At 54.4% G+C, this 269,854-nt stretch overlaps 26 protein-coding genes and 1 long non-coding RNA gene across 64 annotated transcripts; 13 read left to right on the top strand and 14 right to left on the bottom strand.

Annotated features, from left to right (window-relative positions):
• Positions 1-9,942: 9,942 nt before the first annotated feature.
• On the top strand, positions 9,943-17,177 carry KMT5C (lysine methyltransferase 5C). 2 transcript variants are annotated; one of them, XM_088799984.1, is made up of 9 exons: positions 9,943-10,043; positions 11,602-11,855; positions 11,994-12,159; positions 12,503-12,612; positions 13,278-13,441; positions 13,600-13,619; positions 15,471-15,607; positions 15,696-15,877; positions 16,017-17,177. In XM_088799984.1, exons 2-9 carry the CDS (start codon positions 11,611-11,613, stop codon positions 16,520-16,522), a joined length of 1,530 nt encoding a protein of 509 aa, XP_088656110.1. In that variant the 5' UTR covers positions 9,943-10,043; positions 11,602-11,610; the 3' UTR covers positions 16,523-17,177. The 2 variants fall into 2 exon arrangements, with proteins under 2 accessions (XP_088656110.1, XP_019566520.1); XM_019710961.3 differs by having other exon boundaries at positions 9,958-10,107.
• Positions 17,178-21,367: 4,190 nt separating this feature from the next.
• Positions 21,368-22,656, bottom strand: COX6B2 (cytochrome c oxidase subunit 6B2). Its single transcript, XM_088799992.1, has 3 exons — positions 22,259-22,656; positions 21,653-21,753; positions 21,368-21,553 (listed from the first exon to the last, which is right to left on the bottom strand). The coding sequence occupies exons 1-3, from the start codon at positions 22,362-22,364 to the stop codon at positions 21,500-21,502; spliced, it is 261 nt and encodes an 86-aa protein (XP_088656118.1). The 5' UTR covers positions 22,365-22,656; the 3' UTR covers positions 21,368-21,499.
• Positions 22,657-22,829: 173 nt separating this feature from the next.
• Positions 22,830-28,089, bottom strand: GARIN5B (golgi associated RAB2 interactor family member 5B). Its single transcript, XM_088800401.1, has 9 exons — positions 28,062-28,089; positions 27,485-27,639; positions 27,161-27,315; positions 26,820-27,078; positions 26,553-26,577; positions 26,297-26,361; positions 26,113-26,216; positions 25,814-25,910; positions 22,830-25,621 (listed from the first exon to the last, which is right to left on the bottom strand). Exons 1-9 carry the CDS (start codon positions 28,087-28,089, stop codon positions 23,783-23,785), a joined length of 2,727 nt encoding a protein of 908 aa, XP_088656527.1. The 3' UTR covers positions 22,830-23,782.
• Positions 28,090-29,946: 1,857 nt separating this feature from the next.
• On the bottom strand, positions 29,947-31,588 carry IL11 (interleukin 11). Its single transcript, XM_019710922.3, has 4 exons — positions 31,459-31,588; positions 31,200-31,286; positions 30,913-31,074; positions 29,947-30,117 (listed from the first exon to the last, which is right to left on the bottom strand). Exons 2-4 carry the CDS (start codon positions 31,227-31,229, stop codon positions 29,947-29,949), a joined length of 363 nt encoding a protein of 120 aa, XP_019566481.3. The 5' UTR covers positions 31,230-31,286; positions 31,459-31,588.
• Positions 31,589-36,477: 4,889 nt separating this feature from the next.
• On the top strand, positions 36,478-38,353 carry TMEM190 (transmembrane protein 190). The gene is made up of 5 exons (XM_019710925.3): positions 36,478-37,258; positions 37,339-37,374; positions 37,740-37,865; positions 37,944-38,028; positions 38,116-38,353. Exons 1-5 carry the CDS (start codon positions 37,201-37,203, stop codon positions 38,351-38,353), a joined length of 543 nt encoding a protein of 180 aa, XP_019566484.1. The 5' UTR covers positions 36,478-37,200.
• Positions 38,354-39,387: 1,034 nt separating this feature from the next.
• TMEM238 (transmembrane protein 238) lies at positions 39,388-43,684 on the bottom strand. The gene is made up of 3 exons (XM_019710935.3): positions 43,267-43,684; positions 41,772-43,023; positions 39,388-39,512 (listed from the first exon to the last, which is right to left on the bottom strand). The coding sequence occupies exon 2, from the start codon at positions 42,313-42,315 to the stop codon at positions 41,779-41,781; it is 537 nt and encodes a 178-aa protein (XP_019566494.2). The 5' UTR covers positions 42,316-43,023; positions 43,267-43,684; the 3' UTR covers positions 39,388-39,512; positions 41,772-41,778.
• Positions 43,685-43,843: 159 nt separating this feature from the next.
• RPL28 (ribosomal protein L28) lies at positions 43,844-46,369 on the top strand. 2 transcript variants are annotated; one of them, XM_019710933.3, is made up of 4 exons: positions 43,844-43,997; positions 44,333-44,421; positions 44,513-44,636; positions 46,109-46,369. In XM_019710933.3, the coding sequence occupies exons 1-4, from the start codon at positions 43,922-43,924 to the stop codon at positions 46,315-46,317; spliced, it is 498 nt and encodes a 165-aa protein (XP_019566492.1). In that variant the 5' UTR covers positions 43,844-43,921; the 3' UTR covers positions 46,318-46,369. The 2 variants fall into 2 exon arrangements, with proteins under 2 accessions (XP_019566492.1, XP_019566493.1); XM_019710934.2 differs by having other exon boundaries at positions 43,997-44,128.
• A 5,771-nt stretch (positions 46,370-52,140) lies between these two features.
• Positions 52,141-56,755, bottom strand: UBE2S (ubiquitin conjugating enzyme E2 S). Its single transcript, XM_019710921.2, has 4 exons — positions 56,561-56,755; positions 55,787-55,934; positions 54,132-54,322; positions 52,141-52,605 (listed from the first exon to the last, which is right to left on the bottom strand). Exons 1-4 carry the CDS (start codon positions 56,561-56,563, stop codon positions 52,273-52,275), a joined length of 675 nt encoding a protein of 224 aa, XP_019566480.2. The 5' UTR covers positions 56,564-56,755; the 3' UTR covers positions 52,141-52,272.
• Positions 56,756-67,613: 10,858 nt separating this feature from the next.
• SHISA7 (shisa family member 7) lies at positions 67,614-83,299 on the bottom strand. 3 transcript variants are annotated; one of them, XM_074316051.2, is made up of 6 exons: positions 83,161-83,299; positions 78,011-78,741; positions 76,459-76,613; positions 74,950-75,015; positions 74,302-74,451; positions 67,614-72,217 (listed from the first exon to the last, which is right to left on the bottom strand). In XM_074316051.2, the coding sequence occupies exons 2-6, from the start codon at positions 78,688-78,690 to the stop codon at positions 71,574-71,576; spliced, it is 1,695 nt and encodes a 564-aa protein (XP_074172152.1). In that variant the 5' UTR covers positions 78,691-78,741; positions 83,161-83,299; the 3' UTR covers positions 67,614-71,573. The 3 variants fall into 3 exon arrangements, with proteins under 3 accessions (XP_074172152.1, XP_074172153.1, XP_019566478.2); XM_074316052.2 differs by lacking the exon at positions 83,161-83,299 and adding an exon at positions 82,328-83,117; XM_019710919.3 differs by lacking the exon at positions 74,950-75,015.
• Positions 83,300-83,488: 189 nt separating this feature from the next.
• Positions 83,489-90,411, bottom strand: ISOC2 (isochorismatase domain containing 2). 5 transcript variants are annotated; one of them, XM_019710927.3, is made up of 7 exons: positions 90,302-90,408; positions 88,312-88,494; positions 86,384-86,521; positions 86,057-86,266; positions 85,696-85,766; positions 85,438-85,555; positions 83,489-83,895 (listed from the first exon to the last, which is right to left on the bottom strand). In XM_019710927.3, exons 2-7 carry the CDS (start codon positions 88,327-88,329, stop codon positions 83,815-83,817), a joined length of 636 nt encoding a protein of 211 aa, XP_019566486.1. In that variant the 5' UTR covers positions 88,330-88,494; positions 90,302-90,408; the 3' UTR covers positions 83,489-83,814. The 5 variants fall into 5 exon arrangements, with proteins under 5 accessions (XP_019566486.1, XP_019566487.1, XP_019566485.1 ...); XM_019710928.2 differs by having other exon boundaries at positions 88,312-88,481; positions 90,302-90,400; XM_019710926.2 differs by having other exon boundaries at positions 90,237-90,328.
• A 929-nt stretch (positions 90,412-91,340) lies between these two features.
• C8H19orf85 (chromosome 8 C19orf85 homolog) lies at positions 91,341-106,180 on the bottom strand. Of its 5 annotated transcripts, XM_019710946.3 has the most exons (7): positions 106,042-106,180; positions 104,302-104,414; positions 101,760-101,912; positions 98,420-99,466; positions 97,629-97,866; positions 97,389-97,505; positions 91,341-92,143 (listed from the first exon to the last, which is right to left on the bottom strand). In XM_019710946.3, exons 5-7 carry the CDS (start codon positions 97,799-97,801, stop codon positions 91,702-91,704), a joined length of 732 nt encoding a protein of 243 aa, XP_019566505.1. In that variant the 5' UTR covers positions 97,802-97,866; positions 98,420-99,466; positions 101,760-101,912; positions 104,302-104,414; positions 106,042-106,180; the 3' UTR covers positions 91,341-91,701. The 5 variants fall into 5 exon arrangements, with proteins under 5 accessions (XP_019566505.1, XP_019566506.1, XP_074172157.1 ...); XM_019710947.3 differs by having other exon boundaries at positions 97,629-99,466; positions 105,953-106,081; XM_074316056.2 differs by lacking the exon at positions 106,042-106,180 and adding an exon at positions 105,735-105,927 and having other exon boundaries at positions 97,629-100,900.
• Positions 106,181-106,210: 30 nt separating this feature from the next.
• Positions 106,211-115,713, top strand: NAT14 (N-acetyltransferase 14 (putative)). Of its 5 annotated transcripts, none has more exons than XM_019710951.2 (3): positions 106,211-106,341; positions 113,925-114,031; positions 114,627-115,713. In XM_019710951.2, the coding sequence occupies exons 2-3, from the start codon at positions 113,960-113,962 to the stop codon at positions 115,173-115,175; spliced, it is 621 nt and encodes a 206-aa protein (XP_019566510.1). In that variant the 5' UTR covers positions 106,211-106,341; positions 113,925-113,959; the 3' UTR covers positions 115,176-115,713. The 5 variants fall into 5 exon arrangements, with proteins under 5 accessions (XP_019566510.1, XP_019566511.1, XP_019566508.1 ...); XM_019710952.3 differs by lacking the exon at positions 106,211-106,341 and adding an exon at positions 112,896-113,240; XM_019710949.2 differs by lacking the exon at positions 106,211-106,341 and adding an exon at positions 113,236-113,530.
• On the top strand, positions 106,212-112,756 carry ZNF628 (zinc finger protein 628). Its single transcript, XM_074316054.1, has 2 exons — positions 106,212-106,341; positions 109,531-112,756. The coding sequence occupies exon 2, from the start codon at positions 109,536-109,538 to the stop codon at positions 112,638-112,640; it is 3,105 nt and encodes a 1,034-aa protein (XP_074172155.1). The 5' UTR covers positions 106,212-106,341; positions 109,531-109,535; the 3' UTR covers positions 112,641-112,756.
• A 91-nt stretch (positions 115,714-115,804) lies between the features above and the next one.
• Positions 115,805-137,041, top strand: SSC5D (scavenger receptor cysteine rich family member with 5 domains). Of its 5 annotated transcripts, none has more exons than XM_088799979.1 (15): positions 115,805-115,938; positions 116,570-116,662; positions 117,160-117,186; positions 117,501-117,809; positions 117,976-118,095; positions 118,282-118,395; positions 118,693-119,001; positions 119,951-120,268; positions 120,487-120,663; positions 122,588-122,905; positions 124,373-124,930; positions 125,004-125,318; positions 125,479-125,646; positions 132,535-132,684; positions 135,549-137,041. In XM_088799979.1, coding segments are annotated over exons 1-15 (4,344 nt in total). In that variant the 5' UTR covers positions 115,805-115,937; the 3' UTR covers positions 136,916-137,041. The 5 variants fall into 5 exon arrangements, with proteins under 5 accessions (XP_088656105.1, XP_074172154.2, XP_088656107.1 ...); XM_088799981.1 differs by having other exon boundaries at positions 115,806-115,938; positions 116,117-116,662; XM_088799980.1 differs by having other exon boundaries at positions 115,823-115,944; positions 116,117-116,662.
• A 5,834-nt stretch (positions 137,042-142,875) lies between these two features.
• SBK2 (SH3 domain binding kinase family member 2) lies at positions 142,876-147,612 on the bottom strand. The gene is made up of 4 exons (XM_019710898.3): positions 147,459-147,612; positions 146,370-146,644; positions 144,471-144,673; positions 142,876-144,129 (listed from the first exon to the last, which is right to left on the bottom strand). Exons 2-4 carry the CDS (start codon positions 146,632-146,634, stop codon positions 143,539-143,541), a joined length of 1,059 nt encoding a protein of 352 aa, XP_019566457.2. The 5' UTR covers positions 146,635-146,644; positions 147,459-147,612; the 3' UTR covers positions 142,876-143,538.
• A 510-nt stretch (positions 147,613-148,122) lies between these two features.
• On the bottom strand, positions 148,123-153,533 carry SBK3 (SH3 domain binding kinase family member 3). Its single transcript, XM_019710983.3, has 4 exons — positions 152,921-153,533; positions 152,202-152,352; positions 151,498-151,700; positions 148,123-150,156 (listed from the first exon to the last, which is right to left on the bottom strand). The coding sequence occupies exons 1-4, from the start codon at positions 152,963-152,965 to the stop codon at positions 149,467-149,469; spliced, it is 1,089 nt and encodes a 362-aa protein (XP_019566542.2). The 5' UTR covers positions 152,966-153,533; the 3' UTR covers positions 148,123-149,466.
• A 14,158-nt stretch (positions 153,534-167,691) lies between these two features.
• Positions 167,692-170,801, bottom strand: ZNF579 (zinc finger protein 579). Its single transcript, XM_074316058.1, has 2 exons — positions 170,664-170,801; positions 167,692-169,782 (listed from the first exon to the last, which is right to left on the bottom strand). The coding sequence occupies exon 2, from the start codon at positions 169,778-169,780 to the stop codon at positions 168,095-168,097; it is 1,686 nt and encodes a 561-aa protein (XP_074172159.1). The 5' UTR covers positions 169,781-169,782; positions 170,664-170,801; the 3' UTR covers positions 167,692-168,094.
• A 6,759-nt stretch (positions 170,802-177,560) lies between these two features.
• On the bottom strand, positions 177,561-184,173 carry FIZ1 (FLT3 interacting zinc finger 1). Of its 2 annotated transcripts, XM_074316061.2 has the most exons (4): positions 183,860-184,173; positions 182,950-183,013; positions 182,142-182,485; positions 177,561-179,770 (listed from the first exon to the last, which is right to left on the bottom strand). In XM_074316061.2, exons 3-4 carry the CDS (start codon positions 182,445-182,447, stop codon positions 178,571-178,573), a joined length of 1,506 nt encoding a protein of 501 aa, XP_074172162.1. In that variant the 5' UTR covers positions 182,448-182,485; positions 182,950-183,013; positions 183,860-184,173; the 3' UTR covers positions 177,561-178,570. The 2 variants fall into 2 exon arrangements, with proteins under 2 accessions (XP_074172162.1, XP_074172161.1); XM_074316060.2 differs by lacking the exon at positions 182,950-183,013.
• Positions 184,174-184,619: 446 nt separating this feature from the next.
• Positions 184,620-187,271, top strand: ZNF524 (zinc finger protein 524). Its single transcript, XM_074316062.2, has 2 exons — positions 184,620-184,752; positions 186,218-187,271. Exon 2 carries the CDS (start codon positions 186,257-186,259, stop codon positions 187,040-187,042), a length of 786 nt encoding a protein of 261 aa, XP_074172163.1. The 5' UTR covers positions 184,620-184,752; positions 186,218-186,256; the 3' UTR covers positions 187,043-187,271.
• A 1,824-nt stretch (positions 187,272-189,095) lies between these two features.
• On the top strand, positions 189,096-201,171 carry ZNF865 (zinc finger protein 865). The gene is made up of 2 exons (XM_019710900.3): positions 189,096-189,375; positions 195,486-201,171. The coding sequence occupies exon 2, from the start codon at positions 195,512-195,514 to the stop codon at positions 198,644-198,646; it is 3,135 nt and encodes a 1,044-aa protein (XP_019566459.3). The 5' UTR covers positions 189,096-189,375; positions 195,486-195,511; the 3' UTR covers positions 198,647-201,171.
• Positions 201,172-201,233: 62 nt separating this feature from the next.
• On the bottom strand, positions 201,234-204,504 carry ZNF784 (zinc finger protein 784). Its single transcript, XM_019710904.2, has 2 exons — positions 204,348-204,504; positions 201,234-203,120 (listed from the first exon to the last, which is right to left on the bottom strand). Exons 1-2 carry the CDS (start codon positions 204,423-204,425, stop codon positions 202,230-202,232), a joined length of 969 nt encoding a protein of 322 aa, XP_019566463.1. The 5' UTR covers positions 204,426-204,504; the 3' UTR covers positions 201,234-202,229.
• Positions 204,505-210,492: 5,988 nt separating this feature from the next.
• Positions 210,493-219,026, top strand: ZNF580 (zinc finger protein 580). Of its 3 annotated transcripts, XM_074315428.2 has the most exons (3): positions 210,493-211,176; positions 215,564-216,903; positions 218,093-219,026. In XM_074315428.2, exon 3 carries the CDS (start codon positions 218,105-218,107, stop codon positions 218,618-218,620), a length of 516 nt encoding a protein of 171 aa, XP_074171529.1. In that variant the 5' UTR covers positions 210,493-211,176; positions 215,564-216,903; positions 218,093-218,104; the 3' UTR covers positions 218,621-219,026. The 3 variants fall into 3 exon arrangements, with proteins under 3 accessions (XP_074171529.1, XP_019566476.1, XP_019566475.1); XM_019710917.3 differs by having other exon boundaries at positions 210,493-216,903; XM_019710916.3 differs by lacking the exons at positions 210,493-211,176; positions 215,564-216,903 and adding an exon at positions 217,103-217,501.
• A 187-nt stretch (positions 219,027-219,213) lies between these two features.
• ZNF581 (zinc finger protein 581) lies at positions 219,214-221,429 on the top strand. 4 transcript variants are annotated; one of them, XM_019710914.3, is made up of 2 exons: positions 219,214-219,352; positions 220,086-221,429. In XM_019710914.3, exon 2 carries the CDS (start codon positions 220,104-220,106, stop codon positions 220,695-220,697), a length of 594 nt encoding a protein of 197 aa, XP_019566473.3. In that variant the 5' UTR covers positions 219,214-219,352; positions 220,086-220,103; the 3' UTR covers positions 220,698-221,429. The 4 variants fall into 4 exon arrangements, with proteins under 4 accessions (XP_019566473.3, XP_074171527.2, XP_019566474.3 ...); XM_074315426.2 differs by lacking the exon at positions 219,214-219,352 and adding an exon at positions 219,412-219,453; XM_019710915.3 differs by lacking the exon at positions 219,214-219,352 and adding an exon at positions 219,481-219,617.
• On the bottom strand, positions 219,657-223,282 carry LOC141567592 (uncharacterized). Its single transcript, XR_012490382.2, has 3 exons — positions 223,146-223,282; positions 220,263-220,459; positions 219,657-219,794 (listed from the first exon to the last, which is right to left on the bottom strand). It is a non-coding gene; the product is annotated as an uncharacterized LOC141567592 (long non-coding RNA).
• Positions 222,411-226,780, top strand: CCDC106 (coiled-coil domain containing 106). Of its 4 annotated transcripts, none has more exons than XM_019710911.3 (6): positions 222,411-222,707; positions 223,453-223,528; positions 223,675-223,782; positions 223,881-224,045; positions 225,106-225,318; positions 225,940-226,780. In XM_019710911.3, exons 2-6 carry the CDS (start codon positions 223,498-223,500, stop codon positions 226,254-226,256), a joined length of 834 nt encoding a protein of 277 aa, XP_019566470.1. In that variant the 5' UTR covers positions 222,411-222,707; positions 223,453-223,497; the 3' UTR covers positions 226,257-226,780. The 4 variants fall into 4 exon arrangements, with proteins under 4 accessions (XP_019566470.1, XP_019566469.1, XP_074171525.1 ...); XM_019710910.3 differs by having other exon boundaries at positions 222,415-222,815; XM_074315424.1 differs by lacking the exon at positions 222,411-222,707 and having other exon boundaries at positions 222,829-223,528.
• Positions 226,781-227,076: 296 nt separating this feature from the next.
• On the top strand, positions 227,077-243,385 carry U2AF2 (U2 small nuclear RNA auxiliary factor 2). 7 transcript variants are annotated; one of them, XM_074315408.2, is made up of 13 exons: positions 227,077-228,420; positions 231,897-232,016; positions 232,256-232,391; positions 233,146-233,190; positions 233,458-233,561; positions 233,846-233,997; positions 235,200-235,316; positions 235,450-235,588; positions 240,052-240,155; positions 240,234-240,374; positions 240,629-240,715; positions 240,895-241,143; positions 242,659-243,385. In XM_074315408.2, exons 5-13 carry the CDS (start codon positions 233,540-233,542, stop codon positions 242,791-242,793), a joined length of 1,146 nt encoding a protein of 381 aa, XP_074171509.1. In that variant the 5' UTR covers positions 227,077-228,420; positions 231,897-232,016; positions 232,256-232,391; positions 233,146-233,190; positions 233,458-233,539; the 3' UTR covers positions 242,794-243,385. The 7 variants fall into 7 exon arrangements, with proteins under 7 accessions (XP_074171509.1, XP_074171503.1, XP_074171502.1 ...); XM_074315401.2 differs by lacking the exon at positions 231,897-232,016 and having other exon boundaries at positions 227,079-228,420; XM_074315404.2 differs by lacking the exon at positions 231,897-232,016 and having other exon boundaries at positions 227,081-228,420; positions 240,076-240,155.
• A 438-nt stretch (positions 243,386-243,823) lies between these two features.
• EPN1 (epsin 1) lies at positions 243,824-257,886 on the top strand. 3 transcript variants are annotated; one of them, XM_074315390.2, is made up of 11 exons: positions 243,824-244,090; positions 246,920-247,246; positions 250,539-250,788; positions 252,839-252,963; positions 253,329-253,403; positions 253,895-253,978; positions 254,785-255,088; positions 255,547-255,657; positions 255,776-255,862; positions 256,952-257,209; positions 257,312-257,886. In XM_074315390.2, the coding sequence occupies exons 2-11, from the start codon at positions 247,019-247,021 to the stop codon at positions 257,518-257,520; spliced, it is 1,731 nt and encodes a 576-aa protein (XP_074171491.1). In that variant the 5' UTR covers positions 243,824-244,090; positions 246,920-247,018; the 3' UTR covers positions 257,521-257,886. The 3 variants fall into 3 exon arrangements, with proteins under 3 accessions (XP_074171491.1, XP_019566460.1, XP_074171492.1); XM_074315391.2 differs by lacking the exon at positions 243,824-244,090 and adding an exon at positions 244,145-244,351; XM_019710901.3 differs by lacking the exon at positions 253,329-253,403 and having other exon boundaries at positions 243,825-244,090.
• Positions 257,887-269,854: the final 11,968 nt, after the last annotated feature.

Raw genomic sequence — 269,854 nt, 5'->3', positions numbered from 1 at the left:
ATCAGAGATCATATACATATAAACAGAATTATTAACAGTTGTAGAGAGGTCGCAAGATCTTACAGTTGCCCCTATAATTTCAAAAGGCTGGAACAAAGGGTCGGGTGTCTGGCTTGTGAGATTAGTTGCTTGTTTCTAAAAATGCCTTTTTTCCCCCCTCTCTTCAGTTACCTCAGCCTCAGGCAGTAGTTGGTGTGTTTACATTCCTGGTTATAAGTTAATTAGGAGATGGGTGGATTCCCCTTTTCTCTGAACTATCAATTTAGTTTCTTTCTTTTCAGCATCTACCATAAAGGCTTATACACAAGAAATTTCATCCTATTTCCCAGACATCTAACAGAACAATTCCAGTCACAAAATATAGTATAATAATTCAGTGACGAGTGCTCTCGAGAATCTAATATAAACATTAGCCACGCAGTACTGTAATAGAACATTAATTTCCTTTTGGTCAATGGCTCATAGCCGTAGATTTTCCAATGGCCTAATATTTTGCCCAACAGGCTCCTGGCTGGGATCGAAACCTTAGATCCCATTATTGAGCTGGAACAAATGTGGCCACATTTAACACAGACAGTAAACACACAGATAGATCCAAGTATTCCCTGGATTGGACAGACAAAAACCAGAAAAGCCAGATTTGCATCCGAACACCAGATACAGAAACCAGACCTATCTAGGTGCCAGATTTGGATGTGATGTCATCTTACTCCATATACATGGTCTGTCGACCATCAGACAGTCAGCCAGCGGGCTAAAACCAGAAACCAGATGTGGCCTTAAGACCACCAGATGCCCAAAGGTCGAAACCAGAAATGGTGGCTTTTACAGTGCAGCAGATGGGCCCTACCTCACCAGAAACAGTATTGCCAACCACAAGTGCTTCCAGAACCAGAACAATCCTGCAACCAGAGCCCCTTACTGGTGGGGGTATTATGCCTTGCTGCACATTGCAGCCTCACCTATTGGCGCCAATGGATCAGTAAGGCCCCCAGGTGGCCCTCAAAGAAGAGCTCCAGATTGTGAGTGCAAAATCCTCTACTTGTGCACACCAGGGCCACTCCACTTTCCAAACCAGTAATTAGAGGCAGGAAAACAGAGCAAATGTTTATTCTATCCCAACTGAGAAGGGCATCCATGGAGGGTGGGCACTGGTGCAACCCCCACTTCCGCCAGCAAAATCAGCAGCAGCTGCTTCCAAAGGTCAGTCCTGCGCCAAGGAATCCGCCCAGTCCCAGGCAGCCCCTAAGACCCTCTGCAAGCTGAAAGACTTACCAGAGGAACCCTGAGTCCGTCCCAGTGGAGTCGCCAGAAACTGAAACCAGAGGTCAACTGCATCCAGAGCTCGTGCTGCCTGCACTGCTCAACTAATAGACCTACAAAGGAGTCGAGTCATAGAATAAGCGTTTATTATCAGAGCTCCAGTGGTCTGAGAAGGCAGCAGTTTAACACCTCCAAAAACTGCCTTAACATTCTGAGACTGGACTGGGGTATTTAAGGGAAAATCTGGGCTTTCCTCTAAAGGCTATGTGAGTGAAGGCTCCAGGGGTCTGCATGGAGCCTTCCCTCTGGTAACATGGCTCTCTGGTGGCATCCACAACTCAGGAACAATGATGGGAGTAGCCTGGAGAGAATGCTAGACAGTGTGATCAATACGCCTAAGGGTATTGATCATAAGTTTCAGGGTAATTTTCTAAAACAGGGGGGTGTGACAGGGGACATTCCGAGCTCAAGTGGAAAGGGAATAATTTGTTGTTAAGTTATAGGCCAAGGAAAGGTGAGGCTGGGATGTTGGGAGGAGTCCCAACTGGGCCCAGCTTCAAAAGGAGAGGAGAAAGGAAGGCGTGGGTAGGAAGAGACTGTTGCTCAACTCTGAGAAAACCCACCCAGCCCAACAGGCAGATAAAGGACAAAGATTTCCCATATCAGCAAGTCCACAGAAACAGAAAGTAAGTTGGTGGCTGCCAGGAGCTGGGGGAAGTGGGGTGTGATTGCCTAATCACTTCCTTTTGGGGAGATGAAAACATTTTGGAAGTAGATTGAGATGATGGTTGCACCACAATGTGACTGTACCAAAGGCCATTAAATTATACACCTTCAAATGACTGAAGTGGTGAATTTTGTGTTTTGTGAATTTGACCTCAATTTTTTTTTTAAAGATTGCCTTTAGAGGAGTCCCACATTGGGTGGAAACAGCCAAGCTTTAACCCCAACCACCACCACCATGCTTAGTCATTGGTTGGGGGCTGCCCGAAAAGAATGGGACCTCGATCCAAAAATAATAGTGGTTCCAGTACTGCAGCTGGAGGCTGTGGGCCAAGTTCAGTTTTCCCAGTTGATCAGTTCTTTCTTGAAAGGAGAACCCTCATGGTTACCATACTTGCCCAATGTCATCAGTTACTGAGTGGAGGACCTGAGGCCTGTCTGATTGTAAAATTTGGTTCTTTTCAATATGTCATGGTTCCTACTGAAGTACCCATTTACATATCCACCCATCCACCCATCCACCCACTGACCTATATATCCAACTATCAGCTGTTCAGATCTCTTCCAGCTCTCCAAAACTTGATGCATCCATGCAACTATTCACTCACCCATCCATGTTCTTTCATTCTTTAATCTGTTCTATCAGTTCCCTCTTCCCATTTATCCTACAATCCATCCATCCATCAATTCAACCATCCACTTGCCCATTGATTCAATCCAGTTAATCAGCCATCTGTATTAGCTTCTTGTGGCTGCTGTAACAAATTTCCACAAACCTAGTGGCTGAATAGCAATGGAAGTTTGTTCCCTTACAGTTTTGGCGGTCAGGATTTCAACATCAGTTTTGATGAGCTAAAATCAAGATGTTCGCAGGGCTGTGCTCCCTCTGGAGGCTCTGAGGGAGGATCCTTCCTGCCTCTTTCCAGCTTCTGGTGGCTGCCGGCATGACTTGACTTGTGGCTGCATCACCCCAATCTCTCCCCATTCTCTTCCATGTGGATCTCTGTGCCTAATCACCTTGTGCCTCTCTCTCCTAAGGTACATGTGATGGCATTTGTGTCTCACTGGGATAATTCAGGATAAGGTCCTCCTCTCAATGTCCTTCCATTAATCACATCTTTTGCCATATAAAGTAATATTCACAGGTTCCAGGTATTGGGAAATGAATACATTTTCGGGTGTCATTTTGTTCTATCTACCACATCATCCAACTGCACACACACACACACACACACACACACACACACACTTCTTTAGTTGTTATTCATTTAATCATTCAACAATCTTTATCAAATGCCAATAATGTGTCAGGCACTGCCCTTGACATTGGAGACTCAGCTATGAACAAAACAAGCATCCCTGCTCTCTTAGAGCATATGTTCTAGCTGGGGAGGAGGACAGTGAATAGATAAAGAGATATATAATGTCATGCTGGGGTATGTTCTATGCAACGCCAGCCTCATAGGCATGTGACCTGTGTAGTTGCCCAGGGTCCCACACTGGTTTCATATTTAGCTGTCTCCATCTTGAAATCCTTAAGACTTCTTTTTTTTTTTAATTTTTATTGGGGAACAGTGTGTTTTTCCAGGACCCATCAGCTCCAACTCAAGTCATTGTTTTCAATCTAGTTGTGGAGGGTGCAGCTCAGCTCTAAGTCAAGTCATTATTTTCAGTCTAGTTGTGGAGGGGGCAGCTCTCTGGCCCATGTGGGAATTGAACCAGTGACCTTGGTGTTAGGAGCACTGCACTCTAACCAACTGAGCCAACCGGCTGCCCCCTTAAGACTTTTTGAACAAGGGGCTCTGCATTTTTATTTTTCTCCAGGACCGACACATTATTACATAACCAGTCCCTGGGCCATGATGCAATAACAGAGTAAGGGGATGGCTGGGACAGGTGGGCTCTTCCACCAGGGCCATCAAGGAAGGTTCTCCCTGAAGAGGTGATATTACAGCAAGACCTGAAGCATGTGAGACAATGAGTCCTGCAGAGATCTGTGGGTAGAGCTTTCCTGGCAGAAATAACAGCAGGAAAAGACCTGGAGATGAGGGGAGTTCGGTCTCCAGCAACAAGGCCAATGGTACTCTATCAGAGTGAGTGTGGGGAGAATAGTTAATGATAAAATCGGAGAAATAATGGGGGGGGCATTGTAAGAACATCAGATTTTAATCAAGGTATGTATCAATTAACTACAGAAGCCTAAAACAACAATAAACATTTATCATCTCGCTTGGTTCCTGTGGGTCAGGAATTTGTGAGTGGCTTAAGCTAGGTGATTCTGGCCTGGGGTAGCTCTCATCAAGATGCCAATTGGGACATAGTCATCCTAAGGCTTGGCAGAGGCAGAAGGTTAGTGCCCAGGCTGACTCACTCACATGACTGTCAAACTGTTGGCAGGAAGTTTCTGTTCCTCTCTGGCTGTTGGCACAACAGCCTCAGTTCCTTGACTCGTGGATTTCTCCATGGGGTGGCTTCATTGACCTCTTGATGTGGCTTCCAGTTACCCCAGAGGAGTGATTCCAGAGAGAGCAAGGCAGAAGCCACAATGTCTTTGATGAACTAGCCTTGGCCATGCCCTCACTTTTGCAATATCTTTTTGGTTACATACTCGTAGCTCAGCCCTATTCAGTGTGGAAGAGGCTACACGAGGGAGGGTATGAATCCCAGGACAGGAGGTGGTGGCTAGGTGTCATCTTGGAGGCTGGCTAATAAGGGGTGAATCTGTTGCAGAATTTTAAGCATGATGATGATGATGATGATGATGATGATGATGATGATGATGACGATGACAATGATAGAAAGATAGATGTGGGCTGGCCCGGTGGCTCAGGTGGTTGCAGTGCCCAGCTTCTAACTCTGAGGTCGCTGGTTCGATTCCCACATCGGCCAGTGAGCTGAGCCCTCTACAGCTAAGATTGTGAACAACAGCTCTCCCCAGAGCTGGGCTGCCGTGAACAGCCTGAGGTTGGCATGGGCTGCCTGGGGCTACTGTGTGCCGTTGTGAGCGGCCGGTGACCAGAGTGAGTGGCAGGCAGCCATCGTGGGCTGCTGTGTGCTGCCATGGGCTACCATGTGCTGCCATGAGTGGCCGGCAGCCAGCATGAGCGGTCGGCAGCCGAGAGCTGCCGTGAGCGGCGGACCGACGACTGGTGACCGACTGCCTCAGCCAGGGAAGCACAAGGCTCATAACACCAGCATGGGCCAGGGAGCTGTGTCCTACACAACTAGACTGAGAAACAACGGCTTGTGCCAGAGTAGGGAAGGGGGTAGGCAAAGGAAAGGGGGGGAAAGAAAAGAAAGCTAGATGTGTGTGTGCATATGTGAAGGTGTATATAAAAATGTAGATATATGTATATCAATTAACATATAGTAGGTAATACTTATATTTTATTCTATTTTAGAATACATATTGTTATTACACAATAATATATGAAAACAGACTTCTCCCCAACCATTTTTTTCCAGCTCTATTGAGGTATAACTGACATACAAAAATTGTATATATTTAAGTTGTACAATGTGATGTTTTGATGTATGGATACATTGTAAAATGATCACCACAATCAAGCTAATTAACACATCATCTCACGTGTTACCCTTTTCGTGTGTGTGGTGAGAACACTGGAGATCTACTCTATTAGTAAATTTCAAATACGCATATTATTAACTATGGTCACCATGCTGTAGGAGTTACATTACACCCCCAGAACTTATTCATCTTATAGCTGACGTGCCCTTTCACCAAGGTCTCCTCATTTACCACACCGCACAGCTCTTGGTGACCACTATTCCACTCTTTGTGTCTATGAGTTCAACGCTTTTTTAGATTCCACATATAAATGGTATCATACAATAGTTGTCTTTTTTTTATTTTTTTATTGGGGAATATTGGGGAATAGTGTGCTTTTCCAAGGCCCATCAGCTCCAAGTCGTTGTCCTTTAATCTAGTTGTGGAGGGCGCAGCTCAGCTCCAAGTCCAGTCACTGTTTTTAATCTTTAGTTGCAGGGGGCGCAGCCCACCATCCCATGCGGGAATTGAACTGCAACCTGTTGTTGAGAGCTCAGGCTCTAACCAACTGAGCCATCCGGCCTCCCAATATTTGTCTTTCTTGATCTGGCTTGTTTCACTTAGCATAATGTCCTCCAGGTTCATCCATGTTGTTGCAAATGGCAGTATTTCCTTCTTCCTCATAGCTAAGTAACATTCCATTGTATATAATCACATCTTCTTTATCCATTCCTTCACTGATGGACATTTAGGTTGTTTCCATGTCTTAGCTATTGTGAATAATGCTGCAATAAATATGAGAGTGCAGCTATCTCTCTGCAATAGTAATTTAATTTCTTTTGTGTGTGTACATATATATATGTGTATATATATATATATATATATATATATATATATATATATATATCCAGAAGTGGGATTGCTGGATCATGCAATAATTCTATTTTTAATTTTTTGAGGAACTTCCATACTATTTTCCATTGTGGCTGTAGCAATTTACATTCCCAACAGCGCACAAACTTCCCTTTTCTTCACATACCTCCCCCTAATCATTTAACTTATATACCAGGGGTGCCAAAAAAATATGCAAGTGGATACTTTGGTCAACGTTGCTCAATTAGTAGTTAGTTCACCAGTAATCAGAAGGGTCTGGATGCTGATGGTAACCACTTTGACACCTCTTGTAATTGCAGAAGTCAAATGTGACTTGTATCCATCCTTTGTTATCGGTATATATTGAATATTACAATTTTAATACAGTTTTTCTTTGTTAAAATGTGTATACATTTTTTGGCACCGTCTGTACATACATAGATATCCCTTTCCCCACAAAATATGACCACACTGAATTTACTGTTTTATAACAAACCTTTCTTCTTAATAATAAGCCATGCACCATCTTAAGAGTTACTGAGCCCATGATGTCCCTGCAGATTGTGAATGTGCGCTCTGAGGAAGCCACCTGCAAAAGCACCTTCTAAGGCATCCTTCTCAAACATTCCAGGACATTCCAGTCACCAATCTAGGTGATTCTGATTTGGGAGATCTGGGCTGCAGCCTGAAATTCTGAATTCCTACCCAGCGCCCATGTGATCTGCTGGAAGTTGCTGGTCCATGGGCCCACATTTGAGGTAGCATCATCCTAAAATGATTCATTACTAAATCCTGGACCGTGCCCTCTGTAGGCTGAATCTTGGAATCTATATTTACACTACATTTCTGAGGTGATTCTTCTCTCTCTCTCTCTCTCTCTCTCTCTCTCTCTCTCTCTCTCTCTCTCTGTTGATTGTAAAATACACATAATGTTACATTTGCCATTTTAACCATTGTAAAGTGTACAATCAATGGCCTTGTGTACAAGCACTCTCTAGTTCCAGAACTTCTTTGTCCAAAAAGGAAACCCCATCCCCATTATCAGTCACTCCCCATTCTCACCTCCCCCCAGCCCCTGGCAATCAGGAATCTGCTTCCTGTCCCATGGATTTGCCTGTTCTGCACATTTCCTAGAAATGGAATCATTCCAATTGTGACTTTTGGTGTCTGGCTCCTTTCACCTAGTGTGATGTCTTCCAGGTTCATTCGTGTTGTGGCATGTGTCAGCACTTCACTCCTCCTGTGAGGTGCCTCTGAAGGTTGAGAACCAGCTGGATCCTGTGTGGGCGATGTAGCCCAGAGGTTGAGAGTCTGATGGCCAGTCTCAGCTTCTCTCATTGCTCATCTGTAAAAAGGGGGTAACAGCCCCTCCCTCACAAGGCTATTTGCAAAGTGACAGGCATGTTCGAAGAGCTGTTATTGTTATTGCACCTGGTAGATATGCTGTAATTGATCCAACCAATTGTTGGACATTCAGGTTTTTCCTAGTTTTCTGTTTTTTAAACAATGCTGAGACACACATCTTTATATATAAATATTTTAACACTTGTCCAGTTATTTCCTTAGAGTAAAAGCCTGGAAATGGAATTGGTAGGTCAAACATTTATTTGAATGACGAAATATTTCTCACACGTACAAAAAGAAAAGTTAGTGAATATAGTGAACTCATGGTTTCCACCTCCAGGCATAACAAACAAACGAAAAGACAAATAACAGTGTCTTGAGTTGCTTTCCTGAATGCATGCGTTCCACCTGACCCCCAGGAGTCACCACTAGACTCTCCTCCCCCACCATTATCACACCCTTGCACATTTGTGCACATTTACATGTACCTACACACAACCCTTGTTTTCTGTGTTTTAAAACCTTCTGCATCGACTATGCAGACTTCTGCAACTAGCAGCATATGCTGTGGGTTGTCTAGCTTGTTGTATGGAGTACCCGTCAACTTCTTTCTCTGCTCTATGGTGTCCCTTGTATGAATATGCCATGATCCATTGATCCATTCTTCATGTGGACATGTAAGCCGTTTCCAGTTTTTCCGCAGTTACACCCACTGCTGTAGCGAGCATTATTGTGCTGATCTTTTTGTTTACATTTGTGAGAGTTTCTCTGGGTGTACACAAGTGAGTCAAAGGTGTAATCTTTTAAGATTCATACATACTGATAGGACTTTTCTGGACAGCTAAGCTTTGTATAGAGTCCTTTTTGCTTGCCGGCTCCCTTTCTCTGGCTGAGGCTGCTTCTGTCCTCTGGAGCTGTGGCCATCCTTATTTGGGGGTGTCTCAGAACTAGAGGTAGTCTCAGTTGGGGAAAGAACAGTATGAACAGAGGATGAGAGACTGGAAGCACTGACGGAGCACAACTGGGAGGGTGTTAAGAAGGATTCCTCAGAGAGGGAGCAGTGTGGTCCTTGTTTTATAGATGCGAGACTGAGGCTCAGAAGAGGACAGACAAGTCACTTTCCCATCATCACAGAGCAACATCACAGAGAAACTACCTACTATGTGCAGGATATGAAAATATATAACAGTAAACCAAACAAAGACCCAAGTACGAATTTTTTTTTAATTTTATTGGGGAATATTGGGGAACAGTGTGTTTCTCCAGCGCCCATCAGCTCCAAGACATTGTCCTTCAATCTGGTTGTAGAGAGCGTAGCTCAGCTCCAAGTCCAGTCACTGTTTTCAATCTTTAGTTGCAGGGGACTCAGCCCACCATCCCTTGCAGGAATAGAACTAGGAATAGAACCGCCAACCTTGTTGAGAGCTGGCGCTCAAACCAACTGAGCCATCCTGCCGCCCCCAAGTACGGAGCTTATTATTCTGGGCATAATTATGACGAATTGCTAATTATCTCTGCCTCTGGGATTGGATGGGGGGGTATGATGCCAATTGAGAGGTGGGTGTCCCATGGGAGGGTCCTATGAGTCAGAGCTTTCTCCAAAGACCCCACTTCTCTTTTGGATCCCTTCACCCACAGAGTGTTATTGTGGATACTCCCAAAATTAAATGGGGTATTTGGGGGAGAGAAGGATGAGAGTCCTTTGTACCCGGGAAATGTTGTCAATAAAGTTTTGTCGCCTTGGCAACCGCAGGCCTCTCCCAGCGGAATGGAGGTGCGCGCATTCACCCCTCCCGCTCTCTCCAGCTTTCTCCCTCCAGTGGCTGAAGGTTTCACCGGAGAAAAAGAATAGGGAGGTCGCGACACTGTAGTGACGGGAGGAGACCTTAACCAATGGAAGGATGAGCCGTTCTGAGGCCAGCCAATCACTTACGGATTCTGGAGCTGGCAGAGCCCGCCCTCTTTTCACTTGGACCTGAATAACCTTACCCAAACCCGAGTTACGGCGCTTTGGCCAATGAGGGCGCCCACTTCGGGTTGTAGGTGGGGATACATCTCCATGGCAGCGACGGAAGGACAGCAGCAGGAGCTAATGGCAGCAGTTGGCCGCGCAGGAGGGCACCGCGGGCGTGGCGGGGTTTTGTTGGGGCACTGACGGGGGGCGGGAGGGGAGGGGCAGAGTAGGACTCGACCAATAGGAGGAGAGCAACTCCACAGCAACTGAGAAGTGGCGGCAGCGTTGGCCAATGGGATGCCGCAATGGCCGTGGTGGGGCGGGCCCGGTTGGGCAGACAAGAGGCGCGGCGACCGTGTCTGACGAGAGCTGGAAGAGGTAGTGGGAGGTAGTGGCGACTCCGTCGCGGGCGCCTGAGGAGAAGGAGGAGGAGGAGAAGCGGGTGAGGGGCGGCGCGGGGCCCGACCTCTGAACCCCCTCTCGGCCCTGGTCCCGCGCCGCTTTGGCTCCCGGTCTCCCCCAGCCCTGACTGCCCCCCGCCCCTCCCGCCCCTCCTCGTGTGCAGGCACCCACGTCTCCCTGCCCCTCGGCGAGCCTCCTGCGGCTCTCGGCCCGGAGCCGTCCCTGTGCTTCTTTACCAGGCCCTCCGGCACCCCCGGGCCTTCCCCAGGACCACTCTCATGCTCCAGGCCTTAGCCTGGACCCTCAGCGCGCCCTCGGACTCACTCCCCTCGCTGGACTCCAGGCCCTTCCTCTGCACTCTCACTGCCTACCCTGGCCTTTGTCTGCTTCCCCCAATTTCCTCCTGGACCCTCGCTGCCTATCCAGGGCCCTCCGTGGACCCCAGGTTCTCTCGGCTTTCCTACGCTCCTCCCTGTAGACCCAGGACTTCCCCTCCCTCTCCTGCTTTTCCAAGCCCGGTTCTGGGCCCCTAGGCTCGGCTCTACCTTCTCAGGACCCTCCCTGGATCCCCAGACTCTTCTGCTTTCTTTCCCTGCAACCCGTCTCCTGTTCGGCTTTTCTGGGCTCCTCTCTGGATCCCCAAGCATTCCCACAGCCCTCTGTCCACCCACCCCCCTTCTCCCTGCCCCAGCTACCCTCCGTGCGGCCTCTATTTTGTCTTTACTCACTTGCCCCTCTGCAGCTTCTGCCCTGTCCCAGCGCCGTCCCGCAGCGCCCCCTCTTTATCCCCAGTCCTCCTGTCTTTCCATACCCTCTTTTCAAGCCGCTCTAGCTCACGAACTCTTAGCTCCCCCTTCCTTGCCGTCCCCCATTAACTCTCCATGAAGCCCCGTGGTGTATGTGCCCAGCAGGCTCTCTGTGGTCAGGGTTAGGGGCTTTGTTTTGCGAATCCCCTTCTTTCTCCCCTTTTTGTGGATCCGTTCTGCTTCTCCCACCGCTCCTTTTCTCCCCACTCCCCGCCCCGCTTTGTCCTCTGAGTCCCCCCTCCCCCAGAATCCTTGGAGAGGGAGCAGGTGCTAAGATCCCTGCTTCACACTCCCTCCTTTCACTCCCCTCCAGGCTGCCTGGGGCTTCACCCAGGGCCTCCTGACGACTCCCAGGGTTGCTGGGGAGGGGAGGTGAAGGCTGCGGGTGGGCGGAGGAACAATCTGACCTGGGGGAGTGGGGGTGGATGCCCTGACTCTTTTTAGTGAGAGCCATAGGTAGAGTTGGGCCCCTTGACTCCCAACTCCCGCAGGGCTAAGCCCTTAGGGTCACCCAGACGGCCACTTAATCAGCCTCTTCTAGGCTGTCGCGCATGTGTGTGTGTGTGTGTGTGTGTGGTGGGGGCTTTGTGTCCACACTCTGGAACATGAGGAGAAGGAGATATTAATGAGGGGGACTTGCACACGTTTGGGGGCTTCCCCACTGTCAGAGACACTTGTTGCATTTCACCTGCACTGAGCCCTGTGAAGTCAGTGTTGCTTTTCTCCAGGATTTATAGATGAGACGGAAGGTATTGACAAAGTCCTGCACAGCTTATAAGTGGCGTGGAGCAAGCACATGCCCAGGGCACTGCCCCAGCCGCTGCTTTGTGCTCCCCATTCTCGGTTGGAGGCAGCATGGTCCATGGGGCACCATGGGGCCCGACAGAGTGACAGCCAGGGAATTGTGTGAGAACGACGACCTCGCCACCAGCCTCGTCCTGGACCCCTACCTGGGCTTCCGCACCCATAAGATGAATGTCAGGTGAGGCGGCCTGGGGAGGACTGGGGCTCGGGACCCCTTCACTTTCCCCGAAGCCCCGGTGCGGGTCGGGGTGGGGCCCGGGAAGGCCAGGAGGGAATAGGCCAAGGCCCTGGGACCCAGGCGTGCCCTCTCCCCCAGCCCTGTGCCCCCCCTGCGGCGACAGCACCACCTGCGCTCTGCACTGGAGGCTTTCCTGAGGCAGCGGGACCTGGAGGCTGCATACCGGGCCCTGACGCTGGGAGGCTGGATGGCCCACTACTTCCAGAGCCGGGGCCCACGGCAGGAGGCTGCCCTCAAGACCCACGTGAGGGCACCCTTCTCTCCCCCAACCCAGCCCACGTGTTCTTGGGAGCCCCAGGAGCTGTGCCCCTCAGCACAGTCCCCAGGACTCCCTGACTTGGTAGCTACTGGGACCACCTGAGGCGGGGGCTCAGAGAATCCTAGGAGAGGAGAGTTGGGGGGCCCTCTGAGATGGAGTCCGACCTCTTCATTTGACAGATGAGGAAACTGAGGCCCTGAGAGGGGAAGTGAGTTCCCGAGACCACACAGCAAGTCAGTGGCAGAGCAGGACTAGAGCCCAGCAGAGAGAGGGCTGATGACGACCCTGCCCTACCACCTCACCCCGCCCACCCCCTCACCTCCCCCAGATCTATCGCTACCTCCGTGCCTTCCTGCCTGAAAGCGGCTTTACCATCCTGCCCTGTACCCGTTATTCCATGGAGACGAATGGAGCCAAGATTGTGTCTACCCGAGCTTGGTAAGAGGGCAGAACTCCTGCCGGGAGGCACCCCTCCCTGGGTCTGCTGGGAGAGGAAACCTCTCCCTTCTGAAGGATGGGGGGGAATATCTGTGTTCCCACTGAGGAGGCCATGGCCTAGTGCCGAAGACCCTCCTTGCTCTTACTCTGCTGAGTGATGAGACACCCTCCCATGCGGCCCCAGGATTCCTGGGGCTGCCCCCAAAGGCCTGACCCTCAGCCCAGGATTGTGCCGTCCTTTCTTTCCCCTGACCTAAGCCCTGCCCGCACTCAGTGTAGCAGGAAGGCAGGCTGAGTGGACACACAGATACTGACCGTAGTTGCTCCGAGCTTCAGGAGTTGGCCAGGGAATTTTGAGTGTTTAGGGGAGCCAGGCCTAAACTGGACCCTGAAGGATGAGCTGGAGTGTCTGGTGAAGGGGGGCTGTCGGGGAATTGAGTCCAGGCGGAAGGACGGGGCTGTGGGATGGCTGTCGGCAGGCAGAAGGTGCTGTTCTTGCTGTGGGCTAAAGCAGGGAAGCCCAGCTGGGCAAATGGAGAGGCACTGGGGGTAGGTTTGAGAGATTTGGGAGGCAGACCACGATGGAGGCCGGCAGTGGCGGTGGCTGGGGAGGTCAGCGGTGGTTGTGGAGGTGCTGCTCACAGGCTCCAGCCTGGCCCTGACAGGAAGAAGAACGAGAAGCTGGAGCTGCTGGTGGGCTGCATCGCAGAGCTGCGAGAGGCGGACGAGGAGCTGCTGAGGGCCGGCGAGAATGATTTCAGCATTATGTACTCCACCCGCAAGCGCAGCGCTCAACTGTGGCTGGGCCCAGCGGCCTTCATCAACCACGGTATGGGTGCCCTTGGGGCCGGGAGGGGTAGTGGGGAGAGGGGTGTGAGTCGGCAGGGGCAGGGCCTGGTAGGGGGAGGAGGGGTGGCATACCTGCCCTCTTGCTGGGTTCACCCAAGTGTCTTCTCTTCCCTGCCCCCGCCCCCCGACTGGCTCCAGACTGCAAACCCAACTGCAAGGTGAGACCCGGAGACCCCCAGAGGAGTGGGCACATGGAAATGAGGGTGGGGGAGGGCTTCATGTTCAGTAAATAGCTGGAAACTGTCCGCTGTCTCCCTACCGGACAGAGCAGTTTCCTACCCTTTCAGGTGTTTGTGCTTGGGGGCTGTCAGACAGGGGAGGGAGGAAGGAGCTTTGGCTAGAGTCACACTGGAACCCCGGTTGCCACTTGCTGGCAGTGTGCTTTCTGAACTGAGCTGGAGGCTGAGCCAGTTAGAGAGGGGCGTGTGGTGATGGGGAGACAGAAAGTGACCCTGGAAACCTGGGTCTTTCAGGGAGATGCCCACAGGCCGAAGCTGTGAAGCTGTGATAGCAGGAGCAGGGGAGTGAGTGGCAGGAACCTGCAGATTCATGCCCCCTTGGGTGAGGCCAGAGAGAGCCCTGGAGGAGGACGACAGAGACCTCTGGGAGGCAGGGCTCCTGGCAGAGGGGACAGAGGGGGCCAGGCTGGGAGCCAGGTGGCAGTAATGGCTGCTGGTTCTGTGGTGGAGCCTGGGAGGGTGGGGAATGGAGGGGAGACAACCGGGAAGGCCAGAGTGTGGGCTTTGTCCTGTATCTGCGGGAGCCCCAAGGCATGGCGGGTCCTGGGCTCTGGAGTTAGAGCAGGGTTTGAGTTCTGACTCCGCCAGTGCCCGATCCTGGTTTTTCAGAGCGGAGACGGTGAGAATTTGCCTCCTGGACTGGTTGTGAACTCAGGTGCATGGGGCACACTCATGTCTGTCGGTGTTCCTGTGATCTCCATGCCCCTTAACCTGGCTTTCGGGAGGGTGAGGTGCGGCCTTGGTCTGCCTCTGTGAGCAGACACTGGGTAAGACAGAAAACAAGGCCAAGCTCCATGAGAGGCTCTGTGCCAAGGCAGATGACAGCCACCTGGGACACAGGAACCAAGCTTTGAAGGTAGAGTAAGATTTTCCTAGGTGTTGAAGGAAAACAGTCATGTTAGGGTACCCCAGACAGGATACATCACACTGGAGGGTCAGAAGACATCATAGGTGTGGTGACTCCGGTCTCCTGTGCCTTACACAAGCCCAGGTCTGCCCATGTGACTGTCCACTGGTGTATGAGGGAGCTTGGTTTTTAGATGCCCTGCCTGGTGCACTGGAGGCTTGGTAGGAAGGGAGAGACTGGAGGTAGGACAGCCGCAAAGAGACTGGGGTATAATCTGGTGTGTCACTGAGCAAGGGGATGAGTGGCTGGCTCCAGGTAGGGCCTCGGGGACCAAGAACACAAGGACGCAAGATACTGTGCACCTGGGAGGCACTGGCGTTGGCCTGGGGTCAGGAAGGTGGCTAAAGCCACTCCCAGGCTTGTGTCAGTCTAGAGTGGACAGTGGATGGATGGATGGACAGATGGACCCACAGACAGGAATCATACCGTTTCCAGACAGGAAACTGCAGGACTGCAGAGGCAGAAACAAGCAGGTTATTAGGGGCTGTGGGGCATCAATTCCAGACTGAGGCTATGCAGTGGGTACAGGCTTCCTTGAAGGGGGGCAGCTGCCAAGATGTAGACTGGCAGGGAGTGAAGGAGCCGGTTAGGGGTCTGCAAGGGGGTGGGACTTGGCCACAGAAGCCAGAGCAAGGGTGTAGTCACTGTGCAGTGTGCTAGGGTGGTGTTGGAGCACCGTCCTGCAGAGGGGGTGGAAGCCACGTTGGTGGGTGGTCAGGGGGTGACAGGAGAGCAGGCCCTGGGCAAGGTAGGCCACCTCACAGTGGCACTTCTGCAGGGGCTCAGTCATTGCTTCTCCTAGGGGAGGACCCTTAGGCCAGAGGTTGCCAGCTGGCCTAGACACTGAGCAGCCCAGCCCCCAGTTTGTGCCCGCAGATGGGAACTCAGCCTGTGTGAAGGTGCTCCGGGACATCGAGCCTGGGGATGAGGTGACCTGCTTCTATGGCGAAGGCTTCTTTGGTGAAAAGAATGAGCACTGTGAATGCTACACCTGCGAGAGGTGAGCATGGAGGGGGAAGGCGGGGAGCAGGGGCAGGAGGGGAATCCCCTGGACCCAAAAGTGCAACCTCAGGGCCCATTCCACCCAGGAAAGGGGAAGGAGCTTTTCGCCTGCGGCCCAGGGAGCACATGCCACCACGGCCCCTGGACAAGTACCAGCTCCGGGAGACCAAGCGGAGGATGCTGCAGGGCTTAGGTGGCAGCCGACAAACCCTGCTGGGACCGTGGGCCTGTGCCCACCCATCATCTCTGCGCAGGGAACTGTTCTGTGGTGAGCACAAGTCCGGGACCCCATCCTGTCTCCATCCTGACTCTTTCTCTGTCCTCCTTTCTTGGGGGGTGGCCCCAGCAGGAGCTATTCCTCTTTCCAGAGGCCCTGCTCACCCTTTCTCCCTCCATGGCCTCCACAGCTGCCTGCCAGCCCCTGCACCCCCTGGCTTGTGGCAGCCGTCCCAACACCTCGCCACTCTGGCTCCCGTGGCTGCTGCAGCCCCAGCTCCGAGTACGCGCCCGGAGGCGCCGTCGACCCCAGCCCCGGCGGGCTCCCATGCACCCTGTTCTCCGTGTTGCCCGCGTCTCCCTGCACAGGTGGGGAGGCTGTGGCCCACACTGCCGCCTGCAGGCAGAGGCCCTGGTGGCCCTGGGCCCAGCCCCTCGTGCCTGCTGGGCCCCCCAGCAGGACTGGCACTGGGCCCGGCGCTATGGGCTGCCTTACGTGGTACGTGTGGACCTGAGCCGTGTGGCCCCAACCCCACCTGCCATTGCCACTGCCACCCCAGTCCCCACCGGGACCCCAGGCCCCATCCCCATCTCCAAACAGGCCCTCGCCTTTGCACCCTTCTCCCCACCCAAGCGCCTGCGGCTGGTGGTCAGCCATGGCTCCATCGACCTAGATGTCAACAGTGATGGGCCATGATGGGCTGGACAGGACAGCCCTACCAGTACCCCCAGCCTGAGTTCTCGGGGACTTATGGACCCTCCAGAAGGAGCTCTTGGACCTCTGGGAGGGAGGTGACCCTTGACCCCAGCACATCTCTGTCCTGGGGTCAGGTTGCTTTGGACACCCCCAGGGATTGGACCCCTGACTCTTGTGACTGCTGACCCCTGAGCCACCCCCGCCCTGTCAGGGAGCCCTGGCCATTGCTGCCCTCCCCTCTCCCCCCAGCTCAGGACTGAAGGAGCTGTTCCTTCCCTCCCTACCTTCTGCCCAGGGAGCAAAGCCATAAGGGGTGGGGGCCACCCCTGGCATCTCCCCAAAAGCCCAGGCCTCAGGAGGAAAGGGAACTGACTTGGGGTGGCACTTTCTGGAGACTGCCCCATGGAGGGGAGTAAGTTTGCTCTCAGCTCTGGGACTGTTTGAGGTGGAGGGCAAGGTGCGGGGTGCCCACGTGTCCTCAGCATCCCCCTGGGTCTCAGGGAGTCCGGGTGCAACCTCATCTTTCTTGTGGTGCTGTCCCTGGTGCTACTGGGGTGTGGGGGCTCCCTCCCATCCCCCACACCAGAACGGGGTATGTTGGGGGATTGGAAGCACTTGAACTTTTTATTTTATTAAAACCTTGTTATAAGCAGCAGCCTCAGGAGATTTTCATTTTGATTGATGTTTTGAGGGGATGTCTGTCAGGAGGTTGACCCTCAGCCATGCTGGGGGTGGCCAGACCTGGAGAAGGAAGCCCAGGCTTTGGGCCTGAGAGCTTTAAGAGGGGGAGGGGTGATGACCCTTCAATCATGCTGAGAAGAATGCTTTCTGACCACCCTCCAGTGGGAGGGGATTTTCCCCATTTTCCAGAGGAGATAACAGGTCCTGCAAACAGAGAGCCACTTGCCTGAGGTCATGTGGGCTTGGTCACCCTTTCCAGAGTCAGGCGCCCCTCCCACACCTCACCTGTGTCATCTTGGTAGGCCTGGCTCAGACCAGAGGAATTGTCTCAATTGTCTTTAGATCCAGTTCAATATCTTGATTTTGCTCTTGTCTTTTTTTTTTGAGAGCGCAGCTCACAGTGGCCCATGTAGGGATCGAACCAGCAACCTTGGTGTTATTAGCACCATGTTCTAACCAACTGAGCTAACCGTTCACCCCCATGCTCTTGTCTCTTAATTCTCACCTCAACCCGCATTTTACAGAAGGAAATACTACAGCTAGCATTTAGTAAAGGCTGTAGCAGCCTCTCCGTGGAGCATTTTGCGGACTTTTTTTTTCTTTTTCATTTGAGGCCTCTGGGAGGGCAGGCCGCAGACCCCCGTCCATCTCCTCCATGTTGGCCAGCCTTGGAAAAGTTTATCCTGAAGGTTGAGGAGGCCAGGCCATGTACGTGAGGGACCTGGGGGCCCTGAGGGGGGACAGTGAACAGGCAGGGAGACCCAGGTGGCTCAGAGTAGGTAGCCTTTTTACTTAGAATTCGCTTCATTTACATACAGCCTGTTTCATTGGGAACGAGAAAAATATACCTTCCATGCAAATCCTATTGAACCCTATTCATTTTCTCCCTCATGTTAAAAATAAGAGAGGGGGCCTCCAGGTCAGCAAGTGGGGTCACCCAAACCCAGGGCAAGGGGTGTGTCTGAGGTTCAGAAGGTCAAGGCCAATGAGAACCGCATGGTACATGTCGGGGCCAGAGCAAGGAATTTAGGGAAGGTGCCTGGGAGACGAAGGAGAAAGGAAATGATTACAGTGACTGGGAGCCCTGTGCTGTCCAGGTAGGATGCCCTAAGCCTGGACCCCATTTCTCCCCTTGGGGGTGCTCTCTGACCCTTTTACACTGAGCTCCTGGACCCTGTTGAGGGGGTTGGTCATCCTGGGGCTGCCACTCCCACTGTCCTGCAATATCAGGCACCAGAATTGGGCCATGCTGATGCTGAGTGCCTCAAATTGTTTATGTAGACAGAGACCCCACACACCCTGTGGGGCTGGACACGTTCTAACTGGTAACTCACAGCACCAGCCTCCCCCAGCCCTGTGAAGCTTAGGGATTGTTATCACCTTATTTTAGATGGACAGATCATGGGGTGGGAGCGTCAGGACTCTTGTCTGGGGCCGCGTGGCTGGTAAGCTGCAGGGCTGCGATTCGAACCCACTCCCAGAGCTCATCCAGGTTTTGGGATCCTCAGGATGGGAAAGAGGCCAGAACTGTGCCCACTGGAGACCGAGGGAAAGCAGTGACTGCCATGGGGTGATTGGGTTGGAGGAAAGGAAAGGGAGAGGGTGCCTTGAAGGATCTTGGAGCAAAGGGCTAAGGGCAGCCAAGGAGTTTTTTGATTCTGACCAGGATGCACCTGGAAACATCTGTCAGCAGTCTGGGAGGAAGGAGCTGTTTCTGAGGGTGGGATGGCAGAGAGCAGGGAGGAGGATAAGGGATGGAGTGAGGTGGGGTGAGTGGGGTTGGGGGAGGGGGAAGGAGTGGAGAAGGCCCTGCTCACCCTTTCTCCCTCCATGGCCTCCACAGCTGCCTGCCAGCCCCTGCGCCCCCTGGCTTGTGGCAGCCGTCCCAACACCTCGCCACTCTGGAGGAGGGGATGAGAAAGGGGAGAGGGGAGGAGGTGGCTGGGAGGGCAAGGATGCAGGTTGCGGGGTGGTGGGAAGCCAGCTGAGTGGGCTGAGTTTCATCTGACCTGGAGACTGCTGGGGAACAGTGAGGCTGGCATTGGGGTTTCAAGACATGACAGGCAAAGCTGGCCTAGGAGCCAGAGTTTAGGGCCAGTAGTTCGCACTGGGAGGCTGGGAGGCTAAATCAGTTGGGCCCAGGCTCAGGCATCCATAGGGCAGTGGTGGTTGCAGGGAGACTAGGAGTGTAAGAATGTCCCAAAAGTCATAGAGGGATGATGGTGGGGAGGATCGAGGGCCCAAGAGGGAAGGAAGGAGGAAGACTGGGAGGGACTGCAGGCCAATGGGGCGAAAATGCACTCCAGGCGCTGGTGTTCTGGTGAGGTCAAGAGTCTGGTGGTGGCTGCACAGGTGTCAGGAGCTGTGCTTGGACACTACCTGGGTGACCTCACCGAGTGTTCAGACAGTTGTCAGCCCCATTCTGTGACTCAGAGCTGCCCTGCCCGTGTGGCACCGCTGCTTCCTTCCTGCAGCAGCACCGCCTCTGTGCAGGCCAGACTATGGGGAGGGCCTCCTCCTGTCTGGCCAGTGTACACCGTGCCCCTTCGCTGGTCCCCCTGCCTCAGGTTGTACTCCGATACAGGGAGCCTTCGGGCCAAGGCCTGGGCTGGAGCCATCAGGAAGGTGGCACGGCTGGGGTCTGCCTTGGGTGGGCTGACGAGGGCACCAAGAGGAGTGGGGGAGCGGGATGGAGCCAGCCCTCCAGAGCTCAATCAGCCCCTCCCATTGTCCCTCCTTATCCCGGGATTCCGCATCATCTCATTTACAGCTAGGGAAACTGAGTTGCACACAGGTCAAGAGGCTTGTTGAACGTCACGCAGCAAATTGTTATGATTAGTAACAGCCACCTTTGACCCCCAGAGTGGAACGGGACTCGTGAGACAGCTTCAGGCAGAGTCTGGGGGTCCAGGCTGCCCCAGGAGGCTGAAAGCTTCAGGCAGAAACAGTGAAATTCAACCCTCCCTTGCCCAGGTGTCACAGCTGGCCATCTGGGGCAGAACCAGGTTAGGATCCCAGGCTCTGCCCTCTGTCAAGGGTTACTCCTCAGCCTGGGGGGTGGGATGGAGGTAGCTGGAGAGGTGACATTTCTAGGGGCGAATCAGAACAAATCTCAACATTGTCACCTTGGAGCCTTGTCGAGGGTAGGCCCAGTGCCTGATGGGGCAGGAGCAAAGAATAATCCAGACAGAACTCTGAGCACCCTCAAGCTCTATCAGGAAGGGGTCTGCGGGGGTGGGGGATGGGAATGAAGTAGCATGTGTCTGGAGAGGGGGCTGTCCTGTTTCATTAGAAAACAGAGAAGGCCGCTCCTGGCTGTGGATGGGGTGCTGAAAGGACAGAGGCAAGTAGTGCAGAGGACCCTGTTGGGAGGGCTCCCCTTGATGGGGCAGGATGCACTGCGAGGGAACTGGTCATATGGGGGCAGGGGAGTGACAGACATCTGGGAAAGGGTCTGAAGCAAGGGAGGGAAGGATGGGGGTCAGCGCTGGGCGGTCCCAAAATGACCCTCCTCAGGACTTGGGGTACAGCAGGGGCAGGAAACCCAGGAGGAGTGGGGGAGGTCCAGGTAAGACTGGAAGAGGATCCTGAGGGAGGAGATGGAGGATTTAGTGACAGGTAGGTAGGTGTGGGGATTGAGAGGCAGGAGCACCTTGGAGCAATATTGATGAGCAAATGCTGTCATCTGGAGAGCCAAAGAGGACCTTGGACCGGCAGCTGCTACCTGCTGAAGGGTGGGAAGGGGGCGGGAGGGGTTGGTTTGCTCTTACCCTAGAGATCTGTCAGTCCTCCATCCCAGCCTCGATGGCGCACCGTCCTCTCCCGTCCCTCATCGTCAGAACAGTAGCGTTGGGTCCAGGGCACAGACATCGGGAGGACCTCCCTATGCCCCCACGCTACATTGGTCAGACATTAAGAAACAGCAGTGGGGCAGCCAGATGTCTCAGCAGGAGCTCTGAACAACAGTGTTGTGGGTTGGATTCCCACATCGGCCAGTGAGCTGCGCCCTCCACAACTAGATTGAAGACAATGACTTGGAGCTGATGGGCTCTGGAGAAACACTGTTCCTCAATATTCCCCAATAAAATATTTTTTAAAAAAGAGAAGAAAATGGGAAGTGTATTAGCCAAACAACATAAATTATTACAAAAAAAAAAAAAGAAAGAACGGCAACAACATAAATTTATTTGTGGCTTAGAGACTGGGTGTGAGGGGGGCCGGGTCTCTGGGAGAGGAGTGGATGGGGGCCACCGGGGCCACTGGGGCCGATCTTACGGAGGAGCAGAGCTCAGGTAGTCAGATTTTGCCCGCGAAGTTCCCGTTCTTGATCTGCTCGGTCCAGCGCTGCACCTGAGGAGGGGTGGGAGGCAGGCAGGAGCGCCGGCTCACCTCAGCTGGGCCCCCACCCCACGCCCAGTTCGGAGGGCTGTCGCCCCCTCGCCCGCTCACCCAGCTTATGGGGCACAGCGAGTGGAACACGCGGAAGTAGTACTCGCAGGGCTGCGAGCTCTTCCTGCGGCGGTTCATTTTCTTCATGCAGCGGCGGTAGTCTGCGGGAGGAGGCGGGGCGGTGGGCGACCGCCGCAGCGCGGCCCCGCCCCCCACCCAGCTTCCCACTCCAGGCGGTGTCCCACCCCCATGTCGGTCCCCAACCCTCCTAGTCTATCCTTATCCCCTCACTCCAGGCCGGGCCCTCGCGCTCTCCCTCACCCCCTCCCTCCAAGACTTATCATGCCCCTCCAGAACAGGCCCCGCCCACTAACGACCAGACCTCACTCCTCCAATGATTAGATCCCACTCCATTCCTGGCCAGGCCCCCTCTCTCTCTACCTCACCCCTACCGCCTCAGTCCCGCCCACTCCGACTAGGCCCCGCCTATACATCGCTCGCCCCGCCCCCCAGACAAGGCCCCGCCTCCTTTCCATCCTGTTCCACTGGGTCTTCCACCCCAGCCGTCTCTACTCCAAGTCTTCAGGAGTTGAGGCGCGGCCCTAGGACTAGGCGCTGCCTCCCCCATCTCATCTCGCTCCCCGTAACCTGCCGACGAGGGCTCACCCAGTAAGTTCTTGTAGCAGTTGCGGGTCTGATTCTGGTTGGGGAAGCGTGGGTCGAAGGGCGGCGTTCGCCACCGCCCACTGGGGGGCTTCTCATAGTCTAACATCTACCGAGACCGCACCTCCTGTGGAGAGGACTGGCTCCGTGGGGCCCAGGGGACTCCCCTCGCTCCGATCCTCGCCCCGAAACCCAGCACCTGATCCCTCCCGTGCTGTCCTCACCAAACCTAATGTCAGCGCGTCACCGGGTCGCCTGTGCTTGTGGCTCCGTCGGGGGTGCCCCTCGCTTCTGAGCCTCTAGGGTCCCAGGCCAGGTAAAACACGACCCCCCGGTTGGATTGGCTGGGACTCCGCCTTCTCCGTCCCGCCTCCACCCCGAGCCCCTCTCCCGGGGTCCCAGCGCACACACAGGCACCGAGGCTTGCTAGATTTTTGCCGAGTCCCAGACTCAGCCTTTTAATTTCTGCGAAGCAGGGCCACCCCGTGGGCTCTCCCCGGGCCCGCCCCCCGCCCCCCAATATATAAATGCATAGGTAACTCTGGTCTCTGCGGGAGAGAGAGCTCCCCCCACCCGGCCTGTTCAGCACCCTACTTCTCACAGTAGAGGAGCACAGCACCTGGCGCCTGCAGGGAAGAGCAAAGAGCACGAGTGGGATCTGGGCTCCTGAACCCTGTGTCAGGTCTAAGGCGGGTCTGAGGGTCTCAGGGGTTACCTGGTCACGCTGGGCTCCTCTGGAAACTTTGGCGACTGAGGTTGAGTCCCTCGCATCTTGCTACTGAAGGTGCTGAGAACCATGTATGCTGGAAAAAGAGCAGTGCACGCTCAGTAAACATGTGTTGAACTAAGTCCTGCTGAAGGGTCCCACAAACCTGAGCTGAAATCCTGGTTCCCGCCCGCCTCCTCCAGTCCCACCCCACTTCCCTCCAAGATGTCTCAACCTCTTGCCTCCCTAGTATCAAGCCTGATTCTGGATCCTTCACCCCAGCATCCAAGTGCATGAATATCTCTTCCTCTTAGAAGCCCCTCTTGTGCCCATGTCCTACACCAGCTGCCTACCCATGTCCCTCTTCCCCTTCCGGCAAACCACATGGACTGAAATGGTCTCTGATTCCCCTCTTTAGGTTATACATGTAGTTGGAAAATACACATCACAAAATTTACCATTGTAACCATTTTAAAATATACAATTCAGCAGCACTAATTACATTCACAATGCTGTGCAACCACCACCTCTATCGCGTTCCAGAACATTTTCATCACCCTAAAAGGACACCCCATACTCTTTCAGCAGTCACTGCCCATTCCCCCATCCCTCCCAGCCCTTTGCAACCACTAACTTCCTTTCTGTGTCTGTGGATTTGCCTGTTTTGGACATTTCATACAAATGGAATCATACACTATGCAACCATTTGTGTCTGGCTCCTTTCACTCAGCATCATGTTTTCAAGGGTTGCGGCACAGTGATTCTGTTTTCTTGCTCACTTAAGCCTGCCCCATCCAGGTCTTCATCTCCACCACATCACCTCATTGCTGATAACTCCAAAGGTCCTGTCTCCCTAAGTACCTGCGCGAAGGCATGAAGGCACCCAGTTCCTTCTTTGTCTTCTCTACCTTGTTGGCCATGTCGCTCATACTCTCAATTTCCAAGAGCTTGGGCTTGAGAATCTCCAAGGATGACCCCGTGATGGCCAGGGGACACTGGCCCAGCATCCCCACGGTCTCTTGAGATTCTCTCTTGGGCTTTTGGGATACCCTGTCCTCCATCTTTGAGATGGGAGTCAGCAAGATGGGCGACTGGATTACATTCTCCCACCTTGTTGCAGGTAAAGGGATAGGGGCCTGAGAGGCTCTGTCCATCTTTGGGCTGCTGGGGACACACTGGTAGTGGGGGGGCACTTTGGAAGGTCCCCTCTGGTCTGAGGGCAGCTCCTCCACCTCTACCTCTGCCCATGGATGTGAGGTCTCTTCCACCCACAGACTCGTGCTCCCCTTTGCCCAGGGGCCCAACCAGGGCTGCTCCCTGACCACCACCGGTGACCCCTCCAACACCTGGCTGGGTCTGAGGGGTTCCGTGCCCATCCTTGATGTGGCAGACCCCAGAGGGGTCAAGAACCAGGAGGGCACACTGACGAGTTCTGGTCTCAAGGGCGGCTGCTTGGAGTTGGCCATGATCATCAACTTGGCGAAGGTGAGCCCCTCCACGGAGAAGGGCCTGCTGTGCTCCTGCGAAGCTCCCACCATGGCCAGCTCCTGGGTCTCGACCCATTTCTTCTGCTGCCCCACCTCTTTGGACTTGAAGCCAGGCCTGTCCCCAGAGTTCTCCTCCTTCATCCTTTGTACGTTGTTCTCCAACTTACTCTTGCCCTTTAAGCCATCCAGGGTGATCTCCCGGGCTTTGCTGATTGCAACCTCCTTCACCTCCTTGGTGGTGGTGAAAGGAAACTCCAGGGACATTTTCTGGGCCCTCATCTCCCTGACCTTTTTCTCCTGGGTGCCCATTAGGCCCACCGACTCTGGCTTCCCTTCAAGTTGACTTTTCTCAAGCACATCCCCACCATGACTTCCCATGGACAACACGCCAAAATTGGCAGGGTCCAATGTCATCTGGTATTGGGTGGATGAGGTTGGAGCCTTCTGGTATGGGGTAGGTAGGAACAGAAATTTCTGGTTTGGGGTAGGGGTGGACATGGCCTTTGGGGGAAGAGCAAGTGCAGGTGGGGCCTTCTGAGAAGGGGCAGGTATTGTTGGGGACTTCTGGGGAATAGCCAGTACACGTGGGGTCTTCTGGGATGGCCCAGGTATAGCAGCGGCCTTCTGAGATGGGGCAGGTATAGCTGAGGCCTTGTGGGAAATAGCTGATACAGGTAGGTCCTTCCGAGATGGGCCAGGTATGGCAGGGGCTTTCTGAGGAACAGAAGCTACAATTGAGGTATTCTGGGGAGCAGTGGGTCCAGCTGGGTCCTTCAGGGATGGAGCACTTACAGCAGAGACCTTCTGGGCCTGGTCAAGGATGAATGGAGCCTTCCAAGAGGTGGCAGGAATGGAGGGGGTCTTCTGGGAGGGTGGAGGCTGCAGCCTCTGCACAGAGCCCAGGGGTCTGTCCTTTTTGTTGTGCCTGGGGATGGAAGAGTAGGAGGCAGGCAGCTTGAAGTTGGAAGAGCAGGTGGCCTGGTTGAGGGAGCTGGAGGACAAGGTGCTAGATTTGGGATCTATCCGGTCTTCCATGTCCTGTTGTGACAGGTACGTATCGAAGTGATTGAAGGAGCCCAGCAAGGAAATACGGCTGTCCTCTGAGATACATTGTGAAGGGGTCTCAATTAAGCCACCTAGGACCACTGCTCTGTCAGATTCACACGGGTAATCCTACAGGTGGAGGGAGGTGAGAGAAAGATGATCACGGTCAGGGAAGCTTCTCAGATGTAGATGAGGCCCCCATGCCTCCTCCCTCAGACCCAGGAGTCCAGGCCCCAGCCCCTCCTCCCTCAGACCTGGGAGTCCAGGCCCCCAGCCCCTCCTCCCTCAAATCTGGGTTCCTAGCCCCTAGTATATAGCTGCCTTGGAAGAGGATGGTATTTGGTTGATGGTGTTGGAAATGATGCTAAAGATGGTCCGGATGGTGATGCTGGGCTTCTCTGGGAGGGAAAAAAGCAGTCTGAACCCTCAGGGGAAGGGCTAGAGTTTTGAAGTCTGTTCATGGAGGCAGAGGGAGGGGTGTACTCACCAGGAACTTGGATTTTGGTCTGACAGCTGTGAAGGCAGCGGTCGGGGTGGGACCTGTAGGCACAGTATGGTAAGACTTTGGCAATGTCCCCATCCTTCTCCTGCCCCCACCAACAACAAAACTCCAAACCTACTTTTTTTCTGTGGGTTTCTTTCCAGTGTCAGCATGCTCCAGCTGTGACCAGATGAGAGGCAGGGAGTCGCCCACGGCCTGGGACTTAAATCTGTGCTTGAGGGTCTGGCAGGGGGACAAGGGAGAGCTATCAGAAGGCACAGCCCCTCAGCCCTTCACCCACCAGCCTCCCGGGATCTACTCACCTTTGCCTTCCTCTGTTTCTGAGATGGAAGCATCTTGTAAGGAAAGGTGGGATCAACAGTCATGTCTGGGAAGAGAGGGAAAGACCTGAGCCAGGGTCCCTAATGCTGGGGAGGACTGAGGAAGAGGCTGAGAGGAGACTCCTGGGGGGCTGAGACACATGACCGAGGAGGGAGAGTGTCTACGCCCACTGGACAAGTCTTGTCCTAGTGGAGAAGCTGAGATGCAGCAAGCCCAGTGGACGCCAAAGCTGCTCACCTGAACGTCTGCTATGGGACTGGTCCTGCGGACAGGGAGGGTTCAGTCAGGAGAGACAACCCCTTCCTGGCTTCCACATCTCCATTACTACCCAGCCTAAGACTCCAAGCCCCCAGCCTCTCCTCCTTCAGACCTGGGCGTCCAGGCCCCCAACTTCTCCTTCCCTGCCTCATTCCTGGGGACCCTGGTCTTCAGGCTTTTTGTCCTGGCTCCCATTTGAACCTAGAATCATAAACGCCCCCTGGGGTCTGTGAGGTCATGGCCCACCTGGAGGTGCCAGGTGGAGGCAGGAGGTGCCACTAGGGCCAGGTCTGTGGGGGGGGGGTGCAGGGTCCTGGGGGCCCAGGTGGTGGCGGGCTCCTGGAGCAGGTTGATGAGCCGGATCCAGCGGTCAAACAAGAAGGCAACCTCGGCAGCAGGGGCCTCCAGCTCCAGGTAGTAGCAGCGGCCTGTGACCAGGCGCAGCTTCAGGCGCCAGGCAGACAGGCTATGCACATACAGGTGGACCAGGTCCAGCGGGATCATCCTGGGGGGCAGGCAGGAGACGGAGGAGGTAGAGCAGGAGACGGGGCTGGGGGGACCAGGACGGGGTCGGGGAGTGGAGGTACCTGGTGAGGACAAGGTTGGAACCGTCCCTGCCCTCAGGGGGCTGAGCGATCAGCAGGAGGTCTGGCAGCACCAGGCCTGGCAGGGAGGCGGCCACACCCATAGTCAGACGGTTGGTTTTGTGGTGCACGTACACGGGGGCCCCTTGATTGGTCACCTGGGGGGCCAGGGAGAGGGGCTGGGACCACTCCTTTCTGTAATGCTCCCGCAGAACCCCCAGTCTGAGCCCCTCACCCCCTGAGCCCCCAGGTGCCCCAAATCCCCCAACCCAGGGGGTGTCGCTCGCTCTGTCCCTCTCCACCCCCAGGACGCAGGGAGCTGGGGACCTGGACAAAGTTACTCTCGAACATGGGCAGCGGGCGGAGGGGCAGGTACTCGCCCTTCTGCAGCGTCTTCTGCAGCTTGCCCAGAGTGGGGACCCACTTTGGGGGACCTGGCAGTGGATCCAGGCGCCTGATGTTCCAAAGCCGGTTCATGGCAGCTGCAGAAAGGGGGGGTCACCTGGAGCACGGAGTCAGGGACCCAGCATCCCCCAACCTACCGGCCCTGGCCCAGAGCTCAGTGATACCAGAGGGTGGAGTTCCCCCAGGGCTTGGCCTGGCCCTGCCTGGCCTGCGGGAGGAGCCTCTGGTGGGGGGGCTTTGTGACCTCATCAGACACAGGCAGTATGCTTCCTGGGAACTCTCCTGGAAGCCATGGGCTTCCTTCTCCCATGGGGATGTGGCCTGGACTCTTGAGGGTTGTGGGTGGGAGGTAAACCAGAAGCCCCCATGCCCAGACTGAAACTGGTGACAACAGAAGGTCCCTGAGGGTCTGTCTGGGATGTTGCAAATGGATGGTTAACCAATGGGTTTCTGACTCTTATAAGGAGAGGTGGGAATACAGCTCCCACTTGCCACTGACCCTTCTCTAGACCTCGAGTACGACCCATACCCCCATGGAGCCTCAGTTTCCCCAGGTCAAATGTGTTTGTGTCTGTGACCACAGTTGCTGTATATTGAGTTATAAAGAAAGGCACACAACCTTTGTGATGAGCCAGACAGACCTTTGCAGAATCACAACTTTTTCTCCTTAGCTCTGTGACCTATGAAGAACAGATACCCCACCAGCCTCAGTTTCCTTTACCAGTAAAATGGGGTATATTGAAGGATCCATGGAATCATGTAAGTAAAACCCCACACTTAGGGCACAGCCCAGAGCAGGCACTCAATATATGTGTGGTCCTTCTTGTCCCCTTCTGAAGGTTTCTTCCTTCCTTCCTTTCTTCCTTCAAATTTTTATTGGGGCATATTGGGGACCAGTGTGCTTCTCCAGGGCCCATCAGCTCCAAGTCGTTGTCCTTCAATCTAGTTGTGGAGGGCGCAGCGCAGCTCCAAGTCCAGCTGCCGTTTTCAATCTTTAGTTTCAGGGGGCGCAGCCCACCATCCCATGAATGGGAATTGAACTGGCAACCTTGTTATTAAGAGCTCACACTCTAACCAACTGAGCCATCTGGCCACCCCTTCAGGGGCTCAGTGGCAGCTTGTTGTCTTCAATCGAGTTGTGGAGGGCACAGCTCACTGGCCCATGTGGGAACCGAACTGGCAACCCTGCTGTTCAGAGCTCATGCTCTAACCAACTGAGCCATCCGGCCACCCCTGAAGATTTATTTCTTGAAAGGGGACTAGATTCTGTAATTCTAAAAATAGTGTTTATTATTATTTTTAAATGTGTCTTGCAAAATACATGGTCATTGTAGAAATTCTGGAAGATACAAGCACAAATTATAAAAGTCATCCAGAATCCCAAGCCCTGCCTTCTATCTGGAGGTGGCCATAGTCAACATTTTGGGGTATTTTCTTCTAGGACTTTTTAAAAAATCCGTATATAGAGAGAAAGAGAAACACAAAGTGGGGATCACATCATGGTTTGCAGCCTGCTCTTTCTGTGTCTGAAGAGGCCTCTGTAGCATCCCTCTTGATGGCTGGTCACCAGTGTTCCATCACATGGGTGGACTATAATTTATTTGACCTCCCCCATTGTTGGACATCTACGTTGTTTTCGATTTGCTGTTGCGAACACTGCCATCATGAACAAACTTCAGCTTGCAGTTTTGTCTTGAACGAGTACAGTCGGTCACAGGGTGACCTTCTGGAACCTTCCATTAAATATTTATTGAGTGCCTACGAAGGGCTGGGTACCAGGTGAAGCTCAGAGCCTGCCCTTCAGGGCTCACAGTCCCTGCGGCACCTGCCGATCTCCTCCTCTCCATGGCCATGTCCAATCAGGGTCCCTCCTATTCCCTGTCCCAGCAGCCCCAGCATCCAGCCTCCAGCCCTTAGCCCTCAGAGAAATCTCCTTTAAGTGGATGTGTATAACAAATTTAATACCCCCTTCTCCATCTCACAAAGGTTTCTTACATGTTTGTACAAAAACCCAGGCCTCCTTTCCCTCTCCCTCCCCACCCCAACACAAAAAGTAATTGTTTAATAAATAATACATACTCAGGCCCAGAGGAGTGGGGGCCAGGGAGACACTGTGGCCAGACTTCTTAGAGATCCAAGGATCCGGGACCCCATTTCTCTCCCCCTGGGGGGCCCTGAGTCCACCTACCTCCCACCCACCCCCTGAAATAAATAAGTATAAATAAGGCACAGATGCCCCAGCCCAAGTCTCCTGGAGGGACCATCTCTAACTAGGGGAAAATAATGGGGGGGAGGGCGTCCTCTGGCTGCCATGCCCCCAGTCCCGAAATAAATAAATAAATAAGGTCTGGCAGTGAAGGACGCTGGTGGCTCCGGGTTGCGGGTCACAGCCGAGTCTTCAGCAGCAACAAGCCCCGAACAGCCCAGTCCAGCGTCAGGTGCAACCCCCCAAGGATGGCATGGGCCGCCCGGATGCCTCCCCAGGCTGAGGCTGGTGGGGCCAGGGGGGGCGCCGGCGGTTCTGGGGGTGCCTGGGGCAGTGCCAGGCGGGACATCTGTTGGGAGAAGACAGAGGGCTAGCAACAGGCCAAGGGTGCAGCGGGAGCCCAGGAAGGAGTGCTTGGAGCCTCTACTGAATCAGGTTGGGTGGTCCAGGCTGCATATTTCCAGAGTGTCTCTGGCCTGTGGGGTGGGGTGTCTGGGGAGGGAGTTCTTCAGGATGTTGTGTTCAGAAAATGGAGGCTGGGGCCAAAAGGTGGGGGTCTCAAGGCTGGGGTTCTAGGGCCAAGTCCAGGGGCTTAAGGGCGAGGTCTGTAGAGTCAGGGCTGGGGTCCTGGTCCTGGGTAAGGGTTAGGGTCTCCAGTGTGGGGTCTCAGAACTGGGAGCTGGAATTTGAGGTCCAGGGTCTTTGGGAACAGGTCCAGGGGTTTCAGAGTCTTGGGGTCTCAAGGGCTCAGAGCCTGGGGTCTTCTAGTTTCAGACCTCAGGGTCTAGGCTATTGAGACCTGGGACTTGTGGAGCCAGGGACTCTAGGCTGACTTTGTTTGGGTCAGGATCTGGCATTTTAGGGTCTGGGCATCTCAGGGTCTGGAGGTTCAGAGTTTCCAGGGCTTGGGGTGTGGAATGTGGTGTCTTGGGGCCAGGATCTCCACATTGTGTGTGATGGTTTGGACTATTGAGTGTTAGGGCTTCAGAACAGGTGTCTCGGAGTCACAAGACCATGTGGTCTCCGAGTTTTGGGGTGAGAGTTAAGAGTTTCCAGGCAGGATTTTCACATCTGGGGCCTCAGGGTCGCAGGGCAACACGATCTTAGGGACACAGGGTGAGGGTCTTGAGCAGGGGCATCATACCAGGAGCTGCAGCCGGCGTAGCAGTCGGTCCAGCCGGGCCTGCAGGCCTCCCAGCTCAGGCTCCAGGGTCTTCAGGGAGGGGCCTCCCACCCGGCGCAGCCACTGCACGTGCCTCAGGTAGGAAAACAGGTCTGCCCGCAGCCGTGTCAGCACGCCTGGGAGCTGGGGACAGGGCATGAGGGGCTTCAGGAGCACCTGGAACATACCCACTCTGGCCCCAAATCCCCCCAGGCCCCCACCACTGCCCAGCTTCCACCTTCACCCCCATCCGTCTCCCCTGCTCTTACCTGCAGGGCTCCCAGTGCCCCTGCACTCATGGCCAAGGTGGGCAGGGAATCCAGGTTGTGGTCCCCGTCGGCTGGGAATTTGTCTCTCTGCGGGAAAGAGGCTTATGAGGGAGATGCTGCTCAGTTCTGGGTGGTCCACACGCCCCCCGACCACAAGCCTCAAATTCCTGCCTCCCCCTCTCTGCCACGGAGGTAGCCCAGATACCCACTCCGTCACTCCCGGTCCTGGCTCCCGCCCATCCCCTCCAGTTTCTCCTACCAGTTGTGCGGCCAGCTGCCGAGTGTCAGCCAGGAGGGAGCGCGACAGGAGGACGGCGCTGTCCAGCTCAGCCCGAGGGTCTGCGGAGGCCCTTGGGGGGCCAGGAGGTGGCCCTGGGGCAGCAGCTATATCTGGCCACAGGCTCAGCGCGACCAGGACCAGGCAGCAAACACCTTGGGGCAGAGAAGGCGGAGGGCTCAGGCGGGACTGGTAGGTCTGAGGGATGAGGCACTGGAGGCCTGGACTCGTGAGTCCGAGGGTAGACGGAGCCTGGACCCGTGGGTACCAGCGAGGAGGACTGGGGGTCTTGCGTCCCAGGGCAGAGCGCCCAGGGCAGGTCGCCGGCCGGGGCGGGCTCCCCTCTCCAGCTCTGGCTGCCCCGCCCGTCGGAGCAGACGCGGCCCCGGGCGGGTAGACGGGCCGGGCGTCTCCCGTCCGCCCCCGGACGCCGGAATCTGGGCCCCGGGGCGGGGCATGAGGGGGAGGCACAGGCCAGAACCTGCCCCCCTCCCCGGGCCCCGGGAGCCCGGGCCGGGCTGAGAGCAAGGGAGGAAGCCCCGGCCGGAGACCCCGAGGCCCTGGCCCCTCCCCAGGAGACCCCTCCCAGGTTGAGCCGAGGAGGCCCGCCAAAGTGCGGGATGCCCCGGCACACCTGGGCGGGAGAGTCGGACCCGGCGGCGCTGCGCAGGGGCCAACACCGAGGCCGCCCCGGCAGCCCATCCCCCCGGGTCCCGCCCCCCGCTGCCCGCAGCCAATCAAGGCCCCCGGGCCGCCCCGCTCCCGCAGCACACCCCCATCCCGCCCCCCGGGCCGCTCCCGCCGCTGTCCGTCGGTCGGTCCGCATCCATTTGACTCCCCCGTTTCTGTCTGCATCCATGTCTAGCTGTCTCTCTCTGTCTCTCTTCTCCCCCTGGCTCTCACCTTCTTGGGCTCTGTGCCTCAGTTTCCCTCGCACAGCCTCTCTGTCGAGGTCCCAGGGTATGTGCTTCTCTCGGTCCCCACTGACTCCCTGGGGGGGGGTGTCCCAGGGCCTTTGGGGTCACCTCCCAGCATTTGTCTCTCTGTCTCTGTCTGGGGGTCTCCATTTATTGGTGTCTCCGCGTTTCCGACTGTCTCTTCATCGCTCCCTCTGCCCGTCTGGTCTCCAGGCCTCCTGCTTTCCCGGACTCTCCTCTCTGTGTCTGCCTCCCCATCGCTCACTCTCGCTCCTGCCTCTGTCCAATTCCGGTGTCTGCTCCCGACCCTCCCCGCCTACGGTCCCTCCCTCCCTCCCTCCCTGTCTCCCCCACCCCATTAACTTGAACCAACTTACAGTTCATGTCCCCACAGGGTAGGGGTTCCCCAGGGCAGGGGGCAGGGAGCCTTTAACCCTTCCCTGTCCGCTGCTGGGGAGCCCCAGGGGTCAGCTGGGCCTCGGCCTGGGGAGGGGAGGCATGTGCGGTGAGCAGCCAGGGCCGCGGCAGTGAGGGAGTGTGTCGCCTGGGGGGTTATATAGGGGGCCGGGGCGGGCGGGGGGCAGGCGGCAGGGGAGGGCGGCCTGACACATCCTGACTCACCCTCCCTGCCTGCCTTTTCCATTCAGACGGAGCCGGCTGCCTCGCAGGGCTCACACCGCCTCGCTCGGAGGAGGGCACGGAACGAAAAGTTGGAAAAGTTGAAAAGGGAAAGGGGGGGGTGGTCGGAGAGGGGCTGGTGAGGTCATTGGCGTCCCCTCCCTCCACCTCCTCCTCGGCCGCCGGCGCGGCAGACACACACGGCTCAAGAGCTGGCCCCCCCCCCCCCCCGGCTGCGGGGGGGGGGGGGGTCGGCTGGACCAGGATGGGCAGAGAGATGGGGGGGTTGATGGGGCATTGGGGCGGGCCTGGGGAAAAGGAGGTTTGAGGGGAAGCGACTCCAAGGGGCAGAGAGAAAGGTGGAGAAACTGAGATCCAGGCAAGGAGACAAGAGACACTCAGACAGATGGGGTCACTGGCCCAGAGATGGAGAGTATGAGAAGGAGGAAGGGAGGGAGAGAGAGAGATCCACAGAGAGATGGAGACACCAGGAAATCTGCTGCAGGAGCAGAGAGGACCAGGGTGTCAGATGAGGTTCTGGACTCAGCAATCAGAGAGATGAAGGCAGTGGAGAGATTTGGAGGGACCCCAGGAGGAAGAGGGACAAAACCGGGAGTCTCATAGAGAGGGGAGGCAGGCGGCAGAAGAGACACAGAGAAAACAGAGACACTAAGGAAGGATGGCAAAGATGGAGAGGCCCAAGACACAGAGATGGGGAGACAGATACTCGCAGAGATGGAAATGTCAGGAGTCAGAAATGGGGACAGGAGGGAGAACCTTTCTCCAGGAGACAGGTGGACACATGAAGGTGAGAGAGAACCAGAGACAGAGACAGGGGACTGAACAAGAAGACGTCGAGACACCCAGTAGAAGTGGGACCTTGGGCATGTGGCTTTACCTAGGCACCTCAGTTTCCTGTTAGTGAAATGGGAATAACTTTTGAGTACCCACTCCACCCCCAAATGCCTCAGTGTGGACAAAGTGAGTTCACTCATGTAAAGCACACAGTCAGCTCTCAATAGATGCTATCGGTGGGTGTTCTCATTGATTTTTATTAACACACCCAAGGAAAGACACAGAGAGAAAAGGACGTGGGAGAGACTGAGATAGAGGTGAGGGTGATGGAAACACAGAGCGAATGGCTCAATGGGGAGCTGGAGATGGACAGAGCAGGGAGGACACTATGCAGAGATGGATGCATGAAGAGGCCTTGGAGCAGGAGAGGGAGACACAGTCACACAGGCTGTGAGCACCACGTATATTGGGCAGAGGTGGCTCCAGGGTTCATACCAGAGCCAGTGAGGGACTGAGATAGGAACCCAGGTTGCCAGAAGCACACCCCCTCCCCAGGATAAAGGTGGCAGAGAAAGATGGGATGGGAGTGAGAAAACAAAAGGTGATGAGCTCTTCCAAAGGTCTCCCTGCAGACCCCCCTCCTGGCCCCAGACTGTGCTGAGTTGGCAGGGGGGCTCTCGGGATGAATGGCAGCTGGAGTCATCATCCCCACCACTGGGGGGGGGTGACTACTGAGGTCCCCAGGGAGGTGAGGTCACAGCCCCCCCCCACAGTAGGACATGACCTCATCGCCTCAGGTAAGCAAGCTCTCTCTTGGTCTGTCATGGCCACCCCTTCCAGGCCCCCCAGGGGCCGTTCCCAGCTCCTGCTCCCACTGAGACCCACTCTGACCACTGGGTCTCCGCCCCTTGGGGGGCCTGTTTCCGGCTGAGTCAGTGTGAGGGGCCCAAGGCTGCGTCAGTGAGGGGAGAACTGACGTAGCCCCCCCCCCAGGCCTGTGGGGCCAGCCAAGGTGACTCAGGCCACTGGCCTGGAGGATGGACTGGCCTGAGGTGATGGGGACTGGGCCTCCGGCCAGCCTGAGAACAACAATAGGGATCTGGTCATGGCAGTCCCTTCCACCTACAGGGAACCCTGGGGTGCCAGGCCTAGGTCTCCCAGTCCCTTAAACCCAAGAGTCCAGTCCCAGCCCCTCCTCCCTCAGACCAGGAGTCCAGGCCCCCAGCCCTTCCTCCTTCAGACCCAGGAGTACAAGCCCCTCAACTTCCTCCTCTCTCAAACTCAGGAGTCAAGCCCCCAGACCCCCTTCTCCCTCAGACCCAGGGCCTTCTCCCTCAGACCTAGGATTCCAGAGCCCCAGCCCCCTCCTCCCTCAGACCCAGGTGTCAGGAGTCCAGGCCCTAAACCCTAGTTTCCAGAAAAGTAGAGACAAATGTGTGGCCATCTGGGGCATGCTCTGTTGGGGGACAGGAGTCTGGGGCTGGTCCTGCGCTAAGGCTAGTCCCCCCATATGCCTCAGCCCTCATTCTGGAGCTATGGGGTTATCTTCCACCAGGTGGCCACAGGAAGCTGAGGGAGAAGAGTGGGTGCAGGATGGGGCAAGGGAATTGCTCAGGACTCCTGGGTCTTCCCCAGGGTGGGGACACTCGGGCTACTTCTGTGGAAAGGAGGGCAAGAAGGAGAAAGAGAGGTAAAGAGGATGAGTGGCAGGATTGGGAGTCTCAAACAAGGACAGAAGATGACACCAACAAGCAGAAACAGAGACTGAGCAGAGACCCTATGTGAGGAAGACAGAGATGCAAAAGCAAGGAAATCTAGAGATACTGAGACAATCTCAGAGGCTGAGAGACAAAGATGGGGTGGGGGGGCAGACTCCGTGCCCGAGGCTGAGCAGACACAGACAAGGCGGGAGATGTCACAGGGACATGAGGAGGGAGCCTGGGGCTCTTGCTCATGTGCTGGCCCCTGGGCAAGGTGGGGCTGGCTGGTGTGAGGTCAGCAGGTCCAAGGCTGTGTGTGTATGTGTGTGTGTGTGTCCGTCTGTCTGTCCCTGGGGGGTCCTGTCTGGCCTCTGGGGGGTGACGGGGCAGGCGGGCCGCAGAGGCAGCCCAAACCTGTCATTAGCGGTGAGGGCCATGACGGCAGGGGCCCCCCCAGTCCCAAGCCGCGGTCCAGGGCCTGGCAGCCCCGCCCCCCACCCCCTTCTTGATCCCTGAGGAATCTGGGGAATTGGAAGTAGGTCCAGATGATGTTGACACAGGAAATGGTCAGCAGCTGCCTGGACTCAGCCCTATAACCCCCACTGACCCCCACCCCCGGCCCCCTGCCGAGCCCCCTCTGACCTGTGTCATCTCTGACGGAGGCAGTCCAGGGCCCACTCAGCTCCCACCAGGATGTTTACAGATGGCAGGATGGAGTCAGCCTCACAAAGCTTCCTGAGAAATGGGGTCTGGACTGCTGGACATTGGCCCTCGGACCCGGTCCCTGGCCCCCTCCTCCCTCAGACTCAGGAGTCTGGATACAAAGATTTGCCTCCCCAGGAGAACTGAGCCCCCTCCTCACTGTGCTGAAAAGTTGAGTGGAGGGTCACATGGGGTGAACTGGGAAGTACCTCACAACCCAGCTCAAGTCAGCCTCCAGCCCCACTACTGGAAAAGACCAAGCAGGGAGTTTGATGATCTCCAGTTGAACCCCTTTACCCATTTTTGGGTGGGGAAACTGAGGTCTAGGCAGGTGAAGGGTCTCCATTCCCATGAGTTCGCTGTACCCCTGAAGGCTCAGGCGTGGCCATTCCCCATTGGGAGGCCTGGAATGCTGTTGAGACCAGGGGACTCCTGAGCAAGTGCCCGAGCTCCACCCATTTTCTCCTTGCCCTCCTAAATCCCCTGGTTGCAGAGAAGTGTCCCTAACAGTGGGGCTCAGTGAGGACTTCTGAGCCCAAGGGCCCTCTGCCTTTGGTCGCTAGGGGAAAGACCCCTGGCAATGAGGTCTCAGGAGACTTTGGGCCACCTGGAGCTGCTCCCAGGCCTCAGGTTACTAACAAAGGGATTCCTTGGCAAGGACTCTGGGTGCCTATGCCTCATGTCCCTGGTTGGTAAGGAACAGAGACCTTAGACCCCCTCCATTTTCCACCCAGGTGGCTAAGGAGGCTCTTCTAATACCAGGCCCCCACCCCACCCCCTAGGCCTCTTCCACCTGATTGCTAAGAAAGCAATTCCCTAGCAACCAGGCCAGTGTGACCCCCCCCCACCTTCCTTCTCCCACATTGCTAAAGGGCTCCCTAGCAACAGAACTTAGAACACTGGGGGCTGGGTGGGCGGGGCCAAGCTGGTTGCTAGGGGGATGGCCTTCAAGGTCTCTCCCCACAGAGGACCCAGGTGTCTGGGGAGGCAACATGGTGGGCTCTGGGATCCCAGCTTTGAGCCTCTTCCTGCTGATACAGGGCTCAGTAGGTGAGGGACACGGAAGAGAGGGTCAGACAGCTGAACAGGGGGCCTCCTCAGCCACTAATGCCTTCTCTTTTCTTTCACAGATGGGAATGGAATCCAGGGGTTCTTCTATCCGTGGAGTGAGTAGTGGCTAGATCCTAAGTCCTCAGGGACAGGACCTAGGGACCCGGACTCCTGGGTCTGAGGAAGGGGGGCAGGGAGGAGGGGCTGGGACCTGGACTCCTGGGTGTGAGGGAGGAGAGACTGGGGGCCTGGACTCCTGGGTGTGAGGGAGGAAGGACTAGACCTGGACTTCTGGATCTGAGTGAGGAGGGGGCTGGGGGCCTGGGCTTCTGGGTCTGATAGAGGGGCTGGGTCTTGGACTGAGTCCCATACAGAGCAAGCACTACAGTCAGCCTTCAGAGCTCGGCTTTGGGACCCTGGCTCTCTTGAGTCCCTGGGGCCAGACTCTGTGATGAAGCTGCTGCTCACGGTCGGTCCTCAGGCTGTGAGGGAGATGTATGGGACCGGGAGAGCTGTGGGGGTCAAGCAGCGCTGGAAAACCCCAATCTCTGTCTGCGTCTCCGATGCTGTTACCGAGATGGGGTCTGCTATCACCAGCGGCCGGATGGTGAGTAGAAACTGGGGTCCCTGGGGTGGGGGCTTGTAGCTGGGACCCCTGGGTCTCAAATCTCCAAACTTTGTTCAGAAAACATGCGGAGGAAGCACATGTGGGCGCTGGGCTGGACATGTGGAGGCCTCCTTGTCCTGATCTCCAGCATCTGCTTGGTCTGGTGAGTGGGGTTGGGGTTTGGGAGGGTGCCCTGCCCCCAGAGGAGCAGGTGGATAGGCCGAGGCTGAGCATGTGCCCTCCCCACCAGGTGGGCCAAGCGCCGGGATATGCTGCACCTGCCTGAGTTCCTGCAGGGCAAATGCAACCTGTCCAGGACTGTGTCTCTGTTATCCAAGGACCGGGGGACTCTGAGCGAAAAGAAGGCATCCATGGGCAGCATGCAAGCCTCCATGCCTTTGGAGGGGACCTTGGATATCTCAGGAGCCACTGAAGGGGAAGGGACAGAAGGGGGTGAAGAAACGGAAGGGGGGGAGGATGATGCTTAGGGGCACCCCTGGGGGGACCCCTCAATACAGATATAGCACACAGACATTTGATCTCTTTTCTGAGAGCCATGGGAGCAGGAGGCAGATAAGACCCAGAGGCAGGGAGAGAGAGAAAAAGAGAGAGAGAGAGAGAGAGTTTGGGGAGGGGTCCTGGGGTGAGTGATGGGGAGCTGGACTGTGATCATGGGGCTTATGAGCTGAGCGGGTAGAATGAGAGGGGTCTGGGGGTAAGCGGGAGGGATCTGAGCTGAGGGGGACCTGGGCAGATGAGGGCCGCAGGCTGATTGAGGGAGACTGGGCTGTGATCATGGGGTATTGGGACTGAGGGGGTATGAAATGAGGGATTTGGGGGTTAAGTGGGGGTGGCCTGGGCTGATGGGACTGAGGGCAGCTAGGCTGAGGGATGCCTGAACTAGGCTGGGTGGGACAAGCTGCAGCCAGGGGGAGGTGCCCCTCAGCACTCTTCCTGCAGGGAGCACCACTGCCTGACAGCCTCTGCTGCCCCAGAAGGGGACTGCGCTCCCCGCCTCCCCACCTGCATCTGACAGGCTTCCCACCAATGTCTGAGCATGGCCGGGGATCTGCAGGACTTGTGCCTCCCCCAGCAAGTGATGTAACTCTCAGACCCCTAGTGAGCTAGTGGAAATTTTCTTGGAAGTACGTTCCAGTTCAACACTTGTCCTGCCCACCCCTCCTTCCTTGCCCCTCTCGTTTCTCAGTGCCAAACCCGCACCAACCTCCACTGTATAAGTCTTTCCTCCAGTAAATATTTTGCAAGTCTAATTTGTCCCTCCTCTTCTTGGAGGGCCCCAAACTAACAGAGGGGCCTGGGCAGAGGGAGGTCTGAACAGAGAGTGTGGGTCTCGGCTCAACACCCTTTGGGAGAGGCCAGCATAAAGCTGGGCTCCTATGTCCCCAGGGGCTTTGGGTCCCCCAAGGACATGGGTGACCCCTCTGTGGATGTGGCCTGGGAAGAAGCAAGCAAGCTCACACTTGCCCCAGTGCCATCCCTTTCCCAGACAGACAAGCAGAGCTGGGAGGCAGAGCCATTTATCCAGGTGACATAGAGGGAGCACAGGTAGGCATCCTGGCGGCCAGATGATATCGAGGGCAGCTACACATCTCAGTTGGGTCCTGATAGGTGGAGTCCTGGGTTCATCTGCAGGAGGGAGGGTGAGGTTAGTAGCTGCTCAGGAACTCGTAACCCTCTGTTCCCTGTGCCCACCACCCAGTGACCTGCTTCAGCCCCTCACATATTGACTCACACACTTGCTCACTGGCTCTTCTATGCTCTGATTTGCTGCAGTGTGCGTGTGACTTTAACTCATTGGAATCCAGTGGTACAAGTGGGAAATGAGAGACTGGGAGAGATATATGCAGAGACAAAAAGACATGGGAGATAGGAAGAGAGACTAAGAGGGAGACACAGGAACTGAGAGAGAGAGAGAGACAGGCAGAGACTAACAAAGAAGAGAGGAGAGAAAGGACAAAGAATGGGAGTGGCTCTGCATGGCCACTCAACTAATTTTGGTCCCAGAGAGAGAGGTGTGCAATCAGAGCGAAGGCCTCTGGGTCCCTCTGTTAAAATTCAAGTGCTTGAAGGACCTCACCCTTACCATTGAGGAGTCCTTTGTCTGGACAGGACCCTTTTCCTTCTAAAAGGGGCATACACTCAAGTCAGCTGGGCCATTTTCTGGCAGGTGGTTCCAGGTGGTTCCAGCAGGGAAGGTCCACCCAGCTGTGTGAGACTTCTGGGCAAGGTAAGGATTTTCAGGGGTAATTTTTTTTTTTAACTTTTTAAAAAATTTTATGTAAGTTGTTTTTCCAGGACCCATCAGCTCCAAGTCAAGTAGTTTCAATCTAGTTGTGGAGGACACAGCTCACAGTGGCCCACGTGGGGATCGAAGTGGCAACCTTGTTGTTAAGAGCACTATGCTTTAACCAAGCATAGTGAGTTAACCGGCCGCCCCCTTCAGGGGCAATTTTAACCACAGGTGGTTATTTCTGCATTATATGCCAAATTTTGTGTTACTTCATGCTTCACCCATGCATGTAGTTGTTTATCCTTTCTTACGAAACTGATTCAGTCACTCATCCATCCATTGTTCCACCCATCTATTTGCCCATTAACCAATCCATCCATCCATCCATCTATCCATCTGTACAAACCAGTTAGCCAGTCACCCATTTACCCATCTATCAATCGACAATCCAATCATATCCATCCATCCACCTACCCATCCATCAATCCAACTACATCCACCCATCAACCAGGCTATCCATCCATTAATCCATCTACCCACCCATCACTCATCTATCCATCCATCCACCCATCCATCAATCCAACTACATCTACCCAACAACCAGGCCATCCATCCATCTAGCCAATCACTTATCCATCTGTCTATCACCCATCCACCCACAAATCATCAACCTCTGATTTCCTGAGTTGAATTTTTGCTGGGCAGTGCTGAGACTAAAGATACTAGAGACCCAGGCCTTATCTTCAAGGGGCTCCTTTCAAGTGGGAGAGACAGTACCAGCACACAAAGACACAACACATGGCGATACAAGCCATAGTGGGTAATTCAGACAATATGAAGACCCAGAGAAAGGCAGTGGAAGCCAACTGTGGTGAGAGCCTGTCTAGGGACTGAGGGATGTCATCATGACTGCAGAGAAGGCAGGAGATGTGGGTCTGAAACATGGGGGGCCCACATGCCAGTGAGAGGCTTGGGTTTAACCAGAGGGCAATGGGGAGCCACAGCAGGTCTTTGAGCAGAGGGAGAGTGTGTTTAGGAAAGGAAATAGAAGGTAAAGGAGAAAGGGGAAGGAATGAGCCTTTCCTGCATCTTGGTATGTTGTCATCACTCTCCTGCTTCAGATAGTGATTTCCACTCTTTCCCCCCTCTTTAGATTTTTTGTAAGGAGGATCCCAGCTGTGTGCCCTTGGGCAAGAGGTGGCACCTTTCTGGGCCGCAGTGTCTTACACTGGGATGGGGAGGGTAAAAGTAGCGACTTCAGAGACTCAGTTACACTGGATTAAATGGGACCTGGTGAGCCTAGGGACTGGAGTGCAGGGAGGAACCTCCAAGCTAACAGTGACTTTCCCATCCCTACGCGGTGGGGGGCGGGGTTTCATTTGTCTCTCCCAAGTCTGCATCTCTCTCCATCCTCTGGGTCTCTGCTTCTCTCCTTTGAGAAGAAATTTTGACCTGGTCCTCTCTCCCTCCCTCCCTCCCTTTCTCCCCATTGTCTCTCAGTCTCTATCTCTCCATCTTTCCCAGTCTAATTCCATCTCTCCCACAGTCCCTCAATCTCTCCTTCCTCATCTCCCCCGCAGTCCTTCTCTCTCCCTTCGGTCGCTCCATCTCTTCCGCAGTCCTTCCCTCTCCCCGCCCCACCCCCGGACCCTCACCTCGGGCTCACTCGGTGCCCGTGCCTGCCGCCCCGGGCGCGGCCTCGAGCGTGGCAAGCTGCAAGCGCACGCGACGGGAGCCAGAGGCGGGCGGCAGGGGCGCGCGGGCGGCGCGGCGCGCTCCCCTAGAGCCGGGCGCCGCGCGCGGGCCGGCGGCGGTGGAGGCTGGCGCCGACCAGCGGCGAGAGAGCTTGCGTGCTAGACGCGCGAGCGCCGAGGGCCGCAGGCCGTAGTCGCGCTCGAGCTCCTGGCGCGAAATCTCGATGTTGCCAGTGTACCAGAGGATCCAACCCAGCAGGCTCAGGAAGACGAGAAGCGCGCCGGAGTAGATGAGCAGGTCGCCGAAGTCGCGGCCGCGCACCTGCAGCTGCGCGAACACGCCGGTCAGCAGTGCCGCCATGCCCGCAACGTCCAATGCCACGGCCAGTAGCAGCGCCATCCGGCAGCGGCCCAGGCCCGACGCCGGCGCGGGCGCGCCTGTCGGCGGGGACTGTGCCCCCGGCGGGGGCCCCTGCGAGGCGCACGCCGCTGGCGCCGCCGCCATGGCCCTGCTTCGCCGCGTTGGCTCGGGCAGAGAGCGTTCCGGGTGCCGCCCGGGCAGGGGCGGGGTTAGGGGACGGCGCCAGGTGTGCCCGGCGCCCGCCAGGTCACCTGAGCCGGGCGGGTGCTGACGGGCCCGGTTCCGGGCGCCTTGGCCGGGGTTTCTGTGCAGGGCTTGGCCCTCAGGGATAGGGTGGCCCAGCGCCCCTGCACCCCAAGGAGCGGAAGCAACGCCTGGTCAACATTCAAGTGCTCTTTAATGGAGGCAGGGCAGGGCCCTGTGGAAGTCAGGGCCTTGTTTGTTTAGCCCGCCTCCAGGGGCCCCCCTGTGAACCCACAGTGGGGATAGTGGGGGTCAAAAACAAGGGTCAGACAAGGCCCTGGACCCCAAGTGGCTGTGGGACGCAGGTAAGTAGCCCTAGAGCAGTCAGGTTAGGTACTCTAAGGGAAGAAACACGGGGCTCTGTGCAGTTGAGGTTTCTCTCATTACCCGTCCCTTGTGGCTTCCTGGGTGCCTCGAGCGAATGAACCGAGGGCACAAATGTGGACTGTTCACAGGACTCTCTGACATCACCATCAGATTCAGGGTGTTCTGATGGAGGTAACGTAAGACATTGTCATTCCTTTGTTCGGTAGGGGTTTCGCTAGGCGCTGTGCTGATGAGACGAGGACACAGATTTATCAGGCAAGGCTCCTGCCCCTTAAAGATAACCTTGGAAACAAAAAGGTCGAAATTAACAGTAAATAAACTTTCAGGAAGTTTTACGGGTGTGACATTAGCGGACTCAAGGGGAGAATGGGGACGGAAGCTGAGAGGCATTGGTAAGGGGCTGGACGAACAGGTATGGGACTCTTAAAAGAACCAAGAGCTTCCCAGGCAAATCTCTTCCAAACAACTCGCACTTAGAGGAAATCCACACTCCTGGGTGGCAGTCTACGAGAAGTTTCCGTTTACCTAAGCCCTGAACAGCTCCGGGACTGGATCGGGGCCGGCTGGAGACCAGAACTGCGAAGGTCTGCCGGGATAAGCCGAAGAGTTCTGAATGTAGCCGGATGGAGACCGATTGTGTCCGAACAGACCCGAACCGGACATGGGCCCTAAGGGAAGGCGGCCACATCCTCCGAAGAGCGTTTCCGGAGAGGTCCGAAGGTGCACGAGCGGGCCTACGTGTGTTTGTCGGGAATAGCCGAGGGCTTACGAAGACGACCGAAAGCACCCGAGGATTCCGAAGCTAGGCTTAAGTATTTCACGCACTCACATGTTCATTCATAAACATAAATCCTAAAATGTTTATTGGGCTCCCATGCTGTGCCAAGCACTGGGTGAGCAATACAGGGGAGAGGACGCTGACGAAGAGGATTTGGGGCCTCGAACTGGACCCGGTCGGAAACTAAGTCGTGGAGTTTCGTAAACACGAAGGTCCCTGGAACGTTGGCGATGCGCGTCGGAAAACACGCCCTCGGGTCTCTAGCCGAAGAGCTCCGTAGGTTCCCGAGCGGTATGCGACGGGCTTGCGGAAATAGCCGAACGTCATCGAGCCGCTTCGGAGGCGAACGAAAGGAGGCGGAGGTCAGGCGACTGCGCGCTCGTGCCCAGAGAGGAAACGGAAATGCGTGTCGGTATTAAAGGCATTCTCCCGCCCCCTTTATTCCTCTTTCCGTCTCCGGCTGTGGCAACGAGAGGAGGTGAGCCGAGGCCTTCCGTACCCCGCATGGCCGCATCTCACGCGAGCTGCCCGGTGTTTGCCTCTGTCGGTTTCTTCCATTGCGTCCCTTGCGTCCTTAGCTGCCGCCTAGCTCCGCTACCCGAAGTTGCTGTGGGTTTTCATGTTGTTTCTTGCAGTTAGCCTCGGCGCCTGACTTCAGCCTTAGGTCGCCCAGCCCCGCCTGGCAAATTCCTAAGTGCTGCCTGCCCTCAGGTTGCCCCATTCGCCAGGTTCCCTCTTGGCATTGTCTTAGCATGGGGCCTGGCGTCGGCCTGCTGCTCCCTTTGTCATCTTCCCGTACCCCTTTCTCCGCAGCTGTCGCCATGTCTGCGCATCTGCAATGGATGGTGGTGCGCAACTGCTCCAGCTTTCTGATCAAAAGGAACAAGCAGACATACAGCACCGTAAGTGGGGGTCGGGATGCCTGGGTCTGAGGGAGGCACTTCGCTATCGCAGGATCTCCTCCCTCTTCATTGCCCCCCCCCCTCTTCCCAGGAGCCCAATAATCTGAAGGCCCGCAATTCCTTCCGTTACAACGGGCTGATTCACCGCAAGACGGTGGGCGTGGAGCCAGCAGCCGATGGCAAAGGTGTGGTGGTCGTCATGAAGCGGAGATCTGGTGAGCATTTCCCTTGGCTTGGCCCAGACGGCAGGCCCCCATCGCGTCAGGGAGCTGTAATTCTGCCACAGAATCGGAGGATTCCTGGAGTGAGGATGTTCTGGGAAGCTCACTTCCCTTACCACCACCCCATGGTCTGTGGGAGCTGATCAGGTCTCTTAACCTGTTTAGTTTCGTGTGAAGTAGAGAAATTAATAGGACCTGAACTGTATGTAGTGAGCCAGGGTGCGTGATCAAACGACTTCAGGTTAAGACCTTTAAACAGTTCAGGTGGAGGTGGATGCTTCCATTTCACTGCAATAGGAAAATTTGGACAAATAGATGAAACTTCCCCTGGCTTCCACTTGTAGGAAGTGACAGGCTGGGTCACAACCTGCAAGTGGACCCTCATTCTGCTTGTGTGGACTCAAGGAGTCCTGAGCAACCCACCTCCATAAACTTAGGCATGGAGGGGCTTTTTTAGTGTCTTTAAAGGAGGTCCTGGAGGCAGGGCCTCTGGAGGGTTATTAACAGTTGATTCATTTCTGGTCTTTGCTGGGATTTGTAAGAGAAAGGAATGAGGTTTTCCCAGGTTTCTGATTAGAACCAGCTTCTGTTTGGGGTCGGTGCCCAACATCCTGGTCAGTGTCAACAGTGCCCCAGACCTGCAAACCGTGGAGGGGTGTTACCCACCTTCTCGGGTTTCCGCACTCCTGAGAACATCCTTGTGGTGTGTCAGGTCCTAAAAAGTTCCCTTTTCTAGGGATTGTTGGGTGGCCTTTCCTGTCAGGAACCAACTCAGTCACGCCCCTGGAATGGCAAGGGGTCCTTGGCCTCTTGGGGGAAACCAGGAGCACAGGACTCCAATTGGGCCCCCATCAGCTCTGGCACAAGAAAGGGGGTGTTTCTTTTTAGTCCTGGGCATTGGAGTCCAGACTGCACTATGCACAGGTGAGGTCTCTTTCTCACCCTCAGCACACCGTGACTCCTTGTCCTCCAGCTTCAGGGCCAGGCCTCAGCTTGGCATTGACATTTCAGACTCTTGTTACAGAAGGGGTGCCCAGAGGCCCAGGAGGGAGGGGCAGGGTGCTGAATGCTCACTCTCCGGCCAACACAGTGCCGAGTGCCAGCCTCACCATCACTGCCCCTGGAGTCAGGCGGCCTGCATTCCAGTTCTCTTGTGTGTGACCTGGACAGAAGACCTCATCTCATTGTGTCTGCCCCATCTCTATAAAGTGCGGTGGTGGTGGATGCTGTGTCTCCGACATAGTGATGAGATGCCTGTATAGTGTCCAGGGCAGGACCTGGCCTGTGGTGGTCACTATGAGTGTCCCATAAATTGCAAATCAGTGTGTGTAAGTGGGGCTGGCTGCCCAGGCTCACAGCTGAGGTGCTCCTGCTCTTGGCATGCGATAGCACCCTTGCCACTTTGAAGGTATATTAAAGGCCAGGCCATCCGACTGACCCCTGGGGCTCCCGCTCTCCCCCACCAGGCCAGCGAAAGCCAGCCACCTCCTATGTGCGGACCACCATCAACAAGAACGCCCGGGCCACCCTCAGCAGCATCCGGCACATGATCCGCAAGAACAAGTACCGTCCAGACCTGCGCATGGCCGCCATCCGCAGAGCCAGTGCCATCCTGCGCAGCCAGAAGCCGGTGACACTGAAGAGGAAGCGGGCTCGCCCCACCAAGAGCTCCTGAGCACCTCCCTCCCAAAGCAATAAAGCATAAAGTGTCGGCCATCTTTCTCCAACCACCTCGCCTGGGCCTCCCTTCTGTGTGGCTCCAATGCTCTAGCTCTGAGTGTGTGTCCCAGAACACCTGGGCTGGGGGAGAGGGCTCCACCTAACCACTGGTACCACAGGTGGCAGCGCGTGGGTACGAGCAGGACCTGGCGCAGGAAGGGAGCCCAGCCACAGCTGTTGCAGGTGACCTCCCCCTTGAGGGCTGGGGGCTGGTGTAAATCCTCACATTTCAGCACCTTAGATGACTTCAGTGGGACATTTACAAAGTGCAGGTTAAACAAAAAACCCTGTAGAATCAGAAACTCAGTCTGCTAGCATACAACAAAGCTTTAAGAAAGACCCTAAGTGCCTACTTTTGATCATGATCTAGGGTGGGAATGTAGACCCAGGGCTGCACACCTCTTATAGGTGTGTGGTGTGGCCTGAGAAGGTGGATGTGTTTACCATCCAGGTCTTTGTGGACCCCACCTTTAGTCCCTTTGTTTCTCCTGGGGCAGCCTGAACACTTGTGACAGGAACTTGGGGAGCCGGCTCAGAAGCAGTCCTTGCCTAGCCTGAAGAGTGCAGGTGGGCCCTCTGCTGTTGGTCTGGAGCAGCTTACAGCCCTTCAAGGAGCCCCACAGGAGTGAAGTGAGTGTCCTAGGACTTGAGGGGTGGGCAGAGCCCTTAGAATTAGGCCATAGCTGCCAAAAGTGCCCATTTCTAAATAGGCAATGGAACTCGTGAGGCCTTGCAACTGGGGTGCTATCCCCATCTTGGAGAGGTACTAAAGCCCCTACAAGTCACCCAGCAGGGAGGTGGCAGCCCCAGGCTTCCCGTAAGCCAGCAGCCATGTCATCAGCCTGTTCTTGGTTAAGGACCTGGCCAGCCCACTTTCTACAAAACTGCTAGACTGGGTGTGAGCACTCCATCCTTCCAGCCATCCCTCACCTGCTCCTTGGTCTACTGCAGTCCCTCGGACGACCAGTGGGGTGTGGCCACGCTTCTCCACTCGCATCAGTTCTTTCCGGCCTTACTGCCTCTGACATTCCCATCTGGAGCTGCCTCTTGTTTAGGGTGTTACAGTTCTGTCTCAGGTGTTCCCTGATCTGTCAAAAGAAGGTTCTCCTTTTTTCCCTGACCCCTTGCCTGAATGCCTGGAGGTGTTTATCACAGGACCTGTGATAACACCAACTCTGCCACTAGCTGTGTGGCCTTGGGCAAGTAACGACCTCTGTACCTGTGTTGTCAGAATTCAGGGGGTTAAATTAAGAGGCTGAGGATGGCCTGAATATAGCAAGTGCTGAGTAATTCAGTGGAGAACAAACGCTGGAAGGACTATTCCATCTGTGTGAGGGTGTGTGTGTGTGTATATACTGGGGGTGCCAAAAAAATGTATACACATATCTTTTGGTATATATTACTACAATTTTAATAACAGTTTTCTTAAAATGTGGACTTCTTTTTTTGGCATCCTCTACATATACCCATGTATATACACTTGTGGGGTGGCCATTTCTCATCCAAGTGCCCCTGACACCCCATGAAGCAGGTGTCATCCCCACTTTACAGATACAGAAATAGGCTCAGATGGAGGGAACCCACATTATGGCTCCTGACATGTTTCCTGTTTACCTACTATGTGGCAGCCACTATGCCAGGGGCCAAGGATCTAGCATCGAGGCGATCCCTTGATTCCTGCCATCGTGGGGACCTTGTTTAGAGAAGAGGACCTTGTTCCTTGTCCCCACTCTATAGCTCTGTGGCCAAGGACTAAGGGCCTCCTAGTTCCCCCACTGGGGTCAGGCAGGAGCCCTGCCTCCAGGGGCTGACTCCACACAAACGTAGAACTCCTGGCATCCACGCCCCCGTCCTCCAGCCTTCCCTAGTTAACAGATGTGACCCTGACCACTTCTTGCCAAAGCCTTTATCTCACCTGGACTCTTGCAGTAGCTGCCATCCTTGCCCCACTTGGGACTGTTCTCCACAGAGGTCCCGTTGGAACTAAATCCATGTGATTTAATGCCTTCTCAGAACACTCCCACCATTCCCATCCCCTCTGAGTGAAAGGCAGACCCCTGGTAGTGTGGATGAGGCCCAGCTCCACCTCACTTCCCTCCACCCAGACACCCAGGGCATTTGTACTTGGAAAAGTTATCCATTCTAGCGTGGTTGGTCCATCTGTCCAGGATGGGTGAGATGAATGATGGCACATCTCTAATGGAATACTTAGGCAGCTAAGAGCAGAGAAGGGCTGTAAATGCTGATAGGGACACATTTCCAAGACTTGCTGTTAAGTCAAAAAAGCAAGGTGCAACATACTATTACAGGATACTGCCAGTTGTGTAAAAACAAAAGGGAATGGGCTTGGAATATATATACGTATTTACTGGGGAAGGGGAACAGGACTTTATTGGGGAACAGTGTGTACTTCCAGGACTTTTTCCAAGTCAAGTTGTTGTCCTTTCAGTCTTAGTTGTGGAGGGCACAGCTCAGCTCCAGGTTCAGTTGCCGTTGTTAGTTGCAGGGGGCGCAGCCCACCATCCCTTGCAGGAGTCAAAGAATTGAACCGGCAACCTTGTGGTTGAGAGCCCACTGGCCCATGTGGGAATCAAACCGGCAGCCTTCAGCATTAGGAGCGTGGACCTCCAACCACCTGAGCCACTGGGCCGGCCTGGAAGAATACATACTTAAATTTACTTGCATTTGGGTAGAATTCCTCCAGAAAAATACAAGAACCTGGTAACATTCTTGTCCCTGATTGACGGAATTTGGTGTTGGGGAGACAGGACTGAGAGGGAGCTGTTTCTTCGTAGAAACTTTTGTTATCTTAAAAATCTTTGCTTTTTGAATGGATAACATTCACAAAGTATTCCCGGCTCTCCTTCCTTGAGACAGTATTTCCAGGTTCTACTGTGACCTTCCAGAGGCATTAAATACACTTGCAATGAAATAACACATGCGTCCTATTTTAAAAATTGGACAGAAATGATAGCATATATACACCATTTGCATGTTATTTTTCACTTTAACATATTTTGGATATTGGTCCATATCTGTACATAATGAGCTTCTTCATGTGTTCAAAATTCTGAAATGTAGCAGACATACAGAAAGTAAATAAAACATTTATAGACTTATAAAAATAACTATAGAACAATCACCCATGTAATCAACACCCAGCTAAAGCAGGAAAAGACAACGGCCCCCAGAAGCCCTCCTGGCTGCTTGCCAGCTGGAAGTGACCAGAATCCCAAGCTTTATGGACACAACCTTTTCGCTTTTCAGTTCTACCATCTATGGATGTCCGTTTAGCAACAGCACTCATCTCTACTTGGTTCAGATTGGGTATGAAGGCATTTGAGCTGTCACTCTCTTTTGTGACTTGTTTGGCTGGTCATGACGTTTGTGATTCTCCCATGCTGCTGGTAGTCATGATAGCTCATTATTTCTGTGTTGTACTGTTTCTTGAATATACAAGTATGTTTATACTGTTTTGCAGTCATGACAAGTGTTGTTTAAAGCCTGTGGTTTCTGTGCAAGAATGCCGAGCAATAAGGTATGTGTGCTTTCAACTGTACCATCATTTCACGCTCCCATCAGGAGCCTATGAGAGTGTCTGTAACTCCACAACCTTGCCAACACTTAATGTTAGACTTTATAACTGTTGCTAGTTTCATGGAAGTGTAGTGGTTTCAACTTTGGCTTACACTGCATTTTCCAAGTTACTGATGAGGATGTTTGGTAGTTATTTGGATTTCCTTTTGTGAAGTGTTTGATCAAGTGCTTTTGCCCACTTGTCTTTTGTGCTGTCTTCTTGACTTGTAGGAGCTCTTTATATATTGCTTGGATTATTTTGGGTTATATGACTTGCAAATATGTCTGTCTCACTGATTTGTCTTTCACACTAAGATAAACAGTTCTTGATTTTAAAAAATTAAGTCAACTTGAAATATACAGGTAACACCCATACAACACGGCACTTCTATAACATGATTTCGCTCTAACATGGTTCGAGAATTGGGGAAAGCCCTCATACAACACGGCATCCTAGAACACGGTTTCACTCTAACACGATATGAGAATTAGAGAAATCCCTAAACAACACCGAGTGTAAAAAAAGGTTTTAAGAGCAAAAGGTATCATTTGAAATTTTTCATTCGAGTGTGGATGTTGTATCAGATTTGATTACAGAATTTTAAAATTTATTAGAATTTTAAATCCATTTTGTTCATGGAGTATTAAGTACATAAGAAAACGCCCTTGGTTAGTCGTGCTTAGTAGTGATGAAGAAAACATTAATACATGTTAATGTTATACTTTTGGTGAAAATTGCTTTAATAAAGATATGTCTTATAAAAATAAATTTTTTTTAATTTTTGGAAACTAACTCCTTTTTGTGCTAGTTGTTTCATGTAACAGATTTGCATAACACAGCATTTTTAGGAACCTAACAACCATGTTATACGGGGGTTATCTGTATACCTAGTCTAAATTTTGATAAACTTATGTGCCCGTCTGACAAGATCTGGAATGTGTCCATCACCCCAAAACTTCCCCATGCCCCTGTCCATTTGATCCTCCCTGACCCAGACTGCCAATGACCTGCTTTCAGCCATTTAGTGATTAATTTTGCCTGTTCTCAAATTTCGTATAAAGGGAATCAAATATTTTGCACACTTCTGTATATGCCTTCACTCAGCATGTAATGTTTGAGATTTATCCATGTTTTGTGCATCAGTATTTTGCTGAGTAGTATTTTATTGTATGAATTTGCAATTTCTTTACTCATCTGTTGAACATTTGGGTTATTTCGTTTTTGCCTATTATAAACATAAACTAAAAATTCATGTACAAGTCTTTTTCACATTTTTCTTTTTCATTTTATGATCATTTTTGACACTGTATCCTGAGGGCCTTAGCAACAAAATTGTCGCGAAGGGACGAGAACCTGAGGTGAAGCCAGTTGGTCTTCGGTGGCCACCCATTTCTCCAAGACACACTGCTTCACGTCCCACCACTTTTGTAGCCCTTACGCATGAGCCTCCGTGGCAGCACAAGAGGTAGTGACTGCCATCATGTCCTGCAGGTGAACTCAAGATAAGATGGGCACTCCAGGGCTGCCAGTGTGTAAAGCTAACCTGCTTCAGTTCCCACCCCTCCCCTGGAGTGGGGGCTGAACCTATAACAACACTGGTTACTGCAATCCCATCATCACTTGGTTAATTGAGTACCTGGGCAGCCTCATCAGCTGAGCCCTTCAAAGGACTGGGCCCTGAAGTCAGACATCCGAGGCCCAGGCAGCAATAACCCGAGCAGCTTCTGAGGACAGTCCCTACACCCCCAAGAACTGTAATCCACTACGACCTTTAAGAGGACCCAAGAAAGGAATATGGCAGGCAAAGACCTCAACTTCAATGTGAACTGACAAAGTAACCAATCATCACACCGGGATTTCTGAGCACAGAAATTGGAAGACGGGTGTCTTATTGGGCCTGGGATTCATGACATTATGCAGGAACACACGCGAATCTTAGGCCCGAGCTGGATCTGGTGACAGCATTTCGCCCTAGTCCAAGACAGATGCACAAGGTTTGTCAGAGGGAGAGCAAAGCACCTCATACCTGTCTTGGCCAGCAGGCCCCAGACTCCCTCCCCTCCACCCCAATTTAGGCGGGAAACCTGACTCCATAGGTGGCCTCAGAGCTCAACCAGAGGGCCCACTGTTGAGGCCTATGCATGGACTGGAGCCCACAAGGCACAGGCTGGTCCTGGGGCATCATCTGACAGACACAGTAGCTGCTTTTCCAACTTTATTTAGAAAAACAAATCCAGGTCCCAGTGGCCCCGTGCCCTCCCCCACCCCAGCCATAACTTAAATAACTTAGAGACAGAGTTGAGGGTCGGGCAGGGGTAGGGAGGGAAGAACCCATTACAGCCGCCGCAGCGCCCGCTTCTTGTCCGTCTTCTTCTTGGCCGCCAGCTTCTTGTCACGCTCGCCCGCGTGCTTCTTGGCCATGGGCCCCTCGGCTCCCCCTGGACCCCCAGGGGCCAAGGGGTCAGCGGAGGAGGCCGCAGTGGCGGCACTGGCCAGGGCCCGGCCAGCCTCAGCCCTCCCACTGCTGGGCCCGCCAGCACCCCCATGGATCTCTGTGAGCAGTCGGGCGCGGGCCGCGTACTCCTCGTAGTTCTCCAAGAGCAGGCGGCCCGCCTCCTCATTGAGCGCAGACTCGGGGTTGGGGTGGATCAGCAGGCACTTGATGGTCTGTGGGGAGAGGGCATGGGGTCAGGGTGCCGGGCCAGCCACAGGCCATACCACCCTCCACCCTGGCTGTTCCCTCTGCTCCCAACACTTCCTCCACATCAGACAGTCACCTCCTCCTGGTCTTTGCTCAGTGTCACCCACACAGGCTCACTGCGGCCTTGACTGGGGAGGAGAAAGGGACTTCCCCAAGGTCACTCAGAAGGTGAGGAAGACAACTTAGGAACTCACACCTGGGCCTGCTGGACTGCAAAGCTCTTTCCACACCGCTACAGTAAGATGAACAGCCCCTGGGTGGTCACTGGCTTTAACAGAAATCCCAAGTGCAGACTCTGGCTGGGCTAGACCATATGCAAGAAAGGGACCAGGAACGCAAAGGGGCCTTGCCTCTACATTCATTCTAAAAGGAAACCCAGAATGCCCCAGAATGTGCCTGGCCTTGAGCAGGTGACATAACCTTTCTGGACTGTAAAGGAGGGGCAGTGACAGGTGCTACCCGGGGCCGTTGTGACACATGCAAAGCACCCGGCCCAGCCGACATCAAGGACCCAGGATCACACCCTAATTCTGCACCGCACAACAGAGACCCTTCCTGTAGCTTCCTCATGGCCAACCCTGACACAGGGCTGGCACCATGGCCCCCAGGGATCATTGGGGACACTCAGAATTACACTATGCTCGTCGCCAGTGTCCCCTGGCAGCCACCACTGACACTCCAGGGAGAGGGAAACGTTGGGGGTGGGGGTGGGGGTGGGGGGAGTGTCTGTTTATCTTGGAGTTCAAGCCTCCCAGATGCCCTGCAGGAAATCCCAGTTCTCTGCCCTCCCTACCATCTTCCCCAGGGACTCATGAGAAATCCAGTTTTCAAAAAAAACCTTAAGCTTCAAGCAGGAGGGGAGGCAGCCTGTGACCTCAATGCTTTAGGTAGTCTGTGGGGACCTTGGAGCACCACTGTAGTCCAGGGTGTCTCCATCGGGGCCCGACTGACATTGGCTGCTGATCACTAGGGGCCATCCCTGCACTGCAGGGTGTGGAACAGCACCCCTGGTCGCCTGCCCCACTGGATGCGACAATTAAAAATGTCTCTGGACAATGCAAAATGTCAGAGGAAGGGAAGGCAAGGAACCTTACACCTGTCCCCTGGCTGGCAGCTATTGAGAGCAGGCCCCGGGCCTCCTTCCCTCAGACCATTTTAGATGAGAAATCTGACTCCAGAGGTGGGGCAGAATCACCCCGGTTGAGAAACAATGGTTTATGAAACCATTCTGGAATTACGGGGAGATGACTGCACAAACTTTGTGACTACTGAAAAACCCATGAGCTGTATACTTTAGGTGCTCCAAGTACTGAACAACCTGTACAATCACACTTGTCCAGCACTGTCAACCCTTCCAGAATTTTCCAGAAAAGCTGTAAACCTGAATTTGGAAGCCCCCAACCACTTCAGAGTTGATTTTAAAAAATAAATAATGCACTGATGATGCTGAGATGTCACCGGGGTGTCCAGGCCCAGGGCCCCCAGACCTCACCAGCAGCACATGCCGGATGCCCAGCTCAGCCGTCCAGTCCCTCTTGAGCACGTTGACACAGATCTCGCCATTGGCGCCCACGTTCGGGTGGAAGATCTTGGTCAGGAAGTAGCCCTTGGGTGGGGAGGCGGGAAAGTCCTTCCCCAGCAGGAGTTTCATGCGGAACAGGCCTCCAGCATACGGGGTCCCCTCTGCAGTATGGGGACGGGGACTGGGTCAGGAGGCTCAGGAATCCCAGGCACCCCGCAAACCCCTAAGCTCTGCTGCCTCCTCCACAAGACTGGGGGATTCTGGAGAGCAGGACCAGACTAGGTTCCCAGGGGCTACAGGCATCCCCCTGAGAGGAAGCCCCGATTGTGGCCCCACTTGTGTCGCCACCAAATCTGCCTCTTCTCTTCCAGTAAAGGCCCCAGTCATGCACCCTTCCCAAGAGACAGACACTGGCATCCATTTGTCTTCCTGGAAAAACATCTACTTGGAAGCCTTGCGGGGAAATGATGGGACAGTTGTGAACTCCACGGTTCTCCCTGCCTCAGTCAACAGTTCTCCTGTCCACCCACTTGACCAGATAAAACAGATGTGGGAGCCGGTCTGGACCCATCACTGTTTTTCTCACGCCCTAGTCCCCACATATGACCCATCAGCGGCCAGGCAGGTGACCTCAGGGTCCGATCCTGACTGTCCCCACCTTAGTCCAGCCGAACCACTTCACCCCTCACCTAATGCCACCAGTATTGATGGCTTCCTGCCTGGGCTCCAACTTCGACCCCCCGGAACCCCCAGTCTACCCACTGAAATCAAAGTCAATTCTGTAGAGACCTGTAACACCTGCTTTAAACCTACCAACAACTTCCTTTCCAAACTCCTTACAGAGGTCTATAGGCCCTCAAAGATTTACTCCCTAAAAGCTTCCCCTGTCCTTTTTCTTTTTGTTCTTACAAAGCACCCACTGTGCTCCATGAGGGGTAGGGGCAGGGGGAGGATCCCAAAAGGCCCTGAGACAGCACAGGAGGTTTCCTTGACCCCTTCCCCACTGTCCCCTCTCCTGACTGGGTCCTTCACTACACTCTTGGAACATTTTGACGTACTCTGTGCCTTCAACTAACAGCACAAACAAAGTGCGCCTGAAATGATGCGCTAAGTCCGTGCTGGATGAAACAACCAGATGCAGTCACTCGGTTATTACCGTTACATCCCCCAGCACTCTGGCTGGCGAGTTGTCTGTTATGTCCTAAGAGACCCTGACAGCAGGATGGAGTCTGAGGTCGCCAGCCAGGCCCGTCCTCCAGCCTGCTGATGCTGTTCCCACGGCCTGGCACCATCTCCTACTCCCACTGAATTCCTATCTATCTTCCAGGTCTGCCAGCCTTGCCCCAGCCCCAGATAAGGCCCCCGTTAAATGCTCCCGCAGAGACCAGGGTTTTCTCACAATACTCACAGGAAAAGCGTACACAATCATTTGTCACCTTTGCTGTCTGTCCTGCCCTGCAGGCTGAGCACCTCTAGAGTTAAGTAAGAGCCGTGCGGGTCCAGTCTACCATTATGTCCCCAGCAACTGGCAGATTTCAGCTTACAATGGGAGCTTCCTATTCTTATCCTAAAGATGACAAGCAATCTAGGAAGTGCGCCTCTCCCTCTTCCATTCCCACACTCACCAGGGCCCTCAATGGTGACCTGCAAGTCAGTGAGGTCCTCCTCGTTGGGAAAGACCTTGATGCCATCGGGAGGGTCCGTGGTCAGCGTCCTCACTTCCTTGTATACCAGGCGGATGATGTGGGGGGGTAAATTCTCCACGTTGGAGTTCTGGGCACGGAGACAAGAGGGTGAGTGGCCGCAGCGCCCAGCAGGATCTAGGATGCAGTGGCCCCCCCTACTCTTGACCGTGCAGTCCCAGGCGGTCCATCGCACCTGGGCTCGCAGACCCCCACCCAGGATGCTTCAGGCGGCCGTCCCAGGCTGATCTCCCAGTAGAAATGGGGGCGGATCTCCGAGGGGGCTTGCGGATGACTCCACTCTCCCAGAAGCCCCCAGTGCCCGCTCGTAGCCCCCCAAGGACCCCTCATGATTCCGGGTAGGCCACGGCCTACCCTGTTCCTTTCCCCACTAAACCTTGGTGAAACAATCCTAGAAACCCCAGCTCGGGTCTGGAGATGGCGGCCGAGCGGCTCCCGGAACACCCGCGGGCGAGCCACAAAGCCCGGACCTCCCCCCTCCGCCCCAGGGCTCAACCAGGCCTTCACCTCCAATGAACCTCCCAGCCGCCCGAACTTCTGCCCAGCCTACAGGAAGGCCCGTGGACCCATCCCCGGCCGGGGATGCCCAGGCGGGCCCTCTAATACTGTACGCTGCCGCGAGAGGCTCCTGAGACCCCGCCTTCTTCTCCAGGGGGGCCCCCCACTACCCCTCCCGGGTCTGGCCGCAGCGCTCACCATGACTGCGGCCGGCCGGGGGCGGGTCCCCCCGGCCCCCTTCCTGCGCTCTCCGGGCCGCCGGCCGGGGCGGGGGGCCCAACTGCTGCCGCTGCGGCCCTGACGAGGCCCCGGCGGCCCCGCTCCGTTCCCCGCAGCCTCAGACGCCCACCTCCGACAGCACCCGCAACTCCACCCACCCCGGATGCCCGGCCGCACTCAGCCGGCCGCGCGCCCACCGCCACCCTTTTATATCCGGCTACAGGCCGCGCCCCCTCGCACCCTCTGAGCGCCGCGCCTCGACCCGTGACGTCAGCGCGCACGGTCCACAGCATTCGACGCGCTCGCACCCTTTCCGCAAGCTTCGAGCAGAAGCGGGAAAAGTTGTGGAGCGGGCGCGGGCCGACCAATGGGGGCGCGCAGGGGTCGAAATGGGGACCCCGGAGTATGGAGGGGCTGAGACGGGGGAGTCGAGAGGGAAAGAACGCGAGAGGCAATAGGACTGCTGATTGGCCCGTTTGAATGAGACGCCGCCATGGTCCGGCGTACGCACGCGCGCCCAGACGCTCAGGAAATCGCGCACGCGACTAACGGTTGGCCGCGGAGCCCGGGAGGGGCGAGGGGAGGCGGGACTTGGGGGGTTAAACGGATGATGGAAGGCGCTACAGCCAATAGGAAAGCGCAATCGTGGGACGGTGTCCCGAGACTCGCACGGGCCAATCCGTGCCGGAGAAGGCGAAGCCAGGGGGTGGGAGGTTGGAGAGTGACCAATAGGGGCCCTGCTTAGCGCGGGCCAAGCCGCTCACAGCCAACGAAATTCGTTAATTTTGTATATGCATAAAGTGTGCAGGGCGGGGGGCAGGGCGGCCGCGACCCCTCCTTAGCCTGTGGTGGGGGTGGGCGCCGGGAATCGCTCTACTTTTTTCCTTGAGGCGCCATTTTATGTGGGGATTGACCTGTGATATGTGTTGTGTGTTGTGGAGGTTCCAAGACCAGTCAGTGCGACCTTGAAAGCTTGGACGCCTGGCTCTCCGAAGTATGACCCCTGACCCTGGCCAGGTCTCAGTCACAACGCCTGGCCTCAGTTTCCTCCCGTGGGAAATGGGCGCTGGGTTCCCTCGTGATGCCCGAGAAAGAAGAAAGCATCCCCAGGCCTTCAGGGCACCACCCCCCTGGGACCGACCCACAGCCTCCAGGCCTTCGCTACTCACCTTCTCTGTCTGGGAAATGGACACCCAGTTACCGGGAAAGGGGAGCTTCTCCAGGTCTCAGAAAATGGGCTTGCAGTGCCCTGAAAACAGGTCTGTGTTGATGCCAAGAGAGGAGAGACTCAGAGGCTGAAATGGCCTAATTGGCTCATCTGTGCATTGGGATTGTGGTGCCCCTCTCAGGGCCTCTGAGCTCAGTAAAGTAGGGTCCAGCTTGGCCACAGTGTCCTCAAAAGACTCCTGGCTACCACCTTCCCCTCACGGGGCTCCACTTCTGGAAAAGGAGGCAGAAGGGTGTAAAAGACACCCATGGAGTAACACTCATGGTGACAACTAAGGTTGGTGGAGGCCTACCCATGCGGGCCTCTCCCACACCTGACCTTCAATCTTAGCCTGCTGTGTGCAGGCGATGCCTGCCCATTTAAGAACAGACAGGGATACTGAAAGAAGAGCTGGCTCAAGTGACATGCCCTGGCTTCCCCCAACCAGGACAAGGCAGAGGTGATGGTCTGTTTCAGAAACCCACTCAACAGACATGATGATGATGGTAATGGATATTGTTTATGACACACTTGCCATGTGTCAGGGCCTGATCTCATGTAACCCTTGCAATAGCCCTGTTAGGATAGTTTATGATTCCCTTCCAGACACCGCCATTCATTCCATGAACTTTTTGAGCTCCTATGATGTGGCAGGAAGGAAGCTGTGGGGATATGACACAGAGTCCAAAGGACAAAACCCCTGTGCTCATGGGGCTTATGTCCTTATAGGGGAGCCAGACAGTAAGCAAGAACGTGTACACCATCATGTGGCCAAGTGATAAATCAGGGTCAGGGGATAGGGAAGATGGGCTGCTATTTGACTTCCACTGGGCAGGAAGGACTCTCTGAGGAAGGGTCACCTGGACTACAGAAAGGTCTATGGGAAAAACATTTCGAGAAAAGGGAACAGCAGCTACAAAGGCCCAGGGAGGGGATTGTGCTTGGTGTGTTTGGGGCACCATCACGAAACCGGTGAGGCTGGGTCAGAGGGAGCTGGGCAGGTGGAGGGCACTGAGGTCAGAGACGTCAGGGGGAGCAGTGGCTTTGTCACATACCTGCGCAGTGTGTGTTCTTTTCCTCGAGCACTGGGGAGCCACGGAGGCTTTGACAGCATGATTCCACGTGACTTAGAGGCAGGAACAAGGGCCAATGGGGAGGTGATTGCAGCCGTCCAAGTGGTTATGCCGGCCGCTCTGACAGGTTGGTGGCAGGGGGATGGGAGAGGCAATGGGGTTTAGTGAAGTCCACAGGAATTGGTGTTAGATTGAACCTGGTATGAGAGGGAGGAAAGGGATGGCCTACACCCTGAACAGTTGAAACCTTTTCAGTAAAGGTTTTTGACGTTGTGGGCCATCAGTCTGCCGAACCTACTCAGCTCTGCTGCCATAGACGATATGTAGATGGAGGGGGTAGGTTTGTTCCAATCAGACTTTGTTTACAGAAACAGGCAGTGGCTGAAGTTGGCCCTCAGGGAGGCTGTCCTTTACCGACCTCTGAAATCCAAACGTGCCCCACCCCTGCTAAAAACCCTCCAAGAGCCCCCCCTCCATACTTAATTTTGAATCAATCCCAAACTCGCATGAGGTCCATCAGCACACTCTCCCTGAGGCCCCCTTGGCCTTCTTTCTGTGTGTCCCTGGTCTAAGCCAAGCTCTGTCTCACCTGAAGACATTCACATGTGATTCCCCTGTACCTGGAGAGCTTTCCACCTCCTCTTCTGTCCTCCTGTGTCCTTGGCTCACCTTAAAATGTCACCTCTCAGATCAGCTTCCTTTGCCTCCACTTTCACACTGTTCACATCACCCTCTATGATCTTTGTGGTCCATTAGAATTTGTAATTACTTGTTTACATATTTGTCTCTGTCTCCCTATCTAAATCAGACCCAGGAGAGCAGGGACTGTGTCCTCAGCCCCTTCTGGAATGCCTGACAGATTGAAGGTGTTCAACAAATATTTATTGAGTACCTACTATGTGCCAGGCACCTTTCTGGGTGCTTGGGATATAGCAGTGAACAGACGAAGAAGATATTTGCTCTTGTGGGGCTTACCATGGTGGGGAAGACAGACACAAAAACGAAATAAAATAAGTGAAATGCGTTGTATGTCACAAGGGAGCGAGTGTTGTGGAAAAAGAGAAAAGTAGAGCAGGGAACAGGCTCAGAGTACCAGGTTGTGCAGATGCCCTGGTGAATTTTAAGCCAGGTGGCCAGAGTAGGCCTCACCAAACAGGTGTCACTTGAACCCAGCTTTGAAGAAGGGAGGAAGTTAGCTATGTACTTCTCAAAGGAAGAGCATTCCAGGCAGTGGGAACAGCTGGAGCCTAGGTCCACATTACAGAAGCTGCAAGGAGGCAGGTATGGTTGGAACAGTGCGCAAGGGGGAGGGTGTGGGGCCATGAGGTCAGAGAGATGTATGAGGTCAAGGTTGGGGAGGGGTCATCATGCAAGTCCTTCAAAACCATGGTGAGGACTCTGGCCTTTCCTCAGAGGGAGTAGGGAGCCACTGCAGTATTTTGAGCAGAGGAGTGCTGTGGTCTGACTCAGGTTTTCCCAGGTCACTGACTGCTGGGTGAAGAGAATGAACGGGGGTAAGGGCAGAGGCAGGGAGGCCGAGGAGGAGGCTGTTGCAGTGACCCTGAGAAGTGGCAGTAGTGGTCAAAAAAGAGACACAAATGGCCAATAAGCACATGACAAGATGTTCAGCATCACCAGCCACCAGGGAAATGCAAGTCAAACCACAGTGACACCCCACTTCATACAACCAGATGGCTATGATCAAAAAGTCAGATAATAATAGTGTTGGGGAGGATGTGGGGAATTGGAACACTCACACATAGCTGGTGGGAATGAAAATGGTGCAGCTGCTTCGGAAAAGAGTCTGGCAGTTCCTCAAATGGTTAAACGTAGAGTTACCATATGGCCCAGCAATTCCACTGGTAGGTATGTACCCCAGAGAAAGGAAAACATGGCTATACAAAAACTCACACACAAATGTTCATAGTGGCATTATTCACAGCACCCAAAAGGTGGAGACAACCCATGTTCATCAACTGATGAGTGGATAAACCAGCTGTGGCACATCCGCACAATGGAATATTATACGGCCGTAGAAAAGAAGGAGGCACTAACATTCACTACAACATGAGTGAACTTTGAAAATGATTCTCAGTGAGAGGAGCCAGTTACAAGGGACTACATATCGTGTGACTCCATTTACATGAAATGTCCAGAACAGGCAAATCCATACAGACAGAAAGATTAGTGGTTGCCTAGGGCTGGGGGATTGGGGAATAGGGAGCTGAAAGTTAATGGGTATAGATCTTCTTTTGGGGATGATGAAAATGTCCTAAAATTGATTGTGGTGATGGTTACACAATTCTAAATATACTAAAAACCACTGACTTATACACTTTAAATCTGTGAGTTGTATGTGTGGTATAAATAAACCTGTTTTGTTTTTTAAGAATTGAAAAGAATGATAGGAGGAACTGGAAAGCAGCCAGAAGGGCGGGTAAAGAGAGAGATGTGAGGGAAGAATGTTCCAGGCTCAGAGAGGTGTGCATGGAGGCGCCAGGCTTTGTGGGCCTAAGGGCCACGGGCAAGGGCTCGGTAGAGCCCTAGGGAACCAGTGAGGAATTCTGACTAGGAGGTGTGAGTGGATTTCGTACTCACACTGAGACTCTAGCTTGGGGCCACTGGGTAGAGACTGGGCTGGAGGCTCAGGTGGAAGCAGGAAATCCAGCTGTGAGTTGGTTATGACTTGGGCTAGGGTGGTAACCATGGTGTTCGGAGAGAAGCAGGTGGATTTGAGAGCCCACTTGGGAAGTGGCTTAGTGATGGGCTTTCTGAGTCACTAAAGGAGGCTGGACTCAGCAGAGGATGGGCTGGAGGTGGAGTGGGGAAAGGGGTGCCCTTTTGCTGAATATTGGTGCCTCAAAACTTACTTTTGTACAATGAAACCCAAATTGTCCCTTCAGCTAGAATTCTGGCTTCAGAAATTAATTTTCATTTCTTCTATTCATCCATACTAAATTACAGAGAAATACATGCTTGAAGGGAAAGTCACACGGTTTCTGAAGTGCCAGAAGTAGAAGTGGGAGGTGTGGCTTAGCCCTCCTTCGCCTGCCACATGGACATCCCTGTAGGCACGCACCAGTGACATCCGGGGTGTCCTCCCCACACTTCCTGGACATTTACAGAGGTGCATTTGTCCACATCCCCACACATCCTGCTTGGACAGTGTGTGTAGATCAGCAGGCCACGCAGCATTCCTGGATGAGAACACACCAGAGTTTCTAGCAGTCTCGGACTGACTGACGACTGGCTACGTGGAAGTGCAGTGAGCATCTGCAAACGTTTGTCTCTGGACACAGCTGTGTGCTTTCCTGGAGGAGAATTCCTAGAAGTGGAATTGCAGGGTCAAAGGGCACATGTATTTGCTATTCCGCCAAGTGGCTTTTGGCAAGGTTGTACATATTTGCATCTTCACCTTCAGGGTCTGAACGTTCATTCCACAAGTATTTATTTAGCACCAGTTGTTTGCCAGGCGCTGTTCTAGGTGCTTGGGAAACATCAATGACTAGGACAGGACGCAAATCCCCACCTTCCTGGGGTTTCCATTCTGGTGGAGAGACATAATGAACAAGAAGCCATAAAACCAAATGGCCAACCATCCGGGGTTGCCCAAGACGCAGGACTTTCAGTGTAACATGGGGAACGTCCAGGTGAGTAAGCAGGAGAAGTTGGAGGTATCAAAAGATGTTACTATAAAATTGGAGCATGGTGAGGTGGTTCCGGAATGCTGGGGGCAGGGACAGTAGATAGGTAGGGGGGACCTTCATTGAGAAGGAGACATGTGAATTAAGATTTAAAGGAGACAAGGGAGCAAGTTTTGTGGAAATCCAGAGAAGACCACTGTAGACAGAGGAAGCAGCGATAGCAACGTCCTGATGCAGAAATGAACCCGAATCTTAACAGTCTTCAACATACTCGTACATGCCAGCCATGGGCAAGCAAGGCGGCCTTGCCATTCACTGTGGTTCCTCTCTTCCCAGAACGTCTGGGCATCTTTTTGTGGGTAAATATCTTCATCTTCGTTTCTGAGTCCACCATCTGTGGTTGCTAACAGATCCTCTGCCCCCTAGTGGCCTTACTATTTCTCAGCATGTTGTCTACACGCACTGTGCAGGTAATTATAAGGAGAACCACTTTCCTTTGTGTCCATGAGCAGAGGTTAGAGGTCTCCTGGGTGGGATGGATCAGGGCGCTCCTTCTAATGACAGACACACCAGTCATGAACCTCATCTCCTGACTCTCCTCCCAGCCTTGCAAACCCTCGAACACAGGGCAGAGACTTCGCATTGGATAAAAATAGACTTAGTACACTAGGGGCTTCCTTTTTCTCCCCCCTCTTTTTCTGTCTCCCCCCTCCCCACTCCGATTCAAGCCATTGTTTCTCAGTCTAGTTGTGTAGGACACAGCTGCCTGGCCCATGCTGGTATTGTGAGCCTTGTGCTCCCCACGGCTGAGGCAGTTGATTGCTGGTCGTCGGCTGGCCGCTCACAGCAGCTCATGGAAGCTCTCACCGTCTGCTGGCCGCTCACGCTGGCTGCTGGCCACTCACGCTGGCCACCGGCCACTCATGGCAGCACACAGTAGCCCATGGCAGTACACAGCAGCCCACCGCAGCACACACCGACCTCCAGCTGCTCATGGCAGAGCCGTTGTTCACAATCTTAGCTGTAGAAGGCACAGCTCACTGGCCCATGTGGGAATCCAACGGGCAACCTCAGCATTAGGAGCACGGTGCTCCAACCGCCTGAGCCACTGGCCAGGTCCAGGGCTTCCTTTAATGGCTGTAAAACCGACACCTCTGATACACATTAAGGTTAAGCAGAATAATGCATGTTGCTGGTGAGGGTGGGAACAAACAGACATTCTCACATATGTGAACTTGGCAGAGCTCACAGGATAGCAGCTTGGTGTTGGGGAGCCAAGTCTTCAAAAAACACCTGCCCTCCCACATCCTGGGAGCTCATCCTAGAGGAAAGTAAGTGAACGCAGCACATGGTATGCACAAGGATATCCCTCAAAGAGTTGTTTATAGTAGTGAAGAATGGTGGGGGGACCCAAACATCTAGTGGCAGGGACTGGAATAAAAATTACGCTGTGCCTACAGAGTGTAGAATACTGGATAATAGCCATGGAAAATCCTGGTGACGTTGTGGTTGTTGGGATTATGGGCATCTCAAAGCATCTAATGAAGGTACTGGATCCTCTTCCCCGCCCACCAAAGCAGGTGCGAATACGAGCTAAGTAATGCCAGAGGAGTGGTGAAGTCAGAAACATCATTGGCAAACACCATAATATAATTGATTCAGGCAAGAGGATCAGCCATGGCGGCTCAAAGCAGCAGGAACAAGATTTCTACGGTGTCAACGTATCTCCAGACAAGTAGCTTCCTAATTACAGAGGATGCCCTGGCCAAGGGGCCAAAGCCAATGTCTCCAGTCACGGCGCTAGTCAAGAGCATGGGCCCCCGACCTGATGTGCTACCAAGTCAGCATCCCTTCTGTGGGGCTCCTGCCAAACACACAGAGGCCTGGGTCTAATCATGAGGAATCATGGACCCAAGTGCAGGGGCGTTCTACACAGCAGCCTGCCTGGACTCTTCTGGAGCATCAATGTCATGCAAAAGACGGAGGGACTGTTCATGTTGCAGGAGCCGTGACATGATATAACCAGATGTGGTACCAAGTCCCAGAGTAGCAGGGACTGAAAAGCAAATTGCCCTAAATGACAGTCGTGGGACAGCTGGTGAAACTTGAACATGGCCTTGGTCAATGTTAAGTTCTTGACTTTGATAATTATACTGTGGCTGTGTAAGAGAATGTCCTTATTCTTCAGAAGTGTCCCTTAGGGGTACAGGATTATGATGTACGAAACTTACTCTCAAATGCCTCTGAAAAAAAAAGAATATTTACATGGAAAGAAAACCATATAGCAGTGTGATGAAACATTAACTGGTGAATTCTTTGACTTCTTTTTGTATCTGTTCTGCAAGTTTGGAATTATTTCAAAATATAAGGTTAAAGAGAAGTGTGGGGGTGGGGGGAGCATGTGCACACAACATCTGATGTGGATTTCAGAAGTTCGCCATCCCACCCATCAAACGCAGCTTAAGAACAGATGCTCAGAGGCTGTGTTTATCGACGTGGCGGAGGCGCACATGGAGCAAGTGTTAGGTTACAAAGGCACAAGTGCTCCCATCCAATCTTATCCTCAACTTGTCCAAGTGAAGTACAGTATATGTGGATCAGGTTGAACACAAATGAAGTGATTGACTGGCTATGTTAAGTGGTAGAGGCCACGCTGAATGAAAAATATACAATTTAAGCCCTGGCATTACAACTCAGAGTGGACTGCCAATCACCCTGTATGCGAGAAGGATGAGACACAGATCATCCCACGCTCACTCCTGAGCATATGCCCAGTGAGGGGAATGGCTGCCAAAGCCTGCATCTTTTACATTTCCATTCAAACTTTATTATTTTTTTTAAAGGTAAAACACTTACACAAAAATTCAGAAGTGCAAAAGACTATACAGTGAAAGGCCCCCGGCCCTGCAGTTCCCTCTCCACAGGCAATAGCATCAGCCAGAACAGGCTACACTGTCCTGCAGTCACAAGTAGCCCCGATTCACCAGTTGTTAAAGCAGTAAGTGTTTGTCTTACTCCCCCTTTTTGTCCACTGAGGGGAGGCCAATGCCCCCAGTTGGCATCATCCTTACCCTGTATCTATCTGGGATCCAGGCTAGAAACGTCAGCCCTTACCTGAAATAGTGCCAGTCACCATGGCAGGGGGAAGACGGAGAGAACGAGGATCACACACTAACTCTCAGAAGCTTCCATCTGGAAAGGCACTTCTGCTTCTACTTCAAGCACATCCCACAGGCACATCTAACCTCAGAAGAGCAGGGAAGTGCAGTCCTACTGTGTGTCCAGGAGGAGCATCTCTGAGTGCTCAGAGAACCATTCTCAGATGCACTACATCACCACCCTTCTCCTCACCCACCCCCAGTTATCTGTGGACAAAGACTCCAATGCAAAGAAGCGATTTCTAAGAATATGCAAACAGCTCTCATAGGCACCCAGTGTGGGGGGTATTTTGCAGATGATTACACCAGCGCTTGAATGTCTCACACGCCCCCTGTCGCCCCATTAATCTACAGCCAAGTAAATGAACCTGAGCTGGTGAAATCTAGCCAAGGTGAACACTTGACTGCATTGAGGAGAAGAAGTTTTCTCAAACACAGAGCACATACCTTCCTCCAGTGAGCACTTCCCCGCAGGAGCGTGTGCGGGTCACATTTCACCTGCCCGCTCAGCCAGCCTATGGTGCCCAGTTGTTGGGTCAAACACCAGTTCAGGTGTTGCTCTGAAGGTATTTTGTATGTATGATTAACATCTATAATCAGTTGATTTCAAGTAAAGAAGATGATTCTAAATCATGTGGTGGTTCTCATCCAATCAGTTGAAGGCCATAAGAGCAAAAACTGAGGTGTCCCAAAAAAGAAGAAATTCTGCCTCAAGACTACAGCACAGAAGCCTGCCTGCCTGCTGGGTTTCCTAGTCCTCACAATTGTGTGAGCCAAGTTCTTAAAATTAATCTACACACACACACACACACACACACACACACACACACACACACCTATTGATTCTAGTTCTCTGGAGAACACTGATACAAAATGAAATCTAATATTTGGGAGGCAAACACTTAAATGCACTAGAGAGGAAGGGGTTTTCTTAATGATAAAATCAATATTGAAATGCACTGCACACACAATCCACACCGAAAGGGTTGTGCAAAGGAAGGCTTTGATGCATGGAGAAAGTCAGCAACTTGTAAAAACACACTGAGATGCCCCTAGGGGAGTGCTGTCCTCAATTTCACAAAGCCAGGCCTTACAGGCAGCTCCTGAGAAGGGGGTTGGGCAACTCTAGTCATCACTGTGCAAATACTTTAATGCAATGGGTGGGAGAAGAGAGGTGAGGAAATGCTTCCTAGTTATCATAAAAACTGATACTTAGGCTGTACCCTGTCTCATCCCCTGTTAAGGGTTGAATTGTGTCCCCCAAAAGATGTTGAAGTCCTAATTTTGTGGACCTATGAATGTGACCTTATTTGGAAATAGCATTTTTGCAGACGGAGTTAAGACAAAGTCATTGGGGGTGGGCCCTAATTCCACATGATTGGTTTCCCTATAAAACGGGGAAAGTTAGGCACAGAGACAGATGTGTATAGAGAGAAGACGATGTGTACAGGAATGCCAACCACTGCCAACATGCCACCAGAACCTAGGAGAGGCAGGCAACAGATTCTCAGCCTCAGAAGGAACCAGCCCTGTGATACCTCGATCTTGCACTTCCAGCCTCCAGAACTGGGGACAATACATTTCTGTGCTTAAGCCAGCCAGTGTGTGGTACTTTGTTACAGCAGCCCCAGGAAACTAATACAGCCCCCCACGCCAATGATATTCAGAGAGAATTCAAATAAAAGGAGCTGCAAACAGAATCTACCAACAAATGCTTAAATGCTCAGCGGTAAGAGGTTTTCTTAGGAAGAAACTGAGGACTTAAAGGCAACTTCCATGCCCCCATGTCTGACTCCTGCCTTGGTGAGGACACAGGGAGGCAGGCCCTGACCGCATGTAAAGACACTTAGATGCCTGCCCTCCACCTCAGGCACACGGGAACTCCCCTGTGACCCATAAATGTGGAGGTGGAAATCCACCCCTTCCTGACAGTGAACTTGAGACTGGGGCTCAGGAAAATGTCTCTTTATTCCAAAAATACCAACTTGCAGCTCAGCTGGCTGTCCTCACCAAGGGATGGGGGAGGGGCAGGGGTAAAGAGACCTGCGTGGGGGCGAGGGGGTTAAGGAGGGAGACAGACCTGGGGAGGGTCTTCTGGTCCAGAACCATTTATCTTATCTCTGCACCACCCCCACTGCCTATGACCAGAAGGGAAGGTGTGTGTATGTGTGTGTTCATTGGGTGGGGGTGAACAGGGAAGACTCAGATGGCGAGGTCCCAGCTGTGGAAGCATCCAGGGGATCTGGCAGGATACACCTACTTCCTCACCTCCTCAGGACCTTTCCCCACTATGGCTTATTTAAGATAAGAGGTCAAGGCCCCTGGGTCAGGCAGCCCGTGCCTAGTGAGTAGGGGGAGGGGGGATGAGATACCTGGAACCCAGGCCAGGAGAGAGCAAGTTGAGGGGGCCATACAAAAGCTGAAAGGCCCTAGCCCCCCAATTCCAGGGGCTGGAGAAAGCTGTCCTCTGTGGGGGTGGTGAACAGAGGGGTTGGGTCTGGGAGCGGCAGGTGCTCAAGCTGGCTCTTTTTTGGGGAAGTCACAGCTGCCCAAAGGGCACTGGGCATGAGAGGCCCTAGAAGGGGTTGGGGAGCCCACAGGAGCAGCTATAAGCATGGTATTGAAAACTGGCATTGGGGCCCAGGTAAACCCACCCTTGTGTTCCCTCAGTGTTTGTGGGAACAGAGGGCTGAGTAGGCATGAATTGAGGTTCCAGTACTGGGGCAAGGGAAGACAGAAGAGGGAGGGGGACGGCCCAAAGGAGAGAGAAGAGGCCCCCCCACCTTGCCCTGGGGGCTGTGGGAGGGGGCGTGTAGCCCTTTAAGAATGGGAGAATGGCCGCCTCCCTATAACATGGCTATGTACAAAGAAAATTGGGGGCAAATTGTGCATTGTGCATTGGGGAATCCTCAAAACCCCTGGGGGCTCCCCAGTGTGTGAGAGGGAGATGAAGGAGAAAAGGCTGTTTGTCCAATTCTTGGGATGATGCAGAGCCCCTCCCCCCACCACAGATGGTGTTGGCAATGGTGTGGCTCTCCAGGTGTGCCTGCCCTAGGACCAGACCAGCAGAGGACATAATTGGAGGCCCCAGGGAAGTCATCAGCTGTGGTCCAGCCCACAGGAGTCTCTGAGGAGCGTTTGGCCCAAGCCAATGGAATGCTGCTCCCAGAGGAGGTCCAGGTAACAGGGATTGGGTAAGGGGCTGTGGCGTCACCAGAGGACTGGAAAGCCCCACCCTCTGGTGATGATAAGAGGTCTCTGTGTTGACCCTGTCACCAATCAGATGGTTGGATGAAGGGCAGTGAGTTACCAGGAGGGGCCTGGTTGCCCTCAGTAGATGAGTGATGGGGGCTGGCCAAGGCCATGTCTTGGTGGGTTTGTTGCAGGCATCAGCCTAAGTCAGGAGTGAGTCAGTGACATCATCAAGAAGGGCCAGAGTAGAGATGGTGTCATTAGAGAGGGCCCCACTGTACTCCATTTTTGAGGCAATGGGAAATGGTGCGCATTGTGCTGGATTCCCTTAATGGAACAACTTGTAGGTGCCATGTGACCCCAGAAGACAATTGAAATACAGCTGTTGTAGTACTTGACTCCCAAGATGCTGGATCCTGGAAGATGATACATGGTTGAAGTGGATCCTGGTAAATGACAACAACATTGGGTGTCCTGGATCCTATGAGGTGATGACATTATTGGGTGTCCTGGATCCTAGAAGATGATATCATGATTATGGTGGATCCCCTAGATGACAACACCATGGTTAAAATGGATCCTGGCAGGTGATGACATAATTGGGTGTCCTGGATCCTGGAAGATGATGACACTTTTGGGTGTCATGGATCTTGAGAGGTGATGACACTATGGTTGAAATAGATCCTGAGAAGTGATGACACATTTGGGTATCATGGGTCCTGGGAGGTGATGTTGTGGTTATGATGGGTCCTGGTAGATGATGACACCATGGCTGAAATGGATCCTGGGAGGTGATGACATGGTTGGGTATCATGGGTCCTGGGACACCCCTGATTCTCATGGATGCTGAGGGGTGGTGACACCACGTCTGAAGTAGATCCTGAGGCATGAAGACATTATGGTTGAAGTGGATCCTGCAAATTGATGACACCACAATTATCATCAGTCCTAGTGGATCCTGGTAGAGGATGTTACCACCAGCCACAGAGGATTCTGGAATCATTGGTCATGGTGAATTCTGGGAGATGATGACCGATGGTTGTGGAGAATCATGGAAGATAGTGACACCATTGGCTATGGGGAACCTTGGGAGAAGGTGACCTTATAGTCACGGTAAATTCTGAAAGATGATACCATAGTTGTGGTGGATCCTGGGAGATGAAGACTCCATAGGTCACAGGGAATCCTGGGAAATGATGTTATCATCAGGCATGGTTAGCATTTGACCCCAAATGCAATGCCATCATGAGTGGTGGCAGTCTCATGGTGCTGATGGTGTCATCAGCAAGATCAGTAGCAGGCATACCCCTCCCCCACCCCAACAGGAGGCCAGGACGTTGTTGACACAGGTGATGATGTCTCTAGTTACAGCAGAGAGAAGTGGTGCTGGCCTTTGGGCCACCTACGAGTCACAGGATTCCAAGAGCCTAGTGGGCCAGGGTGGCTCTTTGAGAGCCGAAGCCAGTCTGGGAGTGCTGTCCTCCAGGAATCACATAGGAGGTGACATCATTGGACAGGGGTGGGACCCAAGGCCTAACCTCCCATTAGAGGGAGTCTGGCAGAGATCCTGCAGGGCATGTCCCTGGGCTCAAGGGAAAGAGCGACCAAGCTAAGTCATGGAGGGCCAAGGCAGAAACTGGTGACACCATCATAAGTGATGGCCTTCCAGGGCGGGCAGTGTTTCTGGTGATGACATCACAGCACTGGGGCAGAACTTCAGACGGAGGTGTGGATTTCTCATTGCTAACAATCTACAGACAGACCGTCACCTCTGGGGAGACCTTTCCAGACAGGGCAGCCACCCCAGTGATGACATCCCTCAGGTGACATCTTAGGACAGGGCACTTTCTCATGGACTCTGGGCATGCCATGCCTTCTCATGATGTAGCAGTAGCAGTGAGGTGTCTCAGGGAGTCATCTCAGATCAGGCAGAGTCTGGTTGGTGACATCACAGAAGGACTCTCACCTCTGGTGATGACCCCCTGGAAGAGGCACAGTCTCTCTGATGATGTCATAGAGCACGGCACCTTCTCTAGCGAAGGCATCACAGGAAGGAGACGGAGTCCCTGTGATGACGTTGTGGAAAGGAGGCCTTATGTCTAGTGAGGACACACTAGGTGAGGCGTGTTCCTCTGTGACATGTCCCAGTAAGATGGCTTTGTCTATTGCAACGATATTGTAGACAGAGGCATCTTCTCTGGAGGAAATATTTTCCTGGTGGTGATGATGTCAAAAGAGGCTTTTTGGTGACATTATAAGGGTGAGACTTATCTCTGTAGTGACATCACAGGAAGGAGTCTTTGTCTCCAGGGATGATGTCATAGGACAAGGCATTGTCTCTGTGACATCACAAGAAGGAAGTCTTTGTGATGACATCATGGAACGTAGACAGGGCCTCTAGTGATGACCTCAGGGGTGGGCCTCCTCCTCTGTGATGACCTCATGGGAAGGAAGTTTTGTCCCTGTGATGATATTTTCATTAGTAATAACCTCACAGGCAGGCCTCTTCCTCTGTGATGACGTCATGGGAAGGAGGCTGGGCCACAAACAGTGACATTGGAGGAGGGATCTTATCTGCATGACATTCTAGGAGGCTTTGTCTCCAGTGACGATTTCATCCAAAGCAGTGTCCTAAAAGGCAGCTCACCCTCTAGGGCCTCAGGCCAGTCTGGGTCCTGGGACCCACGAGGCCGCAGCCCCCAAGCCCCCAACCTGGCCTCAGACAGTCACCTCGTTCTTGCTGGCGGTGCGCAAGTGTTGGGGCAGGTGATGGCCGGGAATGAACTGCAGCTGCTCCAGCGTGCCCTGGCGCTGGAAGGGCGGCCTGCGGGCCAGCGTGCCTCCGCTCCCGCCGGTGTCCGTCATCCAGGCGGGTTGTGGCGAGCCATGCAGGCCGTGGTGGTGGTGCGCGTGCAGGCCGGGCGGCGGTGGCAGCCCGTGCAGTGGCGTGGGGGGGCCCCCGGGCCCTATCAGCAGATTGGAGTGGGACGCTGCCAGGCCCGCGCGGGAGGAGGGCTCAGGGGGCAGCGCAGGGCTGCGAGGGGGCGACAGAAGGTGCTCGCGGCTCTGGCGCAGGGCCTCGGGCGAGGATAGGAGCAGGTGCTCCTGCGACACAAGGCGCGCGCGCGGTAGCGTGAACTCATAGCGCGCCCGGCCACCGTCACCCAGCAGGTGCTCCTGGGACATGACCCGCCGAGGGTTGGGCGCGGGCGCCAGGCCCAGCTCCTCCGGGCTGCCCCAGACATCCATGCGGTAGCCACCCCCTGTGCCAGGTCGCCGCAGCGTGTGCAGGGGCAGCGTCCCGCGGGGCATCTCCCCCAGATGGCGGCGCTTCAGGTAGGCCTCATCCAGGTCCTTCTCCGCTGGGGAGGAGGGAAAAAGCCACAAAGGTGGGTTCCCAACCAGCCCAGACCCTTCCGCTCCCCTGCTTCCTTAAATCCTACCCAGCGCTGGACCCGCACCCCAACGGGGACCCCTGGCATCACCCAGAACACTGGTCATAAGCCTGGGCAGGGGCACCATTTTAATGTCAGAACAATCAGGCTAGCAATGTGGCCAAAATACAGACTCCCGGGCCCCTCCTACTTCGCTGAGCCAGAAGATGCGGGGACTTTTGTTTTTCCCTCGGAGTATCCTTTTTCTGGGGAGTAGAACCCAACCAACTCTTCCTTTTGAGGAATCACCTTTCCTTTCCTTTTGCCTGTAGCAGTGGTTTTCAAACTTGGAGATGCGACCCATGTGTGGGTTGTGAAGTCAATTTTGTGGGTAGTGACTAGCATTTTGAAAAATGAAATATCATAGAAAATTATTTTTATCAGAAGGCATCCCCATAACAAGGCAATAAAGGTGAGTACTGGTTCACAAAATTTTTATTTCAGCTGGCGTGAGCGGCCGGCAGCTGGGGAGAGCTGCAGTGAGCGGCTGTGAGCGGCCGACCGACTACTGGCCACTGACGGCCTGGGGGGTGGGGGGGAGCGCAAGGCTCATAACACCAGCATGGGCCAGGGAGCTGTGTCCTACAACTAGACTGAGAAACTGGCTTAAAAACCGGCCCGGGGTGGGGGGGGGGAGGGGCAAAAAAATGTATTTCAGTTATGTGTGTGTTAAATACTAGTGTATTAAGTGACATACTACTAGGATTTGTTTAAAAATAATCCACCAAAAGGTGGGATGGCGGGAGAATAGGTTAACAAAAGGTTGCTCATTGTTAAAGTTGGATGATGGGAACATGGGGGTTCATTTTAGAATTTTCTCTCCTCTTGGTATGTTTGAAAATGGTTTTTGTTTTGAGAATTTTTATGAAAATTTATTTGAGCCAAACAGAGGATACGCCTGGAAGCAAGATCTCAACAGACTGAAATAAATGCTACTGAAAATGTTCTTAACACGTTGCGTACGGATCACGAGAATCTTCGTTTTTTTCTGAGCCATGCGTTAAGGACGGATAACGAGAATTCTCATTTTTACTGTTGACTCTTTTTACTTTGCACATTTTATTGAATTATTTGTGTTTCATTAATAACAAAGGAAGCTGCTTTCTGCAGTATCACACCAGGAGGGATTACTAACATCATAGGTGAGTAAATCCTAAAAAATTCCATAGAAAAATAATAAATGACATAGAAGCATTTACGCTTTAAAGAGAAGAGTGCATTTTAAAGTAGTTTCTTTTAAAAACCTGCCAGAACAGAGGGGTATGAGGGATTTAAACCCCGCCGTATGCAACGTGTTAATAACAACTTAATAAAAGCTTTCTTGTATCTAAAAAGTACACAAATACACATGTGTCTCATGGGTCATAATGTAAAAAGCATTTCTTACTGTGGTTCTCAGTTTAAAATGTTTGAAGGACACTTCACTGCCAGGGATGGGCTACTGAGCCAAAAATGTCCAATCAGAGTTACAGTGATTGGTTCAGGGATGAGCATGTGACACAATTTGGGCCGATGAGACCCAGGCCTGGAATTGTTGGCAGCCTGAAAATTCTCAGGTCACTCTTTGCTGTCACGAGGGAAGAATCTGTCTGAAAATGAAGCCATCCAACTCTTGAGCAGAGCTAACAGATATAGAATCCTGGAGACAGATTTGAGCTCCTGGATCCAGCCACACCTGAAGTTCATAACCCCATAGCCTTTCCATTATCAAGCTCACTTAGTTACTTTTCTGTATGTGTGCTTAAGTTGTGTATTTCTATTAATTGCAAATTAAAGTCCTGATAAATACAGATCTTAGGGGGTGGGGACACCATGAATTTGCATTTTAAAAAGGGCTCCAAATAATTCTGATACAAAATTGCCTCAGGTAATTCCCAAACAAACTTGGAGAAAAACCTGAGGGAGGCTCTAAACCTTTACAGGTCTGTTAGGCCACTGTCCATGGTCCTAAACCCAGGCCCTGGGCTTGACCCATCCCACTGCCATGGCCACTCCCCTTCCCAGGGACTCACCAAGCCTCTTGAGGGAGGAGTAGCGGTTGAGTTCAGATTTCACAGCGGCCTCGTAGGACGGGGGCAGATGTGAGAGGTTGTGGAAGGAACGAGAGCAGGACAGTGTGGAGTAGTGCAAAGAGGGGCTGGGTGGCGGGGCGGCCCTCCAGTCTGGGACAGAGGGGCATGGCTGGGGTCAGTCCAGCCCCTCCATCAGACCCAGGAGTCCAGGCCCCCAGCCCCTCCTCCCTCAGATCTGGGAGTCCAGGCTCCCAGCCCCGTAGGGAGTTAGAAATCTGGCATTCCAGCCCCTCAAAGCTCCAGCAGTCTAGCCTCCCTCGGCTCACTCTCCCATGTCAGGAGTCAGGCTCTTTGCTGGGGAAGGAGGACATGTCACAGGAGGAGGGGCAAGTGGCACTTGCTCAGCTGCTGGTGTGTGTCCTTCCCCAGGCGGGGGGTGCATTCCATGCATTTTCCCACCAACTCAGGTGGAAGGGAAGTGACCCCTTCTGGTGTACAAATGGGGAAACCGTGGTTCGCTTGGCTACCTCACCAGATGGTGAGAACACGCTCTATCCGTGTCACATGTCTACCCCGTGCACCCAGCTTGGGCTCAGTCAGGGGTGGGAGGGAGAGGAGCCCTGGGTCCCGCGGGGCCCTGGTTCCTACCCAGCGAGGTGCTGTGGTGCTTGGGGCTGTTGAGGTTCAGGTGCAGGTAGTTATGCTGCAGGTTATCTGTGGGGACCGAGAATGGAGGTAGCATCACTGCTATCGCCTGCTCCCATCTGGCGCCACAGTCCTGGAAGGATCCCTACTCACATCCAACTGGTCCCCAGCCCTGGTCCCTCCTACCTCCTGAATCTCTGCCCTAATCAGCCTCTCCCTCCTGGATCATCAAAGCAGTTTTCTGGCCATCTGGCCAGCCAAATCCAAGGTCAGCCTCTCTGTGGTACTCCTACACCCACACCTTCCCTTGCCCCTCTGCTGCTCTGCTCTTCCCATGTCTTGTCATCACCCACACGGGACAGTCTAAGCCAGCAATGGCGTTTGAGGCCCATGGCACTTGGCCCTAGCTGATGTCTGCAGTCTCATCTCCCATCCCTCCCCTCAAGCTACACTTCTCTCTGATATCTGAATGAGCCCAACTTGGTCCCGCCACAGGGCCTTTGCACACGCCGTGCTCTCTGCCTTGAATCTGTACCTCCCCTCCTTTGCCCTAAGAACTCCTTTTCATCTGTCAAGATCCAGTTCACATGTCTCTTCCTTCTGACTACTGTTCAAACCAGTTCAATCCTGTCCTTTATAACCTGGATCAGCATCCCTTCCTCCTCTCGAGCCTCCTTCTTCTCATCTCTCATCTCTCCCCCTTCACATCGGATAGTTTTCCCCTACTTCTGACTGCTCTAAACTCCTCCGTGGCTCTCCATCACCCTCAGGACAAAGGCAGGGCTCCTCAGCTCAGCTTAGCACTCAAGGCCCTTCATCAGGTGTCTGCCTGCCCTCTCCCTGGCCTAACAAGCTTTGCTCCAACCACCCAGAGCTCCAGCAGCCCAAGCAACTCCCCTCACCCTCCAGGAAACTGCGTTTCCTGAGGGAAGCCTTCCTCCTCCTCCTCCTCCTCAAGAGGAGACCCTTTTATCCTATTCCAGCTCTGGGACCTTTCCATTGGTGCACTCACCATGAAACATAAGAACAACAGGTCACATTTACAAGGTACATTTTCTGGGCCAGGCAGGGCTCTGAGCATTTGACTCATTAGTTCACTGTATCTTCACAACAGCCCTATGAGGGGAGCACTATGTGCTTCTCATTTTATGGGTAAGGACATGGACTTGCCCAGGTCACACAGGGGCAGAGCCGAGATGCCAACCCAGGCAGTCTGGCTCCCAACAAGTTCTAACTCAATAGTTAGGTGTGTCCTTCGCTGTCGGGTGATCTGACTTGGAGTTTCTCAAATGCAGGGGATGAGAATGTCTAAATCTAAATTACCATGGTGTCCATGGCGCCCACCCCGTGGGTCCACAGGAGGCAGGAAGAGGGTCTCACTGTGAGGGCAGGAATGCTGCGGCTGGGGGCGGGGTCTGGGTCGTGGGAGGTGAGGCCATCTGGAGAGGGCGGGGCTACAGGAATGAGAAGCGAGGTCAGAGGCGGCCACCGAAGCTCCCAGGTCACACTCACCGAGATTGGAGGGCTTCATGGTGTTGTAGAGGTTCTTGGGCGTCCTTGGGGGCATGCTGTCGGGACCCCCGACCCCTGTGGTCAAGGAGCTGCTTCGTGCCCGGTCCGGGCGGGTCCCAGGTCCGGCTTGATGTCTCAGAATGTCCACCAGAGCCCTAGAGGTGGCAGAGGAATGGTCAGTGACCAGTAGGCTTGGGTTGGGGAGGAGGGCCCAGGCTTCTTTCCCCTCGGTATTCTTACCTTTGGGGTAATTTGTCAGCTCAGCGAGGCTGGCCTCCTTTGGCCACGTCCCTCGCTAATGGCAATCTGAGCATTGCCAGCCCCAAAGTCCCTTGGACCAAACTTCCTGCTTGAAGCCCACCTTCCCGCATTCATTTGAACCCTGGCCCTTCTGTGGTCCCTCTCACATGGTCCTCCCTGTGGCCCTGCCCCACCCTGACCTGGGACCACCATCCTGTTGCAGCTTTCCCCATGGCGATAAAGGGTGCCCCATTTACCCAGTTATTCAGATCCCACACCTTAGAATTACCCTTGACATCTCTTTTTCTTTCATGCCCCTCAGCAATCTTGTGGATTCGATCTCCAAAATATATCCCAAATCGGACCCCTTCTCACTACCTCCGCTGCTACCAGCATCATCTCTCACCTGGATCATTGCTACAGTCTCCGAATTGGTCTCTTGCTTCTCTGCCCTTGTCCCTTGCAGTATAATCTCACTACACAGCCTGAGTTCAGGACCCTCTGGTGGCTCCCTCTTCACCCTAGAATAAACCTGGCCTCTGCCTGCTTCTGGCCACCTCCTTGTCACCCACAGCTCTGCAGCTCTGCTGGCCCCTTCGCTGTCCTGCAAACACTCCAATTCAGGGCCTTCACGTGCAGTCCCTTCTGTCTGGAATGCTGTTCCCACAGAGATGTGTCTGGCTTGCTCCTTTCCTTCAAGTCTGCTCAGAAAGGCCTCTGATGACCACTTCATATAAAACAACACCCCCCTCAACTCGATATGCTGCTTTATTTTCTTCACAGCAGTTATCAGTGTCAAATAGTATATTGCATATGTATTTGCCTACTTACTGTCTCGACCACTAACATTTATGATAATGGTAGCCAACATTTATTGAGGGCTTACCATGCGCCAGGACTCGACATGAATCAACCCAGTTAATCTTCATTACAGTCCAAATGTGTGGGGAGCATTTATTAGCGCCATTGTACAGGTGAGGAAACGGAGGCACAAAGAGGTTAAGCAACTTCCGGGGGGTCACACAGCCCACAGGCAGCAGACCTGAGATTGGAAGCCAGGTTTACGCACCAGGACAATGACCTTGTTTTGTTCACTGCTGATGCCCAGGTTCTGGACCACCGAAAGTGCTCAAGAAGTACGGTATTTGTTGAATGAATGAGGCCGGAGCCTCTCGCGACACTCAACAGCCAGGCATTGGCAGGCTCTGTCCACGCCCCTATTCCTATAGCCCCGCCCTTCCTATAGCCCCACCCTCCATTGCCCAGGCCCCGCCCCCCAGGTCTCTACCCTCCTGCCCAAGCGCGCACACACCTGGGTACGTTGATCTCCCGGTGAGCCCTGGGCGCACGGGACGCCTTGCTGAAGGCCACTTTGGCGCCGACGCCGACGGCCAGGGCGAAGCTGATGACTCCGCACACTACATAGGCGGTGCTGCCCCCAGGGCCCTCGCCCCCACGCACTCCAGCGCCCCCTGCCCGGCCCCCTTCCAGCCACCCGGCCTGGCCGGGCCCGGGTCCCCCGCCCGCACCCCCTGCACCCCCGGCGCCCCCGGCCAGCGGTGGCGGCGTGGTGGCCCAGCGCGGCGTGTCGTAGTTGGAGCAGGAGGCCTGCGCCAGGCGCATGTGGCGGTGCTCGCAGCAGAAGCGATAGTGACAAGTGCCGCAGCAGAAGCGGTAGGAGCCGGTGCTGCAGTTGAAGGTGGCGTCGTACTGGCCCATGACGTCGTAGTAGCCGTGGCAGAGCTCCGCGGGAGGAGGCGCCCGCGCCGCTGCGCCGGGCCCGCTCGCCTGACTGGTCCTCGTGCCGTTGGCGCCGGTGCCCGCCGCGCCCGCTCCACCCGTCAGCGCCCCAGTCAGGCGCCGCAGGTGCGCCAGCAGGGCGGGCAGCGGGCCCGGGGGCTCGGCGCTCGTGGCGTTGGACGGGCGCGCCCCGGCCTGGCCGGCGGTGGAGGCCAGCAGCAGGACGGTCCCGAGGAGCAGGAGGGCCGGCATGAGGCACGCAGGAGGTCGGACGGGGCCGCCAGGCTGAGCTGAGAATCAAAGCTGGAGGGGAGGGCGGGAGAGAGATGGCCAGAGGTGGGGAAATGTGCAGATGGTGCCGGAGAGGATGAGGAGGGCGGGCGGAGGGAAGGTAGACGAATGGAGACAGAAAGGATGGATGGAGGGGAGAGGCATGGGCCCAACGTTGGCCGTCCCACCGGGCAGTGGAAGGTGTGTGTGTGTGTGTGTGTGGCAATGGAAATATGCCCAGACCAGGCCAGAGGAGAATAGAGTGATAATGGGAGGACAGAAAGGATCAACAGGAGTGATGGGTGGGGAGAAAGTTTGGGAAGGAGAAGTCAGACAAGTGGACAAAACCAGAGGACATTTATGATAGAAGGAGAAGGAACCATGGAGGTGGATAATGGAGAGTGAAAGGTGAGATGTGTGAAAGAGAGGACGGGGAGATTGAGAAGGGCAGAGGGGGCAGGGCCATGTGGAGAGGAGGTTGGAAGGGTCAGTGGGGACAGGGGGGGAGAATGAAGGCAGACGGGGAGAAAGAGGTGTGGGTGGGGAGAGGGGAGAGAGAGAGAGAGAGAGAGAGAGAGAGAGAGAGAGAGAGAGAGAGATTGGAGTTGAGAATTTGAGATGATAGACCAGGCAGGCGGAATCAGGGAGTGCACGGTTCTCAACCTCAGCAGCACCGACTTTTGGGGACTGATGTTTAGCAGCATCCACTACTAAGCTGCTGGGGTGATAGGAGCATTCACCCCCCCATGTCGTGACAGCATAGGATGCCTCCAGACATTGCCAAATGTCCCCTGGAGGGCACACTTGTCCCTTTGAGAGCTGCTGGCTGAGACCCATATGGTCCTCAGTCCTCCCAAATGCTTATTTCTCTCTCTTATCTAGGTCTAATGATCAAGGAATTTCAAGCCTCAGTCTCTCTCTCTGTCTTTCTCTCACTCACACACTTCAAAGGAGGACACCAAGGTTCCAAGAGATCCCCTCATTTGCCTGAGCCTCACAGTGCTCAAGCAGTGGAGCTGGGCTTTGAACTTGGGCCTCAGGTCTCACAGAACATGGATGACATTATCCCACACAGAGAAATGGTTGACATGCAAGCAGTGTCAACCCTTCCAACAGTGACACATATGTGCAGCGATGTATGTATGTGCGTGTGTGAGTCCTTCATTCATTGAGGGCTGCTGCGTATGGTTGGGCAGATTGTGCACTGCACAAAGGGGTCTGGCTGGAATCCAGCCCGGCTCTCCTCCCTAAGGGGCTGTATCTGTCTGTGGGAAGGGGCATCCTTTTTAGACTCATACAAGGGTGCCATCTGCCTGCCAAACCATAGACATTGGGGAGCTGCACTGGGCCAGGGGGCACCTTAGCCTCAGCTGCACAAAAGCTGTTGTATGGGCTGGCATTGTGCCTGCTCAATGTTCACTGTGTCCCAAGCCTCCACTGGGCTCCATGGACACAAGTTCTCTCTCTACTTACAGAGTTCCTTTGTCTCCTCCAACTGCACACATGTGCACACACCCAGGGAAACACAACTCCAGGCCATTGACAACTCTGGGGGACAGGGAGCAGTGGCACAAGTTTCCTTAAACCCAGTGCTGCACCCAGCCACAGCGTACGCACGCATATGACTCCTCTGGTGATGAAGGGACCCACAGCTTCCTGCCCCTGCTTCACACCTCCCAATGTAGGGCAGCACCTACAAGTGGGGCGTGGACACACATCTAGGGACACAGCGGCCCACGGCCAGGGCAAAGCTGATGACCCCACACACTACACAGGCAGTGTCCCTGGGTCTTCACTCCCATGCACCCTGGTGCCCCCTGCCTGGCTCCCTTCCAGCCACCCGGCCTGGCCAGGCTGGACCTGGACACCCCCACCCGCACCCCCAGCACCCCAGCTGATCTAGACACAAGGATACAGGGGAACAAGTTCTTCCCTTAGCCCACACTATGTATAGATACACAATAGAACTTATATACACACAATGACACAGAACACAGGACACCCAGTGTCCCAGATACAACATTCAAGGACACCCAGTATCATCTTGGTGGTATACCTGGGGCCTTCTCCCAACACACATGCACAGCTCCACATGGACACACAGCCGTGCATGTCTGTTTCAGCCCACAGCACACAAGATCCAGACACAATCTCAGATATTGTGACACACTGGGACCACACACAGCTTAAGAATGAGGCCAGGGCCCTGCCTAAGCCAGCTACATACGGATGGCCACACATAACAGCCCCCGGTCATGCAATCTTGTGGGTGTATACACACGTGTGCAAACACACCCTCACCCAGCAGTGGAGATTCTGGAAACAGGCATGCAACACACACACATACACACACACAAACACACACATGCAGCCCTACCACTGCTACCACCCCCACTTATACACACTGAGGCACTTTCATCCTCCACAGCTGGAGAGGAAGCACCTCCCACCCAACACCAATCTCACTGTCCATGCCTTGTATGCCCAGCAGCTCAGGGCCACAGATCTGGCTGTCACCCTACCGCCCCCAGCACAGGGTCTGAGAGGCACAGATGTGGGGACAGAGATCAGCTGAGCCCGCTGGAAGAGGGGTCCCAGAGCAGGCCCTATTCAGTCCCTGGGCTCCTGGAGAACCCCCCCTCTCCCACCTGCCACCCTGTACAGCACTTTGTCCCAACCTCTGCTCCCACCTCTCTCCTGACCCTACCAGCTGGAGGTGGGGACTAGGGCTGAGTAGGAGGAGTGGGGCCACGTGAGTTGATTCCTGAGAAGACTGGAGGCAGTAGAGATTATGCGACATGGAGCAGGACTTGGGGTGGGGGACAGGGAGAGGGAGCATAGGAGGGGAGCAAAGTTCCAGAGAGGGGGACAGAGAACCACAAAGGGGGACAGAGAACCCAGAAAAAGAATCAGAAGCTATGACCCAGGGAAGCTAGGGGCTGGAAGCAGGAGGCAGTGGAGGGGGGCTGAGGGTTGTGGTGGGTGGCGAGGGAGAGGCAGGGGCCAGACGCATGGGGTTGGAGTGCAAAAGGAGGGTCTCCCAGGAATATCGGGGGTTGAGGGTCGGATTGGCGCAGGGATGTAGAACACAGGCAAGAGGAGGCGGAGATCTGGGTTCAAGAGGAGGCGGACCAGCAGGTGGGGGAAAGCGGAGGAAGACATGGAGGGGTCCGGATGGGGTGCAGCAGAGTAGGGGTTCCGACATTGCCCTCCATCTCCGCCCGTGGGCTCTTCCTCCCACGTTCTCCCCGGCCTCCTGCCCAGACCTGATCCTTGCGCCCCCCGCCCCGGGTCCCGAGGCCTTCTGGTTGCTTGTGTCTCTCGGTCCATCTCTTCTCCTGGGACCGCTTCCCCTTGCCCCTCCCTCGGCAGGCGTTGGGTCTCTAATGGGATCTGTCCTGGGTCTTGGTCTCTCTTAGCCGGTCTCTACTAGTCTCATCGCTTCTCTGAGTCTATGTCCCATGTCTCCGTCTCTCGCTGTCCCCTTCTCTGAGTCTCAATTTTCTGTGTGCCAACATTTCCTTCCTTCCCGCTGCGCCCGCCCCCCCCCCCCGCCGCGTCTCTGTCTCTCTGAATCTTGACTCTGTGTCTCCCCGTCTCCACAGTCCCATCTCTCTACCTCTCTGACTCCATGTCTCTGTCTGTGTCTCTTTCCCGGGTTTGCAGTCTACAGATCTCTCTGTCCGTCTATCTCTGGGTCTCCCACCCTCACTCTGGACTTTCAATCTCCCTTCCGGTCCCCCACTCTCTCTCAGCTCCGGGTTAGAGGGGCGGGGTGGGGGGGCGCTGCGGCTGGAGCTGTGTGTTCCCAGCGCAAAATAGACTCCAGTTGCCATGGCGACGTAAGCGCGGCCTCCAAGACGCGATGCTTCAGGCTAAGGGATGAGGAGGGGGGACACCTGGATCCGGAAGGCGGGGGCCCGGGGCGCCAACGCCCGGTCCCAGGGGCCCCTGGAGAAGGGGGGAGGCTGAGACTCCTAGGTCCCTGGGGAGAGAGGGTGCTGGGGGCTCTGAAGCCGGGTCTGGGGACCCAGCCTTCTGGGAGGGGTCTGGGATCCAGGGTTGAGGGGCCTCTGATTCCCCAGTGGGGGCGGGCTGACTGAGAGCGCTGACACTTGGGTTCCTGGGAGACTCAGAGCTTGCCTTCTTAGGTTCCCAAGGTGGGGGTGGGGTGGGGAACAAGGACTGCGAATCTCAAGGGACTGAGGGGCCTTGACTGGGGCCGGGGTCTGTAGAGTCTCCACTCCCAGATTTCCAAGGGGGCTGCAGAATCCTGGGAGCCCCCATGTGGATTTCCTGACTCCTGCGTCTTAGGGGCGCAGGGACCACTCAGATGAAGCTGTCTTTCTTCCTATCCGTTCATCCATTCATCCACATGCCAGTCTCTTCCTCCCGTCCCCATGTACCCCGTGCCTCAGTTTCCCCCTCCGCTCGGGATGCGGTCGCGCTCACCTCACTTTCCGGATGCGGGACCCTTGGGGAATCTGGGGTGGCGGCAGAGCGGGGGGACGGCCGGGGGAGACAGAGCTAGCGCGTGTCTGCAGCCGGCCGGGCTCGGCGTGCGCGCGCTGGTGGGGGGCGGCCGGCAGCGTGCTGGTCGACCTGGCCGGCAGTTCTTTTCCACGCAGATGTGACAGGGCCAACCCTTGCATTTGCCTCGCGCCAGCTTGGCGCTGAGAAGAGGCACCTCCCCCTCTCTACCTGCTGAGGACCCCGCTTCCCGCCCGCAGCCCCCAGTCGCCCCCGGGATACACCCCCCAAACCCAAGAATGGTTCGGTCCACAGCCACATCAATGTTTATTCTGCGAGTCGTGGTCCCACAGACTGACACTCCCTCCCCCTCCCTTTCCTACTTCTTGATGTGGCCCGGGACCGAGCCCCGCCCCCAGCATAGCTTAACCAATGGTCACCCAGCTTCCAGGAGTTTCATTTGCATTTCCGGGAGCTGTTGCCCAATGGCAAAGCAGCACCTGCCTCCCCTCCCGAGAGGCTGTACTCCCGATGGACTGCACCACTCTTGGGATTGTAGGATGGGGGAGAAAGGGCTTCTACCGAAGTCCAGGTGACAGGAGGGAGGTATTCCCTCCAGGCAGGGTGGGTGGGAGTTCAGGAGAATAGCGGGTTCTGGCCTTGGAAGAGGCTAAGCAGCCCACTGTCCGGGGCGGGCTCCTTGATGATCTTCTGGATCTGCAGGGGCAAGACTGAGGTCAGGAAGCGTCCAGGGTCTCCATTTCCATGGCAGATCCCAGGGACACTTCTCCCATTTTTTATCTCTCATGCCCTCTTGGCAGCAAATGGCCAAAACAACCATGTCCTGTTTTCAGAACTTTTCCTGGGACTGCCCTTTCACCATACCCACTTGGATTAGCTCCTGATCACCTGCCATCTTGGTCTGCTTTGTTGGCTTGGGCCACTAAGGGTGATGGGCATTGTCTTGGGGCTTCTTGTCTACACCTACTCCTTCTTAAGTCATCTCACCTCTCCCTTCCCCCAGCTCTGATATCCAGCCCATGCCTTGCCCCTCAACTCCAGACTCATTTATCCAACTGTCTCTTAGAGGTTGGTCGCCACTTGACTTTTCAAATTTGCTGTTCCTGTTCAAATCAGTAGACAACATGAGCACAGCTTCTCAAGCCGACAACCTGGAGCCCTTCTTTGTGCTGCCCTCTCCTGAAGCCCCACATTGTACCCATCAGCAAGCCCTGTCATTACTTCCAGAAAATAGTAAAAATAAGCCAAGCCTGCATACCAACACTGTCACCATTCTGGTCTCCCTTATTCCTGACACCTACCCACATCCACTGGCCACTCAGAACCAAAGCTGTGCAAGGCCCCAAGGCTGCCCCTTGCTAAAATCTCAAATCTTTGGGAAGACACAGCTTGGCTCCTCCACACTTACCCAGCACTCATGCCTTGTTACAGCTCCTGAAAAAAGGCAAGTTCAGTCCCACCTCCAGGCCTTTGCCCCAGGTAGTCCCCGGGCCAGGAAAACTTTCCGCATGACTGGCTGCTCCTCCCTTTCAGGTCTCTGCTTTAAGGCCACCCCAAGACAGGCCTCACTGCTGCTTATCTTATTTCTCATACACTCAGCATATTCCTTTCTCAGCTCTAGGCCACAATGTTTAATGGATTACAGATTGGCTTTTGCTGTTGCTGCCGCACTTGTCACAGTGGCTGGCACATAGCAAGTGCTCAGTAAAGGCTCAACAGGACTGAACTAAGAGGAGGGGAAAGGGCAGAGCTTGGAGGTCCAGGAATGTTATCCTGCAGGCCTAGGGTGTGAAGCAGTGGGGGTCTACCTGCTCAGACCTAGGAAGGCCACTGGGCAGTGGGTGTGAAGGCTGAGAGCCAGAGATGAGACAAGAGGAGGGGAGGGTTGGAGGGTTCCAGGGGCCTCCATCTACAGGGCCTCTGCTGGATTGTACTTGCCAGTGTCTGCCTGGCTCCCTCTAGTCCTCACTTCACTCCAAAACCACCTTCTCCCACCACCCTGTGCAAGTCCCTCCCTGCTTTCTCTCTCTAGTCCTCACTGTCCACCATCAGCTTTTCCTCTCATTGATTTATGGTGTTGACAGGGTGTCTCCCCCCAGAGAACTCAGCCCCCACTGGAGGCGGCAGCCTGCCGTGTTCCCAGATGTATGTATGCCCGGATGTATTGAGCAAAGACGTGGTGGGTGTTGAGAAGAGATTTGCTGGATGCATGGGAGGTGGGGGGTCGGGGGCCAGTACCTCCTTGAACTGGGGGTGGGCAGCATCTCCCACAAGCTGCAGAATGAGCCCTTCGCTGGTGGAGAGGAAGGCACCGCTCTGCCGCATGCGGGCCAGCGCCACCAGCCGGTCCACCTGGCTGCAGGGGGTGGGAGGCTGTCAGCGCACAGCCTGGACATCCAGACTGCTGGCAAAATCAGCAAGGATCCCACCCCCTGGTTCTTTATGGGCTTCCCATTCACACCCGACATGCACCCACCCATTGAGAGACCCTCTCACCTGCGGGAGGTACAGGCATCCACCACTACATGGACCTGCAGCCCCCGGTCCAGTAGGTCCAAAGTTGTGTTCTGGGGGCAGAGAGAGGTCAGGGCCGACCCCAGACAATAACAGGGGTCCTGGGTGAGGGACTGGGGAGCAGGGATGGCGATGAGGGAGGCTTGGACAAGGACAGGATGGGCACCCCAGGTAGAGTGGGGTCATGAGTGAGGATCAAGTCCCAGGTGAGGAGGGGGACATAGGTCAGGAAGGGGGTTCTACTGGGAGGATAGAGGGTTTTGGGTCAGGAAAGGATATCCTTTTTAGAATGGGGAATCCCAGGTGAGAGTGGGGGTTCCCCAGGGGTCAGTCGGGGTCTCACCAGGATGCAGGCCTGTGTCTCGATGCCACAGAGGAGCACAGAGCGCAGCTGGGGCTGTGCATCCAGCTCCTGCCGCACCACCGGCACCATGCTGAAGCAGGTCTTGGGCAGTGGCCGCAGGCCCTCGGCCCCTAGCTCAGGTACTGTGGGGCCCAGGCCTTGTGGGTACTGCTCCGTCAACACAACTGGCACCTCCAGCAGCCGGGCCACCTGTGCTGGGGCAGGGAAACAAAAGCTCAAGCCAGAAGGAAGGCTGGGGGCTGAGACTCCTGGACTCCTGAGGGAGGAGGGGACTGGACTCCTGGTCTGAGGGAAGAGGGACTGTACCTTGAGCATTCGGGCAGCCACAGAGACAATCTGGGGGAAGTATGCGATATGACGGAACTTCTCCTGCATGTCACACAGGAACAGGATGGACGATCCAGGGAGCACTCGGCCCAGGCCGGGCCTCATAGCCGCCATGTCCTGAGGGTGAGCAGAGGGGCCCAGTGGGGTCAGGCAGGATGTGTGTGGCTTCTCTGCACATTCAGGGTTCTGGCACTTAGACCCTTGAGGGCTCATAGAAGTCCCTTCTTCCCACCTGCAGGCTTTGCATCTGCTGTTCCTGGGCCTGGAACAGTTTTCTTAATGTGTCCTATTTAGCCAGGAGGTCACTTTCCCAGGAAGCCTCCTCTGACCCTCCTCCCATCCCAAGGTGTCAACCTCCTTCCCCCTGGAGATCTGGGAAGCCTTCTCCTTCCTGGAGATGGCACAGTGTATGAGAACTTCTTTCATCGCCATTTCCAACTGTCCCACTGCATCTCTGGTTTCAACTGTGACCCTCGCCCTGCCCCCAGGGGGGAACTGAGGCCCAAGCAGTGCCATGGCATGCCCAGTAACACGGAACGGGATGCGATTCCTGAGGAAAAAAGCCACATTCTCCCGAGCTGTGTCTCCTCCCTCTTCACGGCCCGGGATGGAGCAGCAGTGCTCTGGGGGCCTTCAAGATGGCTCTCCTACTTGGCTTCTGAAACTCAGTTCATCCATGTGTAAAATACCAGCTGAACCCCCTTTCAGGTCTGAGAAAGGCTGGTGTACTGTACAGTGGAATATTACTCAACCACAAAAAGGAATGAGGCGCTGACACACACTGTATCATGGATGAACCCTAACACACTGCTCAGTGAGAGGCCAGTAACTAAAGGCCACATGTTGTAGGAGTCCATGTGTATGAAATGTCCTCAGTGGTCAAATCCTTAGAGACAGGAAGCAGACTGGTGGTGGTCGGGGGCCGGGGGCAGGGGGCAGGGCCGAGGCGGTGGGATTGAGGAATACCGCCTAATGGGTATGGAGTTTACGCTTGGGGAGATGAAACCGTTCTGGAACTAGATAGGATGATAGTTGTACAACATCATGAAGGTACTTAAATGCCACTTAATTATACACTTTAAAATGGTCAATTTTATGTTATGTGTATTTTACCACAATTTTAAAAAGAGAAAGGGTGGGGCTGGTGGAGGCACTGAGATCCAGTGGGGCCTAAGGTCCAGCCTGCCTGTCCCCCTGTGAGAGTGTCGGGAGGGCTCCTGGAGCCGCAGCACATCCCAGCCGTGTCCCCAGGAGGCTTGTGTCTCTGGGTCCCAGAGCTGCTGCACAAATGGGGGTTCCAGCTGAGATTTTGTTTGTAGCTTTCTCAGCCTCTGCGGGCTCACCATTTATCCTTTAATTTACTTGGAAATCGAGAACCACCAGACCCAGTGGAGGGCAGGACAGCTACCATGGCTGACGGGGAAGCTGTCAAGCGGGGTGTTCATACATGCAGGTGCTTATAATTGTTCTTTCAACCGAACACATCTACCAATGAAAATGTTCTGTGTGACATAGCTGCAATTTAAAAACCAGTGGATGGTTGAAATGGTGGATTTTATGCTATGTGAATTTTATCTCAATAAAAAATAACGGAATGGAAACGCCCTCCAAAACAAAACACTACACCGAATGAATTAATCGCATAATTTACAACTGTGATCTGAGCTGGGGTTTCTAGGGAGCCTGTCTTGGGCTCGGTAAAGTTCTCCCAGATGAACTGAAGAGAGCAGTTTTTGCAATTCTTTTTAACCTTTTAAACCACAATTACTTTTGCACCAATCTAATATTTGAAAACACAAAGCTGACCCTGTTACTCCCCTGTCTCAGCGCTCCCCCCCCCATGCTTCTCCCTGTCCTCAGGACTAAGACATGACCCCTCCTGCAAGGTACTGGGGACCATGTCCCACCTCAAGGCCTTGGTCCATGTAGTCCCTCCACCTGGAGGGCTCTCTCTGCCACTCATGGTACTGACTCTTCTGGAGGTGGGAGGGCCAGGGCCAGATGAGGCCGAAATGTCCAAAAGCCTATGGCAGGTGTCTGTAGCAACCAGGAGCTCCTCCTCAAGCTGGTAGGAGACCTATGGAGAGCCCCTAAAATTTTGGTGACATTTGTCAAAATTATAGGTACACAAAACTTCTGACCCAGGAAACTTGCTGCTATTTATCCTTGTGACATGCTTGTGAAAGGACACAAAGTTATTCACTATGGGACTCCCTCAGAGCAAAGGAGTAAAACTCCATCTACACGTCCAAGGTTAGGGTACTTCTTAAGTAAATTATGACATATACACACTATGGAATTCTTCGCAGTCAGGAAAAATTACAAGGAAGCTCTTTAAGAAACAATATGGAACGGTGTCCAAAAGATGTTAAAGTGAAAAAAACAAGAACAGTGTGCATAGCCATGCTCCCATTTGTGCCCCCTCAAAAGGGAGGAAATGAAAGTGTGTGATGGCTGCTATCTGTATCAGCTCTTTGGTAGGCAGTAAGGAGCAGGGACTTCAGGTGGGGGAAGAGGTCACTGAGGGACAGAGTGTGAAGGAAATCTGATTTTCACCGTGTACCATTCTGTTCGTTTTGCATTTTGGACAGTGTGTAACAGGTTGTGTAGTCTGGAATACATGCAGCACAGTAACAGATTTACATAAGGTAAGAATCCAGCCAAACCCATCTGCGATATTAAAGGTATTATAGTGGTTATCCTTGGGGGGCAGTGACAGAGGGTACAGTGGGCTTCTGGGGTATGGGGGATGTTCGATTTCTGGATTTAGATGCTGTCTACACCAGAGTGCTCGCATTGTGAAGTAATTTGAGATATGTATCTGTGATTTCTACATTTTCCTGCATATGTGGTATACTTCCATTAAAAGATTTCAAACTATAAAATAAAATTGGGGAGGGGCAGCCATTTGGCTCAGTTGGTTAGAGCGCAGTGCTCATAACACCAAGGTCACCAGTTCAATTCCCACATGGGCCAGTGAGCTGCGCCCTCCACAACTAGATTGAAAACAACGACTTGACTTGGAGCTGATGGGTCCCGGAAAAACACACTGTTCCCCAATAAAAACTTTTTTAAAAGTTATAAATAAATAAATAAAACAGGGAGGCCTTGCTGGTCGCTGTGGGGCTGGACTGGAGGCAGAGACCAGGGAGAAAGATGGAACTGGGGTTCAGGGGGGCAAGGGTGCGGCCTAGAGTCCAATTCAGGCAGAAGGCAGGACAGAGATTCAGGGGGTGAGTGGGACTGGCTATGGGGGAAGGGGAAGAAGGAAGACCCCCAGATTTCTGGTCTGTGGATGGCAGATCCCAGGAACTAATTGGGGACCTGGACAGGGCAATTGGTTTTTGGCAGAAGATGAAAAACTGGAGATGGGCAGAGTGTGGGTGTGAATGTGATAAGGTCTGGAGACAGATTTGGGGTGTTGTGGGGAGTGATGAGAGGGTCAAAAACAGAGCTCTGGGTGGGGGGAGCCCAAGGCTGGAGGAAGAGGGTCGTGGCCTCACGTGGCCTCGGGTAACCCAGCCCTGCAGCCCAGACTTCCTGGCTGTGTGATCCTGGGCAAGTTTCACGCTCTGTCCTAGCCTCAGTTTCCTCCTCTGAGAAATGGGGGTCAAACCCACCCGCCCCACAAGGACGATGCGAAACTTGGCCCGGGCGCCACCGCGGAAGGCTCGAATCCCTGGCCAGCCAGTTCTGTAAGGCCCGAGCAGGAGTCCTCGCCATGGCTGTGTGACCTCCGCACCGGACGTCCTGGCAGAGCCTCAGTTTCGTCACCTGCAAGGTGGGAAGTTCGTGCCCTCCCGGCGCCGGGGGCGACGGGGAGTGACCTTACCCAGAAAGCAGTGGATTCGAGCCTGGCCCGCCGACCCTCCGTATGTGAGTCCAGGAGTCACTCACCTCTCAGACCCCAGACCAACACCGCCCAGGACAGCCCGCGGGGTTCCCAGGCGAGGTCAGTTTGGCAGGGTGGAGACACGTGGCCCTCCCCGTGCCCTGTCCGCGTCCCGCCCACCCTAGCTGAGCTGCCCAATCGACACTGGCCCAGCTCTGCCCCGCCCTCTCTCCCGGCCAATTCGCAAACGCCACTGCTCCGCCTAACAGCGTAATTGGTCTTCCGGGGTGGGGTGGGGGAGTGGGAAGCTAGCAGGTGCGACCAATGGGGAGCCGTAGAGGGCGTGAGTGGCGGGCCCGGGGCGGGGCAGCGCGGTGGGTGCTGAGGACGCAGACTTTAGCTGTAGAAGCTGGTGGCGACCCGCCTTACTGTATGCATCAAATCACGGAGGTAGAGGGAGGGAGGGGCTGTGCCCAGGGTAGGGGCAAGACCGGGGTTTCGAACCCTGGGCTTTGTGTCTAGAGACAGAAACTTACAGAGACCCAACCACTTTCCAGGAAATGGTTGAAGACAGGATTAAGTCAAGAGCTTAAGTCGTCCCCTCTACCCACTCACCCCCAGTCTGTGCTCTGTGCAGCCTGTTTCCGCATCTCTACAGCACCTGCCTCCTAGGGTGGTGTTTCTAGTATTTAGACTTTGTGCTTGGAAATGGGGTTGAGAGAAACAGACAGATAGAACTTCCCATCAGCCTTGGAATAAAACCCAAATTCCCAATTCATGCTCTGCCTTTGTCAACCTTTGCGACCTCACCTCTCGCCACTCACCCTTGCTCTCTCCACTCTAGCTACGCTGGCCTCCCCTGCTGTTTTCCAGTGTCCCACCTCAGGACCTTTGCATGGCCAGCTCCTTCTTGTCATTCGAGGTCTTCCCTGACCGGTGGCAAATAGCCACTTAGTCAGATTGTTGTTTTATTTTCTTCACAGCACTAATTCCAATGTGAAATTGGAAATTGAATTGATCTTGCATTTTAAAAACGTATGGATGTGCTCATTTTTGTCAGTCTCCTGACCTGTGCCCCGCCCCCAAATATGAACTCCACAAAGGTAGAGCTCTTGTCTGTTTTATTCAGTGCTGAATCCTCAGCACATAGTAGGTGCTAAGTACATCTTTGGGAATAAATGAGACCAGACCAGACATTAGGCAGAGGTGAACCAAGGTGAGAGGGGGCTAGAATGAGGACTCTGAAGTGATGGGGCTGGGTAGGGAGAAGCTGGGGGAAGGAAAGAGTGGGGGGGTCCCCTGGAAGAGGCAGAGGTGAGGCTGTGGTCTAAGCTGGGAATCTGGGTCATTTTTCTAGGGGTTACCAGGTGGGGACGGGGGCATCCTGGGGGGGCAGAGGGCTGGAGAGCTGTCATAGGGGGGCCTCTGGTTTTTCCCGGGGCCTGGGCTGGGTTGTGATTGGGTATCATGGGGGGCAGGTCCCCCAACCCTCAGGGATCCTGTGAGAATGGCAGTCACAAGTCACCTCCCACCTGTCCACCCAGTTCCCCTCAGGAGGCAAGAGTTTGTCTCCTCCCCGCAAGGCATATGGGGTCAAGGGCAGGGGATCATAGAAATGTGGGGCCTGGCTAAAGGACAGCTGGGACAGGTCATATGGCACTGAGAGACACTCTGGGGTGAGTGCAATGTCATCAAAGAGGTCGAGGGTGGACGCATCCAGGGCAGCGGGGTTCAGGCTGGGGCTGGCATGGGGTGCCTCTGTGGGGGCCACAGCACGGGCCACCCCCAGGAAGGGTGATGGAGGCGGCAGGGGCGGCCTTTGGGGCGGTGGTCTTTGGGGAGGCGCCTCCTGGGACAGGATGGACAGGGCCAGGTGCTGGGTGGCAGCCTCAATCTTGGCAAACTGCCTGCAAAGAGAAGGGCATTATTAGTTGAGTGACCCGAAGGAGTCTCCTCTATCTTTCATCCCAGAAGTGGTTTGTCCCTTCTTTCCCTCCAAATTTTTCTTTTCTGTGCTAGTCTCCCCGCTAGTCTCCCCGCCCCTGGGTCCATTTTCTGGAGTTTGACAATTCAATATTTCTGACTCCATTTGTAGGAAAGCTCTGAACAGCTGTGGGGGTTGTGCAGCGCACAAGGCAGCATGTCTTGTCCAGCACTATGTATGTTTTTTTGGGGGGGATATTGGGGACAGTGTGTTTCTCCAGGGCCTATCGTTGTCCTTCAGTCTGGTTGTGGAGGGCGCAGCTCAGCTCCAAGTCCAGTCACCGTTTTCAATCTTAGTTGAAGGGGGCACAGCCTACCATTCCACGCGGGAATTGAACAATCAACCTTGTTGAGAGCTCGCGTTCTAACCAACTGAGCCATCCAGACTCCCCTATGTACGTTTTTGACGTGTAGATTTATTAAGACCACGGTCCAACATATAAAAGTAGAAAATGCCTTAAGGATAGGCTGCCTTTAAAAAATAACTTCACACAAAGGTGTGCTATGAGTTAGCTGTGTCTGTAACAGTGACGCCCTATGGATTCTGCTTCCTCTTAGCTCTTGGATCTGCTCATCTCTCAGCATCTCCACCCACCCCTGGCTGCAGTCTCCAGCTCCTTCCAACTGGACGACTGTACTGGTCTCCCCTCAATAGCAATAGGACGGATGGGTCTCACAAATTGTGATGGGCTGAACTGTTTCCCCCTGAGATTCATATATTGCCTGCTGTCCTAACCCCCAGGAACTCAGAATGTGATGCATTTAGAGATAGGGATTTTAAGGGGGTAATTAAATTAAAATGATGTCCTTAGGGTGGATCCTAACCCCATAGGACTGGTGTTACAACACAGAGGGAGGACCATGTGTGGACAAAGGAAGGAGCTGGCTGTCTACACCTGCCCACACCTTGATCTTGAACTTCCAGCCTCCAGAATTGTGAGAAAGAAAATTTCTGTTCTTCAAGTTGCATGATCTATGGTATTTCATTATGGCAGTTCTAGGAAAATAATGCCTAAGCATAATGTGAGCAAAGGTGGCAAGACTCACGGGTAGTAGCTGTGTGACTCCATTTGAAAGAAAGTTGAAAAACTGGATAACCTGGTAAACAGTAAGAGCTATCAGGATGGCAGCTGATGGGAACAAGCCACTGCGAGGGTCTCTGGGGGCAGGAAGTGCTTTATTCCTGGATCTGAGTGTGGGTCACATTCGTGGGTTCCCTTAGGTATAATCCTTCCATCTCTACACTGACATTTGTGCACTATTTGTATGTGTGTGAACCTTCCATGAAAAGGCTTATTAAAAAAACATGTATATAATTCTGTTTATAGAAATGTTCAGAATAGGCAAATCCCTGGAGATAGAGAGCAGATTACTGTCTGCCAGGTGCTGGGGGGAGGGGAATGGGAAGGGACAGATAATGGGTACTGGGTCTCCTCTGGCGGTAATGAGAATGTTCTGGAACTAGATGGAGGTGATGGTTGCAAGACATTGTGAATGTATAAAATGCCACTGAACTGTATACTTTAAATGGTTAACATGGAGAATTTTATGTTCTGTGTATTTTACCACAATAAATATATATCTGGCTCTAAAGTGAATTAGTGAGAGCCATGACTCTGACACTTTGATGCCAAAAAGGATAGTTAAGCTCTGAGTGCCCTAGGGAAAACTTTGAGAAGTGGGAGGTCAGGTTAAGTGAGAGGGAGATAAAGGGAGGGAGAGAATGAGAAAGAAAGAGCCAGAGTTAGAGCTGGAGCTGGAGCTGGAGCTCGAGGTAGAGATGGAGATGAAGACCGAGACAGAGCTGGAGCTGGAGCTAGATGGATAGGTAGATGGACATTGAAAAAAGACAGAAAGAGATAGAAATAGAGGTAGAGATAGATACATAGGGAGAGACAGTGAAGATTCACAACCAATACATGTTCTATATGGCCCCCAACTGAAGCAAATTAAGCATAAATGACATTATGGTGGAAGAGCCATGACATTTTCAATTTGCTTTAAACTTTTAAAAACACTGATGAAGGAAGAATGCTAAGACGGTATGGACAGCAGAACGTAAGTGAAGGGACATGAGTGATCCTCAGGACATGGTTCTCAACAGGACACCTGGAGGGCTGGTGAAAACACAGGGTCTCAGGACCCCTGAGTTCCTGGTTCTGCAGGTCTGGGCTGGGGTCTGAGAATTTGCATTTTTAACGTTTCCAGGTGATGCGGAGGTGTGATGTTGCTGGTCTGGGGACCACCTTTGAAAACCAGTGCATCAGACAACTGTCTTGACTTTTCTGTAGGTTTGAAATGTTTCACAATAAAGTGAAAAATCCATAGACATGGGTGGGAGGGGGCTCCTGTGGGAGCCAAGCCCGAGGAGGCCTGGAGATGCTGAGGAGAACTTGCTTATGACCTGGGTTTCTCCGGCTGAGCCTGGACACTTAGGGGAATGTCTTCTGGGCTGCCCAGCTGCCCCCAAGGCCATTGGTGGGGGGCTGGGTCTCTGGGGAGCATGTGACAGAGCCAGGCACATGGATGGAATTGTCTGGGATACTGCAGCAGAGAAGCTGGCCCTGGGAACAGGGAGCATGAGTAGGGGAGGACGGGGAACCTGGGGTGGTGAGGAGCTAGCATTAGCATAGGGTCCAGACTGGTTGAGTATAGGGAACACAAATGGGGGCTGAAGATGGGGAGGGGCCCTGGGGCAGCTAATGAGGAGGGCTGAAGAGGAGTTAGAAGGCCCTATTTGGGGAGCTGCATATTTTCCTCTTCAGCTCCCCAAATAGAGAGTGGTAGTGAGCATTTTGCATGTGGCCAGTGCTGGGCATCCTGGTGGAAGGAGGTTGTGGTGTGGGGGCAGGGGTTAGGCTGGACCAGGCTCCCGTTTACTCAGATTTGGTTCTAAGATGTCCTGGGGCAAGGTCGTGGGCTGGCTGGGAGGATTACCTACTTACAGAAAAGCAGCTCCTTGGGAGAGTTACTTTACCTCTCTGTGCCTCAGTTTCCTCACCGAAAAATGAGGATTAGCACCTACCTCCTAGGGTTGCTGTGGGGGACTAATGAGTTCACATGCATTGTGTGTGACAATTATGAGTTAATACTAAAGTGCTTAGAAAACTGCCTGGAACATATTGTTAAATAAGTATTAGCTACTATCATTGCCATCATTATCACCACCATCACCACCACCATCATCACCATCATATCAGCACCACCATTGTGATCACCATCACTATCATTTTCACCATCATCAACATCTTTATATCATCACCATCACCACCATCATCACCATCATCACATCACCATTAAGTGCCTGAGATGCTGTTTCAAGGCAGGATTGCAAAGTGGAACAGAGCATGGGCTCAGACTGCCTGGGGTTGTGTCCAGTCACTAGCTGTGCAGCCTTGGGCAAGTCATTGAATCTCTCTGAGCCTCCTTGTCTGTTATATAAGCATAAAGACAGATCCTGCAAAGCAGGTTTGCTGGGAGTTTTAAGTGGCACATGTCATAGCCTTAGTATGGTGTACCTGGCACACAGAAAGTGCTGCTCAAACAATAGTTACTGTCACAGGGCGAGGAGAGAGCACAGGTGAGGCTGGTGGTGTGTGAGAAGGAAGAAAGGCTTGAGCAGAGACCTGAAGGAGAAGAGGTCCCCATCCGCACCTCAGAGACAGGGAAGGGCATTGCCCAGAAAAGGAAACAGCATGTGCAAAGGCCAACAGGCTGAATGACTAAGTGGTAGATGGGGCGCAGGGGCTGATGGGCCCAAGCCTTTATCCTGAGGGCCATGGGGAACTATGGGAGGTCCTTGAGGAGGAGAGGGGCTGAATGTGGTATGTGTGTTAGAAAGGCCTGCCTGGGCACAGCCAGTACCTTGCTGCTTTCAAAAAGCCCTAGAGTCAGACCCCATCTCTGCATCCCAGCCCCTACCCTGGTCTGAGCTGTCATCATCCCTGGCCTGGTCTCTCACTTTCACCCTCGCCACATTACACAGTCTTTTTTCCACTCAGCACCCAGAGAGATCCTTTCAGATGCCCCCCATCCCCCTGCTCAGAGCCCAGTTCCCTCCAGAGGCCTATGAGGTCTCCATCCAGGTCCCTCATTCTTTTGAAGCCTAATTTCCTCCCCCTATCACTGTGCTCCAGCCACACTGGCCTTGAACCCATCAGGGATATTCCTGCCTCAGGGTCTTTTCACTTGCTGTGCCCTGCCTGGTATACCCTTCCGTCAGCCATCTACTGGGCTCCTTCTCTCCCTCTCTGCTCAGATGTCACCTTCTCAGTGCCACATTCCCCAATGACACCTTACCTAAAATGCCAGCCCTCCTCCAGCAGGCCATCCGCAGCATTTACCACCTTCTAACATACCATATAATTTCTTTAAATTGAGGTAAAATTCATGTAACTTAAAATAAACCATTTTAGGGGCCAGCCCGGTGGCTCAGGCGGTTAGAGCTCCATGCTCCTAACTCCGAAGGCTGCCGGTTCAAGTCCCACATGGGCCAGTGGGCTCTCAACCACAAGGTTGCCAGTTCAACTCCTCGAGTCCCACAAGGGATGGTGGCCTCTGCCCCCTGCAACTAAGATTGAACACGGCACCTTGAGCTGAGCTGCCTCCCGGATTGGCTCAGTTGGTTGGAGCGCGTCCTCTCAACCACAAGGTTGTCGGCTCGACTCCCGCAAGGGATGGTGGGCTGTGCCCCCTGGAACTAGAAAATGGCAACTGGACCTGGAGCTGAGCTGCACCCTCCACAACTAAGAATGAAAGGACAACAACTTGACTTGGAAAAAAGTCCTGGAAGTACACACTGTTCCCCAATAAAGTCCTGTTCCCCTTCCCCAATAAAATCAAAATAAATAAATAAATAAATAAAAATAAACCATTTTAAAGTGTGCAGTTCAGTGACATTTAGTACACTCGAGATGTTGTACACCCACCACCTCTATCTAGTTCCAGAACTTTTCATTGCCTAAGAAGGAAACCCCGTACCGATTAACAATCATGCCTATCCCCCTTTCCCAGCCCCTGGCAACCATTGATCTGCTTCCTGTGTCTGGATTTGCCTGTTCTGGTTTCATATACAGGGAACCCATTCTATGTGGCCTCTTGTGTTTGGTGTCTTGCCCTCAGCATCTTGTTTTCGTGGTTCATCCATGTTGTAGTATTAGTACCACTTACTTCTTTATTTCGGCTGCTCCTAACTGGTTGGCTTCCCCACCACTGGACACATGAAAATAGGGAATGTGGTCAGCTTTGTTCACTGATGGTTGTCCGGGGCCTGGGATGCAGTAGGCGCTAAATAAATGCATGCCGGGTGTTGATGGCATCCAGCCCTGGGGGCCACTTCTCCCTGTTCTCCCTCAAACCCAGGGCTCTGACCCCTTCTCATCCATCCCCCCTCAACCCAACCCCCCTCACCTGCATATCTGGTTGTGCAAGAACCTCCTGTGGTTTGGCTTCCTTTTGGGGGGCCTGGTCCGCCGTGGGTGCAGGGCACGCAGCACGTGGGCAGCCGCCCCACTTACGAAAGCACACAGTTCCCGGGGGCTGGGCTCGGATACTCCAGGGGCTGCAGGAGCCCCGGGGTGCATGTCTGGGGTTACCTAGGGGTAACTTTCCACAATATTCCTGCTGATCAGAAAGCACTCCTCCAAATCTGTGAGGAGAGAGGGGCAGCCAGGCCTGGGGGCTCAGGGCTGGGAAAAGGGACGAGGAAGGATGGTCTTTGCCAGGGGCGAATGGACTCTGGAGGTGAGGGCACAGGCTGGGCTGCGGGAGGTAGGGCCCAGGGAAGTAGGACCAGGCATCCCTCCCGGGTGCTAGACCCCAAGGTTTGAGGAACAGTAGGTGGGGGCTGATATAGGAAGGCAAGGGGGCGGGCAGGAGAGAGGACTTTCTGTGCGGCCCCCCAGGGACCCAATTAGCACATAGTTGGACCTGGGATATGGGGCAGGATGGTGTAGGTTGGGGGAGGCAGAGAAAAGCACCTGGAGATGGCCAATTAAGGTGACAAAGGCCTCAGCAGGGAGGCAATGCCAGGAGCTGAGTCAAAGAGTCAACCGCAGCAGTTAGCATTGAGGACCCTTAATTGGAGGGGGTGGGGGAAGGGGAGGATGACATTGGGAGGCTTAGGTGCAGGATGGGAGGGAGGGGGAGACACACAGGAGCCTTGAGCTGTGGCTCATACACCCGCCCACCTCCAGATATACCTGCCGGTGCCTTCCTGCCTCCCTCTGCTCCAGGCCCAGCATCCTGGGGAAACGGAGGCTCAGAGAGGAGCTTGCCATACTCAAGGTCTCCAGCAAGCAGGAGGAATTAGCTTCTGGTGGGGGTGACCCCCAAACCCTGCATTTCATGCCCAGTGAGCAGGGGAGGGGGCGGGGCACCTGTGGGCTGGGCCTGGTTTCTCAGGTGGATGTAATTGGGGGCTGTTTTGGGTACAGCCTGACTGGTGAAAGAGAAGAGAAAACATGGGCTTGGTTTCACGGAGGCGTGGGGTAGGGGGGTACCTGGTGTTTGGGGAGGTAGAGAACTGCCAGGGCTGGCAGGTGGAGGGGCTTACTCCCAGGGCTGGGAGTGGAGTGGGGCCCTCTTGTCTCTGGGCAGGTTGGCCAAATGGGCTGGCTGGTCTGGTGGGAGCGAGCACGTCAATGTTGTTCTGAGGGACTGCATTGGGGATCTGCGTCTGGAGGTGTGTATGTGTCCTATGGCTCTTGTGACACATGACCAGAAACCTAATGGCTTAAAACCTACTCATTTATTCTCTCGCCATTCTGGAGGCCAGGAGTCCAAAGTGGGTCGTACGGCTAAAATCAAGGTGTTTCTTCAGAGACACAAGGGGAGAATCTGTGCCCTTGCTTCTCCCACCTTTTAGAGGTCCCCCAAATTCCGTAGTTTGTGGCCCCATCCTCCGCGTCCGCTTCCATCATCCTGTCTCATTCTCTGACTCTGTGCCTTCTGTCTCCCTCTTATGAGGATTATATTTAGAGCCCCCTAGATAACCAGCATCATCTCCTCTGCCTGAGATCCTTAGGGCAATCACATCTGCAAAGCCCTCTTTCCATGTAAGGTGACATAGTCACAGGTTCTGGGGTTTCGGACCTGGGCATCCTTGGGAGGCTGTTATTCAGCTGCCTCAAGAGGGGAGAGGAGGCCTCAGTGATGGCGCCTCCCAGGCTCTCCTTAAGTCGACGTTCACAGGGCCAGTGGTTGCAATTGCTGAGGCTGTGTCTGGGGCTGTGCTGGTGCCCCAGCATCTGCACAGGGAGAGAGACACAGAGCAGTGAGGACATTTCCTAGGGCTCCCCAGGGCCCAGGTAACTCGCTAAGGCCCTCCTCCTCCAGCACTGACAAGGATTACTGTCCCTGTTTCCTGAGGGAGAAACTGAGGTCAGGGTGCATAGCCACTTAAAGTCACAATGGCAGAGCTAGGATGTAACTCACGTGGGGAAAAATAGGAGGGACACTAAGAACTTTCCAAAGCTCTCATACTCATTAAGTATTAAAGGGCAATATTTCTATCATTCTCACTATAAAGATTTTTCCCCCAAATGATACCCTGATAAAATCAGCAGCAGTACATTATAAGACTGTGGTGGAAAACCACCTCCCTGGAAGCAGAGAATAGAATAAGGGTTCATCTTGAAACGAGAGCTGCCAGATGTCAATACGCTGTAACCACACCAAAACGTGGAATGGTCCGAAAAAAACAAAAACAAATCCTGGTGCCAACACTTAAGAGACCCCATGTCCTTCCCGATTTAAGCCTCAATGACATCAGTGGTAAAGCTGGATAAGAAGGTAGCATGGGGGTTAAACCGAGGCTCCGTGACTTGTCCACGCTCACACAGCAATTTAAGTGGCAAAGCAGGGGTTCAAGCCTGGTCAGCGGAGGCCCCGAGACCACGCCCTTGGGCAGGGGCAGCACAATGGTGGCAGCCCAGAACCAGCAGCAGGCGGCTGGCGATGTCCCCAGAGGTCCTGTGAGCATGTGTGGGCCGCAGAGCACAGTGAGATCAGCAGCTGTAGATCCAGTGGCGCCCAGTTTCGCCCTCCATTGCCCAGTACCAGCAGTGTGCCACTGCCACGGGCTGGGGGAAGTGGATCCCCGGTTCTCTGGAAGATTGGAGGTCAGGCCTCCTGGGCAGGCAAGGGGTCACCGCCGCATGGCTCCAGGGCGGATTCATATCAACCAGGAGCCAAGCACAACATTTGCTGGTCAGCTCTGTGCCACTGCCAAGCAGGCCCTGGAACATATCCAGGGCCACTGGCCCTGCAGGCTCTGACCTGGGATGGTCCTCCAGGGGGCGCCAACACCCCGGGCTGGCGCTGGGAGGCCCTGTGCAGGGCATGTGGCCCACACAGTGGGCCCTTTTCTTTCTGTCTCGGTCATTGGTAAGAATCACCCACAGCTCCGGCAGCCCTCATCCGGTGTTTGTTGAGGACATGCCCTGCCAGATAGTGGAAGGTATTCACAGCTGCTTTCCTCTATCCCAACCGTTGCAATGGGAGGGGGCATTTAGTCATTCAACAAACATTTATGGAGCACCTCCTGTGCAGAGACCAGGGTGCAGCAGTGAGCTGAGGAAGTGATAACTGTCCTGTAACTTGACTGGGAGAGGTGGCAGCCAGGAGCCTTCCAGGCAGAGGACACAGCAGGTGCAAAGACCCTGAGGCAGGAGTAAGCTCGACTGGAGAGAAAGAACGATGGGAGGAGTGAAGTCAGAGAGGTGAACAGGGGCCAGACCTGCAGGGCTTTGTAGCTCAGGTAGGAATTGGGTTATGAGGGCAAGAGTGAAGAGGAGCCATGGCGGGCTTGAGGCAGAGGTAGTGCCCAGACCTCAGGGTCCTGCCCCCAGCCTCCTTTGCAGGCCTCACTGCACCTGGAATGTGGACACCTCACCACTAAATCCTCCTCTAATCTGAGGATGGGAGAAACTGAGATATCAGGACCAGCCAGGAACCCAGATAAGATTTGTCCCTCCCTGCTTCCACCCTGCTCATCTGCTCCCTCTCTCACCCAGTCCCAGCCTCTCTTATCCAGTCCCAGAAGGACTTTGTTTTCCTTAAAATATATTGTAAAAATTTACAGATGGTAGGGTCCTGGTGGCCCCAACTCAGAGGGGCCAACCCTGTCATATTTGTTTCACATCTTTTCTTCTGAGACAGAATGTGACACTATTCGGAGACGAGTTCTTTAAAGAGGTGACTGAGGTAAAATGAGGTCATTAAGGTGGGCCCTAATCTAGTATGACTGGTGTCCTTATAAGAAGAGATTAGGACACAGACACGCACAGAGAGAGGACCATGTAAGGAGAAGACAGCTGTCTATAAGCCAAGGAGAGAGGTCTCACAAGGAACCTGCCCTGCTGACACCTTGATCTTGGACTTCTGGGTTCCCGAAATGTGAGAAAATGAATTTCTGTTGGTTAAGCCCTCCAGTCTGTGACACTTTGTTATGGCAGCCATAGCAAACTAACATAAGAAGTATAGTAGTTATCTATGCTACATAACAAATTACCACAACACAGCAGACACTAATTTTCTCACCGTTCCTGTAGGTCAGGAGTACAGGCACCATGGCTTAGCTGGGTCCTCTGCTCAGGGCCTCACAGGCTGCAACAAAGTGTTGGTTGGGCTGTCGTCTCATCTGAGGTCAGGGACTCCTTCCAAGATCATGTGGCAGAATTCATGTCCCTGCATCTGTAGAAACCAAGACCAGTAGGAGAATGTGTCTTCAAGGCCAGTAGGAGAATCACTGATGCTTCACATCTCTGCCTTCTAGACCCAATGTAAAGAGCTCACCTGATTAGATCAGACCCACCCAGGAAACTCTTCCTGTATTAGGGTTCTCCAGAGACACAGAACCAATAGGATCTATATTTATCCATATCTATATTTATCTATGTATACAGAGAGAGACACAGAGACGTTATATATTATATACAGAGGGTGCCAAAAAATGTATACACAATTTAAGAAAATAAAAGCTGTATTAAAATTGTAATACTCAATATATACCAATAACAAAAGATGACTACAAGTCACATTTGACTTCTGCAATTATAACAGGTGTTCAGAGTGGTTGTTTACCATCAGTGTAATTTTAATACAGTTTTTTCCTTTCTTAAAATGTGTATGTATTTTTTTTTTGGCTCCCTCTGTATATAAAGAGATGGCATAAGGGCTTAGCTCATGGGATTATGGAGGCTGAGAAATTCCATGGTCTGCTATCTATAAGCTGAAGACCCAGGAGAGCCAGTGGTGAAGTTCACAGGCCTGAGAACCATTGAGCTGATGGTGTAGACTCTAAGCTGGGCCTGAAGGCCTGAGAACCAGGAGCACCGAGGGCACAGGAAGATCAATGTCCCCACTCAAGTAGTCAGACAGAGAACAAATTCAACCTTTTTGTTCTATTTGGGCCTTGAACAGATTGGATGCTGCCCACCTACAATGGGAAGGGCCATCTGCTTTACTCAGTCTACCAATTCAAATGCTAAACTCTTCCAGAAACACTCTCACAGACCCCCAAAATCCTGTTTAACCAGAAATCTAGCCATCCTGTGGCTCATTTAGTTGACACATAAAATTAACAATAACGTTTCCTTTTGATTAACTCAAGGTCAACTGAGTAGGGGTCTTGATTGCACCTGCCAAGATCCCTTCACCTGTGTCATATAACATAACCTGTCACAGGAGTGACATCCATCACATCCACTGGTCCCCTGCTCACTTGAAGAAAAGGCACAGGCCGTTTGGGAGCATCATAGAAGGTGGCAGCCACTCTTGGAGAGGGGATTTGGTCTGTATCTGCCTGTATCCACATTTTTGTACTTAAAACAGATGGGTCTGTTTTCCCTGTGAACTGTCCTCTTTTGGGGAGTCTGCCCAAGCTCCCCCCAGACAGGGTGAAGTGTCTCCTCTGGTTCCATGCCACGACAGCTCCACGGGCTCCTGACCATGCATGTGAGACCCACTAGAGAAGCTTTGGATGGAGGTTGTCTCTAGAATTGGATACCCTCCCAGTAAAATCACTTCCAGTTTACAGGAGCCACTTTCTGGTTACAGGAGGTTCCATCACTTCCTGGCTCTGTATCTGGTGGAAAGATTTCAGAGGGCCTTTCTTTATCCTGAGTGAACTGGGGATAATACACTTTTCATGTGGAGAGGCGAGGCAGAGCAGGCTGGGGCACCCTATGGGAGCCCCAAGAGATGTCAGAAAGGAGCACCCTTAGCCTGTGGAGAGCACAGGCCAGTTCCCTTGGCACTCTCCCCCTGGGGAACGGCTGGCAGGGTGACCTGGGACTCCTCCTCCTGCCTGCCCCACCACCCTTAAAGTGCCTCTCTGTTCTCTCCACTTCTGTGGAAAAGGATATTTTATTTTTAGTCTCTGGCTCTGGGAGTCTTGTATTTGTCTTAGATACTTCCTCTGGGCACACCTCTTGCCCTAGCCCCTGATATCTCTTTTCTAGTGACTGACTGCAGGCTGTGCCTTCACCAACGTGACAGGGTGGCTAAAACCAGAATCAAATTGTCCACTCTGTGGGACACTGCAAACGGAAGGGCGGGGATTGGAGGGCTTGAGTACCTAAAGGCCAGAAGCATGGGTTGGGGCATGGTGAGTGGGACCTGAGCCCCCTCCCCAACCTGTGACCAAAGGGAGCAGGGCCCAGAATCTGGTCCTGGACAGGCCACCTTGGAGTTGGACTATACCAGAAACTAGGGACACATCCTCCTCTGCAGTGCAGCAGGGTGGCAAAGAGACTTGGCCTAACAAGGGCAGGTGCTAGGACTCTGCCTCTCCCACCTCCCCCATAATGCCTGGGACAGGCAGATAAATGGGGGCTGGCTGGGGCTCCTTTCATTACTGCAGCGACCCCAGTGGCCTGAGGTAGGAGGTGGGCATGGGCTGTATACCTCTGGAACACTTCTGCCCATACCCAGCTGGCATCACATTCCATATCCACACCCTCACCCAGCATGGAATCCTCCCTCCATCAGGAGGCAACATTAGGGGGCCGGGCTTGGTGTGTTTGGCAGCCCTGGATACAGGTGGAGTTGCACCCCAGGAGGCAGACCCTCCTAGCTTTACCTCTGGTTTCTGCTACTCTCTTCCTGTCCTCCTCTCTTCACTCAGTAGCTCATGATTCTGCTCAGATGTCACAGGGTCTACGGTAGCCTCCTTTCTGGTGGGGGAGGGGGAAGCTGAAGGGAAAAGAATGTTTGGGTTGAGCAGGCAGACAAATATTTTATAGGCACAAATTCACAGGGACTTCATAAAGACCATGCACAGACAGGCCCAAGTCAGCTCAGGTCCTGCTTGAGTTCCCACCTACCTGCGGGCCTTGGGAGACGGTACAAATAAATTCATTCAACAGTGTTAAGACAGAGGGATTGTAATGATGGCACTAAATCTTCTATTTTGAGGTTTGAATCTCTGGTATAATTTAACAAGTATAATTTAGCTTGGGACTTTTTGAAAGCTTTTTTCCTTCTTTCCTTTGCTTCCTATCCACCAACTGTTGATGGTTCTGCTTCCTATACATTTACTATGCAGACCAGTTTTAATGTTTCTATTCACTTCAGCCCAGTGCTGGCACTGTGACTTGGGAAAGGCTTTGCATCTGTATGGGATCCACTCCTGACTTCAACTTAAATTTACGTAACATATACAAAGGTGGAGATAACTGGCTTAAGTGCACCTTCCCCCACCCCAACCGACAGAGCCGAACTCTCTAGAAAATTCCACTACAGGCTTAAGAAATTTATATTCTGACTAGAAAGTATAAAACTAAAGATGAAACAAAGACTCAGGGCAGTAGTTTTCAGCAGACTCTGCGCAGCCAACTCTCCTCTTACTTTAATAAATCTTCTATATTCTATCTGACTCGTGAATTCTTTCATAGCCTGCAAGCGAACAGCCATGACAAACAGGGTATCGCCTACTTCTGAACAGGCCCCTATTGATTGTTGGGGACACTTGGGTGGCAAAGACAGACCCTTCCCTGCTGCCATGGAACACAGATGAGTGCCGCTGAGCAGATAATGGGACCACACCTAACATGGGGGTTTTCCAGTAGCAGTTGAGAAGGGATGGGGTAGGGGTAGGTAAGAAACAGCATGAGGAGCGGCCCTCACACTGAGAGGGATGGCGTGTAACAGTGGTTCTCAACTAGGGGACATGTGGCCACCTCTGGAGACAGCTGTCATAAAGTGTGCGGGAAGGGGACGGGGCAGAGAAGGGTACTATCAGCTTCTTATGGGTGGAGGCCAGGGATGCTGCTGACCACCCTACAATGCACAGGACGCCCTTACGACAAAGACCCAAATGTTAGGCCCAAATGTCAATAGTGCAATGGTAGAGAAACCCTGTGTTGGATGACCCGCAGAAAAGTCAGTGTGGCTGAAAGGCCGAGGCCAGTGGGGGCTAAGCTTGGAAAGGAGGGAGAGGGCTGGGTCCCCGTGACCTGAGCAGCCCTCTGCACTGCAGGGCCCAGGTTCAGGCACAACCACACCCGTACACACAGCAGGCGCCTGGGAACCGCGGACACGCGAGGCTTCTGCGGGCGGGAATCACTGCGCTTCAGTTTCCCTTCTCGGACAGGGAGCCCCGAGGGCCTGGGCGCGGGGGCCAGGAGAGGAGTGAACACACCCCTGGTGGGCGAGGCCTGCTCGGAAACGCGCTGCCTGGGAGAGTCTCTGTCAATACTAAAAAACGGGAACGTGCGACCCTGCATCCCCACCTGGCTTGGCCCAGCCATGGGTTGACCCCCGCGACCACCCCCAGGACCCAGCGTTTGGGGTCCGGGGAGAACTACAGTTCCCAGGATACCTCATTCTGCAGCTCCTGGGGGAGAGCCGCTAAGGCCGGAGGCCAATAGGAGGGGCGGGGGCGGGGCTTCAGCGCACGTGGCGTCGTGACGCGCAATCGGCGACGTCGGGGTTTGTGTGCGCGAGAGGCCGCAGATAAAGGTTGGGTGCCTCGCGCCGGGGGCCGTTGGGAGGGAGCGCGCCCCCGCCCCCCTCCCCGGCCCCCACTCCTGCACGGCCGTGGCCGGGGCCCCGCCTTCCCGTCGAGCCCCGCGGGAAGGTCCTGGGTCTCCTCCGCTCGTTCCCCGAGTCGGGGCCGCAGGTGAGAGACCGGACGGGTGGGGGTGGGGGGAGGGACCGGAGGGCGGAGACGTTGGGGAAGCGGCAAGCGTAAAACCGGAAGGGATGCCTTAAAGGGAAGGGCGCGACTTCACCTCCGACTTTTGTGGGCCGGGCCGGTTCCGCCCTCTTAAAGGTCACGGGGCTGGTTTTAGAGGGGCGGGGCAGGTTCGGCAGTATATTGGAGCACAGTGCTTTTCATCCCCCGCTAGGAGTGGGTTATCTCTTTAAAGGACGGTGACAGTGTCCCAGACATTGAAGGAAAAAACTTATGAATCCCGGTGGCTTCAAAGTGGTACCTAGTTTAGTTCAACAAAGGTGGAGCACCCTCTTAAAGGGGAAGTCGGGCCTGATGCAAGGGTGTGGTCCGGTCTTTCTGATGGGTTGCTCTTTACTGGATAAGATGGGTCCCGGCTCTTCAGAGCAGGATGTCTCTTGTTTAAGTCATACTCAGCCTTATGAAAGGCACATGCAGCTTCTTGGAATAATTGTCTCTTAAAAGGACTTGCTTACATTTTCAAGGGGACACGCATGTCTTATTTAAAGGGAATGTTTATGACCTGTCGAAAGGATGCCCAGCCTTCGTTCATTCCAGATATTCTTACTGAGCACTCACTCTGTGCGCGATGTTATCTTAGGCACTAGGGTGCAACAATCAATAAGATGTCACTAGGATCTAGTGGGTAGAGGCCAGGGATGCTGCTAAACATCCTATAGAGCATGGTACAGCCCCCTGGACACTGGTCCAGCCCCAAATGGTAACAGTGCTGAGGGTGGGAAACCCTGATTACAAAGTAGGCTAGAACGTGATAAATGCTATGCAGAGAAAAGTAAAGCAGAGAAAGAGAATGGCTAGTGTTGGAAGTGGTTGCAGGTTTAAGTAGGCTGGTTAGGGAATGCCTTCGGCAGGTGACACTGCAGTAAAGACTTGGAGGTGAAGGAGGGGGTGTTACACAGCAGCCTGTGCAAGTGCCCCAGTTGGGAACGGACATGTCCAGCCAGGCTGGGTGCCTAGAGTGGTGTGAGGGTCGGAGAAGCAGGAGGACAGGGAGGGGAGGGGGCCATGGACTATAGGAAGCCTGTAGGCTCTTGTAAGGGGTCTTCTGCTAAAAAATGGGAGCTGTGAAGACTTTGGGCAGGTTTGCTTCAGCCTATGTGCTGGGAACATACTGGGGGTAGGAAGGGTAAAGCTGGAAACACAGAGTTCTGTTAGGAGGCTGTGGCAGCTGCCAGAAGGGAGGTGCCCTGGACAAAGGTGGCAATAGGGGACTTGGTGAGAAGTGTATGTTCCTGCTGGGCCAGGGGAAGCTGCTGATGGATTGGTCACAGAGTGAGAGCAGTGAGGAAGCCCTGAGGCTTTTGGCCTGAGGAAGAATAGAGCTGTTTTCAGGGATGGAGAAGATTATGGGGGAAGGTGAGTTGGGGGTTGGGGGGAGAGCAGGAGCAAAAAATCCTGGAGTTAGATTTTGGGCATGTTAAGTTTGAGGTGTCTCAGTCTCCACATGGCACAGCAGGGGTTTGGATTTCAAAGGAGAGGTGTCAAGGTGAATTTTGGAGTCATCCTGTGTCTAGATTGTGAAGGCTTGAGAGATGTCAGGGTTCCCAGGGAGAGGGTGTTGAGAAGGAGGAAGACCCTGGAAGCTCCTACAGGTGCCAGTCAGGGTGATGAGAAGGAACAGCACCTGAAACAGATGGGGTGGCAGAGGAGTGTAGTATTCCAGAAGCCAAGAGGAGTAGTGAAGGAAGGAGGGATCCATTGTGGGCTGGGCAGAGACCATGGGATTCAGCACTACGGAGGCCATGAGTCGAGTTGGTGGAGGAGGACCTGATGGGCAGATGGGGGATGGGAACCGGTAGTAACAGCACTTTTGAGTTGTTTTGGTGCAAAGGGGTGGAGAGAAAGGAGGGCTTTGCTGGAGAGGGAGCTGGAGTGAAGGTTTTTTTAAAAGATGGGAGACATAGCTCGTGGGTACGCTGATGGGAGTGGTGCAGATGAGGAAGGTTGCTGTAGGTGGGGAGTCAGGGTCCATGGGCCCGGTGACAGGCCTGGGGGTTGGGGGGATAGTGCAGGTTCCTCAGCCTCAGTACCACTGGCATTTGGACCACGTCCTTCTGCTGTGGGTGCTGTCCCATGCACTGTAGGAGGTTGAGCAACATCCCTTGCCTTACCCTACTATATGCCAGGGGCACCTACCCCTCTAGTAGACAGCCGGACAACCAGAACAGTCTCCAGGCATTGCCCTTTATCCCTTGGGGTGGGGGTGCCATGGAGAGGAACTCAATTGCCCTGTTGAGAACTAGTGGTGTAGTGATTGGAACGTGAGAATGTTCTCTTCTGATTGCTTTTAGTTTCTCAGTGATGAAATCAATGACAGGGTCACCTGCTAAGAGCAGGAGGGGAAGGCCGAGAGGTTTGAGGGGCAAAGAAACATGCAGGTATCACCTGGGGGATGGATGAACCATGCGGGCCAGTGGGGAGGAGCTCTGCTATTGGTGGGCATGAATGCAAAGGGAGACTGAAGCCCGGCAGTTTCAGTGCGCCCAGAGCCCTTACGCTGGGTAAGGGAAAGTGAGAATGCGGGTAGGGGCAGAGGTTGCAAAGCCCACAGGCTCATTGGATTGGGAATCTGGTGGAGTTTAGGGAATTTTGGTCAGGGTACCAAGAAGGAGCTGGTGAGCAGGACGGGAAGTGGTGAAGAGTGGGAAATTCACAGAGGCTTCAATTACAATGAAGGGGTTGAGGGTCCCACTGTGGGCGTAGGTATTGAGGCAGGGCAGAGTGAGTCTTTACAGGGAGAGGTATCAAGGGTGGGAAGCCAGGGTACTGGAGAGACCCCAGCCTTCTTCAAGGACACTGCCCATCTTTAGAGCATAGCCCTATATGCCACACCAAGTCTTCTCAGGCCTGTCCAACCTTCTCAAGGAGATGGCTGCTCTCCTAAGGCTGGTGACCCACTCGTCACAATTTGCGGGAAGCTTAGCCACTGAAGTCTTGCATCCGGGGCCAACCTGGACCATTGGGGGCTCTAATCCTGAGGGAGGCTCCTGCAGCAAGGGAGGGCTGGGGAGGCGCCCCTGCCTGTGAAAGGGCAGCTGCCAGTTAGGGGTTGAGATGACTTCTTGTGTGGGTGGAGGGGGGAGATGCCCTCCCCTGACCTGGAATCCCCCCCAGGTGTGATGGTCGGCTCCCACGTGGACATGGCGCCGGCCTCCACCACGGAGGGCTCCGGGGAGAAGCCAGGCCCCGCAGCCCCTGCCCCCGCAGCTCAGTACGAGTGTGGGGAGTGCGGCAAGTCCTTCCGCTGGTCGTCGCGGCTCCTGCACCACCAGCGCACGCACACGGGCGAGCGGCCCTACAAGTGCCCTGACTGCCCCAAGGCTTTCAAGGGGTCCTCAGCCCTGCTCTACCACCAGCGGGGCCACACAGGCGAGCGGCCCTACCAGTGTCCTGACTGCCCCAAGGCCTTCAAGCGCTCGTCGCTTCTGCAGATCCATCGCAGTGTGCACACGGGCCTGCGGGCCTTCACCTGCGGCCAGTGCGGCCTGGCCTTCAAGTGGTCATCGCACTACCAGTACCACCTGCGTCAGCACACAGGCGAGCGGCCCTACCCCTGTCCCGACTGCCCCAAGGCGTTCAAGAACTCGTCCAGCCTGCGGCGCCACCGCCACGTGCACACGGGCGAGCGGCCCTACACCTGTGGTGTCTGTGGCAAGAGCTTCACCCAGAGCACCAACCTGCGGCAGCACCAGCGCGTGCACACCGGCGAGCGGCCCTTCCGCTGCCCGCTCTGCCCCAAGACCTTCACGCACTCCTCCAACCTGCTGCTGCACCAGCGCACGCACGGCGCCGCCCCTGCGTCTGCCCCCCCACCCCCGCCGCGCGATCCTGCCAAGGTCCTGGTCACTGATGCCTACCTGCAGCCTCACCTGCGCTCCCCCAGCCCGCCCGCGCCTCCGCCGCCAGCGCCCCCGCCCGTGGTACCCGAGCTTTTTCTGGCTGCCGCTGAGACCACGGTGGAGCTGGTGTACCGCTGTGACGGCTGCGAGCTGGGCTTCGGCAGCGAGGAGTTGCTGCTGGAGCACCAGCCCTGCCCGGGGCCCGAGCCCGTGTCTGCGCCTCAGGAAACGCCTGTGGAGACGCCCAGGGTCTCCCCACCAGCTCCAGCCGCAGCCCCACAGCTACAGAACCCTCCTGCCACCGCCGCCTCCGGCTTCGCCTGCCTCCCCTGCGGGAAGTCCTTCCGGACAGTGGCTGGCCTGTCCCGCCACCAGCACAGCCACGGGGCGGCCAGCGGGCAAGCATTCCGCTGCGGCAGCTGTGACGGCGCTTTCCCGCAGCTGGCCAGCCTCCTGGCACACCAGCAGTGCCACGTGGAGGAGGCCGCGGCTGGGCGCCCACCGCCCCAGGCGGAGGCCGCTGAGGTCACCTGTCCACAGGAGCCTTTGACCCCTGCTGCACCTGCCCCGCAGCCGCAGGCGCCCGCCTCCGCCTCCTTGCCGGCCTCCACTGAGCGGCCCTACAAGTGCGCCGAGTGCGGCAAGGCTTTCAAGGGCTCGTCAGGGCTGCGCTACCATCTGAGGGACCACACAGGCGAGCGGCCCTATCAATGTGGCGAGTGTGGCAAGGCCTTTAAGCGCTCGTCGCTGCTGGCCATCCACCAGCGCGTGCACACGGGCCTGCGGGCCTTCACCTGCGGCCAGTGCGGCCTGACCTTCAAGTGGTCATCGCACTACCAGTACCACCTGCGGCTGCACACGGGCGAGCGGCCCTATGCCTGTGGGGAGTGCGGCAAGGCCTTCCGCAATACGTCATGCCTGCGACGCCACCGCCACGTGCACACGGGAGAGCGGCCGCATGCTTGCGGCGTTTGCGGCAAGAGCTTCGCGCAGACCTCCAACCTGCGGCAGCACCAGCGCGTGCACACTGGCGAGCGGCCCTTCCGCTGCCCGCTCTGCCCCAAGACCTTCACGCACTCCTCCAACCTGCTGCTGCATCAACGCACGCACTCAGCCGAGCGACCCTTCTCCTGCCCTGTCTGTGGCCGCAGCTTCGTTATGGCCGCCTACCTGCAGCGTCACCTGAGGACGCATACCCCCGCCGCCCCCACCGCCGGTCCCCCAGCCCCTGCCACACTGGCTGCAGCCCCAGTTCCACCAGCCACCCAAGATGTCCACGTGCTCCCCCACCTTCAGGCCACACTTTCCCTCGAGGTTGCAGGGGGCCCGCCCCAGGCCCCACCTCCGGGCCCTGCAGCCCCCAACTCCCAGACGTTCCTCCTGGTGCAGACCTCCCAGGGCCTCCAGCTTATCCCCAGTAGCGTGCAGCCCCCACCACCCCCACCACCCCCTGCCCCTCCCAAGCTCATCCTTCTGCCCTCCCCCAGTACTGGTGGTGGGGGTGGCCGGGCAAGGCAGGGCCCAAAGGCAGTGGGGAAAGCTGGACAGGGGACTGGAGTAGTCTGGCTGCCAGGCCCTGGGGGACTGGGGGTGCAGGGAGGGGGCAACACTGGGGTCAGTGGAGGAGGGCAGAGCCTCATCCTTCTGCAGAATGTAGGGGGTGGGGAGGCGGGGCCACAGGAAGTGAGCGGGGTCCAGCTCCAGCCCCTCCGGCCAGCCCCGGAAGTGACCACGGTCCAGCTCCAGCCGGCACAGGAAATGACCACAGTCCAGCTCCAGCCGGCACAGGAGGTGACCACAGTACAGCTCCAGCCTGTGGCGGGCCAGCTGTCCAATCCCAGTGGGGGAGCTGTGACCACTGAGGCCCCCAATCTGCTGGTGGTGCAGAGTGGGGCAGCAGAGGAATTGCTGGCGGGCTCTAGCCCTGGGGAGCCGGGTGATGGCGAGGGCAGCACGGGTGTGGTCCAGGATGTGCTCTTTGAGACGCTGCAGACGGATGAGGGGTTGCAGAGTGTCCTGGTACTGAGTGGGGCCGATGGGGAGCAGACCCAGCTGTGTGTACAGGAGGTAGAGACCGTCCCATCAGGGCTGGCGGAGTCGCCTGCCCCTGGGCCGCCAGGACAGAAACTGCTCATCATCCGCAGCGCGCCAGCCACCGAGCTGCTGGAGAATAGTGTTGGGGGTGGTGCCACCACGCTGCAACTGCTGGCCCCACCACCACTTGGCCCAGCATCTGCCCCTGCCGGCATCCCCGCGGGTCCCGCTTCCCAGATGGTCCAAGTGGTCCCCGCAGGAGCTGTGCCTGGGGGCATGGCCCCTCAGGGCCTACCCTCCATCCAGATTCTCCAGACGCTGCCCGCAGTCCAGCTAGTGCACACATTTTGAGTAGAACCACTGGTACCTCTTCCTGCCCCACAGAGACCCAGACTCACTGTCTGACTGGGCTAGACTGGGGGCAGGAGAGCTGCAGGCTGGGCTTGCTAATAAAGACCAGAATCTCCTCTCCTGTGTTTTGTTTTCTTGGGGGGGGGGGCAATGTCATGGCCATAGCAACTGCTTGGAAGCTTGGAGTCTTATCTCTTGCATCCTGGCTCGCAGTTGAGTTGCTTGGTGGCCAGCCACTTCTACGTGTGGCTCTGTTTACTATTAAAGAGGGCACCAGAGTGGGGAGATGTGGAATTTAGAATCCTGGTCTGCCACTTGTTCACTGTAACTCCACCTATCCCCTCATTTGAAAAGTCTGTGGTGAGGGGAGGGGCATGCTTGTCCCGAAGGTCACTGAGCCCGGGTGGGTTGGGGCGGAGGTCCCTGCGGTGGGCCAGTTTGGGAGCTGGTGGCCTCAGGATGCTGAAGCGGCCCCTCCCACGAAGCCCCGGGCACCAATGAGAATTGATTCGCTCCCATCACCGCCCCCACCCGGCACTCAGGTTGCTTAGCAACCAGGGAACCTCGAAAAGCGAGCGTGCGCACCCCCTCAACTGGCCGGTAAGTACAGCTCCCAGCTCCCACCCCGCCAGCGTCTGCTACTCCCGCCGCTGTCGTCTTACGGGTCCCCTTTCTCCATCGCTCTTTCTCTCCCTACCCCACACCCAGCAGAGTCCCTGCGCCCTGCCCTAGCCCCTCCTCAACCCCCCGCCAAGCTTGGCAACAGTTAAGACCGAATGCAGGCACCGCACCGCCTCCAGCGTGCGCGGTCTGACGTCACTTCCGCCGGAGACCCCTTCCTAGCCCTGTCCTCCCCATACCTTGTCAAAGAATCGGAGCCACCTGCAGAGGTGCTTGTAGGTTCTTGCTCCAGCAGCGACTGTGGAGCGGGACGCTTGGGTTTGGGGAGCTCGGTCCATTACCTGGCCGTGGGGTTGGGGTTCGATGACCTCCCCCTGTAGAAGCCCCGGAGCCTGGGAGGGGGCCCTGTATAGCCAGGTGTTGGTGTCTGCAAGGTATTTAGGGTAAGATCGCTGAACACCACGGGTTGGGGGAGTGAGACCTCAGGAGACATTAGGAAGGTGGCTGGGTGAAGGGGGCAGCCTGTCCTGCGTGGGATCTCGCTTGGGACACCCCAAGCATCCTCACTGTCCTCATCTGGGACATGCTGTTTCTGGTCCCCACCCCTGGGGTGCTTGGAGACCAGAGGTGCCCTCCTGACGTTGATCTGCTTGTTTTCACCAGGTGCATGCCTGCTCCCTGGGGGCACGGGGACTGCCATGGCCCCCAGCCACCTTTCAGTGCGGGAGATGAGAGAAGATGAGAAGCCCCTGGTGCTGGAGATGCTGAAGGTGAGCACAGCAGGGGCACCTGGGGGCAGGGGCAGCACAGCCAGCCAGCTTTTCCTTCGAAGCCACTTCTGGCTTGGCTGCTTCTTCCTCTAATGCCTTCTGCCTACCCCTGGGGCCAGGAGGGTTTTGACGCGGGAGGACTGTGGGGTCTGTCTCCTACCCCACACTCCTCAGAGCAGAGCCTGGGTCTCAGCCCTGTACTCATGCTGTACTCCAGCAGCAGAGCATGCCCATTTTCTGGCCGGGGGGCAGTCGCCCATTTTGTTCTGATCTCAGTCTTCCCTGGTGCCTCCCACACATTCCTCTCCTGAATTGGGTGTCCTCACAGTTCCTAATTCATTCACTCATTCACTCACTCATTCATTCACTCATTCAAAGCCCAGTGTGCCAGATGTAGTGTTTTCTGGTGCACAGAGCAGATGTGGTCCAGGCCCTGCCTGTCCTTCTACCACAGGCCCAGTCCCTTTTCTTTTGGGAGCCTCCACCGAGTCCCACATGGGTAGGGTCTGCTCCCTCTCCTTGTTCCTGGTGTTCACGGGGGCCCTCGCTGACGGGAGGCCGAGTCCCCTGCTCTGACTGCGCCTCCTACCCACAGGCTGCTGTGAAGGACACGGAGAACCGAGTGGCCCTCCACGCGCTGACACGGCCGCCTGCGCTGCTGCTCCTGGCGGCTGCTAGCAGCGGCCTGCGCTTCGTGCTGGCCTCCTTTGCCCTGGCCCTCCTCCTGCCTGTGTTCCTGGCTGTGGTGGCCATGAAGCTCGGCCTGCGTGCCCGGTGGGGCTCGCTGCCTCCACCAGGTGGCCTAGGGGGGCCCTGGGTGGCAGTGCGTGGCTCAGGTGATGTGTGCGGGGTCCTGGCCCTGGCCCCAGGCTCTAATTCTGGGGATGGGGCCCGGGTCACTCGCCTCTCTGTCTCCCGCTGGCACCGCCGCCGAGGCGTGGGCAGGAGGCTGCTGGCCTTTGCCGAGTCCCGGGCACGTGCCTGGGCAGGGGGTATGGGGGAGCCCCGGGCCCGCCTCGTGGTCCCAGTGGCTGTGGCGGCTTGGGGCGTGGCAGGGATGCTGGAAGGCTGCGGCTACCAGGCTGAAGGGAGCTGGGGCTGCTTGGGCTACACGCTGGTAAGGGACTTCAGCAAGAACTTGTGACTCCAACGTATGCACCTACTGTGTGCGGGCACTTTCACATTCTCCCTGTGCAAATCCCCAGCCTGTCCAGGGCCCAGAAACTGAGGCCTGCAGAGGGAAAGACAGCCTGAGGTCTGTCTCTCGTGTCTGAACTCAGAGTGGTCAACCTATCTGGCCTCCTGCCTCAGATTCTGTCTGCACTGAGACATCTCCCCAGTCTGTCTCTGCAAAGCCTGCACCATTTGTGCTACCAGCCTGGGTGACAGAGAGGAGGAAAGGAGTCTGAGCAAGTGTGCCTCCCCAAGGGTTAGGACTTGGGGCAGAGGCACCCCAAACTGGGATGAGGCCCCTACCATGAATGGGGTGGGGTTTGATGCCTGTGCTTGGAAGGGATGAGCAGAGCCTCTGCAAGGAGGGTTGTCTCCTAGAGAGGCCCTGCAAGGAGGGGGTAGGCATAGGAAGGCCGGCAGCCCCTCCCTTGGGGAAAGGGACTGCTAAGAAGGGTGGCCAGACCTGTCTGGTTTTTTTATACCGGATTGTTAATAAAGCCTGAAACTGCTCTGCGCCTGGCTCGCTCTCTCTCTGATGCCTTTTCCAGTCTGTCTTGGAACCCCTCCTTCAGTCTGGCTCCTCCTTTCCTGAGTTGACATTAATTGTTGGTGGTGATGCTGGCTCAGGAGAAAGGGAGGCATGAGCTCACGGCAGCCTCGCTCCTAGCCAGCCCTCTGACTCACGCTCCCCATTACCGAAGTTTTCCGCCTCCCAGCTGCCTGGTGCAGAGAGAGTGAGTGTGAGTGTGCACTGTCACCTCTGGCACCCAGGCCTTGACCTAAGGTCTGCCCCATTCCCCACTCCAGTTGCCTCGGGGTTGGGGGACGTATAAGTTCAACCATTTCTCCCTCAGATGGGGGGCTTTGCATCCAACTCCATCCTGGGGAACAGAGTCTCCTTTCCCAATCTAGGAAGTCCTTCCTGGTGTCTGGCTGGAAGCCTCTTGCTGCTGAACTTTGATCCCCAGCTGTGCCAGGTCCCGAAGGCCCACAGCTCCTATGAATCTACCCTCTAGCCCCTACACCCTGGTCCAATCCACATTTTCCTGCTTGGATAAGAGAGGAAGCAGATGCGTGGGTGCCTCACCCCTGCCGTCCCTTCTCTGAAGCCTGCCGTCCTCTAAGCATCTCTACGCCCCGCATGCCTGGCTGGCCTGTGTGGGTGTTTGCAGTTGGACATCCTCCCTCCAGCCCGCCCCCCCCCTCCCCCCCAGGCCTCAGCCGCTGGCCAGCCCCCTCCCCGCCCCCCTCCTGTCCCCTGCTGCCTCCTCGGCAGCCTTTCTTGCTCCTGGCAAAGCGTCCAGCTCCTGCCTGCTCCTCCCGGGTCCAGGGCGCTTCAGCAGGCGCTTCCCCCCCTCCCTCCAGTGGCTGCTGCCTCCTGCCCTCTTCTGATCCTCCCCTCTCACCCCATCTTTGCCCTGGACTTTGCAAACATGAGGGTCTTGGCCTGCCTCCTCGGTGAGTGACCTCTTCTCCTGGGGGACTCGGGGGCCTGGGCCCCACCCTCTGACCCCTGAGCTCCTGCAATTGAGGGGCCCATTCTTCCAGGGCCCATTCCTGGTGCTTGGGGACACAGGACATCTGCCCTCCCTACCTGACCCCCCAGGGACCCAGCCTTCTACATGCCAGTCCCACCCTCTTAGGAGGCCCAGCGACCTACCCGTCCCCACCACCAGCCTTGACCCTTTGGGGGGGGGGGGTCACATACAATTTGACCTTTAGCCAGGCCTCTCCCTGGGGGAGCACAAGGGCCTGGTCCCCAGCCCTGACCTGTTGCATCTGGGGTCCTGCCCCTCCACCCCCGAGTCCTGCTTTCTTCCCAGTAGGGGTTTCTGGTTCAGAGGTGCAAGGATGTGTATGTGTATGTGTGTATGTGTGCTGGGGTATTCAAGATTGGGGAAGGGACCCCTGGACCTGCCCCTCACTGTGTCCCACCCCTCCAACCTCCCTTCCAGTGGCTCTGATGGGGATCCAGGCTGTTGGTAAGTGTCCCCAAACACTCCTCTGTCTGGCCTCACCCAGCTCCAAGCCCATCCCATTCCCAGCCTCGCCCTCCCCTGGGATCCTGGCCACCTACCATCTGGCGATGACCTCAGGCACCATTCCCCCAGAACTACCCCGGCAGTCAGCCACCCACTTCCTGCAGGGACCAGGGTGTCTCACCACTACTTTCCTGGACCTCCAGGATTTGGGGTCCCCACCAGCAGCAGGATACTGGCCTCCCAGTCGCACTCTGGAGGACTGCCCTTTGCCCCAGGGCTTCCAGGATGTCACAGTCTTTCCTCCATTCCCCCAGAGCGGCTGCGGCTGGCCGATGGCCCCCACGGGTGTGCGGGCCGGCTGGAAGTGTGGCACAGTGGGCACTGGGGGACCGTGTGCGATGACGGATGGGACCTGCGAGATGCCGCAGTAGCCTGCCGGGAGCTGGGCTGTGGGGCGGCACTGGCCGCCCCCGGAGGTGCCTTCTTTGGGGAGGGTGCAGGTCCCATGTGGCTGAGTGAGCTGGCCTGCCGGGGCGGCGAGGAGCAGCTGGGACTGTGCCCCCACCGAGGGTGGAAGGCCCACGTCTGTTCCCATGAGGAGGATGCAGGCGTTGTCTGTGCAGGTAAGGACCCCAAGTCCTCAGCCCAGTCACTCTGAGGGTCCAGAAGTCCCAACATTCCCTACAGAGCCAGGGGTCTTCCTCCAGGACCCCAACTTATCACTTCCCAGGGATCCTGGCCCAGCCTCTCCCAGGGCCCACCCCTCTGGAGCTCCCCTGCTCTCCGCAGGTCAGCGCGTGGCTAACTCGAGGGACATGGACGGTTCACCTTTGTTCCTGGATGGGGACTCCTGGCAGGGGCTGCCTGGGGAGCTGAGCCCCAGCTCTGAGGAGCCCCCTGTGACACACAGTGAGCCCACCCACCCATGTCCCCTCCTGCTTCAACTGTGGGGGAGAGGGGCCTTCCACACTCATGTTGCCCAGGGGGCAGACGGATGCCCATCTCCTCCCCAACCCCGAGGGTCCTGGCCCAGCCCCCCAGGCAGGAGGAGGGATGAGTGGCTTCCTCCCACCCTCCTTACTGTCTCTTCTTCAGCCTCCCGCCCAGCTGGGACCCCCCAGAGCAGCTCCCGGAAGAAAAGCCCCCGGCCTCCCAAGCAGGCCAAGTCCACCAGAGCCCCTGCACTGACGGCTGGAGCCCCACACCATGGTAAGTCCCTTGCAGGCCTCCCCTCTGCAAATCTGGACCAGCTTGGGCCCCCTGCGTGTCTTCCTGAGTCAGGCCTGGCCCCCCACCCCACCCCACCCAGTCAGGGAACCCAGGTGTCTGTTCCTGGCACCCAGGCACCCTGCCCTACTTGCATTCTCACTTTCCCTTTAATGGCCAGGCTGGCAGATCTCAGGCCACTGCCCTCTCCAGGCCTCAGTTTCCCTAGATGGAAAACGAGGGGTGTTTAAATCCACTTATCCCAGCTGCTTCACACACGGTTCCTGTCCATCCCCACAGAGCGGCTGCGCCTGGCCTCGGGTCCCCACGGTTGTGCAGGTCGGCTGGAGGTGTGGCACGGTGGGCGCTGGGGGACTGTGTGTGACGACGGATGGGACCTGCGTGATGCAGCTGTGGCCTGCCGGGAGCTGGGCTGTGGGGGGGCGCTGGCCGCCCCAGGAGGGGCGCGATTTGGCCCAGGCTCAGGGCCTGTGTGGATGGATGATGTGGGGTGCGGAGGTGGAGAGCAGGCCCTGAGGGACTGTCCCCGGAGCCCCTGGGGTCGGAGCAACTGTGACCACAGCGAGGACGCAGGGCTGGTCTGCACAGGTGCGTTTCTTCCCTGAGCCTGGGTCTGCCCACAGCGCAGTGGCATCTGCAGTGTCTCCCTGGATGTCTGACGCATAGTGTGCAGTGGAGCACAGAGCTGGGGGCCAGGGACAGTGAGGGGTCCCTCCATGTGCCACGGGGTGGGAAGCACATGGGGCCAGAGTGGGGCCCAGTTCCTGGGAGGTAAGTTGAGGCTTCAGAGAGGGTTACGTTTTCGGACCCCACTGAGGTGTCTGGGGGAGCTCAGTGCCTTAAGACCTTTAATACTTCAGTGTGACCCTGTAGGGGAGGGCCTGTCACTTCCGAGGAGAAGTAAGTGCAGGCATCTCTGGCCTCTCTCTGGCCTGCAATTCCACCTCCCTGCATACTGATTGGTAGAGATGGATTCCACATTCCCCCAGCAGCAGCTCAGCTTTTATCCCAGAAAGACCCAACAGAAATGAACCCTAAAACTGACAAGAGGTTACTGTCTAGACTAGTGGTTTTCCACGTGGGGTGATGAACAATGATCCCATTTCCCAGGGGACATCTGCAAATCCTGGAGACATTCTTGGATGTCACAACTGTGGGTGCTCCTTGCATCTGGGGGGTGGAGCCCAGGGATGCTGCTGAGTGGATGTCCTGGACCAGGCCCAGGGCGGCCTCACAGACAAGCATGTTCCGTCCCAGATGTCAGCAGTGCAGCTGGGAGTGGGCACCCAGGCCAGGAAGGGGGATGGCGGGGCCCAGGGGCAGAGCTCCTGGGCAGCAGGGGCACAGAGAGAGTCCAGAGCTGGACTCTTGGTGAGTGAGGCCCTTCTCGGAACCTTTTCTTCATTTGCAAACTGAAGATGGAACATCCACTCTGCAGCATCACCTTGGGCTGGAAGCACGACCCTGGCTAGGGGCTCTTATCTGCTCACCCTTCAGGGCTCCCTTTCTCTGTAATCTTCCCTCTCCCCACATCCAGGCCCGGCCCCCCGGCTGCGTCTGGCTGATGGCCCCCATGGGTGCGCTGGTCGCCTGGAGGTGTGGCACGGTGGGCGCTGGGGGTCGGTGTGTGATGACAGCTGGGACCTGCGGGACGCCGCGGTGGCCTGCGGGGAGCTGGGCTGCGGGGCCGCACTGGCCGCCCCTGGAGGGGCCTTCTTTGGGGAGGGGGCCGGACCCATCCTCCTGGACGATCTTCGGTGTCGAGGAAATGAGACGGCGCTGAGATTCTGCCCCTCGAGGCCTTGGGGCCAGCACGACTGTCACCACCGGGAGGATGCCGGGGCAGTGTGTGATGGTGGGGCTCAAGGAAAGGCTGGGGAGGTGGGTGTGGTGGAGCCTGGTGTAGAGGGGCCAGAAGTGGGGGGCTTGTGCATTTTCCTAATGTACCCCACGCCCCTCAGTCCCTCCATCCAGACTGCCCACTGCCCTGTCTTACCTGTGAAACCTCATCCTATATCTGTGGTCCTGGGTCGGGATAGGTGGTGATTACCTGTTCCCCTGCCCCTGTCTCAGGTATGCCTCTCGCGTATGTCCCTTCCACGGCCCCCACAGCCGGCAGGAACAGCTCAATGACCAGGGAGGCAGCGTCCAGGCCCCCACCCCCGACGGCAGGCCAGGCCCATCAGACAGCAAGCAAGTTGCCTCTGCCTGCCTCCCCGGCTGCCCCTTGGGAGCCTGGGCCGGAAGCTGGTAAGTCTGTTCTGCACCCCAAGAAAACGGGTCTTAGCTTGGGAGCGATCCCCCCGTCAGCCCCCAGTACCCTTCCTTCTGTCTCAGAGACCATCTCACGGGGCAAAGAGAAGGGTGGGGCATAGGCACCCATGGCCACGCTCATGTTAGTGTTCCGTGTAGCCTTCTGGAAACGCAAAGTGCTTTTTGAAGGCTGCCTCCTCCCTCACCGTACCGAAAGGACTAGGTCAGTGATGGCTGTTGTTTTGAAATATAGGCTTTATTATTATTTAGGGATGGTGAGACCAACAGATCAGGAGGCAATGTCGTTGGGAAGGTAGTGGTTTCTCAGTTCCCAAGAAAAGAGGCCATGCATGTTACGCCTGCTCACGTGGGGATCAGAGTCAGCCAGGAGGCAGAGGGAGGAGGGGGACTGTTGGCAGGAGCCCTGCCTGGTTTCTGTGGGAGGAATAGGCCCTTGTCTGTTTTTGTGGTATCTGCCCTGGCAGGATGAGGGCAGGTGGACAGTGGCCCGGAAACTGTGGGCTCTGGACCAGCTGGTTTGCATACGAACGAATAGCACGCTCTAGTCGTTTCCTATCTGTAGGAGTCAGCTATCCCAGGGAGGAGAAGTCCATCCGGTGTCAGCAAGGCCCAGAGATGTCAAAGCCTCAAAAATACAGAAAATATAGGCATGATTAACACAGCTGTCTCCTCAAGGTTGGAAAGGGCTGGAAAAAGAGGGTACTTGTTTACTATCATCGGAGGCCTCTTTCTCTTTTTTCTGAAGAATAGTAATACTAATAATAGTAACTACCACTGACTCAGCACTCGCTGGCTCACGTGTGGCTAGTGCTGTTTCAAGCACTCAGAGTTCTTAGCAGGTGCCTGTCCACCGCTTACCCCGGGGGTGCTTCTGGTCTTCGTGTCACAGATGAGGCCACAGCTAAAACGTGGGACATCCAGGACTCCAGTGAAGGCAGTGCGCTCCAGAGCCCCAGCCTTTATTATTTTTTTATTGTAAAATATACACAACACAAAATTGACCATTTTAACTATTTTTAAGGATACAGTTCAGCAGTGTTAAATACATTCAGAATGTTATGCAGCCATCACCACCTCCATCTCCAGAAAGCCCGGGCCCGTTAAACACTAACTCCCCATCCCCTTCCTCCAGCCCCTGGCACCCACTATCCTATGGTCTATCTATGAATTTGATGACTCTAGGGACCCCATATGAGTGGAATCATACAGAATTCTCCTTTTGTGTGTGGCTTATTTCACTGAGCATAATGTCCTCAAAGTTTATCTGTGCCGTACCATGTGTCAGAGTTTCCTTCCTTTTTTACGGCTGAATAATATTCCATTGCATGGATGTTTTGTGTATCCGTCGATGGAATTTTAGGCTTCCTATCTTTAGCGTTGTCAATAATGGTGCTGTGAACCTTTGCATACCAGTGTCTGTTCGAATACCTGTTTTCACTCTATTTTGGGTAAGTCCCTAGGAGTGAAATTTCTAGATCACATGGTAATTTTATGTTTAGCTTTTCTTTTCTTTCTTTTTTTTTTTTTAATTTTTATTGGGGAATATTGGGGAACAGTGTGTTTTTCCGGGACCCATCAGCTCCATGTCAAGTTGTTGTTTTCAATCTAGTTGTAGAGGGTGCAGCTCACTGGCCCATGTAGGAATTGAACCGGCAACCTTGGTGTTATGAGCACTGCGTTCTAACCACTGCGCAACCGGCCGCCCATGTTTAGCTTTTTGAGGAACCATCAGATTGTGTCTGGCTCTTTATGCCTGTGCTTAATGCAGACGATGGCACAGCACAAGTTTTAGTAAATACTTGCTGTTGGGAAAGAAGGACGGATGGCAGGGGAGGTGGAGGAGGACTCAGAGAGTGAGCTGTGTCCCTGATTCTAAATCTTTGGGTCTCTTCCACACCAGGGTCCCCCCAACTGCGGCTGGTGGCTGGGCCCAGTAGGTGCTCAGGCCGGCTGGAGGTGTGGCATGCTGGGCTCTGGGGAACAGTGTGTGATGACAGCTGGGACCTGCGGGACTCTGCTGTGGTCTGCCGGGAGTTGGGCTGCGGGGGAGCTCGGCAGCCAGACCCCTCTGTGGACCGTTTTGGCTGGGGTGCTGGTCCCATCTGGCTGGATGATGTGGGGTGTGCGGGGACAGAAGCTTCACTCTCTGATTGCCCTGCCGCTCCCTGGGGGAAGCACAACTGCGCTCACAATGAGGACGTTGGTGTCACCTGCACTGGTAAGGAGCCCTAGCCATCCATTTGTTCTGGGAGGTCTTCTTGGAGGAGGGAAAGCAAACTAACATGGGCACTAAAGTTGATCCAGCGCCCGCCTCTTAAGCCCTTACCCTGGACTGGATGTTTTTGTACTTGAGACTGCATTCACACCCCACAATAAGTCCAGGTTAGTGGATGTTACTGATGAAGATGCTGGGGTACAGAGCAGTTAAGTAACTTGCCTGAGGTCACACAGCAATTAAGTAGCAGAGCGGGGATTCTTCCTTCTCCTCCCCTAAGAATCAGGGAAGTCTCCCTCACAGAGGGGAGCTTTGTCCTCTCCAAGATTAGATGAAGCGGCCATAGGGGCACCAGGACATGGAGAGAAGCCAGAGTGAGGGCCCGCTGCGATAAACTCAGGCATCACGTTTATCATATTGATTTGCCAACATATATTGAGTGCCAGACACTGAGCTCTTGCTGGGTCCTCAGAATGCAGTGAATGCGGCCTGGCCTTTGAGAAGCTCACTGCTCATGGTGGGAAAGAGACGTACCAACAAATCACTGCAAACCTGTGACTCATTAGAAATTGGGGGGTTCTCCAAGACCGTCCACAGTTTCCATAATTTTCTGGAAGGACTCACAAAAATCAGAAATGCAGTCATACTGAGGGTTTGGTTTATTGTGAATGGACACAGATTAACATCAGCTGAGAGTAGAGGCACGTGGGGCAGGGTCCAGGAGAGACCCACGTGGACCCTCCAGCCATCCTCTCCCAGGGGGTGGTGACAACACACATGCTGAATTGCCAACCAGGGAAGCCCTCCCAGCCTTGGTGTCAGAGTTTGTAGAGGAGCTCAGTCATGACAAACAGACACTCTTTACAGGCAGGACATTCCCAGGGCTTCAGATCACCTCCAGGAGCCAGGGGCAAAGGCCAAAGCTTTCTTTGGGTGAAGGTAATCCTTTACTGCACACAGGTGCTAATCAGAAAGATGTGGTGAGTAGTCGTGGCCACAAGCATGGAGTTGTCTATTTTGCCTGGAGCTGAGGCCCTTTCCCTCTCTTAGTGTGGCCACAGGAGCCACACAAGTGTCTTGAGCTAGGGAGTGACCTGTTAGACCTAGTCAGTGAGAGGTGTATGGGGAGGAAGGGAGACAGTCAGAAGGTACAGGAAGAGAGGCCACTTTCGGGGAGATGGAGAGTACAGGTTGGGTGTGAGAGGTGAAGGGAGTCAGTCACATCACGATTGTGAGTGCCAATAAGCAGGGGACAGTGTTGGGTTTGACTGGCCACAGAGTGCCCAGGGTTAGGCACAGTGCCTGGCTCAGAGGAGATGGTTCATAATATTTGTGACATGAATGAATGAGTGAATGAATGGGAGCTTGGTGATTGACTGCAAAGGGGAAGATGAGAGAGGAGGGGCCTGGACTAATGACCTTGGTATCATGGGGTCTGCCACCTTCCCTGTCCTCCCCTCCACCTTCCAGGGACCCCTGGCCTGGACTCCATCTCAGACCCTTTCAGCTGGAGCTGGATCCCTGGCCTGGGCAGAGACCCGGATGTCTGGCTCCCTAGGGAGCTGGCTACCAAGCCCTCTGCAAGGCTGACCCCCAGTGTTCCCGAGAAAACCACCAAGGCCCCTGGGAAAATGCCCAAGAGCACTAAGAAGTGGGTGACCAAGCATGCAAAAAGGCCGACCACTCAGCCCCCTGTGACGCCAACTGCTAAACGCTCCAGGGTCCCGGGCACCCATGGTCCTCCAGAACTGACTTTGCAAACCTCCACAGCCCTGAACACTGAGGTCCCCCACAGGCTGACCTCACACACCACCGCAGTGCTGAATCCCCGGGGCCCCCGGGTTTGGACCTCTAAGACTTTGGCAATGCCAACCACTCAAAGCCCCCGACAGATGACCTCTGAGGTCACCATCAAGCGAATCCCTGTGGCCTCTGTGGAGCTCTCAGCCGAGATCCCAGCAGAAGGTTCTCCAGAGTCATCCAAAGACCCACTCCCCTCCCCCACGGGAGGCACCTCTGGGGGGTCAGGTGAGTAGAAGGCACGTAAAGGGGTGAGGCTGACCTCAGCTGTCCCCTTTTGACCCGGGACCTTCCACTATAGGCCCGTTTCGAGTTCGTCTGGCCGATGGACCCAACCGGTGTGCTGGCCGGTTGGAGGTGTGGCATGCTGGACGCTGGGGGACAGTGTGCGATGACAACTGGGATCTGCGGGATGGCACTGTAGCCTGCTGGGAGCTGGGCTGTGGACGGGTCCGGCCACGTGTGGGCAAAACCCACTATGGCCCAGGCACTGGGCCCATCTGGCTGGATGACATGGGTTGCAAGGGAACCGAGGCCTCGCTGAGCGACTGCCCTGCTGGGGCATGGGGACAGCACAACTGCGGCCACGAGGAAGATGTGGGATTGACCTGCACTGGTACCGGGGATGCTGGGGGTGGGGGTGGTCAGGGGCTGGAGTCGGGTCCACGGGGGTCGGGGTCCCAGTTGCACCAGGAGATTCTGGAAGGGGAGTTTGAAGCAGCAGCAAGGACCTCTGAGATGGGACGAGGCTCAACTCTCCTCCACATTCTCCCAAGGCCACGCAGATGAAGACGACTATCCCTCCTGGACTTGGGACCCTACCTCTGGTGAGGACCTGGCCCAGGGGACCACCGCTGCAGGGGCATCTGGACAAACTGTCTCCTGGGGCAGCACCCGGAGTCCTGGGGCCCCCTTCCCAGCAACGAGCCACTCTCCGAGCCCAGGTGAGGGCATGGCTGGGTGGGGAGGGGCCTCTATGCATCCCCTGCAGGGCTTCCAGAAAGACCCTCCTAAATGAGCAGGTCTGGGTCTCAGAGACCCTGGACACATTTTCTCAGCTCCAGGGACCCTAAAAATATTCCCTCCTTCAGCTCAACTATAACACTCGCCTCCAGAGCCTAGAAGAGGTGATCCTGTGTGTCTCTGAGAATCAGATCAGGCTCAGCCCAGCTTGTGCCCACGTCCTTCTGCTAACCTACTGGGGGCCTTTGGGAATCAGTCGTGATACCCAAGCCCACACCCCTCAATTCAGAGCCAGACCCCATAGCTAAGGTCCACCCTGTCACCACGTTTCCACCCTCACCCCAGCTCCCTCAAACCCCTTCTCATACCCCATGTCCTGGTCTGGGTGGGTCTATGGCTCAGAGGTGGGGTGGGGACACCTTGGATGGAGGGTCCTGTGTCCTGCCTGTGCCCAACAGGGCCAGTGTCCAGCCCCATAGGTCTGTCCCCCTCTGCCCTGTGGCCTGTGTCTCGCTGTCTCCTGTCTCTGCTCCATCCTCCTTCTGTCCCTGTGCATGAGTGCGCACATGCATGTGACGATCTCTATTCCAGCCCAGCATTGCCAGGTCTGCTCCTCTTTTCACATTGTCACCCTTTCACTCTTTTCACATTGTTACCCTTTCGCTCTTTTTCTTTCATTACGTATTTCTCACCCGCCTCATCACTCTTTTTCATGGTCAGTTTCTCTTTTTCCCTCTGTGTCTTTTTCTTTTCTCTTTCATTTTCAGTTGCTCACCTTCCGCATCTGTCACTGTTTTCCAACGTCAGTTTCTCTTGCTATTTCTCTCTCTATCTTCTCATGTCTTTTTCATGATCAAGTTCACACTCCCATCATGTCTACTCTTACTGTTTCCCAGTCAACATCTTGTTATCTCACCACCACCCTGTGCCTTTCTCTTTTTTCCTTCATTATCCACTGCTCACTGTCCTCATTGCTATCGCTGGTCTTCTCAGGGTCAGTTTCCGTTTGTCTCCATCTTCCCTGTTTTTTTCCTCCTCAAGTTCCCACCCCACCCTCTCCCTCACCACTTTCCATGCTGGGTTTTGGGTCTCCCTCCTCCTCTCCCTGCCTCACCCCCATCTGTTCCCTCCCCACCCTCCCTCTCTCCTGCCTTCTCTGAACCCCTGTCCCATTTTGTCCCCTTGTCACCCCCTTATTCTCTCACTACCTCTGTTCCTTTCACAGTGGCTTCTTCCCAGCTTCCCTCAGACTTCCCAGGAGTCCTTATTTCCGCCCCTTCTCGCCCGTCGTACCAGCTGTGCCCCTCGTAGCTTCTCCCTCTATTTCTCCCTGAAAGCCCCAGCTCTGCCCCTGTCGCCCTGCGCCCCATGCCTGTCCTCTCCTCAGGGACTTCATCCCCTCATGTCTCCTCAAAAAGAACCCGCTCCTAGTGCCCTTTCCTGCCTTTTTCACGATCTCAGCACGCGTGCGCACACTGGGCCCTGGGCAAGAGAGGTGGGGCAGAGGATGAAGGGGCAGGAGGAGCGTCAATCGTCCTTGAGCCTGGTGACGTCACCGTGCGCTGCGCCTCCTGATTGGCGGGTTGGCCCAGATCCACGGCAATAAAAGCCGGTAAAGCTTGCTGCTGGCCCACAGGGTGGCTGCGGGTCTTGACAGGTGAGGCAGGTAGGTGTAGGAGAAAGGAGCAGACCCTAGAGGTGCCGCGATTTGGGGGCCCCAAATTGTGAGTTAAAACTCATCCTGCCCGGTTTCCAGAGGTGAGTTCCTGCTCCAGCGTAGCCAGGATTCCAGAGCCTTTGTTCTCTGCAGTCGTGCGCTGCCTCCCTATCCTATAGTGCCCCCTAGTGGCGGAGACGGTCAGGTGCTGCGCGCTGACAGCTGTGAAAAAGGCCAGGTCCCGCTCTACGGGAATCCCTTCCTAATGGGGAGAAGGCGGTACACGAGCACAAATACGTGCAGAAGTACACACTGTGCAGGGGAGATACCAGGACAGTCACATATACAGCTCTAGTAATGGGAAGACTTGGAGGGAGGGGCAGGGGTGGTGTGGGGTGGTGAGGTGGAGAAGCGACAATCATGATGAATTCCTATCCTCACTAGCAAGTTGACCGTGAAAAATTGGCTCCCCCCTATTTGAGCCTCAGTTTCTTCCTCTGGAAAAACAACAACACAGCTCCAGGGTTCCTGGCAAGAGTCAAGCAGAGCTCTTCCTCTGTGCTAGACGCATGATTCCAACAACTGGATGATATAGGTCCTGTTGTTACACCCATGTTTCAGGTGGAGAAAAAATGAGGCTCAGAGAAGTTAAATTAGAACTCAGGAGCCACGCTTGAGATCCATTTTAAACGATTTTGCACACATTTTGCTCATGGATTTTGAAGGATTACTGACTGAAGTAATTACAGTCGTGAGTTCTGGAGTCCAACTCCCTGGGGTCCAGTGGTGGCTCCACCAGGATTAGAACTAGCTGGTGACCTCAGGTCCCCAAGCCAATGAACAAAATGTGTGTGAAATTGTTTAAAACCGCAAAAACATTGGTGGTTAGTATTATTTACAGCTGCACAACAGCTGCAAGGATCCAGGGCGGGAGTGACTTTGTCATTGAGCAATTGGAACAAGCCTCACAGAGGAGATGGTATGATTTCCACCACCCGGCACCAGGAGAAAGGGACTCTCAGAGGGGCAAAGGCTGGAGCTGAGGACATTGCACTGCCAGTCTAGAACACGGTCCTCTGTGCTGGACTGTTAGCTCATCATATGTTTAGCTGTATCACTTTCTGTTGCTTCCATAACATATCACCCCACATTTAGCAGCTTAAAACAATACACACTTATTATTTTGCAGTTCTGTAGGTCGAAGTTCTGACAGGTCTCACGGGGCTCAAATTAAGGTGACATCAGGTCTGTGTTCCTTCAAGGGGCTCTAGGGGGTGAATCCTTCCCCTTGCCTTCTTCAGCTTGTAGAAGCCTCTGCATTCCTTGTCTCATGGCCCCTTCCTCCACTTTCAAAGCCAGCAGCCTTGCATCTCTCTGACCCTTCTTCCGTCTTCACATCTTTCTCTGTCACCACATTTGGGCAGAGTTCTCTAATTTTAAAGATTTGTGTGATTAGATTGGACCCACTTGATTTCATCCAGGATAATCTCTTCATCTCAAGGTCTGCACCCTTAACCACACCTGCAAAGTCCCTTTGTCACTTAAGGTAACGTATTCACAGGTTCTGGGGATTAGAGCACGGACATTTTGGGGAAGCAAATGTTTGGGGAAGCAGGTTCTGTGTTGTACAGAGCAGAGACTCTTTATGTGTTGTATGATAGAATGAACAATGAGAGACTGCAGTGTAAATCTGGAGAGAGTGTACAGGAGATGAAGCTGGAGGCTTATGAAGTTTGTATTTTCACTTTCCAGTTCCTTGAAGCGACATTTCTTGAGGCTTCCTGCATGATGGATTTTAGAGACGCAGACATTGATTCACATGTCAAGGGTCTGCTGTGAGGCAGGAATGAGTACTCACCCCTGGGAACACAGCCATGGTGAGCAGAGCAAAGTAGGGGAGAGGGAGGCTGAGTGGCAATTTAAAATAGGGTAGTGAAGAGTGACTTACTAAGAAAGTGATGACCTCAAGGAGGAGAGGGAGAAAACCATACAACTATCTGGTTGGAGAGTGTTCCGTACAGAAGGAACAGCACATGCAAAGTGCTCAGGTGAGAGTGTGCTTAGCTGGTTCAAGAAACAACAGTAAGGTCAGTGGGGCTGAAGTGGAGTGGTTGATGGGGTGATGGCAGGCCATGAGATCTGTGATCCATTGTGAAGATGTCTGCTGGGGTTGGGAGCCTGGAGGGACCTAAAGGAGCATTCCAGGCAGAGGGAGCAGCATGTGCAAAGGTCCTGAGGTGTGGGACCTTGGGAGACTGGCCAGGACACCAGTGTGGCTGGAGAGGAATGAGCCAAGCAGGGGAGAGTGAGAGGAGGTGGTGCCAGAGTCTGGGTTTCATTCTATGTGCCATGATAAGCCTTGGAGGAGGACACTCTAAGAAGGACATGATCACTTGTGCATTTTCAAAGCAGTAACTCAGGATGACATATGGGGAGTGCATGCATGGAGGCCGGGAGGTCCTTGGAGAGGTGACAGTGGCCTCGACCAGGGTGGCAGTGGAGACTGAGAGAGAAGCGCATGTGTTTAAGCTATATTCTGAGGGTTGACCTGATGGGGTTGGGGGGGGGTGGGTGAGGACAGAAGATTGGTATGGGGACCTGCCTTTTACTGGATCACGGAACACTGCAGGAGGCCTCACAGGCCCCAGAGTGGGAACATTAACTGCTTCATTGGTGATGCATATGACACACCCAGATGGAGACATTCTATATACAATCCTGGAGCTGAGGGGCGCCTGGGCTGCCCATGGAAATTGACAGGATGGATTCTGAAGCTGTGGGAATGGACGAGGCCAGGCAGATAGATATAGGCCTGTCTAATGTCATTTCACACCCAGCTGGGAAGGTGGGGTGACTCATGGATTTGGGATATCACTGTCTCTTATGGCTGCAGGAGATCATGGAGAGGGGAGGGGGTCTAAGGTTAAATGCAGGACTACATTTAGAGGTCGGATGGTAATAACAGTGATAACAGCAGATGTTCACTGAATCCCATCCATGTGCCAGGCCCTGTCTAAGTGCATCGCATGGTTTAACTCACTTCCTCCCCACAGAGTCTTATGAGACAAGTACTGTCCTTCCCCCCATTCTACAGAGAAGTCGGAACAGCAAAGGGCACCCTTAACCACTCCAGCCATGGAGACTGGAAAGAAGTGTGTGATGGGATTAGCTCTGAAGAATCCAGGGGCTGTAGAACAGAGCGTGACCTCATCGGGGGTGAATGGAAGCTCACCAGGGAAGGAGTGGGGCGTGACTCGGAGGTCTGCCCTATTTAGAACCAGGCAGACTTGCCCTGGTCTGAAGCCTAATGTTGCTCCTTAGCTGTGTGACCTTGGGAAAGCTCCTTGCCCTTTCTGGGCTTCACTTTGGTCACCTGTAGTGAAACTGTGGGTTGTCCATCTACCCTCTCTCCGTGAGATTGCCAAATTACAATGTCTGACAGCAGCAAGGATGTGGGATGAAGGTGGGTGAGAGAATCCGCACCCACTTATGAAGGCAGTTTGACAATATCTGGGGAGGTGCATCTGCCTTTCACAGTAATGCCAGTTAGTTGTTGATAAATTCTCCCTCATCAGCCCGAGGACACGGCTCAGCATCGGCAAGGAGCTCACTGTGGCCATATCTGGAACAGCACAACGTCGGCCATAGCCTAACCGCCCGTCAACAGGGCCACAGACAAATCAGCGCTTGTATATTCCGACGATAGAATAGTATACGGAGATTAAAAAGAAGCTAGAGTTCTACGTATTTAATTCAAAGAACAGTTTATCACGTGCCAGGGCCTGCAACCCCATGGAGTAGATGTGGTCCCCATTTTACAGGTGAGGAAACAGTCATGGAGAAGTTAAGTGACACGCCCACCCAGCTAGGAAGGCATGAAGCCAAAAGGCCAGCTGCGAGGGACCTGTGCAGTGTATGTGCATCAGCACACAGTCCTGCTCTGGCCTAGGAAGCTAGAGCTTAGAGAAGGCAGCAAGGCTTTCAGGGAGTCCTACATACGTGGGTAAGGTGCAGGCACCTTGAGAATAAGCTCAAGTTCGGGCAGCGGTTCCCCCGACGAAGGGAAGCTATGTGATTTGGCCTCACAAGGGCTGTAACTATGTGTATTTTAATGAAGAAATCACACACAGTGGACCATGAGCAGGTGGCCATGCCTTAGAGCATGTCCGCGTCCGCACAGACACAGGAGTACGCCCTCAATTGCTGGAGTCACATTTTAACAGGAAGACAGCTTCAATGTGTGTTCTTAAAGGAACCCTCCTAAAACTCAGCATCTTGGAAAGAAGTCTTTAGTGATTTACCCCAAATGGGTTTTTCCCCCTAAACTCTTTTCCATTTTTCATTTTTAAATTAATAGTACCGCTAATAGTTTTTAAAATTCCAAGTGAGTATGGCCATTGGGTAGGATTTCATAGTTATCCTCTTACAGTATTTAACAGGCATGGGAAAGAGTTTCATTAGAAACGGATAATAACACTGAAGGCCTGACTGTACTGGGTGTTGGGGTGACAACTGACCCTTGTCATTAGCATATAATGAGAGCAAGGAATTTCTGTAGTTGGGCTGGGTAGCTCAAAATGACTGTGACAAACACACCTGGTGTCTTGGACACCGTTCTGCCTGGTTTTGTGTGCAGGGTGGGAAAATGTTTTAACGGGCCCATATGGGTAGAAAATAGAGGGGAATTCCAGGTGGGGTAACAGCACGGGCAAAGGCTCAGAGGCGTGGAAAGCTGGATGCGAGTACCTCAGAACATTGTGTAGAAGGAGGCGTGGTGAGAACTGGTGCTGGAGAGGTGGGGCAGTTTGCTGAGGAAGGTGAGTGCGTGGACTGTATAGTTACACAGTCTTGTGAAGGTTCTAAAAACCACAGAATTGTGTACTTTAAGTAGGTGAATTGTAAGGTATGTGAGTTATATCTCAACAAAGCTATTGTTACAAGTTTTTTGATCAACCAAACGAGAAGACTGATCTATCTTTCTATTCTGACTATATAAAAGAGCATATATATATATATATATATATATATATATATATATATATATATATATATGTATATATATAATACATTTATATGTTATATAAAATAGTTATGTAGAGATTATTCAAGTGTATTCATCCAAAAAACAGGAAAAATACTATTATAGAAGTGTTCCAGGTAGTTTAGTTTGGACAAGGGGAAGTGACACTCAGTTCTTCCCACATCTCTCAAGGTGATGAAGATGGTTATGAGGATACACCTTCAGGAGAGGCCCTGGCCGAGGGGACCCCCACTGCAGACATACCTGGACCCAGTCTTACCACTAGCACCACCAGGAATGCAGGTCATCCGTCTCCAGCTCCAAAGGTCCGTGGAGACACAGGTGAGGCATGTGGCTGAGGCGAGGGGACTAGGTTGTGTGTGGTGGCGTAGACAGAGGGACTGCAAATTCTCTAACGGTGACGCGACTCTTAACCCAGAAAGACCCAAGGGAAATATGTTCTAAAATAAGGGGTTATTATCTATACCAGTGGGTCCTCTATACCAACTGGGGCTATTGGCAGTCTCTGAAGATGGTTTGGGTTGTCCTACTGGGAGGAGGGAGGCTACTGGCACCTACCTAGTGGGTGGAGGCCAAGAATGTTGTTACACAGCCTACAATGCACAGGACAGCCCCCCAACAAAGAATCATCCAGCCTCAAATGCTAGCAGTGCCGAGGTTAAGAAACCCTAACCTATACTATGCAAGTCACTCTGACAAATGACAGGAAACCCTAAGGAAATGGGCAAAAGTAATGAACAGGTTATTCACAGAAGCAGAAGCCCACGTGGCCAATGAGTATATGTAATAATGCTCGCACTTATGAGGAATCAGAAAATTCAAATTAAAACAATTACAAGCATGGAAAAAATTCTGAAAGGTAGATAACACTGAATGTGGGTGAGGATGTGGGGAGACAGGCATCCCCACTGGATATAGCTATTCAATAAAAAATCTAGTTAGTATTTAGTGAAATTAAATATGACTATAAATTGTGACTCAGCAATCCTGTTATTCCAGAGGAATTCTTGCACAGGCTTATGAAGGAACATACATGAGCATGTTGTTTGAAATGCTGTGATATCAGGGAGTTGGAAGCAAGCTAAGTGTCCAACAGAAGGGGAATGAATAAGAGAAATGTGATGGGGCACATGGTGGAATTCTATGCTATACCTAAAGCAATGATTAGCTGTATACACAGCAATACGAATAGGTGTTAACAACATAACATTGGGAGGGAAAGTCAGAAACAGAGTGAGATTTCCCGCGGAATGTTATTTGTAAAACAATAAGCACACACTTAAATAGTAACATAAATATACATGTACATTCTATATTATATAAGGACATACATGTTTAGGGACTTGTCAAGTATATTCATGGAGGTACAGATGGGAGAAGGTGAGGGGGATGGAGAGTGGGGATAAGAGGAGAAAAGTTAAAATGAAACAACAGGAGACTGTTGGGGACAATGCACAGAGGAGTATGATTAGCTTAGCTCTCTGCATGTTGGGTCTGAAAAATTAAAGATCAACCCCACTCTAGGTATCTGAGCCCTGACAATATCTAAGTAAGCTGAGATTCTTAAAATAATAATCCCAAACAGTTACTATTTATTGAGCAATATGCCACTTGTCAGGCACTATTCTAGGCACTTTCTATGTATTACTCCTTTAATCCTCATAAAACCCACATGAGCTCTGTCATGTAGGTGCTATAATTATGCCCATTTCATAGATGAGAGAAATTGAGGCACAGACATCAACGACTATGACAATATTAATAATCACAAGAGTGCTTATTATGTGGCAGGTGTTGTGCTAAGTGCTCTGCACACACACGATCTCCTCGAATCCTCATGAAAATTCTACAAGGAAGGTTTGTGGGTCCTCCATGGTTTATACATGGGGAAGAAACTGAGATTCAAGGCGGTTAAGTAACTTGCCCATGGTCACCCAGCTAGGGAGCGAGGAGCTGGGGTTTGAACCCAGGCAGCCTGGCTGGAGGCCAAGCCCATTACTCAACCCTGAAGACGTGGTAGGGGGACAGGATGCGCCTCAAAGACCCCACAGGAACAAGGGCAACCAGCACAGGTGGCAATTTAAATTTCAATGGATCAAAAGTGAGAAAAAAGAAACCTTCAGTTCCTTAGTGGAACCAGCCACACTTCAAGTGCCCAGTAGCCACATGTGACCAGGGGCTCCCATTTGGGACAGCACAGAACATTCCCATCACTGAGAGAGTGATGCTCTGGGTGCAAGGGACCTGGACTCAAATCTCATCCAGGCAACTTTCGAAATGTGTGTGTGTGTGACCTCCTGCAAGTTACGTACCCCCTTGACCTGAGTTCCCTCGTCTATAAAAAGGGGTTAAAATTTGCACTGACCTGGAAGCAGGGCCAGGAAGAGGATGAGGCTTCTTATTGTACCCAGGCTCAAAATTTCAGGGGGTCCCCAAACCCTCAGTAGTCAAGATAAATAAAATCTTAATACAATAGTTTTTAAAAATAAAAATAAATGCAAACATAATCCACGGCGAACTAAAATAAATATCAAAATTTTAACTAAAGACAGGATCTGACCTGCCTCATCGGATTCCCCCTAATCTCGGCTCTGTCAGGTCCTGTCTTGGGTTGAAATTTTGACTGTTTGCTCATTGTGGATCTTTGCATTCATTTTGATTATTTAAAAATATGGTATAAGAATATTGATCTTGATTACTGAGATCACCTTTCAGAACCCTCCTGTGCCCCCCTCATGCTTCTGCACCTTCTGGCATCTCCAGCACCCCCACACCTCTCCCCCTTTTTTCCCCTTTCATCCCCCCATCCTTCCACGTGCTCCCGCATCAACTGTACCCCTCCACATCCCCACTCTCCTCTGTCCCATCCCCGCACACTTCCATACATCCACGCCCTCTCCAGTCCCCCCACCACCCTGCATCACCCCCACATTTCCACCCCCTCCGCATCCTGTACCCCTCCACACATCCTATTACCCCCAGCCTGCGCATCCCCGCATCCTCCCACAACCGAAGGCAAAGGCGCCAGGTGGCGCCCGGAGACATTGGAGGAGGTGGGAGGTGGGGTGAAATCTGCCAGCGACCCATGACGTACACAAGGCTCTGCGCCTTCCCATTGGTCGGCCCATCCCTGGGGTGGTCAGAGCAGGGTGACCTCAGCCGTCCGTCCATCTTTCCTCCTCCAGGTTCTGGGAGAAAACCAGGGCCCGATCACCGGCTGCTGCGGCCCACAGCGGCCAGGACAGTGCCCTCTTCTCCTTCCCCAGGCCCACCACTGACCTCCGACTCGGCGCCACTGCTCATCCCTGATACACCTTCAACGCAGGTGACCTCTCACCCTCCTGACACTTTGCCATCCAGCCCAAACCCAGCCTCCTGGAAGAACGCTGACCTTACTTTAACAACTCCTGGCCTTACTTCATCCACCTCTGATGCCACCGTGGTTCCAGCGCTGACCCCTGAGCTTTCACCCACCCCACCACCCACCTTGCCCAAAGAACTGACCTCTGACCCTTCTGCACCGGCAGTGGTGACCCTCCTTTCTCCTACCTCAGAGCTGACCCCAGATTCTGACACAACCCCAGGTTGGGACACAACTCCATACTCCATTACAGTCTCAGGACCTTCCAGATCCCCAGACCCCTCCACAAGCCCTCACCCCACTACCACCCCTCCCTCTACCATGACCTCTCACCCCACCACGACCCTTCATCCCACCAACACTGCTCAACCCACCACAACCCCTCATCCCATCACAACCCTTCACCCCACCACGACCCTTCAACCCCCCACCACTACTCACCCCACCATGACTCCAGACTCGACCTCAACCCCTATGATTACTGCCAAGTCCCTTCTCATTTCCTTGGGAACAGAACTTCCCTTTCCCACTTCAGCCCCAACAGTGAAGCCCAGCCTGCCCTCCCGGTTTACATTCATGGAGGCCCCTCACCCCTTCACATCCAAGATGTCAAGCCTAGAGCTCTCTCCAACCTCAGAGTCCAGCCCCTCCAGGCCCTCTCCAACCCCAAACATGGACACATCATCCACTGAGGACTTCAAACCACCCAGAAATCAGAGCCCCAAAGTAACCCCTCTACCTATCGAGACCCCATACTCAGCGTCTGACCCCATTTTTACTCCTGACCTCCACCTGTCCCCAATGGCCCACCCCTTGGATCAACCTCCTCCTGACGACCTCACCCTAGGGCCAAACTCTGGTCAGGGCCTAGGCTCCCTAGGCCCATGTGTGGCCTCAATGCCACCTGTAAGGGTCATGGCTTGCGAGCCGCCTGCCCTGGTAGAGCTGGTGGCCGCGGTGAGGGATATGGGTAGCCAGCTGCAGAGGCTGACACAGGCCCTGGAGCGGGACCAGCAGGAGCGCCAAGCCGTGGAACTGAGGCTGACCCAGCTGGTGGAAGCTGCCCAGGGTCTGGGGCAACTGGGTGAGGTTATGAAGAGACTGGCAGAGGTGGCCTGGCATCCCAGCACACCTGCACCAACCACCACCACTCCGGAGGAGGAAGAGAGGCCTCTGAGGGGAGATGTGTGACCTGGAACTTGAGGGGCTTAAGACACTGCTAACCCAAAAAAAGGAAAACCAAAGTATTGAATTAAATACAAGATGTCGATGACATTTCTGGGGGACTAGAGGAACCCTGGAAAGATGAAATTACAAGATTGATCTGTTTGTGAATAGCACAGGCACTGTGCAAAGCAGTGAGGGTGATGGTGACAATGGTGATGAACATGATGATGGTGATTGTGATAGTGAAGATGATGATAGTGAGAATGATGGTGGTGCTGATGGTGGTGATGGTGGTGATGACGGTGATGGAGATGATGGTGATGGTGATGACAGTCATGATGGTGATGATAATGGCAATGATGAAATGATGGTGCTGATGGTGGTGGTGATGGTGATGAAGGTGATCACAGTGGTGATGGTCATAATGATAACGATGATGATGATGATGAAGATGATCATGGTGGCAGTGATGGAGGTGATGGTAATGAAGATGATCATGGTGGTGATGGCCATGGTGGTGGTGATGATATTGATGAAGGGGATCATGGTGGCGATGATTACGATGGCGGTGATGATAGCGATGACGAAGCCCCATGATGGCAGGAACCTTTGTCTTGCTCACAGATGCACGTCCAGCTCGTAGAGCCTGACACAGAATGCACACCCCATAAGTAACTGTTGAATGCATGAGTGATAATAACAATAATGACTAATATTCGTCGGGTACTTCTATGGATCAGGCTCTGTTTGCAGGGCTTTGCATGAGTGATGTCATTTTATCTTCATGAACACCCACTGAAGATGGTACAGTTCCCACAGCTCAGTAGAGAACGGTGAGCTTGGGAGCTTGAGTTTAAACCCTTGTGAGCATGAACCTGAGCCAGTTGCTTAACTTCTTGGTCTGGGTTCCCTGAATATAAAGGGGTGATCAATCATGGGTTTGCGGTGATGATGAACTGATGAGTTAACACATGTGAGAGAGTTTTTAGCACAGGGCTGGCTCTCAGTGAGCGCTCATTATGTGATCGTATTATTGTATTTATCCCTATTTCACAGCTCAGGGCACATGCCCTAGGTCATGCAGGGAACACTGGTGCCAGTCTGACCGAGGGCCCTTGCTCATAAGATACGTACGTGCCTAAGTCCAACAATCCCGGTTTCAAGGCCGTGTCCTGGCTGTGGGACTCTGGCACTTCCTTTCCTTTCCCTGAACCTCAGATTTCCCCCTGTACAATGGGAATAGTACTAGTCCTGGCCTCTTGGGTTGTTGTGTAGATTGGATGAGTTAATGCAGATAAGGACGGGGCTCAGCACGTACCATGTGCTTAGTTAACCAGCGTGATCACTACCACTCCCGGCTGTGTCCTCTGTGCCTGACACAGTGTAGACTGTTAATACCGCCCACCCTCACCACAGCCCTTTGAGGGGGGGACTGGGCTCAGAGAGGGCTAGCTCCTTGCCTCAAGCTTCCCAGCTATTCTGGGAACTCAAACCCAGAATAACTCAATGCATATTCCCCTGCTTTGACTTTGGCCTGGGGTTCCAGGTTAGAACTTCTGTGATGGCCTCTATCTGGGCAGCCCCTTCCCCTCTTTGGGCCTCATCTTGTAAACTGGGGGCTGTCTTGGAAGACCCCCAAGTCCAATCCTGGCTCCTGCAGCCTCAGGCAGGAAACCATTCTTCCTTCTCCTCTCTCCAGTCAGCCTGGCTCACAGGTCCTGGAAGGTCAGGGAGCTGGCGCCCCCTCAGTCCTACAAAGGCCAGCAGGGTCCAGTTACTTGCTGGGGTGTGGGGGAGGATAAGGTCTGGGGGTCCTGATAGATGGACTGTCTGCCTCTGCCAAGAGGCAAAAGAGCGTGCAGAGAATCCCTGTTCCACAGACCTCATTAAGCCCAAGACTTAAATAACTGCTGACGGGTGATGTGACCTGGGAGGGGCTGAGGGGACGGCTCCTGCCTGCATTCCCCTTGCCATCTGGGAAGTCGAGGGCTCAGAGGATGATGCCCCAGATTGGAAGCAAAAGGTCCCCTCCAGCCCCTGTCACCTTCCACGAGCTCTGGGTCACTCCAGAGGGCCCAGCTCCTAGCCCCTCTCTGCAAGCCAGGGGTTGGGGGTGCTGTCAGGCACCCTGGCCCAAGGTCCCCCCACCCCCTGTCATCTTCCACCAGCCTAAAGAAGTGGGTACTTAATTATCTGGTCACTCTATCCCTGTTTGGCCAGGCAGCTAAGCCCGAACATCTGGCCCCAGTGCCCAAGGCCAGGATGGGTGGCCAGCCCCCACCTACTGCTGGCTCTGACCTGGACACCTCCCCTGGGACAGCTGAGCCTGAGTCAGTGCCTGCCAGCTTGCAACAAGCTGAGAACAGTAGCTTCAGAGGCCTAGCAAGCTTGCCTGATGCAGAAAAAATTCAGTTTACATACACACACACACACACACACACACACACACACACACTAAGCAAAGTAGAAGCAGAGGGGACTTCCTTAATCAGATAAAGGGTGGAAAGGAAGACACAGATCTGTTATTTCTCTCAGGCCATAGAAAAGCCCAAAGAATCTAGCAGACCAATGGTTTGTGTTACTACGAGTTTAGCTAGGATGTGGGATCAGTACTCAGAAACTGTTCTCACATTTCCTTGCACCTGAAGTGTGACTCAGGGACCCGAGAAGCATGGGCCTCACCTGGATGTTGGTTTGAAAAGCAGAATTTTGGGTGACACCCCAGACCTACTGGATCAGGTTCTATCTTTGAAAAAGATGGAGAAGGGGTCCAATTCGTGGGCTACTATTCAAGTCTGAGAAATGCTCCTCCCGTCACTTGCAGTCTGTGTGCTAGCACCAACTTGAAAATGAATGACCGAAAAAGATAGTCTCCAGAGGCCTTGCAAGCCTGGCTGTCCTTTGGTGGGTCTGGTGGCGAGATTCCTAGCCTTCTGCCCTCAGGCAGGCACCAGGAGAAGAAGGAGAAAACTTTTTTGCTGTTGTTTTTTAACAAGAAACTGGACACCCACAAATTTTGTGACTGGTCCTGCCTGCAAGCATGGGGTTCCCTAGCCGTGGGGAGCCCAGAACGCCCAGTGATCACTGACCCAAGTGAATGGGTCCTGGGTTGAAGGACTTAGTTCATGGTGAATAGGTCCTGAATTCAGAGTTATTAGGAAAGCAGGGGTCTTCTTTCCTTTTTAATGGCAATTCAGAGGTTCAGTGAAGGACAGAGACCTGATCAAGGTCATAGCACGACAGGCTTGGAAACACATTTTTTAGCAGCCTCATTGAGGTGAAATTTGCATGCCATAAAAGTCACCCTTTTTATATGCACAATCCAATGGTTCTTAAAGAATTGTGCAACACTCATCACAATCTAATTTTAGAACTTTTCCACCACCATCACCACCCCCCAAAAGAAAACCTGTACCCATAGCAGTCCCTCCCCATTCCCTCCCCCATGGCCCTACCCCTGACAATTGCTAATCTGTTTGTATGGGTTTGCCTATTCTGGACATTTTCTATAAATGGAATTCTGCAACAAGTCGACTTTTGTGATGGGCTTCTTTCCCTTTGACATATATTCGAGTTTTGTTCATGATGCAGGACACATCAGTGCTCTCTTCTTTTTTATGAGTGAGCAATATTCCACTATATGGATGGACCACATTTCGTTTATCCATTCGTCTGTTGATGGACATTTGGGTTGTTTCCACTTTTTAGCTATTGTGAATAATGTTGCTATAAATGTGTGTGTGTGTGTGTGTGTGTATATATGTATGTTTTCTTTTCTCGTGGGTAGACACCTAGGAGCAGAATTGCAGGGCCACATGTAATTCTATGTTTAACATGTAAAGAGACTGCAGACTCTTCCCTAGCAGCTGCAATGCACCAGGTTCCAACTTGTCCATGTTCTCGACACCACATGTCATGGTCTGTCTTTCAATTATGGCCATTCCGTGGGTCCGAAGGCTTTTGCAGCCCTTCCTTTTGGTCTTCATTTAGATGCCCCAACTCTAGTCTCCTCCAAGGAAGCCATGACCACCTCACCAACACACAGACACATGCTCACACAACTTGCTCACCTACACTCCCGGTCACCCCCACATATACGCACACACTTTCTCAAATTTACCCTCCCATCACACACACTCACATAGTCTTTCACATTCTCACACCCACGGTGAATACTCATTCACACTCACTCACACTCACACTACGTCACACATGGTAACATTCTCACACACAGCACACTCATGCTTACACTTACGCACTCTCATACTCTTACACCAGACTCACACTGTCACATACATACACTGACACACAGACACACTCACACCTATGGTAACACACCCTCACACATTCGTTTTCATCCTTACTCTCTCACACTCTCACCCCCAGTCCCTCGCACAGCACCCCTTCGTCCGCTGATGGCAGCAAGACACCCCTGTGGTTTAAGAACATGGACCCTGGGCAGGAGCCAGCTCAGGTTCGAGTGCTGCCTCTTCCCTGACTTGCCCTGAGTGCAGGCTGACACCCTGGCTGCTCTGGGCCATCCGTTACTGCCCACCCGTGACCTGTGACCCGGGTAGCTCTGAGGGACTGAGCAGATGTCACCTACCCTCCAAGGAGCTGCTTGAGGAGGAGCTGCTTCATCAGCATTTGTTACTATTAGTATTAGGTATCACATAATTAATATTCAATCAGCATTGTCCCGCCCCTTCCAGGACCTTCCTGGGACTTTTGATCCTCCTCCCCTTCCATGGGGCCCATCACAGGGTCATTGTCACCTCCCAGTTAATCCTCAGCTGCTGCCACTAATTAACACTATCTGCAGCCACCACAACCCCTGCTCATCTCCACTCCCCTCTCACCCTCGTCCAGCCTACCAGCGCCTCCAGATTTTCTGGGACACATTCTTGGCCTAATTGTTTGGGCTATTTCAGATTCACGGATAAGGCGGTAAGAGGTCCTGCTCATGCTCCCCCACAATACACCCCCCAGTGACCCTCTACTCCAGGAAGCTCACCTGGATTGCCCAGGACAGGGGCCCGTGTCCCCAGTTCTCTGGATTGAACCTAGATTCAGGGGGCCCTTGGGGTCACTCCACACACGCTGTCTCACACACACTGCAACACCAAAGTGGCCACAGCAGGGGCATTGGGGTGTGTATGCAGGGGCCAGGGACAGAGACATATGATCCAGCTCTAGTTGTAGCCTTGTACTGGGCTGGTGGCCAAGGAGGGCACGGAGAGGAAGACGGAGTGTTTGCAAACAGGGCTGCCGCCAAGAAGGGGCTGGGCTGAGAGGGGGAAGGTGTGAAGGGGCAGGGGCCCAGCTGGTGACTGGCAGTGGCCTGCGCCCGTGTGACTTTTCTCCCCTTGCTACACACACACACATGCATACTCAAGTCCTCATGGACACACAGACACGGATCCAATGTCCACACAGAGTGAGAAACACTCAAGCTTCCATTCTGTCCCCTTGAGGACACACACGTTCATGTCATGACCGGTACACATGTGGGCTTAGAGGCTCCTAGACACGCAGATACACAGAAATACATGCTCTGGTCCAGCTCCCTGTCCACAAACAGACACTTTCACACTTTCTTTAATCCCTCTCCTGCTCACACACACGGATGTGCAGAAATAGGCCCCGGTAATCCCAGCATAAACAGCTACACTTACTCCCAGGCAAACCCGCAAACCCACATGCACACCCAGAGCCAGCCTCTCACCCAGTGACACTGTGGGACAGTTTTCTGCCATTCTTTCTGTCTCTCTCTTCCTCTCTCCATCTCTGTCTTTCTCCCTCTTTGTCTCTCCCTTCTTCCCTCTCTCCCTCTCTCTCTCTCCCATGTTCTGTCTCTCTCCATCTCTCTGTGTCTCTGTCTCTCCGTCTCCCTCTCTCTGTCTCCCTCCTGCACAGCATGCTGTCCAGTGCACACGCACACATACCGTCCTTCCCTTTCCCAACCTGATGGACCAACAGCATGATGGGGACCTAAGTGTCAGAGGGACTTTATTTGTGAGAGAACAATTGGGGTGAGAAGAGAGAGAGCACTTTATTAAGAGGGCGTCGCACAGCATGTGGGAGTGAGTGAAACCTAGGGAGAGAGGAGAGACAGACAGGGCAGGAGGACAGGGCCGGGGAGGGGGCGGTACAACGCCACAGGGGTCCGTTGTGGATTAGCCTTTACAGCCCACCTGCCATGGCTGGGATTGCCCCAGCTGCGCAGGACACATCAGAGAGCAGGACAGGCCAGACCCCTACATGCAGGAGCTCACACTCCAGCTGGACACTCAGAACAAGCACAGTGAGTACATCGCGCAGCTAGGAGGGATGAGTGTAGCAGGGGAGAGTCGTGGGGGCCGGGGGATTCCGGGCCTCCAGAGGGGTGAGCTGTAAGCATGTCAGGTTCACGGAAACGGGTTGATAGCAAGTGCAAAGGTCCTGGGGAAGATGGAGACAGGTGTGAGTAGAAACATAGCAGCCCCAGAAACCCTACAAGGCAAGGGAGGGAGATAAGGAGGACAGAAAGGAGAAAGTAATGAGACAGACACATACAGACAAAGGAGAAACCAAGAGCCACCACATGACACCCAGACCTCAGGATGTGTCACCTGGTTTCTTTCAGGCTCCCCACGTCCTGGCCCTTCTCACTCTCCAGCCTCCTTGACCCCCTCATCTCCCTCTGCAGCCTCCCCCTCCCGCTGCCTCCAGGGTTGCCCCAGGTAGCCCTGGATGGAGCTCACAGGGCTCCTCCTTCGGGGCTGGGGGTCCAGCAACCCCCACAGGAGAGCATCTGCCACTGGCGTCAGGCCGATCCAGGGCTGAGGCCGGTCCTGGGGCTGGCCCGAGCCCTGCCAGAGGAGGAAGTCCTCATAGAAGGGGTCGGTTTCAGCCAGGGGCTGGTCCCAGGGGAAGTAGCCCGTGAGAAGACAGAACAGCAGGACCCCCAGCGCCCACGCATCCAGGGCAGGCTGGATGGGCAGGCCCTCGGGGAGGGGAGGGGGTGCACAGAGCTCAGGGGCCGTGTAGGGGATGGGCGGCCCGGTCAGGCGGAGCAGGGTCCCGCGGGGCCGCGTGTGGCCGAAGTCGGTCAGCTTGACCCGCCGGCAGGCCGGGTCGCACACCAGCACGTTCTCAGGCTTGAGGTCCCGGTACACCAGGCCGTGGGAGTGAATGTGCTCCAGGGCGGACGCCAGCTGGGCCGCACAGCGCTGGGCTGCTGACTGTGGGAGGCCCACCTGAGGGGAGACGTGTCAGGGCCCAAGGGGCCTGGGGTCATCCAGCTGCTCCACACCCAGGGAACAGGCCCAGGAGAGTGCAGGGCCTCAAAAGGTTGGCCCCGGTGAGGCCTGGAGAGGCCCAATCTGACCTCGTGAGGGCTGGTGAATCTCAGAAGGTGTAGTGTTGGCTCTGTGGTGTAAGTGAACTTGACAGACGACTAGCAATCCTATGAGAGCTGTGGGCCCAATAAAGGGTCTCCGGGGGGATGCCTGAGGCCTGGCACAGTGAGTGTGACCCCTGAGGCCCAGGCTGTTTAGGGGCGTTTCCTGCAAGACCCAGCAGGGAGCTATGTACCCACCTTGGGCTGGATGAAGGTGATAAGGTCCCCATGCAGGACGGCCTCCGTCAGGAAGTTGTAGGAGTCGGCGGACTCGATGCCAATGCCGTAGGCTGCCACCACAGCCTCGTGCACACCCAATGAGAGGCCCACGCAGAACTCATACAAGAATCCGCGGAGGGAAGTGGAGGCCTTTGGGAGCTGTTTTAGTGCCAGGAGCGTGCCTGGGGGTGGCAGGGACAGGTGTGGGAGCAGGAAGAGCCTGGGGTCACCTTTGCTGGTTCCCAACCCACACTCTTTCCTATATACCACATCCACCCCCTCGCTCCTGCCTCCTTATTAAGCCCACCCTAAACACGGCATGGCCACCACAACACAGGGAGGGTAGCAACAATAACAGCTGATGATACCATGAAAGCTGAACTCAAGAGTTCCCAGTGATCTAGTGTGGCCCCTCGGTCCAGCAAACCCATGCCCAAAAGCCGCATCTGAGGCCATTGGGGAAAAGGTACCCTACACTTGGTGTTAGATGCCATGAGGAATTATTAGGAATTCCATCCTAATAGTAACTTCCTAGGATATAAGCTCCCGGAGGCAGGACCACTGGTCTTTTCAGTTTTATAATCACCACCTGCCAGGGTCCAACCTTGCCCATCAGGAGGCCATGTGGGACTCCCACACCTAAAATGCTGACCATCCTCTGCCACTCACTCCCCATCTGGATGCAGCTGCGGGAAACGTCTACATCGCCCATCATGACACGTACCACCTTCTGTTCTAGTGACCTCTGTCCACCTGTGTGTCTTCAGGCCAGAGACACCTTCATGCCCCCAGCCCAGCCCAGGGGTGGCATCCAGAGGCCTCAGGAGGTGTGTTGAATGAAGCATCAGCAGATGAGGCCTCCTTTAAAAGCCCCATCCCCTGTCACTGCTCCTGCCTCCGAGATCTCTGGTGACCTAGGTCTTGGTTGTCTTTCTCTTTGTTCCAGCTGAATTGTGCCCCCCCCCCCAAATTGTGTCCCTCACTCATGATATGACTATGTTTGAAGAAAGGGTCTTGAAAGAGGTAAAATGGGGTTGTTAGGGGGTCCCTAGTCCAATCTGACTGGTGTCCTTATAAGAAAAGATCAGGACACAAATCCGTACACAGGGAGGACCCTGTGAGGGTACAGACAAGACAGCCATATACACGCCGATCAGAGAGGCCTCAGGAGAGACCGACCCTGCTGACAGACACCTTGATCTGAGGCTTCCAGGCACCAGCACTGTGAGAGAATAGATCTGTGTTGTTTAAGCCGCCCCGTCTATGGGACTTTGTTATGCCAGCCCCAGCTGACTAACACACTGTTCTCTTTCATGCCATGAGCTCCTCCTTGAAATCAGGGCTGACTCTCACTCCTGTCTGGGTCCCCAGCACCACCAAACAGGCTGAGCCCCCAGGGGAACTCGGAAGGTGAGTCTTGACTGACAGTCACTCCGAGTTCTATCCCCAATGTCCCTGTTTTGTGAGAAGGACGGAGGATGTATGCACACTTGCCAAAAAGGCATCAGATTGGGGCTGGGTGAGCACCCTGCCCATCCACTGTGCGCTGGCCTTGCTAGGGGCCTGGCAGACATCCTGGCTCCGAACCAACCCCATGGTGACCACTAAGCCGGCCACGTGTGAGGGCCATGGGGGGAGACCTCTCTGCTCCCCATTGTCCCCAGAAACTACAACCATGGACATGTGCTCAGAGAACCACAGAGAAGGAATTGTCACCATGTTTTCAAAGGAGGAGAGTGAGGCTTAGGGAGGGGTGGGGAGTGCCCAAGGATACACAGCCTGGAGGGGAGAGGCAAGACTTGTCAGGTTTCTAGGCTCCCAGCCTGGCCCATGCTGCAGCTCCCCTGCAACCCTGCTGATGTCCCCAGGCCCAGCTACCTTTCTGACGGTGGGTGACCAGCAGGACCCGGCCAAAGCGGCCCTGGCCCAAGGGACGCACTTGCCGGTAGAGCTCATCCACCTCGGCTCGGACCAGGGTCTGGGCACTCAGGGCCATCATGTCCTCCAGTGCGAGGGCCGCCTCTTGGCCCTGCTGCAGCTCCTCCAACGTGAGGCCTCCCAGGTCCTCATCAGCTTCATTCTCAGCAGACCCATTCTCAGCAGCCCCCTCCACCTGTTCCTCATCTGACTGTTTGCCTGGCATGTCTGCAGGGCTAAGGACAGAAGGTGACCTGGAGCCTGGGCCCACCAGATCTGTGGCCCTAGGGAAGAGGGCTGGGGCCGGGACTCCTGGGTCTGAGGGTGGAGGCGATGGGGCTGTAAGATTTGGACCTGAGGACTCTCAAGGGCTTGGGGACTATTCCCAAGTGCTTGCTCCCATCTGGAACCCAGATATTCCCAGGCCCTGGTGTGTGAAGCCCTGCCCTCCCAGCCCCTGGGGGTAGAGAGCACCTGTTTGCGCTTAGGAGACAGAGGCTGCTCATCCCCTCCCCACTGCCCCCCCCACCCAGGGCCTAAGTCTGTTTGCTTTGGAAACAAGATGGGGGTGTCTCGAGTTATCGGGTTCATCTTTCACCCTTGGACCTTTAGCTAGCACATGGATGTGAGGGCGGGGGTAAGGGACATCTGTGACCCAGGGCTTGACCTCACCCCAACCTGCGACTGGTTTCCTGATCCTTAAATGCCTCTAATGAAGAGGGAGACTGAGTCACAATGGGAAGGGCCAGTGAGCCCCCAGTCCCCTCCTCCCTCAGACCCAGGAGTCCAGGACCCCATCCCCCTCCTCCCTCAGACTCAGGGGCCCCCGGACTCCTCTATTCCTGCAACCTTATAAAACTCACACATCTTGGGACCCCCAGACTCTGTGTCCCTAACACTCAAACACTCTACAGCCTTAAGGGCCAGCTTCTGCTCCCCTGAGGGACCCAGGACTCTGGCCACCAGCCCAGCTGCACTGTCAGGTGCTGCCCACCTCAGGCCCATTAACTCTTATCTCCTCCTGATGTGGGCTCCGACCTCCAGACTTACCTTCTCCAAGGCTTGCCTGGCCCTTCGGCTGCCCGCTGTGGTCAGTGCCCGGCACTTAGAGCCCATGCCAGCGGAGGCCTGCCCAGGAACAAGACCCCGCCCCCTCAACCCCACTGGAGATGGAGCGACATCGTGTGTTGATTCCCAGAACTGGCTGTGGCCAGACAGATGTCCCAGACCCAGGGAGCCCAGTGACTCCTCCCTCAGACCCAAACAACCAGCCTCCTCCCTCACACTGGGGAGTCTAGGCCCCCTGTAGAGGATGAAATCATTTCTCTTTCTCTCCCTGGCCTTGACCCCCACCCAGCTGCCCCATCAATGCCACATTGACAGGTCAGACACAAGTGTTCGGTGAGGGGTGTCCAGGGGACGAGACACTGGGGTCCTGCTGGGGCGAGGATGAGACAGCGAGATTCCAGAACGATGCAGTGAGAGATGATCTCAGACTTGGGGCTGAGGGGAAGCAGGTGGTGGAGCAACTGGGAAGAGAGGGGCCTGAGGGGAGAGGGAGAAAGGAGGGGGGGGTCTGTGTTCTGAGTCTGCTGACTTCGAAGTGGGGCGGAAGCTAGGCAGGGACCCCAGGTCTGAGGGAGGGGTCTGGGGGTCTGGAGGGCCGCACCCACCCCTCAGGATTATAGTGAGACAGCAGATGTGAACGCACTGATTCTTTTAAAATAAACTTTTATTTTGGAAAAAATTTAGATTTATAGAGCAGTTGCAAAGGTGGTGTGCCGAGAGCTGCCGTGTTCCCTCGCCCAGCTTTCCATCCGGGGGCATCTCCCAGGCAGCGGTGCCTTTGTCCAAGCTCAGAAATTCGCTATCAAACCTTAGACTCTTTCTATTTCCCCAGTGCGCCCGTCAACAACCTTTTCCTGTCCTAGGGTTCAACCCAGGACACCACGCTGCATTTAGTGAACCCACTTTTTAATAGATCTAGAAATCATGCAGGACAAAGTCCCAGGATGGAGTACAGTTCCTGCGCTGGACCCTGTGGACACTGGAATTCGCGTCAGACCCACGCAGCTCTGTGCAGCTCCAGGCTTGCTGGCGGGGTGTCAGCAGCGGGAGGCAGGAGTGCTGTGGTAGATGCTGCCTGGGGAAATGAGGCCCATGCAAACCAGCGTGCCCCTGAGCACAGGCCGTCTGAGGGCTGTTGGGCCCAGACAATCACCTACCACGTGCTCTGTGCTGTCCAGGCAGGCACAAGGCGCTCGGCCATGGGGGCAGAAGCTGAAAGGATGTAGTAAATCAGTTCTGGAGCACTTGAGAGGGAGCCCGAAGAAGATGCGGACACGATCACTTGAATAAAAGTTCCTGGTGGGACAGAGTGGGCAAGCGGGGCCACTTCTGGAGGTATTGCGCTGGACAGAGGGAGGGCCTTCTGTGGGACAGAGGATGTGCAAATGTATGCAGGCAGGAAAGTGTGCGTACCTGCGTGTGTGTGCAGATTTAGGCCTAGAAAGGATGAATGGCTCCCTCAGTGTCACCCAGAGCCCAGGGACATGGGAGAGGTGGAGGGTGAGGTTTCCATGGTGTCATATCATGAAAGCCCAGATTTGGTGCCATGGACAGTGGGAGTCACCCAAGGTCTTAGAGGAGAGGAGTGACTGCATCGGACTCCATATTCCCTTATCCAGCATGTCCCCACAGTGCAGAAAAGTGTCTGTAGGTGAACAGCACCTTCCTGCAAGCAGACACATTCAGGACAGGAGGAAAAGGAAGGGTCCTTGAAGGAGGAGGGGATGAGAGTCCTGGACCCCTCGGTCTGAGGGAGGAAGCGCTTGGGGCCTGGACTCCTGGGTCTGAGGGAGGAGGGACTGGGGGTCCTGCTCCCAGGTCCTCAGTTGGGAGGGGAATTGTGCAGCCAAATCTGGCCTTTAGTAGGGAGAGATGCAATGTGTTCTGCCTCTGTTGTCCCCGGGAGCAGCTGTCTCTCCATCCAGGTGGCCGTAAAGTCTGGGGGAGGGGCCTTTGGCCCAGGCTCTGGCCACCTGTCTGGGTCACCTGGTCAGGAAGTTCCCCCATCTGTCCCCATCCTCCCACTGTCTTTGTCATCTGCCTCTTCCTCCTCTGTCCACTCCTCCAGGCTTGATCCCCCCTCTTCCTCTTCCTCCTCATCCTCACTGGACCTACTCCCCAAGTCCCCAGGTACCCCTCTGTTCCCTTCCAGCCCCCAATCATCCCCCAGGAAGTCCAGGACAGCCAGTGGGGGACTCCTCATCTCAGGATCCAGGTCCAGAAGCCCCTGCAGCAATGCCAGAGCCGGGGGCGCAAACTGGTCCCAAGGGGATGGTGGTTGAGGCGGCTGGGGCTTGGTGGTCATCCAGCCAGCAAAGTTCTCAAACTCGGGGTCAGGGGCCAGGGCCACGTCCCAAGGGAAACAGGCCGTGGCAGCACAGAAGAGAAGTACACCCAGGCCCCAGGAGTCCAAGGATGGTCGCAGGGGTAGGGTATCAGGTGGCAGCAGGAGACAGAGCTCAGGTGGGACGAAGGGCAGTGGCCTTGGGGGGGCAGGAGTTGGACTGCCCTCAGGCCGGGTCAGACCCAGGTCTCCTAGGGCCACACGGCTACAGGCAGGGTCGAAGACCAGCACATTGTCTGGCTTCACATCTGCATGGACCAGCCCCCGGCTGTGAAGGAAGTCCAGGGCTCCGGCGAGCTGGGCCAGCACCCGCTTCACCAGCAGCTCGGGGAGGCCCTGGGGTCCAGGAGAGAAGGTGAAGGTCAGGGGGCCTTGGCTCCTTTTTAATTATGTTTCTTGGGGTTCAAGAATCTATAACCCCAGACCAGTGCCTACCTCTAGTGTCCTTGCAACTTCCCCCTAATACCTTCTCCACAATGTCCTTAACCACGTGTACCCCCAGGCCAATTCCCCAAATTCTCCTCAGTGGAACCTCAACTCTAACCAGAAGCTCTTTTAGCTTCCACCAAACTGTCTTAACCCTACTACTCAAAACCACTCCTTACGTTCCTTATTTATCTCCTCTAAACTCAGATCTTCTCCTATAAGAATCCAAACCTCATGTTTAATCCTAGTCTTAGTCCCAGACTAATTTAGATCCCATCCCATCTCTAACTCAGACCTTGTTGTAACTTCTGCAGTTTATTTCTTTGGGAGATTGATAGGTCTGTCCATCCAGCTAGCCAGGCAGCCAGCCAGCAACCTGTCCATCAAGCCAGTCATCTACCCAACAGCCTACTCTACAGTGTTTCCACTCAACATTTCATCCATTAGCCAGTTAGCAACCCAATAATTTATTCAATTATGTATTATCCCAAATGAATCCATTCCCCATTCCTTGCTGTGTTCCATTCATCTAGCATCCATCCATCTTCCTTCCTTCCTTCCTTCCTTCCTTCCTTCCTTCCTTCCTTCCTTCCTTCCTCCCTCCCTTCCTTCCTTCCTTCCTCCCTTCCTTCCATCATCCTCCCTTCTTTCTTTCCTTCCTTCCTTCATTTATCCCCAACCCTATCTCAAATCCAAAGCCTATACCCAAGATGACCCCACCCTAATCTTCAAACTCAAGTCCTCCTAGAATCTCATGGATTCAGTCTGACCTGTTCTCCTTTCTAAAGGAAATCTCATTACAGCCCAACTCCAACTTGATCTACGAGTGTCCATATCCTCAGCCATCTCTGCCTCACTCTGCAACCCCATCATGCTCTTCTCCACACCCATCATCAATCTACAATCAGCCCTAAAGTCAGCCCACCCAGTCCATTCACACCCACACCCCAATCCCAGTGCTTGCCAGAATCCCAACTCTGTCTCCTCCCCACCGCCTTCATCAGACCTACCCACCCTCAATCCCAACCCCAACTCCCTGTGCATCCAAGCTCATTTGGGTGGTTGGATGGCGTAGGCTCAGGGTCAGACATGGAGTGCGTTGAGGATTAGAAATAAGGAGGTTGTCTGGGGGTTCAGGGCGGACCTAGGTTGGGCACTGATTTGGGGGTCAGGGTTGGAGATAGAAATGGGGTTGGGACAGAGTTGGACCTGGGCTAAGCAGTCCCAAGCTTTGTCCCCAACCTGCCTCACCCGTTCCTGCAGCATCCCACTGAGATCCCCACAGGGCGCATAGTCCTGGGCGAAGGCGAAATGTCGGGGGGTCTGCAGGGGTCCCGCCAGGGTCTGGAGCAGGCCTGGGTGTGATGAGACGCAGCGGCCCACACAGAACTCTCGCAGGAAGGTGGTTCTCAGGACTGAGTCCCGACGTAGGAGCTTCAGAGCCACAGCTGGACCTGCCAGGAGATGGGGGTAGAAGGGATCTCAGGGTGCTCTGAACTTGCTTTAGGGCCTTAGGCAAGCCACTTAACCTCTCTGAGCCTCAGATGTCTCAAGTAAAACCAGAGGGACAAAGAATGGTGTCTGACCTCTGTGTTTCCAGTTTCTCCATTTGTGGAGTGGGAGTTGGAGGACACCTTCCCAGAGGACTCTTCCTGCTTTACCTCCGACTGCTGTGTGGCCTTGCACAACTGCCTTAACTTCTCTGGGCCTCAGTTTCCTCTTGCATAAAGTAGGGGTGGTGGTGACCGGGGTTCCATTCAACTTGTGCTCCTGCCTCCTGAGACCTCAGGCAAGTCTCTTACCCTCTCTAAGTGGGCTCTGATTCTCAGATCACAGACCTCTAAATATTCACAGAACCTCCACTGAGAAGGGTCCCGATCAGCTACTCCTGGGATGCACACTGTCAGCTTCCAAGAACCCTACCCTGGGGAAGTCCTTTTGGTGGCTGAACTCACCCCCTTGGCGAGGCCGGGCAAGGAGCACTCGGCCGTAGGAGCCCGAGCCGAGCTTTCGGATGAGGCGATACTGGACACTTAGATTCCTCACCAGGGTCACCCTGGTGGCCGTCAGCTCAATGAGCCGTTGGAGAGCTGTGGCTGTGTCCTCCTGCAGGAGAGTAACAGAGGTGGGGAGGGGTGAGTCTGGGACCCACTGAGAGCATCAGGGGAGATTGGAGGCCAACTCCAGGGCTGACATGGGGGCTCAGGAAGTGAGCCCTAGGAAGGAGGCTGAGTCACAATGACTCACGCAGCCTCAGACCACCTGTTTTTGTTCCTGGCAGGGTTAGAGGTGATTGTCTCAGAGCGCTCACCCACTGGCATCTGTGGGAGCCCCCAGAAGCCTCCAGCCCCAACTGGGGCTGCGTGTTCAGCCCACACCACCCCCACTTCACCCATCACCCATCTCTTTCTCCATCCTCCTCTCTCCCTGTGCTTCCTGTTCTTTGTTTCTGAGCCCATTTCTCTGGGACCTTGGTCTTCCTGTGTGTCCTCAGGTTTACATTATTCTGGGTCTCTGATATCTCTGATGGCTTAATGGTTCCCTGCGTCTTTAATGTTTCTTTCTGTCCCTCTGCATCTGCTTCCGGCCCCACTTCACCTCCATCTCTGACTCTATCTCTGCATTGTCTCTCTCTCTCTCTCGCTTTCTTCCTCCCTTGTGTCCCATCTCTCACCTCTGTGTCCCCATCTTCATGGTTCTCGGGGTCCCTGAGCTCCATCTCGGAGTCACCTGGTGTCAGCTGACCCTTGTGCTCCCTCTTGTCTTGACTCCCCAAAAGTCAACCGGCCCACTAGAGCCCACTGTGCTCCACAGGTCCAAGGTCTAGGAGCTCATCTAAAAGGCTCTGCCTTGGTCTCCCTGTGTCTGTCTGAGTCAAAAGATTTCTCTGACTTTCCCTACCTGACTCCTCTCTCTTTCACCCTCCAGGTCCTGTCCTGCTCTGTATTATACTGTTGATTTCTTTTGCTCCCTCTCACCCTCCTACCCCTCCCTAAACCCCTACCCCCAACCTCCCTCCCTGTCTCTGTCTTGCCCAGTTTTAGCTCTCAGGTCTGTAGGGTGGGTCTCCCTGTACTGCCTCTATTCGTCCCTGGCCCCTCTCTCTTGTTCCCACACTGTTCCAACTGTTGTTGCCACTGTCTGTGATTCAGGATATCCCCCCCTCTGCTTTTCCCAACCCCTTTCTCTATGTCCCTGTTTTCTCCTCTCCTGGTTTCCCTCTGGCCTCCTCTCCCCAGTGGCTCTCCCTCTTACTCCTCCTGTCTTTGTTCGTGACTCTCTCTCAGGGCCTTTTGTCCCTCCCTTTTTCTGGGCTTGGGACAGGGGTGTGTGTGACAGCTCAGAGACATCCCGTCCCCCCCCACACCCCTCCCTCACCCCCTCTGACCTGCTGCCCCCTCCCTCCCCCTTCCAAACTTAGACCAGCTTGGTGTCTGGGCTCTGGTCCCAGAACAGAGGGGACAAAACATATTGTGAACCCCCAGGGGCCAGGCCTGAGGGCTGTGGGGAAAAGGGGAGACAGGCTCCTTCACATACTTTACCTAGGGTGGATGACCTAGAGCTCGTGCATTCTGGTTTCTCCATGAGCTGGGAGTGCTGGCGTCAGGAGCGAGGAGACCATTCCTGAAGCTCTGCTCCTTAGTACTAGGAGTCCAGACCCCCATTCCTCCTCCCTCACACCCAGGAGTCCAGACCCCTGGTCCCTCCTCCCTCAGACCCAGGAGTCCAGGGCCCCAGCCCCTCCTCCCTCACACCCGGGAGTCCAGGCCCCCAGACCCTCCTCTCTCAGACTGAGGAGTCCAGACCCCCGGTCCCTCCTCCCTCACACCCAGGAACTCATAGCTAAGAGATGGGGGGAGGGCTTCTGCCATGTCCTCAGCACCTACTCTGAGCTTGGCTCTATGTATGGGGCTTTACATGGGATCCTCCCAGCCACCCAATAAAGGTGGGGATTTATCCCCAGTTTACAGAGCAGGAAACTGAGGTTCCGAGACACCTGTCACCTTACATGAGGCGGGAGGGGGGGAGGTGTCGTGGGGCCTGGGCCAGGCTGCGTGACTCACGCGGCTCAGATTTCACTACTACTACAGTCTGCTATTAATAAAGACGAGCAACAACAAAGTCACTGACACTCTGGAAGGATCCCCGGAAACTGGCTTCCATGCTGCCCTGGGGACCTGGGTTGAAGGGATAGGGATGGGCAGAGGGAGAACTTCCTTTACTCTTTGACCCCTTTGGAGTTTGACTGTGAAGAGCTCTTAACACACAGAAAAGTCGAAAGAGCCGCAACAGACACCCTTCAGCCATTGACCAGACTTCACAGCCGAGAACTCTGTGCCATCCTCGCTTTATCTCTGTTTTCTTTGGGAGGAATAAAGTATTTTAAAGTAAATCACCACCTAGGGGAAAATTTGGGGTGAAATGATACACTGCCTAATGTTTGCTTTAAAATACTCCAGCCAAAGAAAACCAAAGCTTGCATGAGGGCTGGGGTGGTGGTGACAAAGAGCACAAGTGTTGCCGCTTGAAAACAACGTGCTTCTTTTTACTCTTTAGTTTTTGTTATGCTGGAAATGTTTTCCTTATTTAAAAAGCTCAAAATGATAAAAATAAGCTACAGACATAATACGTTCTGCTCCAACACTCAGGTTTATGGCTGTATAAAAGCAAGGACAGTTTCTAGCCTAACTGCTATGCTATTAATCACATTGAATAGCATTAAAGACAATTTCTTAAAATCAGTTAATAGCCCGTTCATACTCTTCCCCCCCCTCCCCCCCAGTTTTCCCAGAGAAGACCTTTATTGCTGCTTTAGTCAGGTCAGCAATCACTGTCCACACTCGGCTTTGGGGGGGGTGTGTGTCTTTTTATCACTGTGTCTTCTGGATTATTTGAATTTTCCCCATAGCATATGTTACCTATTCAAAAAGTAAAATTGAAATGAAATAATGCCATGATGACTACTTATTCAGTGCGGATCAGGTGCCAGCCCCCGGCTCACCCTTCCTTCCTTCCTTCCTTCCTTCCTTCCTTCCTTCCTTCCTTCCTTCCTTCCTTCCTTCCTTCCTTCTTCCTATCACTCAGGACCTTGTGGAGTCCTTGCTGCCAGCCCTGACTTGTAGAATAATGTTTTCCAATTTATTGATGGGGAAACCGAGGCACAGAGAAGCAGAGGCATTGGCCAGGAGCTAGCAAGAGGCAAAGTCAGGATTCCAGGAAGGCCTGGGGACTCCAGACTGCTCCCCGTCCCCCTGCCCAGGCAGCTTGAGTGAGACAGACCCGACCAGTGCCCTACTGGAGCTGAGTCCCTCCCTGGGGACTCGGGTGACTGTGTGTGTGTGCAGGGGGGACTGTACAGCAGCTGCTACACCAGAGCTGAAAGATCAGGCTGCAGAGCTGGCCACCTGGGCGCCTGGGAGGAGGGTGAGAGGGGACGCCCTGGGCCCTCCTCAGCACTGCCCCCCCCCACACACACACACACATGCCCACTGACAGGCTCACTGATGATCCCAGGAGCTTTGCACCTCCCCATTTAGCAACGCCACACTGCGGGGTCACCCGGACTGACCTGGAGAGGCAGGTGTGGGCGAGGGAGGCTGTAGTCCTGGCCCCAGTGTCACACACCCTTCAGTGCAGCTGGCCTCTGGGCCTCCCACCTTCTCCTCCCACATCTCCTGCCCGCCAGCCTGCAAGGGCTCCTTCTATGACCCCTCCTGACTGTCCCTCCTGGCCAAGTGTCCCACCGCCTCTATGCCTCCAGTTTCTACCTCATGAAATGGGAGTAATTGCAGCTCCTACCCAGAGTATTATTATTAAAGAAACAGTAATATCTATAATGTAGTATATACCTCATTTTATTGCGCTTCACAGATATTGCATTTTTTTTTTACAAATGGAAGGCAAGTCACTCCACTAGTAAAAGATTAGGATTCACTGTATTGAGATATTTGCTTTATTGTGGTGGTCTGGGGTTGAACCTGCAATATCTCCAAGGTCTTCCTGTATGTAATATGTTGCATATAATAATAAATGTAATATACATTACCTTGTATATAATTATAGTATGTATTATATATGATATACTATCATATATATTATATAGTAGAGTATATATTTTATATTTTCCCAAATAAATTTAATGAATAAAATATGTACTGAAAGATCACATTTAAAAAATTAACTCACACTTAAGAGACCATGACGTTGACAACTGAAACCCCCTGGCTCTCCCACCCCATCCTGGGGACAAAAAAGAGATAAAAAAACACAAAACAAAACAAAACAAAAAAACAGAAAAGAAATAAAAACTGGTAACATTAAGTTGATTTGTTTTGTCTGGGAAGATAAAGATTGTAAACTAGCAAATCAAAATCTTGGCCTTTCGTAGTTACCTTGGTACAGTTGAGAGAATGTTGGTGCAGGATGTCACCATCTATTTCCAGGTGCCAGGACAGTAGTTTGTCGCGACAGTAGTGCTATTTTCTCTCTGTTGCACTTGGTGCCCCTTGGTTCATATATGCATTGAATAAATACTATGAAATAAAATAGTGGATGAAAGCGCTAAACACAAGCACCTAGAATAGAGTGAATGCTGGACGATATTGCTATTAGTAACAAATATTCTTGTGGCCCTTACAATGGGCCAGGAACACCTGTACAGAAAGCTCATTTAATCCTCACGGTCTACCTGCAATACAGGAACTAATATTTTCCAAGGCACAGACAGTCCACATGTGTCACCCCTCATTGTCTCTAACCAGATTGCACAGCAGCTACCATTCCTTGTGCAACGGAATATTTTAGGCATACACGCACCCAAATCTACCCCCAAATAATATAATGAGCACCTACATGCCTACCACCATACAACTGAAGAAACATAACTTTTCAAATATAATTGTAATCCTCTCTTACCTCTCAGAAATAACCACTGTCACTAATGAGGTGTTTGTTATTTTAAAATACTCTTGCTACATATGTATAAACCCTCAGCCCGCTATAGAGTATGTTATTAAATGTATAAATAGTATCGTCTGTGACCTTCTGCAGCTGCCTTTGTCCTTATTAGCTCAAGGTTGTGTTTGTGAGTTTCATCCATGTTACATGAAGCTCAAGTTCTTTCCTTTGCAAAGACGTTGACTATTCTAGCTTACGGGTGGATATGCTGTATTTTATAGATCCATTCTTGTGATGATAGACATTTTATTTTTCTCCAACATTGTGCTCTTACAAGCAGAGGTGCAAAGGATATTCTTATATGTGTTGACTTGTGCTAAGCGGCAGGCTATTTCTGGGGCGTTGACCTCGACGTGGAACTCCCAGGTTGGATAGAGAATGTGTGGTTTTCTTAGCTGCTGCCCCATTGTCCTCCAAGGTGGTTATATTGGGCACTATTTTTTTTGTTTTGAGTTCATAGGTGCCTTTGAGGATCTGAAGAAAGCTAGGGACGTGCAGTGTCTGATACAGAAGCCACTAGCAAGGCGTGGCTCTCCAGCACTTGACATGTGGTTGGTCCTAATTGAGACGTGAGCATAAAATAGAGCAGGGATTTCAACAACTTAGCATGAAAAAGAGAATGTAAATGATCTTACTGATGATTCTTATATTAACTACAGGACGACATAATAATATTTTGTACCCCTTTATTCACAGATTCTGTAGTTGCATGCTCGCCTACCCATGAAAATGTGCTGGGAACCCTCAAATCATCAATCACAGTGCTCACAGGCATGGGAAGAGCAGTGGAAAATTTGAGTCACTGACACGTTTCCAGCTGAGGTTGAACAGGTGATGCCCTGCTTCCTAGGTTCAGCTCTCATCCTGTGAACAAGGGTCCTTCTGCAGTCTAGGCAGTGCCACACGCTGTGCTTTGTGCTGGTGATTTTAGGTTTCCAATGGCCCCCAAACCTAGTGCCAACGTGCTGTGTAGTGTCCTAAGCACAAGAGGACTGTTTTGTGACTCACGGAGAAATATGTGTATTAGACAAGCTTCCTTCAGGAGTGAGTTACAGCACAGTTGGCCGTGATGTTCATTGTTAATGAATCAACTTTGTGTACTAAGTAAGCTGTCTTTAAACGGAAACACTCATAAAACGGGTTATGTATTCATCAGTTAATGAAAACATTGTGACCAAAAGGTCACAGGAACCTAACCCTGTATTTCTCCCATAGGCGATGGTTTAGTGTCAATAATTCAGTACTCTCTGTGACTTTATAAACCAGAACTACCGCGAATAAGGACAACCGACTGTACTGAGTGATACCAATAACAAGAATAAACTATATTGGTGAAATAAAACATATTATCAGAATCATTTTCACCTTGCTACTTTTTTACTTTTCATGGTCACCTCTGGGCTCCACTTTGTCACCTCCATCAGGACAGGTAACAGCCTGCATGTCATTAGAATGGAAACACACAATCTGGCAGACATCACCGGGGTTGCAGACCCTGCTGGATCCTAGAGGACTGGGGACCGTGGGCTAAGAATCATCACGCTCTCCATGTCCACAGGGCTCCAGGCTGCGGCCCTGATCCCACCTTCATGCATGTGGACCATCACCCCAGCCTCGTCCTGGCCTCCAGTTTCTCTCCCTTAGTGTCCCACCCACTGCCCCAAAGGCATCTACGTAACACTCAGAGATGGTGTTTATCCCTCGCCTTCTCCATAGACTTCCATGTCTCCCCATTGCCCTGAGATAGGGTCCACGCTTCCCAACCTGGCTTCTGAGCTTTTCTGGAGCTGACACCTACCTCCCCGCCCATCTCGCCTGACACTCCAGTCACACGGAAGGACTCACAGCTGGGCACACTGGATTCTCGCTCCGTGTCCTCAGGAAATGTGTGTACGACCAGGAGACTGATAGATGGCTGAATGGAGTGCATTTGTAATGGCTTCTAAATCCCGCATGATTAACGATAATTATAGCAAGTATTTACTGAACTCTGTGTATTCCTGCCCTGTGCTAATCTTCACAGCAGCCGGGAGAGGCATGCCCTATTATTAGCTCCATTTTATAGTTGAGGAAAGGGACACTGACAGAGATTAAATCTCTTGCCCAGTGTCCCCATTTGAGTCACCAGCCGAGTTGGGACTCAAACCCCAACAGTTGGACTTCACACCCCCAGGGCCTCTCCGTTTGCAGGCCAGGGGCTAGCACAGATGTAGGTCCAGGTTGCGAACTGCTCTTGTTTCTGTTCAAATTCAACACCCAATTCCTGGGGCCTGAGGTGGGGCAAAGACAAGCAGATACATGCTGTCCCTGATCGGGGGCAGTCTGGAAGGGGTCATGGACAAGCATAAAACAGGGTGTTACCTATTCTAATGGAGGTGACAAAGTGGAGCCCAGAGGTGACTGAAAAGTTCTGATGGGACAATGGGGCTTGGGGGGGTGAGGCCTCCCAGCAGATGATAGTAGTGTGTGGGATTCAAGTGAAAACAAACTGATTGCTTAATACTATGGAGTACCTACTGGCTAGCTACAATGTATCGAGCATGTTTGCAGGATTTGGGGATGCAGCAGGGAGAGCAGAGAAAACAAGTCCTGCCCTCCCAGGCAAACCTCAGACACAGGGACCGGATGAGGGGTTGTCTAGGGTTGAAGGGGATGGGAGAATTGGGGTGATGCCTAAGGGATGTGGTGTTTCTTTTTGGAGTAATGGAAACTTTCTTAAATTGGGGGTGGTGATGGCTGCACACTTCTGTGGCTACAGCAGAAACCATTGAGTTGTGCTAATGAAATGGGTGAATTGCGCTGTTGTGGGAATTATATGTCCATAAAGCTCTAAAAAGCGTCCGGTGGGATGTACTTTCCAGTGAAAGGCCATGACGGATTGGACGCCCAGGTCATGTTCGCATCCCCTCACAACTATTTTCAGTAAGAGTCATGGAACAACCATCAGCAACATTTTCTTGATTTGTGTTTTTTATTTCTTTTTTTAATTGATAATTTTTATATATTTTAAGGCAGTTTTAGGTTCACAGCCAAATTAAGAGGAGGGTACCGAGATTTCCCATGTATACCCTATGTCCCCCTCCCCCACATGCACAGCCTCCCCCATTATCCACATCCCCACCAATAGTATATTTGTTACCATTAATGAACCTACGCTGACACATTGTAATCACCCAAAGTCCCCGGTTTACATCAAAGTTCACTCTAAGTGATGTACATTTTATGGGTTTGCACGAATGTATAATGACATATATGCACCAGTACAGTAATATACATAGTAGTTTCACTGCCCTAAACATCCTCTGTGCTACACCTATCCATCCTTCCTTCCCCCAACCCTTGGGAACTGCCAACTAGCACCCCATTACTAGCCCACGGTTTCTGTGAATCAGGACTTCAGGCAGGCATGACTGGCGTGTCCGCTTGGGATAAACCATGCGGTTCCCAGTGCCTTGATGCATCCACTCAGTTTTCAGAGGCTGCCTGCATTCCTTGTCATGTGTTTTCCCCCACTCACCCACCGACCTTCAAAGCCAGCGATGGAGACTCTGCCTCCTGTTGAGTCCCCCACCTACTTCCAATCTCTCCAAGAAGAGCCTGGTCGCTTTTAAGGGGTCACCTAATTAGGTCAGACCCACCAGAGATCGTCTCCCTCCCTTAAAGTCAACTGACTGGGAACTTAACAGTGTCTGCAATAACCCTTCTCAAGCAGCACCCAGGTCACCATCTGACTGAAGAATTGGGAGAAGGTGTGTGCACCAGGGGAGCAGAGGTCTTGTGGGGTCAACTTAGAATTTTGCCTGCAACAGGGGTTGATGGACAGAGATGAGAAGTTTGAGAAGTGGGTAAGGAGGGCCTTCTGGGGGTATTCAAAGGGAGGCCTGAAGTGAAGAGTGTGGGGGGGTCATTCCAGGCAAAGTCCATCCAAGGCCACGAGATGACAAAGTGTGGCCTGTGCTAGGGACCGGCAGTTGTCATGTCGATGACACCAGCAAATGCCTGTGACGTGCCTGGCATGGGAGAACGGGTGTGATGATAAATAGTAGTTACAGTTATTATCCCATCAAAGGAGTCTCCTCTCTCTCTGCCCTCCCTCTCCTGGTAACCTTGGGTGGGTCACTTTCCTCTTTCTGGTCCCACACTGGGTTCCATCAATGCCCACCCCATGCCTCCTAGAGACCAAAGAGCTGATGGAGAGGAGGGTACAGCTTAGGCTAAGGCCCAGAGGTGAAAAAAGAGGGCGGTTGGGGCTTGGGCAGCTGGCTGAGAGACAGCAAATATTTATGGAGCTCGAGTCGGTGCCAGGCACAGTGTTGGGTGTGGCAAGATAAGGAGGCCCCAGGACTTGGCCTCTACGGCTGAATTCCAAACTGCTCGCCCTGGAGGCCGGAAGCAGGGGTGGATAGCACTGTAGGCCTGAAGCTCGGGAAGAAGGGCACAGCTCTGCATGGCAGGATGTCTGTGGGTAGGTGGCCATCTCCTCTGGAAAGGGAGCCTGTCACACTGTCACAGCTCCTGACTCACATGCTCAGCTCCCTAGCTCATCTAATCGGGTCTCAAATTACTCCTTCTAGAAGCCCTCATTGGTCACCTGGCTGAAGTCCCATCTTCTATCTCACTGCAGCCAGAAGCCCCTGCTTCTCCTCTAGTACTGCTTTATCTTCTCTTGGTGGGGGCACCTGGAGTTAAGATACGCTGGCTTCAATGAAATAAGTAACGTTGTATTGGACTAAAATACACATTTACACGAAATAAAAAACATCGTATTGGACTATATTATATATGTATATGAAATAAATAATATCATATTGAATTATAATATACACTTGTATGAAATCACACTATATTGGACGATAACCCAAAGTGTAAAATGATATTCATGAATCCATACAGGTACAAATAAATGAACAGGCGGAAGGAAAAGGGACAAAAGAATTCCAAAAAAGGTATTCAGGAGACTTTCTCTCCCCTCCACATGGGCTACACTTAGTGACTTGTTTACAAAGAGTGGGGGTTGGGAGGGGGAGGGGCCCCTTTACGGTGAAGAAAACCTGCAACCCCCACGTCAATGTCCCTCAGGTGATCAAGGTTAATATCATCAGTGATAAGTCACGTGGGTAACATGTACCCCTGAGAGGAGGTGGCGAGCAGCGTGCCTCACTCGCGTGGTCTTTCTTCTCCAGGACTGCTCAAAACAGCCAAAGTCACCCAAAACCAAGGCAAATCTGAGAAATGATCACAGAGCAGACATTCAGGAGGCGTGTCGTAAGGCCTGTGGTATCTGGGTGGGATCCTGGAACAGAAAACGTTCATTAGAGGAAAATGAGTGAAGTTTGAGTAAAGGGCAGCGTTTGGTGGATCGTAATAACCCCATGTTGGTTTATTGATTTTGCCAGAAGGATAAACCACGTTAATGAGCCTAAGTGAGGGGTTCATCAGAAGGCCTAAGTGAGGGGTTCATCAGAAGTCTGTGCTGTCATTGAAACTTCTCTGTAAATCCAAAACGATTCTAACAGAAAAAGATTATTTAAAATAAAAACAAGGTGGACTTAAGTGGACTTTTGCCCCCAAGCCCCACCAGTCTATGCGCCAAACAGAAGCCACAGGGAATCTGTTAAATCAGGAGAGTTCATGCTTCTCAAGTGTATGTGTTTCTCAAACTGTGTCAAATGGTAACATGTGAAATGTATGCATTTCACTGCATTTAAATTTTACCAAGGACAAGAAGCTTAAATAAATATTTGATAGCTTGTTATGCATGCTGAAGTGTTTAGCAGTGACGCGCACTGATATTTGCAAATTGCTCTGAAATGAATTTTTTAAAAGATAGATGTATGGGAACTATCTGTAATTCCCACTCAGTTTTGCTGTGAACCTAAAACCACTCTAATTAGTAACACTTAAGAATTTAAAAAAAGATGGATGATGGATAGGTGGATGGATGGATGGGTAAAAAGATTAATAGACCAACAGGTTCATTATGAGGCAAAAAAAAGAACAAAAGACTAATTGTAGAGTTTTGGGGCTGGGGTGAGTATATAGGTATTCACTCTACAATTCTTTCAATTTTCTGTCTTTTAATTTTCAAAATGTGTTAAAATGAAACAGGGAAGTTAAATCTTGCCATCCTTGGCGTGAATTCCTCCAAAGCTCCCTCCCCATCTCACTTGGAATAGAAACTAGAGTCCTTCTGAGTCCCTACCAGATCCCGACCCCCACCCCCTTTCTGATCTCCTCTCCCGTTACTCCCTCCTTCTCACTCTGACTCCCTCCAGTCACATTGACCTCTCTGTTCCTCGAACACACCAGTCACATTCCCACCCCAGAACCTATGCATCAGCTGTGCCCTCCCCTGGGACGTGTCTCCAGTTATCTGTGAGGCTCTCCTGCGGCTCCTGCTCTGATGTGCCTGCAGTTCCGACCTGCATCCCCCACCCCCTGCCCTGTGTCATCTTTCTCCATAGCACTCATCCCCTCTTAAGCTGCTTTCTCATTTACTTGCTTCCTGTTTCCATGTTGCTAGAATGGAAGCCCCACATGGGGAGGGGTCTGTGTCTGTTTCATTAACCTATGGGTGATCAGCACCGAGGACAGTGCCCAGCACATAGTGGGGCCTGAATCAATATTTGTTGACTAGATGCCCTGAGTCTATTTTTTTTTAAAATCTTTGTCTCCCACCAGAGTGTAACCTTGTCTAGTAGTCCACTGTTGATTCTCCCACCTCTAAGCACAGCCCTTTGCACATGGTAGGTCCTCAATAAAGAGTTTTAGGATAAACAAACGAATGGGGTAAAGATGAATCCTTGTACAAGGGTAAAGAGCACAGACTTTGAACCATACACCTGGGGTCATATGTGGATCTACTACTTACTAGCCATGTGACCTTAAGCAGGTCATTTCTCATCTCTATACTTGAGTTTCCTTCTCAAGGAAATGGAGCCCCCATGGTGATGTGTGAGGAACTTTCATACATTGCTGGTGGGACTGTAAATGGTACAGTCACCTTGAAAAACTGTCTGGTAATTCCTTAAACAATTCACCATAAATTTCTCACACAGCCTAGCAATTCCGCTCCTGGGAATCTGCTCAAGAGAAATAAAATCATATGTCCACAGAAAGACTTGCACACACATGCTCATTGTAGCACTACTTATAACAGCCAAAGAGTGGACACAACCCAAACATCCATCAAGAGATTAATGAATAAACAAAATGTGGTTCATCCATACAATGGAATACTGTTCAGCCATAAAAAGGAATGAACTACTAATACAGTTTGAAAGTGGATGGACCTGAAAGACATTATGCTAAGTGAAAAATGCCAGACACAAAAGGCCACATACAGTATGATCCATTTCTATGAAATGTCCAGAAAAGGTAAATCTATAGAGGCGGAAAGTAGACTAGTTGTTGCCTGAAACAAGGGCTGGGAATGGGAAGTGACTGTTAATGGGCACAACAAATCTTTTTGGGGTGATGGAAATGTTCTAAAATTGGATTGTGGTGATAGTTGCGCAGTCCTGTAAATTTACTAAAAATATTTAAAATGAATGAATTCTGTGGTATGTAAATGATACCTCAATCAAGTTGTTTAAGGAAAACAAAGCAAGCCCATAATAGTCTCTATCTAATGGGGAAGATTAAATAAGGTAATCCACATAATCCCCTTACAAAGAGACACAAGGTAAATACTCAAGAAATGTGTTTTGTATTACTATTAACAAATGGGATTGACATCAGGTATGTAAAATGCTCAGCACAGGGAAAGACTTCATAATAATAATCACCGTTTGGTTATTTTCTAATTTCCTGTGTCTGTCCCATGTAGCTGGGCCTCAGTTTTCTCATCTGTAAAATGGGAGGACTGGATTCCCTCTTTAAGGATCTTTTCTTGTCCTAAGTTGTTCTAGAAATGTTTCTCCCTGGAGGTAGCAGGTCCTTGAGGATGAGTAAGCATGTGGGATGGAAGACGGTGGTGTGCAAACCCATGGGGTGGAAGGATGATACCTTGGGGCTTGGAGACTAGGATGTGTGTAGGGAGGGAGCTTAAAAGGTAGATGGTGTGTCTGGGAGCAGATTTTAAGGGTTATATTGACCTGGTTAAGGGTTCAGGGTGTGTAGCTTGCTGGTCCAGCTTGGGTTCAAATCCCATGTTTGCCATTTCTCAGCTATGAGATGCCATTTCTCAGCTATGAGATCCCGGACAAGGGACTTCCTCTCTGAGTGCCATTTCCACCTCTGGAAAATGGTGAGGGGGCCGGCCTCGTGGCTCAGGCAGTTGGAGCTCTGTGCTGCTACTGCTGAAGGTTGCCAGTTCGATTCCCACATGGGCCAGTGGGCTCTCAACCACACGGTTGCTGGTTCGACTCCCCGACTCCTGCAAGGGATGGTGGGCTGCGCCCCCTGCAACTAACAACGGCAACTGGACCTGGAGCTGAGCTGTGCCCTCCACAACTAAGATTGAAAGGACAACAACTTGACTTGGAAAAAGTCCTAGAAGTACACACTGTTCCCCAATAAACTTCTGTTCCCCTTCCCCAATAAAATCTTTAAAAAAAAGAAAATGGTGAGGATGTTTGCTAGTTCCCAGTGGGGTGGTGAGGATTCCCTGAGCTCATGCTCATAGCTATACCAGCCTGGGAGAATAACAATAACAAGGCAACAACAGCAATAACTTCCTCCCAGGGGCAAAGCACTGTCCTCTGTCCTCTCCACGGAGTAACTCATTTAATATGAAGGGCTGTTTATAGAGCCCTCAGTTTAAGGGCTCAGTTTACCAATTACAGAAGTAGGACAAATGACCTCTTAGCTTGAATTCTGTTTGCCCTTCTATAAATGGGGCTATTTAATCCCCTCCCTGAACAGGTTTATCCATGAGATTGTGCTGAAAGGGTGTCTGGCCATGGTAGGTGCTCACTAAATGGTGGCCCACATTTGGATGTGGCTAAAGGAAGCTACTGAAGGTTCCTGGGGAGGGAGATGGCTTTGATGTAATGAAAGCATATGCCAGTCCCCCATCTCACCAATACCCGAGGCTAAGTTAGTTACAGCTTCTTATAGGATCTAGTTCATTGGAGACCTGGTCTCATTTGGAAACCCTAATTTCTTTGTGCCAACATTTGACTATTGTCCTTCTCCTTCACAGCTCAGGAGGGCAGGAGCCCAGCTGGTTTATCACTCTGTCTCCAATATCTAGCCCTGGGTGGGTGGTAGGGAGCAGTGATAATCACATGGGCTAACACGTACTGAGTGCTTACTACGTGCCGGGCACCGTTCCAAGGGTTCAGCCAAGATGTGTTAAATCTTGGACAGGGGATTCTGCGAAGCTCTGCATGATCACCTCCTCTCTCTGACTTTCAACAACCATCTTCCTAACTCCCCCTCACCCACCTGGTGTTTTGTCACACCAGGGAGAAACACCCTCCATCCTGGAGCATTGTTTTGTTGCCTTGGAAAAACAGGGGTAATCTCACCCCTCTTTCCAGGCCTTCCAGGTGTGAAGACACCTAAGTGGTCAATGTCATGTTTTGCACAGGGCCAAGAGAGTGCCATCAAATGTACGGGGGGAGGTAGGATGTCCATAAAAGGAATGAGAAGAGGTTTAAGGAAGATTTGCTTGAATAAAACCTTCTCCCCTTCATTCCTAGGACCTGAACAAGTGGGTTAAAAAAACAAGCAAACAAAAACTCCCCAGAGGATTTGTAAAACATGACCCTTCCCACCCGTGATTCCTTGCTGTTTCTCAAACATACACAGTACCCACCCACCTCATAGCCTTTGCCCAAGCTGTTCCCTCATCTGGTTCTTCATTCAGGTCAAATGTCACCTCACCAGAGGCCCCGCACTCCCGGTCATGCACTCATCACAGTCGCCCGTAGTTTTCTCAGGAGCCCATACCAATACTCGATGTTATATTGCAGATTTTTTTTATTATCTTGGGTGGTGTTGCCCAGTAGACCTTTCTGAGATTATGGAATGTTCTAGATCTGTGTTGTCCAATAGGGGAGCTACCAGCCACAGGGGCCTATTGGGCACTTGAAATAGTGTGACTGATGAACTGAACTTTTAATCTTATTCAATTTTAACTACTTTATTTTAAACTTATTTACTTATTCTAAATTTAGATGGAAACAGCTAGGTGTGGCTGGTGACTAAACAGTCGTGGACAGAGCAGATCTAAAATTTCAGCTCCTCTTAGCAGGGCAGTGACTTTCTCCTCAGCATCCTCAGGGTGCAGCACTGTGCCTGGTAAATGTTTGCTGAATGAATGCACATGCAGGATTCCATGGGGGGCCATGGGCTCCCCAAAGTCAGCCAGGTAGATGGTAACCTTTTTCCCACTCCTGTTTCTTCTTGTGAGCGTCTTGCTTGCCAAGCTCTGTATCCTTCCTGCTTTGAACCCCAGCTCAGAGCCTGTTGGACAAGCCCCAGCTCACCCAGATCCCCACACGAGCCCCCACCTCCACAGATAGCCTCACTCACTCCATCTTCACGAACTCACATTTATTCACAGACAGACAAAGGGACAGGGACGGACCTTTGCTCACTGGGACCCCAAGGTCTGGCAGTTCCAGAGGTGATGGTGTCCAGTGTGTACAAAGAAGGCAGCCGGCAGGAGGCACCCCAGTCTCCATCCTTCTGGTCAGTGTCCTGCGCCTCCTTTTCCAAGCGGTCCTGCCTTGGGAAGTACCAGATGAGCAGTTCCTAACCAGCATCCTGGGCCTGGGGGTGGGTGATGGGGAGGGAGGGGCAGTCCGGGTCCTCCCTCCTCAGTGTCAGGGCTGGGAGGGGTGGGGTGGGTGGAAGAGGGGCCTCCCCTTCAACTTCTCTCCTCCATATTGCAAACCAGGGTGGGGAGGGCAACTGGAGGGGCCGAGGTGGGGTGTGAGGGTCAGGAGGCCAGGTTGCCCAATCCGCGCAGGTGTGCCTTGCTGTCAATCTCGTCTTCCTCCATCTCGAAGGCAGAGTGGTCTTGGCTGTCGAAACATGAGGCGCTAAGGAAGACAGGGGGTGCCGCAGGCGACTGGGGTGGGGTCCCCGGGGAGGGTGGCTCTTCCTTGATGTGTGCGATGGGCAGGGGCAGCCCTTCGTTCTCCTGCCCGGCCGGTGGGGGCGGTGGGGGAGGTGGGGGCGACGGCGGGGCCTGGGCCTGGAGCGCCTGCAGCGCGGCCGCCCGCTCCAACTCAGCACGGTGGCAGCGTTGGTGGCGCAGGAGGCTGTAGGCACGCGAGAAGCGGCGCGGGCAATGTGGGCACGGGTGCGGGGCCGGGCCCCCGGCGTGGACCTGCGCGTGGCGAGCCAAGTCGGCCAACCGTTTGAACTCGCGCTGGCAGCGTACGCACTGGAAGGGGCGCGCCCCCGAGTGGGTCACCCCATGTTGCCGCAGGTGTGCCCTGCGCCGGAAACCTTTGCCGCACTCTGTGCACCAGAAGCGGGGCTCCCCGGCCGGGGGCCTGGCCGGAGCCACATCGCCTCCGTTCTGCCCACCTTCTCCCCCCTCCGGGGCAGCCCCGCACTCGGCCCCTTCGCCCCCTTCAGGCCCCTTCCCTGAGTTCCGTCCACCCGAGGCTTTGTCGTCCTTCTTGCCCGCCGTGGGGAGCGGGGCCAGCAGGCTGAGCGCGCCATGCACGCGGCGGTGCTGGCGGAGGTAGGAGGCAAGTCGGAAGGCCAGGCCGCAGTCCGGGCACACGAAGGGGCGGTCAGTGGAATGGACCAGCCGGTGGCGGGACAGCGACCAGGGCCTGGCGAAGGCCTTGAGGCAGATGGAGCACTGGTGGCGCTTGGGGCGGGGTGGGGGTCCCCCTTCGCCCTCCTGCTCGCCCTCGGGGCGCAGGCACGGGTGCGCCTTGAGCTCGCCCTTGGTGGCAAAGGCTTCGCGGCAGCGGAGGCACAGCAGCGTCCAGTCGGCCTGGAGCAGGACCTGCTTCTCCTCCTGCCGCCCAGCCGCCAGCGCCAACTCAGCCCTCAGCTCTGCTGCCCCGGCCTCAGCCTCCTCCTCTTCGGACTCCCGGGGCTCAGTGCTCGTGGGGGCCACCAGCGCAGCCGGCTCCCCTGCAGGCCACGTCTCGGGCCACGCTGCTTCCTCCGGGGTGCCCGCGGCAGCTGTGCTGGGCTGCTCGGTGCCCTCGTCCTGCGGGCCCCAGCTGGACTCCGCTGCCTCCTTGGTTGCTCTCTGGATGGCTAGCTCGACCTCACCTCCAGCATGCTCCTGGGCCAGGTGGCGCCGCAGCTGGGCCGGCTCCGGGAAGGTGCGGGGGCACGCGGCACAGCGCAGCGGGGGCTGGGGCCCGTGGCCACGCAGATGGCGAGAGAGGTGGGCAGGACGGCGGAAGGCTTTGGGGCACAGCGGGCAGGCGTGGGGTCGGAGGCCCGAGTGGCTCAGCCAGTGCCGTGAGAGGTAGTAGGGGAAGCGGAAGAGGCGGCCACAGGTGGGGCAGGGCAAGGGCGCCCGAGGGGCTCCAGCGCCCCCCTTGCCCCGGCCTCGACCTCGGCCTCGTCCACGCCCCCGGCCCCGGCCCCGGCCCCGGCCACGGTGAGGTGGGCTGCCCTGGGCGGGTGGAGGGGGCTGAGGATCCATGCCTGTGATAAGAGAGGGGAGAGACAGGGAGGTGGAGGTGAGAGGGTCAGATGTTTAAGCCAGAGAAAGGGTGAGAGAGATGTGAGACAGAGACAGAGATGCGAGACAGAGAGACCAGAAGAAATAGAGAGACAGGATGGTGAGCCATAGAGAGACGGGGACATCCAGCAGAGGCAGAGATGAAGAGAAAACAAAGAGAATTAGACAGAGATGGTGCAAAAGGAGAGGTCAACAGAACCATGGCAGGATGGAAGTGGGGAGAGACAGAGAGACAGACAGGAGACCAAGTCAGTGACTGCTGGTTTCCCAGGGGCCCCGCTTTGGGGAGGGGCTGGAGGGGGATGGGGTGGGGGTCAGATTCCGGAGGCCCAGGAAATGGGGTGTGGGTGATCAGACCCTGGGGCTGGGAGAGGCCGGGAGTAGGAGCAGAGCCCCAGACTCTTGGGTCTGAGCCCGGAGGGGGCTGGAGGCGCAGCCGCCTGAGATTCAGGGAGGTGGGGGCTGGGGGTTGGGTCCCGGGGTCTGGGAGGTGGCTGGGATGCAGGATCTAGACCCCTGTATGCGCAGGGTACGGACTTTGGGGTCCCAGTGGTGAGGAGGGTTGGAGGAGGGGGCTGGGATCCTCAGACAAGGGAGAGGAGGGGGCTGGGGGCCCTGTTGTCTGAATTCTCCAGGGAGGAGGAGACTGAGGGTCAGGCCCCTGGACCCCCAGAGCAAGGTTGCTGGGGTTCCTTAGGTCCCCCAGGGGGCCGATCTCCCCGCTGGGCCCAGCCTGCCGGTCCCATAGGCATGATCTGCAGAATTGGGGCCTCTGTGGAGGCCTTGCAGATTCCTGAGCTCAGGGCCTGGGCTCGGCCCTGATCTCTGAGCGCCCGGTGCTTACCTCCACCTCCTCTTTGCCTTTCTTCCTTCCCCGCGGCCGGCCGACAGACGGTGGTGGCGGGGAGGGAGGGAGGGCCCCGAGCGTGGTGGGGGTTGGGGGTGGAGGAGGCTGGGCTCGGTGTCACCGCCTAAGCCTTCCCCCCGGAAACCCGCCTTTCCTCCCAGTCTGAGAGAGGAAAGATTGGCTGCGAAACCGGAAGCTAGAGAATAAGGGTACTAAATAGGCGGGGAGGGAGCGCAGCTGCAACTCCTGGGTCCTGTAACTGGGAGGGGGCTGAGGACCCCTGTCCCCTGGGCTCCCAGAGGGAGATCTGCGAGACTGGGTCCAGCTCCCCTCCTCTCGAAACAGACACACATATTCATTCATTCCTTCAACAAACAAACATACATTTATCAGGTCCTGTCTGGGCCAGGCACTGTGTTGGGGGAGAGGGGGTGGCTGGGAGACGAGATGAATGAAGCAATGGCAGAGGCTTCAGGGAAAGTACCGGCACTGTGGACTAGAACCTGACTCCAGCCTTCACTTGGCTGCCTGAGCAAGATATTCTCTCTTCTCTTCCACCCTGTGATAAGCCCTGCATACGTTAATTCAATCATAAATGAACAGTGTTTACTGAGCACTTACTGTAGGACAGTTTTGCATGTATTTTGCTACGTATATGTTCACTTGATCCTAAGCCACCAATATTTACTGAGCGCCTACTATGGGCTGGATCTGTCCTTGGTGCTGGAGCTGTAGTGGCAAAGACCGAGGTCATTGGGCCCTCTGCAGGGAGCTCACCGTCTGATGGAGGAGGCAGGCAGATACAGGTCCAATCACACTCCTAGAGAGTGTGTCCTAATGCAGGAAACATCGTGAGGAGGGAATACAGAGGACAGAGAAGGCACTGAGCTGAGCTCACACTTGGAGCGAGAGTGATCCCTGAGCGCATCCTGGAGGTAACCATGTTTCAGCTGGAGGTAACCATGTTTCAGCTGGAGGTAACCATGTTTCAGCTGGAGGTAACCATGTTTCAGCTGGAGGTAACCATGTGTCAGCTGGAGGTAACCATGTTTCAGCTGGAGGGAACCATGTTTCAGGATAAAAGCTGAGGGTTAGGAATGGGAAGGAGGAGCAAAAGGAAACGGGAGAGAAATACAGCCATATCTCAAATACCTAATGTTGAGCAGAAAAGGCGTGTTTCAGGAGTACAACTCCAGCTTAATGCTGTTTGTTCAAGGTGAAATATGCATTTAGCATGGTTGGCAAGAATGTGGGAAACAGGACCTTTCATATGTGGCTGGGGCAAGTATAACTTGGGATAGTCTTAACGATTGAGCAATTTCAGGAATGTATCTGTCACAGAGGTCTACTCAGAAACATACATGTCTGTAGGTTTTTAATCTGTGCAGTATTGTACATCACTACAAAAAGCTGGATGCCCATGGGTTGGGATTTGAGAAATAAATCATGATTTATCCATCCAGTGGAACGCTATGTGTCCATTAAAAATGGACGAAGAAACTCTCTGCAGAAAAGTATGGAAAGGCTCAGTGATAACGTGAAGGAGAGGGGAAATGGGAGGTGGAAAACAGCTTGCAGCCTGTTCTCTCTGTGATCATCAGAGGCTTGTGGCTGGAAGACCTGGAAGAAGACAGAGGAAACTAGCAACATTGTCCAACTCCCAGGACTGAAACTCACTACACCCTATCCTTTTTGTATTTTTGAACTTGAAACCATGTGAATGTGTCCCAGACTCAAACAAGTAAGGGAAAAAGACACTGGGGATGATCAAAATAAATAAAATGAAAGTAAGTAACAGTTTACTCTTGTAAATGCTTTACAAATACAAGCCCATTTGTTCCTCCTTACCTTATGAAGTGGGAAGTGTGACTGTCCCATTATTAAGAGCAGTAAAGTGAGGTACTAAATGGTACATCAAAGCTAGTGTACCATTTACACTTTGTATTTCCCAAAGAGGCAGGAGAAATTATAGAGGCCAAGAGCATAATCCTTAAAAGCACCTGGTCAATAATACTGTTTTTTAAAGGATATGTGCATATGGAATAAAAGTCTAAACACATTCATGAAAACAATAAGCACCAAATGTGGGGTAGGGGTTACTTTTGAGAAGGGGGAAGCAATCAGATCCTGGACAGGGCTATGGAGAATGAGTATCTCTAATGTTTTAAAGCTGGGAGTCAGTATATGGGTGTGGGTGTACTTTTTCATTGGGTAAAATACATGTAATAGAAGATTTACCATTTTAAAGTGTACAGTTCAGTGGCATTCAGTATATTCATGATGTTGTGTGACTACCTCCACTATCTAGTTCCAGAACATTTTTATCACCCCAAAAGAAGACAACCCCATTCCCTTCCCCTCCCCACCCCTAGCAACCAATAATCAGCTTTCTCCTCTACGTGTTTGCCTACTGTGGACATTTCGTATCAGTGGAGTCAGAGATATGTGGTCTTTTACAGCTGGCTTCTTTCAATTAGCGTAATGTTTTCGAGATTTCATCCATGTCGTAGCATGTGTCCGTGCTTCATTCCTGTTTGTGGCTGAATAATTTTCTGTTATGTGGCCATACTACATTTTGTTTATCTATTCATTGACTGGTGGACATTTGGGTTGTTGCTACATTTTGGCCATTGTGAATGGTGGTATTGTGAACATTCATACTTTTTGTTTGAACAGCTGTTTTCAATTCTTTTAAGTATACGAGGTCTGACAATTAAGTTCGCTAACTTGCCCTAGAAGAAGTGCTACATGTCTCACTGCTGAATATCACTACGGTCACTTTTGAAGTACTCCCCTTGGGAAGCTATGCACTGACGCCCGTGCCTAGTCCACCCTTCAAAGTAATTTTGGAACTCTTTTTCTGGAATGGCCATCAGAGCTGTCATCGTATTAGCCTTGATGTCCTGAATGTCATCAAAATGTCTCCTTTCTATATTTCCTTTATCTTCGGGTAAAGAAAGAAGTCATTGGGGGCCAGATCAAGTGAGTAGGGAGGGTGTTCCAATACCGCTATTTGTTTACTGGTTAAAAACTCCCCCACAGACAGTGCTGTGTGAGCTGGTGCATTGTCGTGATGCAAGAGCCATGAATTGTTGGTGAAAAGTTCAGGTCGTCTTACTTTTCCATGCAGCCTTTTCAGCACTTTCAAATAGTGAACTCTGTTAACTTGTTTGTCCACTTGGTACAAATTCATAAAGAATAATCCCTCTGCTATCAAAAAAGGTTAGCAACATTATTTCAACAAGTTCGGGAACTTAATTGTCAGACTTTGTATGTCTAGGGTATTCATTATCCCAATTTTAAAGGTTTAACTTTTTTTAAAAAAATGAACTGAGGAATGGAAGTGTTATGAAAGAAAATTTCAAGCGTAGAAAACAGCATGTTATGTGTGTGTGGGGGCGGTGTTTTGGGGGAGATTGGGGCCGTGATTTGGAGCATCAAAGGCGGCCAGTGTGGAGGGAAGCCAGAGCTGCACGAGAGACTGTGTCCAGCCTCCTGGTCCAGGCTGAATGTTGGATGCATTCCGAGTGCACTGAGAAACCATTGAAAAGGTTTTAAGCTGAAGAGTCACATGATCCGATTAGTGTTCTAGAGAAATTCCTGTGGGACCCGCGTGGAGGCCCAGCCGGATGCTGGAAAGACCAAGGCGGGAGCAGGGAGGAGGTGGGACGCGGGTCCAGGTGAGAGAAGGGCCTGGGTGGGGCCAGCCTGGGCTAAGAACAAGGCTCTGGGGCAGGGGGCGGGACCTGCACTCCTGGATGCCAGTCCCGACTCAACCGTCTCCTCATTGGCTCTCCTGCTTTCCGTCCAGTCTCCAGCACCCAGTGATCACACAACGTAACTCTTGCCTGGACACCCTCCCGTGGCTCCCACTCTTCCTCCCACTTCCTCGGTCCCTGCCTACAAAGCTCTACACGTCTGGCTCTCTGGGCTCTCCCTGAAATGATTCCTCTCTCCATGTAATTCACTTTGCCCCCAGCCACACCATCCTCTTTGCTCTTTCTGGACTGAGGTCCTTTGCACGTGCGATTTCCCCTGCCTGGAAGGCCCTTCCTCTAGATATCCATGAAGTTTCCCTACTTTCCTCAATTCTTTCATATCTCGGAGACACCTGTCCTGCCTCCCCTGGCTAAAATAGCCCTCCTGTCACCCTCTAGTCCTTACTCTTCCTTAATTTTCAACATTGTACTTATCGCCAACAAGCATTAGGCTACTTGTCGCCTACCCACTGATTACCTATCTCACTCCCATTGGAATATAAACAAACTCCTCAAGGGTGGGGGTTTACTGTGCTTGTTTAAGTGCTCTACCCTCAGAGAAAGGATTCAGGTGGAGGAACTCAGCCTCCTGATGTCCCTATTCATGACTCCATACTGGACAGTCAGAAGCCATCCCCATGACAGTTCTGTCACTTTCCAGATTCTCTACTCTCCAGGCAAAGAGAGTAGAGTCTCAAAGTTGGTGGGTCTTGTCCCTGGTGTGGTGTTGTATCTAAGGGGTGGTGGGTGGGTCTTTTTTCTCTGAGGCAGATTTTTTTTTTAACCCCAAAGGGATGAGTCTGGTTCCTGATTCCTTGGTGTTGGTGGCAGAGTGAAGAGGAATATTTCTAAGGTTGAGTGTTCTCACTCAACCTAGAGCCTTTTGGTTGACATAGAGCCTTTGCAAAAGGGCAATTGTGGATCTCGAGGCCAAAAAGTCTTTCTTGAAGACCAGCCTCGTACTTGTTTTCTTTCCCTCTTGATATATGTCTCCTCCTGTAAATTTTTTTCCTTGTGAAATATAAGATGCACAATTTAAAAGGGCACCATACAAATGCACAATTTAACAAATCGTTATAAAATGATCGCCAGGTTAAGAAAAGGAATGTTGGCTGTCACCCCAACAGAAGGTTCCATCATGTCCCTTAACATGTCTGACCCCACTGTGCTGAGTTTTATGGGGAACAAAATGTTTTCCTTGCTTTCCTGAATGGTTCAGTACCCACAATACATCCTAAACAATTTTATAGTTTAATTTTGTGTGATTTTTTAGCAATAGAAATGGAGTCATAATCTGCACATCTGGCTTGTGTCTGGCTTCTTTGTGACTTCCATTCACGTAATTCTGTATATCTGCACTCATCCATTCTCGTTGCTGTATAGTATTCCATAGCCTAACACACCACCGTTTATTTCCTCCACTGTATTGTTGACGGACGTCTTAGTTCATTCCTGGGGCTGTAACAAAATACCACCGACTAGGTGGCATATAAACAACAGAAATGTATGACTCACAGTCCTGGAGGCTAGAAGTCCAAGATAAAGGTGCCAGTATGGTCACCTTCTAGTGAGGGCCCCCTTCCTGGTTCATGACTGTTACCATCTTGCTGTGTCCTCACATGGAGGAAGGGCGAGGTATCTCTCTGAAGCCTCTTCTATGAGGGCATTGATCCCACTCATGAAGACTCCACCCTCATGACTTAAGCACTTTCCAAAGTCCTCACCCCCTAATACCATCCGATTAGGCATTAAGATTTCAACACAGGGATTTTGGGGGGACACTAACATTTCAGAGCATAACAATGGACATTTCAGTTGTTATGAGCTCAGGGCTGTACATTTTGCTGCTATGAATGGCTTCAGATGTGTCTCCCAGTGCAGGAGAGCACGAGTTTCTCTAGGGTTCATGCCTAGCAGGGGAATCACTGCATCATAGGCTATGCACATCTTCAGCCTTATCAGAGCATACCAATCTCATAGGCATCTTGAATTTGAGAAGCTCAGGGTGGAACTCTTGATCCTGTTGTCCCTACCCAAACTTGTTCTCTAGTTTTCTGATCTTAATACAAAGTGCCAGAACCCCAGCAGTCCTTCCTGATTCCTCCCTTTCCATTACACACACACACACTCGCACATTCTGCCTCCAGAACTCATCTTGAATCCACCTACTTCTCTCCATCACTGTGGTCCAGACCCCCACACCTCTCCTGGTGGACTGCTTCCACTCTGCCTCTCCAGTTCCTCCTCCACTCAGCAGCCAGAGGGATCTTTGTGTAGTGTAAGAGTGGTCACATCCCTTCACACTTAAGATCTCACTTGCCATGGCCCAGGAATCACATTCAAATGCCTACCTTGGCCCACCAGGCTCTGTGTGACCTAATCCCGGCTTACCTCTCTACCTTGTCTCCTCCCTCCCGCCTCTGGGCTCACTCCCCTCCTGGGCCCATCCAGGCCTCCTCCGGCCACTCTTCCTCACCCTTCCTGGCTCAGATCAAACGCCATCTCTGCAGAGACGCCTGACCTGATCACCCCACCTAAGGTGGCATAGCTCACTCACTCTTAACACCCACCCTCATTTCCTTCAGAGCGCTCATAACCCTCTGAAACTGCCTTGTTTCTTCATTACTCTTTTCTACACCTTTTCAGCGACACACTACACTATCGGCTCCACCAGGAGTCGTCTTGTTCACTGTTGGGTCCTCAGAGGGGGTTACAATGCCGGGCACAGAATGGGCACCCAGTATAGGAAAGTGACCTGGTGCCTAGGAGACAACCTAAAGGCCTGTCCATTCTCTGACGGGGTTGGAGGGAGCATCTAAGGCACAAATTCAGTTGCCTGGGAGGCAGAGTCTAAGGGGGTAGGAACTTGTCTGTAAAGTGACCATTTGGTTTTTAGGAGGGGTGTCCTATGGGATTGATGGTTTCAAAAAGGTCTGTCTGGTTCTAGGGAGCATGTCAGCCCATGGAAGTGTCTTGTGTTTAAGGGGCAGGGTTCCATTTAGGTAAGACTTAAACCATCTCTGATTTTAAGGATCATGCAAGGGATGAAGGCTCTATCTCTATTTATGGGGCCTTCCTAAGTCAGGGAGGGTGAAACCCCCACCCCCTATACCGGGATCAGAAAATGAGACAGCAGTGACTGACGGGACAAGGTTTATTGGGGTCCTGGAGACATTGGGGAGTGGGACAAGGGCGTGAGGTCGAGGCTCACGGGGGTATCCCCTAGCCAAACCCCCTCCCCCTTGGGGTTGGGAGGAACAGAGAAACAGACAGAGATGGAGAGAAAGACGGACAGGTGCTACAGCAGAGCGGGAGGGCTACCCAGTGTCCACTACCTCCCACTCAGGTGAGTTCACAGGACCAGGAATGACAGTGGAAGAGGAAGGGGAGTGTCTGCCCTATTCACTCTAAGAGGGTGGGGTGCAGGCCACGACTTGGGCCAGCCCATTCCAGTGGACAGGGGTGTATGTATCGGATCAGTCCATTCTACTGGGCAGAGGGATTCCAAACCAGCCTACTCTAGCGTTTGGGGGTGGAGATCATTAGGGTTAGTCCATTCTGCAGTAGGGGAGGGAAACCTAATTGGGGAGTGCGTTGAGGGCAGGGGGCATCTACCCTGGTCCTCTTTCGGCATAGGGAATGAAGTGGCAGGAAAGGCAGACTCCGGTATATCCATTATCTGAGGGCACCAGTGACTGTGGTGGGTAGCACTTGGAGGGGATCCAGGGAAATTTGAGGACATGGTCCCCCCACATTCTCCACATCCAGATCGTTTGGAATGATGGCTCTCAGGGAGAAGGCAGACTTCCCTTGGGGGAGGTGTGCCCATCTCTTATTAGGGCCCTCAAGATGAGTACTTCTGGAGACCCATTTCTCATTCCTAGGTCTCCCAACTTAGAGGCCATTGATTTGGGGGTGCCTAGCACAGATTCCAGGGGGTCCTCAAGCTCAGGAGTCTCTCCATAGACCCCGGGCCCTAGAGCTGAGGAGTTTTCCATTTATTTGCTGTCCATCAGCTCAGGGGTCTGTGTGGGTTTCTAGTGGCCCATCTCTCCAACCAGGGTCCCCTCATCTCAGGGCGTGTCTGGATTTGGACCGTCCCCTGAGTCCAACCCCAGGCGGGGTGGTGGCAGGAAAGGGCGCAGGTCAGTCCATGCCCCGGTGCAGCTTCAGGTGCCTGGAGAGGTTGCTGAGCGTGATGAAGCCCTTGCCACAGATGTGGCAGGGGAAGGGCCGCTCGGTGCCGTGCAGCAGCCGGTGGCGCTTGAGGTAGCACTCGTGGCGGAAGAACTTGCCGCACTCGAGGCACGGGAATGGCTTCTCACCCGTGTGCACCAGCACGTGCCGCTCCAGGTCACGGGGCGAGCGGAACAGCTTTTCGCACTCGGAGCAGCCGAAGATCTTCTTGCCGCGGCCCGAGCCGGACGAGGGCTCCCCCGACGTGGGCTCCCCCTCGGGGACTGCCGTAGCCGCCTCTGCCCCGCCGCCCTCGCCATGGCTAGCGCGCCGGTGCTCCTCCAGGGCCCTCAGAGCTGCGTACAGCGCCCCGCAGTGGCCGCAGCCATAGGTGGCCGGCCCCGAGTGCGCCTCCAGGTGGCTGGCCAGGGCCGCAGCCGATGCGAAGAAGGTCCCACAGTCGCACTGGTACAGGGTGTCTTCAGATGGCTCTGCCGCAGTCGCTGGAGCAGGGGCCTCCCCACCGCCCTCAGGGAGCAGCCGCCCCAACTCGGGCACGCCGCCCCCCGCGCGGCCCAGGAGTAGCCCGCCGTCCCAGGCCGCTCCAGCGTCACCGGCCTCTACAGCGCCACCCTCGCCAGGGGTCTTGGGCCCAGCGCCAGCCCCCGCGGCCCAGGCCTGCACTGGGGGTGCGCCAGGGCCCTGCAGGTCGTGCGTCAGCTTGTGCCGTTCCAGCAGTGCGGGAGCATTGAAGTCGCGCTCGCAGCGTGGGCACTTGAAGGGCTTCACGTCTGTGTGTGCGGCCCAGTGGGCAGCTAGCTCACGGCCATGGTCGAAGCGCCGTGCACAGGCACCGCACGCGAACGGGGGCAGCGAGGCTGCTGCTGCAGCTGCCGCCTCCGCCAGCCCCCAGCTGCCCGGGCCCGCGCCCGCCCCCTCCGGGCCCTCTCCGCCGCCGCTGGCCCCCGCGCCCCCGCACACTGAGCAGGGCCCCACGTTGCAGCAGACGGAGCAGGGTGCACTCAGGGCAGGCAGACCCGGGCTGGGCTGCAGGGGGGACGGGAGCACCCCGCGGTGCTGGCGCTTGAGATGGCGACCCAGGCTGGAGCGTGAGGAGAAGCGGAGCTCGCAGACCAGGCAGCAGTAGGGCTTCTCACCAGTGTGGACAACCTGGAGGGTGGGAGGAAGAGCACAACATCAGGGCTGAGGGACTGGCCTGCAGGGCAGGTTTCTGGACTCCCAGAGGGAGGCAGCCCAAGTTGCGCACGACGCCTACAAGGCCAGGATCTAGCTTCAGTCCTCTTACTCGCCATCTCTGCTTTGGGCCACGCTGGCTTGCTTTTAGTCCCTCTAGCCTCAGGACCTTTGCACGTGCTATTCCCACAGGCTGGGCAACTCTTGCTCCCACTCCTCCTGACTAAATTTCCAACAAGCCCACCTGGGAAACTGGCACTCCCTGGGAGTGTGGCTAAACAGGCTTTGAGCACTGATGGACTTGGGTTCAAATCCCAGCTCTGCCTTCCATTCTCTCTGAAAGGGCAGCTTTTCTGCTCTGCCAAATGGACACAATAAGATGTACGTCTCACAGCATTGTTGTGAGGATGGGGTAAAACCATCACAAAACTACTCAATTCCTGGAAACTAGAATATTCGACAAACTTTCCTGTGCCCAGCTGATGGCCTCTAAACCAGTGAATATCGCGGAGAGCGGGAAAGGAGCTTTTATAATCACCTGGGGTGGGAAGTGGCTCTTCCAGGTAAATGCTTTAGAACTTTCTAGAGCAGAACTGTCCAAGAGAACTTTCTGCTGTGATGGAAATGTTCTGTATCTGTACTGTCCAAAATATCACCACTAGCCACATGTGGCTGTTGAGCACTTGAAATGTGGTTGGGTGGCCAAGCAAAACCATGCCTCACAGAGGTTTCTACTGATATTGGCCTTTGTGGTTTATTTGAGTCCTAGACTAGTAGACAGGTTTTGACTGTAGTCCTATTGACTGGTAGTGTCTGCCTAGAGAGCTTTGGTGAGAACTGTGAGGCTGGATGAGAAAGAGCACAGTGCTAGATTAGTCATATCTGCCAGGTGCAGGATCCGAAGTAGGAATGCTATCTCAGGAAAACCATCCATGACTCCATCCCCGACCTGGATCACTCCAGATCTTTCTTGTATTAGCCTCAGAATACAGTTACCCTCTGTCCTCATGTATCAATTGCAGTTTGACATTTATTAATCTCATTGTTCAATTAATGTCTCCCCCACTAGACTCTTGGCTCTGGGAGGCCATGAAAGGGGAGGACTATGTCTGTTCTCTCCTTTTCCCCCAAAGAGCCTAGCACTGTGCCTGCATATTATAGGTATTATAACTTACTAGTGGGCAGGGGTGAGACCTCAGAGGGCTATGAATGTCACATCAAGTTAAGGAGCTCCCCTGTCACCCGAAGGATCAGGGGTTTCAAGGGAAGGGGTGCCTGGTCACTCTGTGATGGATGCAGAGGCTGGACGTGAGAGGGAGAAACAGGAGGTAGGAAGACCACTTAGAAAGTTGGGGCCAACATCCAGGATGTGAGGTCCTGAACCAAGGCAGATGCCATGGGGACAGAGAAGAGGGGACAAGTGTGGAATACCAGTTATATGTCTGGTTTTACTTATCCTTGTAGCATGAGTGTCTGGCCTATAGAATAAAATCCCACTCCTCACAATGGCCAAGAATGTGTACATGACTCAGCTCCTGCCTGCCTTCCACCTCATCTCCTTTTGCTCTGTTCAGGCTCGCTCCACCCCAACCACATGGTCTCCTATCCCTTCCTTGTAAACACCAAGCTTTTTTCCACATCAGGGCCTTTGCACTTGCTGGTCCCTCTGCCCGAAATGCTTTTCCAATGGCAGATGCCTGTTCATACTTTCATACTTCGGATCTCAGCTCAAGTATTACCGTGCCATTCGCCACCTGTCTGGTAGCCCACAGCTCTCCCCTCTTTACTCCTGAACACAGACATGTTATTGTTTTATAATTTCCTTCCCAATACTTCTCCCTTTCCAGAACATTCTTGACTGTGTATTTGCTTTCTTGTTGATAGTCTACCTGGCTCTTGACCACCTCCGATGGAATGGAAGTTTTCAGAGCTTGGACTTTATTGATTTCACTTTGGTGACCAGTGTTGGGAACAGGGAAAGCACTCAATAGATAATCACTTAAAAGGAATTAAGTACATACGTGGTAAATCTGTTTTTTAAAATGGTAAAAGAAATTGCAGACACAGGTGTGGTGTGTAAGCAGGGGAATGGGAGAAGGGAGGAGCCTACAGGTGGGGCAATGTACTACCAATGTTTTCCTTGTGGGTTGGGTGGTGACTGAAAGAGAAACCCTTCGTGTTTTGATTGGTCAGGGTGCTCTGGTGGGGAAGGAGAGAGGCAAAATGTCCTAAGGGGAAGAGGTGGGTGAGTGGGTCTTGGGCCCGCTGCCTGTTGCCCAGAGTTGGGCCGACGCTCCAAGGGTGTGTCCAGCCCCGGGAGGCAGCCGGGCCTGCCTGCGGGACTCACCTGGTGGTGCAGCAGGCCGGTAGAGTCTCGGAACCCCTTGGGGCAGGCAGAACAGCGGTAGGGCCGCTCCCCTGTGTGCGAGCGCAGGTGGTTGGCCAGGTTGAAGCTGTGCTTGAAGCCCTTGCCGCAGCGCGGACACGCGTGGGGCTTGAGCGCAGTGTGCCGGGCGAAGTGGCGCCGCAGGTCCGAGCGATAGCGGAAGCTCTTGCCACACTCACTGCAGTGAAACGGCACCCGAGGGGTGGCGGCGGGTTGTGCTGGGGCTGGGGCAGGGACCCGGGGCGCTGGCAGCGGGGCATCATCCATTGTGGCGTGGCACGAGGGCAGTGGCGGGTGGGGGCTCTCTGGAGCGAGGGGGGGAGACATAGGGGGCAGGTGAGGGGGGTCATTTCCCCATCAGCCCTCCCCCATCAGGCTCCTGGGACTCATACCCACCACCTGTCCCCTAGGAGCCCAAAACACAACCCTATACGCCACCAAGACCACATCCACTATCTTTAAGCTCCTCCCACCCTCCTACAAACCCTTCTCCCAGTCATCTGCCAATCTTCCTAATCGTTTCTACCTCACTGTTTTTACGCCTGAGCTCTCCTGCTCCTCTCCAAGCCCCGCCCACTGCGGTTAAACCCCGCCCAATCCTTCCAATCCTTCACTGTGTTCCCAGGGCCTCCAGTGTTCCTTAACAAGCTTCTTCCCACTTCCCTCTAAGCTCCTGCCACTCTTCTTTAAAGATGAAAGCCCTGGAACCTCGGATAAAACCAACTGAAACTTTTTTTACCTGCAAAATACGGGTAATAGGAGGACATACCTCGTGGAGTGGCGATGAGGACTAAGCAAAATTGTGGTCATGCGGACTGCCTGCTTACTTAGGCCTGTGCACAGCAAAGACTCAACAGGTAAGCTGTTTTGATTACAACTGTCCTCTAAGTACCTCCGAGTGTCCTCATTAAATCCCACCGTATCTTCTTCACTAAGACCCGCCTCCAAAACCCCACACAATTTTTCCTTAAACTCATCCTTGAAGTAAGCCCCGTCCTTTCCAAGACACTGTCCACCACCCCTTCTCACTTTCTCAGTCGTTCCAGGCCCTCTAAGTCACTTCACTTGCATTATAAAGGTTTGATATTTCCACTAATACTCCCGAAATTGCATGCCTAAACCCCACCCCCTCACTGTACCCATCACTTTCTCTAAGCCACGCCCCTGAAGAAACTCCACCTCTAAGCTTCTCCCATCTTCACACTGAGCCCGTTTCCCCACTCAGCCCCAATTAGGACCCTTCAACCTAGGGCCCTGCTACCATTCTCACTGAGCCACGCCCCCTTACCAAACCCCACCCTTTATCTAAGCTCCTCCCACTTCCAACCGCAGTTTGCCCCGCCCATTCCCCCTCTAAGCCACACCCACTCAGGCTCCTCCCAGTCATTGCTCCTCCCCAGCTGCTACTAAGTCCCGCCTCCTCCCCATCCAGTCGCCCTCGGGGCCGCCCCCCCCGCCCCCCGTAGTCCGCTAGAGGACCCAGGCCCCGAGAGCCAGCCTTTTGTGCCCCTCCCCCCGTCCCTAAAAGGTGCGGCCCCGGGCGCCCCAGGCGGGGGCAGGTCAGGCGGGACCCGCGGACGGGCGAGTCCACCTAGCTAGAACGACGCGGGGGTTCTGGAGCCCTGGGGCGGCCCCGGGAGGCCGGGAAAGTCAGTCGGCTTTCCTCTTTAATTACTTACACCTCCCTCTGGGCGCCGACATTTTGGGCAGCGGGGGCAGCGTCACTTCCACCCGGGGGGCCCCTCGACTTCCGCCTCGGCTCCCTTCTTTCCCGCACGCCCCCCCCTTCTCCCGCCTTCTTGGCCTCCTCCCTCCCAGCCGTCTGCCCTTCTCCCTCTTTCTCGTCCCTTTCCTAGCATTGGCAGTTATAGAAGTCAGGTCGGCGCCATCTTGGGTGAGGGCAGGAAGAGGGGCGGGGCTTGGGATGGTGACCCGGCGCCATGCCGACTAAGGGCAACAAGCTCAGTGCGCGGCTCTTCCCCGTCGACGCTGGCGGGTGATAGCGCAGATGAGGGCCGACTTGAGTTCCTTTTCGCAGCTCCTCCTGGGTAGAATGTAGAGTTGCATCAGGAGGAAAGAGAAATGGAAAGTCCGGCTGCGATAGATAGGAAAGAGCAGGCTCCACCTTGTCCTCAACCTTCCAAGGGTCTTTGAAGCTTATCAGGCGCCATGTTAATTACGGGAAGAGGCAGCCATTTTCCCGCTCCTCATCCTTTCGGTACCTGTCATTGATTGGGTCACCGGCTGGATACTTTGTGGGAGGAAAGACATTTCTACGTTGTAGGGAATGTGTTGGGTTATTTACCGCTCGGATCCGGCGAGAACGCCGGGTGCGCAAGCACGGATATGACCAGCCCTTAGGACCCAGCGCGTCCCTTTGTTCCCCTCGGGCGCGGGCCCGACGGGGAGGGGGCGGGGGCGGGGCTGCCGGAGTCCGCTCCGAGGGGCGGGGCCGTCGCGCGCGCGCGCGCCGCCGAGGGGTAGGGCCCCCTCGCCCCCGCCCCTTCCCACGCACCGACCCCGTCGCCCCCCGCGCGCGCACACTCGCGAGTCCCGGCGACATGCAAATGAGGTACCCGAGAGGCGGGGGGCCTGGGCGGGGGGAGGGGAGCGGAGGGAGGGGCGGCCCGGGGCCGCGCGCCCCCGGAGCGCACCCCCCACACCTGCTCCTGCTCCCGCGCTCGCTGCGGCGCGCGCTCCGACCTAGCGCCTAGCGGAGTCGGCCTGGACGCGCGCGCGCGCGCAGACCCCCTTCCTGGCGGCCTTCGCCGTCCGCGGCCCGGCGCCGCTCATTGGCCGTTGCCCCCGCAGGGCCCGCCCCGCGCGCTCGGGGACCAGCGGGCGCGCGCCTGCCCGGGGGCGAGCAAGGGCGAGGGTCGGGGGCATCACTCGGGGGACCCGGGTTCTAGTCCAGGCCCCCCCACCCTAGCGAAGCGTATGATCCTGTAAAAGCGGTTACCCTCCTCTGGACCTCAGTCTGTGTGCATGTTCCAAGAGGGCACAGTGGCACCTACAACCCCCCTCATAATTGCACCTGTGCTTTTCTCGCCTGGTCCCAGCTCTGATGATGGTCGTGGTGGTAGTTTATTGAGTGCTTACTATGTGCCACTGGACAACCCTGGTATATCCATTTCACAGAGCTGGATTCAAACCGAGTACCAAGGGACCCCGTGATGTCCCTTTGTCCTTTTGAGTCCCTTTCTTCTCACTCCCTGGGTCAGTGGGTCAACATGAGACTTGGTTCGAATCTTGGCCCTGCCACTTTCTGGCAGAGGGAGTTTGGGTAACTCACTTGGCTTTCCTGTGCCTTGGTTTCCCCATTTGCAAAATGAGGGTGATTGTGCCCTTATTCAGAGGGCTAGTATTGTCCTAAGTTCTGTGTGCTGAGCATCTCATGGCATGTCCCTGCAACTAGGAACTATTTTGCAGAAGGCTTAACTGAGGCTCAGAGAAGTGAGCACTTTGCCCAAGACCACACAGAGTAAGTGACAGACTGAGGAATCGAACTTAGAATGTTTGACTCTGGAGCCCAGACATAACAGCTCCAATATATTTCCTCGTCCACCACTCAGGGCCAAACATCACCTGGGACCAGTCCCTTTCTTCCTCCTGTCCTGAACTCCCTTTCCCTCCTACTGTACCAGTCAGGAGGGAGAGACAAAAACATTTCTGAATCTTCTGTGTCTCTGGGGTTTGATGGGCTCTGTGTCTTGAGGATCACACTAGTGGCCTGTACCCTCAGTTGGACTCTGTCCTACCTCAAAGATTTTTCTTTATTTTGGCTCAAATTGACCTTTGAGGTCCAGGGCAAGGGTTAAGGAAGCCTGAGGAACTCCTGTGGGCTCAGGGTAGTGCCTGTTTACCAACTGGCACAGAATTATCCTGCTCTTTTATCCACCAGCGTAACTGTGCATCCAGGTGAATGTCGGCCATGCCCAGGTTGCGAGACTCAAGACAGAGGGATGGGTGAGGTGTTGGGGGACAAGGGGTGCTCCAAACCCTCCCTCCTCTGACAGTTGCCCCCTCTCTCCTCTTAGCCCTGCTCCAGTGCCCAGACCCAAGCCCCCCACTGCTCAATGGACACCCCCAGCCCAGACCCGTTGCCTTCGCCTTTGCCTGGGGAGGAAGAGAAACCTCTGGCCTTACCTCCTTCTGTTCCCCGGGGCCGCCGAGGTCGACGTCCCGGGGGGGCCACCTCCTCCAATCGGACGCGCAAGGCCTGCCTCCCTCGCAAGCGGGGCCGACCCCCCAAGTCAGGGCAGGAGACCTCGCTGGCGCAGGGGTTGACCGTCCCCGTGGGCAGCGGTGGTGGCAGCGATCTCCTGCTGATCGATGATCAGGGTGTGCCCTATACAGTCTCTGAAGGGTCAGTGGCAGGAGGTCCTGAGGGCTCAGGCCCTAGGAAGGCGCCGCACTTCTGCCCGGTGTGCCTGCGGGCCTTCCCCTACCTCTCGGACCTGGAGCGCCATAGCATATCGCACTCTGAGCTGAAGCCTCATGAGTGCAAGGACTGTGGCAAGACCTTCAAGCGGTCCAGCCACCTGCGGCGGCACTGCAACATCCATGCCGGCTTGCGGCCCTTCCGCTGCCCACTCTGCCCCCGCCGCTTCCGCGAAGCGGGCGAGCTGGCCCACCACCACCGAGTCCACTCCGGGGAACGGCCCTACCAGTGCCCCGTCTGCCGGCTTCGCTTCACGGATGCCAACACGCTCCGGCGCCATGCCAAACGCAAGCACCCTGAGGCCTTGGGGGCACCCATGTGTCCCCCAGACCCAGGACCTGAGCCACCGTGGGACGACGAGGGCATCCCAGCCACAGCAGGGGCTGAGGAGGAGGAGCGGGAGGGGAAAGAGCTGGCTTGACCCACAGACCGGATCACCCCTCCCTGGGCCAGGTTTACAGCTGGTGGTTCAGTTGCTGCTCCACCTGGGCAGGGAGGCCGAGACACCCTCATGTCTGGTGGTCTTACCATTGTGGGAGGGGGTTGTGGGTGAGCACCTAAACTTCCGGACCCTGCTGCCTTCTGCCACCCTCCCCTGGACTAACAGGCCCTTCGAGGCAAAGGCTGTGGAAATAAATCTCTGCCTCTGGCTTCTGGTGTGTATTCAGTGATGGTACCAGGGCTGCCCCCCTCTTCTTTCTGTCCCTACACCACCTGATGGGAGTGCATGGAATTTGGGAGGACCCCATGTCATGTACCTTATTAGTTTGGCGCTAAAGAGTGGCTTAGGGGCCTTTGTCCCCTCCCCTTCCTCCAGCAGACCCCAAAGCACTCCCCTAAATAGCTACTCTAAGTAAAACACTGAACCATCTGTGCAAATGTTACTGACTCAGGCCCCTTTACCCCATTCCAGCCAGATTATTGGAAATTCTGTAGCCACCACTTTGCCCCATCTGTTTGTCCTGACCCTGTTTTGAAGGAAAAATTGAGCCGTGGTATGTGGGCAGAACTGACAACTTTAGTAAAGATTAGATAGACAAGGGGTGTGGCCTGGGGGCGGGGCTAAGGAATCAGGAGGCGGGACTGAGCGGCAAGGTTTGTTTATTGGTCAAGTAGGTGAGAACTTTAGGCAGAGCTTGGGGGAAGGGCCTATAGGAACTGCCCTGACGTTTAAATTGGTTTAGTGAAGATGGCAGAAAGTGAGAGTAATTTAGAGGGAATGGATAGGAGTTTATATGAGGGGAGGGGCTTTAGGAGAAACTATGGGAGAACTAGGTGTCAGGAGAGGTGGGACTTAACTGTTAAGAGAAGATGCCAAGGAGAGGAAAAAAGGGTACTTAAGAGAGGAGTGACTAAAAGAAGTCCCTGAGAGGGTTGGGCTGAATAGAGCTGGGCTTAGCTGCTTGGAGTGTGGCTGAATTACTGTGTTTTCCCGGAAAATAAGACCTAATGGGAAAATAAGCCCTAGCATGATTTTTCAGAATGATATCCCCTGAACCTAATGTGTCTTTTGGAGCAAAAATTAATATAAGACTCGGTCTTATTTTCGGGGAAGCATGGTAGGAGCAAGGTTTACAGAGATTTATGAGGGGCCGTACAAAGTGTAGTAAAGCTGTGGGTTCTAACTTCAGCCTGCATAGAATCACTCGAAAGGTATTTTATTTTTAATTATACTTGATATGCATATTATAGTAGTGTCAGGTGTACAACATTGGGATTTGATATTTCTATACATTATAAAATGGTCATAATAAGTCTAGTCAGCATTTGTCACCAAAGTTATCACGGTATTATTGACTGTATTACCTTATGCTGCACATTACATCCCTATGACTTGCTTTATAACTGGAAGTTTGTACCTCACCTGAAGGGCATTTTAAAACTCAGATCCCTAAGCCCTACCCCCAAGGTTTTTGATTCAGAAATCCGAGGTGGGGGTCCTGAGAATTTCCATTTCTAACAATTTCCGAAGTGATGCTGCTGCTGCTGGTCTCTGGACCATAGTTTGAGAACCACTGATTTAAGAAAATGCCTTGGAGGTGAGAGGCACAAATATCGCGTTGAAGTTATGAGAGAGGTGGAGCTTAAATGCTTCGGAGCATAAGTGGCGGGGCCGAACCCAGGGGGCGTGGCTCAGCCTCTGAAGCTTGGAGGGGGAGGGTCTACAAGAAAAAAGGCGTGGCTAAGGGCGGTGCTTAGGAGGGAGGTGGGATTTAGAGAGTAGTGAGGCCTTGGAGGTAGGGAAGAACGGGAGAAAATTCGGGGGCCTTGGGCAAGGAGGACGGATTTTGAATTGATGGGCGTGGCTTATAATTAAGCCCCTGGATGGGCGTGGTTCAGACTGGGGGTGGGGCCTAAGTGTGGGGTTTGCGCGAGGTTTAACCCTACGACCCAAGCGTGCGGACGGTACCCCAAGAAGAAGCGGACTCTGAGGGCGCAGGCGCACTTTGCTCAGCTCGTCCACCGGAAGTGGTTCAAGGCTTTACCCGCCTACATCCCTGAACCAGCGCGCAGGCGCAGTTTCCTCTCCGGGTCGCCGCTGCCGCCGCCTCCTCTTTCCGCTCCTCCACGCCGGCGCCTCGGAGACGGGCGCGACTTCCGCTTCCGGGCGGGCGGGCAGGCGGCTAGGCAGGCGGTGCGGGGCTGCCGGGGAGGGGGAGGGGGCGGCACTTCCGGTCAGGCCCTCGGGTCTCCCCCGAGCGGCGGCGCCTCCTCCGCCTCCTCGGCCTCCTCCCGGCGGAGACCCCGGCGCCGGTGAGTGACGGGGCGCGTGGCCCGGGGGTCCGGGGATAACGGGGGCGGGGGGTCCCGCCCAGACCCGCTGTATTCCTCAGAACGTCTCCCCACCAGTGCTCCCGCCCGGCCCTCGCCGGGGCACCCCCATCACTGCTCCTCCATAACAGCACTCCAGCTATCTGCCCCATTAACGCCCCCATGTGGGACGGCTGCCAAAGCGCCTTCATTAGTGGCGCTCCCCTAAACTGCTGCCAGGGCCTCCCACTAATGCTTTCTCGTAGGAACCCTTCTACATATCCTCCAGTGATTGTTTCCTCCAGGACAGCCCCCCAAATGCCACCAGCATTGCCCTCCCCCATGCAAGGCAGCTACCCGTGAACCCTCTTTTAGCCTCTGTAAGTTGCCCCCAAGGAGTGTTGCGTTAGTGCTTTACAGCAGAACTGCCCCCTATTATGTCCACACAACAGTTTCCCAAAGCTCCTAACCCCCTCGAAACCCCCACTTTCATTGGTGTAAAAATATGTTCTATTCTGGTCAGCAGCCAAGAATGCCTTTTTTCACTTCTGCACCCCCCCCTCATAATTCCCCTTGAAAATACCCCTTTCAACACCCCCCTCCCCCCATAGAACAGCTCCCTCTAGAGGTATGTTCTCACACCCACATCCTCTCCTTCAGGTAGAAACGGCTGCCAGTTTAGCCCCAGGCTCCCACTCCATCCTTCTCTCGGTCAGCTTCTATCTTTGGTCATTCCTCCCACAGAGCAGTGCCCCTCAGTGATGCCTTCCCTCTGAGAATGCGCTTGCCCTGCACTAGCAAGTTTGTCCTGACCTGTCCCTTCTCACCCTGCTCTCACTCCCATCTTCCTGGACTCCCTGGAGAAGACCCCCAGCTTTACTGGAGCATGAGCTCTTTCTTCCCCAGGCATTCATTCTTGAACGGATGTGCAATAGGTCAGCTCATGCAGCCATGAAGGAGAGAAAAATGCACACAGTCTTTGTTTTTGTGGAGTTTTACAGTCTAGTTAAGGAGACAGACCAAAAACAAATAACCAAATAAACAAGATAAATGCTGTTTTCTGGGTTGTCTGAGAGTCTGGTGAGCTGCTTCAGAGGTGAAACCTGAATTAGCACTTAGTCATGCGAAGGTCTTGGTGAACTGTTCCAGGGAGAGGGAAGAACAGTGCAAAGGCCCTGAGGTGGCCATGATCGTAGAGTGGCAGGGAAGGCCTGTGAGATTGATCTCAGGGCCTTGGAGGTGACAACATTGTGATTATTATATGGGCTTTGTCAGCTCTACCAAGCCTAGAATGTATTTCATTTGTTCATTCATTTGTTCAACAGCTGTATAATGATCACCTACACACTGGGCATGAAGCAGAGACCAAAACAGGCAAAAGTCCATCTCCTTGTGAAGTGCATATGCTAGTTCATAGGGCAGACAATTAAAAAAACAAAATACATGTATGTGAAGAAAATGCAGCAGGATAAGGATATAGAGTTATAGGGGCTACGGTGTCAGAGAGAGTGGTAGGAAGACTTCTTTAAAAAAATTTTTTTTTTAGATTTTATTGGGGAAGGAGAACAGGACTTCATTGGGGAACAGTGTGTACTTCCAGGATTTTTTTCCAAGTCAAGTTGTTGTCCTTTCAATCTTAGTTGTAGAGGGTGCCGTTCAGCTTCAAGTTGTTGTCCTTTCAGTCTTAGTTGTGGAGGGCGCAGCTCAGCTCCAGGTCCAGTTGCTGTTGCTAGTTGCAGGGGGCACTTCCCACCATCCATTGCGGGAGTCGAACCGGCAACCTTGTGGTTGAGAGCCCACTGGCCCATGTGGGAATCGAACCGGCAGCCTTCGGAGTTAGGAGCCCGGAGCTCCAACCGCCTGAGCCACCGGGCCGGCCCGGAAGGCTTCTTTAAGAGATACTTAAAATCATCTTGTTCCTCCAAAAAGCCACTTACCAAAAAGTTACCTCCTCCTCCTCCTGAACAGCTGTGGCCACCCAGGGGTTGCTCTTACCAGCTTCCCTCCCCCAAGAGTGAAATGGTTAATAGCATGAACTCTGGATGCCACTAGTGTTCATATCTCTGAGCAAACCACTTTCTCTTTTCGTAGCCTTATTCTCACTTATTTAACAAGTATTTTCAAAGACGGGCACTGTGCTAGGTCCTGGGGATGAAGCAGTGAACAAAACATAAAAATCTTTGTGTGCATGGAGTTTACCTTCTAGAGGGGAGACGACCGCCACCAAGACAGAATGCATGGTTAATTAGTGATGCCAACTTGTAAACAGAAAAATGAAGCGGGCTGGGGAGGGCAGGAGTGTTGGTCTGAGTGACAGGTTGCAGTGGTCATGGAAAGCCTCACTGAGATGACATTTGAGCAAAGATGTGAAGGAGGGAAGGTGTAAGATGTGTATATGGGGAAGTCAGAGCATTTCAGGCAGAAGCAACAGCCAGTGCAAAGGCCCTGAGACAGGAATGGAGCTGGCCCATTGAAGGAGTAGCCAGGAGGCCATGGGGGCTGTGTAAGCCATCATAAGGACTTTGATTGAGATGAGGGTCACTGCAGGGTTTTTAGCAGAGGAGGGACATGGTTTGACCTTAGTACTTTTGTCTATAAATTATCTTATGAGTTTGTTATGAAGTGTGATTGAAATAAGCCACATAAGGGACCTAATAATAGCATTCAGTAAGTGCTGGTGGCTAGTCCTGGGGTTGGGCGGCAGCGAAGTGGGTGAGACAAAATATATTTGCAGTAAAAGGCAGGATGGGGGCCTTCCTTTGTTGAGACATATTGAAAGACAGCGTGTTGTAGGGGGTAATAGCATCCACTGTGGAGATGTACCGCCTCCCTTCAGCTCCTGGCCTTGCTGCTTGTTAGTGGTGTGACTTTAGGAGATTGATTTACCTATATGGCTCTCAGTCTCTTTCTCTGTACAACTGAGTTAATAACTGTAACCATTTCCTAGGGTTACTGGAAAGATGCATTGAGTCAACACATGTAAAGGATTTAGAGGTGTACTTGGTATGTGGAAAGAACTCGTTTAATGTTACATATTATTAAATATGACCATTATTGTTATTAACAGACTAGATTGTCATCACAAGGCAGCTTGTTATAGGGGAATGGTCCATAGGTTCTGGCATCAGAGAGACCTCCGCCCCCGTTTCTTCAGTTTCCCCACTAATGAAATGGGACCAATAATGGCACAGGACTGTTGTGATGCATCAAGGAGTTCCTATCCAACTGGTCTAATAATAAACATGAGCTGTTAGGATTGTGACTATGGTTGCTGTGGGACTCCTGTCCCTTGGGACCATTCCCCCATCACACCTCTGCAACCCTCCCGTGATACATCTCCCCTTAGAAAGGCACCAATCAATATAAGGCTTGGGTTTCCTAAAAGCAGAAATGTCTCTTGTTTCCCAGTGGAAATAATTGTTGAGCCTGGTCAGTTCTGTCCCCCAAGAACATCCTCCTTCTCTGTCAGCCGTTTGGGCTGTCATCATAACCTCACTGTCCCCCCTCCCCCTGATTCCTTCTGGGAAATCCCCTAGATGTCAACTCCATCTCTGCTAAATGTCTCCCTCCCTTCCTTGTGGAGTTCTGGTCACCTTAGTCTCATCCTTTCACTTATTCAACAAATATTTATTAACATAGGCATTTATAGCCTTAAGTTGACCTCTGAGCACTGCTTTAGCTGCATCTCCCACGTGTGTTGCGTTTCCATTTCATTCATCTAATTTCCTTGGTGATATCTTTGTGGACCCATTGGTGATTTAGAAGGGTGCTGTTTCATTTCTAGATATCATCAGATATTTGTGGAATACCCATACTGTGCCAGGTGCAGTGCTAGGTGCTGGGATACAGGGGCTAACATGATGGGCCGAGTGCTTGCTGTTAGGTGAGGAGGACAGACAGGAAACACATAGCAAAGGAAATAGACACAGTAAGTCAGTGGCAATAACCATGATGAAAAAATGAAGCAGGATGAGGTCCTAGCAAGTGATGGGGTGGGAGAGTGGGGTGTTAGCTATCTTGGAAGTGACGTGTGAGCAGAGACCAGAAGGAGGCACAGGAGAGAAGCTTGAGACCTGGACAAGAATGTTCCAGGCAGAGGGCAGCCTCATCACATCACTGTTGCTTCTGCTCAGGATGCTGAGCACCTTGCTCTCCCACCCATCCCTTCATAACATAGAGAGCGCCCTCAAATAAGGGTCCTACCCCTATAGTTCCACCCCTGCCTTTCTCCACCTCAGGGAACAACCCTGCGAGAAGAACCCTGTGCTTGGAGGGGTGGGTCAAGCCACAGACTTGCTCTGTGACCTTGGGCAAATCACTTGACCTCTCTGTGTCTTGTGCTCTCATTTGCCAGGTGGGGATAACCACAGAGCCTGTGTCATGGTCTCGTGGAGTTGTGGTAGGGATTTAGTGAGTCAGTCTGTGTGATGTGTGTAGAATGGCGCTGGCCTGTAGGAAGTGCCAGTAAAGGGTAGCTGTCAGTAATACGTGCTCTGATGGAGGTGAGTCCAGGCACTGGCTTCTTTCCCAAGACACCTTCCCTCCCTGCCCCTCCTCCCTGCATCCTTGTACCATGTATTTTCTCCATGCCCACCAGCCACTCCAGCCCTGTCTCCCCACTGAGGTTCCACCCGAGGCTTCTACTCCCATGCCAGCCACGCCTTTGCTCCTTCCGGAGATGAGATGAACCAGAGAGAGTGAAGGACATGGGATGTTGGGTCTCCTCCAAGGACAACCAAGAGCTGAAGGCTAAAAATACCACCTCCAGGCAGGGCTGGAGGAGATACCTTTCACCTGTGGAGGGGAGAGGGCCAGTCTAACAGGTGGGGGCTGACAGGCCCTGGCCTCGGTGGGTCCCCCTGACCCCCTACCTTGGGCTGGGCACAGAACTAGGCACCCAGGGGGCAGGGACTGGGACGGTGGCCAGGAAGCGTGCCAGACTTTGGGGACCCTTCTCCCACTGGCTCACCTCCAACTTGGCGGAGGCATTTGCCAAGGCCCCTGGATGGGTCCAAGGCTGGGGGAGGGGGCAGACATGAACAGCTGGAATCTGGAATGAAAAGTCCTGTAAAAGAGGTACCCAGAGAATGACCACTCTCTCGGAGGGGGTAGGAAAAGGCTCCTTGAGCTTCTGCCTTCAGGCTCTTCTCAGGCAAGTGATGTCACTGAAGGTACAAAGAGCTCCAGGGACTGAGTGAGCTGTGCCAACCACTGCTGTGTTTCCTTGCATCCTATTTCAGCCCCCTTAAATCCCCCTGCAGTCTAGGTTTTACCGCCCTGTTAGAAATGGTGAACGTGTGGGAAGGAGATGGGACTTGGTCTGCCCAGGCCCACACATTTACTGCTGTGCTAGGCTGCCTTCCTTCTCTGCCAGCCCCCTGCTATATAACCTGTTTGTCCCAGGCCTGCATATTGTCCTTCCCACCTGTAGTGAAAGAACAGACCCCTCCCAATACTGTCTTCATTCCAATTCTCTTGTTTTGTGCTGACTTTCTGTTCCTACCAGTAGTGACAGCGATGACAACATAATAGTTTCTGCGTACCAAGTGCTTGCTTACAGAGCACCAGGGACCAGCCATCTGAGGGGCTTTTCATATTAGCTCGTTGGATCCTCACAGCAGCCCTGTGAGGTGGGGGTATGCTTTGTCACCTCCATTTGTAGATGAGGAAATCCAGGTTCAGGTACTTGCTGTGGTCACACAGCTAAGATTTCAATCTGGCATTCTAGCTGCAGAGGCCATCCTCTTAACCACTATGATGGAAACTATTATGATGATGACAGAGGCCAAACCTGAAGGGACTGGGAATAGAGGGCTGGTGTCTGTGTGTGTGTGTGTGGGGGGAGCTGAGGGAGCCGGGACACAGCAGAGGCCTGAGGGTTTGCAGAGGGGACTGAGACCAGGTGCCAGGGGTGCTGGGAGAATTAGGGTCTGAGAAGGAGAGAAAGGCCTGCCAGCAGGACTGGGGGTAGAGGTCCGGGGGGTGGATAGAGATGTGTAAGGATCCGGAAAAGATGTGAGACATGGACACGAGTTGCCAGCGCACGGCCCTATTTGCGGTGGGGAGAACGCACGGCTAGTACTGCTTCCTCAGCTGCATCCTCTTCTCTGCAGGGTCTCGCACTCCACTCCCGGTGGAGATGGAGGCAAATGCGGCGGGCAGCGGCGGCGGGGGTGGCGGCATTGGGGGCGAGGACGGGGTGCACTTCCAGAGCTATCCCTTCGATTTCCTGGAGTTCCTCAACCACCAGCGCTTCGAGCCCATGGAGCTGTATGGGGAGCACGCCAAGGCGGTGGCGGCCCTGCCCTGCACCCCCGGCCCCCCGCCGCAGCCCCCGCCGCAGCCCCCGCCGCCTCAGTACGACTACCCACCACAGTCTACCTTCAAGCCCAAGGCTGAGGCACCCTCGTCGTCGTCGTCGTCCTCCTCGTCCTCCTCCTCGTCGTCGTCCTCCCAATCCAAGAAGCCTGACCCGCCCCTGCCGCCCGCCTTTGGGGCGCCCCCACCCCCCCTCTTTGACGCTGCCTTCCCTGCCCCGCAGTGGGGCATCGTTGACCTCTCGGGACACCAGCACCTGTTTGGGAACCTGAAACGTGGAGGGCCTGCATCTGGGCCAGGGGTGACGCCGGGGTTGGCCACTGCAGTGGGGACCTCAGCGCCGCTCCCCTCCCCTTCGCAGACCCCGCCGGGGCCCGCTGCAGGGGCAGCCTGCGACCCCACCAAGGACGACAAGGGCTACTTCCGCAGGCTGAAGTACCTGATGGAGCGGCGCTTCCCCTGCGGTGTGTGCCAGAAGTCCTTTAAGCAGTCATCGCACCTGGTCCAGCACATGCTCGTGCACTCAGGGGAGAGGCCGTATGAGTGCGGCGTCTGTGGCCGCACGTACAACCACGTGTCCAGTCTCATCCGCCATCGCCGCTGTCACAAGGATGTGCCACCAGCTGCCGGGGGCCCAGCGCAGCCAGGTGTGCCTCTCCCGCCGCTGGGCCTGCCCACGCCCGCTGCTGCCGGAGGGGGTGCCTCCACAGTGGTCCCCGCAGGCCCTCCTGCCACACCCGCAGCCCCCACGGCCTCAGCCGATGGGAATGCAGCCCCTGGAACACCGGCGGGTGTGGGTGTGCCTCCGCCTGCGGCGGGGGGCGGTGAGGGCCCCTTCGCTTGCCCTCTCTGCTGGAAGGTCTTCAAGAAGCCCAGCCACCTGCACCAGCATCAGATTATCCACACGGGCGAGAAGCCTTTCTCATGCTCCGTGTGCAGCAAGAGCTTCAACCGCAGGGAGAGCCTCAAGCGCCACGTGAAGACGCACTCAGCGGACCTGCTGCGCCTGCCTTGCGGGGTCTGCGGCAAGGCCTTCCGCGATGCCGCCTACCTGCTCAAGCACCAGGCGGCGCATGCGGGCGCAGCAGGGCCCCGGCCCGTGTACCCCTGCGACCTATGTGGCAAATCCTATTCCGCACCGCAGAGCTTGCTTCGCCACAAGGCTGCGCATGTGCCACCCGCTGCCCCCGATGCTCCCAAGGATGCAGCGGCTGCTATTCCTCAACCCGCGGCTGCCTTCCCCCCAGGCCCTTACCTGCTGCCGCCCGACACCCCTGCAAGTGACAGCGAGAAGGCCGCGGCGGCTGCAGCGGCCGTGGTATACGGTGCCGTACCCGTGCCGCTCCTGGGAGCACACCCACTGCTGCTTGGCGGCGCAGGGACAAGCGGAGCGGGTGGTACGGGCACTAGCGGCCCCGGGAAGACATTCTGCTGTGGCATCTGCGGGCGTGGCTTCGGTCGCCGTGAGACCCTGAAGCGCCACGAGCGCATCCACACAGGCGAGAAACCACACCAGTGCCCGGTGTGTGGGAAGCGCTTCCGCGAGTCCTTCCACCTGAGCAAGCACCACGTGGTGCACACCCGTGAGCGCCCCTACAAGTGCGAGCTCTGCGGCAAGGTCTTCGGTTACCCGCAGAGCCTGACGCGCCATCGTCAGGTGCACCGGCTGCAGCTGCCCTGCGCCCTGGCTGGGGCTGCTGGCCTCCCCTCCACCCAGGGCGCGCCGGGGGCCTGTGGCCCAGGTGCCTCGGCCACATCCGCGGGGGCCGCTGAGGGCCTGAGCTACGCGTGTTCGGACTGCGGCGAGCACTTCCCGGATCTCTTCCACGTCATGAGCCACAAGGAGGCGCACATGGCAGAGAAACCGTATGGCTGCGACGCCTGCGGTAAGACCTTCGGCTTCATTGAGAACCTCATGTGGCACAAGCTGGTCCACCAGGCCGCCCCTGAGCGCCTGCTCCCGGCTACACCTGGCGGCCCGCAGCCTCCGGATGGCTCCGGCGGCTCCGAGGCAGCCAGCGTACTGGACAACGGGCTGGCGGGGGAGGTCGGGGCAGCCGTGGCGGCCCTGGCAGGGGTGTCAGGGGGCGATGACGCTGGCGGGGCGACGGCGGGGGGCGGTGGGGGTGCCAGCTCGGGCCCGGAGCGCTTCAGCTGTGCCACATGCGGCCAGAGCTTCAAGCACTTCCTGGGCCTAGTCACTCACAAGTACGTGCACCTGGTGCGGCGGACCCTGGGCTGCGGCCTCTGCGGCCAGAGCTTTGCCGGCGCCTATGACCTGCTCCTGCACCGGCGCAGCCACCGGCAGAAGCGGGGCTTCCGCTGCCCTGTGTGCGGCAAGCGCTTCTGGGAGGCTGCCCTGCTGATGCGCCATCAACGCTGCCACACAGAGCAGCGGCCGTACCGGTGTGGCGTGTGTGGCCGAGGCTTCCTGCGCTCCTGGTACCTGCGGCAGCACCGTGTGGTGCACACGGGCGAGCGGGCCTTCAAGTGTGGCGTGTGCGCCAAGCGCTTTGCGCAGTCGTCCAGTCTGGCCGAGCACCGGCGGCTGCACGCTGTGGCCCGGCCCCAACGCTGCGGCGCCTGTGGGAAGACCTTCCGCTACCGCTCCAACCTGCTGGAGCACCAGCGGCTGCACCTCGGCGAGCGCGCCTACCGTTGCGAGCACTGTGGCAAGGGCTTCTTCTACCTGAGCTCTGTGCTGCGCCACCAGCGTGCCCATGAGCCGCCACGGCCCGAGCTCCGGTGCCCCGCCTGCCTCAAGGCCTTCAAGGATCCCGGCTACTTCCGCAAGCACCTTGCGGCCCACCAGGGCGGCCGGCCCTTCCGCTGCTCCTCCTGTGGCGAGGGCTTCGCCAACACCTACGGCCTCAAGAAACACCGCCTGGCCCACAAGGCCGAGGGCCTTGGGGGTCCTGGAGCAGGGACCAGCACCTTGGCTGGGAAGGAGGCCTGACCAGAGGGCTTCCCATCCGCCACTCCACTCAGATGTCCCCTTCCAGACTCACTCCTTACCGGCCGCGGGTCAGACTCTTCCCCCCTCCTTGCTGTTACCTCCTCTATCCTTCAGACAGACTAGCCCCCTCCAAGGCGGTGCTGTACAAACTGAAGGCTGAATCACTCCCAACCTGGACCTCTCTGGCCCTCCTCTCATCCTGTCCCACAGTGAATTTGATCTTCTGTCTAACCCCGTTTTGTAACTCCCTTCTGTCTCCTACCCCAGCAGTATTTCCCCCCACAAGCTTTGGTGGAGATGGGCATGAACTGCTCATCCCCCTTCCTTTGGAATCCGGCTGGACAGTGGTATACGAGCAGAGTTGGGAGGGCACATGGGGGCCTGGGTGCTCTTTTGGATTGTGGGGTGGGGGGCGGGGTGGCAGACGCGGCTTGTACAGAGCAGAGATAATAAACCTTATCACCAGGGCAACAGAGTCCTTTCTTACATCTCAGAGAGGGGCTCAAGCGCTGGCATGAGGAAGGTTAACTTTGTTTTCCTGGTATTTCCATCTCCCTGTACCCTCCGCCTCATCCACGTGCTCTCTGGATTTCCTCAGCCCTCCATACTTCCTGAGGGTTTAGCACATCTGTATCCATCTGCGAGTTGGGCAGACGGCAGATCAACAAGACAGGTAAGTCTCTGCTCTCAGGAACTGACGCTGTACCTGGACTCCTTCCCCTTCAAACTACCATCGGTGTTTGTTCACTAAGGCCACATTTCCCCAAGCCCCTGTCTGCAGGGCCCTTTGCTGGGTGCTGGGAAACGGGACAGCCTCCTTGGCCCCGAGTGATATGGAAGAGAAGTCCTGGTGAGCCCTTGTGTATTCCAGCCTTGTGTGGATTTGTGGTTATGGTACCGCTCGCTCGTAGCACCCATCCCTCCAGGGTAACGGGGATGCCCCAAAAGCCCTTTCACAGCTCTCATTTAGGATCTCCAAGCAGTGAGATACTGCCCTGCAGCATGCATTTAGAAGAGAAGACTGAGGTCCTGGAGAAGAAAGGTTCTGAGGACACCTGGCAGATTCATAGGAGAGCTGGGACTACAGGCGCAGGTGCCTCAGTGTGAACAGTGTGAAAAGGGAAGACAAAGCCAGCTCGGGGCACTGCCTGGCAAGTCCAGTTTGTCCCCCCCACACACACACACCAGAGTGGCCACCATGCTCTATTGCTGATCATCCAGTGTGAGACCTTGTGCCAGCGTCCCAGGGTTCAAAGCCACATGGATGTGGAGCACCACACTGTAAAGGACATGGGCTCAGGGAGCATTGAAAAGTCTCCTTAATCAGACGGGGTCAAACCAGCTTCCTGGAGGAGGTGATACCTGAACAATGACAAAGCCACAGGGTTTGCCAGGTAAAGTGGAGCAGCAATGGATTCCAGGTGGAGGGTTTAATGTGTCTGGCTAATCTTAGCTATTCCAGAGAATTTCAAATAGATTAGTATGGTTGGAGGGTTTGGGGTGTGGGAGGCTGGATCCTGAAGGGCCGTGGATTCCAAATGGTGGAGCTTGGACGGCCCCAGAGGCTGGAAGCTGGCAGCTGCCAGGCTGCATCCGAGCCACTGACGCCTTTTGTTTAGCCCATGCATTAAAAAAAAAAAGAAAAGAAAAACGTCGGACTTCGTTGCCAACATTTGAAAATCAGATTATACATAATACGAACTAATGCAACTTCTAAAAGTTTTGGACAATCTAGCAACCCGGTTTGCATCCTCCTGAACTGAGTAGCCATTCAACTGGAGCACACACACAGTTGGCCACCACTCCCCAATCCCAACTCTGAGCCCAAGTGTCAGTCTCCATATTTCACCTCACTGTGCCTGCTGTATTTCCCCCCTTGAACTCGGCCATTTTTCTCATTTACACTGCCACCCAGCTCCTACAGGCATTTATGTTTGTGACTCCTCGAAACCACAGGGAGCTGTGGACTGGTGACAAAGTTGGGATCTGTGTTTTTGAAGGATCCACGTGTCTGCAGGTTGGAGAATGGAGGGCAGGGCCTGGAGGCTGGACTGCTGTATGGTCTCAATGTGAGGCCATTGTTGGCTTGTCTACAATAGTGATGGTTAAAAGAAGCGTTCAGATTCCAGAGATATTTCACTGGCTCAATAGAGGGAAACTGATAAGGGATTAGGTAAGTGGATGAGGGATGAAGGCTTACAGGGACCTGCCCGGGTGTCTAGTTCACGTGTCAGGAGGTAGGAAACATGGGTGTTTCTTTGCGGGGAACAAAGAGTTCTGTTCACATTATGATTAGTCTTCGTGTTATCTCATGGGGAATGTTTGGTGAACAAGAAAGTGTGCAAATCCGGACTCTCCCTCCTTAATAAGCATACTGACCACATGAGTCCATTTTGCCAAAATTCTCTGGCCTCCACTCCCATAGCTGAATCACACACAACCTCTGAATAGCCAGACGCTGTCACACCCATTCTAAAGAAGTGTGGAGAGGTATGCTACAATTCACTGTTGGTGGCAAGACCACAATGTGGCCCCTCAACCCCCACCCCCCAAGCACAGTAACCCAAACACGAGACTGACATTGAAAAACCCTTCAGAAAGTCCTTTAATAGGAATAGAACTGGAGGCTTCCACCTCCAGCTCCGGAGTCCTCCCCTCACCCCCACTGTCATTGCACAAGCACCGCACGCCAGCCAGCCACCGTGCTACCATCTGATGACCCTTCCTTGGGATAGCCTGGGACCAGGCAGTATGCTGTTTGCTTCTAACTGGGAGGGTAGGACATTAGAGAAACCTGAGGCTATTGTAGATCTGGGGAGCCGTGGACTCTGAGACTAAAGCTTTAGGAGTGGGTGTCAGGCAGATGTTGGCTGTCTGGGTTCTCAGTTGCCTGGGAAGAGGAGTCTGGTGGATTAAGCGGGGACCATCATGGAAGCAGGGGTAGCAGTTCTTGGGAGTCCAAAAACTTATGGTTGGTCACAATTACATCCTTGAGGCTCAAGTGCTCTCAGCTATGACTTGGGGACCCTCTGGCTTCAAGGTGATGGGATCCCAGTCTCTTTATGGAGGACCTGGCTCGCGTCTTCTGCCTGAGGGTGGGTGGGTAGGCATCCCATGTTCACTGCAACCCAGTGAGGTAGGCAAAAGATTCCATCCTGGTCCACCCTAGGCCCCAAGACAGTCCAGGGTTCTGCAGATGAAAGGCTGTCCCGGGAACACTATGGTAGATCCTGGACCTGCCTTTCCATTCAACCCTGGCTCCCCGTGTAGTGTGCAGACTCTGTTGTGACACGCTGTGTCTTGCACAAGGACGACCCAAGGAGCAGGCAGATGGGGCAATGACGTCCATCCCATGATCTTTGCATTTAGCTGGACATCCACAGAGCTGTCTGTGCCTTTCTCTGAATTTCTCGGAGGTGCCCTTTGAGTTTGTGGACACCCTGAATCTGGCTGTCCCTCTGCACTCTTCATGGCCTTGTGTTATCTCTCCCCCAGTCTCCTGTCTCCTTGTCCCACCCAACCCTTCCTCTGCAGTCCACCTCCTACCTCGCATGTTGACACCCAGTGTCCCTGCTCTCCCAGCCTACTGATCGACCTCCACCTTCACCATTGCTGTCTCCCCGTGCCGCTCTTCCAGAGTGTTTCCCGTCCCACACCCACTCCCTGCCCCTTCTGCCCCTGCCACCAGCTGGCTTCCAGAGTCTGTGAGCCCCGGCCCCGGGCCATGGAAGTGGGTGCGCTGGTGCTTGCGGAAGTTGGAGGAGTTGTTGAAAGTGCGATCGCAGAGGGCGCAGCGGAAGGGGCGCTCGCCGGTGTGAATGCGGGCATGGCCACTCAGCACCGATGACTGCGTGAAACCCTTGCCACAGACGCCGCAGTGGTAGGGTCGCTCGCCGGTGTGCACACGCTCGTGGTCGCGCATGTCCGAGGAGCGGCGGAAGGGCTTGGCGCAGAACCTGCAGGCAAAGGGCTTCCCCACGGCCGCGCCCGCCATTGCTGCTGCCATCACCACCTCCGACCGCTCTGGGGGCACCCCTGGCCTCTGTCCCCGAGTCGCCGTCGCCTCCGGGGGCCTCTGAGAGGTCCCTGGCTCCACCCCATGCCGATGCTGGTGCCGGAGCAGAGGCGCCAGGGCCTTGAAGGCCCGGGGGCAGAGGGCGCAGCGGTAGGGGCGCTCTCCCGTGTGCAGGCTGTAGTGGGCGCGGAGGCTGGCAGGGCCCGGGCAGCTGTGGCCACAGACATGACACCGACTTGGGTCCCCACCCTGACCGCCACCCTCAGCCCTGGCCAGGTGGCCATGTTCATGGAACAGCAGCTCAGAGACCAGCCGGAAGGCAGCTGGGCACAAGGCACAGTGAAGGGAACCTGGCTCCGGGGGTTCAGGTACTAATGTGGTTTCTGTCACCTTCACCACCTGGATCTCGATGAGGTCAGTTGGGGGTGTAGTGGGACGGCTGTCATCAGGTACCAGAACCTGGAGGGTGGGGGGAAAGAAACAAGGAGCCTGTGGACTCTGCCTCAAGGGATCCCCAGCATGCTCCCACTTATTTAAAATCTCTATCTCCTTTTTGTGGCACACTGGGCCCCCTCAATTTCTAGATCCTGCTCTCTATCCTCCAGGATTCTGCTGTATCCCCATCAAGACTTCCCCTCCTGTTCAAAATATATTAGGATCCAGCCATGTCTCTCCTCCACCCACTTAAAAGCCAATCATTTCTCGTCTTGACAACTGAAAAGGCCTCCTGAACGGAACCTCTATTCTTAGCCTGCTCCTTATAACCCACCTCCCCAAAGCAGCCTGAATGACCTTTGGAGAATGGAAATCAGATCAAGTCATTTTCCACTCAAAATGCTCCCCTGGCTCCAACTGCCCTTAAAATCCAAAACTGTCGTCATAGTATCCATCCAGACCTGGCTCCGGCTTATCTCTCTGCCCATAGTGTAAACATAATCCGGCACACAGCTGACTGCTCTTGTTTAAATTTAGCTCCCCTACCCCCACTCTAGCAGATCCGTCTTTATCTCCTTCCTAGGAACATACACAATAAATCTCCTTTATTGTCCATCTCTCCTACTAGACTGCAAACTCCAGGGTACAGTCCTTATCTATTGTGCACCTATCCATCTACTGAGCCCAAGTCGGAGCTCAGTAAATGTTCGTTGGATGAATCGCTGTCCTCAGTTACTCTCCAGTCCAAAGTTACCTGGAACAGTCATTTCTCCTTCTCCAAATCCTCCCTTGGGCATTCGAGATGCATTGCTCAGACCCTTGTAGAATCATCCCCCCCACCCCGACCCCAACGTTGGTGCCCCTCGTAATCCCCCCACCCTTGTCTTTCAGGGTCACCTTCCCAACCTTCCACCCGAATTCACTGGTCCCAGACCTCGGAGGCCCCGCCCCTCTAGAGGCTCCGCCCCTTAATTAGACAAACTCAATCCCTGGGACTCCTTTAGCTGCACCCAGATGTTCCCACAACCCCTCCTCAGGCCCTGCCCCGCTAAGCCCCGCCCCCAACCCCCATAGGCTCCCCTAAACCCTGCCCCTCGCCCACCCGAGAAGCCCCGCCCCCAGGGCCGGAGCTCTAAATACCTCCCACTCCCAGCCTTCATAGGCCCCACCCTGGCCCCGCCCCCTGCCCTGCGACTTCTTTCCACCTTGACCTCCCGCCCCTCCCCGTCCAGGCCACTTCCTCGCCCGCACCAGGTCCGGCGGCTCCGGGGATCGCGGCTCGGGGGCCGCTGAGCTCGGACTCGGGGCCTCCGAACGCGCGGCGGCCATCTTGTGCCCAGGCCCCGCCCCCGAAGCTAGTGGTCGCTGTGGAAGGAGACGGGGCTCGGGCTAGCGTCAGAGCCACCGCGCAGGCGCACCAGCGGACGGGGCGGGGCTTCCAGGTAGCCTGAGTTCCCTGCTCCGGGGAGAAAAAGATACCTTTCCTTCCTAATTACCTGTCACATCCCACACACAAGGAGACAGCCTGCGTGGGGCGCTAGGGGGCCGCGAGCTAACTCTAATTTTTCTCTTTAACCAAAATTGTTGGGCTCTGGATGTCAATTGACCCTCACCAGAATACAATAACTTTATTCTGTTGTCACCTCCTCTGCATGGCTCGTGATAACACAATGATGCAAAGTTTATGAATATACGAATTTTTAACTCCGTTTACAGAAAGATATTCTGCAAAAAACGACACTGCAAATACACAGGTGTGGTATAACATTTGGGAAAAGGGGCGTTTTCAGCAGCACCAAGGACAGGGCTGGGCTCTTAGCCATCCATTTATTCCTTCCATGGCCTGACTGTGTAATCTTGGAGAAGTCACTACACGTCTCAGGACCACGTATACATTTTCTCATGTGTTAAACTGTAGAGGTGTTGTGAACACCCAGTGGGAAAAGAGATATGGAAGACCTTTGGAACACCCTTAAAAGGTTTTTGTGGAAAGGCATCATAGGAGATGCCTACACATTATGATCATTCCTAAATTCCGTTTCTCCTCCTTCTGGGAATGTGGTAAGATTGCACTTCCTTTTGCAGTTAGACATGGCCATGCTCTTTTCTTTAGCTAATGAAGTATCAGTGAAAGCAATGTGTGTCAACTTCAGCTCGCAGTGAGAGCCAGCGAGCTGGTCACTGTGTTCCATTCCTGCCTTTCTATGCTTGGAGATCTGCTGGTTGAAGTTAAGTTTCCAATCAGCCTGAGTTCCAGAGTACCTGCAGTGATACTCTTCCTTGGAAATGCAGCATCTAAAATACACATTTTTTGTGTGTGTCAAGCCACTGAGTTTTGGGGCTGTTCGTTACTGCAGCATAACCTGTTCTATCTTGACCAATACACATACAGAGTCTTTTATTTATATTTATTTTATTATGAACTATTTCTGCATAGAAAAGTGTTCAGAATAATATAACCAACTCTCTGTACTCACTAATAAACTTAAAATATACTATATATGCAATCTAAGCTCTCTATGTACCCCCATCCATTCTCCTCCTTCCCTCCCTCATTTGAGGTTATTAGAGTTTGCATTTTTCGGTTTCTCATTCCCATATATGTCTTTTTTTTTTTTTTTTTAAAGATTTTATTGGGGAAGGGGAACAGGACTTTATTGGGGAACAATGGTCAAATTGTTGTTCTTTCAATCTTAGTTGTGGAGGGTTCTGTTCAGCTTCAAGTTGTTGTCCTTTCAGTCTTAGTTGTGGAGGGCGCAGCTCAGCTCCAGGTCCAGTTGCCGTTGCTAGTTGCAGGGGGCACAGCCCACCATCCCTTGCGGGAGTCGAACCGGCAACCTTGTGGTTGAGAGGACGCACTCCAACCAACTGAGCCATCCGGGAGCTCAGCGGCAGCTCAGCTCAAGGTGCCGTGTTCAATTTTAGTTGCAGGGGGCGCTGCCCACCATCCCTTGCGGGACTCGAGGAATCGAACTGGCAACCTTGTGGTTGAGAGCCCATGCTCCAACCAACAACTGAGCCATCCGGGAGGCAGCTCAGCTCAAGGTGCCGTGTTCAATCTTAGTTGCAGGGGGCAGAGCCCACCATCCCTTGTGGGACTCGAGGAATTGAACTGGCAACCTTGTGGTTGAGAGCCCACTGGCCCATGTGGGAATCGAACCGGCAGCCTTCGGAGTTAGGAGCATGGAGCTCTAACTGCCTGAGCCACCGGGCCGGCCCCCCATATATGTCTTATTTTGCTACATATATGAAATGATATGACATTGTTCAGTCTCCAGTGCTTTCATGGGCCCTGGCATTTCTCTTTGTTATCCCCTTATTCCAAAAAATATATTTAAATTATATTTTATGATTGTGTTGGTATAAAGATGAAGATAAGCTAGTCTGGATTAGATTTTTTTTCCTTTGGATTTCAATATTACGTTTTTTTTTTCATGGGCCCTTAAAAGTGTCTTGGGGGCCAGACATAACATCTCCAAAAATTGCCTTAACATTGTCAGACCTGATTGGGGTATTTAAGGGAAAATCTGGACATTCCTCCAGAGGCCATGTGATGGTTCCAAGGGTCTGTGTGGAGCCTTCCCTCAGGCGATGTGACTCTCCAATAGGGTCATCAACCCCGGAGCAGTGATGACAGTAACCTGGAAAGAATGCTAGGCCATAGAGATTGTGATCAGTAAGCAAGGGGCAGTGTGATCAGTAAGCAAGCATAAGTTTCAGGGTAACTACCTAAAGCAGGGAACTGGGACGGGATATTCCAAACTCAGGAACTAGGACCTAGGACATTCCAAGCTCAAACCACAGGGAAGGAATTGATCGATTTTTAAGCTCTAGGGCAGGGAGAAGCGAGGCCAGGAACATTGCAAGGCCTCTTTTGTGGGGGTCCCGTTTCACCACCACCACCTGAGATCCCGGGAACAGACTCCCAGGCACCCACTCCTCATTCCTCATGGACGGAAAGGGCTATGCCCAGAGTTGGGGTCTGGGAGCATGAGGGGGAGGGTCACCTGAGAGTTTGGGGCGATGCTTGAGTGGGCATCTTGAAGAACAGAAAAGACCAGAGCCAACTGACCCATTGGGACGGACAAGGGGAGGACAGAGGAAGTTCGAGAGGACCCCTCAGGAACACAGAAGGGGCAGAAACCAGGGAGGCCTTGGAGAAATCTAATGGTGACCCTATAGCTCCTTTTTCTGAAATTTAAACCTCTGATGTAATTCGATTTGCCGGTGGTTTGGCTTGGGAGTTTTTGAAAGCTTTTTTTCTTTCCTTTCTTTGCCTCTCCCTCCTTCCCCCAAAACTTTATGACTCTATTTACTGTGCATTTATTATGTATACCAGTTCCAATGGTTCTGCTTACTTCGACCACTGTGCACACCTGGCATGGTAAATTGAGAGAGATTTTTTCCCCCCTGCCCATCTGTAGGGGATTCACTCCTGACCCTGGGGCAGACCAGCCTCTGGGAAGTGTTTTTTCCTGAAGTTGCCTGGCCAAATTTCTCTTTCCTTTGTTCTGCCCCTCCTTACGTGCCTATAAAACCTTTGGTGGTATTAAGAGCAGGAAGGCAGTCTTTGAGACTGGGAGTCCACTGTCTTCCCTTAAAGCTGGCATTTGGAATAAAGCCTACCTTTCTTTCTACCAACCTCGCCTCTCGAGTTTTGGAGTTTTGGCTTTTTTTGCAGTGAGCAGCTGGACCTTTTGCACGGTAACAAAAGGACAGTGGGAAGGGACAGCATTGGAGAGGGATGGTGGGAAGGGATGGCATTGGAGAGGCCTGTGGGAGGTGATAGCATTTGACCAGGATGGTGGGAGGTGATGGAGTGGATGGAATATAGGCTCTCAGAGGTGATAGGCTCTGGGGGGATGAAAAAAATTGGTGTCACAGTGAGACAGGATAGCTAGCATGTTGGGCAAACAGGGAAGTCCCTGGTAGGATAAACAAAGGCAGCCATATCTTAGAACTCCAGGACAAAGGCAACCATATGTGGGAACTCCAGGTTCTGAAATGACTCATTTGCTCCAGGGCAACAATGTAATTGCTCTCTGATAGACAGAAATGGGTTATTTTGTAAATCCCTTCCGCTGGACAAACAGAGCAAATCTGATAGACAGAATCCATTAGAAGGCACCAGTTCCCTTCCCCAAGCATACAAGAAAAAGTACAAAATAAGAGCCTTTTGTCTTAGCCAGTGGGCATCCCAATTTCGAGAACACTCACTCGCAAGAGAGCTGTACTTTTGCTTTAATAAAAATCTTTGTTCCTCTACCTCTCCTTCCAAGTCCGTGTTCTCATTCTTCGGGTACATGAGACCAAGATCTCCAGGCACCAGACATCAGATCCCTGTATCATTTGGGGGGCTTGTCTGGGATCAAAGGAGAGGTAAGCACACTGCTTCTGCTGCTGCTTGCCTGGCTTCAGGCTTCCATTTTAAGACTCTCAAAAAATCGGGCCTCTGTCAGCCATTTAAAAGTGACTAGTGTGGCTGCCAACCTACAAGACTCGGAGGACAGGCTTAACGGAAGGGATTGTTAAGCCATGTTTAGGCCAGGAACAAAAACCTTATCTTAAGAGCCATCTTGTCTTGATCCTGTCTTGCTTTATCTTCTAGGGGCCTGTGATCAGCGGGCCTGGGCAGGCCTGGGCTGTCTGACGTGACCTGGGGCCAGGGTGTGGAGCTGGAGGGCTGGGTCATGCCCTGAAATGCTTTGTCAAGGAAAACCCCCTGAAGTATTGAAGGGGGAACCGCCTCGTTCACCTCCTCCTATAAAACTCCACACCCCTAGTTGCTCAGGGAGGTTATGGTCTTTTCCCTCAGCTCTAGCCTGACCTCCCGCAGCTCAAACACACTGAATAAATTCTAATAGACCAGTCTTGGTCTCCTGCGATTTGGTGGCTCGTACGGGGAGCTGCCTTCACCTACCCTTCGGTGGACAACTTGGGTAAGTCTTCCCTATTTTACCCTCCGACTTGGTCAGATTTGCCCTCCGCCGGACCTGAGGAAACTGACAGTGGGACGCCCTGCTATCTTCCCTTGTCCTCCGGATGATTAAGAGGGTCTAGACTTTACCTCCTTTTGCCCCCTATCCTTTACCTCACCCTCCTCTGCTATCTCCCCTTTCCTGGACACGGGGACTAGGAAGACAATTTTTTTAATTAACTCCTCTCACATTTTAGCTGACTAATTGCTCTCTAAACCAAGTTCTGAACTTCTCCTTCCAGGATGAGAGTCTCCCCCGTTTCCTTGAGGGTTTGTTTGGGAACGTAACCCACCCCTTTGCTTCCAACTAACTCCCTTACAACATAGGCTCTAAAACCTCTCTTCCAACCTGGTATCTCCTCTCCATCCTATATCCTCCTGACCTCCAAGCTCCTCTGGTTACTCCCACTTACACTTCCCTCGATCACCTTGTTGCTTCTCTTACTTGTTGGCCCCTTCTTGCTCCATCTGCTTATTATTTTTCTCCCCTTCTTCTGCTTCCCCCCCACTCCAGTTCAAGCCATTGTTTCTCAGTCTAGTTGTGTAGGTCACAGCTCTCTGGCTGTGTAAATGGAGCTGGGCTGCCGAGAGCAGTCGGTCACAGGTTGTTGGTGGGCAGCTCTTGCCGGCCACTCATGCTGGCTGCCAGCCACTTGTGCTGGCCACCGGCCACTCATGGCAGCACACAGCAGCTCGCAGCAGCCCACACCAACCTCCGGCTGCTCACGGCAGCCCAGCTCCAGGGAGAGCCATTGTGCACAATCTTAGCTGTAGAGGGTGCAGTTCACTGGCCCATTTGGACATCCAACCAGCGACCTCAGTGTTAGGAGCACTGCACTCCAACTGCCTGAGCCATTGGGCCAGCTCCATTTAAAATTTTTAATTCAATTTTTTTATTTGTTTACATTTAGGTACTTGTTTTTTGTATTATAAAGGAATTTTAGCATTTATTTTATTTTTTGCATTTATTTTTTAACATATTATGGTACAGAAATTTTATGTAACAAATAATTACAAAACACAAGAACAGATACAAGGTACAAGAAATTTTATGTACCGGTAACAAATTTACCATATTTACACGTCATAGAAGGCCAAGAACTCTTCATCATTGCACGTCATAAGTTCAACAAAATCGATTATCGTATTCCAGGGTATTATTTTGCATACAGATATCATTATTGATATCTTGAGTTACACTTTTAACTCATAAGCATAAATAAAGGAATTAAGAACATTTATATAGATATGGAATTAGTACTACCTATGTATAATGCACGTCTTTTTCCCTCATAAAATTGGGCAAAAAGTGGGCATTTTACATGGCAAAATACGGTAACTCTCTCTGGCCTTGGTTTTTTGCCACCTACACGGAGAATGATACTTGACTCCATTTTCTTGCCTTGTAATTCATTACCTCTCAAGTCTGGGTTTCCTCAACTGTCCATGGGGCTGCATCATTCTGGCCCTTTGTTTTTGCTGTTTAGCAAGAGACAAGTCACTAGCCTTTTCTGGTTTCGGTTCCTATTTGAAGATAGACTTTTTCTTATTTTAGAAAGCCTTTCTTTGTGCATAGTCTTTTTGTCGAAAGGCTGGCTCCTTCTGGAGCCCAGAAGAATAAAGAGACTTTTTGGACAAAAGCCATCCTTTTTGTCTTCCCTCCCTCTGTGTCTATCACGTCGCCAAATAGTGACTTTATGTTGACTGGTTTTGTTTCTGTTTTTCCCGTTGCATACAGGTGAGGCGCGCAGACGCCCGGAACCATTGTTTGGAGTGTATGTTTCCCGCTGGGATGGCGGTCTGTGGGGCAACATCTGGCCGCAATGGCGGCGGGAGCGGAAGTCGGAGCAGGGCTCTGGGCTCTCTGGGTCCATCTCCACCACGCGGCGGACCCGAGAGGCCGCAAGTCGGCACCGGGAGGTCGGCGCTGAGCACGGGCACTGAGCGATGCCGGAAGGAAAGTGCGTGGACCATAGAAACGCGGGGCTAGAGGGACCGGCGCCGCGGAGACGTCTCCGGCTAGGCCCCAAGCGGTGCGGCCGCTTGGTTAGACGCTGGGGGGCGCGCGACGGTCGGGATATGGGATAGAGAGGGTCTGACCTGGTGAGTTTTGAAGGAAGAACTTCAATTCCTCCCTTCTGTCTTCCCCACAGGCTCAGGGTCCCAGAGTTGACCTCGCCCTGATTCTCTCTGGAGGCCATGAGCTCCTGTCTTTCTGGGGGGTCTCCTACCCGGAACCCCTGAACTGGCTCCTCTTCCTCTGCCCTTGCCCACTTACGGGAATGGTGTTCCCTATCTATGCACTTGGAGGAGGAGGCCTCTCTTTCCCCGCCGGAGCGCCCCAGGGGCTTCACATGACCCCAGGGTCTCCAGGTTTTCAAGAGCTGCCCGCCCCTGATGAGCACCCCCCATCTCCCACTGAGAGCGCCTGCCCAGCGTCGGCTGCTGGGTCTTGGAGAGCCCCAGCCATGTATGTCCAGGCACCGCTTGGTACATTAGCCTGCCGTGTCCTGGCACGTGAAGGAGGCCCAGCAGCTTGCCCCTCATGTCTGGGACCACTAGGCTGGAAGGATTTCCTGGACTGCAGAGAAACCACAGGGGCTCCATAGAATCTCTTGTTTGGGGCTTGCCCAGGGGCTCAGGTGGTTGGAGCGCAGGGCTCCTAATGCTGAGGTCCTCAGGTCGATTCCCACATAGGCTAGTGAGCTGCGCCCTCTACCGCTAAGATTGTGAACAACTGCTCTCCCTGGATCTGGTCTGCAGTGAGCAGCTGGAGATTGTCGGCTGCTGTGTGCTGCCGGTGAGTGGCCGGCAGCCATCCTGAGGGGCCAGCAGCCAGCTAGAGCTGTTGTGAGCGGCCAACCGACGGCCTCAGCCAGGGGGAGCGCAAGGGTCATAATACCAGCATGGGCCAGGGAGCTGTGTCCTACACAACTAGACTGACAGACAACGGGCTTGAAGGGGGGCGGTGCTGAGGCCTCACTGCTCACTTTCTGTGTGATCTGAGGTGAGTGACTGCCTCTCTGGGCCTAAGGTTCCTCATTCCTGAAATAGGGATTGTTTTGTGGTCTGCAGCCACCCTGGCAAGGGTGAGAGGCAGGAGAGGCCCCTTTGACTGCCACAGCCCCTCTTTATAGTCTGGGATCAGCCACTGTCCCATTCTAGAAGTTAGTTTCCCAATGGGTAGAACTCCCATTCCACATGCTTAGAATGAATCGAGATATCAGTATTACAGGTAGCTCGTATTGCTCCATTATTTCTTTATAGTGTCTCATGGTGCCTGCTGAGATAGGCTCTAATAAATATTTGTTAGTTTTTATTCTTTTTTAATTGCTGGGGTAGGGCTGGAACCCAAACAACGTTGAGAATCTCTTTTGCAGTTGTGAGTTACTGGTCAGAGTGCTTTCCTAGGGGCACCTCCCTCTGCTTGGGAGGTTGGAGCTATCGCAGAACTCATTCCTGGTCACTTCACTTCTGGACCCTAAATTGGTTGCACCCATGTATGGAGGTGGGGCAGGGTGTGAGGGAGTGTGTAGGCACAGGACAGTTGGCATTTTTAGAGTCCAGTCCAACCGAGCATTGAGGGCTCATGGTGAGACATGAGAGATTGGGGTGTGGGACGTAGTAGTCCCAGTAGCAGGCTTTGGAGAAAGAGAAGCCCTGTAAGGGAGGTTTAGGGGGAACGAGAGAGGAAGGCTGAAGCCTGGCGAACCGATTAGTTGGACCCAAGTTGACCCCAAGGCACAGGCTTGGCAATCACTTTACTCCCCAAAGGGGAGAGGGATTGTTGGATGGGAACACAAGAGACAGTGGGATGAACGGTGGATATTGAGAAGAGGGTAGACCAGGAAAGGTGGACCAGAAGGTAGCAGGGCCCAGACTGAGGTCAGGGAGGGATTGAGCAGTCAGAGGGAAGTGAGGATGCTGGCGTGGGAGTCACCAGGTTTGAATACTGTCTCTGCCACTTGGGCTACAGATCCAAAGCAAGCCTGTTGCCCTCTGTGAGGCTCAGTGGAGTGCCCACCACACTGGGTTGTTGAGAGGATGAAGTGGGGCCCTGGATGTGAACGTGCTGTCTGAACTGAAGTTTGGAGGACATGAGTAACCAGTAAGTCACAGATGAAGCTAGAAAAAAACTTCTGAGGGCCAGTGTTTATTTGAGAGTGGAGCGGGCTGGAATGGGAGTCCCAGATAGCATGAGCAGAGGCACAGTGTTCCAAAATGTGAGGCATGAACCGAGAAGTCAGAATGGCTCACTGTAGCTGACTGGTCAGGCTGGGGGAGGAGAGGGGTAGGAAAGGTGGCTGGGGCAGATGGTGAGAGGCCTTGAATGCCAGGCTAAGGGGTTCTAACTGTAGGGAGAGCTGTGGGAGGGTCCTAAGCAGAGGTAGATCCTGCTGGAGCTGGTGGACTGGTGAGTGTGGCATATAGGAGATGTCTAGACAGCTTGGGAGTCAGGGCACAGGCTTCCAGAAGGCTGAGGAGGAACCTGCTAGCAGAGGAAAACCTCTTGGGGCTGCAAGATACTGTGTGGTTAGAGCACGGGAGTGAGAGGTGAGGTGAAGTGGCTGGGCCGCCTCATCCCAGGCGGAGGAACTTGGGGACTTGGTCCTCAGGGTACCGGGGCCGTGACAAGGTTTTCAATGGTACACAAGTGTCATCCGACACAGCTATGAGAAGAGTCTGTTGGTCAGTGTGGGAGAGGACCTGGAGGCCAGGAAACCAGGGAGAAGGCTGGTACAAGGGCCCAGGTGGGCTGAGGTTTGGGGAATGGAGGACAGTATACAGCTCTGAGAATATTTCAGGGTAAGAGAGAGGACAGAACCTGGTGCTTGTCTGGCTTTGGGAAGTGAGGAAGTGTGTGTGTGTGGGAGTGAGGACATTTGAGGTTCCAGACTCCTGTGGATGATGGGTCTTCATCATGATCAGGTCCTGGGGCACAAGTGGTTGTTTGGGGGTGAGGGAGGGTTAGTGCTTCACTTTTGGACAGAGTGATTTAATTAATTAATTCTGCAACCAGTAATTGAATTGAGCCCCTATCCTCTCCTGAGACCTTTGCTAGATCTTGAGAATAGAATGTTGACCAGGACAGAGCTGGGCCCTGCCTTCATGCAGAATGGGAAAGGCAGGCAGTAAAACAGCAAATCAGTAAATAAGCAAGACCATGAGGGATGGTAACATGGGATGCAAAGGAAATAGACTGACACGACAGATCCGAGCATCACCTACTTGACCTCTAACACAATCAGCGAAGCTGCAATGATGAAATGTCATTTGAGCTGAGACCTGAATGGCCAGAAAGGATCTGGGGCTGGAAGGAACATTCCAGAGAGGGGAACAGCAAACACGAAGGCCCTGGAAATGAGAGAGGATGGTGGGGCAGTATAGTGGTGATGGGGGCCAGTCCATACAGGGCCTGAAGGGCTTCTGGGTTTTATTCTAAGTGCAGCAAGGAGGGTTTTAAGTCAGGGAATGACAATTTGGTGGGTTTGAAAAAATTGCTGCAATATTGCCATTGAGGACCAGAGGAGGCAGAGAGGTGGGTGGAGGCTGTCACTATAAACTGGTTTGCAGGAGGTGGTGGGTTGAGGATAAGCGTGAGGGGTAGGTAGTAATTACAAGCTCTGACTTGGGTCAGGCAGAAGCAAGTGATGTCCTGGCTCCCTGTGGATATGTGACTGTGGACCAAACATGATCTCTGTGTGCTTGGGTTTCCTCATCTATGAAATAGGTATCCTTGTGGCCCTTACCTCGTGGGCCTGCTCGGAGGATGTGGTGCATGTATTAGCTTGGTGCAAAAGTAATTGCGGTTTAAAAGGTTAAAAACTTGCAAAAACGGCAATCACTTTCGCACCAACCTAATAGTAGTGGCTGGTACCATAGTGAGAGGTCAATAAGTGTTGGTCATTATCATTATTTCTGGGGATGGGGGTGGGCATTTGGGTCTGAAACTCAAGAAAGGGATTTGGGTGGGAGACTCAGATTGGGTAGTTGTCTGTGTAGACCACCAGTGATGTTGCTCACTGGGGGACATTTGGCAATATCTATTGTCACCACGGGGAGCAGGGACGGTATGGGGGAGGGTGCTACTCACATCAAGAGGTTAGAGAGCAGGGATACTGCTCAACATCTTACAATGCACAGGACAGCTGCCCACAATAGAGTGATCTGGCCCCAGAATGTCAGTAGTGCCAAAGCTGATAAAGCCTGGTGTGGACAGAAGGTGTGGTTGCCCCTTTAAATCAGGCATGCCCTGTCAGTTCACCCGTGTCCACTCCCCCCATGAAATTACCACAGAGGAAGAACCTTTAGAAGAAGGCTGCCCGGTAGAAACAGAACGTGAGTTACACTAAAACAAGTAAAAAGGAACAGGTGAAACTGATTTTAATAACATTCCTTACTTAACTCAGCATGTTAAAAGTAGTATGGTTTCAAAATGTAATCAATCTAAAAATCATTCTTGTGATCAGTTACACTCTTCTTTTCCTAGGAAGTCTTGGGACCCTGTTGGGTGCCCTTTTTGGCCCTTGAAGGTGGATTACAGCAGTCCCATAAGGTGGGGCAGCCACGTGTGGCTATTTAGATTTAAGTTAATATTAAAATCCTGGTCCTCAGCGGGCGCTAGCCACTATCAAGTGCTAACGCCACGTGGCTAGTGGCTGTCCCATTGGACAGCAAGCAAATCAGAGAACATTTCTGTCATCGCAGAAAGTTCTTTTTGACGGCTCTCCAGGACGCAGCTCAGGCCACCTACAGGGATTCCGGAACTGGGCGCGACAATAAGGCCCCTACTCTTCCCTCTGCGCTCCCACCGCTCCCGACCCCCACGCCGTTGCGGTGACCCGCTCCGGTTCCTGCCCGGAGGCGGTGGACCCCGCAGGCCGCTTGCAGCGCGCTCCTCGCCCCGCCCCTACCTGCTCATGGACACGCGCCACCTACCTGCTTCGAGTTCACCGCGCAGCTGGAGGACGAGATGCGGGTGCCTTGAGTGCGGCTCCCGCATGTACCCGAAGGGCCGCCGCCGTCGCACTACTCGCTCAAGCTTTTGTGCGCGCCGCTTGCGGCCGGGCCTTCCTAGCGCTCCAGCCACATCGCGCGGCTCCGGTGCACAACCCCTGCACGCCTGCCCGCGCCGCTTCCCCGCCTCGGTTTCTCCATCTGCCCAGTGGGAAGTGCCCCACCTCCCCCATCGCTATCTGGCTGTATCTGGGCCTCAGTTTCCCAATATGCTGGGCGGGAAAATCATGGCTGTGCTACATCAGAGCCAATGGCTGGCCTCTGGTCTGGACTTGAATCTCCCCATTTGCCTCACCGACAGACACGTCCCTTCTCCTGCCCTGGGCACTGTAGGGCAGGGGACGCAGGGGGGACCACCCAGTGGAAACAGGACACTGAGCACGCCATTACTTGTGGGACTTCGGACAGACTTAGTGGCACCTGGCTTCAGTTTATAAATCGATCACTGTCACAGCGACCGAACTGTTCCTGTCGGGGGTGGAAAGGCAGCGGGAGGGGGCAGGGGCGGGCTTCTTGGTTCGCGGGCCCTTACCCTGCGCCCCTGGGCACAATAAAAGCGTGCCGTGGGAGCCGCCCGCTCTAGGGAGGCGGAACCTTTGTGGCGGCAGGCGCGTTTCCGGCCGGTGCCCTTTCCCAGGGACGCCACCGCCCCTCGCGGCCCAGCGCCCGCGCCCCCCTCGCCCGCGTCCCCGGCGCCGCGGGCCCCGAGCTCCCGGAAGTCTCGGCCCCGCCGCCGCCGGCACTCGCGAGGGGAAGCCCGGGCCACCCGGGACCTCGTCCCGCTCTTCCGGACCCGAGAAGCTGCCGCACCAGGTACGGGGGGACGGGACAGAGGGAGGAGCCTGGCTCCGGGACGGCGCGAAGCCGGGCAGGGCTGGGGAGGGGCTGGCCCTCCCGGGGTGGGGGTGGGGCAGGACGGGGAAGGAGCGGGTGTGGGGGGGGGGCGGGCAGATGGAGACAACGGTGCTCTGCAGAAGTGGGGATGGGGAGGGTCTCGGGGTTGTAACGGGGAGAAGAATAGATGGGCTGTGGGATTACACGGGGAAGGGGGCAGAGAACCGGTTGGAGGCTCCCTGCTGGGTATAGCAGGGCGAGCGAAGGATGGAGAAATAGATACCAGCTGGACACGGAAAAGAGGGCTTGGGAGAGGTAGTTTGGGAAAGGGACTCCAGAGGCCCTGGTGTATGTGAGGGGGAGCAGGCAACTGAGGCGTATAGAGAAAAGCGAAGATGTAAGTGGCTTATATAGAGAGCTGAGGAGAGAGGGACCCTTGGGGGGGTGGATGCAGCGAGTTCAGGGGCCCTGGGGTACACAGAAGGCATGCAGCCGAGGGTCGTGGAGACGTATGCATGAAATCGAGATGGTGGATTAGAGAGTGGGGCGAGTATATGGAGACTTTGAGGTGCTAAAGGTAGGTACAGGTGCCTTGAGTGAAAAGTTGGGGAATTGGGTTAGTGGGGCTTTGGGGTGTGCCTAGAGAGGAAATTGGGAGGACGCGGTGTATCTAGAGATGGGGTGGACTTACAGGGCACTTAGTGGGGATGCAGATGTAGGAAGGCCGTGGGGGCCGGGAAGGGGCTGCTGCGTGTTTCTCCGGAGAGGGTGCAACCAGGGCTGGGGCTGGGAAGAAGAGGCAGCAACGCGTTAGAGAAATTCAGGAGGCCAGAAGGGCCTGGGCTGGGAGATAAAAGGCCAAAACGATGTAAAGAGGGTAAATCAACTTGGAGATTAAATGGCTTTTGTGGGAGTAGGCAAGTGGCAGGATGCTGCCCTCTGTCTGGTCTGGGGGCTGAGAGGAGGACCCAGGAGAAAACGCACGTTGGGGTGAGGATAGGTAGAACTCGGTTGGGGGCGTTGCTTAAGCAGCTTGGAGCCAGAGCGGTTGTGACCTGGAGTCAAAGTTTCTTTTTTATAGGGGAGGTACGTCAGTGGTACAGAGGTGGTAGGGACACTTTGCCCAATAAGTGGCGATTTTAACTTTTCTCTCGTCTGCCGCTCCCAGTTGCCGCTCCAGATGCTGCTGCTGCCCCCGCGGCCACCCCACCCTCGGTCCTCCTCTCCGGAGGCCATGGACCCACCGCCCCCCAAGGCTCCCCCTTTCCCCAAGACGGAAGGCCCTTCCTCCACTCCTTCAGCGGCGGGGCCACGACCCCCGCGGCTGGGCCGCCACCTGCTCATCGATGCCAACGGAGTCCCCTACACGTACACGGTGCAGCTGGAGGAGGAGCCCCGGGGCCCGCCCCAGCGCGAGGCACCCCCAGGAGAGCCCGGCCCCCGCAAGGGCTACAGCTGCCCGGAGTGCGCCCGTGTATTTGCCAGCCCTTTGCGGCTGCAGAGCCACCGCGTGTCGCACTCGGACCTCAAGCCCTTCACGTGCGGTGCCTGCGGCAAGGCCTTCAAGCGCTCCAGCCACCTGTCCCGGCATCGCGCCACGCACCGCGCCCGTGCTGGCCCGCCACACACCTGCCCCCTCTGCCCACGCCGCTTCCAGGACGCCGCAGAGCTGGCGCAGCACGTGCGCCTCCACTAAGCTCATACCCAGGTCTGGGCCTCCGCGTCAGTCCCACACAGCAGCACTCCCACACACACTCCCTGGCTGTGATGAGGTTACTGCCTTACACTGGGCCTCCGTTTCCCCATCTATCCAAAGGGAGAAACGTCATTCCTTCCCTCTCCCTAGTTGTGTGATGTAGACCACGTCTTTGTCCCTCCCTGGGTCTGGGAGCCAGTCGGAACTGGGTTCCGGCCCAGCTGTGCTGTGTGAGCCTTTGCAAGTGACTTAAACTTTCTGAGCCCTGGTTTTCTGCTCTGAAGTGAACGGTTGTCTGCGTGGAAGATTTGACAAGAGAATACAGGCACGGTCTGGTTCCTTTCTGTATCTTACCCTGTTCCACCCAATCCTCTCACCCTTTACTCAATAAACATTCCGCACTCCACTTCAGGGCTCTTATTTGCGAATTGGCGGGGGTGGGTGGGTGGGACCAGTCAGCGGGGTTGGCGATAGAGACCGGACTATAAGCACCTGGGAACCTTCATCGCAGTGTGTGTTTCTGTCCGGAGCGGTTTCCCGAAAGCCCAGGCGCCCCACCCCCCACCTTCCTCCCCTAGACCCTCTTCTCAGTCCCGGTCCGCTGTCTCTTTACCGGCGTCGCCAGCTCCTGGGGGACCTCCAAAGCCCCGCGCGTCGCCGCCGCCGCCTGCCACCAGGGGGTAGCCCACGGCCTTTCCGAAGTCGCCCGGACCCGAGAGACTGTTGCACTGGGTACGGGGGCCGGGAGGCGGGCGACGGCCGCGGAGGGGGCGGGGCCGGGCGTGCGGGATCTGCGCGCCGGGCGGGAAGGGCGGCCCCGCGGGCTCCCAGCGGTCTCTGCCCACAACTCGCGTAGAGGCTCGGAGGCCGGGCCACGGGTGGACCCCTGGGGAGCGCTAGGGCCTAGAAAGATCTGGGGGTGGATGGGCGTGGACTAGAACCTGGAGGTAGCCGGCCAGGGAAGTGGCAGAGGTGTACAGGGAGGTGGCCAGCGCGGGTTGGTACCGGGGGTCCTAACGTGGCAGCCCGTATGAGAAGGCTTGGGTGTGTATAGCGGGGTACATAGGCTTCTGGGTGCAGTGTGTAAGGTCAGGAGCAGTAGTGTAAAGTCTGGAGATCTGTTGGGTGGGGTCTCTAGACGTCCTGCGGGGTGGCCAGAGGGGCTCCCAGTGACCTGAGGAGGGCACAAAGGGTTAAGACAGATCGAGGTCCTGGTTGTGTTTAGCCGTGCAGAGATCCTGTGCCTACAGTGGATGGTGGAACAGAGGATAGGAGGGGTTTCCCGAGGGAGACCTTAGGAACTTTACAGATACAATAGTCAAGAGGCCAGGGCACCAAGACTGGAGGAGAGATGGAGGATGAGGGATACAAAAGTTTTGGGCAGGGTCCACAGAAGGGAAGGAATAGAGCAGTGGGGCCAGGCTTCCCTCCTGAGTGTAACCTCCCCCTCTCTCCCATCCATCAGGCCTCAGCCACCCTCCGGATGCTGTTGCTGCCGCCCCCTTGCCCCCAGCCCCTCGTGCTGCCCTCCGCTGAGGCCATGGAGGCCCCTCCCCCTCGGACAGGCCGGTCCCCAGAACCCGGACCTTCCTCCAACACAGGATCTCCCCAGACCTCGTCCCCTTCGAGACCCAACCATTACCTGCTCATTGACACCCAGGGTGTCCCGTACACCGTGCTGGTGGACGAGGAGACTCAGAGGCAGTCCGGGGCCGATGGGGCTTCACCTCAGAAAAAGTGCTACAGCTGTCCCGTGTGCTCTCGGGTCTTCGAGTACATGTCGTACCTCCAGCGACACAGCATCACCCACTCGGAGGTGAAGCCCTTCGAGTGTGACACCTGCGGGAAGGCATTCAAGCGGGCTAGTCACCTGGCGCGGCACCACTCCATTCACCGGGCTGGCGGTGGGCGGCCACATGGCTGCCCACTCTGCCCTCGTCGCTTCCGCGAGGCGGGTGAGCTGGCCCAGCACAGCCGGGTCCACTCAGGGGAGCGACCGTTTCAGTGCCCGCACTGTCCCCGCCGGTTTATGGAGCAGAACACGCTGCAGAAGCACACTCGGTGGAAGCATCCGTGAGCAGGGTACCTCAGGTACCATGGGATCTGAGGGAGCCTGGACTCCTGTTGTCCCCCGACACCCCGTGAGCACCTGAGGCTGGGTTGTGGGGCCCAGACACAAACACAGACCCACCTCTTGTGGAGGCTGAGCCCTGCTGAAGCAGGAGCTCAAAAATAACCTTCAGGTCCCTGTGTTTTGGAGATAAGATGGGAACAAGATCTCACATTCAGAGTGGAGTCCTCTAGCCTCAGGACATCAGCTATTCCACGACTGAGCCCTGACTGGGGTGGGGGTGTGGAGCACTAGGTGTGCAAATTCTCTGGCCTGAAAACGGGGTTGGGGGCCACCAAGAACTGGCACCATCTTCCTGAGGCTTCCATGCTGATGTTGGGGGCAGGGTCCTCAGACCTGCCTCCCACTTCCCAGCCACAGCCAGACACTGGATACCCAATAAACCCGTTTTTCACTTTGAGCACTGGAAGCTGGTTTTGGGGGACAGCTGCTTGTTCCACCTGCTGCCTAACGGGGAGACTGAACAAGTGCCTGGCCCAGTGGGCCTTGGCTTGCCTGGCTGGGGACAGGGAAAGCTGGCCATCTGAACTGGGGCTAGTTCTAGCTTGGGTCCTCAGGACCTGTGTCATCTAGACAGTTTTCAAATGTCTTTTTCAAGCCATGATCCATTGTAAGAAACACATTTTATATGGCAACCCATTGTACAGATATGCCAAATATATGTGACATAACAAATCATCTTTGCCGTGTGCAGGTCACTCTGATATATATTTTTTTTATTTTAGCAAACATGCCACAGAGAGATCTGTGACATTTATTTGAAAGGGTGTGTGATAGAATACTGAACTTTTCCCCCAAATGAAGTAGTGACAGTTCTGTCGTTTTAAAGTTAACCATACTTAGGAGACTTGTTTTACTTAGAGTAGAAAATCATTGCTGATTCCATTCTACTGTATTTTATTCTCTGCCCATGAACCTGCAGTTAGCAAAACCCTTATCTAGGGCAGGTGTCTCTTTCCCTGGACGTTTTGACCCAGGCTGCCATTTATCTGTAATGTGAAACAAGTAGGAGTGTGGCCATAGCTTTGTTAGTGGCGCATTTAGGTTCTTCCTCTGCAGGGTTAAAGCTGTGCTTTCATCAGGACTGGCACAAAATTTGAGCATGGAGGCTGTCAGTGAACTGGGTGGAGAGGCAGGTGGAACTGAGCTGGAAGCGAAATAAACCCCTGCCTTCTCTATGAATTTCCTTGTGCCAGGCACTGTGCTGGGCCTCATTTCTTCTTCCAACCTCTTTTTGGGCGGAAGAACACACCAGCCGTCTCCACTCTCCAGAGAGGGCAAATGCCTCCGGCTGTCTGATCTCAAGTAATAATAACAGTGCCCTATGAACTCTGGCCAGGTGCTGGGCTGGGCGTTTTGCGTGTGTCATGTCACTGCATCCTCCCACTTTACAGGTAAGTAAACTGAGGCAGAGGAGAAGTGGTCAGGACTGGGATCTCGGTCTGAATTTGCCAAAGCCAGCCCTTGAATCACTAACACGGGAGTGGTGGGGGTTCTAGGACCCTATTTTCAGGGAGGGGTGACTCGATCCCCCAGGATCCTGGGAACCATGAACCTGGCTGAGCGGCTACTTGTGGGAAGTGAACGGGCTGGTTCGGGGGTCCACACGGGCCACTTCCCAGGGGATCGTTTAAGGGGATTCTCCCCGTGCTTTAACTTTCCTGTCTCCTACACTCCCCCGCCTCTCTCAGGCCCGATTCGGCGCATCGCCACCCACCCGGGGAATCCCTGGAGCCACCAGTTCTCCAGGAATTAAGAATTTCGTGACGTTCCCTGCCCTCGTGGAGGGCGGGGGAGTGCTACAAGGGGCCATCGCGCAAGTGCGGCCCCGGCCTCAGCCGCACACGGCGGGCCTCACTTGGGGCCCAGGCTACCGGAGAAGGCGCGCGGACCAGCGGACTGGGCGAGTGTCCCTGCCCGCCCCACCACTCGCCGCCGCTGCTGGCCCGCCCGCCGGTGGGTTGGCGCTTTCCTCCGCTCCCCCGGACACTTTGCAGACGTTCCCCGGCGCCGGGCATGGGCGCCGTCACCGCCTTCGGTCCCCGGGCCAGATTCCTTGTGCGGGTGGGTGAGCGCGGGGCCCCGGCCCTCCCGATCCTGGGCACCTGCGGGCGGCGGCCGCGTCTGTACCCGCGGCTAGGCACATCTCCCGCTGGGAACCCCTGCCACCATCACTCCCCTTCCCGTGGGACAAAGGGCGGGGGCGGAGGGCGCATCCCCACGCGTGACCTTTCCCCGCACTGCGCACGCGCTCAGCCCCACACCACGGGGGAGGGGTAGTGCCCGCTCACGCGAGTGCGGGGCGTGAGGGTGCCCGTAGGTGGGGGAGGCGCCGGTGTGTCGGGTAGACCCTCACCCCATACCTGGAAGTTGGGGCACAGTTTCCCCACGCACCTTTAACTTCTTTTGGCCCCGAGGTGACCTGTGATGAGGGTCCATTCCATTTAGGCCGGGATGTCCCCACTCTGTGAACCCCACGGGAACACAGCTCCTTCTTCCCCGAGTACCTATGTATGAGTGCAGGAGTTTGGACCCTCAGGTGTTTTCCTTCAGTCCCGAGGGTTCTGGGTCCCCCTTCCATCAGACCCAGGAGTCTCGGCCCTCAGCATCTCCCCCGTTGGTCCTGAGTTGGGTTCCACCTCCTGGATGTCCCCAGGAGGCCATCTGTGCCCCTCCATCTGGGGCTGTTCTTTCTGTCCAGTTCCTCTGAGGCGCTTAGCTGTCCGGGTCCCCCGGAGGCCGCGCCATGAACGACCGAAACAGTCGGAGGAAGACACGTGAGGAAGCTGGGACCCTGCCCCACCCTTGGTCCACAGCCACTCTGCCCACTTCTGCCCTCTCCTTCCCAGGGTTGCTGTGGTTGGGGGCTGGTCTGAGGGGTGTGGGGACTTCCCTGGGCTGATCGCCGGCTTCTCCTCTCCAGTGAAGAAGGACGATGAGGCCTTTGAGATCTCCATCCCCTTCGACGAGTCGCCCCACCTAGACCCACAGCTCTTTTACAGTCTAAGCCCCTCTCGGGGAAACTTTGAGGGTGAGCTGGGGGTGGGGGGAGTGGGAAGGGACGCGAGTCAGCTGGGGTGCAGGGCCCTTGACGCCCGGGGTGTGACCAGGGTCCCCCACTGTCACTAGAGCCTCCGGAGGCTGCATCCCTGATGAACAGCGTCAGGACACAGCTGCACATGGCCCTGGAACGGAACTCGTGGCTGCAGAAGCGCATTGAGGACCTGGAGGAGGAGAGGGACTTTTTGCGGTGTCAGCTGGACAAGTTCATCTCCTCTGCACGGATGGATGCAGGTCAGGGCGCCCCATGAGGCTGTCCCCTCCTCAACCGACTCCTGGGCCATGACTCCTAGCTCTGGCTCTTCTTGGGGACACAAGACCCTTTTCACCCACACATTCTGTGGTGGCTCAGTGGGGACCTGGCAACTTTAACCTTTAACCCTGTGGTGTCTCTGGGACCCCAAGTCCAGCTTCATTCCTGCTTCTGTTGGTCGGCAGGACCCTGTGACCCATCCCTTCTGTAGAGAGGGCTTTCCTTTGCCAAATCTTTAGCCATGTTTTGGAGAGCCTCACCTCTACATTTCCTCTCTTGGTGCACAGCCCCTGACTGGCTCCCTTGCAAGCTTCCACATCCTTTTTTGTGAATTCCACTGAAAGCCAGGACAAGGAGCCTGTTTTTTTTTTTTTCCCTTTCAAGATTGACATTATTGGCGACCCCTGTGCTCTGGAATCATCTCTAGCTTGGGTTGCTGGGACATAGTGTTGTCTCCCCACAATGATCGGAACCTACCCAGGATGGTCAGGCCCAGTGGCCTCTGGACTTTCTCAACACCGGACCCTCCCCCAGCCCACCTTCTGGGGGCCCTGCATAGAGCTTCAGCGCTCCGTCTTCTAGGTGGAGGCAGGCACCTGCCATTCCCAGCCTACCAGACACAGAGCCTAAGATTTCTCTCAGGGTCTCAATCCTCCACCCCAGGCCTTTCCTGCCCCTAGGGTGTCCAGAGTCCACTCTTCTGGAGGTACTCCACTGTGGGAACCCCACATAGTCATAGACTCTCCCGAGGTCCCCGGTCTGCTCTTGGTCCATTTGGTTCCTCCTCCAGACCTCTTGCCTCCAAGTTTAGGAGTCAGCTGAGCATCCACCCCCAAATCCCAGCTTATTGTCCTATATTCAGCTATCTCTTGCAGGGACCTAATTTCCTACCCACCTGTTGTTTTCTTGGGAGGCCTCCCTTCCTGGGGACCTATGTGATGTGACCTCCATCCCCACCTTGCAGACACACCTCTTACTTCCTCCTCCCTCCTGTTTCTGCAGTCAATGTGTGTGTGTTATGTCTCTCCCACCTCTCTCCAGAGGACCACTGCCGGGTGAAGCCTGGGCCTCGGCGGGTTGAGGGCGACAGCCGGGGTGGGGCTGGGGGCGAGGCCTCAGACCCTGAGTCGGCAGCCTCCACGATCAGCGGAGTATCGGAAGAAGGCAGTAACGTCGACAGGAAGAGGCAGAGGCAGAAGGGAGGCCCTAGTCGGAGGCGCTTTGGGAAGCCCAAAGCCCGGGAGAGGCAGCGGGGTGAGCTGGGGCACGGGGTGCAGTGTGAGAGCTCTGGACTGACTTGCTGTGTCACCTCCCTTCCCTATTTGTAACAGACCAGACCTGCTGGTGGGTTCCAGCCTTCACGTGTGGTCCTGGTTTATACTGTACATTTTGGTCCACCCTCTCTAGACCTTCCCAAACATCAGTAACAAGAGGAAGGGCGATGGCTCAGGTGGCTGGCAACTCAACCTCTGACCTGCTCTCATGTATTTTCCTCCTCATCCTCTCCTCCCGGCCGTCCTTCAATTTTCCTCTCCTCTAAATCCTGTCTCCATTTCTCATATCTCTTCACCGCATTTTCCTCCCGTTTCCCATTTTGCTCTCCTGCTCTTCCTGTATTGGGCTCCTTGGGCACACCTTCCCTGTCTCTGTTCCTTTGCTCTGTGTGGGCCCCTCACCCCATCTCTCTTGTCCTCACATCTGCCCTCCCATTTCTGTCCCACTTCCTCCACATTTGAATTCCCCGTGTGGATCTGTCATCTCATGTCTATCTCCACCCCCTCTAACCTCCTCTATCTCCATTTCTTCATCACATCTGTATCTTCCCATGTGTGTCTCTCTGTACCATATCTCTATCACCCCTCCTTGGCCCTGCAGTGAAGGACGCAGATGGTGTCCTCTGCCGCTACAAGAAGATCCTGGGCACCTTCCAGAAGCTGAAGAGCATGTCACGGGCCTTTGAGCACCACCGTGTGGACCGCAACACGGTGGCGCTGACCACGCCTATCGCAGAGTTGCTCATTGTTGCCCCCGAGAAGCTGGCGGAGGTGGGTGAGTTCGACCCCTCCAAGGAGCGTCTGCTCGAGTACTCGCGCCGCTGCTTCCTGGCCTTGGATGACGAGACCCTCAAGAAGGTGCAGGCCCTCAAGAAGAGCAAGCTGCTGCTTCCCATCACCTACCGTTTCAAGCGGTGATCCTGCCCCCCTGGCCTGGGACCTGCCCTCCGACCCCCACTTCCCTTCCCCTCCACCCTACCTGGAACGTGGGCGAGTGTGTGCATGAGTGGTGTGCCCTTGCTAGGGCCTGGGGGTGGATGGCATGTTCCTGCGTGTGCCTCTCTCCTCTCCCTTCTGCAGACCCCACTCCCACTCCTGGTCCCTTCTATATAGACTTGTCCTCCTTGCCTCCCACATTCCCAGCATCCTCCCCTTCCTCTGCATTCCCAGCGTTGGGGGTCCTCACTTAGCCAGGCTCCCAAGAGCTACTTACTGCCCAGGTGCTGGGTTCTGCCCTTTCCTAAACACTGGCACCCTTCCTGCCCTCACTGGGCCCTTCCTCCTGGGAAAACTGCTGGATTCTACGGGGCGGGGGCACTGTACATACCCGTTCTCCGCCCCCAGCCCCGAGGACCCTAATTCCGGACTCCCCCATTCCACGTGAAGCAGATTATTATTCAGAGAATTTAAATTAAAAAGACGATAAAATTTGGAATAAACTAGGTCCCGGCCTCTTTCTGGGAGGGGGTGGCCGTTGCCCTGGAGACAGTAACAGGGCGCTGAGGCTTCCAGGAAGCAGGCGGTCGGGAGGAAAACCGGGGAGGTTGGGGAGACAGGGTGTAATTAGCACCCCCGTAGGCAGCGGTGGGAGGGGGAGTAGCAGCTGTGTTCCGGGAACACGGAGGGGCTGAGCTCTGGAAAAGAGGAGTGAACACTACTCATTGGGCTGTTTGGACTAGAGGCGCGGCGGCAGGAGGCAGTACTCAATGACCTCCAGCACAGGCGGCCACCGTGGCGTGGGGGGGTGGGGGGAATCTCCTCTGGGAGGAGGCTTCCTCCCGACCGCTAGGAGGCGGTAATGGGAGATTCAGTCTCCTGGAAGCGTCCTCGACTTTGCCGGCGGCCGCACCTACGCGGTTGCTACAGCAACCAGGACCAGGCGGCCTAGCTTAACGGTCAGGAATTCAGCTCCTTCCCTGGAAGAAGGGAAAGTCTCGCGCACGCGTGCTGGAGGCTCTGGAACCCGTCCTCGTGGAGTGAGAAACCGCGCCTCAGACCAACGTCTACGCAGGCGCAGAAGCCCATCTCGCGCCCCTCCTTTTCCATCCTGCGCAGGCGCACAAAGCCGCGCTACCAACCTCCGCAGCGGCCGCGCGCACCGTTCACCTCGCTGGCTGCTTTTGTCTCGCGCAACCTTCTTAGGCCATCCACGAGATCGGCCCTTCTTTTCCTTCACTCTTCCCGCCCCGAGAGCCAGGAGTCCGGAGCCGGGACCCCGCCCCTTCCCCGTATCCCTTCCCTTGACCCACCTCGTCTTCGTCCTCCCTCCCTTTTCTGTTCCCCAAGCCGGAAGGAGCCGAAGAACAGACGGAAAAAGCCGAAGCTGTCTCGGTGAGTGGGGCCTTTCCGAAGCGGTGGCGGAAGGAGCCGAAGCTCTGCAGTGGGGGGAGTGAGCCAACGGAATCTCCGGAAAGAGCCGAAACTTGGAATCTAGCATAATCTCTGGCGGGGCCTGAGGGCGAGCGCTGGAAATCTTCGGGAAGCGCCGAAGACTAGGACGGTTAGGCTTATCAGAAGTAGCGGGTTGCTCGGATAGGGCCGGCAGATAAGAGCGGGGAGCCCCTGCGGAAGCAGTGAAAGACTGGGACGGTTTGAATTGTCGGAAAAAGCCGAACCTTTGGTGGGCCGAGGGTGGCTGGGCGCAGAGGAAGCTGAGAACCTACGGAAACACCCGAACGTTGAAGAGGTAATTTCCGAAGAGTTTACAACCTGGGAACCCCGCGAAACCTTCGCTTCGGGTGTTTTCGGAAGCGGCCGAAGACACCGCACCCGACTCTTGCCTCTACAGTCCGGAAATAGCCGACGCGCTTCGGAAACAAGCTCTGGGGGAGGGGTTCTTTGCGGGCGGGCCGGCGGGGGAGGGGTGGAGCCGGGGCTGGGCGGGCGGCCTGGGCTTGATTAGGCAGGAGGAGGCGGCGGCGCGTTGGGGGCGCCCGGAAGTAGCCGAAGCGAGCGGCGGAAGTAGCCGAAGCGGCAGCGGGCGGGCGGCAAGGCGAGGCGAGAGCTGTACAGGGCCTACACGGCCGCTTCAGCATGTCGGACTTCGACGAGTTCGAGCGGCAGCTCAACGAGAATAAGCAAGGTGAGGGCGCCGGGGGCGTGGGGCGGCGGGCGGGGCGGCTCTTGGCTTCCCTCCGTGTCCCCCGCCATTTTCTTCGTCGCTTCCCCGTCCTCTCAGGGCCGCGCGGCACCCCCCCACCCGTCCCGCGGCGCGCACTCGCTCACGTGACCGCCCGGCGTGCCTCCGCGCGCGGGAGGGGGTGGGGAGCGCGGGCCCACACGCATGCGCGTCGCGTACCGTTTCGCGCCCCACGTGGTTCCCGGCGCAGGTGTGTCCCCTTGCGGACTGCTGTTATTGCTAATCTGAGGAGGAGAGTGTATATAATCGGGTCCCGCGAATCCCCCCCTTTCCTCCCGCTTCCTAGGTACTTCCGCTTCCGGCCGGGCCTGTGGCCTGGGTCTCCACGCCCCCTTTGTTCCAAAATGGCGGTTTTGAGCGCCCCCCCTCCCCCCCACCGTTCACGTGGGCTCGGGCAAGGCCGCGACTTGGGCCGGCCCTTCTCCGGCGGCTGCTCTTTGCGCAGTGTCCTGCGGACTCGCCCGCTAGGGTCCCGCCTTGGCTGCTGGTCGTGGGGGGCCTCGGGTCACCTCGTGTGACGCGGATTTCCTCGTGAAAGGGGGACCCTGTGTTGTTTTATTTTCCACCCTGTGCATTCTTGAAGTGTTTCTACCGCACGTACGTTTTGCGTACACGCGGGCTTTGGCAGTGGCGACGATCACAATGTGGAGTGTTTGTTCCCAGTATCCCCAGCTAGAGACAAACACCATGTCTTCTCCATCCCAAACTCGGGGCATCTAGACTTAGCCTCATAAATCATCTCAACGTAGAGATGGGGAAACTGAGGCTCTTGAGAGTAAGGGAACCTGGGCCCATTGAGTACCATAGGAAAGGGTGGGCGGCAAGTACTCTCAGGTGATGCCCAGTCAAAGCACGGGACCACGCGGGTGCCGGTCAGTTTAGGGACTCCAAGAATATTGGAACTGGGAGAGTCATTAGACGTTTAAAAATTCCTTGATCCTCCTATTCTGGTTTGACAGTGAAGAAACTTAGGCCAAGGGAAGGTGGAAGGACTTGAGGCTTAAGATGCCCGTGTTTGAATGGCTGAATGAGAGGTGCAGGACTTTCCCTTGGAACCCACCTAGAGTTGAGTAACGGGCAGCTGCATTAGGAGACAGTGCCTGGGGAAGAAGTCCCGGGTTTTGAGTGTCCTTCGCGTGTCTGTCTTTTTACTCATTGTACTGCTTAACAGCACACGCTTGGAAGTTGATCCTACCTGAGTTCAAAGCTACTTTGATGCTTAGCTGTGCTACTTGAATACGTTTGTGCCTGTTTGTTTTCGTTTGTGGATTGCCATCATTGTTTTCACAGTTTTTGAAATAAGGATGATAGCAGTTAAACTGAGTGCCTGTCACGTGCTAGGCACCTTGCTAAGCTCTTTGCATGGTTTTTCTAAGTAGATCCTTGTAACAGCCCAGTGAGGCTGAAATGATTTTCTTATTTTTGCAGAGGAGGAAACAGATTCAAAAAGTTTGAAAATTTTCCCAGGTCTGGTCAGAGGCAGACCTGAAATTAAATGGGAAAACGTGAAGTGTGTGGCATGTGGCTTGGCATACATTAAGTGCCCAACAAGCGGTGTTTTATATTGTGAAATGATCCATAGTGTGATAAACTTACAGAGAGAAAGTAGAGGCAGGTCATCAGCTCGCTCAGAGATGATGTCAGAGTTGGGGAAGGTGCATTCCAAACCTCATCCTCATACACCTGGGGGGGAGGTAGATGGGACCCTAGTTTAAAGAAGAGAAAACCGAGTTTTAAAGGTTTAGTTGTTCTTGCGTGGTTTTATATCGTTGGTAAGTGGAAAAGCTGAAATGGACCCTGAGTTCTGGCTGGGTGCATGGCTGGACCACCAGGTGGAGGTGGTTGAGCCCTTCCTTGAGGCCCTTGCAGATGTGCTTGCTGCCTGAGTGCTTGGCCCTCCTGGTACTGGGAGGTCATACCCTCACCCCTCACAAGTCCCCTGGGTTGGTAGCGCTGTTCCCAAAAGGTGGCAACAGCATTTTGAACAATTAAAGCTCCCTTTCTGTTCCTATTTGTCCAGGATCAGTGTGTGTGTGTGTGGGGGGGTGGGGCGCACTCCTGCCTTAGGGGGAAGTGCTGCCCACGTGTTGTCCCGCCTGTGGGTCTTTGTCTCTGAGCCAGCCTCTTCCCTACTTTTTAGCCCCTGCCTAGTGCAGTTGTGTCTCCAGGGAATTAATTTCCTGGTCTGCATCCCAGCACCCAGCAGGCATCCCTGCTTTCTCTGTGTTGGTTCTTTTCTGCCTGCTTGTCTGTTTCAGAGCCTTAGCAGCAGGAAGGGCTCTTGGGGCTTGTAGCTCGCCCACCTTGTAAACATGGAGCCAGAGGCCCCAGAGCTCCTGTGTGCTTACCTGCAGCTCTCTGAGTATCCGCTCACGTTTCTAGTCTTTGATTTACTTATGTTTTTGCCTTCCAAGGAGATTATCCCATTGTCATTAGTGGTTCCAGCCAGACCCCGGAATGTTCTGCCTGAGTTCAGGAGTGTGCCTGGTTGCGTTACCGAACTTGCTGACGTGACAAAGCTCACATTCAGGCTCACTACTTCCTTGTTTTTTAGCCTTTGCGCCAGTCATGTGACTGTCCAGTGCCACAGTTTCCCTGTCTGTTACATGAGCCCCCAGCAGGGCATTCCCAAAGCAGTAGTAGAGATTAAGTGCAACTAAAACATTTAGCATAGATTCCAGTTTTAGGAAGCATGCCATTCTTTGCTGCTGTGTCTTTTCCATACTTAGGTGCACGTTTTTTCTGAGTTTCAGGGATTCTGGAATTGAGGTGCATTTACAAAAAGTTCCTGTTAAATTATATCAGAAAAATATAAGACAGCAGTGTGGATGAGACTAAAGTCCACTCTGAGGCCCTCTCCTTATTGCCTGTTCTGTTTCCTGTCCTCTGTCTCCTGTCCCCAGGAGTGTGGTGACATTCATGAGTACAGTAACGGGCCTGATGGGTAGTTGAGGAATCAGGTGCCTTTGAACCCAGGAAGTGAAGTAGGCAGTGCTCGGGCTTCCTGTGCTGAAGGGTTAGCCCGCATCTGCTTCCCAGGCTGAGAGGTCTGTGGGGAGCACAGGGTTTTGGCTCCCTGGCAGGGCTGTGCTCCATCCCAGGTTCTGCACCCGCACGGGTGAAGGGTTGAGAGAGCCGAGTGGAGGCTGGAGCAGAGTTGTGTGCCTGGCCCATCCCCTCATGCACTGTGTACTTGGCTTTGAGGCAGGATGGGGTGGTCTGGGATTCAGGTCTGCGTGGCTCAGAGAGAGGGGCCTGGGGAGGGTGTTCTTGTTGGGAGGGTCTCCCTGCTTCCTGACTGGCACCCGACCCTGGGCCTGATGGTGGGACTGTGGGTGCACCTGGTTGATTGAGGAGGTCTTTCCTGTGGGGCCGCGGGTCCCTTCAGGAAAACATCATTGGGTCTCTTGGTTCCCCAGCCTCTAGCCCTGCCCCTCTCAGGGACGACCCTGGGGTCAGGCCCCTCAGCCCTCGAGGGGGACCAGGAGCCAGCCTCCTCTGTCTTCTCTGGCTCCCCAGCTCCTCCTGAGCGTCCTCAGGTATCTTACACCCCGGGGGCATTTCCAGGCCCTCTCCCCTCAGGTAACCAGCTCCCGTCCCTTGGTCCCCCAGGGTCCCTGGACTGGCTTGTGGACCCAAGCAGCCTGCTAACTCCCCATCTCTGTTGAATCCCGTCCCCTTGGGGGTGGCCTCCCTGGGGCTGGGGCATGGCCAGCAGTGTGTGGGTGGGCTGGGCCATGTGTCCCCAGCTCAGCCTCCTCCTCCCCCTCCCCCCCAGAGCGAGACAAGGAGAACCGGCACCGGAAGCGCAGCCACAGCCGCTCCCGAAGCCGGGATCGGAAGCGCCGCAGCCGGAGCCGTGACCGACGGAACCGAGACCAGCGGAGCGCCTCCCGGGACAGGCGGCGAAGAAGGTACTGCGTTCGGGAAGGGCAATGAAGGTGTCCCTGCTCAGACTGTGTGCCCTTTGCATCCTTTTGCTCCTGTCTCTGGGGGTGGGATATGCCGCTTCTCGGTCTGGAATTCAGAGCTTTGTCTTTGGGGTTTCCTGCAGTTCTGGTGGGTTGTGGGGGTGGCAGATTCTTTATCTGGGAGGTAATTCTTTATCTGGGAGGTGAGTCTGCAGATAGGGCGTTCTGTCCTCTCCTTCCTAAGGAACTTCCCCCACCCGATCCAGAGGAGGGTCTGGTTCCTTTTCCCACCCCCTTTCTGTGCTTCTCTGTGGGACTGTTTCAGGGACTGTGCTCTGCCTCCTGGGAAGGGGGCCATCTCAGAGCAGGGCAGGACTTCTGTCCCTGGCCACCTTCTGGGTTGGGATGCTGGTTTTCTGCTCTCTAATGCCTCTTCCCTCTCTAGGCACTCCTTTCTGTTCTCTCTGCCCCCTTAGGTGAGGAAGGGCGGGGTAGGTGTAAGTCCTGCCTGCTCCCATCTCAGTTTGTCCAACTAGAAAGGGATCTGTTTGTCTGGCCCTGACACCTGCCATCACTTCCTCTTTTCTGGGGTGGGGGCTTTGGGGAATGGCAGGGCCGAGGGGGCCTGCTTGCCGCTTGTTCACCTCGGCCCTGCCCCCGGCCCTGGGGCTCAGTACCCTTGGGGGGTGTGTGTGGCTTGTGGGGAAGACGAGGGTCCCCAGTCACCCCTCCCCATACCTTTCCCTCCCACCCCCAGCAAACCTTTGACCAGAGGCGCTAAAGAGGAGCACGGTGGATTGATGTGAGCTTCTCTTCCTGCCCCTCCACCCTGATGCCACCCCTTTGCCTCCTGCCCCTGCACACCTGCCCGTCCCCGTCCAGCCCTGGCCCAAGCACCTGCCTTGAAACCAGCCCCTCTCCCAGGCCTGGGTGCACCCTGACCCAGACCCTCTCCCTCTGGAGACAGCGGAGTTACTGCTGGGGAGCCAGGGGAGCCTGGGGGGCTGGCAGGCCTGCCGAAGGCCAGACTGAGGTGGCCCTGCCCGCTCTCCCCCCCGCCCTCCCCCAGTCGCTCCCCTCGCCATGAGAAGAAGAAGAAGGTCCGCAAATACTGGGACGTGCCACCGCCCGGCTTTGAGCACATCACCCCCATGCAGTACAAGGCCATGCAAGGTAGGCTCCCCCCAGGTGTGTGTGCAGACCCCCATTTTGGGGGCTGAGGTTTGCACCCTGGATCTTTGGCCTCTGTCCTTTTGAAGCCCCCATGGTGGAGTGCGCAACGAGGGCTCCCCATGGGGCTGCTGCCAGGAGACCTGGCTTATCAGAGGCAATAGGTCCATTAGGGGCTGCCCTTTTCCTGTGGCCGAGGACTGGAGGCTTTGGGGGTGGGGGGTAGTCCTGGAGCTCCGGTCCAGGGTTACCCTGATGCCAGCTAATGCTTTTTGCCCCTTCTGAAGCTGCGGGTCAGATTCCAGCCACTGCCCTCCTCCCCACCATGACCCCGGACGGTCTGGCTGTGACCCCCACGCCAGTGCCTGTGGTCGGGAGCCAGATGACCAGGCAGGCCCGGCGCCTCTACGTGGGCAACATCCCCTTTGGCATCACTGAGGTACTGCCCTCCCCGCCCTCCCCTGCCCTCCCCTCCCCCCTCCCCCCTCCCCCTGCTCCTCCCCTTCCCTCCATCCCTCCCCAACCTGCACGGGTCAGACTCTGCTCCTGCAAGACCCCCCGGCCCCCTCCCAGACGGACGATGGAGTTGAGCCAGCCAGGGGCCGGGCTGGGGGTGGCCCTCCCTCCCTCCTCTCTCCTCTCCCATCTCCTCTCCCCCAGCCTCCTCCCGCAGCCCAGGGATCATGCACACACATAACTTAACCTACGAATCCGAATCGTGTGGAGAGAGACAGACAGGGAGACTTGGACACACACACACAGACGCACGCCCTCAGTTTCTGACACGCCTCTGTTCTCTGCCCTGTCCCCGTCCTTTCCCACAGTCCTCCCATGGTCGCTGCTCTTTTATTTTTGATGGCCCTGACCTCCCCACCTTCCCCACGCTCCTCTCCCTCCCCTCTCCCCACCCCTTCCCGTGGCACCCCTGAGAAGCCCGAGATCAAAGAGTTGTTTCCATTTCTCTTTAAAGTGAAATATTGTGGGGCTGAGATCCCTCGTAGCAACAAAAAGTTTGCTACCGTCGGCGAAGGCAAGTAAGGTCCATTCTGACTTTCTCAACCTGCACTTTGCTACATTTGATGAACCAGCCCCCGGACTCCAGGGCCAGATCCCTCCACATCACTCTTCTCTCCTCCCCTCCCTCCACCCTCCTCCCTTGCCCCTGCGCTCCCCTCCCCTTCCATCCCTGTCCTCTTTGTCTCTTTCTCTCTGACTCTGGGTCCCTGTGTCCTGCCTGCTGCTTTTCTACTTTCCTACCATTTTCCTCTTTGTCGCCACTGGATGTTTCCTTTCCTTACGTGTCCTGTCTCCTTGTTTTCTCTGTTTCGTGTATTTCTTCTCTCCCTGTGGTGGTGCCCCCCCATCTTTTCTCAAACCCCCCTTCCCCTCATTGGCCCCTGGGGCTCTCCCCACACTTGTCCCACCCCCTGGTCTCTGCTGCTACCCTATTCTCTCATTTCTCTCCTTTTATTCCTATGATTGATCTCTACGCCCCCACCCGTATTCCACTGTTCCTTCTCCCACCTCTGCCCTCCCCGCCCTCTCCCCTTACCCCCAAACCCTCCGTGTCTCCCTCTCTCACCCTTCCCTCCTCTCTCCACCTCCCTCCCCGCCCCTCCCTGTCTCCTTTGCCCTCTGCAGGAGGCCATGATGGACTTCTTCAATGCCCAGATGCGCCTGGGGGGGCTGACCCAGGCGCCCGGCAACCCCGTCTTGGCCGTGCAGATCAACCAGGACAAGAATTTTGCCTTCTTGGAGGTGAGTGGGTGCTGCGCTGTTGGGTGTGGGCTGCCTTTTGGTGGTCTGTCCTTTGTCGGCCCAGGCCCCTGGGGGCGGGGCTGGACTGGCGAAAGCACCGTTGCCCCTTACCACCCCGTTCTCTTTCCTTCAGTTCCGCTCAGTGGATGAGACCACCCAGGCCATGGCCTTCGATGGCATCATCTTCCAGGGCCAGTCGCTGAAGATCCGCAGGCCCCACGACTACCAGCCCCTTCCTGGCATGTCAGAGAATCCCTCCGTCTATGTGCCTGGTGAGTGGGGTCTTGTCCCACTCTCTTCAACCCAGCTAGAGCTGCTCAGCAGCAGCGTGGCTGCTACGGGATAGACATGTCTCCTTATCCTATCCCCCAAACCTCCCCGCTTAGCAGAGGTGGTGCCCCGGGCTGGAGAGGGTGAGCTGTGATCTGCTTGAGGACACACAGCTTGTGAGTGGCAGAGCCGGGAACAGAGCGCAGGCGTTGGGGGAAGTGAGGGCCTCGGGGGTTATTGTGAGTTTGTGTGTGTGCGGGTTAGCAGTCTGTGCTGCCCAGCAAGGGCTTGCCACCCGGCATGCAGAGGAGACAGTGCCACGACAGGGGCTTCTGAGAAAAGCAAAGGCTTTATTGAGACAGGAAGGCAAGGCTCAAATCTGTCCCCAGCCAAGGGTTTGGGGCAGGATTGAAGGGCTCGGTGGTATGGGCAGGGGTTGTTTGGAGGGCTTCAGCATTGGGCTTCTGGACAGTGGACCCTTTCCTCTGACTGGCTGGGTGATCCAGTCCCATCAAGTCGTAGCTCTTTGGTCCCGGATGTCACTGAAGGTCAGAGTTCTCTTCTGTGTGTGCTTCAGTGCATGACTGACATGACTTAACGCTTGTGTTGTTCTTGAAGAACCACTCAGTGTCTTGTGAGAAATAGGAGGTGGCCAGTTGGAGCTGGTTCTCAGTTGCAAGTGAAGCTCCCAGCGTGGAGACTGACACCTGCGAGGCCCTCCTTTCTTGCCTTTGTTTCTGTGGACTCCTGTGCACTGGGCCCTGCCCCACAGCGTGTTACAGTCATTCCGGCTGGTAGGTCGAGGCAGACCTGGGGTCTGCACGTTTCAGGTAGCAGATGTTTCGGGCTTTGTAGGCCACATGGCCCCTGTGGAAACTCTTCCGTGATTATAGTGTGAAAGCAGCTGCAGACGACACCTAGCTGGCATGGCTGTGTCCCATCCCCCACTGAACATTAAGGACTGACATTTGAGTCTCATACAGCATTTACATATCACGAAGTAACCTTTCAAAGTGTTTTCAGGTTGTCCAGAAAGCGGCAGCAGGCTGGTCGATAGATGGAGTGTCTTAGGCTCGAGCCTCGGTGTGGCTCTGTGAGGGTGCAGGGTGCACTGGGGGCTTGGAGAGCCAGAGCCTGTGCTCCTGTGGCTGAGCTGGGCCCTGGTCTCAGGCCCTGGAGTTGTGGAAAGGGGGCGTGAGCACTGGTGTACTTTGGGTGTGGGTGTGAGAGAACATGGGGTTCTGCCGACTGAGGCTTCACAATGAAGGATTCCTTTTAGAAACTGAGTCAGCTCTTCACTGTGCAATGTGATGGGGACATGGAATCCCAGAGAAGGCAGCACTTTGGGACCCGGGCCTGGGTGCCCGGCTTGTCTCCTGTGCTATCATAGCAGTTTGGGTAAATTCAGTGCCTCTGTACATTTTTTAAACAACTGAGGTGTAACGCTTACTGCCATTCCCTGAATGTACAGCCTGATGTGTTTTTGCCCTGTGCACACATCAGTGGACCTGGCTCCCAGGTCAAGCTACAGAGCGTCCCTTCATGCCTCTTACCAGTAAATCCAACGTGTCGTCTTTCTAACTATGTGAGGAGCCCCCATCTCCCCGCCCCCGTTCCTGGACGATGCTACTGTGTGTCACTGTCGGAGGTGTGCTCTGTGCTTTACCTCTTGGTCTTTGTGAGTCTTATAGTATGAGGGTCGGTGAGTGACAACCAGGGGCCAGTGTGGCCCTGCCTGTGTTTTTAACTATAAAGATAGACTGGCACAAGCATACCGCTGTGTGCATTGTTTCGGCTGCTCTGTGCTGCAGTGGCCAAGCTGAGTGGTGACAGACCCCATGGTCCACACAGTGAAAGCATCTCCCACCTGGCCCTTACTGTGGTAGACGTGGGGTCCCACCTCAGGAGGAGAGGGAGGCTTGGCCAACTACCCACGTGCCCAAGGCTTTGGCCAGTGGAGCCTCGGTGGCAGCATTTCCTGCACTGCCTCCTATGCGTCTTCCTTTGCCATGTGCAGACACAGACGTCGCAGATACGGGGACAGTCGCTTTAGATCATCTTCCCTTAGTTGCCGGCCATTTTTTAGAGGTAGCCATTAGTGTGAGCACCAGAAAGGTCATTCACTGGCCTCCTCTCTTTGGGGGAGGTCTGGGTGTCCACGCTGCGGGTCTCTTCCGTCCTGGGCGCTGGCAGGAAGTGTGATTCTGCTTTTAGCTTAGCATCCTCTGCTTCTCCTTTGTCTGTAATGAGGCTCATATTTTGGTTGTCCCTTTTCCATAAAAATAAATCAGTGTTATGACTGAAGGGGAAACGCATTTGGTAAAATTCAGCAGGTGTTCTTGGTTGGAAAAGAATTCAGGAACCTGGAAGGCAGCTTCCTCATTTTGGCAGAAGGGTACAGACCTGAAACTGAACACACATCATGGGGGTGGTGGAACCTTGAATGTGCTCCCATTGCCCAGTGCTGGTGTGGGTCCTGTGTGCAGTCGGTCTTGAAGAGGAGGTGGAGCTAGGCAGGGGAGCCGCAGCTGTCGGGGGTGGGGTGGGGTGAGAAGGCATAAGAATCTGAGCTGGTGAGTCAGCTCGGCCCTGAGCGCCACCCAGTGCCAGGCTCACCTCTCAGTTCAGGGAGAGTTGTTTCTGCCTCAGGTGGTGCCTGCTTGTGGGCTTCACCCTCTGCTCCCTCGGCAAGGTTTTGTCACGTTGGGCCTGGTGGTGAGTGCTGGGGGCACAGTAGTGCATGAGGCGGTCGTGACCCTGTCGAGTGACACTGTGGGCACAGAAAGATTGCTTGGTGGTTGGGGGTCCAGGGTGGCCTTCAGAGGGGAGGCGGAAGACAACAGATGTGTGAAGCAGGGAGGAGCCCACAGCCGGCATGTTTAGGGGCTTGTCCATTATGTCAGAAATTGTGTCAGAGGTTGTTGGGCTTGAGTTTGGGCACTGAGACCAACCTGGGTTCCTAGTTGGCGCCGCCCTTTCCTAGCTATGGGACCTTGCAAGGTCATTGTCCCTGCTTCAGGACTGAGTGAGTGTCCACGAAGAGCTTGCACTGACTATAGCACTGCCTGCTCCCCATGCCTGTCCCCTGAGCCCGCCCTTTGGCCCGGGGTGACGTACACACGTTGTATAAATTGTTCTCATCCATGCGCCCTCTGGTAGGTGCCACGTTCTCTCACGTGAGGTGCAGGGAGCCTCGCTTAGTGCTGCGCCCCAGACCTGGACCTAGAGGGCCTGACTGGGGCCCCCAGCCCTGTCCCTTCCCTGAAATGGCATGGCACTGCGAACACCAGCCTGGGCCCGACAGCTGGTGTTCACCCAGCTCTTCCACTCACCTACCCGGTGACCTGACCTCTGCCCATGTCCTCATCTGCTGTCGGGCAGGTGATGGCTCCCTATCCAAGCCCTAGTTCTCTGTGGAATTGAGTGTGTGGGCACTGGAGGCCCCTTCTTCCTGCCTTTGTGACCTCAGGCTAGCACTGCCTTCCTGTGTCAGGTTATCCCTGTGGCACCGTGGGTAGGTCTTGGAGGGCATTGAGATAACAGATTGAGTTTGACTTGGCTGCCCAGTCCCAGGGACTGCCTGGTCTGAGGCCCCTGCTCCCAGGATTCTTGTGCCCCTCCAACTTGGGCAGGCTGGTCTTGTGTTCTGAGAGGCCTGCAGGGCGATACGAGTGTGGGTGGTGGTAGGAGAGGGAGCACCCTCCAGGGTACGGCAGCTCCAGGCCTGAGGCTCCTTCTCCAACCCTGTCTCACCTCCTCCCCAAGGGCAGGAGGAGGTGGGGCTGGCGCTTGGGGCTCCAGAAAGGGAATGGGCAGGTTTGCCAAGAAGCCTGTGGACCATGGGGCTGAGATTCCTGGCAGGCACACATCTGAGTGCAGAGTTCAGTGCAGAGAGAGAGCAGGACTGGGGGTGCGGACACATGGTGGTCTGTGGTTTCTAAACCCACTCAGCTGATGGGACCTTGCTGTGTTAGCCCCTGCTGGACGCTGGGCATGTCTCAGCCCTCAGGGACATAGCAGAGCCTGCTGAAGTCACGTGTGCCTGAGGCCAGAGAGCGACTGTAGCCTGTGTGGCTGTGTTAAGTGCAGGGAGGGCAAGCCTGAGAGCCTTACCTGCCAGGAGACCTGATCAGTCAGGGGTGACCAGGGAAGGGCTCTTGAGTTGAGGCCTGAAGGTTGAAGAAGGGGTTGTGTGTCCTCAAGAGCCCTCACCAGTAGGGCGAGGCCACACAGTCACAGGCGGCAGGTTTGGGTGTGAGCTCCAGTCTGTGGCCGCACAGGATGGGCCTGTTGCTGTTGCACCACACTCGTGTCTGTCGTACTGTGTTCCCAGGAACCTCAGGCTGGGCAGGTTTGGGAGATACGGGGTTTGCTCTGTCAGCCGTCACCGGGTCGGGAGGAAGGCAGGCTTCTCGCTGCAGACTCCTCCAGGGCTCCGGTGACGGCCTTTTGCTGGGCATCGAAGTTCTTTCCTGTCTTCTTCCCCCAGGAGTTGTGTCCACCGTGGTCCCAGACTCTGCCCACAAGCTGTTCATTGGGGGCTTACCCAACTACCTGAATGATGACCAGGTAGGCCTTTCCCTACTCCCCACCCCACCCGCACCTTTGCTCAAACAAGCCCTGATGTCGTGGCTTCCACCCCCACAGGTGAAAGAGCTGCTGACATCATTTGGGCCTCTGAAGGCCTTCAACCTGGTCAAGGACAGCGCCACCGGGCTCTCCAAGGGCTACGCCTTCTGTGAGTACGTGGACATCAACGTCACAGATCAGGTGAGCCCCAGGCTCCAGGTGCGGCCACATCTGCCTTTGTCCCCACTCTGCTGTGTGGCTGAGGTCACCCCTCCTTGGGATGGGTGGGAGGAGGCCAGTTGGCGGTGGGGCCCGCCTGGGACGTACCAAGCTTTCAGCCCTTTGGCTTCCCCTCTTCCCCCACCAATGCCCGGCTCTGGGGTATTGGGGCTTGGGGGGAGGTGTTGGGCTTCTGGTCCCTGACTCGCACCTCTTCCCTGCGTCCCCCACCCTTCATCGTCCTCCAAACGCAGGCCATCGCAGGGCTGAATGGGATGCAGCTGGGGGACAAGAAACTGCTGGTCCAGAGGGCAAGTGTGGGAGCCAAGAATGCCACGCTGGTGAGCCCCCCGGCACGTCACCTTCCATTGGCTCTGGGGGCTGGGGGGGGGCGGGGTGGCTCGGGTTCTGCTCGGCTCTGCCCTGGGCTTTCCTGCGCCTCTAGGGCAGGGCATGGTCTTCTTGGGATGGCATCTGAGGGAGGACAGCCCTGTGACGCCTCTGCCTGCTTGCTCCACAGAGCACCATAAACCAGACGCCCGTGACCCTACAAGTGCCGGGCCTGATGAGCTCCCAGGTACAGATGGGTGGCCACCCAACTGAGGTCCTGTGCCTCATGAACATGGTGCTGCCCGAGGAGTTGCTGGATGACGAGGAGTATGAGGAGATCGTGGAGGACGTGCGTGATGAGTGCAGCAAGTATGGGCTGGTCAAGTCCATCGAGATCCCCCGGCCTGTGGATGGTGTTGAGGTGCCCGGCTGTGGAAAGGTGCGTGTGTGCACTTGTCAAGAGCAAGAAGTGGCATTGAGCAGGCTCGAGTGATGCCCAGTTACGGGGTTTTGGGCAAGTGGCACTCAGTGTTTGGGGACAGTGAGGAGTGGGGCGGAGATTAGTGGGTGACGAGGGCGGGAACTGGGGCGCAGCGTGAATCTGAGCGAGGACTGTTAGCCTTAGACCCTGGTCATGGATTTGGGGGTGCGGGAGGCGAGGAAGGAGTCAAGTGCCATGCTCAGCTTTCTGGCTCTGGTGACTCGGTGGGATTGACTGCAGGTGAGAAGCAAGGGGGTGAACAGTTTTGGGGGAAGGGCAGACAGTGTTGGGGCTGGCTGATTTGAGGTCCTGCGACACCCCAGTAGAGATACATAGGAAGCAGTGAGCTGGACAGAGCTGTAGTCCCAGCGTGGGGTCCAGTAGGAACCTGGGTGGCACTGACACTGATTCCAGTCGACTGTTGCTGGATGAACTTGCCAGGAAACAGTGGAAAGAGTGTCACGGGGCATCATGTCCTCTCGCCTGCTCTCCTGCCCTCACTGGTGCAGTAGCTGTCCTTGTCGTGTCAGTTTCTTTCAGTGCTGTCATCAGCACTAGAATGGAGCCTGGAACCTGGCCCATGTGGGGGCTGAGTAGATACTTGTGGGAAGAACCAATGGGAAGGATTCTGCCTGGTCTCTGGGATCAGCCTGTTTTGTTTTTAAATTTTATCTTCATTGTTTTCAAACATAAAAGGTAGAGAGAAAGTCATAGTGATAGGGTAATATTATAGTATATTATTTAAGTCGTATGTATCACAGCACATATAGCAGTATTAACAAAATTATCCTCGGTACTACCCAGTCCATGTTCAGATTTCCCTTACTGTTTTAAAAATGTCATTTGTGAGTTGCTTTAAAGATCCAAACAAGGAACCATGTAATTTGATTTCAGACTTTCTTATAATTTATCTGTTCTGTATCACCGCCCCCCCCCCCCCCCCGTTTTTTTGCAAGCCATCTGTTGAAATAATAGTGTTTGTTTTATAGAATTCCCTATGTTCTGAATTAGGCTCAGGTCTGCCCCTCCCTTCACTTAACTGAACTGGTGGTTCAAGCAAGATACACTCTTGATTAGATCAAGGTTCAATTTTTTTTTTTTTTTTTTCCCTTTTGCGTCAGCCTGGGTTTGAGTCCTAATTTTTGAGCTTTCCTTACTTCATCTGTTGTCTGGGGAGAACATGGCCCTTGCGGTGGCTTGGGGCCCACTTGGTGTAGGAGACAACACAAGGAGCTTGCCCATCCATGATGGCTCTCGCCTCTGCTCTTTCTCTACGCCTTTGTGTGTGCGGCTCTGCTCTCCTGATCTTTGATCCTGGGGTTCGGGGGATGTTTGGGTAAATGTGCTCAAACTTCTCTTCCTTCCCTTGAACTCCAGGAGTTCTGGGCTGGGGTGGCTGCTGCTGGCTGGTGAGGGAGTGGCTCCTCCGGGGTGGGCAGCCGCCGGCCCTCACACCTGCCTCTCGCCCTGCAGATTTTCGTGGAGTTCACCTCCGTGTTCGACTGCCAGAAGGCCATGCAGGGCCTCACTGGCCGCAAGTTCGCCAACAGAGTGGTCGTGACGAAATACTGCGACCCCGACTCATACCACCGCAGGGACTTCTGGTAGAGGCGGCAGGGGAGGGCGGGGCGGGCTGGCTGGGGGATGCTCCCCCTCCCACCCCCCCCTTTGCCCCCTCTGAAGATGATGGGCAGAGGAGTGACAGCCGAATGACAGCCGGCAGCAACTGGAATGGCAGCAATTAAGGGTGGGGGGTGGGGGGTTGGGGCGGGGCAGGGAGGGGACTGGGGAAGTGCACACAGGCCCACACAGACATGCACCCACAGACACAGAGGGAAGGGGTCAGGATGGGAGGGGTGCACAGCAGGGCGGAGGAGGATCCCCATAGCCCCTCCCCAAGACAGCCCCTCCCTTATACTCCCTTCTCCCCTTCCCCACCGTAGAAACATAGCGTGTTTATATTTTATGGCCAAACTTTTGAATTTTGTTGTCCAGCCCGGTGCCCTGCCCTCTCCTTTTCCAGGTCCACAGCTCCCCAACCTCTTGGCCTCTGGTCCTCTCCCTTGTTTCTTACGTAGTTGGTTCTCTCCTCTTTAGTCTCCACGGACCTGTGCCCAGCCCCCTGGCCCTCTCCTACTCTCTGTGGCAGTTTCATATTTGCTAAGACGAATTTGCTCATTAAACATTTTGTTGTATTTTACTTTATGGAGCTGCTCTGTGGTGTGTGTAACCCCCGAGTGTTTCCTTGGCTCCAGGCCAAGTCGTGGCTCCAGGAGGCCCGGTTGTCCCTGGCCTCTGGCCCCTGGTACAGGCGCCCTGGTGCCCTTGGCTCACCCAAGGGGGCACACCCTGCCTGCGTGGCCGCTCCTCGGGCCGGGCGTGGGGCGTGGCCCCGGAGAGGAGGATGCGACTTTCTGGCCCCTACGTGGGTTCCCGCGCCTGCACTGGGGACGGGGAAAGCTGGCCTCACGGGACCGGGGCTGGCGAGGCGGCGGTGACGGGTGGGCTGGGGGACACCTCAGTGCGCGTTCCCGGTCTTTGAGGCGGCGGGCGGAAGTGAGACAAACGGCGTCGGGCTCGCGCCGGAAGTGACGCCGCGAAGATGGGCGGAGCTGCGGGAGGGGCTGCTCAGGCTCGCTTCAGGTGGGGCACACGCCCGCTTCCGCTTCCGGTCCGTCGCCTCTTTCGGTTGCTTCCCGTCCGCTCAGCGGCTCCCCTCCCCCGCCCGGCTCTCTGCGCCCGTCCCGGGCGCCGGGGCGGCGGGGCCGTCGTAGTGCGGTCCTCCGTGCGTCCGTCCGAGCGCGCCTCCGTGTCCGGCTCGGCGCGCGCCCCGCGACACCGAGGCCGAGCGGGGGCAGGGGGCTGCCCGCCATGACCCCCCGGAGCCCGGCGTGAGGGGGCCGAGGTGAGCGCGGGCTGGGGCGTTCGGACGTCTGCCGGTCCCCGGTCGTCTCCGCGACCTTCGTGTCTCTGCGCCCGGTGGGCCTGGACCGCCCGCGTTTTTCCGTCTCCGGTGTCTGCCTCAGGGCCTCGGTCTCCCGCGGGTCCGCCTGGGCCTCGGCCTTGCTCGTGTCCCTGTCTTGCTGTTTTTACAAAGTACTGTCCCCGTGTGTCTGCCCCGGGTCTCGTTCTGCCTCTGCCTCTCTGTCACGTCTCGTGTCTGATGGTAAGGATTAATGTTCGTGTCTCTCTTCTGGGCTTGCATGTCTTCAGTTCCCCTGGCGTCTCCTCTCTGCCTCTGGTGCATCTCTCTTCCTGCTGTCTTGCCATCTCATTTTTGCCCTGTCCCGTCTTCTCCCACACCGAGGCCCCCTCCGAGGGTCTGTGGCTTGGTCTAGGATCTGCCCCTCCCCCAGGCTCCTGAGTCTGGTGATGAAGAGTGTGGCTCTGCAGTCAGGCCCACCGCTTGCTAGCCTGTGATGTGCCAGCTGGACTGAGATGTCTCCACATCTCAGTGTCCTAGCCTTTAACATTAGAGTGTTCATAGTTCCTACTCACAGGGTCGCTGTGCGTTTTGATGGAGGTGGTGCATGTAAAGTGCCCAATGTTGTTTGGCAGGTAGAAAGTGTGTAATTAATGACTGGGAGCTCTGGTTCCCACTATTACAGATTTTCTTTTGCACAAATGTTTGATAATGGTCATTTGATCCCTTGGAGAATTTTGCCATATCATTTGTTCTCTAATCTAATAATTCCTTTGAATCGAGTTGTTTGAAAAGCTTAGTCTCATTCTAAGCAACATCTGTGAAAGCTCGTTGTGTATTTTTTTCCAACACACTTTAACATAAATGCATCCCTTTCATGCCACTCTTTGGGAAATGTGGTCTTTCTCTGATAATGGTAGCAGCCAATGTCTTGAGCGCCTACTGTTTGTGTGGCACAGCACCAAGCACTTCATGTGTTCATCTTATTTCATCAACAGGCTGCCGGGTAGGGGTCTTCCCTTCATTTCGGAGTGGAGGTTGGTCTCCTGGGAGCTGATGTCAGGACTTGGTGTTCTTTCTGTTATATCCCAGTTCTGTGATATTTCTCAGTCCCAGGTTACTGCCTCTTTTTGTTTTAGGGCCTTTTCTCCTTGTCCTGCCTGGCTGTCTCCACGTGTCTGTTTCTGGTTGGTGTCTGTCCGTTTCTGGTTGTGCCTCTGTCTGTTTCACCACGTCTCTGGGTGGCTCCTCTGCCTGGCTTTCTTTGTGCCTCTTTCTCTCCTTGTCTTCCTTATTCCCTTGCCTCTCACTCTCCTTCTCTGTATGTGTCACATCATCTCTTCATCTTGGTGTGTCTGGCTGGGCCTGTCTTGGCGCCTTAGCTATCTCTTTTCAGCTATTCATATCTGTCTCCTAGTGCCTGGCCCTTTGGCCTGGGTTCAGGGCAGGGGCCAGCTGCTGGTCTCAGGACTCGGGTGGTGGGAGGGCTCAGGAGATCTCCGGGGCTTTTGGAGAGGCCATAGGCTGTGGTGGTCAGAGCCTGCTTTGTCCCGGGGCAAACATGTCCACCTCCCTGTGCCTCAGTTTCCTCCCTGGTGAGGTGGCTGTGAATCATGGACTTGTGAGGATTAACTGATTCTTCTGTGTAAAGCACTTAAGAGAGCACCTGGTCCAGGGTCAGGGCTGTGTGAGTGCTAGGATTGTTATAATTTGCCTGATTCCCGCCCTTCTGTTCCTTTCCCATCACCTTCATCTTGGCAAAGTTTAATTTAAAAGTATAAATTTTGGAATCACAGGTGGGCCTGGGGTTGTGTCTGTGCTACCAGGCTTAGTGGTGACCTTCGCTGAATTATTTAATCTTCATGGGCCTGTCTGTGAGAACACTGCCCCCTGTGTTAAATGAGATAATGCTCAGTGAGTGCCTGGCACACAGCTGGCCATAGGCTGTGTCATTCCTTATCTTGCCTGTCCTGAGCCTTGCCCCAACATTCCCTCCCTTCTTCCCCCCGCCCCGCATCTCTTTACTCCCTTTCATTGGCCTCCTTTCTGTGTGTCCTTGTTTCTGCCGTGGATTCTGGTCCCCTCCACCCCTGCTCCAGAGGTCTTTCCTGGTCTCCCTCCTTCCCTTCTGGTTTATTGAATGGCTCTTTCGGGCCAGCTCCTCTGATGGGAAAAGCCATATCCAGACAAATGCGGTTTTTGCCCCCATGGGGCTCGTGGTGTGTCAGCCTTGGCCGAAAAATCAGACAAATGAGTATAAGATCACCAAGCTGATAGTCTACCCACAGGTCCCCCGGAAATGGAGTATTTGGCGTTCAGGTGTTTTAAGATTTGGGAAGCTTAAGTGGTGCCCTCGGGGCAAGTGGGAGTCACCTGGTGAGGGAGAGCTAGGGCAGGCTGAGCCACTCACAGGGTGACACCGTCCACATGGGCAGTGGACTCCCCAGCTCTCAGCTCCCCTGGTTACTGAATGGAGCCCCATTTTACAGAGGAGAAAACAGAGGTGCAGGAGTTCTCAGCCTACCCAGGTGGCTGGGCCAGGAAGTGTCGAGCTGGGGTGTGTCTCCGGGGCCTGTGATCTGTCACTGCATGCTCTGCTTCGCTGAGCAGGGGCCCAGAGAAGGAAGAAGCTGGGCACATTTGAGGAACCGAAATGGATGGGGTGCCTAAGATGGAGGGTGTCAAGGGTCTTCGAGGGGCCCTAGAACTGTGTCCTCGACCTGGGGGGCACTAGGGGTCCCACAGGGCGGGGATTCGGCCTGAGTGGCCCCAGGTGTCCCTTGTGTTTTCAAAGTCCTCTCGTCTCCTCAGATGCGGTGATCCGCCAGCCCTTGCCGCGGCCTCCCTCCTCTAGTCACCTCTTCTGTCCACGTCCCCGCGGGCCTATCGCCCGCGTCCCCGCCGGCCACCATGTCGACCTCGTCACTGCGGCGCCAGATGAAGAACATCGTCCACAACTACTCAGAGGCTGAGATCAAGGTCCGCGAGGCCACGAGCAACGACCCCTGGGGCCCGTCCAGCTCGCTCATGTCTGAGATCGCTGACCTCACCTACAACGTCGTCGCCTTCTCAGAGATCATGAGCATGATCTGGAAGCGGCTGAACGACCACGGCAAGAACTGGAGGCACGTGTACAAGGTCAGAGGGCGTGAGCAGGGTGTGCTGGTGGGCTGCGCTTCTGCGTCTCCGCAGAATCTCCACAGACGTAACGTTTCTCGAGTTTTGAACCTGACGATTTAAACTTCTTTTAGAAGTGGCATGTTCACAGGACCTACCCACCTGGACGGTCTAAGCAGGTGCCCAGTTTGCTCCCTCAGGGCAGCCGTGTCCCCAGCCTGTCTTCTTCCAGGGCCACCTGTGTGTGTACATTCAAGCAAATGGGCAGCCCCTGGGAAGTTTTGGGGCCACCTTCCTTCATTGCAGGGTGGTCCCTTGACCGTATGCAGTTGTCAGAACTCAGAACTGTACGTTAAAAAGAGTGAATTTATCGTGCATGAATTGTACCCGACTTTTAAGTAGAAAAACTAGCCTAAGCCCTAGAGATCATTCCCCATCAGTACATAAGAGGCTTGTCGCGTCTTTTTACAAGGGCATAACAGTCCCCTATATGGGTTGATCATAATTGATGTGACTAGCTACCTGGTGATGGATTTTTAAGTGGTTTGCAATGTTTTTACTTTTACAGACACGACTGCCTTGATTATCGTCGTATGTTTGTCATTTTCTAGAACTGGAATTTCTGGTTTGAAGGACACATGCATGTGTCGTTTTGATAAATGTGGCCAAAGTACCCTCCACAGAAGTGGCCTTTTACTTACCCTCAGTGATCCGTGCACATACACTGATCCAGTGGCCAGACAGACCAACCACAGGCCTTGGGCATAGGGGATGAGTCTGCAGGCAGCGCTCAGTGGCTGTGTTCCTGTTTGATTGCTGCTCTGGGGGCCTGGCATCCCCCATTCAGGTCAAGAAATGGCCAAGGGCACAGGCTGGGGCAGGTGCCCAGGCCCCACTTCTGGCAGTGTGGCCTCAGGCCAGTCCCTGGACCTCCCTCCCTGTGAGGGTCTGAGCCCGGGTGTCAGGGCCAGCAAGTCCGGCTCAGGAGGGTTAGTGGGGCCTCTTGTTGCTGACTCTTGTATAAAAGTCGGCCGAGGGCCTGCTCTGGCCAGGCTCTCTGACCTATGGAGGCTTTGGTGCTTTTCTCGTTTCCAAGATTGGGAGACTGGGCCTGGAGAGGTGGCCCCACTCAGAGCAGGGATCCAAGGCCGGTTTCCTCTGGCTTGGCTCCCTGCCCACCCTGACACATCAAGGTTGGGTCAGCTTTTCGATTGACTCATGGTTTCCAGGTGAGCCTTTGTGAGGAAGTGACTGGCAGGGACATGGCCTGCAGGCCTGAAACCGGGAGAGCAGCTCAGGGGGGCTGGATGGCAGGTTATTCCTGGCCAGCGGCTGGGGAAACGCTGCTGTGGGCAGAGAACAGTGGAGGTACTTTTCCTCCTACCTCTGTTTTCCAGGTGAGGAAACTGAGGCACAAATAGGCTCGGGTCACCCAGGATGCGGTGGGGCTGGGAGGGGAGCCCCAGGACCCCTCTTGCCTTTGGTGTGTCACATGCGTTGACGGAGGAATGCAGGGTCTGGTCAGCAAACTCCAGCTCAGGCTGAATCTGGCCCACGTCCTGCTTTGGTAAACAAAGCTTGAGCACAGCGAGGCCCCAGAGCTGTGTGGGGGGACGGGACCACGGTCCTGAGACTCGGAAATGTTTGCCGAGCCCTATCTTAAACTGACACTCCTTCTGCTGTTCCCAACATCCTTGACCAAGTTGTTTGGAGAATTAATAGGGACTATTGGGCTGCTGTGTTTCCCCGAAAATAAGACCTAGCCAGACAGTCAGTTCTAATGCATCTTTTGGAGCAAATATTAATATAAGACCCAGTTTTATATTTATTATACTTATTATAGTATATTTATTATGTAAGCTCCACTCTTATAGTAAAATAAGACCAGGTCTCGTATTAATTTTTGTTCCAAAAGACGCATTAGAGCTGATTGTCCAGCTAGGTCTTATTTTCGGGGAAACACGGTGTCTAGTTGGCCACTTTCAGAAAGCGTTGTCCATTCATTTCCCATTGAGGTATACGTCATGTCTATAGTAACCCACTCGCTCTTCTCTGCATCTGTGAGGCCACCACCCAGAGGGAAGCAGAGGATGCTTCCCACCCCTAGAGGTCCTGGGCCCTGCCTTCTGCCTGCCGAGACTGTTCTAGAACTTTATTGCAGGGACTCATGATTCCTCTTCTGCTCCCTGCCGTGTCTGGGAGATGGGTGCATGCGACAGCCATCCATACGTTCCCATCATGTGAACACAGTTCATTCGTGCACATCCCACCCTAAAGGATGTCTGGGTTCTTTCTGGGTCCACCATCTTTTTAACTGCAATTCTAAAGTCCCCAGATGTCTGAAAATGAAAGTTTTCAGAATTCACTTGGTGCAAGGCCTGACTTGGACTGAGGTGGGTGTTTGATATTTGCCGGTCTTACATTGGAGACTGGGGGTCTGATTTCCGCTGGGAAGTTCTGCTACATGTGGTGAGCAGTAGGCTGGCCTGGGAGCTGTGGAGCGCCTTCCATGTGGGTGTGGCTTGTCCTTTCCTTTTTCATCTAATGTGCAGAGACCTGGAGGGCAAGTTAAATACTAACCTCCCATGGCAGACATATGTACTGTGAGCACACCTGCAGGAAACCATGCCATACCCAGGTCCTAGAGATGTCGGTGACCCACAGTAGGGCCCCCGGCAGACCTTAGGTTCATAGAGCTTGCCCCAAATGGCCGGCCCCTCCTTGCGTTATTTCCTGGGCGGGTTTCGGAGACTCACCTGCCCTTTTTCAAGGGTGGCCTTCCTCAGAGTCTGCAAGGGGCTGTCACCCCACGTCTTGCTCCCCAGACCTGCATGAAGCTGGGGCTCTGACACCACGAAGGCCTTATGTGGGTTTTTTTTTTTTTTTTCATTTAGTTTTAATTTGTTAGAGAATTTGTTCTGATGTCATAAAACACAGAAGACACCAAAAGGTTTCCCTCCTCCCTATCCTCCCAGCATGCTCCATGTCCTCCCCCGGAGAGCCCGGGCCTAGGCCTCCCTCCCGGCATGCTGATGTGAAGCTTCACGTGTGAAGTGGTGACACATTTCCAAACTTACGGGACGATGGAGAGTGCAATGTGACGAGCTGTGGGCCAGTGCACTTGTGAGCATGGTATGACAAGCGCATATTGTGGCCGTGCTCCTTTAGATTTTCATTTTACAGAACTGGGCAGGGTCTGCACTGCTCAGCGGTACCCAGACGGGCCTGTGGTGATCACAGCTTTCATGTCCCCACGCAAGTCCTTTTATGGAGATGCACGTAGATCACAGGCCATGCACCTGTCCCCCCACAGGCCATGACGCTGATGGAGTACCTCATCAAGACGGGCTCAGAGCGCGTGTCGCAGCAGTGCAAGGAGAACATGTACGCTGTGCAGACGCTGAAGGACTTCCAGTACGTGGATCGCGATGGCAAGGACCAGGGCGTGAATGTGCGCGAAAAGGCCAAGCAGCTGGTGGCCCTGCTGCGTGATGAGGACCGGCTGCGGGAGGAGCGTGCCCACGCGCTCAAGACCAAGGAGAAGCTGGCGCAGACCGCCACGGGTGAGTCCCCAGAGTTTGCATGTCCCCTCCTCGCTATGCCCTGCCCCTCTCTCCTGGTGGCTGAGGCCTCCTGCTCCCTCTCTGCTGGCCAGCAGGGCTCGAGCTCCAAATTCAGGCTTTCCCCTGCCTGCTCCCTCCTTGTCCACCTCACCAGGACGAAGGTTCGCACGGGCCCTTCCCTTTGCCTCGGGCCTCCCCCGTGGCCCCGTGATGCTTCCCTCTCACAGTGGGCCCTAGAACTGGCATGTGTTACCCATTTGTCCTCAAATGTTAGCCAGTGTCTCCTGAGGGCCCATGTGTGCCCTACACTCAGCCTGGGCCCTGGAGCTGCCAGACCTATGTGCTGCGGTCCTTCTGAAAGGGGTCATCGCCCAAAGGAAGAGGAGGCCACCGGAGGGGCTCCCCATGCCCTGTGGTTAGGGGCAGCCCTCTAGGGAGGGGATGTGTACACTGATATCTGAGGGGCTGTCCTATCCATCTGGAGGCAGAGCCTCCTATTAAGTTTTAAGAAGTTGTTCATGCGAGCGAGCTCCGTTTGGCAGGTGGCGACCACCATCTGAAAGCCACTTGAAACAGAGGGACTACAAGTCCAAGGGCATCTGTCTCGGGACCTTGTAGTTTGACCGCCGGGAGTGCAAGTCAGAGGTGCTGGGAAGGGTGTGGCAGCCTGGGTGGGTGGGCGTCGCTGCTGAAACTAGTCCAAACACGAGGTGTGAGCTTAGTGGAACGGCACTAGAGGGTTTAGGCAGGTAAGACAAACATCTGGTTAGTGCCCAGAGATTGTCCTTGGGCATGGGGCGGGGGTGGGGGTGGGGACACGTTAATGGTGAAGCTTACCTGCAGGTGGGTCGCCTGGGCCCGTGGGGCAGATTAGGTGTAGCAGGAGAGCCCGTGACCCTCAGGAGCTTGGCGTGTCGGGGAAGGGTCAGGCATTCTGCTTGTGCCTGTCATGTCCCATACCCATGAGGACGTCAGGGATGTGCCCAGAGCCATGGAAGATGGCATGTCAGGCAGAGGGAGAGGGTGTGCAGTGGGGATGAGGGTGCTCTCAGAGGGGTCTCGGAGCAGGGTGGCGGGCATCCTGTGTGGGGCTAGTCGTTGTGTGTTCCGCTTTACCCTTAGGGGCTGCCTCCTTCCCGCCACTTGGCTGGGCCCCTATGTGAGTGGTAGTTTCTGTGCTCCTCCAGCTTTATTCTCAGACTCTGAAATTTGAATATGGTGTAATTTTTGCATGTCTTGAGATATTTTTTCATCTTTTGATGCCTCCCTCGACCCGCAGGTGCTTAAAAATGTGAAACCCTGTCTTAGCTTGTGGGCCGAGCAGAGCAGGGTGGGGCAGGTGTGGTCACAGCCTAGTTTGCCAGTCCGTTTTGGGTCACTATGTGTGGGGGCAGGGAGCATGTGTTCAACACTCTGTCATGGGACCGCATGGTTTCTCCATGGACTTGGCGGCACAGGAGGGCAGGGCAGTGCCTGGTCGGCTCAGCTCATCCACACCTGCCTTAGCCTTGCCTGTGCCCTGTTCCTCTGCCCTTCTCACGGTCAGCCCTTGCCTTCCCGGTCTCGCCATCCTTCCCTCGTTTCTGACTCTGGCTGATCACCCAGGATGGGGTTGGGGCACCTGGGAAGGTGAGGGCCAGGACACAGGTGCTGTGCCTCCCCCTAATGCTGTGGTCCTGCAAGAGCTAGTGCCGACCAGCCCTCGACCCTGAGACCCCACCTTCCCACCTGGGGCGTCCTGGGGCCTTTCCTGGCCAAGACCAGGGAGGAAGGCCCTGTGACAAGCCCTAGGCACACAGGAGTCCCTGCCTCCACACGGTGCAGGAGCCCTGGTCTCGGGCTCAGGTTCCTGAAGTCCCCTCTCGTATCCATAGGACTGTCCTCGGGCTGATAACCCCCTTCACAGTCCCTACTCCCACCGCTCCTAGGAAACCTGGTGTCTGGGTCCCTGTGGAGGTCTTGGGGGTGGCCAGGCTGGAAGCAGAAGACCACAGCCTGGGCTGTGGGGTTCCGTCTCTCCCTCTGCATCTCACTGGCTCTTCCTCCCTAGCATCCTCTGCAGCCGTGGGCTCTGGGCCCCCGCCCGAGGCGGAGCAGGCGTGGCCGCAGAGCAGCGGGGAGGAGGAGCTGCAGCTGCAGCTGGCCCTGGCCATGAGCAAGGAGGAGGCGGATCAGGTGCCGGGGCCGGGGCGGGGGCCGGGGGTGCTGCTGGTGTGACTTCTGTTCTGTTCTGCCATCGCATCTCCATGCCTCACCCATAGCCCCCGCCCACCCCTTCTCTTGGGCCTGTTCCCTCTGTCTCTCTATCTGTCTGCTGGTCCTCTGTCTTGTCCTGGGAATCACCTTCTCCCTCTTCTCCCTGGATGCTAATCCTGCCCTGGCCCTGTCCTGGCCGGCTCCCGTCCCCGCTGCCCAAGCTCGTCTCCCTGCTCTGTCTCTGCCCGCCCCTTACCAGTTTGGGGTGTCTCTCTCTGTCTCTGTCTCTCTCTCTCTCTGCCTGCCTCCCCCACCCCGGCCCCCTCACACTCTCTCTCCCCCAGCCCCCGTCCTGCGGCCCTGAGGATGACGTCCAGCTCCAGCTGGCCCTTAGTTTGAGCCGTGAAGAGCACGATAAGGTCAGAGCAGCCCCCCCACCCCCCCAGGCCCCTCTGAGACCCTCCCCAGACCCCCACCTCCCTGCACCTTCCTGAAGGGTCCCCACCCCACTGGCCTGTCCACAGTTCCCACACCGCAGCGTTTTTAGCTATAGGACCCCGTGTAAGGTGGATCCTGAAGACGACACCATACGTGAAGCAGGTGCCTGGTAGCTGCTCTGGGTGGAGAGGGCCTTTGCCTCCCTCCAGCACAGCCCTGGCTTCGTCCCCTGCTCCAGGCAGGAAATGCCTGAGTGCGGCGCTTGGCAGGAGGGCCCGTGCTTCCCATCCTGTCCAAGCAGCATCCTCGTCCCCACCCTGACCTGCCACCCTGTGTCCCACCCCATCCCACATGTCGTCCGCATCCCATTTTAATTTTCGGTCGCCTTTGTCTGGATGGGAGAGGGTTCTTGGGTTGTCTAGTCATTCCGATTCTGACCCTCCCCTGCTGCCTGCCTCCATGGCCCAAACAGGAGGAAAGGATCCGCCGTGGGGATGACCTGAGGCTGCAGATGGCCATAGAGGAGAGCAAGCGGGAGACGGGGGGCCAGGAGGAGGTGAGTGCGTGGGGGGCTCTTTCTGCACCCCTGCGCTGCGTGCATGTGACAGGTGTCCACGCTGGCCTTGTCCTGTGGCCTCTCCTCTAACCTCACTACGTCACCGTGGGTGTCCTGAGTGTCTTCACAGCACAGCCGGCCTCCCAGACAGTGGTTGTGGGTCACAAGGCTGCTCCAGATTTCTGGGGTGGGGACCAGATCCCTCCTGATGGGGGGCAGCAGATAGCTCCTGGCTGGCCTGGCCCAAGGACTTTACCAGTGCCCCACTAAGCTCAGAGGGGCCTCAGAGGGAGTCCCAGCCCCGTACTAGTCCCTTCATCCTGAGGAGGAGGTAGGAGGGTGGGGGGCATCTCCACATCCAGGGAGACTGGGCTCTGGGCAGCAGGGTCCACCCAGGATGCAGGGAACTTGTGTGTGTGTGTTAATGCGTGTGCTACGCTGGGAGGCCTGGAGCATGCAGTGACGTGGAATGTGTATTGGGCCCTGGGCTAGGTGTGCCTAGGAACCTGGGGTCCCCCAGCTGACTTGGGGTGCGTGATCAGCAGGGCTTCCTGGAGGCTGTAGGATGCCCTGGCATGAATGGCTTTGACCTCTGCCCTCATTTGCTCAGGGGCCCTAGTGGGCATGGGGTAGTGGATGGAGGGGTGAAGGTGCAGTGAGGGCCGGGCTGGGGGCCCTGGGGTACCAGGAACAGGGCATAGCTGCCGCCTCCCCATGACTCCTGCACCCACCCCCTGCCCCTTGCTCTGCACGCTCTTGGGCCTCTTCTCCACCCCTCCCCCTCACACTCTTTTTCTTCTCTGCAGTCATCCCTCATGGATCTTGCTGATGTCTTTACTGCCCCGGCTCCTCCCCCAGCCTCAGACCCTTGGGGGGGCCCAGCGCCCATGGCCACCGCCATCCCCACAGCTGCCCCCACCTCGGACCCTTGGGGGGGACCCCCTGTCCCTCCAGCTGCTGATCCATGGGGTGGTCCAGCCCCTACACCGGCCTCTGGGGACCCCTGGAGGCCTGCTGCTTCTTCAGGGCCCCCAGTTGACCCATGGGGTGGGACCCAGGCTCCCGCAGCTGGTGAGGGGCCCACGCCTGATCCATGGGGGAGCTCAGACGGTGAGTGCCGGCCCCCACGTCCAGGATGCAGTCCTGGGCATGCCTGGGGCCCTGAGGAGGAGGGGTCAATAAGATAGCCCAGAGGAGGGCAGGAAGAGGGGACAGTGGGAAGGGCACTGGGGGGAGGCTGGGAGGGTCTGGATGCCCACTGACGGGGAGTGTAGGTGCCTGAGTAGGGTGGGCAGGTGAGCAGGCCTGGTGAGTAAAGATGAGTCCCCTCACCCTGGCTGGGGCTTCCTGGGGTCAGCCTAGAGCCTCAGGGCTGAGGAGGGCTTGGCCCAGAGGGGACCTCGGGCAAAGGCCAGGAAGTGTGAGCGCTCAGGCCTGGAATGTCATGAGGGGAGGGGCCCTGGAGTGGGGGCTTTTGTTTGTGAACAGCCACTGATTCAGAGGAGACAAACCCCCAGCCACACAGCAGGTGGTGCCCCAGCCCCTCACGTGCCTCCTTCCTCATCCAGGTGGGGCCCCCGTCAGCGGACCCCCAGCCTCCGATCCCTGGGCCCCGGCCCCGGCCTTCTCAGACCCCTGGGGGGGGTCACCTGCCAAGCCCAGCACCAATGGCACTGCAGGTACGGGGTGGGTGCTGGGCGGGGGCAGTCACAAGTGATGAGTCTGGTCCTGAGTCCCAAGTGGGGCGGGGCAGAAGGCAGGCCCTGGGGGAGCTGAGTGGACGTCCTGACCCCACAGTGGTCGGGGGCTTTGACACGGAGCCTGATGAGTTCTCGGATTTCGAGCGACTGCGCACGGCCCTGCCGGCCTCGGGGAGCAGCACAGGTGAGTGCCCGCCATCTCGCCTGTCCCGGTACCACCGCTCCAGGGACGAATGCAGCCCCAGGGTGGGCCCGTCTTGTTTAAACAGCTTCATTGAGCTGTATGAGCTTCAAAAGGAGCATTTTAACCTTCTTTTGAAGTAATTTCAGACTTAGAGAAAAATTGCAAACAAAGTACAAAGGATTCCTTTCCTTGAGCTTCCCCAAATGCTGACCCCTGACCTCTCTGTCCCCCTGGAATGTGTCTTTGAGTGCATTGCAGGTTCCCCAGATGCTTCTGCCTATGTTGCATCACCAGGGGGGTGGTGACTGGAGGGGACAGTGCTCCCTTTCCTCACGTGCCCATTGCCCAGGGTCCCATCCACAGTAGACCTTGCGTCTCAACACACCCCTCCCTCTTCGTGGGCCAGGTTAGCACCTGGTCCTGACAGTCTGGGGGGTTATCCCTCCGTGTGGGTGTCTCTGTGCTGTGACGGGAGCTCTCATCAGAGCCTCTTCCCAGGAGGTGCGATGTCTGTTTTCCCATCATTGGTGATGTTATCTTTTGTCTCTTTATTATATGTATTTTAATCTCTTTGAGTGAAGCAGACTTTTATGTAACCAGAAATACCTGGGGACCAGTTGGCTCTTGCTCCTGCAGGGAGGATGGGTATTGCCAACACTACCCTCTCCCTTGTCCCAGGATTTCTTTAGATTACTACTCAGTCTGCAGTTTGCATTCTTTCACACCTCTTTGGTCATATAAATTGGTGCATTTTTTTCCCAGCATTAGGTAGGATTTTTTTTTTTTTTAAGTCATCTCAAAATAACAAATGTTGTCTAGTCCCTTGGGATCGCCTGCCGGGTTTCCCCACCATGCGCTTCTGTCTGGACTGTGGGGTGTGACCTCCCCCCACCTGCTGGGTGCAGTCGTGGGTGGTTCTTCCCCAGCATCCCTGCCCTGGGTCCCATCAGATAGTGTTCCTTCCACCTTTGTCCCTCAGCCTCAGGCCCTCCTGCTTTTGGCCCTGGGCTCTGCCACTTGGTACCACGGGCCTCCTTTTCGAGACTCCCGCCACCCGTCTCTCTGGTGAGCCCCCTGTGCTCCTTCCAGGGGAGCTAGAGCTGCTTGCTGGAGAGGTGCCTGCCCGCAGTCCCGGGGCGTTCGACATGAGTGGAGTCGGGGGCTCTCTGGTTGAGGCTGTGGGGAGCCCTCCGCCCGCAGCTGCCCCGACCCCCACACCGCCCACGCGGAAGACGCCGGAGTCATTCCTAGGGCCCAATGCTGCCCTCGTTGACCTGGACTCGCTGGTGAGCCGGCCGGGCCCCACGCCGCCAGGAGCCAAGGCCTCCAACCCCTTTCTGCCAAGTGGTGAGTGTGGCCTCTGAAGCCGGGATGCTGGTCCTGCCGATGACCTACCCGGGCAGACCCCCTGACTCTGCTCTGTGCACCTCTGTCCTCTTCTCTCTGCAGGAGCCCCAGCTGCTGGTCCCTCCATCACCAACCCCTTCCAGCCCGCACCCCCTGCGACACTCACCCTGAACCAGCTCCGGCTCAGCCCTGGGCCCCCAGTTTCGGGGGCGCCACCGACATACATCTCTCCCCTGGGTGGGGGCCCAGGCCTGCCTCCTATGATGCCCCCGGGCCCCCCGGCCCCCAACACTAACCCCTTCCTCCTATAAGCCAGGGCGGGAGTAGGTGGGCCCAGCCCAGCTCCTGTGTCTGCTCCCTGGGAGACCAGTGTTGTGAGTGCATGTGAAGTGGGGACCCCCCCAGCACCCTCCCCTCCTGGGGCCACTCACACTACACCTCTTCCTATGCCCCCCCCCACCTCCCTGAAAGAAACTGGACATGGGGGATGGGGAGGATACTGGCCAGAGGAGGACCCCTTCCCGTGGCATTAGAAAGGGAGGGACAGCCGCACCCCTCCCCTTCCCCCACTCCTGGTGGCCCCTCAATCAGTGTTTGAGCCTCCTGCTCCCCTCACACCCTCGGTGATTCCTTGGTGATTATTTTGGCAACTTCGGGAATAAATGGCAATTCTCATGGGTGTGGCTCCCCGAGTTCCCATCCACAATTCATGTGGCCCTTCACCTGGGGGACCCCAGGCATGGGAGCCAGCACCTTTCTCAGAAGCCCTGGTTTCTAGACTTCTGGAGCCATGGGGGTGGCCTACGGTGGGGTGCAGGGGTCCCCAAGTCCTGGCAGAGTGGCAACTGTGCAGGCCCAGGCGTGGCCCCTTGTGAGGGTTGGGCCAGGCACCCCAAGGTCAGCCAGCTGTGGTCCTTTCCGAGGAGATGCTCTCTCTGGGCATGGGGTGAGGGGACAGGCAGGTGCCTGAGTCCTGCCAGAGGGGGCAGCTAAGCTGACCCAGGATGCCTGTGCAGCCCTACCCCCATGGTGACCAGGGCTGACCGTGTCTCCCAGGCCAGGCGGCCAACGTGAAAGGGTGGCATGTGAGCGTCAGAAACAGCTGTGGGGACAGCAACCCCCAGACGGATGGCAGCGAGAGTGAGCATGCGTCGGTGAAGGCGGCGGTCAGACTTCCTGTTGCGCAGTGGATGGTCCAGCGGGCTCCCTCCTGCAGACCATGCTGATTGGAAGGTTGTGTCAGACGGATGGAGTGGGCCACCAGGAGGATGGGCCCAGGGATGCCCGGAGCACGTCAGGCCAGTTGTTTCAGGACTTGAGGTGCCTGGCACCCCATGCACTGTGGGAGTGAGATGGTCGGGGAGCAGGGGGCTCTTGCCAGGATCGGGGGTGCTGTCCCAGGCCAGGGCCGAGGCAGCATGTCCCGATGCTGGGGCCTAGCTGTGGTGCCCATCGAGACTGAGAGCCTCATTACTTTATGCCTCTGAAGCAGCACACAGCAGGAAAATAACATTTCGTTTGGTTTACTCTGGTGGACAGTTTAAAGGTCAGAGACTTTCCTCAGTTTCCTCATATGTTACAATGGAGAAGACAACAATAGCAAAACAATAAAACCCCAGTGACAGCATGCCTGTAAATTAGGGGCTTTGGTTCAGCGTTGTCCTAGGCATCTCCGCTTACAGTGTGAGTGAGATACACAGTAGCTTCAAAAATTTCATATCTCCTCATACAGTCTTCTTTCCAGAATATTCCAGCCACCACTTCTCAGTAGGAGCTGGCGTTTAAGTCACCCTCCCCTCCCCCGGCCCCCATTAGGCCCGAGCATCTGGGTTGGTAGTGGCCCATTGTCACTGAATGTTGAAGTGATGGTCATTCCTTCTTTCCTGATTCACTCTTGCCATGTGTGGTGTCCAGGGCCTGCCGATCAGGTGTTGGTCTCAGCGGAGCCGCTCAGGCCCTTTGAGGGTGCTGGGAAGGGTCTTGTGGGTGTGGTTCTGACCAGGGCGTCTGTGCTCAGGCCTGAAGTGGACAGGTGCCCACAATGGGCTTACCTAGGGAGGGCCACAGGGCCTCTACGTTCTGGCGGGGAGGGCCTGTCGGTCTGTAGCCAGCAGGTGGCGCCAGAAACCGAGGCCTGGCCTGGGTCTCGGGTTGCATGGTATTGGCTGGTCCTGAGTAAATCTGAGCCCCAAGTGCTGACCAGTGCTCTCAGACACACTGGCATACAAGAGCCCATTCACTCTCACCTGGACCCTCCCTCTCACACATGCTCTGGAATGTTCTCTCAACACGCAGCTGCAGACATCCACTTCATCGTGTATACACACATTTTTGCAGTGACTCTCCCCAGGCTGCACACACTCTAGTCTCATCCCGCCTCTGTCTTGGTTTTTCTCCCCCAGAAACTCCACTCGAGCCTGTACTTTGCCTCGCATTTCCCTTAAAACAAATGCTGTCTTCCCTTTAGCCCCACCTGCTCTCTGCAGATTTCCGTCTGTCCCCTGCTTGGTCCCCTAGGTCTGTCCTTCCACATCAGACCTAGCACCCTTGTTCTTTCAGTCTGAGCAACACGCCCTTTACTGTGTTGAGGACAAACCATTGCCTCTCACACAACAAACGTCCCAGCTCAGATCAGCAAACTGGCCTTTGCGCTGGCTGCTTGTTTTTGTAAATAGAGTTTTATTGGAATGCAGCCACGCCGTGTTCATATTGTCTATGGAACCTTCCAAAGGCAGCATTAAGTAGGTGTCACAGAGACCATATGGTCACTGAACCTGAAATACTGACTCTGGCTCTTGAAAAAACACTTTGCTCCTGTAACACCTTGTGCTTTGTGGGACTAATAGTGCCTGCCGCCCACCCCCTCTGCAAGCTCATAGTGTCCCCAGCCCCTAGGACAGCCACATACTCCCCAGGGGTTTCCAACAGGCTTTCCGCACAGAAATTGTTCTTTTTGCTGTCTTGTTTCCTACTGAGCATATTTTCCATGTTTTTTCCTACCTTTAGGGCAAATTCTTTAGCTTTATATTTCATCCACATTATTTTATGCCAATTTGAATAATTGTAACTTCAAAGAGCACTATTTAACACTTGCACCTTAGAATACAAATTTTAATGCGCTTTACATTTGAAGCACAGAAAATTACAGACAATAGTGGCATCACTCCACTCACCTGGGGAACAACCTTCTCTGCTTACAACCTCCATCTATCTAGAGCAGATCTGGGTTCATCTGTGTCCCTCCCACAGCCCCTTCCCCTAGAGAATGGTAATTATATGATTCCTGGCTCGGAACAGATAGGTGATACTGTGCGGAGATGTGCAATGATGCATTTAGGGTGGCAAATCCTGCTGCCATTTTCCCAGTACTTTCAAAAGTGGGTGAACAATGGGGGGAACTCATGATATGACTGGTAGAATCGCTTCTGGGGTGCCTTTTGGAATGTCCCAATGGACCAGATCTTTTCACTCCAATTGCACAACTAAACCAAAGTAAACATCACCACCAAGGATTAGACGTGTGATGATCTGAGGAATGTTAAAAGTGGCACCATGGAGGCATGGGTTGGATCTCCGCTCAGATTCCCCCCATCTGGCCAGCGCGCTGGGCCCCACATGCAGGGGCGAACTCAGCAGTTGAAAGAATGGGAGAGAATATTTGTGAATCTTAGATTAATGAGGGATCAATATCCAGAATATCTAAAGTACTCCCAAAACTAAACAAAAAACAACCCAACACGGAAATGGGCAAAGGACTTTAGGCATTTCTCCAAAGATATACAAACTGCCAATTCACATATGAGAAGGTGCTCAACATCGTTAGTCATTGGGGAAATGCAAACCTGCACTTCACAGCTGCTAGGATGGACATAACCAAAACATGGGAAATGACCAGTGTTGGAGAGGACGGAGAAAAGAGCCCTCATGCATGGCTGATGGGAATGTAGAATGATGCAGCTGTGAGAAACTGGTGATTTCCCAAAAGGTTAAACACAGAACTACCATATGACATTAGTTCCAGTCCTGGGTGTAAACCCCAAATAATTGAAAGCAGGGACTGGACAGATTTGCACCCCCATGTTCACAGCAGTGTTCACAATAGTCAAAAGGGAGCAACCCAAGTGTCCAATAGATGAACAAATAAAATGTCTATACATAGTAGACTGGGAGATTTTAGCTATTAAAAACAAAATATGACCCTATTTATATGAAGTACCTCGAGCAGGTAAATACATAGAGACAAAGTAGAATTGATATCTGGGGTGGGAGGAGAGAGGAGAGGAGAGTTACTCTTTCAGGAGTACTGACTTTGTTGAGGACGATGAGAAAGTCTTGGATATAGATAGTGGTAATGGTTACATATTGTGAATATTGAATGCCACTGAGTTGTACACTTACAAATGATTAAAATCATGAATAAGATGCATATTTTATAACAAAAAAGTTCATAAAGATGGGTAACTGGTAGATGATTACTAAATACAGTAATCATGGATGGTATAGAAGGTGACTTCTATGTATTTACCTGTTCAACTGTGATTACAACAACTTAAGAGCAGAACGCAGGAGTTCTAGGATCCCTAAGGATCAGCAGTAAGGGGCTAATAGTGGGAAACATGAAGCTAAAACATGAGTGGTCTGCATCAACCATAGATGGGAATCTAAAAAGACAGTGATGTGTAAAGCAAAAATGGAATTCAGCATGTAGAAGGTGACGAAGGTGACCACCAGCATCAGGGTGGTGTGGGTGGCTCTGGTCTCCGGGGAGCACCTGTGGGAGCCATTGGGGATGTGAATATGTTGCAGTCCCTAGTGGTGTCTGTGTAGGAGAAGCACCAGGGAGCCACTGGACCAGACCATGAGGCCAATGAACATGGCATCCGAGATGGACCACAAGATGACAATGCTTGCACTGGGACTTGAGGCTGAACAGATCCACCGCCCTTGGGTGTCAGTATCATTTCCTGTGTCCTGTGGACCAGTGATTTTCATGGGAATATAGATGTGCATGAAGAAACTGGACATCCAGCAGATGCAACAGAAGGAACAATGACCTTGGGGGCTCCTCCTTGGAACATCGTCCACTCCATTCTCCTGCGGATAAGTGTGAAGAACTGATAGGTGCTCAGGACACAGGTGGAGCAAGCCACCCTGTGTACATAATAGACAAATTTACACCCAAAACTGGACAGGGGGTTCCTCAAAACAAAAGCTCCCGTCATGTGGGGAATCAAGGAGTTGGCCATCGCCATGTGGATGAGAATCATGTGTTTGGGCCTCAGCTTGTGTCCAAGAAAGAGTAGAGAGATTATGGATGAAGAGAATGTTATTGGCCAGAGCCCCAACCCCATCTGCAAAAGGAAGATGGTTTTCGGAATCACCTCCCTTGGGGTTCTTAGGACATTGTTCTGAAAAGACATGGAGAGGGCTTCTGAGTGGCCTGGAGCAAAAAGGCTATGCCGGTGAGGACATCAGCAGTCTTCATGCTTAAACCATGACGGCAAAGGATTCTCACTCTCCTGAGAGCAGGGAGACACTCATGCGCCAAAGAAATGGCTTTCCCTGGAAAAGCTACACCTGACACCAATTATACCTTTCCCCATTATCATTTTGTTTTTATTTCAACTTTTATATTCTGATTCTCCACTAGAAGGTAACCTCCATGAAATTAAGAACCACGTCTGTCTTGGTCAATAATATGGTTGACCCACAGTGTGTGAAGTACTAGGTACCGAGTCTATGAATGTGTGATGGGGACAAAGACAAGAAAGCACTGTACTTCCCCCCCCCCTTTAGAATTCATAGTCACTGAGCCCATCATAAGAATGTATTAACTTAATGAAATGGAAAATGCAAACATACTGTTGAGCTCATAAGATTATCTAATTTTAGTGCAGTTGTCCACATTTGAAGACACCTAATTCATCAGTTACTGGATACAAAATAACCTAAAAAGAAAACAGTGGTGGACTCAGTTTGGGGTTTCTTATGTAAGGAGCTTGTTCATCCTAGTAAAACTGAGTTGACTGGAAATTCTTGCATCTATAAGAAAGGTGAGGACATGGAGGAGACACTGCTGCCTTGGGGGCTAGAGAGATGGACAGGAGCATAGAAGGAGTCAAGGTTTCCTGGAGCAGAACCTCCTCCCGCCCCAGGCAACAAGGCCTGGGTGGGAAATCCTGTGCTATAATCGAGGAATTGCTGGAGGCCCCGGGTATAGGAGTCTGAGTTAGAAACTCCCCCAGTTTTGTGAATTCTTCCTCCAGAAGTTCGACCAGCCTTTCCCAGTAAACATCAGAGGAAAATCCATTCCTGCTTCCAGCACGGGGAGGGCAAAAAGCAAACCCCAAAACCCTTTGAAATGCACCAGAGTACTGCCTTCGGTAAGGAGGTCTGTGCTCAAGGGAAACTCATGAACCAGAGCCTAACCTGCAGAAGGCACATACCGAACTCCAGCCTCCCCTGCCATCCTGTCCCACCCAGCAGGGGCCAGGGAGTGGGGGCAGAGAATGGAGAAACACTTGTAAAATTCAGTGTGGAGGCACAGGCTCACTAACAGTCTGAGATCTACTCACAGTGTATGACGGCTTCCCCTGGCCCCATGCCTCCTGCCATATCACCAAGGGCCCATGTACAGCAGTTCCATATATGTGGAACTTCGTGTCTGGCTACCAAGGAAAATCTTAAGGCTTACTAAACAGCAAGAAACAGTTTGAAGGACAGCACAGCATCAGAGGCAGACACGACAGGGCTGTTTGGTCCCATGGAAAATCAAACTATGATGAGGATGCTAAGGGCATGATGGATGAAGCAGACCATGTAGAGACGGCAGTGTAAGCAGAGGGTGTGGAAGTCCTAAGAAAACTAACAAAAATGCTAGGTGTCGAAAACTGTCACAGAAGCAAGGACTGTCTTTGATGGACTTAGTAGTAGATTAGATGTGGCTGAGGAAAGAGATCTGAGCTTGAGGATACATGGATAGAAACCTCCCAAACTCAAAAGCAAACAGAAAGAAAAAGAAGACTGAACAAACAGAACAGAATATCCGAGAACTATGAGACGACTACCAAAGGTGTGACGCCGCATCATGGGATGACCAGAAAGAGAAGAGAGGAAGGAGCAGAAGGAACCACTTGAAACAATGACTGAGATTTTCCCCCAGATGAATGTTCACACCAAACCACAGGTGCAGGAAGCCCAGAGAACACCCAGCAGCATAAATGCCAACATCATCACTACACTCAGGCATATCATTTTCAAGCCCCAGATAATCAAATATAAAGAAAATATCCCACCTTTACCTATAGAAGAGCAAAGATAAAGACTTCCAACTTCCCTGAGACCATGTGGCAAGAGGAGAGTTGAGGGAAATACTAATGTGGAGCGAGAGAAATCCCACCAACTTAGAATTCGGTCCCCTATGAGATTCTCCTTTACAAGTGAATGAGAACTAAAGACTGTCTCACACAAAGTGAAATGGAAGGGCTCTTGCCAGTAGGCCTGTCTTGCAAGACATATGTGTTCAAGTAAGTTCATTGGAGAGGAAGAACATGATACAGATCAGAAATACGGGTCTACACAGAGAAAGGAGCAAGTGAAGGTAAAGTAAAAACATTTCTTGTTCTTAAGAGATGAGTGTGTTCAAAATAGTAATAGCAACCATGTATTTGTATATCTACGCTCATATATATGTCCCCCATCCGTGATCGACTCCACATGCAGACCCATCCCTCCAGGCCTGCCCACACACCCGCACGACATAGGCTCTAACAGAAATTTCAGTTATTCAAATCCCTGCGGTGGTTACAGTGGCTGCACAGCTCCGAGGTTCTCCAGTGTGTGAAGCAGCTCCCGGCCCTAGTGAACCCCGCAGAACCGTGTGCCTGGAGATCCTCACGCCCCTTTCACACCCCACACAGGGCGCCCCCACATCACACCTCCCAGTGACTCCTCGTGCACGCAGGTCCTCATCCCTTTGCACTGCTCCTCCCACAGACGTGGCCCAGGGCTCCTTCCCAGGGAGCTGAGAGCTACTGAGGTGGGTCATGTGGCCAGACCTGCTGGTTGGACGTTCAGTGGGGCACAGAGACTGACCGGCAGCTGAGAGGCTCACAAAGCCAACAACCACAAGTCAGGAGCACAGAAGACACACCTGCCCTTCGCGGTACCCACCAACCCCATGCAGTCAGTCACACACGGGGACAGCACCACAGTCAGAGTCAGAAACAAAGCGCAGAAGTTGCCCTGGTGCTGTCACAGGGTCGCACCTGCAGTGCCTGCCGCCCTCCGTTCACCCCATCCCGTGTGAAGGGACCAGCACGGTCAGGTCACCTCAGTGTATGCGTATTTGGACGAGTCCGTGCTAACCATTCTTGGAAAAGAGAGAGAACCCTGAAGCCATAGTTTCCAGCACTTCTCGGCTTTCACTAGAACAGAGTTAGAGGCAGGTGTGTCCCTCTTGTGCCTGAGCCCTTCTGCTCCAGGAGTAACTGTGTCCCTCCCAGGTTCTTGTATGTGCTGTGACAGCACGCACATGCATGCAAGGAGCAGCAAGAGCGAATTCTGAGGCCGACAGCACAGGGGTGTGTAACTCAGACCTCCCAGGAGAACAGCACAGTCCCGCTGACAGCTTGTCCTGTGCCAAGGGCAAGGGACACAGGCCTGAGAATAGGGCTCTGGAAAGAGGGACCCCGTCAGAGCTGGGGGGAGAAGCACTTTGCCTCCAGGGTGGACTTGCTAAAGCTGTCCTCAGGCAGTGCCCCGATGAGCCCTGGTCTTGCCATCGAGTCCTTTTCAGTGTGGCTTGAGCTCGTCTGGGCAGCTGTAACAAAATGCCACCGACCACGTAGCTTGTAAACAACAGAAATGCTTCCGGTTCTGGGGGCTGGATGCCCAGGACCAAGGGATCAGCACAGCCACCTTCAGATGGGTCCCCATCCTGGCTCATGGCCATGCCACCTCACCACCATGTCCTCACATGGAGGAAGGGCCGAGGGCTCACTCTAGAGCCTCTTGTGTGAGAAACGAACCCCATTCACGAGGTCTCCATCCTCGTGACCTGAGCACCTCCCAGGGGCCCCACCTCCCGACACCACCTTCTTTGGGGATCAGGGTTCCAGCACAACAATGGGGGGTCACAAACATTCAGACATAGTATGGCCCAACATACATGCCACTGTATTTCCAAACATGCAACGCACTGTTGAATTACTACACAGGGTACTACTGTTCTGATTCCAGTTCTGAAAAACAGTGGGTAGGGTCAGTTTTCCAGCATCCACACGGTCTGGCAGGCTTGAAAATGAGCCGGACTTCATCTCACTACACATTCTTTTCCCTTCCCCTGCTGCCTCAGGCTGACGGGACAGGGGTTCCCTATTCAATTAGAGACAGAAAGTAGGAGCCACACTCATGCACCACAAGCATAGAAGGTGACATGGCATCCTGGCAGGCTTCACCCTCATGAAGTGGGGCTTGGGACAGGAAAACTGTGCCACCATCAGGCACACAACTTCTCTGTGCATTTCTCTTAGTACGTGTATGTGTGTCTGTCACTGGATCTCATTCCTTGTTTCAGGATTTTTAAGTCATAACCCAAACTCTGCACATCAATCCGTCCTCCTCTGTTCATGCCCAGCCCTGCTGTGTGAGATCTGAGAAAAATCAGACTTTATGTGGTGGGGGAGCTCAGTGGCTCTGGCCATACAAGGCTTGGCTCAGGTTCAAAGGGTCCCTATCCCTCTTTCTCTCACCGTCAGGGACTCTGGGGCACAGGGATTTGCAGTGACTCTCAGGATTTCGGTTCCAACACTTTTCCATCTTCTACCTGCCCAGCCAGGGCACAGATGGGGCAGGTCCGGACAAGGTAGGGTTAGCACTGTCCTCCAGTGGCACTGCCCAGCACAGCTGTCCCCTTCTCTCCTGACTTCTGCCCCGAGATGACACATAAGCATGACCTCACCTGGCTGGGTTTTTCTCCAGAGCTCCGTGCAGGGGAGTGTCACTCAGGCTGGACAGCTTCCCAGTTATAGGCAGAGTCCACGGGCCTGATCCCACAGAGAAGCCATTATCATGTCATCGCTAGTAAGGGTGACACCGTCTGCATGGGGAGTCTGGGGCGTCTCTAATGTAGAGCAAACCTTATGCCCTGTGCCAGTCTCCCTGAGCCACTTCTGGTGATTGGGGACACCTGTCGCAATTACTGAGAAGATCTGCATGAGCAGCGGGAAGAAGGCAGAGAAGGTCCCTGTGTTCCCTGTGTTGACCTAAGTAACTGGGGCGAGGGACTTAGGGCGGCTGGGGCTCTGCTCCTGTGTTTCCTGCTGGGCACTTTCCTTTACGCTTTCTCTTTGCCTGACCCTGTCCCAAAGCCCCTTCACACTGGTCATCACATGTGATCTTGGTGCTGCTCTGCCTCTCGAGCTGTAATTCCTCCTCTCTTGCTGCTTGTGACCTCAGGTTTGTTTAATCTGGAAACACCCCGTCTGAAGCCAGTGTCTCCCCACTCAGGTCCTGGGGCCTCCCTGTCCCCATGACTCTGCTCTATGTCACCCATGGAGTCCTGCTCCCAGAGTCTCCCATAGGACCACCAGCCTGCCCCCGTGTTGTGGATAATTAGCTCTAAAAAGAAGCTTTCCTGGACGTAGACTGGGATTAGGAAAAACCAATGAATGGGAAACACAGACAGATCGCATCAGAATTCTTTAAACTATCACTGGAACTATCGACATAATTAGAAATCTCAGTGGGTGACTGATCTTTGGAACCAGCTTCCCTTCTGGCACACTGGCTTGATGTCGTTTGAGAGGTCACGGGCACAAGGGGCAACAATGCAAATCCCCCCACATCGGGCTCCTTCTGCTATGAGCTGGTGTGTTGAGGACCCAGACACGTCCATGTTCCACATACGTGGGGCATTCAAGGTGAGCCCGCAGGAGGACACTGACTGCTTCTCTAAAGTGTCAGCCATGGCCTCTTCTGGGGAAAAAATATATTCACCACTGAGGTCTAGTCTCCTTCTGTCACCATGTGTTTGACTCCCTTAACCCATTTTGCCCTCCTTGTACCCCTTCACTCTGGTAACCACCCTTTTGTTGTGTGTCTATGACTTTATGTGTGTTGTTAGTTCATTTGTTACTTTTTGTTTCATATTCCACCTATGAATGAAAATCACAGTTTTCGATCTTTTCCATCTGACTTATTTCACTCACATAATACTCGCTCAGTCCATCCAGGTTGTTGCAGATGGCAGGATTTCATTCTTTTTTTTTTTTTTTTTTTTTTTTAAGTCATTGAAATTTTTTATTGTATATTGGGGAATATTGGGGAACAGTGTGTTTCTCCAGGGCCCATCAGCTCCAAGTTGTTGTCCTTCAATCTAGATGTGGAGGGTGCAACTCAGCTCCAAGTCCAGTCACCATTTTCAATCTTTAGTTGCAGGGGGTGCAGCCCACCATCCCATGTGGGAATTGAACCGGCAACCTTGTAGTTGACAGCTCGCGCTCTAACGCACTGAGCCATCCGGTTGCCCCTCTGGAAGCTCAGCGGCAGCTCGTTGTCTTCAATCTAGTTATGGAGGGCGCAGCCCACTGGCCCATATGGGAATCGAACCGGCAACCCTGCTGTTCAGAGCTTGCGCTCTAACCAACTGAGCCATCTGGCCGCCCCAGGATTTCATTCTTCATTATGGCCAAGTGATACTCCACTGTGTACAAGTATGTACCACTTCTTTATCCAGTCGTCTATTGATGGGCACTTAGGTTGCTTCCATTATCTTGGCTATTGTACATAATGCTGCAATGAACGTAGGGGTGCATATGTCTTTTCAAACTAGTGTTTTCATATTTTTCAGGTAGATACCCAGAAGTGGAATTGCTGGGTTATATGGTAGTTCTACTCTTAATTTTGTGAGGAACCTCCATACTGTTTTCCATAGCGGCTGTACCAATTTGCAATCCCACCAACAGTGCATGAAGGTTCCCTTTTCTCCACAGCCTCGTCAGCACTTGTTGTTTGACTTATTGATGATAGCCATTTTGACCGGAGTGAGGTGGTATGTCATTGTGGTTTTTATTTGCATTTCTCTGATGATTAGTGATGGTGAGCTTTTCATATGTCTATTGGCCACCTGTATGTCCTCTTTGGAGACATGTCTGTCCAGGTCCTCTGCCAGGGTTTATTTGGATTGTTTTCATCTTTTAGCCCTTCACTTTGAGCCTGTTTGTCTCTGCAGCTGAGATGCATCTCTTGAAGGCAGCCTGTACTTGGGTCTTGTTTTTTATCCATTCAGCGACTCTGTATTCTGATTGGTACGTTTAGCCCATTAACATTCAGGGTGATTATTGATGTATGAGGATTTCCTATAACCATTTTATCTTTTTTTTTTCTTTCTGGTAGCTTGGTGTCTCCAGTGTTTCTTTGCCCTTGTGTTTCTGCCTGTTATTTCAGTTTGCTGGTTTTCTGTGCCTCCTTGTACCACTGACTCCTAGCCGTGCTATGTCATCTGAGGCGTCACCACACCTTTTTCAGGTTCCATGGCAAAGGGTGGGCCAGGGGAAGCTGGTTCGTGGTCTGCAGCATTGCCTCCCTGCTAGTAAAGGGGGCGTCTAGCCCTGGACCGCCACACTGCTGTGCTGTGTCTCTGCC

The sequence above is a fragment of the Rhinolophus sinicus genome, chromosome 8 (assembly GCF_057876585.1).
Source record: "Rhinolophus sinicus isolate RSI-liver-muscle chromosome 8, RSI-T2T, whole genome shotgun sequence".
Lineage (NCBI taxonomy): Eukaryota > Metazoa > Chordata > Mammalia > Chiroptera > Rhinolophidae > Rhinolophus > Rhinolophus sinicus.
The sequence above is the reverse complement of the archived record's forward strand: the minus strand, read 5'-3'. Positions and strand labels throughout refer to the sequence as shown.

Coding starts and splice junctions, on each gene's coding strand:
- IL11 (XM_019710922.3), bottom strand. CDS start 31,229: ATGAGTGCAGGGGCACTGGGAGCCCTGCAG. Junction 31,075..31,199: donor GGGCACTGGGAGCCCTGCAG/GTAAGAGCAGGG, acceptor CCCTGTCCCCAG/CTCCCAGGCGTGCTGACACG. Junction 30,118..30,912: donor TACGCCGGCTGCAGCTCCTG/GTATGATGCCCC, acceptor TTCTCCCAACAG/ATGTCCCGCCTGGCACTGCC.
- RPL28 (XM_019710933.3), top strand. CDS start 43,922: ATGCGTGTCGGTATTAAAGGCATTCTCCCGCCCCCTTTATTCCTCTTT. Junction 43,998..44,332: donor GGCTGTGGCAACGAGAGGAG/GTGAGCCGAGGC, acceptor CTTTCTCCGCAG/CTGTCGCCATGTCTGCGCAT. Junction 44,422..44,512: donor ACAAGCAGACATACAGCACC/GTAAGTGGGGGT, acceptor CCCTCTTCCCAG/GAGCCCAATAATCTGAAGGC.
- GARIN5B (XM_088800401.1), bottom strand. CDS start 28,089: ATGGGTCGTACTCGAGGTCTAGAGAAGG. Junction 26,362..26,552: donor GTCCCATAGCAGACGTTCAG/GTGAGCAGCTTT, acceptor CTCTCTTCCCAG/ACATGACTGTTGATCCCACC. Junction 25,911..26,112: donor AAGAAACCCACAGAAAAAAA/GTAGGTTTGGAG, acceptor CTGAGGGTTCAG/ACTGCTTTTTTCCCTCCCAG.
- TMEM190 (XM_019710925.3), top strand. CDS start 37,201: ATGGTGGGCTCTGGGATCCCAGCTTTGAGCCTCTTCCTGCTGATACAG. Junction 37,259..37,338: donor GCTGATACAGGGCTCAGTAG/GTGAGGGACACG, acceptor TTTCTTTCACAG/ATGGGAATGGAATCCAGGGG. Junction 37,866..37,943: donor CTATCACCAGCGGCCGGATG/GTGAGTAGAAAC, acceptor AACTTTGTTCAG/AAAACATGCGGAGGAAGCAC.
- UBE2S (XM_019710921.2), bottom strand. Junction 54,323..55,786: donor GGTCACCATTGAGGGCCCTG/GTGAGTGTGGGA, acceptor CCCATACTGCAG/AGGGGACCCCGTATGCTGGA. Junction 52,606..54,131: donor GCATCCGGCATGTGCTGCTG/GTGAGGTCTGGG, acceptor CTCTCCCCACAG/ACCATCAAGTGCCTGCTGAT.
- ISOC2 (XM_019710927.3), bottom strand. Junction 85,767..86,056: donor AGACACAGGCCTGCATCCTG/GTGAGACCCCGA, acceptor CTCTGCCCCCAG/AACACAACTTTGGACCTACT. Junction 83,896..85,437: donor CCCACCCCCAGTTCAAGGAG/GTACTGGCCCCC, acceptor TTGCCCCTGCAG/ATCCAGAAGATCATCAAGGA.
- EPN1 (XM_074315390.2), top strand. CDS start 247,019: ATGTCGACCTCGTCACTGCGGCGCCAGATGAAGAACATCGTCCACAAC. Junction 250,789..252,838: donor GCTGGCGCAGACCGCCACGG/GTGAGTCCCCAG, acceptor CTTCCTCCCTAG/CATCCTCTGCAGCCGTGGGC. Junction 257,210..257,311: donor CAACCCCTTTCTGCCAAGTG/GTGAGTGTGGCC, acceptor TTCTCTCTGCAG/GAGCCCCAGCTGCTGGTCCC.
- COX6B2 (XM_088799992.1), bottom strand. CDS start 22,364: ATGTTAGACTATGAGAAGCCCCCCAGTGGGCGGTGGCGAACGCCGCCC. Junction 21,754..22,258: donor CTGCTACAAGAACTTACTGG/GTGAGCCCTCGT, acceptor CTCCTCCCGCAG/ACTACCGCCGCTGCATGAAG. Junction 21,554..21,652: donor CGCTGTGCCCCATAAGCTGG/GTGAGCGGGCGA, acceptor ACCCCTCCTCAG/GTGCAGCGCTGGACCGAGCA.
- NAT14 (XM_019710951.2), top strand. CDS start 113,960: ATGGCCCCCAGCCACCTTTCAGTGCGGGAGATGAGAGAAGATGAGAAG. Junction 114,032..114,626: donor TGGTGCTGGAGATGCTGAAG/GTGAGCACAGCA, acceptor TCCTACCCACAG/GCTGCTGTGAAGGACACGGA.
- ZNF628 (XM_074316054.1), top strand. CDS start 109,536: ATGGTCGGCTCCCACGTGGACATGGCGCCGGCCTCCACCACGGAGGGC.
- U2AF2 (XM_074315401.2), top strand. CDS start 228,372: ATGTCGGACTTCGACGAGTTCGAGCGGCAGCTCAACGAGAATAAGCAA. Junction 228,421..232,255: donor GCTCAACGAGAATAAGCAAG/GTGAGGGCGCCG, acceptor CCTCCCCCCCAG/AGCGAGACAAGGAGAACCGG. Junction 240,156..240,233: donor ACTACCTGAATGATGACCAG/GTAGGCCTTTCC, acceptor CCACCCCCACAG/GTGAAAGAGCTGCTGACATC.
- ZNF581 (XM_019710914.3), top strand. CDS start 220,104: ATGCTGTTGCTGCCGCCCCCTTGCCCCCAGCCCCTCGTGCTGCCCTCC.
- ZNF524 (XM_074316062.2), top strand. CDS start 186,257: ATGGACACCCCCAGCCCAGACCCGTTGCCTTCGCCTTTGCCTGGGGAG.
- ZNF580 (XM_074315428.2), top strand. CDS start 218,105: ATGCTGCTGCTGCCCCCGCGGCCACCCCACCCTCGGTCCTCCTCTCCG.
- ZNF784 (XM_019710904.2), bottom strand. CDS start 204,425: ATGGCCGCCGCGCGTTCGGAGGCCCCGAGTCCGAGCTCAGCGGCCCCC. Junction 203,121..204,347: donor CCCCGGAGCCGCCGGACCTG/GTGCGGGCGAGG, acceptor CCCACCCTCCAG/GTTCTGGTACCTGATGACAG.
- KMT5C (XM_088799984.1), top strand. CDS start 11,611: ATGAGACGGAAGGTATTGACAAAGTCCTGCACAGCTTATAAGTGGCGT. Junction 12,160..12,502: donor AGGCTGCCCTCAAGACCCAC/GTGAGGGCACCC, acceptor CACCTCCCCCAG/ATCTATCGCTACCTCCGTGC. Junction 13,620..15,470: donor ACTGCAAACCCAACTGCAAG/GTGAGACCCGGA, acceptor CCCAGCCCCCAG/TTTGTGCCCGCAGATGGGAA.
- SHISA7 (XM_074316051.2), bottom strand. CDS start 78,690: ATGCCGGCCCTCCTGCTCCTCGGGACCGTCCTGCTGCTGGCCTCCACC. Junction 76,614..78,010: donor CGGGAGATCAACGTACCCAG/GTGTGTGCGCGC, acceptor TGCCACCTCTAG/GGCTCTGGTGGACATTCTGA. Junction 72,218..74,301: donor CTCCTCCCTCAAGAGGCTTG/GTGAGTCCCTGG, acceptor CCTCCTCCCCAG/CGGAGAAGGACCTGGATGAG.
- ZNF579 (XM_074316058.1), bottom strand. CDS start 169,780: ATGGATCCTCAGCCCCCTCCACCCGCCCAGGGCAGCCCACCTCACCGT.
- ZNF865 (XM_019710900.3), top strand. CDS start 195,512: ATGGAGGCAAATGCGGCGGGCAGCGGCGGCGGGGGTGGCGGCATTGGG.
- FIZ1 (XM_074316061.2), bottom strand. CDS start 182,447: ATGGATGATGCCCCGCTGCCAGCGCCCCGGGTCCCTGCCCCAGCCCCA. Junction 179,771..182,141: donor CCGGCCTGCTGCACCACCAG/GTGAGTCCCGCA, acceptor CCCACCCTCCAG/GTTGTCCACACTGGTGAGAA.
- C8H19orf85 (XM_019710946.3), bottom strand. CDS start 97,801: ATGCACCCCGGGGCTCCTGCAGCCCCTGGAGTATCCGAGCCCAGCCCC. Junction 97,506..97,628: donor TTGCACAACCAGATATGCAG/GTGAGGGGGGTT, acceptor GCATTTATTTAG/CGCCTACTGCATCCCAGGCC. Junction 92,144..97,388: donor GGAGCAGCCGAAATAAAGAA/GTAAGTGGTACT, acceptor TTCTCTTTGCAG/GCAGTTTGCCAAGATTGAGG.
- SBK3 (XM_019710983.3), bottom strand. CDS start 152,965: ATGGAGCTCAGGGACCCCGAGAACCATGAAGATGGGGACACAGAG. Junction 151,701..152,201: donor TGCCCGGCCTCGCCAAGGGG/GTGAGTTCAGCC, acceptor ATCTCCTGGCAG/GTCCAGCTGTGGCTCTGAAG. Junction 150,157..151,497: donor GTGGGATGCTGCAGGAACGG/GTGAGGCAGGTT, acceptor CCTGGACCCCAG/GGCCTCCCCGAGCTGCTGGT.
- SBK2 (XM_019710898.3), bottom strand. CDS start 146,634: ATGCCAGGCAAACAGTCAGATGAGGAACAGGTGGAGGGGGCTGCTGAG. Junction 144,674..146,369: donor GGTCACCCACCGTCAGAAAG/GTAGCTGGGCCT, acceptor TGCCACCCCCAG/GCACGCTCCTGGCACTAAAA. Junction 144,130..144,470: donor TCACCTTCATCCAGCCCAAG/GTGGGTACATAG, acceptor GTCTCCCCTCAG/GTGGGCCTCCCACAGTCAGC.
- CCDC106 (XM_019710911.3), top strand. CDS start 223,498: ATGAACGACCGAAACAGTCGGAGGAAGACAC. Junction 224,046..225,105: donor CTCTGCACGGATGGATGCAG/GTCAGGGCGCCC, acceptor ACCTCTCTCCAG/AGGACCACTGCCGGGTGAAG. Junction 225,319..225,939: donor AGCCCGGGAGAGGCAGCGGG/GTGAGCTGGGGC, acceptor TTGGCCCTGCAG/TGAAGGACGCAGATGGTGTC.
- TMEM238 (XM_019710935.3), bottom strand. CDS start 42,315: ATGGCGGCGGCGCCAGCGGCGTGCGCCTCGCAGGGGCCCCCGCCGGGG.
- SSC5D (XM_088799979.1), top strand. Junction 116,663..117,159: donor GGTCTTGGCCTGCCTCCTCG/GTGAGTGACCTC, acceptor CCTCCCTTCCAG/TGGCTCTGATGGGGATCCAG. Junction 118,396..118,692: donor GGCTGGAGCCCCACACCATG/GTAAGTCCCTTG, acceptor CCATCCCCACAG/AGCGGCTGCGCCTGGCCTCG.